General features: G+C 38.1%; 1 protein-coding gene and 1 non-coding gene across 11 annotated transcripts; both read right to left on the bottom strand.

Annotated features, from left to right (window-relative positions):
- Positions 1-33,520: 33,520 nt before the first annotated feature.
- On the bottom strand, positions 33,521-33,661 carry LOC143645407 (small nucleolar RNA SNORA67). The gene has a single exon (XR_013157116.1). It is a non-coding gene; the product is annotated as a small nucleolar RNA SNORA67 (small nucleolar RNA).
- Positions 33,662-73,071: 39,410 nt separating this feature from the next.
- ARHGAP20 (Rho GTPase activating protein 20) lies at positions 73,072-211,616 on the bottom strand. 10 transcript variants are annotated; one of them, XM_077113021.1, is made up of 16 exons: positions 197,770-197,824; positions 196,988-197,118; positions 195,822-195,904; positions 123,080-123,244; positions 119,522-119,671; positions 113,950-113,991; positions 113,038-113,122; positions 110,098-110,175; positions 105,721-105,787; positions 102,244-102,432; positions 87,925-88,103; positions 85,347-85,508; positions 80,781-80,890; positions 78,326-78,515; positions 77,003-77,117; positions 73,072-75,912 (listed from the first exon to the last, which is right to left on the bottom strand). In XM_077113021.1, exons 3-16 carry the CDS (start codon positions 195,899-195,901, stop codon positions 74,054-74,056), a joined length of 3,471 nt encoding a protein of 1,156 aa, XP_076969136.1. In that variant the 5' UTR covers positions 195,902-195,904; positions 196,988-197,118; positions 197,770-197,824; the 3' UTR covers positions 73,072-74,053. The 10 variants fall into 10 exon arrangements, with proteins under 10 accessions (XP_076969136.1, XP_076969137.1, XP_076969130.1 ...); XM_077113022.1 differs by lacking the exons at positions 196,988-197,118; positions 197,770-197,824 and adding an exon at positions 211,565-211,616; XM_077113015.1 differs by lacking the exons at positions 196,988-197,118; positions 197,770-197,824 and adding an exon at positions 211,011-211,287.
- Positions 211,617-288,358: the final 76,742 nt, after the last annotated feature.

Below are 288,358 nucleotides of genomic sequence, written 5' to 3'. Positions count from 1 at the left end.
GAGGGTTGCGGGCTTTCCTGGGTGGGACGGCAAGCGGCCGGAGTCCCTCCCTTCCTCCTTCCCAGGCCAGCTGGCAGAATTGGGCAGGCGGTCCCCTCAGGCCGCGGCGGCTGGCGTCCCCACCACGCGAGGCCCCCCGGACCAACTGAGATAGTTGGGTCAGAAATCCCCAGACTGCGGAGAACGGTGACCAGGGGGTCCCTTCCAAACACGCGACTCCCCGGTCCGCCTGGGAACAGTGCACTCTCCCGGGCTGCGACAGCTGGCGCCCTTCCGCCACACTTGGCGCCCCGGGCTGACTAGGAAATTTGGTCGGGCGCTCTCACGTGCTGCGGCGGCCGGCGACCCTCCCCGCGTTTGGACCCCCGGGCCGGCTGGCACTATTCCAAGATGCTTCAGCTGCCAAACTCCCCTACGGCGAGAGTTTTCCAGAGTTAAAGGACCCACAGCAACTTTTACTGGTGGATCCCGTAGACAAACGTGTGCCACGAGCACCACCTACTGGGAAGGATAAGAAAAACAGAACCCAGAGATTTCACAGAAAAATCTTACAACCTGTGGGGTCCAACACTCAGGGAAATCTGACTAAATGCCCAGACGCCAGCAGAAGATAATGGATCATGCTCAAATAATTGAAAATATGGCCCAGTCAAAGGAACAAACCAATAGTTCAAATGAGATACAGGAGCTGAAACAACTAATGCTGAATATACGAACAGAAATGGAAAACCTCTTCAAAAACGAAATCGATAAATTGAGGGAGGACATGAAGAAGACATGGGCTGAACATAAAGAAGAAATAGAAAAACTGAAAAAACAAATCACAGAGCTTATGGAAGTGAAGGATAAAGTAGAAAAGATGGAAAAAACTATGGATACCTACAATGATAGGTTTAAAGAGACAGAAGATAGAATTAGTGATTTGGAGGATACAACATCTGAATTCCAAAAAGAAACAGAGACTATCCGGAAAAGAATGGAAAAATTTGAACAGGGTATCAGGGAACTCAAGGACAATATGAACTGCACAAATATACGTGTTGTGGGTGTCCCAGAAGGAGAAGAGAAGGGAAAAGGAGGAGAAAAACTAATGGAAGAAATTATCACTGAAAATTTCCCAACTCTTATGAAAGACCTAAAATTACAGATCCAAGAAGTGCAGCGCACCCCAAAGAGATTAGACCCAAATAGGCATTCCCCAAGATACTTACTAGTTAGAATGTCAGAGGTCAAAGAGAAAGAGAGGATCTTGAAAGCAGCGAGAGAGAAGCAATCCATCACATACAAGGGAAACCCAATAAGACTATGTGTAGATTTCTCAGCAGAAACCATGGAAGCTAGAAGACAGTGGGATGATATATTTAAGTTACTAAAAGAGAAAAACTGCCAACCAAGACTCCTATATCCAGCAAAATTGTCCTTCAAAAATGAGGGAGAAATTAAAACATTCTCAGACAAAAAGTCACTGAGAGAATTTGTGACCAAGAGACCAGCTCTGCAAGAAATACTAAAGGGAGCACTAGAGTCAGATACAAAAAGACAGAAGAGAGAGATATGGAGTAAAGTGTAGAAAGAAGGAAAGTCAGATATGATATATATAATACAAAAGACAAAATGGTAGAGGAAAATATTATTCAAACAGTAATAACTCTAAATGTTAATGGACTGAATTCCCCAATCAAAAGACATAGACTGGCAGAATGGATTAAAAAACAGGATCCTTCTATATGCTGTCTACAGGAAACGCATCTTAGACACAAAGATAAATATAGGTTGAAAGTGAGAGGTTGGGAAAAGATATTTCATGCAAATAACAACCAGAAAATAGCAGGAGTGGCTATACTAATATCCAACAAATTAGACTTCAAATGTAAAACAGTTAAAAGAGACAAAGAAGGACACTATATACTAATAAAAGGAACAATTAAACAAGAAGACATAACAATCATAAATATTTATGCACCGAACCAGAATGCCCCAAAATACATGAGGAATACACTGCAAACACTGAAAAGGGAAATAGACACATATACCATAATAGTTGGAAACTTCAATTCACCACTCTCATCAATGGACAGAACATCTAGACAGAGGATCAATAAAGAAATAGAGAATCTGAATATTACTATAAATGAGCTAGACTTAACAGACATCTATAGGACATTACATCCCACAACAGCAGGATACACCTTTTTTTCAAGTGCTCATGAATCATTCTCAAAGATAGACCATATGCTGGGTCACAAAGCAAGTCTTAACAAATTTAAAAATATTGAAATCATACACAACACTTTCTCGGATCATAAAGGAATGAAGTTGGAAATCAATAATAGGCGGAGTGCCAGAAAATTCACAAATACATGGAGGCTCAACAACACACTCTTAAACAACAAGTGGGTCAAAGAAGAAATTGCAAGAGAGATTAGTAAATACCTCGAGGCAAATGAAAATGAAAACACAACATATCAAAACTTATGGGACGCAGCAAAGGCAGTGCTAAGAGGGAAATTTATTGCCCTTAATGCCTTTATCAGAAAAGAAGAAAAGGCAAAAATGCAGGAATTAACTGTCCACTTGGAAGAACTGGAGAAAGAACAGCAAACTAATCCCAAAGCAAGCAAAAGGAAAGAAATAACAAAGATTAGAGCAGAAATAAATGAAATTGAAAACATGAAAACAATAGAGAAAATCACTAAGACCAGAAGTTGGTTCTATGAGAAAATCAATAAGATTGATGGGCCCTTAGCAAGATTGACAAAAAGAAGAAGAGAGAGGATGCAAATAAATAAGATCAGAAATGGAAGAGGAGACATAACTACTGACCTCACAGAAATAAAGGAGGTAATAACAGGATACTATGAACAACTTTACGCTAATAAATACAACAATTTAGATGAAATGGACAGGTTCCTGGAAAGACATGAACAACCAACTTTGACTCAAGAAGAAATAGATGACCTCAGCAAACCAATCACAAGTAAAGAGATTGAATTAGTCATTCAAAATCTTCCTAAAAAGAAAAGTCCAGGACCAGACGGCTTCACATGTGAATTCTATCAAACATTCCAGAAGGAATTAGTACCAACTCTCCTCAAACTCTTCAAAATAATTGAAGTGGAGGGAAAACTACCTAATTCATTCTATGAAGCCAACATCACCTTCATACCAAAACCAGGCAAAGATATTACAAAAAAAGAAAACTACAGACCAATCTCTCTAATGAATATAGATGCAAAAATCCTCAAAAAAATTCTAGCAAATCATATCCAACAACACATTAAAAGAATTATACATCATGACCAAGTAGGATTCATCCCAGGTATGCAAGGATGGTTCAACATAAGAAAATCAATTAATGTAATACACCACATCAACAAGTCAAAGCAGAAAAATCACATGATCATCTCAATTGATGCAGAGAAGGCATTTGACAAGATTCAACATCCTTTCCTGTTGAAAACACTTCAAAAGATAGGAATACAAGGGAACTTCCTTAAAATGATAGAGGGAATATATGAAAAACCCACAGCTAATATCATCCTCAATGGGGAAAAATTGAAAACTTTCCCACTAAGATCAGGAACAAGACAAGGATGTCCACTATCACCACTATTATTCAACATTGTGTTGGAGGTTCTAGCCAGAGCAATTAGACAAGAAAAAGAAATACAAGGCATCAAAATTGGAAAGGAAGAAGTAAAACTATCTCTGTTTGCAGACAATATGATACTATATGTCGAAAACCCGGAAAAATCCACAACAAAACTACTAGAGCTAATAAATGAGTACAGCAAAGTAGCAGGCTACAAGATCAACATTAAAAAATCTGTAGCTTTTCTATACACTAGTAATGAGCAAGCTGAGGGGGAAATCAAGAAATGAATCCCATTTACAATCGCAACTAAAAGAATAAAATACCTAGGAATAAATTTAACCAAAGAGACAAAAAACCTATATAAAGAAAACTACAAAAAACTGCTAAAAGAAATCACAGAAGACCTAAATAGATGGAAGGGCATACCGTGTTCATGGATTGGAAGACTAAATATAATTAAGATGTCAATCCTACCTAAACTGATCTACAGATTCAATGCAATACCAATCAAAATCCCAACAACTTATTTTTCAGACTTAGAAAAACCAATAAGCAAATTTATCTGGAAGGGCAGGGTGCCCCGAATTGCTAAAAACATCTTGAGGAAAAAAACGAAGCTGGAGGTCTCGCGCTGCCGGACTTTAAGGCATATTATGAAGCCACAGTGGTCAAAACAGCATGGTATTGGCATAAAGATAGATATATTGACCAATGGAATCGAATAGAGTGCTCAGATATAGACCCTCTCATCTATGGACATTTGATCTTTGATAAGGCAGTCAAGCCAACTCACCTGGGATAGAATAGTCTCTTCAATAAATGGTGCCTAGAGAACTGGATATCCATATGTAAAAGAATGAAAGAAGACCCGCATCTCACACCTTATACAAAAGTTAACTCAAAATGGATCAAAGATCTAAACATTAGGTCTAAGACCATAAAACAGTTAGAGGAAAATGTAGGGAGATTTCTTATGAATCTTACAACTGGAGGTGGTTTTATGGACCTTAAACCTAAAGCAAAAGCACTGAAGAAAGAAATAAATAAATGGGAGCTCCTCAAAATTAAACACTTTTGTGCATCAAAGAACTTCATCAAGAAAGTAGAAAGACAGCCTACACAATGGGAGATAATATTTGGAAATGACATATCAGATAAAGGTCTAGTATCCAGAATATATAAAGAGATTGTTCAACTCAACAACAAAAAGACAGCCAACCCAATTACAAAATGGGAAAAAGACTTGAACAGACACCTACCAGAAGAGGAAATACGGATGGCCAAGAGGCACATGAAGAAATGCTCAATGTCCCTGGCCATTAGAGAAATGCAAATCAAAACCACAATGAGATATCATCTCACACCCACCAGAATGGCCATTATCAACAAAACAGAAAATGACAAGTGCTGGAGAGGATGCAGAGAAAGAGGCACACTTATCCACAGTTGGTGGGAATGTCAAATGGTGGAACCACTGTGGAAGGCAGTTTGGCGGTTCCTCAAAAAGCTGAATATAGAATTGCCATACGACCCAGCAATACCATTGCTAGGTATCTACTCAAAGGACTTAAGGGCAAAGACACAAACGGACATTTGCACACCAATGTTTATAGCAGCGTTATTTACAATTGCAAAGAGATGGAAACAGCCAAAATGTCCATCAACAGAAGAATGGCTAAATAAACTGTGGTATATACATACGATGGAATATTATGCAGCTTTAAGACAAGATAAACTTATGAAGCATGTAATAACATGGATGGACCTAGAGAATATTGTGCTGAGTGAGTCCAGCCAAAAACTAAAGGACAAATACTGTATGGTCCCACTGATGTGAACGGACATTCGAGAATAAACTTGAAATATGTCATTGGTAACAGAGTCCAGCAGGAGTTAGAAACAGGGTAAGGTAATGGGTAATTGGAGCGGAAGGGATACAGACTGTGCAACAGGACTAGATACAAAAACTCAAAAATGGACAGCACAATAATACCTAATTGTAAAGTAATCATGTTAAAACACTGAATGAAGCTGCATCTGAGCTATAGGGTTTTTTTGTTGTTGTTTTTTACTATTATTACTACTTTTATTTCTTTTCTCTATATTAACATTTTATATCTCTTTCTGTTGTGTTGCTACTTCCTCTAAACCGATGCAAATGTACTAAGAAACGATGATCATGCATCTATGTGATGATGTTAAGAATTACTGAGTGCATATGTAGAACGGTATGATTTCTAAATGTTGTGTTAATTTCTTTTTTTTTCTTTCTTTCCGTTAATAAAAAAAAATAAAAAAATAAAATAAATAGTGGGATTTGTTGCTTGAGATTAGGAGAAGAGGCAGGTAGAGGAGGGAAGGGTGGTGAGAACTTGACCAAGCTAGGAAAAGGACAGCGTTTGAGACTCTGGTGCCTTCTGACAGCCAAATGTCTGCAAGGCAGATGGAAAAAGATTGATGAGGGAAGTCTTGGGGAGTAAGCAGCCAGCATGTGTGCATGTGTCTGTGTGTGAATGTGAGTGTGTGTGTGTGAATGAGTGTGTGTGTTCAGAGTAGAGCACAAGTCAATGTGTACTTCTTGAATGAATGAGTCAAACTTCTGAATGAATTATGAAGTTAGGAAATGACAACTCTAAGAGACAGTGAAAGATTTGCTCAGTTCCTGGAGATTGCAGAAATCAGAGGTGGTAGGGCAGGGGTGAAGCTGGGGGATGGTTAGTCTCATTGTATGTGAAGAGACGGATTATGGGTGTCAGATGTAAATCATGCTTTCTGTCTCTGTTGAGGAAAAGGATCAATATATATAAAATACAGTTGTTGGGACTAAATGTTTTTGCCAAAAGGGACTTGTGAAACCCCTCCTTCAGGAGCCTCTGGAAGGGAAGGGCAGGGAGTGGCTTCATGAGAGCAGGGTTCCCTGCACCTGCTGGGAAGGTGCCATGGATGCCAGCTCGTGGGCCATTAGTGGTCCAGAGTCACCCTACAACAACCTGGGTCACTCAGAGCCTGCAGCCAAGCAGCAGCCCAGGCCAGGCACAGGGCGTGGGGCACCTCTGAACAAAGATTCGGGTCAATGGAGAATAGGAGTTACTAAGAACAATAGCTAAGATGTATTGAGCACTATGTGCCAAGCACTGGCCTACCTTATTCTATTGATTCTTCACAACCTCTTGTGTTAACTATCAATATCCCCATTTAATAATATGAAGAAACTGAGACTTGGAAAAGTTAAGTAGCTCGTTCAAGGCCACTGAATAAGCACACTTTGGGATTCCTCTACCCTCAGCCTCAATCTCCCCTTCTTTACACACACACAGACACACACATGTGTGTGTGTATATATATATATATTTTTTTTTTCCCCTTTTCCTTCTGGGAGAAGCTCCATACTGTGGGGAGCTTTGGTGGGAATGACAGTCACAGTATCTGCCCTTCCGTACTCTAGTGGGCAGGCAAGTGACCAAAGTCACAGTAAGCAAACTTTCCTTCCTGGAACTCTAAGGCATGAGACATTAGTATAAAAAAACGGAGTAGTAGATTCACTCCAGCAGCAGCACCGGACAAGATGGCTGAGGATCTACTGCCACAGAGGTATCAGAAGCCACCCTGCTCCTCTCCCAGCCACTGTCCAATACACACCAGATAGATTTCAATTGGGCTGAAGTTAGCCAGCATTTGTTTCCATCTTTGTGATGTTGAGCCCTGACACAATAGCTGTTGGGCAAACAGAGGCACCTGGATTTGGCAGTCACCTCCAAAGCTTGCCCTCTCTGTCACGCCACACCATACCAATGAGCCACGGCAACCCCAGAGCTTCTGTGGAACCCTCAGCATGGAAAGAAGATCTTTGGAAGAGCTGAGGAGGCCAATCCACAGTCAACTGACAAGATCCACTATTTCTTTGCCAACCAATGTGGATTCAGAGCTAAAGTCTCAAGTTTCCAAGTTATATGCTTACCTGTCGGGTATTCACATCTTCTGGAGGAAGCACAGAAGTGGTGACTTAGGTCCCATCTCCTGATGGCTGCAGGCATGCATGGCCAGGCCAAGATTTCAGCTCCTAGGGTTAGTCCCCGGCAGCCAGAGCACACAGGCCTTAACCCCAAGATCTCGGTTCTGATGTCCCTTCCCCACTGTCTCCTTTGGCATCTTTGCTCCCAACATCCTGCTCCTTAAAGAGCCTGAAACCACCCACATGAGCTGGGATGTGGTATCCGCCATGGTCAGCAGCTTCCTCCCTGGCATTAGCTCTGGTGGGAAAGGCTGAGTCTTAGGCAAAAGAATAATGAGTATGAAGAAGCAGTTGGAAGAAAGACCGGCTGTACTGGGGGCTGAAATCACAGTTGTCTGTGAGAGATTAGCTTTGGCTTTTGCTCACAATGCTACCTCCAAGCAATTGTTCTCCAGTTATATTGGTTTCTCTGATTCCCTTAAAGATTGTTCTGCCCAGTTAGCCAGATCAGCTGCACAGGAAAGCCGATTTGGTTGGGAAAATGCCAACCTGATCATTTTCCTGTCTGAATGTGTTTCTTTGTACAACCTGAGTTTCTGCTATCTGATTCTCTTTGCAAATTTTTTCCTACTTTTCCTGGCGTGTTACTGCTCTCTGGCCCATCTCTTGGGCATCAGGCCTCTCAGGGTCTTGTATTCAGTATCTGGGGATGCCAGCGAAGAGGCCCAGAGTAGAAGATGGGGCTCTAATGAAATCTACTTAGAGAGAAAAAAGGCAAAGGGTTTGTGATTCAGCACACTCCCTCAGCAATGTGGAATAGATTAGCTTTCCAGTATTTTAAATTAGAATGGCAAAATAAATACTAATAGACCTAAGTAATTGATTCATAATTCTTATGAAGCCATCTTTTCATTTGATACAGATGATAACTGATGATGTTCTGTTTATTTTAATTTAATTTTTGAATAGGTAATAAATGCAGATGGTTCACAAACTAGCAAGGATCTTATGGTAACCTATGACAAACTCTGGGATCTGTCCTGCAACTACTTGTTGAAGAGTGCTTTGGAAACTATTGCGTTTTTGTTTCTTTGCCTTGTATATGTGTTATAATATACAAAAAAAAAGTTACAAAAAGAAAAACTTATACTGAGATGTTCCCCCTCCAACCTTGTCCCTCATTTGCTCTGCCCTATAAATATTCCCTAATTTAAATGTTTTAAAATGACTAAAATACATTTCTCAAACCAATATTTTTCCTACCCTTAGCTTAGTTAATTAAACTTCATTCCACAGATTTGAAAAAAGAAAAACTATTTTCTCACATTACCTTTTCAGATGATCATTGATTTAAAAATAAAAAATGCATGTTACTAACCAAGTCAGTGCTACCATCTCAGAAATTCTTGTCTCTAGTGTTTTATAAGTTGGAATCCCCACTTACTTTAGATGATCTGATAAGAAGTTTTGGGCCTTGAAATCCCGAAAGATTTGTTGAGCACAGCTTGAACTTGAAGGTACATGAAGTCAATGATAAATACCACGTATCTTCCACTATGGCAATCAGATGTTAAAAGCCCTAAGAATAATCTCTGGCCAGCCAAGCCCCTTGTCCCCTCCGGACCTCTGACTGTCAGCAGGAGTGTGTTCTGTTAGGCCAAGGGGGAGACATATCAGGTACATGGCCTGCAACGCAGATCAACGTGTGTAGCCTGACCACTGCTTGTGCCAGGACACTTGCTACATGTCCTGTGAAGGCTACAGATGGGAGAATGGATTGAAGGTAGTGCTGAAGTCAGATGCTTTGACTGGGAGTGGAGATGAGACACAGAGCAAGAGGGATAATGGGAGAAGGGGAAAGCAGAAAGGGAGAATGCTAGAATAAGAGCAACAGAACAATTTTCAACCTTGGCCACTTAAGGGAGCTTTTAAAAGCTTCCTATCCCAAGCCTCACAATTTAGAGATTCTGATTTAGTTGATCTGAAGTGAAGTCCAGACAAAGGTATGTTTTGAAAGCTTCACCAGGTGATTCTAACACACAACCAGAGTGAAGGACCACTACTCTAATGTCATCAAAGTAAATACGATTGACCTTGAATTGCATTGATGAACAAAAGCAGAGCATTGCAACCAATAATGCAGGTTTCACTTGATTGACATCAATTTACTTTGCTATTATTGGTAAAATAAATAATGAAAATGGTATTCCCGGACATATCTGGATTAAAAACATCTACTCTCTATTTGAATTTGACCACATACAATGGAGCCAAGCTTAAAATGAAAACAAGCAGTATGGAGCCCAGCCCTCATACAGTTTGGCCAGCAGTATTTGGGTAGTCCCTACCCTCATGGCTTGGTGTCCAACATTCTCTTCTGGATTTTCCTCCCTGCTTTTCTCTGTAAAATAACCATTACATTCTTCTCTTCCCAACTCAAAATAATTCTGTTCAGAGCTCTCGGCAGCACAGAGAGGAAGGACATTGTTTCCCAAACTTGTTCCAAGTTTGCCTGACTCTCTTCTTAGAGAATCACAGTGCATAATGCTGAGGAAATAATATGAATAAATTTAATTCAGTGTTTCCCAAATTCATTTGGTCATAGAACACTTCTGTGAAGTACTAGAGTGAAGTAGAGGTGGTCTACAGATCTGAGCATGCATCTTGAATGAATGACTTACCAAGTAGGCAGTTAGCCAATCTCCAAGATGCCCCTCCATGATTCTCACCTCATGGTATTTGTGCCCTTGTATGGTTCCTTTTATGTTGAATCAGACTGACCTGTGTGACCAATGTAAGACGAGTGAGAGTGTGTGACTTCCAGGGCTAGCTACTAAAGGGCACTGTGACTTATGCCTTGTTTTCTTGGGTTGCTCGCTCTGGGTGAAGCCAGTCACCATGTTGTGAGGACTCTTGGGCAGCCTTGTGAAGGGTCCACAAGCGAAGGAACTGAGGACTCCTATCCACAACCAGCATGGACTTCCACCATATCACAAGTGGATCTTCCATCACAGCCAACCCCCCAGATTGCTGTAGGTTTGACCTCAGACATCTTGTCCACAACTTCATGAGATACCATGAGTCAGAAGTGCCCCATTAATCTGCCCCTGAATTCCTGACTCACAAAAACTGAGAGATAATAAAATGATTATTGTTTTAAACCACTAAGTTTTGGGGCATTTTGTTATTCAGCAATCCATAACTAATACACAGAGGGATTTAACTTTTGGGTTCCAATTTCCTTATCTGCCAAATGAGTATAACAATACCTATTTCATAAGGTTATTGTGCCAATTTTTAAAGGTGGATATAGTAGCTATAGTATGTGACAAATAATTGGTAATTATTTCTATGAACTAGTCTCCATTCTGAGCATTCTTTTTCTTTTCCATCCTCTTAAAATCTCATTTTATGCCATTTATTTTTCACCTTTGATGCTTACATTTGTTGTCCCAACTCAATTTGTATTCTATTTTGTTTGTGTCTGCTGACAACACTAGAGATGGTCATGGTGATGTACAGTACAAGCAATAATAGTCGTGCTCTTTAAAGGCTTGTTTTGTTGTGTTCCGGAAGCCTTTGGAGATCTCACTAACATCCAGGACCCTGATACTGTTCATCCACAGCCAAGTGTGGGGGCAGGTCACCTGCATATGCCCATGATTCAGAACCATGTGGCAAACTGATTCTTGTCCCTAGCTTTGGGGATCCCATCTTGCTTGGTAAGGGTAGGTGAGGTTCACAGCAAACAGTGATGACCTAGAGCTTTAAGAGCCTTACTATGCAAATAGTGTTGTTTCCATGTCCTGAAAAGCTCTCAAATCTCTCTCTTTTTCTCCATCCTCACAGCTGCCACCCCAGTCCAGGTCATCATCATTTATTGCCTGGACTATGGCAATGGTTTCCTACCTAGTCTCCCAGCTTCCAGGATGGCTCCAACCTCTAAATATGTCCCAATATTGCAGTGGGAATAACATTTTTAGAGTTTAAATTTGATAATGTCACTTCCCTGCTCTAAGCTCTTTAACATGACCAACGAGACCTTGCAAAATCTGGTCCCTTGTATACTCCTCCAGTCCCTCCTCTCCAAAATATATCTATTTGTAGTTCCCAAATATGATAATCTCTTTCTAGTCTCCTGAGATTTGGCATTACATTCTCTCTGTTTCAGGTTATGTAACACAAGAAGTTCCAGAAAGTCTCTCCAAAACACCACCACCATTAAAAACCCACAGCTCTCTCCAGACTTGCTATAGCTGCATAATACCCCACCAGTCACTGGCGGAGACATCCAATAATTTAATATACATTTTTCTCCTGTCAGATTGCAGAGAACTGGTATGGGGTGAGTGTATGGATGTTGGAGAGTTGTACAAAAGGTAATTTCTAGACATTAAAGACCCTGTTGTCCATGTGATTGCCAAAGCCATTTCAATTGACCAGAGAATAGGACACATTGGAATTAGCAGAAGTGAAGAGAAAGAAGACCAGATCAGAATGCTGAGGTCCAGGGGTCAAGTGATACTAGCTCAGATCTTTATTCTGAACTCCAGAGTTGGGAAGCCAATTACCAACTGAACGTCTCCACTTAACTGTTGAACAGACACCTTAAACTCCACATGTCCATATCTGAACTCATCATGAGCTCTTTCAAGCCTCCTCCTCTGACATTTCCTATCTCACGATGGTATCTCTGGCCTGAGCCAGAAACCGGGCATGACCCCGGGCCCACAGTTAAACCTCAGACACAGTCCCTCACCAGATCATGTCCACTGTGCATGATAAATACCTCTTCTTGGCCAAACTTTCCCGTTCCATCCTCACTTCTCTTCCCTGGTTCTGATGATCATTTGGTCTCTTTTCTGGACTATCAGTAAAGAGTTTTCCTAGAATTTCCATTTCCTATTGTATCTCCCTCCGTTTATCCCCATAATGATCAAACGCACCTTAGGAAAAACAAAGTGTCCTGATTAAAATTCCCTAATGTCTTTGTTAGTTTAGTCTATAAAATAGTGTATTTGTTTGTTAAATGCTGCTGGAATGTAATAAACCAGAAATGACTTGGCTTTTGTAAAGGGAATTTATTAAGTTACAAGTTCACAGTTCTAAGACCATAGAAATGTCCAAACTAAGGCATCCAGGGAAGGATACCTTGGACAAGAAAGCTAATATCTGTTACATGGGAGGGCACATGGCTGACATCTGCTGATCCCTGTTCCCTGTTCCGTTGCTTCCAGCTTCTGATGCTAGTGGTTTCTTCTCTAAGCATCTGTGGGCCTTCACTTAGCTCCTCCTCTGGGACATGATTCTGGGTTCTGTCTTGCTTAGCATCTCATGGGATGGCACATAGCAATGTCTGCTGGGCTCTGCATCTCCAAATGTCTGTGTCTAGGCATCTGCTTTCTCTGTTGACACTTTAAGCATCTCCAAATGTCTGCATCTTTGTCAGTTATGATGCAACTGTAATTTTCTCCAAAATGTCTCCATTTAAAAAAATTCTAGTAAACTAATCAAGACCCATTTTGAATGGACAGAGTCACATCTCCATCCAATCAAAAATCCACACCCACAATTGAGTGGGTCAATCTCCATGGAAAAAATTTAATCAAAGGTTTCCACCCTGCAATATTGAATCGGGATTCAAGGACATGACTTATCTGGGGTACAAAACACTTTCAGACAAAACAGATAGATGCCTAGATCCTTGCCATTGCATCTGGGGACCTTGATGACTGTGTCCTGCTCTCCTCTGCACTCTCTTTGACCTGGACCCCCCTCACATCCCGCATCTGTCCGGGGTAGACTCCATACTGTTTTACTGCTCCTGGGTCAGACTGTGAGCTTTCACACCCCTGAATGCTTTTCTATAATTATTTATTTTATTAAAAATTTTTTACAAACACTCTCCCTCCCCACCCAGCCACTAATTTGTTTTCTATCTCTGAAAATTTGCTATTTCTAGTCATCTCTTATAAGTGATAACATATGATTTTTGTCCACATGTGCCTTGCTTATTTCACTGAGCATGATGTTTTCACGGTTCTTCCATGTTGCAGCGTGTCTCAGGACCTCATGTATATGGCTGAATAATATTCCGTTGTGCATATGGACCACATTTTGAATGACTTTCCCACAACACTCTCTCTGCCTGGAAAGCTTTTCTTACTCAGTGTTCCTGCTCCTTTCTTCACAACACACACAACTCAAAGACACTTTAAAATCTTGTAAGACCTTTTAAGTCTCAGTTGAAGTCTCAGAGGCCACCCCCACTTACAAGAGCCTTCACATGGTGGGTGCTCCCCACTTCAGCACCAACGGGCTGCCGGGGAGGGAGGTGGAGGGTAGAGTTCGTGTCTGTTAGGCAATGGCATAAAAATTTGCTCAGCAGAAATCATCAGTGGGAAGGAAGTTGATCCAGAATTAACCCTACTTTGGATTTGGCACCAACACTTTGACCCATGGCCTACCTGGAAGCGGAGTGTACCCAAAGGAGGTGAGGTAGTGGCTTGAAGAAATCAGCCTGTGGGATAGCAAAGGATGGCAGACACCCTCCCTGGCCCTTCAGACCTTCTGTCCTTCTGGCTTCACTGTTTTTGGAAATCTCAATACGAATATTTGTATGTGTGTGGGGGTGGGGAGAGGCAATATAGAGAAAGAGAGGAAGAGGGAAGCAGAGATTCTTGAGTGTATGCATCTAGCAGCTGGGTGGAGGTGGCGCTCAGAGGGGGAGGAAAGGGCTGGGACTCTGGCTGGATAAGGGGGAGGGAGATAGTGACCCTTTTAAAAACTCCTTGCTAGGCTACTGGGCATTATCATTTCTACCTCCTTGCACTACAAACCCAGAGTCCTATTTCCAGATTGTTCTGGAAAAGCAAAGGTGTGTATGTAAGAGAGAGAAAGACAGAGACAGAGAGGCGGGGACAGCCACCCCTCCTGCTTGTTATTTACTCAGGACATCCTGACCACAGAGACCCACTTCTCCATAACACACACCCTTATCTTGCCCTCAAATGGGAGAAAATTGAGCATAAAAAATGAAACTTGGAGCATGCGATCCCGCTGCTAGCTTGGAGGGAACCCAGCTCCGGCTGTTGGCTGAGGCTGCCCTGGCCTCACTCCGTGGGGACTTGCTAATGCAGCGACCGCGGTGCTATTCCAAACACCGCATTTTCATTTAACAAATTTAAAAAGAAGTTCACTTCTCCAGAAGAGTTCCACATAATTGGAAACATGCATTCTGGCAAAGAGGAATGGAGAAATTCTTGGTACGTCTCCAGCTAAAAGGCCAATCTATCAAGTGCTCTGGGAATGACAGAGGCCCATTCACTGGAGCCTGGAGAATTTAGACACAAGGAAGCATACGGGCTCAGCCTTCGCCCTGCAGGTAGCTGTGTGATTAGTTTCGCAGATGTAGACGGAAAGGCAGGTAGAGAGAAGTACATACATAAAAGTAAGTGGGGGATTAGGAAAACATGGAATCCTTTACCCAAAAGCCATAGCGATTTCTTTTCTTGTGAGAAATGCAACTCAGACTGGTGATGTGTCAGTGGTTAACAGGGTGGTGAATACTAGGTTCAGGTATGTAAATGATCAATGCTTTGTCTACACTGTGTGATGGCTGGGTAAAGAAGCTGGGCTCCCTCTGCCACTTACTAATACATCTCTTAGCTTTTTTCTATGCCTGTTCCTCATAGATAAACTGGGGACACCATTGCCCACCCATAGGGCTCTCATTGAGGTTTTTTTTTAATTAAAAAAAAACTACTTATAAAATATACCCCCTACTTCTACTGATGGTAAGCTTGGAAATAACTTTTGATGACTTGAACTTTCTTCTTGTAATTTTAAGATCTTGTCAGACAATTAATGAAAGAAGAGGGACAGCAATAGACCAAGCACGTAAGGTCCTGGCCTTTCTCCTCGGGTTCCCACATGGTCCTTGGCTGCTCATGCGTCCTCCATGGGCCTGTGGGGAGGACCTGGGGTGAGCCCTGGCGACTCCCCTGATTGGATTTCTTCTGTGCTGCCCCCACCTCAGTCTCACAGGGCCGGGTCTGCCTCCCCAGGCCCTCATCTTCCTACCTCTGCCCTCTGTGCTTCTCACCTGACATAACCTGACTGCTCTCAGCCCCTCCGGATTTGGGATGTCTTTATTCACCCCCTTTTCTGACTGTGCCTGAGAAAGAAAAGCCAACTCCCTTTCCCAGATTTGCAAGAAGCTTTCAGGCATCATGGCAATGACTGCACTTCTAATGAAATAGAAACATTCTCCAGTGTGTTTTCATATTGCCTTTTTCAACATGACTTCATTCCTGGATTTGAGAACAGGGTTTTTTTGGTGGTTACGAGCCAGTCTTTGGGGCACCCAGACCTGAATTCTAATTCTGGTACTTAAAGGCCATATAAATTTGGGCAAGGCACTTAAGTTCTTTTGAATTTCAACTGTAAAGTAGGAATAATAATAAAAATCTAATGGTGATATTATAAAGATTTAATTAGGATCTTGCTCTTGGGAAATGTATAAAAAAGCATATTCTTATAGGCATAAGTATTTGCATATATATAGTTGTGTGTTTGTATGGATGCGTCTGTCTCTATTTATCTATCTATCATCACCTCCATTTTTTCCTCAACCACTCATCTTTATTCCTGGGGTCAGAGAAAATTAACACCCACACAAGAGCCAGGTTATTCAGTTGCCACCTGGCTTCTAATGCAGGCACTGCCTCTTCCCAGCTCTGTGATCCTGGAGAAGCCACCTCATGTAGCTGGTTCTCTGGGAACTTTTATAAGGTTTGTGCATAAAGCAGGCACTTGCCACAAACTGAGAGACAAAGAAAGCAGTAGAGGAGGCAGAGAGCTGAAAAGCAAGGGTCCTCACAGGGTTTCACACTTGCCAAAAACGAGCTGTGGAAAGAGATGCGGAGGGGTCACTCCTCCCTTTGACCCTGATTCTCCTCCTCTAGCCTCTTCCCCAGACCCTGCTTTGGCCCCAGCGACCACATGGATTGCAGAAGAGGGGCCTTTCCAGACTGGCACAGCCTTTTCCCTCTCTGAGTCTGGGCTGCTGACAAAAAGGCTGATTGTGCCTTCAGAGGCCTTAAGCTCCTGCCCCCGTAACAGTGGCTTTCCAGAAAAGAGCAGGTCCCTTCCAGACCTGGGAGCCCGGTGCGTGCAGCACTGGGACTTTTACCACTTGCACCAGACCCTTGCAGCTTTAGTAATCCTGCTCTCTGGATTGGTAACTGGAAACTCTAGCTCTGACCCATGGACAGATTATTTGAAAATCAAGACCCTGGAAAACAAGGAATAAGATAAAATTGAGATGCAGTGACTGTGGGGTTCAGAAGAACTTAAACTGAGAGAAAAGAAAAGGAGCCCACTGACATCATACCTAAAATTTCATTCATGATCTTATCTCATATTTCTATAACAGCCCTGTGAAGTAAGCACTATAACTAGTCCCATTTTAGACTTGAAGAAAAAAGCTGAAAGCTTAAATGACCTGTTCAAGGTCACTGTTCTAGTTTGCTAGCTGCCAGAATGCAACACACCAGAGACGGATTGACTTTTAATAAAAGGGGATTTATTTTGTTAGTTCTTCAGAGGAAAGGCAGCTAATTTCCATCTGAGATTCTTTCTTACGTAGGAAGGCACAAGATGGTCTCTGCCAGCCTTCTCTCCAGGCCTCTGGGTTCCAACAACTTTCCCCGGGGTGACTTCTTTCTGCATCTCCAAAGGCCTGGGCTGAGCTGCAAGTGCTGAGATGAGGAATGCCAAGCTGCTTGGGCTGTGCTACATTAAGCTCTCTCATTCAAGCACCAGTCAATTAAGTCAAATGTCATTCATTGCAGCAGGCACGCCTCCTAGTCCACTGCAGATGTAATCAGCAACAGATGAGGTTCACATACCATTGGCTCATGTCCACAGCAACAGAACTAGGTGCCTTCTCCTGGCCAAGCTGACAACTGACCCTAACTACCACAGTCACCCAAATAATAAATTCTGGTGCCAGGATTTGAATCTGGGTCTTTACAACTTCACTGCTGAAGTATGAAACCACTAAGCCATATGCGACTTCCAAGAGATATGCAATTCTCTCAACAGCTATGTGAGGTGTAGGCAGGATTATTTTCCCTTTATATCTGGGAGAACAAAGTCCCAGACTTTCCCAGAGATTCCCAATAGAGATTTGAACCCAGTTCTACCTCACGTCAAAGCCAGCGTCAGAGTTGGACTCTCTTTTTCTCCAGCTGACAGGGAAGCACTGGCTTGAATTCCCTCATGGCAGGGCATGTGCAAGTGGAATTTTGTGATCTCCGTATTATTGAAGAATTTTAATCACTTTAATAACACTTACCACTTCTGTCTATTTAGAAAAAGAAATTAAGTATCAAGAGGAAGCATCAAATTTATAAAGGATTTGTTTAATCTGGTACCATATTATGAGAGTCATTTCAACTCACTGAAAATATGATAAGCATTTTGCATTTAAGCAAATAAGTTTTATGGGTCTACTGATAATTATGCAACCCCAGATTTATGGTTCCTTGCTCTCATTGGATGAAACGTTAGGTATAACAACAAACTTGGTAGATTCTGACACATTAAAAGAGGAATGTGAAATATTTATTAAAAAGCCACAGGCAGTGACAAAGTAGACAGCGTGGGGCCTAATACTTGAGGATGAGGATAATGATTTTGAGCAAACACCCGCTTTACTTTCTGCTCCTCTGCAGTATTCATTAACATCTGTCACAACAAGAACAGAGACCCAGAAAACTTGCATAAAGATATAATCAACAATAAAGGGGCCGTGAGCAGGGGAGACAGGGGAGGGGGAGGCGTGAATTACCTTTAGGATGTCAGGAAGGCTTTGCTTTCAGAATGTGTTTACCAGGAGCTGACAGCCAAACCATCATCTGCTTTCTATTTAATATACGTGGTTTGTTTTTTTTTTCATAAACGGGGGCTCTTCTGGATTAATCCTGGCACATGGGTGATAGGATTGCTCTGGGCAGTGCCCTCAGTTCTTCACCTCTCCCCAGCCACTAGAGTCGTCCCTGCTGAGGCTCCAGATATCAGGGAGCAGAGACAAGCACTCATTTTGCACCCTGTCCAAATTCCTGACCTGCACAAGTGTAACAAAATGGTTGTGTTTTATGCCACTAAGTTTAGCTGGTTTGTTAGGCAGTAAGCTGACCAGAACATTGCGGAATCTCCTAAGGTTCAAATGCCACACCTAATTCAAGATTTAAAAACGACAGTATACTGGCCAACCCTGGGCAGCCAAACCTGGAAATTACAAATGGTAGGCGGTTCATGATACATAGAATGAAAGAAAACCAGCAGGGCAGAGATTTCTACACAGAGAGGTGGCAGGCACGCACTTAGCAAGATGCCCAATATTACAACAGGTTTTCAAAAAGTGAACATTAAATGAACGAGGGCTCTCACTGAGAGACCAGGGAACCTTGACCAATCTGAAATATACTAGCTTCTCAGGCATCATAAACTTAAGCCTTTGGAGTCCGGTCAAGCAAACTGCTAATGGTTATTTTTAATCCACAAGTACCAAATATTTGCTGCCTGCAGGGAACTCAGTTTGAAGGTCTCATTTATTTCACCCTGGCCTGGGAGGAGTCACGCACTAAGTTTTCCTGGGTCTAGTTGTGAAAAGGCATTGTGATGGGCAGGACAACGGTGGATGCCATAAGGAGAATGGGCCACTGCAAATAGAATCCATGTAAATAAAGCTTTGTGAACTCAAGGGAAAAAAAAATTAAAATCCCAAACTCTTTTATAGGCAAGCCCTGCTTATCTTCTGAGTAGCTTGTTTCCAGTCACCCCTAGGATTGTGAAATCCATTTGCATGAGATGGCCCGTCTGTTATGGTTAGCAAAGACTGAGGGCCTTTCATAGACACATTAAATATTGGAGCAAGAAGAGATCATATAGTTCAGCCTCCAGGTGGGGAAATGAGGGTCCAGAGAGGGAGAAAGGACTACCCACCATCACACACCCAGTTTAGTGAAAAACTGGGACTGGAACTCACCTTGCCTGACTTCCACTGTGCAACCAACTCATTTGATCTGTTTTCACTATCTTTCTGTCTGACTCTACCTAGAGGCCCTCAGAGCATAGACTGTGTTCCTTCTTCATCATTTCAACAGTAGGTGAAGAAAGTAGACTTTTCTAAGAAGTCCGAATTTTTCTAATCCACAACTTTCTGCCCATTTTTATACAAAGCTATGTACGTAGAACTGTGTTTTAGTTGCCTAGGCTGCTCAAACAAATAATATGAAATGGTTCAACTTTAACAATGGGAATCTATTTGCTCACAGTTTTGAGGCTGGAAAAATGTCCAAATCAAGGCATTCTCAAGGCGATGCTTTCTCCCTGAAGGCTGTGGTACTCTGGGGCTGGCTGCTGGGGAGCCTGGCTTCTTTGTCACATGGCCAGGTGCATGGCGGCCTCTCCTGGTCTCTTCTTTCTCTTCTGTGTTCCATTTCAGCTTCTTGCTTCATGTGGCTTTTCTCTCTCTTTGTCTAAGTTTCATTCTTTTACAAAGGGCTTCAGAAATAGGATTAAGACCCACCCAGGGTCACACTAACTGAAGTAACCTCATCAAAAGGTCCTACTTACAATGGGTTCACACCCACAGGAATAGCTTACTTTTAAGAGTGTGTTTTTCTGGGGGCATATGCAGTTCCAAACCATCACAAATTGCCGGGCAAAAATTTTATGTTGACTTCCCAGCTCTGATTGCCACTGCTGATGGGCGTGGGCTTATGTGGCCGTGTTTACTCCGTAAGACCCATTTCCTACCCTACCCCCCAATTTATACCTTATTTGATCCAGGGGAGCTATTCCATTGTATGGGCAGCGACCAATGATTCTATCTCGAAAAACTGTTGCCAAGAGAATCAGAAACTGTGGCCAAGTGACAATGAGCACTTGAATGAAAAGGTCAGTGTGGGCCACGGTAGCTCAATGGCAGAGTCCTTGCCTGCCATGCTAGAGACCTGGGTTTGATTCCCGGTGCCTGCCCTTGTGAAAAACAAAAAAGATTATATAAAGTAATAGCTACTATTTTTGTCACGTGCAAATTGAATGGTATGCAGTTAGATCTAGCGGTGGGGAGGGGCGAGCAAGCCTGCAGAAAGCATCAGAGGCCAACGCCATGTGACCCAGAGTGAGAGCAGGAGAGACAGCTGCCCGGGTCTTGGGCTCTGGTGCCAGGTCCGAGTCCACCAGGCCTGACTGATCTCTTCTCTGTTTGAACCAGCTTAAGTGGGTTTCTGTTCCTTCCAAATAACTGGCCCACCAGACATAGTACCTTCTCTCAACAGGCTTACAACTGGACAGTGGAGATAAAATATGTAATTGAATTCTTGTAGATTCTAATTTGTCAAGTTTGGGAAGGGACTGGATGCAGTTTAAAAGACCTCCCTTCACAAATCTGAAGACCAGCCAAGATCAAGAACATTTGCCCTGAAAAACAAAGTCCCAGTCCCCTGGGGTACACACTCCCTTTTAGGCCTTGGCCTCTGTCCACCGCCTTCCACGGCCTGCCTCAAATTTTACACTCTTCAAATCCAGATATTGCTGCCGACCCCTTCAGCTTTCGGAAAGGTGCTTTCTCTAACACACAGGCCGGCAGGATGGCATCCCCTTGGGGGAGGGTCCTTGAGGTTGGGAGACTAGATCTCCTGTGCACTCTCCCCCCCATTCAACACTGTTGCTCCCCCAGGCCATAATTCCTTCCCTTCCCTTTACAAACCTATCTCTTCTGTCACCCCAAGACCACATTGTAGATATATATGAATTTCTTAACTGGGGGCTGGGACAAAATAAAAGGCATTGTAACACAGAGGGGAAGAGGTAGCAGCTTGGTTTCCATGCCCTGGACTTCCCGTGGCTCCTGGGGGCAGGCATGGAAGGGATCAGGCCTTTCACACAGGGCAGCCCGGCCCTCGCTTTCCGTGCCCTGGCCCTGTGAGCTGCTTTTTTATCCAAGCCAGTTCCCTGAGTAGATCCACCCAGCAACCCCCTGAATCTTCTCTCCTTCCCATAGGGAAAGCCTAACTTCCATTTGTCTCCACAAACTGTGTCATTCAGGCCAGAAAAACATCCTGGGCTTCTGCTGAAGGATGGAAGGTTCTGGCCACGGAATCACGTGGAGGGGGTGGGGTGGGGTGCGTCTGGTTCCAGGCTGTGTCCTCCACATCAGATTAGATAGAAATTTAGAAATTCAGCTGTAGGTCTACTGGTTTTGTTGTTGTTGTTGATATATAGATATATATTTTAGACTAATAGTAGACACAAATATCTATTTCAAGAACAGACATTTTGTAGGGGAGGGGCTCTGGTACCATGCAAACCAAAACGAGAATGAAAATGTTAATTAGTAGGACATCTGTTTTCTCGGTGCTCTGAGTGCCAGTTAGAGTTGATATCATTATTTGACATCTGTCCTACTCACTGGTGGCTTCCTGTGACAATGAAGAAGCTACGGCATCCTTTTCAGTTGTCCTCTGTGAGGTCAAGAAGGTTGCCCCACTCACACCCTTCTTGGATGTGAACTGGCCTTACCCCATACAAGTTCACTTCCGGCTGCAGCCTCCTTCCGCTGTGCCTTTATTCCAGCTGCTCCTTCTGCCTCGAAGGCTCCCAGGCTTCTAGCCCTTCACGACACTGCTCCTGCTTATTCTCAGCCTCAATCTGACTAAAAACTTCATTTCCCACGTAGACCTCTGCTAGTCATTTAGTAAAAGAAACATTTCAGACCTGCAGTAGCACCTCCTCCTGGAAGCTTTCCTTGATCTCTCCCTCCCTGTGGATGTCTCCCTTCTGCTCTCAGACTCTGAGTCGGCCCCCAAATGCCCTGATCAGAGAAAAGTTCAAGGACTTGATGAAGGATGAGTTGTGTAGGAGCAGAGGCCTAGGGCCAAAGGTGTCAGGGATAAGGGAATGAGAGCCGCCACCAAGCCTGATTATGAGTGGCTGGGGGTGGGGTGAGGCGCAGCAGGATTGGGGGGGTAGTTGGGGGGGATAACTGGTGGGGCGAGGGCAGAGGAGGAGGGGCCAAGGTGAAGGCCCCCTAGAGACAGGGGCTCAGAGGGGTTGGCCCCTGGTCCTGAAGTACTGCGAAGTGGAGGGGAGGCGGAGGAGGGACACCTGGGGGATGCCTCTGGCCTGTAGGCCTGTAACTTTCAAACTTCTTGAACCATAAGTCATAATAAGAAAAACATTTCACTGCACAACCCATTAATCGCAAATCCACACCTTGTCTAAAACTAATTTCATTGAATAGTGCGGAACGTTGGTGCTTGTGAGGCACAGCTTTTTTCTTTTTCTTTTCTCTCTATTATTGTCTCTGTTTTCTTTCTACTCTATTCTATTCTACTCCACTTGATTCTCTTTCATTAAAATGGCTGGACCCCCTAAATTAACAGGCCACAGTTTATGTTTTCTTTTCCAACATTACATTTTGAAAAAATTAACTCCTGAGAAAAATAAAAGACTAGAATAATAAGCGCTCATCTACTCTTCATCTAGCATCACCAGTTATTATACATTTGAAAGTTACAGACACCAAGGTTCCTCACTCCTTAAATCTCCAGCGTAAATACATTGTCATTACTCCACCCAGAAACACTTACTTTCATCCCATCATATCATCCATTACCCAGTTCATATTCAAACGTCTTCAATTTTCTTCAAGAATTTTGGGAGCTATTTTTGGGTGAGCAGAATTCAATTAAAGTTTGCCCACATAATATACTGAGTTATGTCTCTTTTACCTCCTTAAATCTAAAAGACTCTCTCTTTTAATGATATTGAAACTTTTGAAGAACCTAAGACAATTGTCTTTTAGAATGTTCCACATTCCAGATCTGTGTGATTGCTTCTTCATGATCAGTTCCTGATTACACATTTTTGGCAAGATTCCTGCACAGGTGATATTGTGTCCTTCTGCTTTTGCATCCCAGTAGAAGGCTCAATATATCAGTTTGTCCTTCTACTGGTGATGCTGTTTGACTCCTCGGCTGGGGTGATGGCCCGCGGTTTGAGTAGGTGAGGTGAAATCAGAGCTGACACCTGCAAGCAAGTTGTCTGAGTTGAGGAGAAAAGGCAGGTGTCATCCTTGAAGTGAACTGGGCAGGTTCAGGAAGCAGCAGACTCTCTGCCGAAGGCAAGGGGGCCTGCATTTGTCTTCACGCCAAGAGCCTGAAGAAGCATGGCGTCAGTGTCTTGTGGCCTAGTTTTAATTTTCAGTGAAATCAGACAGAGCTCCTTTAGCCTCAATATCATTTCTTTTAATCCTTGAGCTTGAAGTTAGAACATTCTGAAGGCTTAGGAAATTTGTTATTGAGAGTAACAAAAGGAAGAATAGCCAATGCCTGACATAGTATTTTACTTTGCCAGTGCCACGGGATGATTTAACATTTAATATGATTGTGGTCAAACCAAGTCTGAACAGAGTAGTCCTGAAGCATTTCTAGCACCAAAGCCAAGTGGCCAGGAGCCCAAAGTGATATAACTGCAGCTTGCTCACCAGTCTTGAGAGTAAGCTTTACTGTTAGTTGAACTCTAAGACACTACTTGGCATTTCCTAACAAATATCTGTAATGCATTTGGGAAGTCCGTTTGAATCATGGATTAGTTCATTTCCGAGAGGCCTCATTGCAGAAATACTGCCAAAGACTGGCTGAGCCGAGCTGAGTCCCTGCACATTGCACTTCCCACCTTCCGCTCACATTGATTCTCACAGCAGCCCTGTGAGAGATCTCAAGAAGATATTACTATCCCTATTTCTGTAGATGAGGAAACTGAGGCTCATGGAGGTTACCTGACTTAGACAGAGTCACAAAACCATTGAGCGGCTTCCATGAACCCAAGCCTTGACTGTCCAGTTAGGTGTTCTCTCTCCTGGGGCTTTGGGAGTTAAGCAGAAGTTGACAGGTCTTAACTGGATGGAAATGCCCTGTGAGCTCTTGCTGGCTTGTGTGCCTGGATTGGACATGGGCAGTGCCAGTCTGATCAGAGAGAGGGCTTGTGTGGTCAGGACTGGTCTGAATGAGACCACCGTCACTGGCCCATTAAAGCTCCCTTATGATTTTCTACTAGGTCATGAGGGTCTTATTCCTCTCAATCCACTGAGTGTAGCTCTGCATCTTGGGAGCCCAGATCACAGGCTTCAGAGTAGACTGAGACCGGAACCTAATTCTGCCATGCACGGTTGGGTAACCTTAAGCAGGTTATTTAACCTTGCTCAGTGCAAGTTTTCTCATCTGTAGATTGTGAATGATAAAAGGATGTACCTCTACGTTTTTTGTGACAATTGAGTTATTAAAGGTAAAGTACTTAGAACAGTAGTAAGCACTCTATAGGTATCAACTGTTATTATATAATGTGCTTAGTAAAGTTTGAGTCAATACCATTTTGGTGATGTGGGACATTTTCATATACAATAGTTGCTATTTGCAGATGGTGTCACTGAGGTCTACACATATTTTGTGACCGTGCCTTTTGAGGCTAAAGAAACTTCCCCAAGTAAAGTCCATAGTTAGTACTTTCTTATGAGATGTGTTCCATGAGATAACTTTTCATCATGTCATCAGTAGCGAACTGAAGTAAGTCCTGGGCAAACCGAGATGTGGTTCTTGTCTTCAGGGTACTTATAATCTGTATGGGGGTGGCAAGTGGGGGACACAAAATCCACTCATAAAAGATAAAAATGAGGTAACACAGACTACGTGGAATCCCCTTGGAGTTGAGAGAATGGTAGGGCGTGGGGGGAGTTGAGAACCAGGGCAGCAGGCTAAGACCCGACAGAGAAGGTGGGACTTGAGCAGTGCTATTGGGTTTACACTAAGTCGATCCAACCCCTTCCTTTGCTGACCAGTTCTGAGAGGACCTACTCCCAGGGACAAGTGCCAAACTGGTATGACTTTAGGGGACTTCCAAGACCTCTCTGGCCTCAGGTGGGGGTGTTACCTTGTGGTCAGGTGCTATTCTCTCAGAGGGCCAGGAAGATGGTGTGGTTGACAGTCACAATAAGGCTATGTATAGGTCAGGCCAGGACTGTCACTCTATTTGTTTTGTCTATCCATCCTACTGTCCATTTGCTTATTACTCCATGATTTATTCATTTGTCCATCCATTTCTTCATCTATCTGTCCATCCATCTGTCTATTATGTTATTTTTCCATATTTCTGTCTGTTTCTCATGTCATTCTACAAAGGATTTGCTGTAAATTACAGAGAACACATACCATAACAAAAACTAACAGCCAGACAAACCCAGGATCAGAAAAATATAGGAAGTCATGAAAATGAGATTGGGAAGAGGGAGATAAGGTTCGGAATATGTTGGAAGGACCTAACTGGTTACTGTTACAGTTGAATCACAAATTTGACTCCTAGTTATTCTTACAGTTACTTTCATTGAAGAAAAGACAATGTATCAGTTGCTAAGGGAAATAAAAATTTTCCTTGTTCTCAGTTAAAAAGAGAGTTTATCTTATGACACTTCTTTCAGTTTTTGGGATGAGGATATGGAATCTGATGTTTCCATCCAGTGGCTTCTAAACCAGACCTCAGTTTAAGTTCTGAGTCCCTCACTCAACAACTGTGTAACCTTGGGCAAGACACTGAGTGTTTTAGTTTGTTAAAACTGCTGGACTACAATATACCAGGAACAGAATGACGTTTAAAAAGGAAATTTAATAAGTTGCAAGTTCACAGTTCTACACCTATCCATGGTAGATACCTTAATTCAAAGAAGGCTGATGGGTCTGAAACACCTCTGTCAGCTGGGAAGGTACATGGCTGGCATCTGCTGGTCTCTGGCTCTTGGGCTCTGTTACTTTCAGCCTCTGTTCCTGTGGGGGTTCCTCACTTGTTGTCTGTGGGCCTTCACTTAGCTCCTCTGGGACACAGCCCTGGCCTGCTCAGCATCTCATGGGAAGGCACGTGTGATATCTGCCAGGCCTTGTGTCTCCAGACATCTGGGTCTTATGTTGGCTCTCTCAGTTCTGAAGCAACTTCCCTCCAAGCACCCACATCAGCTCTTTCCAAAATGTTTCCTCTTTTAAAGGAATCCTGGAATCGGGGAGTCATATCTCCATCCAGTCAAAAGGTCACACCCACAATTAGGTATACCACATCTCTGTGGAGATAATCTAGTAAAAAATCCCTACCTATAATGTTGAATCAGGATTAAAAGAAATGACTGCCATTCTTGATTTTTGAAGACAATAGTATACAGATATAAGTTTTACAATGTGACTGTGTGATTGTGGAAACCCTGTGTGTGATACTCCTTTTATCTAGGGTATGGACAGATGAGTAAAAATATATGGATAAAAATAAATAAATAATAGGGTGGATAGAGGTAAAATAAATTAGGTAGATGGAAATAGTAGTGGTCCACGAGAAGGAAGGGTGAGGGGTTGGGGATGTATGAGTTTTTTCTTTTTATTTCTTTTTCTGGAGTGATGCAAATGTTCTAAAAAATGATCACAGTGATGAATACACAACTATATGATGATACTGTGAGTCACTGATTTCCACCATGTATGGACCATATGTATGTGAAGATATGTCAATAAAAATATTAAAAAGAAAAGAAAAGAAATAGCTGCCCCTACAAGATAGTATCAGGATTAAAACATGGACTTTTCTGGGGTGCATAATAGCTTCAAACTGGCACACTGAATCTCTCTGAGTCTCCCTTTCCTGATCTGTAATAAGCATAGCATCCATCCTCAAAAAGCTGCCAGAGGATTGAATGAGATCATGTATACACAGAGTTTAAGGTGTGGGACACATTTATGGCGGCAATTGTTATTACCGAACTGAATCAGGTTTTGATTCCACTAAATGTGTTAGGGTGCGTGAATTCACCCCACTACTCTTGTAGTAACCATGGGGAGAGTCAGGACCAGAGTCCGTGTGCCCAGGGGAAGTCCACTAGCCCTGAATGGGGAGAGAAGATGCTCTCTTTCTCCAGGGTACCTCCTGGAGATAAGCAGTCTGGTTTTTTCCCTGTCCTCCTATGTCTGGCCATGGAGGAGAGTTTGTTCAAACTGCCCTGATCCCACGGCTCCAGCTGGAAAGCCGAGATTGAGGAAGCTGCCGAGACCCACCTAATCTTCCCAGCAGCCATCCCTTAGCACTTAAGGATGATTAATTGCACAGGAGAGCAAATATATATCCCTCTCCTTGGCTGGAATTCCCTCTATCCTTCAAGCCCCTTATAGCTGACGGTATTTCACTCTTAACCTTGCAATCTGCCTGGGTCTGATTTGTATTCACAATGTCTATGCCCCAGATATGTGTTGAAACATCTCATCTTAGAGACGGAGGGGTGGCAGGCAGGGGGCAGGCAGGATGGGGTAGATTATTCTTTCCAAGAGTGAAAGTCTGTGACTTGTTTGCCAGTATGTATATTTGCATATGAAGGTGGGTGTATGTGTGTGTGTGTGTGTGTGTGTTGGGGGGGGTGGTGGTGCGGGCTGGGTATGTGTGTGAGAATAGAACCATTCCATTTTGTTTTTACTTTCAAGTATCATACAAATGGTCTCTGTAATCACCTGGCAGCTGATGGACTTTTGATGCGACAAGCAATGAATTACATCCTCCAGTTGTGAGTAAAATTACAAATATCTTCAAGATGTTTGGAGCTCTGGGAAAGGGCAGCCAACTTATGTTAGCTCTGTAGGTTGCCTCCTGTCCAAGGTAAATTGTAGTATTTCTCTCCCCAGAAGAGAAATGGGAGAATGGAGAGAATAGCAGGCACCCACAACAGAGAGACTTCAGAGGATTGAGGGACAGAAACTGGGCAAAATACAGGGAGGGCAGGGATGAGAGGGCAGAGCAAAGCAATGTGGGCCCCTTTCCGGTTAAGCAGGTGAAATGCGCTTACATTTGTGTCTGCAGATCAGCTGTGCAGAGCGTGTTCATTCATTCAGTAGAAGGCTCCATCATCTCAGCAGCAAATATTTACAAAGCAATTCCTATGTGAGAATACAAGAATTTGTAGTCACCAGGGTTAGACCAAAACATACAGAAGATTTGAAAAGATCAGATATTCATTCATTGATTTATTCATGCATTTAACAATGACTTGCTAAAAGTGAGATACTTAAAGAAATGTTCATATGGAACAGTGCTTTCAGTTTCTATTACTTCAAATAATTAAGTAACAGCATATGTTCACCTGGGTTCCCAGAGGACCCACTTCGTATCTCTACTGCACAACCTCCATGCTGGTTTGAGGCTATTAATGTTCTGACAGGTTGGGGATTGGCCTTCCCGACCAGGCTGAACAACTCAAGGGCAAAGATTGAATTTTGTTCATTTGGCATCATAATAGCCTCTCCTCTCTTCAACACTTTTCCTGGCATGGTAATTAGAAGCATTCATAAAGTTTGCTGAGTGAGTGATGTGAAGTTAACTTTTTTTTTTTTTTGTCTCTGTTGGTGGGGTCAAGCAAAGGCAAAAATAAGGCATGAATGGATAATTTGTGCTTGACTTTGTTGCCTAGGGTTGTAATCGGGTATGTCCTCTACAGACTACATTACCTCCTGGAGCTGCTTCTGATCCCCACCAAGCCAGACGCTACCACTGGCCTTTTTTCCAGATAGATAAGTTTATTTATTTTACATTTTATATAAATGAAGTCAAACAATATTTCATTTTCTCAGGAACTGCCAGACTGCTTCCACAAGAATTGTGCCATTCTACATTCCCACAAGCAGTAAGTGTTTTTATTTCTTCATATCCTCTCCAACACCTGTTGTTTTGTTTTTCAGTAATCTCCATTCCAGGACATGCATTATAGTTTTGATTTGCATTTCCCTAATAGCTAGTGATGTTGAATATATTTTCATATACTTTTTAATTATTTGTATATCCTTCTTCTTTTTTTTTTTTTTTTTGCATGGGCAGGCTCTAGGAATCAAACCGGGGTCTCCAGCATGGCAGGTGAGAATTATTCCACTGAGCTGTCATTGCACCACCCTGTATATCCTTTTTGGAAAAATTTCTACTTAAGTCTTCTGTCCATTTTAAAACTGGGCTGTTTGTCATTTTATCACTGAATTGTAGGACCTCTTTATTTATTCTGGATATTAAACTCTTATCAGATATGTGGTTTCCAAATATTTTCTCTCATTGAGTAGGCTGCCTTTTCACCCTCTTGATAAAGTCCTTTGAAACACAAAATAATTCAGTTTTGAGGAGGTACCATTTCTCTATTTTTCTTTTGTTGCTTGTGCTTTGGGCGTAAAGTCTAAGAAACTTTAACCACAAGATCTTGAAGATGTTTCCCTTCTTTTAGGAGTTTTATGATTCTGGCTTTTATATCTAGGTTTTTGATCCATTTTGAGTTAATTTTTGTTTGAGGTGTGAGAAAGCAGCCCTCTTTCATTCTTTTGGATGTGGATATCAAGCTTCTCCTAGCACCATTTGTTGAAGAGATTGCTCTAACCCAGTTGGGTGAACTTGGTAGCCTTATCAAAAATCAATTGACCATAGATGTGAGAGTCTATTTCTTAAATCTCAATTTGATTCCATTGGTCAATATGTCTATCTTTATGCTAGTGTCATGGTTTATTGATCTTGAAATATAGGATCATATCATCTTCAAATAGTGAGAGTTGTACTTCTTCCTTTCTGATTTGGAAGTGTTCTAGTTTGCTAGCTGCCAGAATGCAATACACCAGAGACAGATTGGCTTTTAATAAAAGGGGATTTATTTCATTAGTTCTTCAGAGGAAAGGCAGCTAACTTTCAGCTGAGATTCTTTCTTACACAGGAAGGCACAGGGTTATCTCTGCTGGCCTTCTCTCCAGGCCTCTGGGTTCCAACAACTTTCCCCGGGGTGGTTTCTTTCTGCATCTCATTCCAGGCCTGGAATGAGCTGCGAGTGCTGAGATGAGGTATGCTGAGCTGCTTGGGCTGTGCTACATTGTGCTCTCTCATTTAAGCACCAGCCAATTAAGTCAAACATCATTCGTTGCAGCTGGCATACCTCCTAGCTGACTGCAGATGTGAATCAGCAACAGATGAGGTTCATATACCATTGGCTTATGTCCACAGCAACAGAACTAGGTGCCTTCACCTGGCCAAGTTGGACAACTGAATCTACCACAGGAAGCCTTTTATTTTTTTCTTGCCGAATTGCTCTAGCTAGAACTACTAGCAAAATGCTGAATAACAGTGGTGATAGGGGGTATCCTTGTCTTGTTCCTGATCTTAGAGGGAGAGCTTTCAGTCTTTCACGACTGAGAATTATGTTAGCTGTGGGTTTCTCATATATGCCCTTTATCATATTGAGAAAATTTTCTTCTATTCCTATCTTTTGAAGTGTTTTTATCAAAAAAGGAAGCTGGATTTTGTCAAATGCCTTTTCTGCTTCAATCAAGATGGTCATGTGGTTTTTCTCTTTTGATTTGTTAATGTGGTGTAATATATTAATTGATTTTCTTGTGTTTGCTGTTGTGTACTTGGAAGAAAATGCACTTGGTGTATAATTCTTATAATGTGCTGTTGGATTTGATTTATAAGCATTTTGTTGAGGATTTTTGCATCTATATTCATTAGACAGATTGGTCTGTAATTTTCTTTTTTTATAGTATCTTTATTTGCCTTTGGTATTAGGGTGATGTTAGCTTAGTTATGAGTTGGTGTTAGAATGGTTTAGGTAGTGTTCCCGCCTCTTGAATTTTTTTTGGAAGAGTTTGAGCAGGATTGGTATTAATTCTTCTTGGAATGAGTTGTCTAGTTTGCTGGTATACAACTTTATACTTTTTAAATTTCTGCGGGGTCAATAGTAATGTCTCTTTTCTCATTTTTGATTTTATTCATTTGCATCTTCTCTCTTTTTTTCTTTCTCAGTCTAGCTAAGGGTTTGTCAATTTTATTGATCCTCTCACAGAATGAAATTTTGGTTTTGTTGATTCTCTATTGTTTTTTGTTCTCACTTTCATTTATTTCTGCTCCAATCTTTGTTATTTCTTTCCTTTGGCTTGCTTTGAGATTAGTTTACTGTTCTTGTTTTAGTTCTCCCAGATGTGTAGTTAGGTCTTTTATTTTAGCTTGTTTATCTTTTTTAATGTATGCCTCAGGTGGTGTAAATTTTCCTCTCAGCACTGCCTTCACTGCATTCCATAAGTTTTGATATGTTGTGTTCCCATTTTCATTCATCTTGAGATATTTACTGATTTTTCTCACAATTTCTTCTTTGATCCACTGATTATCTAAGAGTGTGTTGTTTGACATTGATAAGCTTATGATTTTTTTCCAGTCCTTTGCCTGTTACTGATTTCCAGTTTCATTTCATTATAATGAAAGAAAGTGCTTTGCATAATTTCAGTCTTTTTAAATTTATTGAGGCCTGTTTTGTGACCCAACATGTGGTCTATCTTGGAGAGTGATTAACGAACACTTGAGAAGAATATCCTCCTGTTTTGGGGTGCATTGCTCTGTATGTCTTTAAGGTCTAGTTCATTTATCATATTATTCAAGTTCTTTATTTCCTTATTGATTCTCTGTCCAGATGTTCTATCTATTGATGTGAGTGACGTATTGAAGTCTTCACTATTATTGTAGAGGTGCCTATTTCTCCCTTCAGTTTTTTCAGTGCTTGTCTCATGTGTTTTGCGACGACTTAGTTAGGTGCATAAATATTTATGATTATTTCTTCTCGGTAGATTGCCCCTTTCATTAATATATAGTGTCCTTCTTTGTCTTTTTTTTTAACAGCTTTGAATTTGAAATCTATTTTGTCTGATATTAGTATAGCTACCCCTGCCTTTTGTCATTGTTGTTGTTTCCTTAGAATATCTTTTTACAGTCTTTCATTTTCAGCTTATTAGTATCCTTAGGTCTAAGGTGAGTCTCTTGTAGAGAACGTATAGGTGGCTCACATTTTTTTATTCATCTGCCAGTCTGTGTCTTTGATTGGGGAGTTTAATCCATTAACATTCAAATATTATTACTGTAATGCCAGCACTTACTCCAACTATTTTAAACTTTGTTTTTTATGGGTCATAGCTTATTCTTTCTTTCTCTGTTTACCCTTTTAGTTATTTTTACTGATAATCTTCATTTCCATACTCTCCTCCAATCCTTTCTCTCCTATTTTTTCCTTTCAGACTACTGGCCTCTCTTTAGTATTTTTTTTTTGTAAGGCAGGCCTCTTGTTAACAAACTCTTTCTTTTTCTGTTTATCTGTGAATGTCTTAAACTCACCGTCCTTTTTTTTTCACCCTCATTTTTGAAGGACAGTTTTGCCTAATAAAAAATTCTTGGCTGACAGTTTTTCTCTTACAATATTTTAAGTAAACCATATCACTGCCTTCTCAGCTCCATGGTTTATGATAAGAAATTTGCACCTAGTTTTATTGGACATCCTTTTAATGTGATGAATTACTTTCCTCTCACTGCTTTCAGAATTCTCCCTTTATCTTTGGCATTTGACATTCTGATTTGTATGTGTCTTAGAGTAGTTCTATTCAGATTTATTCTGTTTGGAGTGCATTGTGCTTCTTGGACATGGATGTCTTTATCTTTCTTAAGACTTGGGAGATTTTTGTTTTGGTCATTATTTCCTGAAATATTCTTTCTGTCCCTTTTCCTTTCTCTTCTCTTTTTTGGACACCCATAGCATATGTATTTGCATGCCTCATGCTGTCAGTTAGTTCCCTGAGACCATTCTTAATTTTTTTCCATTTTCTTTATGTGTTCTTATGTCTGTTCAAACTCAGATGTTCTCTCTTCTACCTTGCAGATTCTTTCTTCTGCCTCTTCAAATCTGCTGTGGTATGCCTCTAGTATATTTTTCATTTAATCTATAGTGCTTTTCATTCCCATAAGATCTGTTACTTTTCTTTGCATGCTTTCAAGATTTTCTTTATGCTTACCCAGTGTCTTCCTTTTTTCTTTCTTTCTTTTTAAATATATGTAAGCAGCCAAATGAAGGCAAAAGGAAAAACATCCCCCCTCTCTTGAACACCTTGGGCTAACCAGATTTTATTGCAAGTTGCTACTTTCCTGAGAGGCATAATAGGAAGCCCTTTGGACAGAGAATCACCTTGGACCAATGTCTTCTTAATATCCTCCATCTCTCTAGCTATCTCCTTGAATAGATTTAGGAGATTTACTTGAACATCTTTAATTAGCTGTTCCAAATTCTTTATCTCCTCTGACTTTTTAATTTGCTCTTTTGTCTGGGGCATTTTAGAATGGCCCTGTATTTTAGTATGGCTTGTAATTTTTTGCTGATATCTGTGCATTGGATTATCTTGATGAGTTTTCTCTGAAGATCAAATTCTCTCTCTTGTTTGAGATTTTGTTCTTAATTGGCTTTGTGTTAATGCTCTTTTCTGACACTTGGGTCATGAGTATTACCCAACCAAAGCAGAGCCAGGGACCCACTAAGGGGCAGACAGCAATTTTGCAGGGCTCTGTGGGAGAGGGTCAGATAAAAAGTCTTTAATTCTGCTCCCTGCGGGTGTACCTTCATGCCCTGCCCAGCAAGCAGTGTTGCTCTACAAATCATTTGCCTCCACCCTCAGAAGACAGGCTCTTCTCAGCTCATTGCAGGCTCCCTGGTACTGACGGAAACAATGGTCAGGCAGCACCTGAATGGTTGAGTTGGAGCCACAGGACTCAGCAGTCTAAGTTTGTTGGCCAAAAGCTAGAACAGTGTTTAAATGGGGCATTAAAGCAAGATGCTTGGTTTGGTAAGGCCTAAATGTCAAAGGGAAAAAGTCACTGGTGATGTATTCAGGTCTTATCCACTTCAATATTTTTCTCCTTAAGAGGAAGGAAGCTGATTTTTATTAACAAAACACATTCAAAGAACAAAAATGAAACTCTGCCAGTTACCTATGTAAAACTGGCATTCTGTCCTCTCAGGGAACAGAGTGAAGACTAGTCATTTTTATATTTGTCTATGCAAATTATTTTATATCATTGCAGTATCAGGTGGCTCTCTCAGTTAGAGCAGTGTTTCTTAAACAGGGAACTTTGGCTATACTAATGTTTTTATTTTAATGATAAGAGTAGGCGATTGGAGCACAGGTTCTAAATCCTGATTCCCCTGCAATGGGATTACACATTCCATACCCTTTGTCATTCAGCTTCTCAGTGACTTACCCCTAGAGTAGAGTTTACTTCCTTCCCTATTGACCGCATACAGCAAAGTAAAAGTAGTTGTGTGCTTACTTTGGCTTGACCTTGTTTCCCTTACCTGTAAATTAGTTTGTACTTTTCTCCCGGGGCATAAGGTCAATGTTTGTAAAGCACCCAGCACTGTGCCTACCACATAATGGACTGTTAGAAAAAAGTAGTTTTTATTATAAGCTGAGGTTAGTTTAGAGAGCAGTGTTTGGCAGGACCTATTGCTTGATAACCTTTGCCATCAGCCCTGAGAAACTTCCCCCTGCCTGGGGGCCACTTTGTGGCTCCTGGCCCACCTCTATGTCATCCAAGATGAGACTATTTCCCAACCTGTTCTTGGTGTTCTTAGCAATGCCTCCTTGCTCCATGTTCTGACCAAGGCTTTAAAAAAAGCATGCCTTAGATCTGTTGATGGGAATTGCTTTTCATGGCGCTCTTTTGTACTGTGTACACACTCATCTTTTATATTACATCTGCCTCCAATCCCTCTGGATTTCATGTAATATTTGACTTCCAGACCTTCCTTTCCAGCTAACACCTGAGAATCAGACCAGTGGGCCATGTCATCTTGAAAATGGATTGCTATTGTGTATCTTAAAAGAACAGATATTTAGATGAGATTTGTTTGGGGAGTTCATAAAGCATTTCATTGAAATTGAAAAAAAAAACATTGTTTACTCACTAGAGTTTTCTTTTGTTTTCCCCAAATAATGAAGTCTTATCAAATATATACTTAGTATTCGGAAATTCCATGATTTGCTAGACGAAAGAGAAAGAGGGTATCCCGTTCCACAGGGGACCCAACCCAGAGACCAAAGAACTAAGGTGTAGACTAAGACAAGAACCTTTGTTATAGGAATTTACTTACGGGAGTGAAAGAAGGCAGTCAGTCAGGGAATGGTAGCTGCTCTGACGGACGACCGGTACAGAGCTCAGTGTGCAAGTGTTCCACAACTGGGTGGGAATCAACAGGGCCAGTTATAGTATCCCGAGACAAAGACAGCAGAGGGGTCTCGTGAAAAAGATTATAAATTAACAGTAAACATGATTCCAGGAAGGGGGGATAAGGTATGGATTAACATCTTAAGGAGAAAAGGGTCTGTTTTCTTGAACTGATCATCTGTGTATTCTTCCTTTGTAAGGAGGTTAGCTTAAACAGTAACTGACCGAGGTCATGCAAGTGGCTGTGAGCTTTAGAGTTGAGAGAATGGTTTGGCCCCTGGGCTCCCACAATCTACCCCCATGCAGCAGCTTGTGTTGACTATAGGACAGACATTGCACCCACAGTCCACAGCAACAGCACAATGGGCAACAAAGTACAAACAAGCTGTTGCATGCAGAAAGTAATCTGACTAGCAACTGGCACCATGGTCAGGTTAGGGAATTAAACCATTGTAACAGGGGATCATCTGATAGATGCTCAATATTTTGTATGAAACCTTGCATGTGATTTAAAAATTGTGTAAGAATTTTTTTCCAAGCTTGCCATTGGAAAGTGTTCTGCCACATCAACACTGTGTCCCATGTTATTTGATTGGCAGAATCAGTGCAATGTCCAGTAGTGCCGGATGATGGCAACTCAGTGCATACCCAGCACTGAGATCTATTGTGTTATGGTAGAAGCCCACTGCAGAAATACATTTCCTACAGTACTACAGACAAAAAGAAAGATGTTTATGGGGAACAATCAGGGACAGATTTTGGTTGTCTAACAGTATACCTGCTAAATTTCCACTGGTGAATAAAAGGGTCCCTGGAGAAGGCATGTTATTGGAGGGTCTCAAGTACCACATACTTTTTTCCCCTTGGGGAGGTGCATGGCCCCCAAGGTATTGTCTACAGTTAGCTTATGCATAATAAGAGTCCATAGTGTTATACATATAGTACCTTGCAGTATGGGTGGCCCAGGGTTAACAATATAAACAGTTTTTTGACATTTTGTGAAGAAACTGTGGCCTAATACTTAAATTTGGAGTATGGAATTTGGGATCCCCCATGGACTTGGAATGCCCCACCAGTGTGACTGCATAGGCCAGGACTAGGGCCAATTGACCTTATATCCCCTATTTTCTAATACTCATGGCACAAGCAAAACCAGGTTGTTATCATTACCTCTCTGGCTGCATTGTCACTGGGCCCTTTACCTGTATCCACAGGGCCTACATGGGTCTATCTGTCACCTTCTCAGTGGGTGCAGGGGCAGCCACCCTGGGTCTAGAGTTGATGGGGGGCAAGGGAGGGTACAATCATGTCCACTGCTGCAGGGACCTCTGTCATCCTTTAATTTTCTTTTAAGAGACTGTTCAGCCTCTTGATTAATCCCACTTCAGTTGGATTATAGGGTATGGTAGTTAGATTCAGGTGTCAACTTGGCTAGATGAAGGTACCTAGTTCTAATGCTGTGGACATGAGCCAATGGTACGTGAACCTCATCTGTTGCTCTTTACATCTGTAGTTGGCTAGGAGGTGTGCCTGCTGCAATGAATGATGTTTGATTTAATTGTTTGGTGCTTAAATGAGAGCGCTCAACAGAACACAGCCCAAGCAGCTCAGCCCAGGCCTTTGGAGATGCAGAAAGAAATCACCCCGGGGAAAGTTGTTGGAACCCAGAGGCCTGGAGAGAAGGCCAGCAGAGATCACCCTGTGCCTTCCCATGTAAGAAAGAACCTCTTTCCTCTGAAGAACTAATGAAATGAATCCCCTTTTGTTAAAAGCTAACCTGTCTCTGGTGTATTGTCTTCTGGCAGCTAGCAAACTAGAACATGAGTGAGTGAAAAGTCTGCAAAACATCATGCTCTGTTGCCCAGGCTTGAGTCAATTTTCTGGTGAATGGGGTCTCCCTATCACTGTCCACATGCCTGGGAACCCTGAAAAAGGCACTTATTTTTTCCAGGCTTCATATTGTAGCCTTTTGATTAGCCTTTCCTATTTGGAAAGCCAGAAACAGTCCTGTAGCCATATCTACAACTGTTGTGCCAGTTTGAAAGTATTATGTACCCCAGAAAAGCCATGTTTCAATCCTGATTCAATCTTGTGGAGACAGCCATTCCTTTTAATCCTGATTCAATGTTGTAGGTGGAAAATTTTAATTAGATTATCTCCACAGAGATGTGGCATGCCCAATTGTGGGTGTGACCTTATGATTAGATGGAGATGTGACTCTACCCATTCCAGGTGGGTCTTGATTAGTTTATGGGATCCTTCAAAAGAGGAAACACTTGGAAGAGAGCCAGAAATGATGGAGCTGACAGAAACTTTAGAGCAGAGCTATTGTTCTACACTTGGAGAACTGTTGCTTCAGACAACAGAGACACGGATGTTTGGAGATGCTTGGAGCCCAGCAGACGTAACCATGAAGATGTTAAGCAAGCCAGAACCTGGAGAGAGCCAAGGGAAGTGAAGAGATGAAAACCAGCCCTGGAGAAACAAAGTGAGGAACCCCCACAGGAACAGAGACTGAAAGCAATGGAGCCCAGGAGCAAGGGACCAGCAGATGCAGGTCACATGACTTCCAGCTGAGAGAAGTGTTTCCATATGCATTGGTCTTCCTTGAATTAAGGTATCTTTCCTTGGATGCTTTAGTTTGGACATCATTATAGGCTTAGAACTGTAAGCCTGTAACTTATTAAATTCACCTTTTTAAAAGCCATTCCAGTTCTGGTATATTGTTTTCTGGCAGCTTGCAAACTAATACAGCATGAAAGTATACTCTGTGCCTTTAGACAGAGAAGAGACATATATAATCTGTCTGCCACCAGGTGACCAGGAGTTTCTCGTGGCCGATGTGGCCAAGTTGATGTGAGAGCATCCTGGGCCATCATAGTGAGCACAAAGGGCAGGCGTGTACCACTCCCTGTAGCTGCTGTTGTGTTATTGGCAGCTGAAATTGCTGTGCCAGTTACTACAAGGTTTGATATCCTCAATGGCCTGTTTTCTGATGCAGCCACTCAGCAGCCTCATGTGCTTCAGGTGCTAGGCTGCAGATCTTTGCCAAAGCATCCACCTTGATGTTACCTGGTAATGAATCACTGTTATGGCAGAAACATGGAACAATTACTTTGCATTCATGGCAAACCATCCAGATGTCTCCCACATCTCTTTTCACCATAGGGGGTGACTGACCACCATCCATTGCTCTTGTTTCCATGTAGCCATCCACACAGTCAGGCCTTGGTATACACCCAGTTGTTAATACAATTATTCAATGTATATTAAGGTACCTTCTGCTCCAGTGTCCACTAATCCTAAAACCTTATGTTCATTGGTTGGGGACCATAAGATGGCTAGCTCTCTATGTGGCCTCCAATCCCCAGTGTCCCCCCAAACTGCTGTTACTTGGGGATCTTGACCTGCCCCCTAATCAAGGGGGAGTGGGTCTTCCCAGACTGCTTCAGCTGGGGAAGTAGAGAGCTCCTTACAGGGCATTGGCTGAGCCTTCTGGCCAACATTATCATCTTCTTTTAGTACCCTGGTCTGAAGTTAAGTGAACCTTTGTTCCTTGGGAAGCTTACTCCATAATTTGACATACACTGCATTTGGCTGCCCCAACAATACCCTTAGTCTTAGTCCCTGCTTTGCTGGCTGTATCACACACAGCCAATGTATGATAACTGCAACATAGTTAAACAAGTGGGTGACCTCAGGCTGCCCAGGGATTATTCCTATGGTGTCTCCCTTTCCCATATTAGGGAACTTGCATGCAGGAGAAATCATTGCAATCCACCCTGGGGTTCCCCCCACAGATCCTAACAGTTCTGTGGCCTGTTGCAGGAGGGCTATTAGTCCAGGTCAGGATGTATAAGCATCTCCATACTCCCTTGGCAGATCCCATTCATCTAGGAGGATAGCCACCCCTTCCCACATAGACATCACAGGCCACCCTGGTACCCACCCAGAAAATCTTCCTTTCCTGAGTTCAGGCCATCAGAAATGGGGCTTTCTTTGGCCTCCTGGCTGGCTTGCCAATTGTCCTAGCCCACAGGGGCCTTCCAGCCAAGATACCAAAGAAAGCACTAGGCACAGACAGAGACGTGAACCTTTATTATAGGAATTTACTTACAGAAGTGAAAGAAAGCAATCAGGGAATCAAGCTGCTCTGATGGCAGCTGGTACAGAGCTCAGTGTGAAAGTGTTCCACAATTAGGTGGGAATCAACAAGGCCAGTTGTAGGCGCCCAAGACAAAGACAACAGGGGTGTCTCATGAAAAAAATTATAAGTTAACAGTAAACATGATTTAGGAAGGGAGAGTAGGGTATGGATTAACATCTCACACAGAGATGAGTCTGATTTCTTGTGTATATTGAGCATCTATGCATTCTCCCTCTGTAAAGAGGTTAGCTTAAACATTAACTGACCCAAGTCATGCAGGCAGCTGGGTTCTTTAGAGTTTAACAAAGACTCAGATAATGGTTCAGCCCCTGGGCTCCCACAGAGGGAAAAATGCATGCATGCATACGTGCACAGACACAGACACACACTCATCTACCTAAATGGTCTGGGTCATTCTCCTACCAAACTACTCAATGGTTACAGATCCAGAGGGCATAAATGGGAAATTGGTGTTATAAGATTTTGTTTGTTTTTAAATCATGATCTGTAACACAAACATCATCCATTACTAATCCATTTCACACTCACCTGAAGAAATAGATCTGTTCTAACTCTGGAAGAAACCCTGGCTCTGTTAGCCTTACTCAGAAACATGGTCATTTCAAGAGTATTTTTGATCATTTGTAGTTGTGTAATTAAGGTTAGTTTTAGAAGCATATAACAGAAAATTCAAATAAATGACTGAAGATGAAAGTAGACTTCTTTCTAACAAAAAATGAGTCCAGAAGCAAAGTGGTCCATAGCTGCTGTCTCAATAGCCACTAGGGACCCAGGCTCCTTTTGTCTTTTGGCTCTATTACTAGCACATATTTTCCAACTAAAGCTTACCTGATGACCTATGCAGACTCCAGAAACATCATAGAGCCCACATTCCAGACAAAAAGGAGGAGGAAGAGAGGAAAGAGCCAAAAGCTGGCCTCCCAGCCAAGTGAAGTCCTTTAAAGTGCTTTCCTGGCAGCTCCACCCAACGACTTTCGCTTACACATCACCAAACTGCAAGAAGACTGGGAAATACAATCCTTTGGCTGAGCATATTGTCACCCGAATAAAAGTTGGGGTTCTATTAGTATGGAATAAAGGGAAAATGAATGTTGGGAAGACAAATACCAGTCTCTGCAAAAGTGAACTTTTTTTTGCCTATGAGTGCCATGAGAGCAGCCTCTGTGAGAGAGAGATCCGCAGTGTAACTCAAGTCCTCAGGTCCTTCTGCTGTTTTTTTTAATGACTTGCTAGTTCTTGGAAGGTGGATGTACTGACCTCAGCTAACTCAGAGGCTGCTAAAGCAGCAGCTAGACAAGGTGTAAGTTTGCTGTGCCCTTTGGATGGAGAGAAGCTGGCCCTGTGAGCATAAAGCAGGTTTCTTTACCTCATTTAATAGAGGAAGAAGACAGGCGAGGCAGTGACAGTTTCTTAGGCGAAAGAAGGGCTAGTAACAGGGTGAGTTAGGGCTGGGGGAAGGTAGAGGCAGAGCTTTGTCTGATTGGGTTAAGGGAGTGGAGAGCAGGACCTTTAGTACTTTGGATGGTAGTGGTTTGGGTAACCAGTGGCAAGTACTGGGAGTCTTTAGGGTATTTCAGAAAATGTTTTAGGAGTGTACAATGTACTCACTTATGGAGTAGTCATTCTGCCAATGAGGAAACTATTGTTTCTTTGCCCATCCATAAAATCTACTCTGGTTACATCTACTAATGGAGATAGCCAGCTTTCTTTTATCCAACTTACCACTCTAGTCTGCCTTTGGCTGATATTCTTTTAGATGTATTCTGAGAAAACACAGCATGAGAAGATATACAGAGCAGTGCACAAAGACAGATGTATGGGGATTCAAGTAGCTTTGTTTATAAAAGTGAAAAATTGGGCACTACCTAAATGTTCTAAATATCCCTCACTAGAGTACCAGTTAAATTATGAAATTGCCATCTAAAGAATGTTACATGATAATTTAAAAAGAAAATAACAGCGTGGGCCATGGTGGCTCAGCAGGCAGAGTTCTCACCTGCTATGCCAGAGACCCGAGTTCAGTTCCTGGTGCCTGTCCATGTAAAAATAAATAAAAAAAATAAAAGAATATTAACATATTCATTGACATGAAATGAGTTACACAAAATCTTACAGAATGATAAAACAATCACAAAATCACACAATTATAGTAGGGTTCTGTGCGAGTTTGAAAGGATTTATGTACTCTAGAAAAGTCGTGTTTTAATCCTAATGAATCTTGTGGGAGCAATGTTTCTTCTAATCCGTATTCAGTACCACAGATTGGAAACTCGACTAGGTTACCTCCATGGAAATGTGACTCACCCAATTGTGGGTATAAACTCTTGACTAGAGGGAGATATGACTCCACCCATTCCAGGCGGGTCTTGATTACTTTACTGGAATCCTTTAAAAGAGGAAGCAGGTTGGAGAAAGCTTGAGACTAATGAGAGCAGGAGAGACGTGAGAACCAGAGTCTACACCCAGCAACCTTTGGAGATGAAGAAGGAGAACGCCCTTGGGGAGCCTCATGAAGGAAGAAGCCTGGAGAGAAAGCTAGCAGACATTGCCATGTTCACCACGTGCCTTTCCAGTTGAGAAAGGAACCCTGAAGTTCATCGGCCTTTCTTGAATGATGGTAACCTCTTACTGGTACCTTAATTTGGACCCTTTTAATGACTTGCTTTAATTTGGACATTTTTGCAGTTTTAGAACTGTAAACTAGCAACTTATTAAATTCCCTGTTTTAAAAGCCGTTCCATTTCTGGTAGATTGCATTCTGGCAGCTAGCAAACAAGAACAAGTCCAATTTATTTTTATTATTATTATTATTTTTAACCTGAAGAGTCATGTTTTTATTAGATACCAGGAAAAGGCTAGAACAGGCAAAGTGGTAGGGATTTCCAAAGGCATTATTAGAAAATATTTTGTTTTCTAAATTTATCTGAATGATGAGTACAATTTTCATTATCACTTTGCATGGTTTTACTAACTTGGTTTTCATTTTTATTGTCACTGAACAGTTTTCCTTACTCTAAAGAAAGAAGTTAGGACACTATCACCACCTTATAAGATATTGATATGGCTTAAATCACCTGGATTTTTATGTCCATCAGGGAAAATAATAATATTAAAAAATAACATTTAGCAAATAGTGATAGTTAATAGATATTTGCTAATATGGTTTAAAGATTATAGCTATTTCACATGAATTAATAAATGTTTATCACAAAGTATCAATCCAAAAGTGAGTTGGAAAACAGTTATTATATGATCAACTGGGGACAATACTGTGGTTATATATGAATGCATTCTGACCAGCAGACCATATGTGCTACATATTCAATTGAAAAAAAAAACAACAATGCAATTATCATTTATTCTACTCAATGCAAAAATACAAAGACATCTCTTTGACCAAAAAACCAATCCTCAAGCTTGCATAAGGGCTTGTTCAGTTTTTATCCATTTATACAAAATAAATGTGCCATAAGTAGAGTTGGGAAGAAAAACAAGCAAACTTAAAAAATAATCTTTCTTTACCCTCAGTCATAAAGTAAAAAAGAAAAAGTGATTGCTTTTTTATTTAACAGATGGTAAATTGATTGTAGACCACAAATAATCATTTAATAGATAAAATCAATTACTTTTTTGAAGTAAATTCTCTTATTTTATATTTGGGAACATATTTAGTTGACACATGGGCTTATTTTAGAAATTTAAATAAAAAACAAATTGATAATTCATAAATTACAAATTATTCTTCCCCGTTAGGTCATTAAACAAAATGGACATATTGTTTTCAGATAGTCTCAGTTTGAATCTCTATATTGATAGTTCAGTGATTTTTTTGTTTAACATGGGCAGGCTCTGGGAATTGAACCTGGGTCTCTGGCATAGTAGGCAAGAACTCTGCCACTGAGCTATTGTGGCCCAGCCATGTTCAGTGATCTTTTAAATTCAGATTGTTCTCTTTAAAAACTATGCATATTTCCATCATCTATTAATGCTTCAAATGCTCTCATTGAGGTAAATGTACCTAAAAAGTAATTAATATTCTCTTTATTTGTTGAATTTTTTTTTACTTTTTTTATTGTATAATGTAACATATGTACAAAGCAAAGAAATAAAAAACAATAATTTTCCAAAGTACTTTTCAACAAGTGGTTACAGGACAGATCCCAGAGTTTGTCATGGGCTACCATATGATTCCCTCATGTTTTTCTTTCTAGCTGCTCCAGAATATAGGAGGCTAGAGGGCTTAAATACTTTTTTTATCATCACAATCGACATTTTTTTTCCTTCTTTTTTTTGTGAACAATGACATATATACAAAAAAGCTATAAGTTTCAAAGCACAGCACCACAATTAGTTGTAGAACATATTTCAGACTTTGACATGGATTACAATTTCACAATTTTAGGTTTTTACTTCTGGCTGCTCTAAACCACTGGAGACTAAAAGACATATCAATTTAAGGATTCAGCATTCATATTCATTTGTTAAGTCCTATCTTCTATGAATAATTCCAACATCACTTTTGATCTTTCCATATTGGAGTTGTTTGGGCTATGGTAATTCTAAATTTTTGATATTGAAAGGGTCTGTCTCTAATATGGGGTAGGGATATGGAATTATCTGATGTTCTGGAGAGGCTGGGTTAGGTTTCAGGACTTATATGGACCAGGGACCCATCTGGAGGTTGTAGGTTTCTGGAAAGTTACTCTAGTGCCTGGAACTCTTGTGGAATCTTATATATTGCCCTAGGTGTTCTTTAGGATTGACTGGAATGGTCTTGGTTGGGGGTTGGCAGGTTATGATAGGTAGTAAGGTCTACCTGAAGCTTGTGCAACAGCAACCTGTGGAATAACCTCTTGACTGTATTTGAACTCTCTCTGCCACTGATACGTTATTAATTACACTTCTTTTCCCCCTTTTGGTCAGGATGTAATTGTTGATCCCACAGTGCCAGGTCTGGATTCATCCCTGGGAGTCATCACCTACATCACCAAGGAAACTTTCACCCGTGGATGTCATGTCCCATGTAGGGGGGAGGGCGATGATTTCACTTGCTGAGTTTGGCTTAGAAAGACTGAGGCCACCTATGAGCAACAACAGAGGCCCTCCAGAAGTAACTTTTAGGCATGGTTATAGGTAGTCTAAGCTTCTCTGCTACCTACATAAGCTTCGCAAGAGTAAGCCTCATGATCAAGGGCATGGCTTATTGATTTGGGTATCCCTTAAGTTTGACACAGTATCAGGGAATTCCCTGATGACAAGGTTTAATAGTTTCATATTCTTTCTCCTCTCCCTCAGGGGACTTTGCCAATACTTTTTGATTATCTACTTAATTTACTCTAGGATGTTTCCAGGCGTTATAATAATTGATACAGGATTAAAGGACCTCTTTCTTATTCTGTGCTTTCTATGTTTCAGTTGTCCACAGGAGTTATATAGATAGGTTAAAATAGATAATGCACTACAGAAAATTTCAGTTCCAGATCAAATAACCTTTCTTCCATTGGTCTCAAAGACTATGTGTGGTTCTAAAGTGTAGACATTGTCTTCCTTACCCTATGTTCTGAATTACTTTAACCCCAACCTGTTCTGCTTCATTTTTATCTCTAAATATCAGGTTATATATATAAAACAGCCTCTCAAAATCCGGAATTGTAATCACCACTCTGAACTTAATGTGTCTGCTCTAAAAGCTTACAATCTAGGCCCTTGTTTTCTTATAAGCAATTTCTAAAGGTGACCATGCCGTTGTTGTTTTTTTGTTTCTGGCTTATTGTGTCTCACCAAATGTCCCACATGTTCATTCACATCATTGCATGCCTAATGACACTGTTCCTTTTTATAGCAGCACAACCTTTGTTCATAAGTATACACCATCATTCGTTAATCTGTTTATCTATCAGTGCATCCTTCAGCCATCTGCATTCATCAGGCATCATGTAGAGGGCCCAAAGTACACAATCCATCAACGTTCTCAATTGTAGATAATTTCATTGTTCCCAAGAGAAAGAAAACCAATAAATACACCCTCACCAAATAAGAAATCTAAATCTCCTCTTAACTCTTGTCCCTCACCCCATTATTTACCTCTACTGTTGCTGTGGTACTGCTGATGGTTTCCTTTTGAACATAGCTCATAGCATGCAATAGCAGTTTTCCCCCTGTACCCTGGACTTAAACACTCTTTGTACAAGAATCTTATCTTTGAAGTAATTCTTTAGATAACTCATTCATATTTCTAGTGTGAGTCAGTGGGACATGTAGGTCTATACAACCCCTTTCATTCTTGTTCATCTTCAATAGGGTAATAGGACTTCTAGACCCACTAAAGAATCACCTTCACTCCTGTCTATTCCCTTACACTGGAGTTCAACCTCATTAACTAATGGTTCATGCATCTTTAGCTTCTGTGTATCTCTAAGTTCACTATCTTCTGTAATATAAACCTCTGATTATACCTTTATGCTGATCTCAAAAATGGACTTGTACCATATCTATCCTTTTGTGTCTGGCTAACTTCACTCAGCATTATGTTCTCAAGGCTCATTCCTTTTGCATTTGCTTCAGGACATCATTTTGTCTTATTGCTGCATAATATTCTATTGTATGTATATACCACATTTGTTGATCCACTCACCTGTTCATGGGCATTTGGTTTGTTTCCATCTTTTGGTGATTGTGAATAATGCTGCTATGAACATTGGTGTGCAAATGTCTGTGTCATTGCTTTCAGCTCTTCTGGGTATATATAGCAAGGAGTGCTATTGCTGGGCAACTTGATCTTTAGTTCAGGGCAACTTGACATTTAGTTTCCTAAGGAACTGCCAAATAGTCTTCTATAGTGGCTGCACCATTATACATTCCCACTAGCAGTGATAAGTGTCCTAGTTTCTCCACATCCTTTCTAACATTTATGGTTTCCTGTTTGTTTAATAGCAGCCATTCTTATAGATGTGAGGTGGTATCTCATTGTAGTCTTGATCTGCATTTCCCTTATAGCCAGTGAAAATGAGCACCTCTTCATGTGCTTTTGAGCTATCTATATTTGCTCTTCAGAAAAATGTTTATTCATATCTTTAGCCCATTTTATAACTGGATTGTTGGTTCTTTTGTTGTTGAGTTTTATGATTTCTTTTGTATATACAGAAAATCAAACCTTTGTCTGATATGTGATTTCCAAATATTTTCTCCCATTGAGTTGGCTGCCTCTTCACCTTTTTGACAAAGTCTTTTGAGGTGCAGAAGCATTTGACTTTGAGGAGTTCCCATTTATCATTTTTTTCCTTTGTTGCTTGTGCTTTAGGTATAAAGTCTAGGAAACTACCTCCTATTGCTAGGTCTTGAAGATGTTTCCCTACATTTTCTTCTAAAAGCTTTATGGTGCTAGTTCTTATATTTAGATGTTTGATCAACTTTGAGTTAATTTTTGCATAGCGTTTAAGATAGGGGTCCTCTTTCATTCTCTTGGCTATTGATATCCAGTTCTTCCATGCCCAATTGTTGAAAAGACTATTTTGTCCCAGTTCAGAGGATTTTGGGTCAACTTGTGAAAAATCAGTTGACCATAGATTTGATGGTTTATTTCTGCACTCTCGATTTGATTTCAGTGGTCAATGTTTCCCTCTTTGTGCTGGCACCATGCTGTTTTGACCACTGTGACTTTAAATAGATTTTAAAGCCAGGTAGTGTTAATCCTCCCACTTTTCTTCTTTTTTTAAGGGTGCTTTAAGCTATTTGGGGTCTCTTTCCCTTCCATAGGAATTTAGTGATTAGCTTTTCCAAATCTTCAGAGTATGTTGTTGGAATTTTTATCGGTACTGTGTTGAATCTGTAGATCAACAGGGGAAAACATCTTAACTATATTTAGCCTTTCCACCCATGAGCAGGGAATATCTTTTCACCTACTTAATTCTCCTTTGATTTCTTTTAGAAATGTTATGTAGTTTTCTGTGTACAAGTCCTTTACATCCCTAGTTAAGTTCATTCCTAAAGTATTTGATCCCTAGTTAAGTTCATTCCTAAGTATTTGATTCTTTTAGTTGCTATTTCTAATGAAATTTTTTTCTTAACTGACTCCTCAGCTAGGCCATTGCTTGTGTATAGAAATATTACTGATTTTTGCACATTAATTTTATATCCTGCCACTTTGTTCAATTTGTTTATTAGCTCAAGTAACTTTGCTGTAGATTTCTCAGGATTTCCCAGTATAGTATCATATCATCTGCAAATAATGAGAGTTTTACTTCTTCCTTTCCATTTGGATGCTTTTTTATTTCTTTGTCCTGCCTAACTGCTCTAGCTAGAACTTCTAGGACAATGTTGAATAATAGCAGAGACAGCAGGCATCCTTGTCTTGTACCTGATCTTAGGGGGAAGGCTTTCAGTCTCTCTCCATTGAGTACAATGCTGGCTATCCATTTTTCATATATTCCCGCTATCATATTGAGGTAGTTACCGTTGATCCCTATCTTTTGGAGTGCTTTTATGAGAAAAGAATACTGAATTTGTCAAATGCTTTTTCAGCATCAATCGAGATGATCATGTGATTTTTTTCCTTTTGAAATGTTAATGTGTTGTATTATATTAATTGATTTTCTTGTGTTGAACCATTCTTGCATTCCTGGTATAAACCCCACTTGGTCATGGTGTATAATTCTTTTAATGTGCTGTTGGATTCGACTTGTTAATATTTTATTGAGAATTTTTGTATATATGTTCATTAGGGAGATTGGCATATAGTTTTCCTTTCTTATAGCAACTTTACCCATTTTTGGTATTAAAATAGTAGCTTCATAAAATGAGTTAGGTAGAGTTCCTTTTTTCCTCAATTTTTTGGAAATACTTGAGTAGGATTGGCATTAGTTCTTTCTGCAATGTTTGATAAAATTCCCCAGTGAAGCCATCTGGCCCTAGGCTTTTCTTTGTAGGAAGATTTTTGATGACTGATTGAATCTCTTTACTTATGGTTAGTTTGTTGAGATCTTCTATTTCTTCCTGAGTCAGTGTAAGTTGTTTGTGCATCTCTAGGAATTTGTCCATTTCATCTAAGTTGTCAAATTTGTTGGTAAATAGTTGTTCATAGTATCATCTTATGATTTCTTTTATTTCTTCAGGGTCTGTGTAACATACCCCTTCTCTTTTATGATTTTGTTTGTTTGCATCCTCTCTCTTTTTTTTTTTTCTTTGTCAGTCTTCCTAGTGGCCCATCAATTTTATTGATTTTTTTATTGATTCTTTCTATTGTTGTTTTGTTCTCCCATCAATTATCTCTGCTTTTATCTTTGTTATTTCTCTTGTCCTATTTGTTTTGGGGTTAGTTTGCTGTTCTTTCTCAAATTCCTCCAGGTTTACTGTTAAGTCCTCGATTTTTGCTCTTTTTTGTTTTTTATTATAGGCATTTAAGATAAATTTTCCTCTAAGCACAGCCTTTGCTGCTTCCCATAAGTTCTGATAAGTTGTATTCTCATTTTCATTCATCTCCAGATAGCTACTGATTTCTCTAGCAATTTCTTTTTTGACACACTGGTTGTTTAACAATGTGTTGTTTAATCTCCATGTATTTGTGAATGTTCTCATTCTTTGGTGGTTATTGAGATCCAGCTTCATCCCATTGTGATCAGAGAAAGTGCTTTCAATATTTTAAAATTTATTAAGAATGTTTTGTGCCCCAGCATATGATCTATCTTGGAGAATGTTCCATGAGCACTAGAGAAGAATGTATAACCTTGTGCTTTGGGGTGAAATGACCTATATATGTCTGTTAGATCTAATTCATGTATTAAGTTATTTAACTTCAATATTTCCTTGTTGATCTTCTGTGTTGTTGTTCTGTCTATAGAGGAGAGTGTTGTATTGAAGTTTCCTACTATAATTGTTGAAACATCTATAGTTCCCTTCAGCTTGGCCAATCAATGTCTGTCTCATGTACTTTGGAGCTCCTTGATTGGGAGCATAAACATTTATGATTGTTATATCTTCTTGGTGAATTGACCCTTTAATTAGTATATAGTGTCCTTCTTTGTCTCTTATAATGTCTTTACATTTAAAGTCTATTTTGTCTGATATTAGTATAGGTACTCCTGCTTTTTTTTGGTTACAATTTGCATGGAAAATCTTTTTCCATCCTTTCACTTTCAATCTATTTATATCCTTGTGTCTAAGATGAGTCTCTTGTGAGCAGTATATAGCTCGATTATGTTTCTTAATCCATTCTGCCAATCTGTATTTTTTAATTGGAAAGTTTAGTCAGTTAACATTCAAAGTTATTACTGAAAAGGCATTTCTTTATTCCACCATCTTATCTTTTTTATTTTGTTGGATCTACATATTCTTTTCCCTCTTTCTTTTTGTATTCTTTAAATTACCCTTAGTGATTCTCTTCAATTCCCTCCTCCAGACCTCCTGTTATAGTTTGCTAGCTGCCGGAATGCAACACACCAGAGATGGATTGGCTTTTAATAAAAGGGGATTTATTTTGTTGGTTCTTCAGAGGAAAGGCAGCTAACTTTCCACTGAGGTTCTTTCTTACGTGGAAGGCACAAGATGGTCTCTGCTGGTCTTCTCTCCAGGCCCCTGGGTTCCAACAACTTTCCCTGGGGTGACTTCTCCAAAGGCCTGGGCTGAGCTGCAAGTGCTGAGATGAGGAATGCCGAGCTGCTTGGCTGTGCTACATTGCATTCTCTCATTTAAGCACCAGCCAATTAAGTCAAAACGTCACTCATTGCAGCAGACACGCCTCCTAGCCAACTGCAGACATAATTAGCAACAGATGAGATTCACCTACCATTGGCTCATGTCCACAGCAACAGAACTAGGTGCCTTCACCTGGCCAAGTTGACAACTAATCTAACTACCACACCTCCCTCTCCTGTCTTATTTTTTCAGCCGGCAGAACTCTTTTTAGTATTTCTTGTAGGGCCGGTCTCTTGTTGACAAATTCTTTCAGGACTTCTCTGTCTATGAAAACTTCAATCTTTCCCTCAATTTTGAAGGACAGTTTGGCTGGGTACAGAATTCTTGGCTGTAAGTCTTTCTTTTTCAGGATCTTGAATATATCATACCACTGCCTTTTCACCTCCAGGGTGCTAGTTGAGTAGTCTGAACTCAGTCTCATTTGATTTCCCTTGTTTTTCTCTTGCCACCTTCAGGATTTTCTGCTTCTCTCAAATATTTGACAGACTGATTAATATGTGCCTTGGGGAATGCCTATTTGGATTTATTCTTTTTGGAGTTTGTTGGGCTTCTTTGACTTGTATACTTATGTCCTTTATGAGGGTTAGGAAGTTTTCCCTCATTATATTCTCAACTATTCTTCCTAGCTCTTTACTGCTCTCTTATCCTTCTGGGACACCAATGATTCTTATATTTGTGTGCTTTGTTTTGTCTGTTTCCCTGAATTCCCATTCAATTTTTTCTTTTTTTTTTGCCATTTGTTCTTTTGAGTCTTCAAAGTCAATTATCCTGTCCTCTGTATCACTTATTCTTTCTTCTTTCTCTGCAAATACGGTGTTGTGCATCTCTAGTGTGTTTATTTTTTTGGTTGACAGAGTCTTTAATCTCTGTAATTTCTGTTATTTTTCTATTTATTCTTTCAAATTCCTCTTTGTGCTCTTCTACTGTCTTCTTGATATCCTTTATGTCATTTGCTGCCCCACTTATTTTATTAAATAGAGTTGTATGAACAAGTTTGATTAGTTGTTCCAACATCTGTGTCTCCTCTGGTGTTTAATTTGGTCACTTGGCCAGGGCTATATCTGTCTGCATTGTGATATGCTTAGTGATCTTCTGCTGTCTTTGTCCCATGTAAATATCTTGATTGATTTACTTTGGGAGTTGATTTCTTTTTAGTAGTAAGGCCTTGTGCTCACAGGATGGTTGTACAGCAGGGAGCAGGGCATGGGGTGGAGCACTCAGTATGGTGATTTGTTCCAGGGCAGGTATGGGCACAGGTTGGGGATGTTATGTTGATGCTTGTGAACGTGGGCACCCAGTGGCCAGGGAGGATGTAGCTGTGCGGGCGCACTGGTCTGGGGGGAGGGGTGCGTAACCTTGGTGTGTGCTGGTCTAAGGCATGGGGCCCTTTGTGGGCATGCCTAGGGTAGTGGCAGCAGGTTGGCATTACGCCTTCATGGATGGGAGCAGATGTGACCGGGCTGCACAGTTCTGCACTTTCTGAGAGGTGGGAAGTGAGGCTGAGGGCTGTGCGCATGAGAGATTCTAGGACTGCTGTAAAGTGTGGTTCCCAGAGCTGAATGACGTGATTGGGCCTGGGAGTGCCATAAAAGGATGCGCTGAGCTCAGGGAGGGCAGAGTAATACTGTGTGACACTATGGGTAGTGGTCAGGGTGAGCATGGGTGGTCTAAGTATGGAGGTTAGTGCCTGCAACCTTTATGCACTGGCAACAGCCTGCAGGGAACAGGGAGGGAGAAGTAGTGCTCAGGAGGTGTGCAGGAGAGGTGGGTTGGGCTGAACTTGGGGTGGGGGTGGGGGGCAGGTCCTGGAGTGCGGGGAATGGGAGTGGGTGACAGGGTTCCGGTGAGTGTGGTGTGGGGAGAGTTACCAGTCACACGGCTGCACTTGTGAGGGTGGCGTGCCCAAGGAGTGTGGCCTAGCTTACTTATTATTCCTAAACTCCTCCATGCCAGGCTGTAGACTTCTGCCTCTCAGTTCCTCAGCCTCCGCAACCAGGGCTGCCACATGTGGTGCAGAAGGCTCTCCCAGGTCAGCCATACTCCTGAATTGCCACCTCAGTTGCCCTCCTGTCCCCTCTCTAACTTTTCTGTGGAGCAAGGCTAATCTCGAGCCACTCTAGTGGGCCTCTTCCCAGAAGTTCCCCTATTTATTTATTTTTTAATTAATTTTTTATTAATTAAAAAAAATTACAAGAAGCACAAACATTCCCAACACATACATCAGCAATTCACAATATCATCACATAGTTGCATATTCATCATCATGATCATTTCCCACACATTTGCATCAATTCAGAAAAAGACATAAAAAGACAATAGAAAAATAAAACAAAAACAGAAAAAAAATTTTACATACCACACCCCTTACCCCTCGCTTTCATTGATCACTAGCATTTCAAACTAAATTTATTTTAACATTTGTTCCCCCCATTTATTTTTATTTATTTATTTTAAACTCTTGTTTTTATTGAATAGTATAGCATATATACAAAGCAAAGAAATAAAAAAGCAATAGTTTTCAAAGCACTCTTCAAAAAGTGGTTACAGGATAGATCCCAGAGTCTGTCTTGGGCAACCATATGATCCTCTCATATTTTTCCTTCTTGTTGCTCCAAAATATAGGAGGCTAGAGGGCATAAATACTTTTTCATCATCACAATAGACTTTTTTTTTCCTTTTGCCCCATTTATTTTTAAATGTTATGTATGCACATGAAATGCATACTTATTCATAGAGAATATCACAAAGGATGTGTGCTTAGATGTTAGACGTGGTGATATTTCAGATACTTTTTACTTTACTTTTTCTTTAATAGCTTCCTATACTGATTGCATATGCCAAGTATGTGTTATTTTTACAGTTAGAAATTGGCTATTTTCATTTAGGAAAAAAATTCAAGTAAGAAAAATCTGGAAGAAAATTTCCCAAATGGTCAAATGTTTTTGTTGGGATTATAGATACCCTTTTCCCTCCTTCTTTCTCTTTTTTTCAGACTTTCTGTAATGTGACTATGTTACTTATAATAGGAGAATTGAATGAAAGATTGTTCTAAGAGGACAATACTAAGGAGATGGTTATGATGATTTTGCATCCACAATTTTACATCTACATAACCACTCTGATCAAGCCAACAAACAGGAGTGGGGAATGACTATAAAGGAATGTTCATTTCTAGCAAAACAATAGCTGCAAGAGTCTTGCTTGAACTGGCAAATTAAGGAGTGGAAAGGGACCCTGTAGTTATGTAATCTACTTCCTACTAACGTAGGGATCCCTTGTCTTATATCCTATCAAAGGGAAGCCAGCCTTTCCTTGGACATTTGCAGTGGCCAAGTAAGCTCACTGCCATGGAAAACTAGTAAATCCATTGCTAAAAAGTTTTCTTTATTAGAAACTCCCAGGGACTTTCTAATTATAATCATGCCTCCTTGAAACTTCTGCTCATCGTACTTAGTTCTATTCTGTGGGATACCAAGAGGCATGCCTGTCCCACCACTGCTGAATGTCTTCTGTGGTGGCCTTCATGCTGTCTTCTCTGAGCGCCAGGTTTTCTAAGTGGCACTTTTGAGCATGTACCATTTTCAACCGTATGTTACTTTAAAAGGCAAGGTGGGAACTGAGAGCTCCAGCTCAGGTCTGGCCTGAGCAGTTAATACCCAATAGGAATAATCTCTCTCCCATCCTGGACGTGCCCCTCTGTTTAGAGTGCGGTGCAGACCCTGCCATTCCTGCTACCAGGTCTCTTCAGTGCTTCCTGTTTCCTCTGTCCTCCAGGGTTTTTGCCAGTTTCCCTACCTGGCTCTGGAGCTTCCCTGCCAACTTTCTGAGAATAGATGATTTTCCATCACATTTCTTTTCTGCTTACATAAGCCAAACTCAGTTTCTGTTGTTTTCAATCAAAGAATGCTGGTTGGTACAGATGGTTTTCACCTCTTTGCTCTGAGTATCTGGTACATTGATGGCTTATATTGAGATCAGGATCTTTCAAACCTGTCCTTACCTTTTTCCACCCCTGGTTCCTTTATACTGAAGCTGTTGCTAAACTAGGTCTCCTTATCCTGTGCATGTGAAGGGGATCTTTTATCTTAAACTTTTAACTTGTCTCCACTAAATTTCATTTTGTTATTTTGGTCAATTTTTGCAACCTCTTGAGGTCATTTTTTAATCTGAATGCCTGGCATTTACCTATCTCTCTCTCCTAAGTTTTGTGTTATTTGCAGATGACATCAGTATGAATTCTAGGTCTTCATTCAAGTCAACAAAAGTAGCCAATAATAATTTTTCAACTTAATTATGAAATATTTCAGATGTACAGAGTAGTAAAGAAAATAAATTACATCCATGTACCTATCATCCAGATTTTGCCACACATGCTTCTGAATTTGATAATGCCAAATGATGATGAGAATGTTGGATGCTGGTACGATATTGGTATTAGGAGGCCAGTGTGAGTGCAAGCTGACACCACTTTGAAGGAAGACTTTATCATTTCAAATACATTTATGTTAAAGAGGGAGATGTCCTTTCCCTATAAAGGATGAATCCTATACATATATATATATATATATATACCCTAAATAAAGTCTTTCACAGGGTACATAAAGCTAAGTAATAGGTTCAGATTGAATTGACAAAACAATTGGAAATGATTTTAAAATGCATCATTGTGTTATATTCATAAAAGGCAATACTATTATTAAGTAATTTATATATGATATTGAATAAAAAGAAAGTTGCAAAAGGATACACATTATGTGAGACCATTTATGTGAATTTTTTAAGAAAAGAAAAAATACTATAGTTTTGGATATCTGTATTTACAGTAAAAATTTAAAAACATACAGAAAGAATATATAACAATTTCAATTTAGTGACTATCTCTTAGGGAGGAAGTGATAAGAAAGAGATAGTGAAGAAGAGATTTTAGTTGATTTTGTAATGATTATTTATATATATAATAAACAACATTTTTTTAATAGAACTTTGCTATTAGCAAAGCACTTTCTATGGAAGGTGATCTTTGGAGTCAAACTGATCTGGGTCAAATCCTGGCTTCAAGCTGTGCAATAGCAAGTTTCCTTTTTACAGAAATGGAATCTCCTTGAGCATCAGTTTCCTTTTTAAAATGGGAACAATAATAATATCTATTTTACAGAGTTGCTGTGAGGGTCAAATTATATTAGGCATGTAAATTCTTTAGCACAGTGCCTGGACTACAATAAGTACAGAATAAATATTAAATATTAGTTCCTTTTGCTGAAGCTAGTGAATAATAAATATAAAAAGGGTGGGAGGAGAAGATGGTAGAAATGAGGAGGGATGGGGAGGGAACTAAATCAGGGTTGTGTTCGTGATTGTTGCTGGGAAAAGCATCATGGGGGAGAAGAACCCCTGACTGAGAAAGTGCATATAAGCAGCAGGCAGGGAATGAAACAGCTGGAAGCATTCAGGAAAAACAACTCAACTCTGCAGGCAACCCGATCCAGTGGAATGAGCTGGGAAATGTGGCAAAGCAAGACCAAGAGAAGAAAACACATTTACACCCTTGGAAGGAAATGCACATGGGAAAACAAATCCCCAGACTGGGAATAAGCAGGCTTCCTCTGCACCCTTACCTCACACCCATGGGCTTCCCACAGCCCCTGGGTCTGCCTTACACAGGTTACCTCTTTCTTTTTTATTGAGAAATCCTTACACATATACATTCTATATATGGTGTACAATCAGTGGCTTACTTCATCACATAGTTGTGTATTCATCACCATGATAGTTTTTTAGAACACTTGCATCACTCTGAAGAGAGAAAAAACTCATACATATCTTATGTTTTACCCCTCCCTCTCATTGACCAATAGTGTTTTCATCTACCCAATTTATTTTACTCTTTGCCCCCCCATTATTTATTTATTTATTTATATCCATATTTTTTATTTAACTGTCCATATCCTGGATACAAGGAGCATCAGACGTAAGGTTTTCACAATCACACAGTCACATTGTAAACATTACATCCTTAAACAATTATCTTCAAGAATCTAGGCTACTGAAAAACAGCTCAACAGTTTCAGGTACTTCCCTCCAGCCACTCCAATACACCATAAAAAGTGATATCTATATAATGCATAAGAATAACCTCCAGGACAACCTCTCGGCTCTGTTTGAAATCTCTCAGCCACTGTAACTTTATTTTGCCTTATTTCTCTCTCTCCCCTTTTGGGCAAGAGGCTTTCTCAATCTCTTGATATTGGGTCAGGGCTTATCCCAGGATTTCTGTCCCATGTTGCCAGGGAGGTTTACACCCCTGAGTCATGTTCCACATGGGGATGGGGGGAAGACAGTGAGTTCACCTGCTGAATTGGCTTAGAGAGAGAGGCCACATCTGAGCAACAAAAGAGGTTCTCTGGGGGTGACTCTTAGGCATAATTTTAAGTAAGCTTAGCCTATCTTTTGCAGGAATAAGTTTCATAGGGGGCAAACCCCAAGACTGGGGACTTGGCCTATTGATTTGATTATTCCCACTGTTTGTGAGAGTATCAGAAATTCTCTAAATTGGAAGTTGAATATTTCTTCCTTTCTCCCCATTCCCCAGGGAACTTTGCAAATACTTCTTTATTCACTGCCCAAATTTCTCTGGAATATATTAGGGCATCACACTAACCTGGACAAACCAACAAAATCTCATGCCCTATTCAAGATTCCATGTACTTATGGTGTTCAACTAAACTGACCATACAAGTTAAATTAGAAATGCACTACCCAAAATACAAATTTTGCACCAAATCAGCATCTCTGCCTTAGTCTCACATAGAAGTTGAAGTTTTCAAATATGGATGATATCATCCTTTACCCAGTCTTCTGATGTACCTTACTCCTAACCAGATCAGCTTCATTCATATCGCTACTAGATGTCTGATTACTTTTTCAACTTTTTAAACAGTTTCTGTATGGGGTACTGCTGAGTTTCATAGCTTCAGAGCTCCGACTCTTAGTCTCAAGTGTCACATAAAGTTTCTGGGAAAGACCATGTTATATACAAACAGCCCAGTATCTCAGAATTTAGAATTAACAGTTACAATTCCTGAATATATATGACTGCAATAAGCCCTAACCTGATAACCCATGCTCTAGACTTTAGCTCACTGAATTTTTATATTATAGGTAGTCCAGATGATTGAGGCATGATAATATTTGTCTTTTTGTTCCTGAAATTTCATTCAACCCCTCACAACTTCATTCATTTTTGTGGACACTCAGTAGTCCATTGTATGTATACACCATAGTTCCCCCTTTCATTCCTCAATCATTGTACCTTTAGGCCACCTCCATTCACTATGGATTGGGAACAGTGCCACCATAAACACCAATGTGCAAATGTCCATTCGTGTCCCCACACTCAGTTCCTCCAGGTATATATTGAGCAATGGGGTTTCAGGATCATATGGCAAACCCACCCCTAGCCTCCTGTGGAACCACCACACTGCCCTCCAAGCGGGGGGGCTCCTCTCATTTCACATATCATACAATCCAGCCTAAGTGTATAGACATGTCTTTGCCACCATACTCTTATCTGAAGACATTTCCTTTTCTTCCACAAAGAATCCATACCCCTTTCCCAATCTCCACACCTGTTGACACTTAGTTTTGGCATAATGCCTTTGTTACATTCAGTGGAAGCATATTGCAATGTTACTGTTAACTATAGACCCTGGTTTGCATGGATTATACATTTTCCCTTATACTATCTATTTTCAACATCTTGCAATACTGACTCTAGGCAACCATCTCAGTCTTTATCCTCTATCTTTCCTTCTGGTTCTATATCTACCCCCAGCCCTTCTTCTTCTATCATACTCACATTCAGCTTCTTTCAGTGTCCTTATATTATTGTGCTACAATCAGATAGTATTGTGCTATCCATTTCTGAAATTTTACAATCAACCCTGTTATACAATCTGCATTCTTTAAGGACCAATTGCCCAATCTCTACCATATTTCTATCTCCTGATAACCTGTGTTCTTAACTTCAATTCTCCAAATTCATTCATTACTGTTAGCTCATATTAGTGAGACCATAAAGTATTTGTCCTTTTGTTTCTGGTTAACTTCACTCAGCATAATGTCCCTAATGTTCATCCACGTTGTCATATGCTTCATGACTTTATTCTGTGTTACAGCTGCATAATATTCCATTGTATGTAAATGCCACAGCTTGTTTAGCATTCATCTGTCGATGGACATTTGGGCTGTTTCTATCTCTTGGCAATTGTAAATAATGCTGCTATAAACATTGGTGCGTAAATATCTCGTTGTGTTCTTGTCCTCATGTCTTCTGAATAGATACCTAGCAATGGGATTGCTGGATCATATGGCAATTCTATACTTAATTTCCTGAGGAACTGCTAAACTGCCTTCCAGAGCAGTTGTACTATTTTACATTCCCATCAACAGTAGATAAGTGTGCTTCTTTCTCCATATCCTCTCCAACACATGTCATTTTCTGTTATTTTGATAATGGCCATTCTAGAGGGTGTCAGATGATATCTCATTGTGGTTTTGATTTGCATTTCCTTAATAGCCAGTGAAGTCGAGCATCTTTTTTTTTTTTTATGCGGCTTTTAACCATTTGTATTTCCTCTTCTGAGAAGTGTCTGTTCATGTCTTTTGTTCACTTTTTAATTACGGTGTTTGTCTTTTCACTGTTGAGTTGAAGAGTCTCTTTATATATTGTGGATACTAAACCCTTCTCTAATATGTGGTTTCCAAATATTCTCTTCCATTTCTTGACAAAATTCTTTGATGCACAAAAGTGTTTAATTTTGAGGAATTCCCATTTATCTATTTATTTCTTCAATGCTCATGCTTTGGGTATAAGATCTAGGAAACTGCCTCCTATTACAAGTTTATAAGGTATTTCCCTACATTTTCTTCTAAAATTTTTATGGTCTTAGCTCTAATGTTTAGATCTTTGACCCATTTTGAGTTAATTTTTGCATAGGGTGTGAGATATGGATCTTCTTTCATTCTTTTGCATATGGATATCCAGTTCTCCAAGCACCATTTATTGAAGAGGCTGCTTTGTCCCAGGTGTGTTGCTCTGTCCCAATTGTCTGTAGATGAGAAGGTCTATATCTGAACACTCTATTCAATTCCATTGGCCAGTATATCTATCTTTATGTCAGTACCATGCTGTTTTGACCACTGCAGCTTTGTAATATACTTTAAAGTCACTTAGTATGAGACCTCCCACTTCATTTTTCTTTCTCAAGATATTTTTAGCTATTTGGGGCCCACTGCCCTTCCAAATAAATTTGGTTATTGGTTTCTCTATTTCTTCAAATTAAGTTTTTGGGATTTTAATTGGTATTGCATTGAATCTATAAATCAATTTGGGTAGAACTGACATCTTAACTATATTTAGTCTTCTAACTCATGAACACAGTATGCCCTTCCATTTATTTAGGTCTTCCTTAAATTGGCAATTTCTTGTAGTTTTTGGTGTATAGATCTTTTGTATCCTTAGTTAAATTAATTCCTAAATATTTGATTATTTTGGTTGCTATTATAAATGGATTTTTAAAGTTGATTTCCTCCTCAATTGCTCATTACTAGTGTATAGAAACACTACTGATTTTTGGGTTTTGATCCTGTACTTGGCCACTTTGCTGTACTCATTTATTAGCTCTAGTAGCTTTGCTGTGAATTTTTTGGGATTTTTGACATATGGTATCATATAATCTGCAAACAGTGAGAGTTTTACTTCCTCCTTTCCAATTTTGATGCCTTTTATTTCTTTTTCTTGTCTAATTGCTCTGGCTAGAACTTCCAGCACAATGTTGAATAACAATGGTGACCATGGACATTCTTGTTTTGTTCCTGATCTTATGGGGAAAGCTTTCAGTCTTTCTCCATTGAGGATGATGTTAGCTCTGGGTTTTTCATATATTCCCTTTATCATGTTGAACAAGTTCCATTCTATTCCTATCCTTTGAAGTGTTTTCATCAAGAAAGGATGTGGAATTTTGTCAAATGCCTTTTCTGCATCAATTGAGATGATCATGTAGTTTTTCTACTTTGATGTGTTGATTATGTTGTATTACATTAATTGATTTTCTTATGTTAACTATCCTTGCACTCCTGGAATAAATCTCACTTGGTCATGGTGTATAATTCTTTTAATGTGCTGCTGGATTCAACTTGCAAGTATTTTGCTGAGGATTTTTGCATCTATAGTCCTTAGAGAGACTGGTCTGCAATTTTCTTGTAGTATCTTTGTCTGGCTTTGGCACGAGGGTGATGTTGGCTTCATAGAATGAGTTAGGTAGCTTTCCCTCCCCTTCAATTTTTTTGAGGAGTTTGAGCAGGATTGGTACTAATTCTTTCTTGAATGCTTGGTAGAATTCATATGTGAAGCCATTTGGTTCTGGACTTTTCTTTTTTGGGAGCTTCTTGATGATAGATTCAATCTCTTTACTTGTGATTGGTTTGCTGAGCTGTCTATTTTTTCTTGATTACATCTTTCTTAATTCTTTTTAACTTCATTCACTTTTTTAACCTGAAAACCAAATAAAATCAAATGATACAAACTTCTCTTGAAATAATCTTGACCTGCCCCACTCTTATGCTTTTGGGAAACAGATAAACTATGATGACTTTATAAAGACTTGTGTTGATAAATATCTTGAAATGGTGGTATGAAGTCTTTCAAAGATACCTCATTGCTTCAGGCAGAGAAGGACAAAGGCAAGTTCCAATAATTATCATTATCTTTTTACCTTGAAAACATCACTCTATCCTCCAATACATTTTTTTCATCTCCTATGTCTCCTCATTCCAGTGACTACCATCTGCTTTCAGTTTTATTTTTCTGAACTACAGTTCAAATTTCATCAGTATTCTGCTAAAAAACATTCAATAGCCACCCCCTTTGTTCAAAAAAGTAAAAACCAGTTTCTTGGCTCAATTTTCAAGAACCAAGATAATTTTGCCCCACTGCATCTTTCTAATCTCTCCAACTTACTTTCTCCTGCTCCCACACATCAGCCATTCCCACACACAGACAGATCCACATGCTTCATGCTTCTCCATCATTATTCCTTTGCTCATGCTGTTCCTTCTTACCAAAAGGCTCTTTCCTCCCATCCTCACATGTCCAAATCTTACCCACTTTTCACGGTTTCGTTCAAATACATTTGTTTTCTGGAGTCTTCCTGGATCCATTTTCCCTTCTCCCCCTGCTGGATGTAATTCAATTCAATTCTATTTAAGAAATATTGAGATAATGTTTCTCAATATTCATGTAGGCATGAGGAAGACTAGAAAGAATAGCACATGGCCCCTATCATTAAACAGTAAATATATAATTAGGAGGTTAGGCACCAACCCCTTGTGAATGAGAGCCTGTGTAACCACCAAGGTGGCACCATCATCTCTTGCTGCCTAACTTTTCATGGATTCTTCTACTGCTGAAGGAAAAAGTTGCCAATCAAGAACTCTGTATCTGGTAAAACTGTCTTTCAAAAATCAGGGAGAGATGGTGAAGTAGGGTAGTCTAGATTCACCCCTGCTCCATAGAACAAGATACAGAACAGGGAAAACCTAACAGGGGTTTCAGTTCCAGGGGGTAGGTGATCGAAGAGGGTCTTCAATATTTTATAGGGAGAAAAGAGGTAGGAAATTGGGATGGAGAGGGTAAGTCTGATTAGCATGACCCCCACTGCAGGCAGGCGGCAGCTTGGGGAAGTGTGGATCTGAGGGAACTGACTGTCCTGCTTCAGCCTGCCCCAGCAGCTGGCTGGTGAAACCTCCCCACATGGCTCTGAAGCTGGCAGCACCTGTGGGGAGCCTGTAGGTGCGCCTAACCATACACCACAAAAAAAGCCACGCCCCCTGATGCTGGGAGCAGGGTATAGTGAATGGTGTATGTGCCAGGCACCAGGCATTGCAGATCAGCTGCTTCCTGGGTGCTGAGATTAGTTCCTCTGTCCCAGATGCCAGGACCAGCTATCCCACTGCCGCGTGCCAGGAACAGCCCTCCTGCTGCACACGCCATTTTCCCAGCCTGCCACTGCAAGTCAGGGAGGGGTGGGTCTAAAGAAAGGAAGTGTCTCAGGAGCGCCACCTGCTGGGAAGAAGCAATAGGTGCAGTCTGGCAAAGACATCTGCTTAGGTTTTTAAAAAATATATATATATATATTTTCTATTTATTATTATTATTTTAATGTTTATTTTTATTTATATATTTTAAATATATTTGTATTTTTATTTCTTACTTTTTATTTTCTTCCCCTTCTGTGGGTACCAGTCTGAGTTCATTCTAAATATATTTTGGGCTGTGTGTGTGTTTTAATTCAATTTTATTATTATTTATTTTTTTGTGAGGTACATGGGCTGGGAAACAAGCCCGGGTCTCCCACGTGATGGGCAAGTGTTCTGCCACTGTAATACCCATGCACCACTGCCTAGCTTTTAATATACCCTCACATAGAATTGTATCCCCTACAGAAGAGCTGGGCCTTTGTTTGGTGGGGAATTACTGACAAACCAAGTATAAAAGGAAACCTTCAGTGAAAACCAAGTAAATACAAAACTTCAGATAAGTGAAGGAAACCAGGCTTGCAAAATAACCTTATTAAAATATTCAAATGCCATGAATACAATAGAAAATCACAAAGCACAAGAAGATCCAAGTAGAAATGGCCCAGCCAAATGACCAAATCAAAACACTGGATGGGATGTAGAATATGGAACAACAATATAATAATAAAAAAATATGTGCATATATATATAATTTTTTTTTAGTATTATATTTTTAAGATCCTGAATGAGAAAGGGTTCCAGCCAAGAATTTTTTATCCAGCCAGGTTATCCTTCAAAATTGAGGGAGAGATTAAAATCTTCAAAGACATACAAAGACTGAGAGAACCAGTCAACAAGAAACCTGCCCTACAAGAAATACTAAAAGGAGACCTGTCAGCTGAAAAAAAGACAGGAGAGGGAGATCTGGAGGAGATCACAGAATTGAAGAGTACCAGTAAGAGTAATTTAAAGGATAGAAAGAGAAAGAGGGGAAAGAATATGTAGTTCTGACAAATAAAATCTAAAGGATAAGATGGTAGCTTCAAGAAATGCCTTTACAGTAATAATTTTGAATGTTAATGGACTAAATTCACCATTTAATAAATAAAGATTGGCAGAATGGATTAAGAAATATGATCCAGCTATATGTTGCTTATAAGAGACTTTTCTTAGACCCAAGGATTCATGGCTAAAAAGCACATGAAGAGATGCTCGTTTTCATTAGCTATAAGGGAAATGAAGATCAAGACTAAAATTAGATACTAGCTCACACCTATAAGAATGGTAGCTATTAAACAAGCAGGGAACAACAAATATAGAAGAGGATGTGGAGAAATTGGGGCATTTATGCACTGCTGGTGAGAATGTATAATGGTACAACTGCTACAGACGCAAGTCTGGCAGTTCCTTAGAAAACTAAATATCCAGTTGTTCTATGGCCTGGTAATATCAATACTTGGTATATACCCAGAAGAGTTGAAAGCAGTGACACAGACACTTGCACACCAATGTTCATAGAAGAATTATTTACAATTGCCAAAAGATGGAAACAAACAAGTGCCCATCAACAGACAAGTGGTTAAACAAAATGTGATATATACATACGATAGAATGCTATGCAGTAGTAAGACAAAATGATGTCCTGAATCACATGACAAGATGAATGAAACTTGAGGACATAACGCCGAGTGAAATAAACCAGACATAAAAGTATAGATACACTTAAATGTAAGGAGTGGATAGAAGTGAAGGTAGTTAATTAGTGGGTATACAAGAAATATTGCAGTATTGAAGGTGAACATGATTGAAAGGGTTGTATAGAGCCATATCCTACTGATTAACACTACAAATATAAGTAAGTTCTTGCATGAACGACTTCAAAGGTATGAATCTTGTACAAGGAGTTTATAATACCAGGGTATGGGGGAAAAGTACTATTGCGTGCTATGGGCTGTGTTTAACAGGAAGACATCAATGGTACCACAGCAACACTAGGGGTAAATAATTGGAGGGAGTGGGGAGGGACAAGAGTTAAGGGAAGATTTGGATTTTCCCTTATTTGGTGAGGGTGTGTTTATTATTATTTTTCTCTTGGGAGCAATGAAAATCATCTAAAACAGAGCGTGGATGGACTGTCGTCTTTGGATATTATACATGATGTCCAATGGATGGAGGTGGCTGAAGACTGAGAAGCAGAGTGGTGAACTGTGGTGTATACATATAATTGAATATTGTGCTGCTACAGAAAGCAATAAAGTTGTGAGGCATGCAATGCTGTGAATGAACCTGTGGGACATTATGTGATGCAAAATAAGCAGGAAGCAAAAGAGGAACTATTGTATGGTCTCATTTAGAAAATAGTTATAAGAAACTTGGGGCCTAGACTGTAAGCTCTTACAGCAGTCACATTTAGTCCAGAGGGGCAATCGTTCTTTCTCAGTGTTGAGAGGCTGTGCTGTATATGTATAACCTGATGTTTCCCTGGAATTTTGGTTACCTGTGTGATACCTAAGACCAAGATTAGGAGTTCTTCAATTTTGAAGGTCAGCATTGCTACATACAACAACTGTCAAATAAATTGAAAATGAGATCAGGCTTCAATTAGAGATATGAATAAAGCTGATTGGGTAAGGACTGAGGTAAACCAAAATACAGGGGTAAGGAAGACATTGTCTGCATTTTAGAACTTCACCTACCAAAAGGAACAGTGGCTTATTTTTCCAGAACCTAAATTTTCTGTAGCACATAATCTAACTCAAATTGTCTGTATATCTGGATAGATCATTTAAACAACCCAAACACAGGGAGACCAAACTGGGTGGAAATGAGGGCTTATAATACTGTATAGCTTAATGTAATGCCCAGATACATCCTAGAGTATGTTGAGTAGATAATTAAAAGGAATTGGCAAAGTTCCTTGAAAGAACTATTAAATTTTACCATTGGGGAAATCCCTGATACCATCTCAATCATTTTGGACTTCCAAGCCAATAGACCAAGCCCTTGATCTTTTTTAAATATTTTTATTGAGAAATCTTCACACGCATATAAGCCATTCATATTATACAATCAATGGCTGACAATATCATCACATAGTTGTGTATTCATCACCATGATAATTTTTAGAACATTTGCATCAATCCAGAAAAATAAATAAAAAGAAAAAAACAAAAAACTCATACATCCCATACCTCTTGCCCCTCCCTCTCATTGACCACTGATATTTCAATCTACCAATTTTTTTTTACCCTTTGTACCCCCTTATTATTTATTTATTTTTATCCTTATTATTATTATTTTTTTACTCATCTGTCCATACCCTGGATAAAAGGAGTATCAGACCCAAGGTTTTTACAATCACATGGTCACACTGTAAAAGCTATATAGTTATACAATTGTCTTCAAGAATCAAAGGCGCTTGGCCTTGGGGTTTGCTCTCATGAAACTTATTTATGTATTGGAAAAGCTTAGCTTACCTATAGTTATTCCTAAGAGTTATTTTCAGAGGATCTCTTTTGTTGCTCAGATGTGGCTTTTCTTTCTAGCCTCAACTTTGCAAGGGAAATCATTACCCTCCCACCATGTGGGACATGATATCTAGGGATGAAAGTCCCCCTGGCAATGTGGGATACGACTCTCAGGAATGAGCCTGACCCTGGCACCATAAGCTCAACAGTGCCTTCAAATCAAAACAAAACAAAAGGAAAGGGGGGAAACATTGTAACAAATAGGGTATCAATAGCTGAGAGAGTTCAAATACAGTTGAGAGGCAACTCTGGTGGCTATTCTTATGAAATCAGCAGCTAGATATTGCTATTTATCATGGTTTGCCAAATCCCAACCAAAACCATTCCTGCTAATCCTAAAGAACACCTAGGGCTTTATCTGCAATTTTACAAAGGTTCCATGCACTATGATTACTTTTCAGAAACCTATAACCTCCAGATGGGTTCCTAGGCCAGATAAGTTCTGAAACCCAGAGAGGGCAGCCTCTCCAGAACATCAACTAGTTTCATCCTCCTGTCCCATATTATTGACAACCCTTTCCAACATGAAAAAGTTAGAATGGGCATAGGCCAAACACCCCTAAAGATTGGGAGAGAGATCAAAGGAAAAAGTGGAGTTATAACAGAGAAGATAGGATTTAACAAGTGCATATGACTGCTGAATCATTATATTGGTATTTCTTTTAGTCTCCAGTGTCTTGGAGCAGCTAGAAGAAAAAAATCTAAAATTGTGGAATTGTAACTCACAACAAATTCTGAAATCTGTTCTACAACTAATTGTTGTGGTGTGATTTGAAGTTTATTGCTTTTTTGTACATATGTTATTTTTCACAATAAAAAAATGAAAGCAAAATAAACCATAGTGAATAGAAGGCAGGAACTAATAAAAATTAGAGCAGATATAAATGAAATAGAGAGTAGGGAGAAGAAAAGAAAACACAAGCTGGTTCTTTGAAAAGATTAAAAAAATTGACAAACTTACCTATACTGGCAAAGAAGAAATGAGGACACAAAATTAAAAATCAGAAATTAAAGGAAGGACATTGTAAGAAGATAGTATGAAGAAATGTATGGCAACAAATTAGATAACCTAGATGAAATGACCAAATTCCTAGAAACATACAAATGATCTAAACTGACTCAAGAATAAAGAGAAGATCTCAACAGACCAATAACAAGTAACCAAATGGGGTCTCCAGGGCCTTTGAGGGCATTTGGTTTGCCTGAGTAAGACACCTCATAATTGGGAGAGGGAGGAAATAAGGGCAGTAAAAGTTGGGAGGGATGTGGGCCTCACCTGGCTAAATCATCAAATAATGAGACCAGCAGACAAACGGTATTAAGGTAAACTACATGATCCACAGGGTTTCAAATCAGAAGTCTCTGTTTTCTTGTTCTTTGCGTGTACCTGAAAGAAGAAAGTTGGGGGCAGGTGGGGGGCGGGGAGGAGCTAGCAAAGATAAGAGTGGCTGGAGTTATATTATAAAGCTGAAAGGAAGAAGTGGAGAAACCAAGAACATGCAAAAGAAAGATCAGAGAGCACTATTATTACACACGCCCATCGCAGCAAGACAGGCGGCACTGCCCTTTCATCTTTCCTCACCTCAGTTTCGAGAAACCCTTCGTGTAGCTGATCAGTCTCAACAGGCAGAGGCTGCAGAGAAAGCCCTCTAGAGCCCAGACACCGCACTTGGACGAGAAGGCAAACTAGGGGAACATCTAAGACTTTCTCAAGTTAGAAAACAGACACATCCAGACCCCATCCTAGTTACCAGCTTCCCAAAATGAGTCTCCTTTTGTTCTCCACACTAAGCACCGCAGGCGACTCAAGGACAGGAGAAGGTGGGCAGCTGCCAAGATTGCAAACAGCAATATGTGCAGGGGCCCCAACCTGCCCACATATTTGGCAGGCACCACCCCATGATCATGCCAACTGGAAATGGTTGGGAAGTAAAAACCCAATCAATCAAACAGTTGTTTTGTCTACACAATACCAAACCAAGCAGTTATTTACATAGGTGCCACATGGCAGTGAGAACTGTTTTGACTGAAACTAGCTACTTTGACGTTGTGTGCTTGAAAGTGTGCGGAGGGAACGCAAAGCATGTGTAAGAGAATTCCTCTGACCCAGATCAAGTCAGACATAAAAGACCCAGGCTCTGTTTGGGTGTGTCCCAGTCCTAGAGGACCAAGAGTTTTTGTCCACTGCCATGGCTCTGAGTATATGGAAGGCATCCATAGGTGGCCCTGAATGGAAGGTGTTGCAGAAGGAGCATCACCAGAGCTGTGCTTAGAACTAAGAGGACTAGAAACCAGAGCTGAACAGAAATAGATCCTCAGCTCAGAGAAGGTTTGGCATTTGAGAAACGCCTTAGTGAAGTGAGTCTCTGGGTCACAACCGTGATGGGTCCTGGCTGAGCCTTGAATGACCAGCTTTTGAGGCAGACAGAAGACTCTGGGAAGAAAGTGGCCTCTGGAGACAGCACTGAGGCGCATGCTGTCACTTGCCACCCATGGCACCTTGGGCCAGAGGTGACCTCTTGGGGGGCCATTTGAGGCTGGTCTGTTGATTTCTAAGGTCACATCAAATGTCTCTGATCTTACATAATATTCTTAACCTTTGGACAAAACCTGGAGGCAACATAAGGAAAAAGGACACAAAATTTATGACAGCAGATTAATTCTCCTTTGCTCCGCACATGTTAAGCATTTCATCTACAGAGCTCACCACCGGCCTCCCCTGACTTTCTTCAGTTTTCTACTCAAACATTCCTTCTCAGCAAGGCTTTCCTGGATACATGATCTCAAATTTTACCATGACTTTTTGCTCTTGCCACTTTCATCTCTTCCTGCTTTGTTCTTTTCCTTGGCACTTACTGTCGTCTAATATACTAAATATTTCCTTACTCATCTTATTTATCAACTACCTTCCCCACAAGGATGTAAATTCCATGAGGGCAGGAGTTTTCTCCTTGTCCACAGCTTGTTCACTGCTGTGCCATTGCAGCTTGACAGTAGCAGAAAGATAGGAAGTAACCAGCACAGATCTGTCGAATGAATTAATACTAGTTTTCTGTATTTTAAATAGAACAGATAGGTCTATCGTATTGAAGAAATTAGAGGTGAGCATTTTTCTGCTTACTGACTATAATATTTTGAGAAAGTCCATTCCCAGTGTCTAAATTTGCAGTGGCTGTGACTGTCATTTCCAGCACTGAGCAGTCTGCTGAGAAACTGTGTTACTTCCTGAGCAGCAGTATCTCTGAGAGGTGGGTCCATTCGTGGTGTCACCACACACATGCTTTCCTCTCACACATCAGCCTTGCTGGAACACCTCCCCTGGGCAAGGATCTTTTTGCCAAGTGTGCCTGGGGATGCGGCTGTTGCCCAATGAGCAGAGCCCAGGGAACATGAGCGGGACTGCTGGGCTGGATGGTTATGGTGAAGATAGTTTCCAAGCAGAGACCAAGGGGTTAGGTCAACATTCAGACAGGAGACGAGCAAGTGCTCGGCCTACTGGCCTAGACCCAGAGGTGGGAAGAACTAACTAGCCAAAGAGACAGCCCTTTTGGTTGGGACTAGCACACGGGAGGGCCGTGGCCCAGAAAGGCCATATCAGCTGTCACTAGGGCCAGTCAGCCACGGAGATGAGTGGCTCGACTCAGCTGCAGCATCTGCACCCTGTGTAGAGGTCAGACGTGCCTGTGAGTGGCTCTGAGTGCTGTACGCTAAAGACAGTGTTCAGGAGGTGAGTGGCTCTGAGTGCTGTACGCTAAAGACAGTGTTCAGGAGGGCAGTCCCAGGGAGCAACATGGAGGAAGGATTTAATCCCAGGAGTTCAGTTTTTGCTCAAAAATACGTCCTCTTCTGAGCTCCCTCCCGTCTCCTGGGAGATGTCCAGGGAATCTACATGAGATCGTGTGGGTGAGAGGCCGAGGTATCTTTTCTCCTCGCGAAGGGAAGGAGCTTCAAGGCCTGTTCTGATAATGGAGGCCTGCACCCAGTAGCAGGGCGACCCGAGGGAGAGGAAGCCTCACACACTTTCTAGGCCGGAGAAACAAAACTGCCTTAATTCAGATGGATCAGGCTTTCCTCTCCCACCATAAGGAACCTAGATTAAAATTTTTCAGTCAAGTGGGTATCAAAATTGATCTGCTTTCAGGATTCCAATCCAGGAGAAGAAAACTGCTCACATTTTAAAATTTTTCCACAATTACATACTCCTGTTACATTCTCTTAATTAGTTCCGTTGCTTCCATTTTTATTCTCTCTAATCTGTTCTTCACAATGTGGCCACAATGACCCCCTAAATAAAGCAAGTCAGGCAACATTACTACCTTGCACCAAAGGTGGTAAAACGCACTGGCTCCCACCACACTTGGTAGAAGCACCCAAGACTTCTCATGGCCTACATGGCACTGAGGTCTCACATCTCCCCACTGCTCAGCCTCTGACCAGCGTTGAAAAGTTTCCTGTTCTGTCCTACTGTGTGGTCTTTGCATATGTTGGACCCTCTGCTTCGGTCCTGTGCCACCCCACTTCCTCCTTTCCCTCGTCCCTTTTACCTTTCAGACTTAAGTTCAGATGCCACTAAAAACAACTTTTCCTGACCACCCTTCAAGCCTGTCCTCCTTGTGTTCTTTTCCTCTTCTCTTCTCTCCTTTCATTCCATTTCTTTGTGAAATATAACCCAAAGAACATCAGTGTGCATGTACATTGCCCAAATCTTATCAGTGGCATTTCTGACAATGGAGTTATGGTCTTTACTGTCCATTTACAGCAAATAAAATATCTCTCTGGACTATGGAAGTTTATTTTTTTGAATCCCTTTGAAATGGTGGTTAAACGTACACAGAGAAAACAACTCTATGCACTGTGAGAAGGCAAACATGCAGCAGTCATGAGAAAACAGTACTTATTTAATGAGTGTATTTCACCTGAAAAGTAATGATGTCTTGGTATGAGTGTGGGGGCCAATAGGGTACTCTGGTCAGAATGGTCCAAACTTACATAAGAAAAATCATATACAATCAATTAAACAGCACTGACGATCCTTTCGCTATAAGAATATAGACTACATCTGGTTTCAGGTGCAGAATGAAAACAAAATGCCAAAGAAAATGAGGACTGTGTAACTAAAACATGGCTTGCTTGGTAAATAGTAAGATTACAAAAAATATAAAAGAAAAAAATCTTTTTCTAGAAATACTGACTGTGGTTTAATACTAAAAACCCAAAGTTCCATTGCAATATTAATTACATGCTGTGAAATTTCCAAATGAAGCAGAAACTGGACTCATTAACTAAAACAATTCTACAAAGGGCAAGATTGCTCTGATGGGACTGTTAACTGTGCACAACAATATTTTATTTAACAGACAGCATGGACTTCACACATATCCATTATCAGTGCCTTTAAAACCAAAGAACTTTAAAAGTTAGCAGCAGTTTCTGCAAGTACAAAAATACACATTTATTACATAGCATATGGTAGTAAAATTTGTCAAGATATATTATACAAACTCAAAGCATTTTAGATAAAGCATCAGTCTAATATATTATAGGTTGACAGAGTATAATAAAATGACATGTTGTCTGTCTTCAAATCATACAATACTTTACAGCAATATTAACAAACTATTCACATTTAAGTATTATGGGAGTATCTAAGGGAACATAGAGGGTAGGAATGGTTACTGTAGAACCTCAGCATCTCTTTTCTTCTATGCTTCAAGTTGGATGATGATTTTCTATGCGCCAATATGAAAGGAAAAAGGCTAGAACTATTATTTTGGTAGGTTGAGAAGCAATTTCTTCCAAGACACTCTGAGCCACAAAGTTTCATTCACATCTTGCAGTTCAGACAGTAGTACGCCCTAAGGTAAGGGGAGTCCTTATTGACTTTAAATATTTTACCACAAAAGATGCACATGGACTCTCAGGAATATTAATACAGGAGTGGTTGCTTATAAAATGAAATTCACTTCACATCTGTGACTGAGATGGCCAGTGTCATGAAGGAGTTCTTTGGACACAGAGTTCTATAAGTTCATTATAATGCTTAGGGTAAACAGGGCCATGTCCCTGAGAGGTAGGTAGCACCTACAGCTAATACTAATACTGAAAGGACTTCTATTTTAGAGCAAACATTATTATTTTTTTCCATAAGTGAAAAATGCAACCTTTAGGATGATAGGGAAAGAACATATGGTGACAACACCCTGGTGGCTGATATTTTGGAATCAGCTAGTTTGTGGGCAAAATGCTCCTATGATGGTGGAACTAAAGAGAACAGATAGGTTCTAAGCAGCTTCCTATAGGTAACTGGTTAAAATGAAGAGCAAATCTTCCTAGTGGTATGTGCCTTCATGATGGTTGGTAAGGTCTGATAATCCATTCCGAGGCAAAAAGATGTACCAGTGGAGCCTTTAAGGCAAGAAAGAAGGGTCCATGGATATGAAATAAACCAAGAGGGCGTAAACCATCCATAAGTCATGAAGCATTTGGGACAAAAATAGGGAAACAGTCTGGAGGTCAGAAAACCCAAAGCCAATAACAGTCTAAGTATATGTAACTGTCTAAGGACTGGTAGCCACTTCAGTGGGTATTCTCTTCTGTGACTTCTTTTAACCTGCCAACCTATAAATTTTCCTCTTAACGCTCAAACTATAACAATCAAAAAGGGATAATTTATAAGTACTTTTTCTGAGTTGACTGGCACATACCACTAGGAAGACTTGCTCTTCATTTTAACCAGTTACCTATAGGAAGCTGCTTAGAACTTATCTGTTCTCTTTAGTTCCACCATCATAGGGGCATTTTGCCCACAAACTAGCTTATTCCAAAATATTTTTTATCAGCTACCAGGGTGTTGTCACCAAATGTTCTTTCCCTATCATCCTAAAGGTTGCATTTTTCACTTATGGAAAAAAATAATAATGTTTGCTCTAAAATAGAAGTCCTTTCAGTATTAGTATTAGGACTGTAGAGACACATTTCAGCTAAAAGGACCCATACTTTGATCAAATGTTGGTAACAGATTCCTGTAACATGGAAAAGACTTTTGCAGTCCTCTCCTTTACACTAAGATAGTAAATATTGTTACAGAGAAATAGCTGCATTTTTTTTTGAGAATCCTTCTAGCACAGGCACCTCTGAAAAGGAGGCTGAAATGAGCAAACATTTCCTTCTTTCTTCACACAGATGTCTCCTGGAGACTGCGGAGCAATGCAATATTCTAATGGAAAGACTAATTAAGCAACACAACCAACCAAAATACAATCGTGATATCACAATGCTCATCATTCTTGAATGAATCACTCTAGCTTTCTCCAATTTGGCTGCATCGGTGGGCTGGTTCCTGGAATGATCTCGTGAGGACATGTTAAGATGTCACAGAAATGACCATTGGCTTAGATTTAGGGGAAAGTTTCACGTGATCTCCTTCATTACTGGTCAAGTTTTTCTTCTCAATACTTTGATTAGTGGCATTTTTCTTGCTTACTTTTTAAAAACACTCCATGGAATGTGGATGGTTTATCTATATCCTTCCCCTAATCCTTAATTTATGATATTCTGATCTTCTCAGGTAACTAATCTCACAGACTGTCCACATAAGTCGTGTTTCCTCCATAGAAGACTGCTTTCTCTAGGCCTCTACTATATCTCTAAAAATATATGGCAGTACCAATCTTACACTCTAATAAGGAAAAGCTTCCCAAATACTTAGGTGACCGAATTTTTGAACAAAAACTTTTGCCAACTAGTTTCACATGAAAAGAATCCTTTTGCTATCCTAAGTATTAGCAATGATTATCCTTATGCTACTTATCCCAGGGGTCTTATTAAAAAGGGGTCATGATAATTACTGTCTCTATGTTATCATTAGCCCAGCTCCTGTTCCCATAAGACTCAGATTCTTACTGTGGTTAAATGTCTTTGGTTAAATGTCTATCGCCATCACTGCAAACCACTGTAGGCCCTGAGTCTGGGCTGGGCATATCGTCCACAGTCAAAGAGTTGGGTGAGGGCCTTTCACAAGGCAGAGTACCAGGAGAGCAATGACCACCATCCTCTGCTTCCTCATGTGACTTCATACAAAACTTGAGTCTGTCTTCTACCAGGCTGAATGGAGAGTTACAGTGTTTCTCTGAGTCCTGGCAGGCATAAGAAACATACCACTGAGCTGTTTGCACATCTCCAAGTCCTCTGGCTACCCTTAGGGAAATGTCTTTTTGTCTCTCTTGCAGTGAGTTGGCTTCTGGAGCATCAGACATATGCAGAGGTGGCTCTGTGGGTCCTTTTAGAGAACCTGTTTGCTTTTCCTCTGGTCTGGATGTCTTTGCCTTCTTTTTGAGGGACCAGTTTTTCAAATTGGTTACACCACTTCTCAACCATGTGCTGGGGTGAAGAGTTACAGAATGCATTTGTGAATGCCACTCTCCAGTCTCCTTCTTTGTATAAGCCAAGTGACTGCTGGCTTGCTCTGATGAGGGACTGGGCATTCCAGAAACAAGCCTTGAACTGCTTAAGTCAGAAGAAAGTTCTTCCTGTTTCCTTTGAGCCTGAAAAGTGCAATCTATTGGAGAGGAAGTTTCAGTGGGTGTAAACACTGAGTGTTCAGAAATCTGAGAAAAAGCACTGTCCTGGGAGCTCACTGATGAGCCAGATGGGGATGTGCCTGAGGAGGATAAACTGGAATAGCTAGTCCTTGGACAAATGTTTAATCTGGGGGGTAAAACCTTTTCAGCATTTTGGTTTGTGGCACTACTCTTGCCCACCTCAATCCCCATGACCAAACTCTGATTCATGAGCTTTTGCCCCTCCATTTGCAAAGACTTGTGCCGCTTGAGATACTCGTCCTCTCCAAGAAAGAGACCAGCTTCACAGATGGTTTTATGTTGTTTCTTTGAACAAATCCCCCTGAGATAGGTCAGTTTGTAGTGCTGGTCATCTATGTTTGGCTCTGAGCAGCGCCGGTACCTCCTTGAACTCTTGAGGGCATCTGTTGAATGTGGTGGGAAGTATCCAGATATGTCGGCATCGATGGATTGGTTCCTGGAATGATCCTGTGAGGATAGGTTACCGTAAGATGTTGGAGAAATGGCCACTGGCTTGGATTTAGGGAAAAGTTTCACATGATACCCTTCATTACTAGACAAACTTTTCTTCTTTACGCTTTGATAAGTGGCATTTTTCTTGCTGATATCAGAGCCTGTGACTAAACTCTTTTTAAAACATGTCTTACCCTCTTCTTGGAGGGGGTGATTTTGCTTCATATAGTCCTCATCTTTTTGAGAGAGAATTGCATCACAGCTGGACTTGTGGAGCTTTTTCTGATAAAACTCTCTGAGATAGGAAAGCTTTGAATCTAGATAGTCGATGCTGGGCTCTGAGCAGCGCCGGTGTCGCCTCAGGCTCTTTGGAGCATCAGATGCAGCTGTGGATAGGGAGCCAGGTGTACACAGGCCCGATACGGTCTGGGTATGATCCCGCACTGGGACTTTTTTGTACACCACTGAAACGTTCACCAGCTTGGATTCAAGAGGTGGTTTCATTTGAATGTCTTCATCTTTAGAATGGTCTAAATCAAAGTCACTCAGTGTTAAAAGGCCTTCCATCTCAGGCTGGTCTAGGTCACAGTCACTGAGGGTTAAGACAGAGTCCATACTTCTGCTCCCCTGACCAAGTTTCTTCACCAGGTCACTACATGGAGCATCAACATCATCGTTTAGTTCATTCTCCAAGCTGTCATAGGAGGAGTCATTCAGTTGGAAGCAAGATATATCTGTCAATAATTAAAACCATGATTAAAATTTTCCCTTCACAAAAATAAAGCCATGTAGCCTTATACAATTCTTTATAAGAAAAACAAACTATGTACTTAATTGAATTCTCTTTTTACATGCAGTATTCAAATTCCTACTCTCAAGAAAGGATCTTTCACAATCTTCCCAATTATTAGTGCAAGATTAAAAAAATGTATAATAGATTTATAACAATTCCTGATGAAATGAGTATTCCTTAAGTAAGATTTTCTCAAGTCACTAAGGACATGCCATAATACCAAGAAATGGTAAAAATATGAAGGAATTAATGCCAGGTGTACCCAGATTCTGAATTTAAGGCTCTCCTTTCTAACATGGACTGCTGGCAGTTATACATAATCAACTCTAGGTCTCAGGGAAACCATGATTGATACTAACCCTATCAATTTTGCTTTAATAAATATCCATTACCCCTTAAATATCCATTACCCTATTTAATATTTATACCAGTCATTAAAGATAGCCATTATTGTTATCAACATTTTATAACTGAGGATATTAATGTTCAGTGAGATAGAATAACTTGGCCAAAGATAACATAATTAGTAAACTGGTGGTGCAGGAATTCATACTCTGGGAGGTTGTATGTATGTCTTCAAGTACCTCCTGGCCCCCCACCTTGTTGCTAGTTGTTTTCAAATTGTTTCATTGTATACTAGAATACTGAGGTGTCTCAGGAAGCACTAAGATGAAGGAGAAGAAACAAAAACAGGCAAGCCTCTGGTCTTCTACTCCAGTTCCAATGAGAGCTCTTATATATCTTAGAGTTCTTGTTAAGTTTTACTTACAAAAAGTTCAAACCATTATACCATAGCATGCTGCCACTAACAACTTCCTGAAGGCTGGGACCCACCACAGTGCTAAACATATCCTGACCTATCATTAGGCCTTCTGAGGAAGGAGGAGAAGCCCTGGGCCCCAGAGACCCAGGTCAGAGGCTCCCTTCACCTCAGCTGCTATGGGCTCCAGGACAACTACTGCCGCAGCCTCTTCCACCATCTCCTTATGTTGTTTATTTCTCACAAAAACCAATCAAAGTATTCACAATACCTGAGGCATTCTCTCTATTATCACATCTCACTGAAATCTCTCCCAAGAGAGAAGTGATTTCTTCTCCAAATATCCTACAGCAATTTTCAATTAGAAATTGTATAAGCAGGGAAACCTGTACAAAAGAGGAAACAGTGAAGTGCTACTTTTCATATGTCATGTTTATAAATCACATTTCACATGAATCCTGATTTTAACAAAAAAATACAAAATAATTCTGAGAAAAACTCAGATCTAATATAAAAGTATGCAAAGCAGCTTCAAACCTGTAATACTTTGAAGAGTAGTTCAGGAATAGAAATTAAATTAATTTTAATCAGAGGACTATAGTTATTATTTGTGACCTTGACTTGAGGTCAACATTTTTATAGCTTGGTTCCATCTTTAAAATTAGGGTAATTTCAAGTAAACGCCACAGAATCTTCAGGGTGAAGAAAAACACCTTTTTATTAAAGTTTATTAAACATCAATTAGATAAAAGTTATGAAAAATATTTCTAATGTAAAGAGCAGTTTGCCATACAGTTGGGAAGGGAGGGAATCTTTTAACGGTTTGCTGTGAGAGAGAGCAACAGCTAGAGAGAAAACATCCTTTCTGTCTAACTTCAGACTCTAACTATGCACTGTCTTTGTAGTCTTCCCTACTGATTGTGCTTGGGGAACAGTAAGATTTTACTGGTGTGCTTTATGTCTCCACCAAGATACACTGGAACCTTTCAATAGTTTCCTTGCCCTTCTAGCAGAAGCAAAGATGGCAGGCTCTGCAGGTGCAGTGATTGGCAGGGGCAGAAGGAATATTGGAAACTACAGAATTGATGTCCTTGAGCTCCTTAATAACTGTTATGTACTACAGGTATATGATTTCAAGTAACTACTGTATGAGCTAGATATTATCACTACCTCCACTTTTTAGATAAGGAAAGTGTGGATTAATTTAACTATCTTTGCCCAAGATTATACATTGGGCAAGTGGTGAGACTAAGAATTGAACCTTGGATTGTATAAAACCAAAACTCTTGCTTTTTTATTATTTTAAAATCATATAAGCTGTTTTTTCTTTTTAATCACTCTTTGACTTAAGTCAATCACAATGTTCAGCCTCCTTCATGGGAAAAGATAAGCCACCTAACTGCTACCCTTTTTCTGCTTAACAAATCACCTTCCCTATCAGGATTGGCTAGAACTCTATATCATCAGTGAATTCAAATTTATAAGGAGGTGTATTTAGGAATTTAAGAAAACTCTTTCAGAGTCAATATCCTAAATTTCAGGTTCAAAATGGGGACTCAGTACCTCAGGGCATAAGAATGAAAAACATCATTACCTTCTTTGTAAACTCGTTTTCTAGTTCTGGACTGGAAGAAGTAGGAGGCCAAAGAATACTTGGAGCGATACACACAGCTAAATTAAATGCAGTCATCTGATTGGATGAGGAATGTTGCTCAATATTGTATAACACACCAAAAAGATACCTTAGGAGAACAACATTGGCTCTTGGAAGTTGCTCCAATAGCCTAAAGAAAGAAAAATGCACTCTTTGAGTAAGATATTTCATTTTAAAATTTGTAAATACAGACAACCCTAGCTTTGCATGTGGGACCTCCTGCAAGGCAAGAACACAATTTAGGTATACAAGAGTTTCATTTAACATGGTACCATAGAAAGAAAGGACTGCCTGTACAGAAAAAGAGAAAATGTAGCCCTCCTCCAAATGTAAAGAATACAGAAATACATCTTATAAAGAAGTGCCACACTGAAATATTTCCCTGAAAGTATTTGAGTCTTTTAACTTAGGCAAACACTGTAACATATCAGAATCCAAACTAAACACCTAAATACTCTTTAATGACATTAAACAGCAATTAAAAGTTTCCTTTACTTCCTAGGAGCAACACAGGAATGCCATCTCCTAAAATCTTAGCTATTAAGATTTCAAGGTTCATTCTGAGAGCTTACGCTCTGTTCCACCAGCATCCAACGTCAACTTTGTTCCAAATCTCTTTATCTCACTGATATCACTTTTACATCTAAGTCAAGCTTACAAGAGTCCCCACTTTGTAACAGATAAGGGATTTTTAAATTATCATTTACAAAAAATGATTTTTTACTATCATCCAGAAAACATATGTGGTACATATATATGTATATGCATATATTATATTCCCAAGTTGATATTCATGGTTTTAACTTTTTTCAACAAGAAGCTGCAGCCTGAGGGAAACAATGGTAGTCTGACTTCAATAGCAGAGAGGTCTTTCTTCAGTACAGTGGACTGACAATGAGTACAGATGTTAGGGATAAATGAAGATCTGAAGGACTTTGAAAGAGACCAAAAGATTACTGGATGGGTTCAATGGAAAATGAAGTGATGTCTAGTATACTCTTTGAGTTATCTGATTGATGGGGACCCTAACTTGTCCTTTGAACAATTTTCCAACCCTGTAATTGCAGCACATAACACTTGTCTGTAGACTTGAAAATTCTGTCTGATGGAGATGCAATTAATTTATCTACCCTCTTGTAGAAAAAGGCAGTTTTGCAACTATTTGTAAATTAAAATCAGCATTTCTGATTCAAATCTGAATCTTAGTTGTGGTTCTTTGAAATCTCCTTTGAACCTAGTTGTAACATCTTACTGGTTCCCTTATAAATTAATGCTTTAAATGAAATCTTTCACGTGTTTATACTGACAGGAGAGTCAGAATTTTACCTTTTTAAAAAATTATCATTGAACAATTTTCAGGTTATAAAATTGTGGACAATGAGCAACAAATGACAGAATTTGATGCTATCTCTGAATGGTTTCTGGCAAATTTTAATGGAAGTGGAGGGAATATTTTGTCACATGGCTTTGGTTTCTACTGTCTATCACAGATGTGCTACTTTTACTGGTAGGCCAGTAAAAGATAACTATCAATATCAGATGTGTAGGTAACAATTCATATTTGAAAGCTGCTCAAGAAAAAACTGCAAACAAGCACATACAAATAAATGATAGTGGGATCTTGAGTTTTTTACATAACTATTTGTTTGGGAATCTATGTTTATAGACACTTCTTTCCCATTCTCTTATAATATAGGAAATACTCAAAAAGAGGGACTGAGGGGCTCTGCTGGCAATTTCCCTTTGCAGAAGTATAGATAATATATTCTTTGTGATCAGACTGGGACTTTCCAACTTGCTTTCCTTTTTTCCTTAACATTTCTCAATTAATTAATTTGCTACTCTGCTCTGCTCCCACAACATCCTCCAAATATCTCTTCTGTAGTACTAATTATACTGACTTGTAATTTTACTTCTTTGTTTCTTGAGCTTTCTAAGAACTGTGAGTTCTTTGAGAGAAGGGGATAGGTCTTTTATCTCTATGAATTCAGTTGCTGAATGACAGGCATGCATGCACACATGTACACACACACACACACACACACATATACACACACACACACAGATAGATACCTGTATGGTTAAATATTTACCAAACTTAAGATTATAAAACTGCATGTTAAGCCAAGTAATACTGTATTAGTTACTGGACTAATGGATTTCAGGACCAATCTAGTTTCAGACATACAGAAGGGGTACAATGGTAAAGTATTTCATATTAATAAGATTAGAGGGGAAAAACTGTAACAACCATGACTATAGCCAGCATAAATGTATTTTTAAACTGATCCCAAAGGATAGATATGGCTTTGATAATTACTCTTGACAAGCTTATAAAATAGTTGTTTTTTTTTTTTTTTTAGTATTTTTGAGATGTGACAATTAGAATAATTACCTTTGGATTGTATTTATTTTCTCTTCATCATTTCCTTGATCCATTACACTGACCCACTGATCATAGAGATCTGATGAAAAAATACTTCCTGGAATATTTCGTAGAAAATCCTTACACAGAGGGAAAAACAAATATTTTAAATCATTATTCTCATGCCAAATACGTACTGGAGAAATTAAGAGAGAAAATATGTTGAAAAGTTCAGATAAGTCCGTCTTTCTTTAGAATATACAGAGTTCTGCATCAGTACTCTCTGCTGATTTGCAAGCATAAAAACACATGCTTTGATTTTTTCTAACAAAAACCAGAGGGACAACTGGAGTTTGGACTATGGTGGGAAAGATAAAGGACAACTTGTTCAAGCTGAAACCTGTTTGTGTACATTTTTAGAAAATTAGTAAGAAACGACAAAGTCTGGCAGTAAACCATCCTAAATTCTTTTTTTTTTTCCTTCCTCAAATAGAAACACATATTTTGCTTCAGTGCTCTTAATTCTTTGAAAGAAAAGTTCTAAAACAAAAAAACAAACATGACCAAAACAAAACCAAAACATTCCCTCACACAGGACAGGCCTGGGTCTTATATCGTAGGGTGTATGAACTCCCCTTGGGTGAAACCACTCTCATAAGAGCTTCATTATTCCTTTCTTTAAGTGGTACATAAGTTCATGACATGAAAGAGGCAGGTGTTAGAAACATCTAAAATCCCCAATGGTAACTATATGTTTTTCCTCAAAGCCTTATCGGCTAGAACACTGAAAAATAAAAACTTAGGTGTTTAAATTTCAAGCCCTAGAGTAATGGGGTAGTAAGAAGTGGAAATGCAAGTGGTGACCTGGAAAACTGAACTCATTTAATAGGGCTGAAGTATTGATGAACAACTCTTAGAATTGGTCTTGCTAATATTTTTGAAGCTTATTAAGAGGAGGCATTCATATCACCTTGCTAAGTTACAAGGTACACTGCTTTCACTACTCTCACTTATATAGACCAGCATTTCTTCGAGTAATAGCTAGTTCAAGAAAATGCATTAGGATATCTGTGAGGTTTGCAGTTTGGTAATTATTCACTCATTCTTCACATATTTATTCATATGTGCCAGGCAGTGTTTGAGGTACTAGGGAAAAAAGCAGTGAACAAAGCAAAGTCTGTTATTTTAGTACTTTTTAATTCAACGACATTTAGTATACGATTCTAACCAAGGTATTGGGTGTTTATCCGTGTATTCTCCATAGGAGGGCTCTCATATACTTGTAAGAAGAAAGTGTTCCAGCTCTGGCTGGGCTCTGGGAACTTGCACAGCACCCAATGCCTGATATACACTAAATAACATGTTCACAGCACATGTGTATTACTGTTTTTGGCCTCTGAGAACCTTACTCTGCTGAGGCTAGGTGTGGTGAAATTTACAAGCAGGATATGACTAAAGGTGTTTACTGTTTGACCTTTTTACTAAAAGCTTAAAAGTAAACTCGTTTTGGTACTGTTCATTTCTGATCTAGGACAACTCTCTCTGTTGCTTTTGGCATGGTATCAGTAAGGCCAAGCTTGCAAAGTCTGATCTCTACCAAGATCAGTAAACTTTAGGTAGAGGAAGAACTGTACCTACGGTTAGTTCCCTTCTTGCAAGTTCCTGCTTACAACATAGAGATAGGCAAAAGCCTGTAATGGGGCAACTAATTCTTGCTGGAAAACCTAATCAGTGACTGTGTGCCTTGCAAAAGGCAACACACAACTTATTATCTACACATTTCATTTATATTACTAATAGAGAAGCTGCGATAATTTATTGCAGTTAGCTGGTTATGTGTACTTCTCCCCCAGTTGCTTTATGAGCTCCTCCAGGGCAGGGACAGACCCTGATCTATGTACACTTCAATGGCAAGCACAGTCCCAGCCATGCTACAGGTATACAGTAAGGTATTACTGAACTGTTGCTACTTATCATAGAGCCAAATATTCAAATTGACAAGGGAAGGCCAACTGTAACTGAGACTCTAATATAATTTAAAAAAACTTCTTTGTAGTCATGTTACCCTGTCACTATATACTTTGAGTGGTTAACAAGTAGGAAGATGGACTGATTTAAATTCTTTCTCCATTTTATCATCCAGTAGAAATGTACTTGGATACTTGTGGTTCAGATGCATCATCATAAAAGGTACCTCTTTTTGGGTAAATCTACTGAATTTTCATAACCTCCAGCTAATTTTATCTGTGGTACCCACTGTAAAAGTCAGATTTAGAAGAGGCAAAATCTATTATTTCAAAACAAGGTAGTGACAAATGCTCTCTTTTTGAATCTCAGTGGAAACATACTTATGATCTGTCTTGAAGAAAAACATCATTAAATCTTAAACCTACACTTGAAAGATAATGACTTGTGACATCTCAATGAACTCTCTCCCACAGCTGGAATAACAAGTTACAAAATACAATTGCCATTACAGCTGAGAAAGGACCTTCCCCGTGGTTGTGAATTACAATCACAAACTCACAGCGATCAACTGAAAGTCTCCTCCCCTTCAAACCAGAGCCCAGGTCCTCAACAGAACTCTCGAATTCATTTGAGATGAGAGTCCCACAGGATTAAGTATGAACTTTTCCTCAAAGGGCTGATGGATCAAAATTAAGCAATTTTGTTCCAATGTAGTTCGAAAACTGTTCCCCTCTTATATTTAAGGGCTTATATTTAAGTAAAAGTAGCATAAGTGAAAAATTAAAGGAAAACTGAAGTACTACTTCAAAACAGTCCTAAAAATAAGAAACAAAAGTTCAAAAACTTTTGGCAAAAGTATCTCTTTTCCTGCAACCACTTGGAAGATATGGGAATAAAACACAGTAGCACAATGATAAAACTTAAATTATTTGAAACTTATTTAACCAGACTGGCCAATAATTTAGATCATTTTTTTTGTCCTCTGTTTATTGCAGTAATATTTCTGCAATTTGAAATTTAATTCTTCTAGAACCATGCTTCTTTGCCTTAGCAATTAAGCACAAAATTTTATGTGTGGTGCTTTGAAGAATACCATAATAAGGAAAAGTTTCAAAAACACAATTATATGATTTTAAGAAAAGAAAAATTCATTGCATATGTATATCCTGGATATATCTCCTGCTAAGCATGCCATAAATATGTTTAGAACACTTTAGAATCACAGAGAAATCACAAACACAGGGCAAAACAGATTAGATGACTCTAGCTTGAGTTTCTCTGGTTCTTTTCAGTGATATTTCATTGCAAAAGTCTATAGCAGCAATTGTTTAGGAGCAGATATGGCCCATTTACCAAGAAACATCTAATTGTTCATAAACTCTTGATGTAAGTTTCTAAAAGCAGTTGGTCACTCTGCTGGAGGAGGCATATATAAGGGTCTTTTTTTATCTATCCTAAAGTCCTAAAGACTGTGCCCATGCTTTCCTTGATTTGGTTTTTCTGCTTGGGGCCCTGGGATGCAGATTGGGACTCTTTTTCTGTACTTCGCTCTTGTGCATCTCTAATCCTGCTGGGAAACAGAAGCCTGAAGTAGGTCTAGTTTCAATTACTAGAAGCTATCATTGGGGTCAAAACTCTGCTTGAAGTTGGCTTTCTTTTTTTTCTTTTTTTAAACATGGGCAGGCACCAGGAATTAAACCTGGGTCTCCAGCATGGCAGGTGAGAATTTTGCCACTGAGCCACCATTGCCCACCCTTAAATAAATAAAATAAATAAATAAAAAACCCTTAAAGTTGGTTTTGACTCTAAGTTTTCCAAAAAATAATTTGAGGCATTTCCAAGAATGTGGTGAGGAAAACATGTTAGAAGAGCTATAAGAAGTTTAATAACCATGGGGTAGAAGGAATAGGAAAATAAGGAATGCCAAACGTGGTAAAGGTAAAAGAAGACTCAGATGTTGAAGTCATTCCTACTCTCCTTTCAAAGTAAAAGACACAGGGGACAGGGGAAGAATTGTATGTGGGCATGATGATTATGTAAATGAATGGAATCCTCAGTGGCCTCAGTGAGCATTTTGTTTGTTTGTTTCCATTATAAGGCAAATATTTGTTTACTATGGTAAATTTCTACAATTATTTTCATAAGTTTAATAAAATTTATTTTTAAAAACTTTTCTTCATTAGGGAGGTATTGATAGTGGGGAAGGATATATTTGTTTTGTTAAATATCCTGTGCATGTCTTGATTATTATCATTATTATTTTTGCCTGAGCAGGCACTGGGAATCGAACATGGGTCTCCAGCATGGCAGGCGAGAACTCTGCCTGCTGAGCCACTGTGGCGTACCCTTGATTATTTTTTAATTTTTTTTTTTGTATGGAGTGGCAGGCATGAAGAATGGGAGGGTGGTATGCAGTGAAAAAAAATTTAAAACCATATCTGATACACCCTTTTCTTGGCGGTAGCTTTTACAGTTCAACATTGATTCGGTGAATGTTTTTTATAATTAATCAGATTCTAAATCTACTGCAGTTCTTTGCAGATGGGAGTAATGTTCATAATGGAAGAAATCAGTTGACTTGATTCAGAGCTATATCATGGGGGTGTATGAAGGGAGAGCTTTTCATACCTTTAAAACAGATGCTATCACAAAAATAGATTCACAGTCTAGATGCGCTTCGACTCCAGAATTCAGTTTCTCCTTTAGCTCTCTGCAAGATTTTACATTGGCCGACTGCCTGAAGATCCCTTTTGTGAGGGGCCCTTTTTGATTAAGAAAGAAGAGCATATCCTATGGGGAAGCCAAAGGAGAAATCAAAATGACTTTTCATATACAAGCAAGGAAGCACACACTTGCCCTCTTTGGCTGTCAAAGGCTAGGGTATGCAAGGGTAAAAGCAACTGCAGGATTGGAGCTGCTGGATGGACAGACTAAAGTGATTTTTGTGTCTCAATCTCCTTTCTCTCATTTGATTCCTTTTTAACGTATTTTTATCGATATCTTCACATACCGTATAATCCATCCAAAGCGAACAATCAACGGTCCACAATATCATCGCATAGTTGTGTGTTCATCATCATGATCATTTTTAGAACATTTGAATTACTCCAGAAAAATAAATAAAAAGACAAACCCCATACATCCCACATTCCTTACCCCTCCTTATTTTTTTAATTTTTAAAGTATTTTTAATTTTTATTTTTTTATCATCACATAGTTGTATATTCATCATGATAATTTCTTAGAACATTTGTATCCACAGAAAAATAAAAAGAAAACAGAGAAAAAAATTCATACATACCATATCCCTTATCCCTCCCTTTCATTGATCACTAGCATTTCAATCTACTAAATTTATTTTAACATTTTCCCCCATTATTTATTCATTTTTAATCCATATATTTTACTCATCAGTCCACAAGGTAGATAAAAGAAGCATCAAACACAAGATTTTCACAGTCACACAGTCACATTGAGAAAGCTATATCATTACACAATCATCTTCAAAAAATATGGCTACTGGAATACAGCTCTACATTTTCAGGCAGTTGCCTCCAGCCTCTTTGTTACATCTTAACTAAAAAAGTGATATCTATTTAGTGTGTAAGAATAACCTCCAGGATAACCTCTCGACTCTGTTTGGAATCTCTCAGGCATTGACACTTTATTTTGTCTCATTTCACTCTTCCCCGCTTTGGTCAAGAAGGTTTTCTCAATACCTTGGCGCTGAGTCCCAGCTCATTCTAGGATTTCTGTCCCACATTGCCAGGAAGGTCCACACCCCTGGGAGTCATGTCGCACGTAGAGAGGGGGAGGGCCCACCTACTTACTGACCACTAGTATTACAATCTAACCAATTTTAAGACTTACAATAGAGGTAGGTTAACTAAGACAGCGTCATATTGACATATATATCAAAACATTCAAAGGTAGAGCCATACAAACACAGGCACTGACTTTTCTTTTTTGCACTATAGTTATACAATTGTTATCAAAGATCACCATTTATTATAGCTATATGCAACAACCAAAACATATTTACCTGAACACTTGCTTTAAGAAGATTTTTCCTTTGGTCAGTGAACTAAGAGCCACGTTAAAATCAACCTTCTCTGACTGCTTCAAGATAAAGCAGTTAACTCATCCCTCTCTGATGTGCTACATTTTTTTCTTATTCTCTAATATGGATTCTTTTCCCTACTTATGGAAACACTCTTGCCATATTCATTCTTCACTTGCCTTTCTTTTCCCTTCATGCCACTTCATACTTCATTCCTACTTAATACATTCACTTCTTACTTTTAAAATAAGGCTCAAAATTATCTCCTCCAGGAAGCTTTCTCCAATTACAGTCCCTTCTGATCAATCTTTCATTTTGCTTACTTTTTACCCCCTCTGCTTTCAGTATGGAAGAGAATGGGTATTGGAGACAGGTAATCCATGAATCTAAAACCTAGTTATGCCATATATTCACTGTGTGACCTTGGGTAAAATTCTGAGGCTTATTTTATTTTTAAAGTAGGGATGATGATAATAGTAACTACCCCCCCCCCCCCCCCATTCTGAAGGATAAGCAATAAAGCATCTAGATTAGTCCTTGGCAATTATATATGCCCAACATAGAATAAAATGCCACGCATCTAGTATAATGTTTGGAGGATACTGGATATTCAATAAATGTTGCTTAACAGAGTCCATTTAATAGATTAGTTGGAGACAAACTCAGTGATTTTAATCTGATGCATTCCATATACAAAAGATAAATGTATGCCAGAGGGGGTACCTTTACACTTAAGCACTTGAAATAAAACATACATAAGGTTTTTAAAATGCTCAAGGTTGAGTAGTCTTGGTTGTTGAAGTGATGGAAAGAAGACCTTCAGAAAAGTGTGGAGTTCAGGAAAGGACCTGAGGGGAATGCAAGGGGTACTGTGGATTCTCTGTGCACAGAACAAATTCTAATTTATCTGAGCATGCTTATGTGGCTCTTTCCTATAACCAAAAGACTAGATTATCTCTTCCTATTATGTCTGCCTTATGATTATGCAATTATGAAGTCATATTTTTATTTTTTGAAGTAATAATAATGATATTTAGCCAAAGTCAGGGAGTATCTAATTTTTCCATTTGGGGATACATTTTCTTCCAGCGCCCTCCTTTTCCAACCTCCTTTCCCAATAGCGTTACAGGACAAACTGAGACTTACCAAGACAGGTTTGGGCAGATTGTCATTCTCAAAAATATTTGGCAGAGAAACTCCAAACAGCTCTCCTGGCACAGAAGATGTTGGTGACATGGGCAAATTGTCCAAGTGAGTGCTAGAACCGCGCCAGAAGGCCCAGCTTATGATAGATTTTCGCCTTTTAAATGTCTTCTGACCTGAATCTGAGGAATAAGTGAGATTATAAAAGAAACTGGTTTAATTCACTTTACTTTATTTCTACAGTTTGCATTTTACAGCATGTTCATTACTATTGCTCAAAGAGAAAAAATGTATACAGATGTCCTTTGTTACTGACAACTCAACCTATGAAATTCCTTTAAAATATTTTATAAATTAAGGAAGAATCAAATTTATAGGTTCCTTGCTCATTCATTTCTGCAGGCAGCACTGGTCTATAAACTTGAGCTTTGGTATTGAATTTCAAAAGGTGAAGGAAAAGCTCCCTTATTGAACTGTAACAACTTAAGGTAAAATATGTTTCATACCAATACATATGTTTTCCCAGTTTGAAGATAAGACTAGTTATACAGAAAAGGTGAAGGACTTAAAAAGATTAAAAAAAATTATTTCACAGTTAAATTGTTAGAAAAAGAAAGGGACAAGAATAAGAAAAGTAAAGTCTCCATAAATATGTCCTCTAGAAAGAGAATGCTGTATTACCTGATGTCTGCTCTACTGCTGAGAGCACAGAAAGGAAGCAAATGTCCTACAATTTTTCCCTTTCTTTGCAAATACAAGGATTGTAATGTACTTAGTCTGTTTCTGCTTTAAAAGGCATGTATAAGGCAGCATGATAAGAAATGGATGAAAACATGAGTGAGACTATGCCTCTGACAGTGAAGTTTGTAATCCATTGGGGAAACAAGGCTGGTGAAGGTAAGAACAAAAAGCAAGCATATCAATCAATAAAAAATGTCCTCAAGGAGGAGCAAAGCACCAAAGGATTGCAGAGGAAAGATAAATCACAACTACCTAGCAGGAGGGAGGACAGTAACCCTCCCAGTCAAGCTACCCAGAGATGATGCTGAACTACCCAATATTCCCTGATAGTGGGATGCTGAAGGAGAAGAGCTTTTCAAGTTGACTTGGTTAAACCAAAAGCTAAAAAAGCCAAGGATGCAGGAAGATAAAGAAAACAAATAACATTTTACTAAATAATCTTACAACCATGATTCATCCCTCACTTCCTTGGAGTATAGTAAGTACACACATTTGGGCATAAAGCTTCTGGGCTCTGGAGACAGAAGCCTGGTTAGACTCCTAGCTCACCCACTTAACCTCCTTGAACCTGTGTTTTAACTTTAAAAAGATACTGATATTAGCTATCCTTCACAGGCCAACTGAGAGAATGAAGCAGGCTGATTTATGAAAAGTACTACTTTGACTTGTGCACAGGTCACAGAGATCCTGTTACAAGTCATTTTCCTCATATATAGGCCCAAAGTAGCGAAAATACCCATTTCTTCCCCACCAACAGGACTCTCCTCCCCATGTCCACACTCCATTTGGTTTAACAGCTGTCAGGAGGTATCCAGTCATGAAGGATTACTATTACTCTGCTTAACTAAAGCACTTCTTCCTGCCCTGATATTCCCAACTTTCACCATGACAAGAAAAAAAAGGAAAGGAACCCAAATCCATTCATAAATCTAGAAGGTGGTTCCTGTATGTCTAACAATGCCAAATCTGTGTAAATATTTGTTTAATGGGTATGTTTATGTGTATGTTGAGTACTTGTACTCAGTCTGATTTCCTCACATTTGATTTTTTTTTGTATGCTGTATGGTGGGGTCACATTTCATTATTTTTCCATGTGTGTATCCCATTATTGCAGCACCATTTATTGCATTTTTGTTTGTTTGCCAGTTTGTTTATTTTTCGGGAAGGGCACAGACCAGGAATCAAACCCAGGTTGGGTCTTTCACATGGCAAGCAAGAATTCTACCACTGAAGTACCCTTGCACCCCCAAATTTGATTTTTTTTCTAATACTACCCAATTTATTTGATCGGCTTTTGCACACTTTTTAAAACATTCTTATTGTAAAATATAACATATGTATAAAATTGATAAACTTCAAAGTACAGTTTTTAACAAATAGTTATAGAGCAAATTTCAAAGTATGGTATGGGTTACAATTTCAGGTATTTTCTTCTGGCTGTTATAATACACTAGAGACTAACAAGAAATATCAATACAGTGAGTCAGTAGTCGTAATCATTTGTTAAATTCTGTTCTCTGTTACAACTCCTTGTCTCATTTGATGCTTCTTCCAATCTTCAGAGATACTTGTGCAATGCCTGTTTTAACTTCCTCATGGTGAAAAGGGATATTGACATTATGGGGTAGGGGGATGCAACTGGTTGATGCTCTTGGAGAAATCGGTGGCTCAGGGTTTCAGGGCTTATCTGGCATAGGATCAACCTGGAATTAAGTTTCTGAAAAATAAAGTTTGTGAGTGAAACTTATATAGAGCCTCAGATAGAGCCCTGAGTATTCTTTAGGGTTTTCAGGAATAATGTTGGTTGGGGTTTGGCATACTGTGGCAATTAGCAATATCTAGCTGAAGCTTGCATAAGATAATCTCCAGAATGATCTCTTGATTCTACTGGAAGTATCTTAGCCATTGATACCTTATTTTGTCACACTTCTTTTACCCCTTCTGGTCAGGTAGGCATTGTTGATCCCACAATGCCAGGGCCAGGCTCATCCCCAAGAGTTATGTCCCACACAGGGAGGAAGGATGATAATGACTTTACTTGCAGAGTTGGGCTTAGAGAGAGAGATGTCACATCTAAGCAACAGAAGAGGTTCTCTGAAAGCGACTCTTTGGCATAATCATAGGTAGGCTTGGTTTTCCCTGTTACTGAAATAAACTTCATTAAGAGCAAGCCTCAAGATCAAAAGCTTGGCCTATTAACTTGGGAGTCCCTAATGTTAGAGAGAATATCAGGGATATCCCAGGTGGGGAAGTTTAATAGCTTTGCATTTTTTTCTCCAGTCCCTCAAGGGACTTTGCCAATACTTTTTAATTATCTGCACAACATACTCTGGAATGTATCAGGGTATTTATCTATATAAGAATTAATCAATCTTGTAAGAATTACAAGATCTCATTCCCTATTCTGGGCTCCATGTGTTGAGGTTGTTTAAATGAACTGGCCAGACAGGTTACATTAGATTGTGCACTACAGAACATTTGAGTTTTGGATAAAATAAACTTCTCTTCCTTTGGTCTCATACAGTAGGTGAAGCTCTAAAATACAGATGACATTATCCTTCACTGTGTATTCTGATTTATCTTAGTCCCAACTGGATTGGCTTTGTTCTTACTCTAACTGAAGCCTGATCTCTTTTTTGGCTTCATCTACAATGGAGCACTACCGACTTTCAGAGCTGCAGAACTCCAACTCTGAGTCTTAGGTATAGCACGGTTACCCAAAGTTCCAGGGAAGCATCAGGCTACACACATAGAGCACAACATCTTAGAATTTAGAAATAAGACTTAAAGCTCAGGAATAAATGTGACTGCTGTAAAAGCTTACTATCTAGGCCCCAATTTTCGTATAGGTGTTTTCTAAACAAGACCATATAATTTTTGTCCTTGTGTTTCTGGCTCATTTTGCTCAACATAATGTCCTGAAGGTTCATTCAGCTTGCTGCCTGCCTCACGACTCCATACATTTCTGTTGCCGCACAATATTCAATCGCATGTATACACCACGTTTGCCCTTCTGCCGCTCAGCCGATGTACCCTTCAGCCACCTCCACGCATTGGCTGTTATGAATAATGCTGCCATAAATGTCAGTGTTCACACTTCTTAAGAAAAATGCTCTGTCTCAAAGTTATGTGCCTAGCTATCCTAGAGTGCAGACACAAGACAAAGTAGAACTTGAGTCCTGTACTTTATCATAAATACTTTTGGCCTTAGTTGTTTCTTTTATTATGTATAGCATTCAATTTGGGAGTTCATACTCCTTTTGAGACTGAGAGAAAAAAAATCACTAAATTTTACTTTCTTGCAGAGCTTTTGACTCATAAGTCTAGCTTTCTAAATGTTAAAGGTTGATGTAAAAATCTATTACTTCCATAGGAAAAATAAGGGGGATGTAAATGTAAAACAAACTAAATTCATATAAATCTAGATTCCTCAATCACCTTGACAAGATTCAGGCTAGTGTTTCTTCATGCTTCGATTATAGAAATGAATATTAAAATATGCAATTTTCAAAACTTTGTGCTTAAAAAAAAACAATTACATCAAGAAAAAAATATTTAATTGGGAATTCTATTCTGTCATATAACTCCCCAAATTAAGAATGCCTTTTTTTTCAGAATAGGAAATACATATGGGAGAACACTGGGTGATAACGGCAAACAGGCAGAATAAAAAGATGCGCCCCTTATTTTACCATACGCCGTGACTGTTCAGTCCAGATCTGGTTTAATTCTAAGTCTGAATCAGATGTGAAAGAGAGTCAGCTGTGGGCACAGTACTGCGAATTCAGGGCAGGGTAGACCCACAAGGGCTACTTGAGATCACACCCAGAATAGATCCCATGTCAATTTCAAAACTTTTCTGCTCCATTTAAGTTCTTCTCTACTAGGTATAACTAAGCCATTCAATCATTCATTTAAACTTCTGCTGTTCTGTATACTGGGGATGGAAGAAATATGCATTCCCAGGCCTTAAGAATCTCATATTCTAATGAGCCATGCAAATATCTCATGTTTGCATGAAGAAATCATAATTTAATTTTTTTAGGTGTTTTATTAGAGATATGCACAAAGTGCTTTGGAGACACAGAGAAGGAGGAAAACTACCTTAAGGAGCAAAGATTTTCTAGGAGTGACATTTGAGTTGGGACTTGAGGTCAGATCTTCAATGTCTATATCCTAAATCCCTATCAACACTAGAGGTGTCTCAATGGGGACAAACCACCGGGAGGATGAGTTACAGTGATCTAAGTTTCAGGGGTGGCCTGTTGAGGCTCTACGGCTACTCTGTCTTCAGTGTAAGACTACTCCATAGGAGGTCTATGCTTGCCTGGGTTAGGTTATTTTTCTTAAACTAAATTAGAGACAGTCTCCTTTAGAAATAAAGCTATGAGGGTTGTCTTTATTCTAATTGTGGCTTATTATACCCACATGGGTTAATGGTTGAAAAATATATGAACTGTTCTTAGCTCAAACTATACTGTCTTCCTCTTTTATCCTCATTGTTAACCCAGAAAGAAGATATGATTTTCACATAAAAGATTGTGCAAAATGTCCACCTCTTAAAACTAAGCAATTTAAGAATTTATGGGTTCTGTGGATTTTGAATATATCAGAGAGTGACAGACTTTTAGTATAACTAGTGGCACTTGGCAAAATAGGTCCTCAATCTATACATTTATAATATTTGCTGAAAAAGAAGTACAGCTCATTTTTACCTAGTGGAAGCCAGGCTAATAGATGGCATGTGAACAGGAAAGGGCAAGAGAATGAAAGAGGTTTGCTCTTAAACTCAGAGGTTTGCCACTCTCTGATTTAAGTGACTGAACTAAATACTTCATTGAAAACATCAAATTAAAGTCTCAGTTTTCATCACACTTTATTACAGAGCTTTCTTAGGAGGTTTCCTATTAAATTTTGATTCATGTTAGAAATGGGGTGGGGTACAGAGGGTGAGAAAGAAGTGTGGACTTTAATAGTATATTAATCTTTTTTCTTTTTAACTTTTTTATTGTATAGTATAACATATATATACAAAGCAAAGAAATAAAAAGGCAATAGTTTTCAAAGCACTCTTCAGCAAGTGGTTACAGGACAGATCCTGGAGTTCGTCATGGGCTACCATACAATCCTCTCATATTTTTCCTTCTAGCTGTTCCAGAATATAGGAGGCTAGAAGGATTAAATACTTTTTTTTATCATCACAATCGACTTTTTCTCTTTCTTTTTTTGTGAACAATAACATATATACAAAACCACACACACACACACACACAAATAAAAAGTAAAATGCTGGAGACTAAACAAGATTTCAATTTAATGATTCGGCATTCGTATTCATTTGTTAAATTGTATCTTCTATGTATAACTCCACCATCATCTTTAATCTTTCCATACCTCTCTTTAGGGTTGTTTGGGCTATGGCAATTCTGAAGTTTTGATATTGGAAGATTCTGTCGCTAATAAGGGGGGAGGGAGATGGAACAATCTGATGTTCTGCAGAAGCTGGGCTAGGTTTCAGGACTTATCTGGACAAGGGACACATCTGGAGGTTGTAGGTTTCTGGAAAGTTACTCTAGTGCCTGGAATCCTTGTGGAATTTTATATATTGCCCTAGGTGTTCTTCAGGATTGGCTGGAATGGCCCTGGTTGGGGGTTGGCAGGTTATGGTAGGTAGCAAGGTGTACCTGAAGCTTGCATAAGAGCAACCTCCAAGTAGCCTCTCGACTGTATTTGAACTCTCTCTGCCACTGATACTTTATCAATTACACTTTTCTTCCCACTTTTGGTCAGGATATAATTGTTGATCTCATGGTGTCAGGTCTGGATTCATCCCTGAGAGTTATCTTCCACTTCACCAGGGAAACTTTCACCCCTGGATGTCATGTCCCACATAGTAAGGAGGGCAATGATTTCACTTGCAGAGTTGGGCTTAGAGAGACTGAGGCCACATCTGAGCAACAACAGAGTTCTCCAGAAGTAACTCTTAGACATACCTATAAGTAGTCTAAGCTTCTTCGTTATCTACATAAGTTTCACAAGAGTAAGCTTCATGATCGAGGGCATGGCCTATTGATTTGGGTATCCCTAAAGTTTGAGACAGAATCAGGGGATTATAGTTTCATATTCTTTCTCCCCTCCCTCAGAGGACTTTGCCAATACTTTTTGATTATCTGCTTAATATACTCTAGGATGTTTCCAGGCATTACAATAATCTACACAGGATTAAAGGACCTCTTTCTTATTCTGTGCTTCCTGTGTTTCAATTGTTCAAATGATACAGATAGGCTGAATTAGATTATGCACTACAGCAAATTTCAGTTCCAGATCAAATAAACCTTTCTTCCATTGGTCTCAAAGACTATGTGTGGTTCTAAAATATAGGCACTGTCTTCCTTACCCCTATGTTCTGAATTACTTTAACCCCAACCTGTTTCGCTTTGTTCTTACCTCTGAATATCAGGTTATATATATAAAACAGCCTCTCAAAATCTAGAAATAATGATCACCACTCTGGATTTAGTGTTTCTGCTCTAAAAGCTTACAGTCTAGGCCCCTGTTTTCTTATAAGCATTTTCTGAAGGTGACCATACCACTGTTGTTTTTTTGTTTCTGGTTTACTTTGTCTCACCAAATGTCCTACATGTTCATTCACTTTGTTGCATGCCTCATGACATTGTTCCTTTTTGTAGCAGTACAACCTTCATTCATAAGTATACACAACTGTTCGCCAATCTACTTCTCCATCAGTGCATCCTTCAGCCACCTGCATTCATCGGGCATCATGGAGAAGGCCCAAAGTCGACAATCCATCAACATTCTCAATTTTAGATAATTTCATTGTTCACAAGAAACAGAAAACCAATGAACATACCCTTACCAAATAGGAAGTCTAATCACCTCAACTCTTGTCCCTCACCCCATTATTTACCTCTGCTGTTGCTGTGGTAGTGCACAGTGTGGTAGCGCTATGTGCTTTTGAATATAGCTCATAGTATGCATTAGCAGTTTTCCTCTATAGCCTGGACTTAAACACTCTTTATACAAGAACCATATCAGTATATTAAATTTTGATACTCAATTTTACAGTCATATTTTGTATGATATCAAGAGCACTAACAGAAACAGTGGGATGATGACAGTATGGCAAACAATAACTCTGTGAAAAGGTCTCCATATGATGAAATGGGTTAGTGCTAACGTCCACACAACATCATGGCAGATAGGTCTAGCGACAAAAGCAGAAATTTCAGGACATAAAATCTAGGCTGAGGTTTCAGCTCTACTGTTATAGGTCTAGGGATCCCAGACACAAGGCTTGAGTGAGTTTGCTCATATGTAAAAGGGGATAATAATGTTATCTTAAACGATTGTTGTGAGGCTTAGAAGAAATTATTTTATAAATTGCTACATTCTAGGTAGTGATTATTTGCTAATATTATGATAAGTGTCATCATCTAAGAGCTAATAATTGTTTTTAGAAATTCGAGAGACTTTAGAGTTCTTCATTCTCTGTAGATACCATTTGGCTTTCTTTCTCACGTTAAAACACTACAAAGATCTAACAGGCCAAGGAGTAAAAGACAAGTCAAACAAGATGGTTTTGCTATTTGTGGGAACTTCTGATATAAGATTTGATAGACAACTGAGACTTTTAGTTGGGATTTTTTTTAAATGCAATTTTATTGAGATATACTCACACCATATAATCATACAAACTGTACAATCAGTGGTTCACAGTATCATCATACAGCTGTGCATTCATCACCACAATTTTTGAATATTTTCATACTCAAAAAAACATATAATAAAAATAAAAATGAAAAAGAGCACAGCACGGATATTTCTGAATAAATGTGCATTTCATAAGAGTGTGGCAAGTTATAATCCATGGGTGCAATCCGGTCTACTGGCCAACTCTGGCCCACTACCTCTTTTGAATAGAAGAGAGCTAAGAACAGTTTCTACATTTTGAAAAGTTTGAAAAAAATCAAAGAAAGAATAATATTTAATGACACGTAAAAATTATATAAGGGTGGGCCACGGTGGCTCAGCAGGCAGAGTCCTCGCCTGCCAGGCCAGAGACCTAGGTTCGATTTCCAGTGCCTGCCCATGAGAAAAAAAAAAAAAAGATTTAATTTCAAATGTTATTATTCCTGATGAAGCTCTACTGGAACACAGGGTTTGTTTATGTTTTGGCTATGGTAGCTTTCACACTCAGTGGCGATGTTGAGTGGTGTGACAGACTATACACAGTGCTCTCATTGCTTCGCACTGCTGATCAGTGTACTACAAATTCCAGTGAAACAATTGTATGTCGACAGTGTTTCAAGTGCCCTATGCATCATGGTACTGCAACATTTATATATCACGTTAAAATAAGAAAAGAAAGTAGAATTCTAATGTTGAACTTTTAAGGCACAGTGAAGTGTGGATGATTTCGCTATTAAATTGTGCTTATAATGTGATATTAGTTTTGCTAAAAGAATACAATATATGTCAACATTACCAGACTCAGCACTCATCACAATATTCCCAACTTACAGGAAAGCAATGATCAGAAAACTTAGGATATTTAAAATGAAATGTCTCCTCACTGCAGTTTCTTCACCAAAATAAGAAAATGAAAATGAGGCTGCAACATAAGCAAGTTTACAAGTTTGTTAGCCAAGCAAGGAAAGCCACTTATAAATGGTGACTTGATTAAATCTTGTTTGTTTGTAGCAGTTGGCGACATGTGTCTAAAGCAAATAAACTTAATACTATCTGTCTTTTGACAAGAATAGCTGCTTGAATAGTTGAGGATATTAGGAGCATTTATCAATAGTCAACTAAAAAATAAGGCAAATGATTTCAAGTGACTTTCTCTGGTTCTTAATGAGTGGACAGATGGTACCATACTGCTCAGTTGTGGTTTATTTGAGAAGTTAATGCTAAGTTTGAAGTGATTGAAGGAGTAGCCTTGAATAGTCTGTATGGAGCAATTACAGGTGAAAATATTTTCAAAGAAGAAAACACTAATTCAGTACAAACTAAAGTAGAATCTACTAAGATGTATTATATCTGATGGTGGTAAAAATGTGTGGAGCAGTAAAGGTACAATTTGACAAATTTACAAAGTATGTGAAAATGAAGCATTTAAAGCCTATGATTATTTGTTATATTATTCATCAGCGAAAATATTTGAATCAGTCATGTGCTATGGAATCAGTAGTGTCAGTAGTGAACTTCATTTGTTCTTGTGGACTTAACTGTTGTCAGTTCTGTGAGTTTTTGTCATAAACAGAAGTAACATACTACGACTTGCATTATCACACAGCAGTTCAATAGCTTAGGAGTGATAAAATTTTATTATTTTGAGCTCAGGGCTGAGATTGAAATTTTTATATAAACTACTATTAATTATTATTATTGAACACTGAATGGCTTTGGAAATTAGTATTTGCTGCAGACTTGATAATGTTCCTTAATGAATTCAATCTAAAACTACAAGGCAAAACAATGGTCACAAAAATTTTACTTAAAGTCATTTTGGCAAAAACCAATGTTGTTTAATCACAAATAATGTCAAACTACTTTATCCACTTCTGTGCTGTCAAAAGTTAAAGTGAGATGCATGATCTCCTTTCCACACAAATTTGCAGCAGATATATTTTCTTAGCTCAAGCCACAGCTCCAGCAGTGTTTTACAGACCTTAATCCATATTTCAAAACCTGTTGAACTGGGCTGCTTGACTTAACATTCCACCTAACATTCAATTGGAAATGATTAATCTGCAATGTAATAACATGTTAAAAGGCACATATCACGAGAACTGTAACAAGAATTCTATAAATGCTTTCCCAAAGAGAAATATGATCAGTTAAAATTGCAACATGTATAAGGATACCAGTGTTTGACAATACCTACCTAATCTATGTGAAAGATATTTTCAAAAATTAAATAATATATAAAATCTCATAAACAAGAACATTTGCAATCAATTTTGATGATAGGGAATATTAACTTTGAACCCCATTTAAGTGAAATGTTATCCCCCCCCCCCAATGCAATTCCTTCCATTTGGAATCCTGTGTAACACCAAATTGCATTCAATTATCATATTTTGAATTTCATCAATAAAATATTGCTGATACTTGTCAGCTTGCACATTTTACTATCTGGTCCTTTATAGGAAAGTTTACTGTTGATCCCTGATCTAAATCAGTGACTTCTGTAAAATGGGTGTTCATCAAAATCTACTGAGGGGAGGTTTTTTAAAAATACAGAACTGGTTCATCTGTAATTTTTTTAGGTACAAAGTGATTCTGATGCTCAGCTAGGCTTTCACACCATCGGTCTATAGTTACCAGTTACTCTATCCCTGATCCCACACCATGGATCATCTCCAGCTGGAATCACTGCTGTCCTAACTTTCAGCAGGGAGAAACTAAGCATAGGGTATCAACAATATAACTGAGTAAGTGACTGGAAAATTTGGTAAAACTCTTAGTGTTCCTGACTCCTCATTACTCAATTAATTAAATTAATTAAAGTAAAATCGATAAAGAACTCAGAGAAATGGTTTTAAAAAGCATGGGTACAAAGGTAAAGGAATATTATTCTCCTCAGTCTAGGTATAAAAGCAACATTCCCTTTGTATCAGAGCAGTAACAACAGACCTATTAATTAATTAATTAACTAATTCAACAAATATGTACTGCATGCTATATGTCTGACACTGTCCATGAAACTGTAGACAAAGCAGTGACCAAAATTCGTACCTTCATGGCGCTTATATATTAGTAGCTGGAAAATCATGACATCTTTGTTATACCCCTTTAAAATGGCCCAAAGATGTAAGTAAACAGCCTGAGAGTCCAAAAACTCAATTTGTTATTATAGGAGAGAAGATGATGACTGATACAGATGCAAGGTAAGCTTGTACAGCTAATGTTGGCAAGATGAGGGGAGTTGACCTGGTAGCTTTAGTAACAGTGATGGTTTGCAAGAATTTATGTACCCTAGAAAAGCCATGTTTTAATCCTAACCAATCTTGTGGGAGCAACCATTTCTTTTAATCTCTAATCAGTATATGTTGGAAACTTGATTAAGTTATATCCAAGGAGATGTGACTCACCCAATTGTGGGTATTAACTTTTTAATTTAATTTTATTATTATTATTTTTTGTATGCTATATGGCGGGGTCACATTTCATTCTTTTTCCATGTGAGTTACCTGTTATTGCAGCACCATTTGTTGAATTTGTTGCTAGTTTGTTTGTTTGTTTTTGTTGGTTTCTTTGTTTGTTTGGGAAGAATATGGGCCAGGAATCAAACCCAGGTATCCCACATGGTAGGTGAGAATTCTACCACTTAACTACCCTTGTACCCCCAGTATTAACTTTTGAATAGAAGGAGATGTGACACCACCCACTCCCCACATGGGTATTGATTAGTTGACTGGAATCCTTTAAAAGAGGAAGCATTTTGGAGAAAGCTTCAGAATGATAAGAGCCAGAGCCCATGCAATTGGAGACCTTTGGAGATGAAGAAGGAATATACCCCTGGGAGAGCTTCATGAAGCAAGAGGCCTGGAGAGAAAGTTATTGGATGTTGCCATGTTTGCCATGTGCCTTCCAGTTGACAGAGGAACCTTGATCTTCATCAGCCTTCTTGAACCAAGGTATCATTCCCTGATGCCTTAGATTGGACATTTTTATAGCTGTGCTTTAATTGGGGCATTTTAATGGGTTTAGAACTGTAAACTTGAAACTAATTAAATTCCCCTTTTTAAAAGCTGTTCCATTTCTGGTATATTGCATTCTGGCAGCTAGCAAACTAGAACAGTAATGTATAAAGTTTGAAGGTAGGCCATCAACAGAAAATGACAGGGTTATTAGATGTGCATGTGTGTGGGGGGATGTGTACCAAAAACTTAACTTAGGAGCAGGTAACTGACTTAGAAGAAACAAAGTTAAGATTGCTCAGCCAGTATGGAGTGCCCATTTAAGGTTGGCCATTATGAGTTTATAGTGATACCAACCTTCCCTGTTGTTATATGATTTCTGCCAGCAAAATTCAGAGTTCATCCAGAGATAGGATTTTACTAGATGTCTAGGAAGGAAGGAAGGAAATAGGGTCAAAGAATAGGAAATAGCTGATGTTATCTGTAAGAGAGAGATCATTATACTAACTGCAGAATCTAAACTGGATTAAGAAAGAAGTAAAGATAGGAGGGGATTAATGGCTGGAGAAAGTGATAGGGTTCAGTAGGCTAGAAAGAGACAGGAGTTTTTGCTCAAGGGAGGCAAGATGTAATAAGCAAAGGCTGGTTGAAGAGGAGGGAAGTATAAAAACTTCTTTTGTTCAATAAAATGACAAAATCTAAATTCAACGGGAAGAGGAGGAAGACAAATTTCATACTGGTGTAACTGTTTCAGAAGCAACTGATGTTTTAATGTGAAAATAAAATTTAAATTTAACAATTTTAAATGCATTGAGGATTTTCTATTTAAAAAGATCCTGGTATATTAACACAAAGTGGGAAAAATTTCATAATGAATGCAGATGCTGATTTCATTGCTGTTTTCTCTATGTTTGCATAGCTGTGTGCAAACTTTAGGGTCATTTTGCAATGAGATGAAAAACAGTATGAGGTACTTTTTCATTAATGCTACATCAATTGGATCACAAACAGATGAAGAATTCCAATATGTGAAGATAGTGCCAATAATCTTTCCAGGATTGTTGTATCATGTGGCAAGGAGATAGCTACAGTGATCTTTCAAGGTCCATGCTATCTGTTTAAAACTTAACACTCCTTACTCCTGGGTTTGCTCACTTCCAAAGGCAATGTCACTGTTCATTTAATCCCCCAGTTAGCTGAAACTGGCAAAAGCAACTGTAGAAATTCAGGATCAGTTTTCTACTGTCCTGCTCATATCTTTTTTGTGTTCATTTTCTTTCATTTCTCACACAATCTTACTTTCAGACTGAGGGCTGAAAATTCAAACCTGGGTTAGGTTAATTGCTGGTGTTCCTCTATTGAACATCACTTTTATCATTCTAGAGTTTTTATTTTGGGATGTGTTCAAGATAGCTATGTATACAGGGAATTCAGATTAGATTAGTAGGCTAAAACGAGCCTTCTGAGAAATTCATCTTGGTCTTCACAAACCTATCAAAATCAGGATTCTGATAGGCTATTGCAGTCTCCTGACATGCATCATGGCCAGCTTCCTTTTTATAATGTGATCATTTAGAGGGAACATACAGTGGAGCGTTTATAGTACAAAGTAGGCATTGAAGCACCTGAAACATTGTGTCTTTATTCTACAGTGGGCATAAAGTTAAAGGGGAAATAAAAGGAAGAAAGAAAGAATAGACGACACTGCTACTGGCTGCCAATTCCAAGTCAGTCACGGCCACCGCTGATTTATAAAACCATCTTCTTCTAAAACTCACAATACCTACCAAATTTGAAAGAAAAAAAATACCTTCTCTGGCTGAAAGTTTGGATCTTTGCCTTTGTAATAAGTTTATTTCCAGGAATTTAAACTTTTGTTAACAGAAGGCTCTATGAAGGAGGAGAAGCAACTCACCACTCAGTTGCTGGGCTGCGGCAAGGCGGCTGGGCTTCAGGATGAACTGGCATTGCATCTCCCGGGGCAGCTGCTCCATGAGGAAAGGTTCTTGGAGGTTGGAAGGGGTGCTGGAGTCCTTTAATCTCTGTGTCAGAAGTGCAGAGTCTCGAAGGTGGCTCATTTTAATTCCATAGGGATATTCATGTCCTATAGAGAAAAACTTAAATGTAGGCATCAGTTTGGCTGGTTATGGGCATGATCAAACATTCTTTATCATGAGAATGTGTGCTAAGTACTAGAACACACTATAATGAGCTCCTGGCACTTTTGGTATGAAGAAGCCCTTTGTTGACTGGATGATCACCATGTACCCTCTTACAGTTGGACACCACTGCATCAATGCAGACAGTCCAACCAAAGTAGTTTCAAGGGGAGGAAGAAGGAAAAAAAAGGAAAAATAAAATCTAAAAAATCTTGTTTGGAATGCATACCTCATGTTATATGATGTTGACTTTTCCTATGTTTGCCTCTATGAATATTTAAAGGTATTCTACTTTCTTCTTCGACACTAACGATTTGTAAATCATCAGCAAATTCCTGACCTCTCTCAGCCTCAAGACCACTATTTAAAATATTTACCCTACTTATCACGCAGTGTTATAAGGATTAAATTAGTAAACAATAGTGGTTAAAATTATTTATATAATAGGGACAAAATGATATATTTCATTATTACTATTATATAACACATAGCTGCTTGAAAAAGATAGTTCTTTACTTTTTATTTATTATATGATTATAATTATTCAAGTGCACTGGAAACTGGTTTGTTTGATTTCGTTTCCCCCAACTGCTGAGCTCTCAGGTTGGTATTCACAGGCAATAACTGAAGGAAGACTACAGGATATTAGAAACACAGAAACAAGGTGCAGAAAGGTACTTAGGTATTTATAAACTTGAAAAACTAAACCCTGGTCATTGAAAACTGACTGTATCATGATTTTTTTTAAAAAATCACTTTTATTGAGATATAGTCACATATCACATAATCCATCTAAAGTGTATAATCAATGGCTTTTAGTATATTCACAGATTTGTGTATTCATCACCATAATCAGTTTTAGAATATTTTCATTATTCCAAAAAGAAAAACCACATACTCTTAGCAGTTACCTCTTAACCTCTCTATTTTCCCCCAGTCCTACCAATTACTAGTCTATGTCTCTACCAACTTATTTATATTTATGTTTTACATAAATTGAATCATACAGCATGTTGTACTTCATTTGGTTTATTAGCATAATGTTTTTAAAAATTATTATTCTTTTTAATTTGAGAAGTTGTAGGTTTACTGAAAAGTCATGCAAAAAATACAACATGCCTGTATACCCCTCTATTGTTGACACTTAGCATCAGTGTGATACCTTTGTTACAATTGATGAAAGACTATTAAAATAGTATTACTAATTATAGTCCACAGTTTACATTAGGTGTATTTTTTTCCCATATAGTACCTCATATCAGTGTCGGATATTTGTTATAATTCATGAAAGAACATTCTTAACTTTGTACTATTAACCGCAGTCCATGGTCTATAACAGGGTTCACTGTGTTATAGAGTTCTATGCAACATATATTTTGTGCTCATCTGTGCTCTAAGTAATTGTATCTTGTAAAGTAATCTTCAAAGACTATTGTACTGTAGATTTAGGCTTTTTAAAGTAGAGTAAGTTCCCTTTTCCTTTTCCTGATTTATCACTGAAGGTAAATCAGTGAACTTTTCCTTTTCCTCTTGCATAGCCTTACGATGTCAATGTTCCACTAATACAACAGCAATTTCCCAGTAAGAAGGCAAAAAAAAAAAAGGCTTCTATGATAGCAATAAAACAAAATCAATTTACAGAATAACAAGCAGTTAATCTGCGACTGAGGTTTGCAAGGCACAATAAAATTACAAGAAGAATTGCTGCTAAATAACAATCATGAGATCCCATGGCTATTTAGTGAGAGCTAACTATGGGGTTTGAAACTGTTTTAAGCCTAAAAGTTACCACGTATACAGTTTTAATTAAAATTATATATTTTATTAAAGCATTTATTTTTAAGTATTTGTTTTTTCTTTTTTTGGCATGGGCAGGCACGGGAAATCAAACCCAGGTCTCTGGCATGGCAGGTGAGAATTCTGCCACTGAGCCACCATCGCACTTCCCCAGTATTTGATTTTTAATCATAACTTTATTACCTATTGACTTTTACAAAAAATGACAGCGTTAAAAAAATCTGAAGTGGCAGTGAATTTTCTCCTCAATAACGTACATGACAATTTGTTATATTCTAACGCTGACAACATACATTTCATCCAAAGGATTGGTGTTTTAGATTACTCAGATCACACAGTAGCTTCACAACTAAATGAAAGGATCATGCAGACAGTCCAACCAAAGTAGTTTCAGGGGGAGGAAGAAAAAAAAAAAGGAAAAGTAAAATAAAAAAAATCTTGTTTGGAATATATATCTCATGTTACATGATGTTGACTTTTCCTATGTTTGCATCGATGAATATTTCAAGGTATTCTACTTTCTTCTTTGACACTAACTAGATTTGTAAATCTAGTTTACAAATGAGAAAAGGTATATGATATGCTTTGCACATGTCTGGCAGATAGTGAACACTTTAAAATTGTTAGCAGAAATCACCATCACTATCATCATCATTGTTGTCATTATCTCAAGATATGCCACAGATACTGTCCCTCATTTTAATTACTCTATCACTGTTAACTAGATAGAATAGTTTTTAGAATTAAAGAATATTTTTTAGAATTAAAGAAATATTTTTTAGCTAAATGATTTAAATAGCTACCATTAGGTGCAGTATAACCTATTTACCAATAACTCTCAAGAGCAAATGCTGGAAAATTTGGGTAGATAAATAATACTAGAGTAAGTTAGCAAAGCAGTAGTGAGCTGGTAAGTTAGTCAGTGAAGACTTTTAGAAGTCTAAATGGGATAAGCTAATTTTCTTATGATGTCTGGAGTTCTAGGAACAGGGCAGATGTTAAATAGCACTTACTGATGGAATGAGGCATGATTGGATTACAGATGGTCTTCCACAGAGACAGAAAAGTAGGCAGGAAAGGGAACAGGAAGTTCAAGAAAGATGAGGAAAACTAAATGTATAGTGAAAAAGGAATACTAATACACATTGTTTTCCTACGGGAAAAAATTGAAAAGGATTGGTCAGGACAACTGTTTGCAAAGTGAAAAAGCAAGGAGGAAAATTTACATGTTTCTTCCCAACTAAATCATTAACAGTTTGAGATATCATTTGTCTGGTACAAAGTAAATGCTTAATAGAGATTTATTAAGTGAAAAAAATGAATATGAGTTTTAATTATCAGTAGTATTTAAGTTTAGGATTATATGACAAATTCTCAGAGACATTTAGAATTATAATTAAAACACAATCCTATGTTAGATTTTCTCAGAAACTTACCAATGAGTGGGTATGGTGCTGCTTCTTTGCCAGAATTGACCCATAACTGGTAATCTCTCTCAGAGCCCTTGCAGAGAAAAGAATTAAATGTCACAGTAAATCTTTCATGTTTGGTACTTGAATGAGGATATTTATCTGCTTTGCAAAAAAAAAAAAAAAAAAGGTGGGGAGATGACAATATGAAGGCTATTCTAGCAACCCATCTACTTCACCCCAGTTTCCAACAGAATAGTCAGGAACCCTGACTTTTTTTCCTAGTAATAGTTAGGGAACCACGAACTGCATTAGAATCAGGCCCTCACTGTATAGGTAGTCCACAGAGAGTGGCCTTTCAAAAAGGAAGAAGAAACTTCCTGGTTTCCTAAAAAGCTAATAACCTCTTCTTTAGAACTCTAATTAAAAAAAATTATCTATTAATTAAAAAAAATTAACAACAAATGAACTAAAACATTAACATGTGATCATTCCGTTCTACATATATAATCAGTAATTCACAATATCATCACTTAGTTGCATATTCATTTCTTAGAACATTTGCATCAATTCAGAAAAAAAATAAAAAGACAACAGAAAAAGAAATAAAATGAAAACAGAAAAAAAAGATTATGCATACCATCCCCCTTATCCCTCGCTTTCACTGATCACTAGTATTTCAAACTAAATTTATTTTAACATTTGTTCCCCCTATTATTTATTTTTATTCCATATGTTCTACCCATCTGTTGACAAGGTAGATAAAAGGAGCATCAGACACAAGGTTTTTACAATCACACAGTCACACTGTGAAAGCTATATCATTATTCAATCATCATCAAGAAACATGGCTACTGGAACACAGCTCTACGTTTTCGGGCAGTTCCCTCCAGCCTCTCCATTACATTTCGAATAACAAGGTGATATCTACTTAATGCGTAAGAATAACCTCCAGGATAACCTCTTGACTCTGTTTGGAATCTCTCAGCCATTGACACTTTGTCTCATTTCACTCTTTCCCCTTTTGGTCAAGAAGTTTTTCTCAATCCCTTGATGCTGAGCCTCAGCTCATTCTAGGATTTCTGTCCCACGTTGCCAGGAAGGTCCACACCCCTGGGAGTCATGTCCCACGTAGACAGGGGGAGGGTGGTGAGTTTGCTTGTTGTGTTGGCTGGAGAGAGAGGCTACATCTGAGCAACAAAAAAGGCTCTCTTAGGGGTGACTCTTAGGTCTAAATTTTAAGTAGACTTGACCTATCCTTTGTGGGATTAAGTTTCACATGAACAAACCCCAAGACTGGGGGCTCAGCCTATAACTTTGGTTGTCCACACTGCTTGTGAGAATATCAAGAATTCAACTTGGGGAAGTTGAATTTCTCCCCATAGAACCCTAATTTTTACTATGTCTCCAGGCTTCTAAGACGATATTAAATCTAACCTCCAACATGCTCCTGTAAAAACAACCTTGTTATCCAGAAAGACACAAACACTGCTGTGTCTTTGACTAAAGAAAGTAAAATCTTTTAGCGTAATTATTAACTCAGTTACTTCTGAGCAGAAGAATGACCAAGAGGTTCTTTTTTTTTTTGGTGCATGGTCCAGAAATTGAACCTGGGCCTTATGCATGGAAGGTGAGCATTCCCCACTGAACCACCTGTGCATTCTATGACCAAGAGGTTTTGAGGAAAAAGAAAGATAGGAAGAGGAGATAGGTGGTTGGCAGTTTATACTGGCTTTAGTTTGAGTAAGGCCAGTCCTGGGGAAAGAAAGAGAATAAGCCCATCATGGAAAACAACAAAACTGTTCACCAGCAGAATTATAACCCACTAGCGCTAAAAATTCCACTCAAAATAAGTAATACTAAATTTTAAAGGCTTTGTTGAATTATTTTTAAACATCCTCTAGGAGAGAAGAAAGTAAAAATGGGTTTTGAATGAAGCTAGAACAGATATTAGCCAAGCCTTCTGGCAATATGTCATATGATTGCCTTTATGTTCCGATTAAAATCATGGCCCTTATAAGGGTCCCTAGCCATGGAGACTATCACACAGACAACTCACACCTCCACACACATTTGGTTCATGTTCTCTCTACTACATCCTGTCAAAAAGATTATTGAAAATAGGAAGAGCAATCTAATAAAAATCCTTTCTGTGCAGTGCCTAAAAATACTGTAATAATACCTTAGAATAGGTATAACCAAATAGACTCAATTCCCAATTAATCTGAATTAGAATTTTTTTATCTGAGATTGATCACTTTATCCAAAGGTAAAGCATAAATAAGAAAATGAGTCATGTAATTAATTAATCTCCCTTCTTATCCCTAAAACTCTCTTCTTTATATAATGTTATATAATCATATAGGTTAGAGATGAATACAAAGATATCTGCTTTACTCAGGGCATATAAATTTAACTATATTTATATTTTATGATGCTAAAATACCCATTTATTTTCAATAAGTTATATAGTGCCTGAGACACAGTAATTTACAAAAGAATGGCTATTGCATTTAAATTGTCTTTTTAAAAATCATTTACAGCTATATTTGGCTTAAGATTTCTAGATTCCATAGTACGTTCTAAATATAATTTATAACATTATTCTTTTTGGATACCATTGTGGTTCTCCAAGCTCTGACCATATTTCAAAGGCTCGCTTTCTGTAAGAACAGATGAAATTCAGTGCAGACTGTCTCTGACCAAATATTAGATACAGGGCTCCAAATGATTGGTGAAAACTGCTGCCACAACAAATTCCAACAAATTGCCAACAAGTAAGCGGAGCTATACAATGGAAATGAATGGCAATGGCTTTGTACATGTATAGGTAAATTAGAATTTAATTATAATTTAAATATATTACTAATTTCACTTAAAAGAAATTAGATTTATCCCCAAATTTTGGTTTCCCTGAGTTACTATACTACATCATTGTGTACAAGCAAAATCTAAATACAATTAATGCTATGGTATATCTTAAACACGTCATATCATGTCATAGAAATTGTTTTCACATTTACAGAAAATCTCCCACAAGGAATAATGTTATGCAAATATTCCCCTTTGTCTATCTTTCTGAAAGCCATTCCATTTAGTAAAAGAATTCATCTGTGTGATGTTTATAAGTAGGGAGGAGATGAAGAAGACTTTCAATTCTCTTTCCCCTTCCCAATCTTCTCTGCTAACAAAATGTCAAAAATGCGTATTTGCCCCATAAAACATAAAGGAGTAGAAGCTAAAATCGAAACGGGAATGAGTGTGCCGTGTGCACTAAAGCTCTTAAAATCCACGATATAATTCAAAGCTTGTCTTTCTATTTTCCAAATCATTAGGGATACCAGCCATCTTGCACTAGGAAATATAGTTTCTAGCCATGTGTTATTTATGTAATAACTCTGCTATAAAACAGATCCTTCAGAATTTATTCTGAGATGGATTGAGATAATAAGAGAACAGTCAGGTCAGGCAGGAGAGGAACCAGGGAAGGAGATATGGAGATGACAGTCAAACAGAGACAGTGGGAAGGTGGAAGGCGGGTGAAATTTTCTTAAGAATCTTATACCCCTCTAACTATTTGTATATGTATACAGAATATACAATAAAATACATATTATTACTCTAAAATTATTGTCCAATCTCATCATACTTTTCAGTTCTACTCCATTTTAAAATGGGAGTAGAACAGTACTCACATACTAGATTAATAGTAAATCTTTATTTGCTTTATTTTCTGCATTATGGGAAAACTATAACCTTGATATTTCTAATATCAGCACTCTTTTGATAGAAAGAATAATAATTACATTTATCTAAAGTATCAAAGTCTGCTTTCACCATAATTAGCAAAACTTCTGTGAGCAGCCTTTGCATCCATCTTGGGCTAAGCCACTTGCCTCAACACTGACCTTCGAACAGCTTTCCAGCCATGGGGCATAAACTCCCTCAGAGCTCAAACCCGCATCTGTGGTCACCACCTGTACCACCTACACATTTCACTCGAAACTCACAGGTGGTCCCAAATGACAAACTAATCTCCCCAGGGCCCTCAGGCGCCTGGCCCCTTTCCCTTTCGTGATTTGCTTTAAACTAAGCAATCCTTGACTCCTGTGGAAAATCCAGCCTCCACCCTTGGATCACAATAAAGGCATATGCCTACAGGTCCTTTTGCTTTGCCAGCACGCTCCTCACCCACTGTTTGAGTCCCCAAAGCCGACTGAGCTTCCCGTTGACCCCTCATGGCAACCCCTCTCTCTGGGACCTATAAGTAACAAATTATGTCTTCTCATGCTTTATGGTCTTGTTTTCCCATTGTGTGGTACTTTATCTTCACCCAGGCCCAAATTTAAAAACCAATTTAACCAATTTGAGACAGTTTCTAATTAAGAATATCTAGTAACTTACAGTTATCCCTAGCATTGGTAGTGACATGTTGATAACCTCACTTGCTGTATCTGAATTCATTACTGTTAGAGTTTTAGACTGCAAAAAAAGAAAGAAAGAAATATAGCTATAAATAAGAAATTTAAAAGAGGTGAACAAATAATTATTGTCAAATAATTATACAAAGGCAAATCTTGATTTCAAGTGTTGACAGTAAAATACATGACAAGTAGAACATAAAACAGTCATGATAATTTATTTTCATTTCCTTATATATCTCTTAATAATTTCTCTTGAAAGAAAAAATGCATGGCTCACAAAATATAAGAGATTAAAGCAAGAAAGACAAATATTCAATGTACTTCAGAAAGAGTATCAAAAAAAAAAAAAGGAAAAAAATTCAGTGAGGCTGGTCCTCTACATCATTTTCCTAACTGTATTACCATAACGTGAGTGGTTAGAGAGCTGGATCACTTTCAGTTTCTTCTTGAGTACTGTTTTCATGGTATGGGGTTTTATTTCTCGTATGGCATAAAGCTAGTCTAGATAACATTAGAATAATAACTAGTTACAAAAGACATTTAAAGTTTGAATTTAAAAAACAATCACTATTTATTGAGTACTCTCTATATATCAGGCATTGTACCAACTAGATTTTCATTGCTGAACGCTTTAGAGGCTTTAAATAAAACTAATGAGTCTAGAAAACAGGACTGAAAATTTTAGAATGCTCCATTCTATTTTTAACTCTGCCATTCAGTATCTACAACAGCTCTGTGCTAAACTACATTGAGAAACGGCTACTTAAAAATACAAAGACAATATGTAATAAACATAAAAAGGATTAACTAGATTCTGAGACATCCACAGAGCTCAATGAATACCAAAAACATTTATATGTAAGACAATGCTTTGCTAACAAAAAAGAGATATTTACTATGCATGTAGGTTTTACATATATTACCAGATTAATCAGCAAGTAGCTCTGGTCCTTGGTTAGACAGGGCTTAAATAGCACAAATAAGCAGCATAAATGGAAACAAAATGATATAAATGCAAAAATGATATTAAAATAGAGCTAAGTGCAGCTCATACACTACTTGTCCTTTGGCTATAGCATATTTTCCCTATGAGCCAATTATTTGAAATGACAGACTGCCTCTAAAAGTGGTCTGCTAATCAGATTTTTATTTTCAAAATTGTATTCCACATGCATTGATTTCAAGTTGTGCTCCTTGTAGTCCTGAGGATTCTGAAGAAATGTCTCAGAATCCAATGGGGGGGCTTAGTGTACCCAACCCAGGGGCGTCTGCTAGAGTGCACAGGTGTTTTGCATACTGACTGTTAACCTGTGATACAATTTCAAGAGAGGTTACCGCTAATTTTGTTTTTAAACTTTAAAACCTCTCCATTCAATTAAAAAACTCTTGTGAAGTCTTTTACAAAGTGAAAATTCTGTTCCATAATACTAATAATCACTCCCCAAAGTACCTGTTTCTAAGATAATGTTTTCTCTTAACAAAAGTTATGTATGTTCAAAACATTAACTACTGGATGTGTATTTCTCCCTGGTAGACAAAACAAATGTGTTTTAGTGGATAGAGCTCTTTGGCTAGTAAGCAAATAATAAAACAAATGAAACTGAAAATGTGATAGCTCTGATCCACCCACCTAAGCAGAATTCACTGACAGGTTTGTGTAATTAAAGGCCAATGAAAAATAATGCTTCACACACATGGACTCCTACTTGAGGCTCTTGCCAGGAAAGCAACATCAGAGAGCAAAGGACAGAGTGTGTCACATCACTGTCACATACCTTGCTGTATCTAAGGTATTGGTGTTTAAAAATAGTACCCAACCTGAACTTATCTCTTGTTTCTTCTTCCAAAATGAGAATGGGACATCAGTCCTTTCTCAAGCACATAGTTTCCATATACTGCAAATCAAAGTCTTAAAAAAAGGATTCAAGGGATTTCTCATTAAAATCTTGAATATAACCAATTGCCACAACAACAATCAAACAGTAGTAACAATAGTGTTTTTTGTTTGTTTGTTTTGTTTTTGCTACAGAAGATCTCTGTAGTCTGATACCATAAAAATGTATTTCCCTTAAGCAGTGACATCTGGCACTCAGGAGTAGGTCAAAACACTTGCATAACTTTTGCTTTCGGCCAAAACCTAACTATTTTGTACTACATATTTTTGTCACTCAAATAAAACTATTCTGTGTGATCTAGAACTGCTGTGAAATATGATAGTCTACAGTGTTATAAAAAATATTAAATTTCTGTTTTGCTCATCATTGGTAAACCTTGACTCTTGCATTACAATTTCAGCCATTAAATTACACACAATAAATGAGAATAAGGACTTAATTTTTGTTTGACTGATATGATAAACACTGGTAGAAACATGCTGATCCCTTAAATATCATCTCTCACAACTCATCTACATATTAACCAGAGGGCTTCAATACTTAAACACTTAAAGAATGAAGAACTTTTGAAGACCACGCTCAACTTAGGAAGTGACAAATTGGAAAAAATTGCTTAACACTAATAGGAAATACTTCTTGTAGAAATAGTTTTACTACAAGCCTCTGCAGCTGCTATTAAAAAGATCTAGAGAAGTATTAATGCCACAGGGAGAAAAAAGAGGTATTTGAAAAGTAATATTCTTTGTAAGCTTAAATGTTAAATACTGTAGTTACTATGGATTTCTCTTGCTTAATTTTCTCTAGGATTTACTTTTCATATATGCAAAGATATATATACACACACACACACACACACATATATATCTAGGAAAACGCATTTTCCAACAATGGCATTTCTAAATGCCTATCTTCCATGACATATAGATAGCCTGTCTGTCTCCTGACTGTCTGACTCTCTTTTTATCCATGGTGTTCTGCCTTACGCAGGCTCTTGGAATTGAATTTTCTGACTTAGAAACACTTACATAGGCACAATTCCCAATGTCCTTGGCGAAGATTTTGAGGGGAATGCTCTTTGGGTGGTCCTTCTCTTTCTCCAGATTGATGTATCTAATCAAATGTAACAACAACCCAAAACAATACTGAGTCAGATGGATTTGACTAGTGGTTTATTTTAAAATCAAGTTATTTTGCTAATATTTTCAATAAACATATCTGTTTTTGGAAGAGAACAGATGGAAACACTCAGCAAGGTCAGACTGCATTATGGATTGAAAGCAGATAAAAAAATATCAGGACATTAAAGGCAAAGGTACAAAAAGAATGGGACATCCATGTCAGGTGATGCATGAGAAGCAAAATTAGGTTGAGGCAACTCTAAGTGATGCTTCATCCTCATAGTTTCCCTGCCTTCTCTGGGCAGACCCAGTGCTTTACTAATAAGTACAGGCACATATATAATACTTTAATAGACTAAATCAAAGTATTGGTCTTTTACTTTTCATTTAGTTTTACTAGCTGAAATAGCCTTACTCGTTTCATTTCACTCTTAATTTTCTCTTGGTCATCCCACTGCTTGAGGAGTTGGGAAAAGGAAGCAGAGAGGGAGCGAAGGGTTATGGGGCTAACAGATGAAATTAAATAGACATTTTAGCCTATATGCTCAAAGGTAGGAATAATAATTGATTTTTGAGGTGCTCAGCAGAGAACCCTGTATTTATAAAAATTCTAGAAAGTAAGTATCCTAAAAAGTAAGAAGTACATATAATGAGAGAACATTATTAGTAATAACTAGGGTCTAATCTAAACAATTTATTTTGAGGATAAATGAACAATTTTTACTAAGGAGAAGGGGAATAGTTTGGGGCACATCTCTGCAGAGATTTTTATTTATTTACAGCAGGTTAAAGATTAAAAATATGTATATTAAAAAATACCTCTGAAGGAGAGAGAGCCATTTGTCCTTTTGTTCTGGAGAACTGCCATCAAATAAAACAGAAGGAAAAAATTAAGCCACATAAAATATTATGCTAACATATTTAAGACTGTCAATACACATAAAAATACCAACAGCCCATTGTTACGGATGTAGCCATGCATGTAAACTGCAACCTCTGGAGTGAAAACCCCTCAAGGGAAAACAATACAGTCAAGTATAGTGTTATTAAATTCTCCTGGATGGATCCAAGACAGATCTACTGTCTTACTTAACTGTTCTTTTACAAGTGGTTTCACAGCAATAAGAGGTAGCTCTTACAGTGGAAGAGTACTTGATTTGGTATCTAAATACCTGCTTTCCAGGAGTATATGCAAGCTACAAAATCATGGAGAAGTCAATTTTTCTCAGCCTTAGTTTCCACATCTCTAAATCTGGGTTAATCATTTCATTCAGAGTATTTTGCAGCTTTAAGTGCCTTATAACTTGGAAGTATGCTTAATATTGAGATTAGAGCACACTGAAGAAATTTGGCATATGGATGGAAATATCTGAGGCAGCAACAAGTTTGTTGTCAATCAAACAAATACTTATTACTTTATGCAAATGGAAGAATTTTAATTTAGTAAACTAATTCATAGAAAATGCATTTGTAAGTCCTATTATTGATTAAGATCAACTTATAGTTAACTTTAATATCGGTTAATAATTTTTCTGCTAAAGTCATTGCTGCATTTAATCTTAAAGTTAAAATTAATTTAAAGTTTATTTCTATATGGTCTTGCCACTCAATAGCTTTTAAAATCATATTTCTAATTCTTAGAGAAGCTAGAAAACCCTTATTATTTTTCTGTTCCAGGAAAGTACATTTAATAAATACTTGTGATTTGCTTCTAACTTTGTTGCTTAGCACCTTTCTCCATAAGTAATCTCCCAGGACTGGCCATCAGAAAGTGCTTTATGTCTTCTATTTTTTCTTTTTTTAACCACTGACCATACCATTTTTTATCCTTCACAATTCCTTACCATCTTTTGATATATTCTCCTTTCTAAATAGAAGATTTCCTAGGTTCACTATGTCACACCTTGGATTTATTTAGCAAAATCTCTATGTTCAAAACAGATTGGCTTTCTTCAGATCCATTAAAACTTTTTACAAAGCACTTAAATAAAATTTATTTCACATCACAGTATCTTTTAAAACTTTTATTGCTGTGTAAGATACATACTGAAAAAATGCACAAAGTTTAAGTGTACAGCTTGAAGAATTTTCACAAAATAAATGCACCCATGTAACCAGCACCCAGATTATGAAATAAACTAGCACCCTGGAAGGTCCTTTCGAGTTTCCTTTCAGATACTTGTCTCTACTTTCCTGACACCCAGCACCATGGAACAATTTTGCTCGTTTGGGTGTTTTGTATAAATGTAATCATATAATATGTATTATTTTATGTCTGGCTTCTTTCATTCAATATTACGTTTGTGAGATTTATCCATACTGATGCATATGGTTTTAGATTGTTTATTCTCACTTCTGTATAGTGTTCTATTGTTTTAAGATACAACATATATTACTTCAGAAATAAATTATAAAGTCATGTCAAGTTAATTTATTGAGACTGATTTGTGTGCAATCAGCTTATATTTTCCTTTTTCCTTATCTTTCCTTGGTAATTCTTAAATCAGGCATTTTTACAGGAGTAAAAACAGAAGTACTCTAAAGTAAATGGCTATCTCAGAGTTTCATAAGCACCTAAGCCCATTAAAATAATAATAAGATCAAAGCAGTGCATCTTGGAGAAAGAAAAAATAACAAGGCGGGTCAGAAGATTCTCTCAAATTTGACGGGATGAAGGTTTGTAAGCCCTGAGAGTGAGCTAGAAACCCTATGACACTCAGTTGAGGTGCCCTAAAGAAATACAAAGACCTCAGAGGAAATGGTTGTATGGGAGGCTGGGTCCTAGGCACCAAAGTTTTCATATCAGCAAGGATACCTATATAACAAATAATCAGAGAATCTCTGAACATAAAGGACAAATCTGGGCATAGAAAAAGATGATGTCATCAGTGACCAAAATAGACTGAAGGTCAGAAGACTTTCATTCAATTTGGAGGCAGCAAAGAAGTCTCTCATATTCTGGTTCAGAGGCCCTAAGAAAATAGAGTTCCTAGTAAAAAAAGAAAATGTGATTTTCTACCAACCTGGCAAGATGGAGGATCAAGGTAAGTTTTAATTTGATTTATATAATAATGGGCTTTTCCTGCATATCTGAGTTTGTACAAGTATAAAGATTTCTACTAGGTACTTAAACTATAATACTACACTTCTAATTCCTCTTGTAGATAAATTATTGTCCAATTTAAGTATTTCCTGTGTCTTTTGAACAATGTTCCAATTTTATTGTGCAGATATCTATAAAATCAAGGTACTGTGCTTATTTTTCTGGTAGCTATAGATCCTAGGTTTGTGAACTAGAGTACATGTAGTGGTAGAGTTATGAAATTCCTTTTGTTTTTTTTTTACATGTGATTATTTACCCTGTTTCCTAAGGTAAAGCACAGAAAGGTCACAGTTATTGTTTGCCCTTCCTCCTATTCAACTCATCTGGGAATTCCTGACATGTTCTTGTGATTGTTTGTCAGTCTTAGATTTCAAAGATATCAGCTTCTATTTTTTCAGCTCTTTATAAATGTTACCATGACTGCTTTTTCAGCTTTAAGCCTGAGGATATTTTAAACTGATAGTGACCCAAATTTCCTTAATATTTATCCTAATACTTCTGATGCCTTTCACTCCTTTCTAAAGGTCTGAGTTTTGCTCTGTTATTATATATTTCAGTTAAGCCTGAAAAACTTGCCTTCCCATTTCTTGTAAGTACAGGTCTAATGTCAACAAATTCTTATATAGTTTTTAAAAAATCTTTATTCCATCTTCATTTTTGAAGGATATTTTTTGCTGGATATAGTATTCTGGGTTGAAAGCTTTTTTTTCTGTTAACACTTTAAAGATGCTGTTCCACTACCTTCTGACTTCCATAGTTTCTGATGAAAAGTCCTTAGCATTTCAAATTGTTGTTCTCTATGTAAGACATTATTTTTCTCTGGCTTATTTCAAGATTTTCTCTTTATCTTTGGTTTCCAGTAGTTTGTCTATAACACAACTTGGTGTAGTTTTCAATATACTTATCCTGTTTAGAATTCATTGAACCCACTGAACCTGTATACTTGATGTCTTCCACCAAATTTGATGTCTTCAATCATTATTTCTGCAAATACTTTTTCTGCCCTATTTCTTCTCTATCCTCTTTCTGAGATTTCAATAACATATATTACACTTTTGATATTGTCCTATATAAGCCCATAATGCTTTTTTCATTAAAAAATCTTTATTTTCTCTGTTATTTAGATTGGACAATGCATATTGTGTTATCTTCATGTTTACTAATTCTTTCCTCTTTCATCTGCATTCTTCTAGTAAAGCCATCAGGGAATTTTAAATTTAAGACATTGCATTTCTCAGTTTTACAACTTCTATTTGGTCCTTTTTTATATTTTTAATTTCTCCGTTGAGATTTTCATTCATTCAAAGTGTATTTTCCTTTAACCTACTACTTCAAGCTGCCTTAAAGCTGTTTTCTGGTAAATCCAACATATGGGACACTGCAGGATTGTCCTCTATTGATCCTTTCCTCGTTCTCTGTATGTCAAGAATTTTAGATCACATCCTAGACACGATGAATGTTTTGTTTTGGAGCCTCTGGATTCTGTTAGATTTGCAAAACAGTGCTGATGATTTTATTTTGGCAGACAGTTAGTTTGATTAGACTCAAGCTGCAAACTATCTTGCCTCTGGTAGGCAGCAGATCAGTTCAATCCTTTGGTTTTAACTTCAAAGCTGCATTTAATCTGCACATGCATGTGTGGTTCAATGATCAGCCAGAGACTCGGGCATAGCCTATACATGGATACTGGACTTCTCTATTATGATTCTGTCCTTTTTTTAGATTCCATCCTCATTCTTCAGCAGTTGGTCTGGTTGACCTGGGCTCTCATACCTCAGCCCAAAAAGACTGCAAGTTTTTGTCAATATTTTTAGCCCGCACCATGATGTGAGTACAGCCTGCCCTGAGGCTAAGTAAAGCCTAAAAAGCAGGAAACTCACCCAGTGCTGATGCCTTCTTACAAATTTCAAGTCTTCTACAAAATCTGCCAAGTTTTGTAGTCCAGAACCTTCAGGTAGTTTTTTTTTTTTTTTAATTGTATATTGTTTGGAGTTTATAGTTGTTATCTATTGAGTGGTAACTCTGTTAAGATCTCACTGTCTGATCAGAGGCAGAAATCCTTAACATTTCACTTTTTTCAAATAAGTTTTTAATTCTGAAGAAAATTGTGTGTTCAGGACAGTTGCAAAGATAGTACAGAGAGTCCACATATACCTCTCAGCCAGTTTCAGATTCTCTTAATGTTATCATCTTACATTATCATGGTACATTCGTCAAAACTAAGACACCACTATTACTATTGGCTAAATTCTCAACTTCATTTGAATTTCATCAGTTTTTCTGTTAATGTCCTTCTTCTTTTCTAGGATCCAATCCAGGGTACCAGAATGCATTTAGTTGTCTTATCTCCTTAGTGTCTTGTCTGTGACAGCTTTTAGTCTTCTCTGTTTTGAGTAGTACCGGTTAGGTATCCTCTAGAATGCACCTCAATTTGGATCTATCTAATGTTTTTCTTATGATTAGACCAGCAGAGTTATACGTTATGGGAAGGAAGACTACAATTATAACATTACAATTATCACATTATAACAAGGGACACATTTTAGAAATATGAAATCACTGGTGATGTTAATCTTGGACATTTGGTTAAAGTACTTTGAACTATACAAAATTAATATTATTCTCCTCTCCTTAAACAAAAATGTTCCATAGAAACTCCTTTATTAATGATGTCATGTAGCACCACCCCTCTCAAAATTACTTCTTTTCACCTGTAACTCCAAGGAGATTAATTGGAAATGATAATCTCTAGAGAAATCTGTCATTGAATAAAGATACACAGAAAATGATGCAAACACATGCTTCTTCCAAATAAGCTTTTAAAATCATATGGTGGGCCAATAGTATGTAACATAATGTAATGACATGTCTTTTCTTTATTAGAAGATTAACGCTTGGAAAATTTTAGTTACCTGGCTTTAGGCTGGTGCCTGAGGAGTTTGAGGAGCAGAAAGAAAAGCACAGTGTGCATGTCACAAACACTAACTCTTTAAGTGTAAGATAAAAACTGGATTGAAGTGTGGTTGTTCAAAATCACATATGTGAATTTTGGTCTGATCACTCTAAACTGAAAAGGGCCAGTTAATCAAGTTTGGGGGAAAAGGATAAATATTCTCAATTCATACATTTTCTAACTCTATCCCAGCCTGGGAACGAATCTTGGGAAACTGATTTTTACTCCTTAAATCACACATTTGCTTTTGATTGCCACACCCCAGAAATTATGCAGCTGGTTGTGTATTTCACAAGAGAGAACCAAGTAAATACAGGACAAGCTGTGTTTCTTACCTGAAAGTGGCCACAAAGTTCACAGTAGGCCAGCCCAAGACAAAGGACTTCATGGCGTTGGTGTTGCCTTCTCCTACTTCATCCACACAGCTTGCTGTCCACATGTCACTTAATTTTATTTTATTTTTTATTTTAAAGTTGTTATTATATCTAGAAAGATAAAAACAAAACAGTTCCTCTGAGTATTTTGTTTCTTAAATGTTCTGAGAGCTTCTGTGCTTGTGCTAAGAGGACAATTTTCACTAACCAGGGGCAAAGAATGTCTTATTCATTGGTTTTTATTTTACTAGCACAGTAAAATCGTAACATGATAAAATTTTACTTGGTGTTTGATGAGTGAATCTTGGCACAAGAAGGCCTTGGAAACATTTGGTATATTAGTCCTTATGTCTGCTTTTCTACAGGTTGAGCACTGCATTTAGATTTAAATCTAATTTCAACTTTGTTGCTGTTATAAAAAATTAACATAATTTATAGCTTGTTTTAAAAAAGATTTGAGTACCTGAGCAAAAGATTAAAAACACAAATGTTTTTTAAAATATTTATGAAAAATTCTTCTAGAGATAGACTAAAATATTTAACCCCGAAGTAACTAAAAGAATTTATAATGCATTTTCAACTGAGTGGTTACAAGATAATCTAACCTTTAGAAAAATGGGTTATTTTAAATTTCCTTTCTTGAAATTTTGTTCATACATTTCCTCCTCATATTCTGATTACAACTGAAAAACTGTAGCTTAAAAACAGAATCCCAACTTTAAAAAAAGGTCCCAAATTTTTTTATTATATTTAAATGGAGTAGCCTTATTCAACATTCATCTCTGTGAACTCAGAAGGTGATCTACTTTAAGTCAGTAGTGAAACTGCGTTTGATAATTCCTACCTAATATCCCTTGGACCTCGGAGATAGAAACCACCATATCTCTAGACCTAAGTGATAAATTGAATGCTCATGATGAACCTGTTACTTGGGAAGTATAAGAGAATGCCTAAGGAAATAAAGATACTTCCTATCATTCAGAACCATTTGTGGAAATACTAAAAACAAAAATGAAATCAAATGGAAATATCTTTATAACTCCTCTGATTCATGGAACATCTAAAATTAAAACTCTTGGGAGATTTATGAAATGAAAAAGGATCTTACAGGAGCTACACATATGGGTGATCTAGATTCAAAACCTCATTTATGCTTCCAAAGGGCACACTGAATTTGAGTGTAATAGAAAAGTGCCTTGTGATGTAAAGGTTTCTTTCTCTACTTTATTTCAATATTTTTCACCTTTTAATATGAGTCTTTAGATTTTTATGAAACATACTCAATTACAGATAAAATATTTCTCCTAGATGGCAATTATTTATGTAATATAAAACTAAAACTACATAAGCTTTTGTAAGGAAAGGCATATATCTGCTAGTTTTCACACATTTTGTGTTTTCTCATGTTGGTCTCTTTCTATTTTAGATACATCAGACACCACATGGGAAATTCCACCTGTACCTAACTGGAAAAAAATTCTTTCCAACAATTCGCCATGTAAATCAATAAAGTGCCAAGATCGTCAACCCTCTGATACCAAACAGAAGGAGCTGTCTAAAAATTCAAACAATGATATCCATTTCCAAATAATAATAATGGCTAATATTTATTGAGAACTTACTATGTGCCAGTCACTATTCTAAAGACTTTATATATACTATTTATTTTAATCCTTAAATGACTATATGAGACCAATAATACCCCCAATTTAGAGAAAATGAAATAGAGTTATAGAAAGAACAGTTCAAGTGGCAGATCCAGAATCTGAACTTCAGCAGTGTTGACTTCTGAGTTCATGTTCCTAATAATGATGCATACACAAAAAGCCCCTAGTTAATGCCATTTCTAAAAAGCACCTGGATGTAAGTATCTTTCCATGAAGTTCCCATCAGCTTTTGTATCCTCAGTTTTATTTTTTTGTCTTTCCAGGGCTGTGTAAGGCTTTTTTTTTTTTTTTATGTGTAAGGCTTTTTAAATGAAATTGTTTATTTATTATGGACGTAAGGGGGCGAAATCTCATAATTTTATGGTCACAAAGCTATACGGGTTTGCTTGAAAATAAAGCTTTATATTTAAATAGACTGTCCTCAAGTCATAGTGGGTTTTCCACAGATTTTTCACTCTAAATCTCCAATAGTATTAAACTATCCCAACAGAAATTAGAAAGTATGTATCTAAATTGAACTGGCTGAAAGAAGAAAACAACCAAAAAATAATTTCTTTATTTCTACAATGTAGACGCTTATCAGAAATTTATTAAGATGGAAGATATATTTCTTTGCCTTCTTATCCTCTAATCTTTATATTGGAAGGAATATCCAGTGAACTATTGAAATACACAGGATTCTAGCGGGATTTTCCTCAATCTATGATGGAGATATTTTATTAAATGTTTGGAAACAGAGATTATGTTATTTTCCACATTATCTGATGATAAATCTATTGCTACTGAATTAACGATCAGTACTTTATATACTTCATTCTTTTGATTTAAACAGAACTCACTATTTTTGTGTGTGTTTAGAAAATAAAATATGAGCTTGGTGGTGGTTTAAGTGGGTATAAGGTTACGTACAGTCATTTTCTTTTAGTAATTTCCAAATAGTTGCTGAATGGCTATAAATAGAGAGAATATATACTGCTTTCTAAATACTTCAATATTTATAAAGCAAATTTTCTTTTAAAAAATAAGAAGCCACTATTTTACTGCAAAAGTAACTTATTTAGTTTTCTAATCAAATGGCCCCTAAGATCCCATCTGGCTTTAATACTTTTTCAATACAGTATGTACCCCTGGTTGACTGCTTGACTGCAACCTCATGAGAGCCAGAATAAGCCACTCTCAGACTCCTGACCCAGAGAAACCAGGTGAAATGTTTGTCATTTTAAGCTTTTATATTTGAGGAAATCTGTTATGATGCAGTAGATAACAAATGCAGCCTTCAAAGGTCCTGATGACCTGACCTATTGCCTACTTCTCCAATTAACCTCATCTCATATCACTCTCCTGCTCATTATGCTCCGGTTAAACAAGACTTCTTTTAACTCCTCCAAAGGGCTAAGTTTTTCCTTCCACCTTTACAACTCCTGTTTCCTCTACCTATCTATCCTCCCAATATCTGAATGGCTGGTTGCTTTTCATTCTTCAATGATTTTCTCCCCTCTATCTCTATCTAACATACATCCTATATTTTTCTTCATGAGCACCCTGTTTTCTCCATAGCACTGGTGATGATCTGTAATTCTCCCCTATACATTAGAATATAAACTACAAGTAAACAGGGGCCATATTCCTGTCACATTCTTCACTGTATCCCTTACCTTTTTTCAGGGCCTGGCCCAGAGCAGGACTTAACTGAACACTTGTTAAATTAATGAAACTTTTTTTTTTTTTGCAAAAAACACTGTAACAGAAGATGCCAGACATTCTTACAGTAAGTGACGATAGGAAAGTTACCTTTGTTAGTGGAAATACAATTTTATAATGATAACCAAGAAAGGAGATACGATATACTTACTTGATTTTGGCCACAACAAACAAATCATTAAACAGGAAAAGATGTCGCTCCTGCTTCTGCAGGCCTCTTTTGAGTTCTACCCGGCCATCAAGCAGCAAAGTCCTACTGGAGCATGCAAATGATGACAGAAATGCACATGAGTCCACAGTAGCAGAAGGACTTTCCCTGTAATGGATCAAACACCACATATCAGTTAGACAATTGATCAAACACAGGATCAATTTTTTAATAAAATTACAGTTCATAACTGGGGAAGAAGAGATGAGCTCATTTAAAATATGCTGAGTTTAAAATCATCAGTGGACTAGGTGGCATGGAGAAATGAGATAGAGAGCTGGAACTTGGAAGAGAAGTCAAAAGTAGAGATGTAGATTTACTGATCATACAGGTGCATAAATTATAGGAATGGCTATGGGAATGGCTAGCAGTGCCCAGGATAAGAGCACAGAATAATAAGAAAAGAGGTAGAAACACATCCCTAAGTAAAGCTATATTATGAAGAGGTGAAAAAAAGAGAACTAGTAAACAAGATGGGGACTGGTTAATGAAGTAGCAGAAAAAGGAGAATGAACGACTGGTGGCTGGAGTGCAGAAACTGGTAGAGGGGATAAGTCGAGAACTGAGAAGATGTCTGGGTCACTGGGAGTTCCAAGAGAATGGTGAGAGTAGGACCGAAACAGCCCAGAACTTGATGGTGGTGGTGGGTAGATAGTGAGAAGTAAGAACTAAAGTCAGGAACTCTGATGACTTTTCAGTAGCCTAACACTAGAAGGTGACTTTAGGGTTTCTGAAAGAGTACACATGCTGAGTGAGGAAAAGCAGGAAGTCAGGTGAACCAGAAGTTCTGAAAGTACGTACTATCTTTCTTTTTACAGATTTGAAAACTGATGCTCAGAGTAGGAAAATAATATTCTGCTGCTAAGTGAAAGGGATTTAAAAGGAAGTATGGTTTCAAAACATGTACTTTTTATAATTCCATGTACCCTTCACAAAGACCAGCACTCCTACTATTGACTCCGATACTCCTACACCCTTGGTGACTGAACCCAGTGATGTCGGACTCAAGGACTTGGGGGAAGGCACAGTTTAAAGCCAAGCCTTTTTGCTATGAAGATGCTATCAGACAGCTATCTGATTACCTCAGTTTCCTCATCTGTAAAATAAAGTAATTGAGCTAGAAGATCTTTAAATTCCTTTTATAATTTGTATATGGGACAATGCACCCCCAAAAGCTGGAAATAAGACTTCTGATGAGAGGGGAAACAGGTAAAGGATATGACTAGCAATCTCTGTGAGAGCAACGCTAGTTTAAATAGTTTATAAATGTGTGACTATTTGTGAGTCTCCTGTGGGAAATGAGCCAGAATTGAAATAAAATAAAAACCAAGCAATAGTAGCAATAACAACAAAAACAAAGGGATACATCTTTACTAGTCTAAGAATAAAATGAGCTCAAAGAACAAAAATTTGTGAAGGTCTACATCAAAGCACAGAGTGTCAGAGGTCATGCCCTGTCACCCCCAAGTGTCTGGTTCACACAGCAGCTATGATAACAGGAATTCCAACTTATCTCTGTTTCTTGGGTTTAAATAGCATAGGTCATGGTGTCTGATCTTCTCTGGATATATACAAAAAGGCTGAGGACCATGTAGTATCCTGATTACTCTCTGAGGTAATGCCTGAGTGGCCAACCATCCCTTCCTCTCTTACTTGGGTTCTCTAATTGTAGTCTCCCCACCACAGCTTTAGCACCAACTAGGAAATTATGAAAAATATTAGACCCCTTATCACTCACCTGCATACCTCCATATATACATTAAACCTCAGATTTAATGAATCAGAAACTCTGGTGGGTGGGCTCAGCTTTCTGTATCTTAGCAGGCCATTCAGGTGATTCTGATGCATGCTGAAATTTGAGAACTACTGCTCTATTAGGATCTACATTATATTATGGCTTTAAAATTCTAAAACTCTACAATATTTATATTCAAAGAAGAATATACTTTTCTGCTTCAGCTTAGGTGAACTTCTGAGTTATTTCATCATTTCCTGTGGGTTTTGAGCCTCCACTACCTTTTCTAAGAAATGCATTCTATTATTTTCATAATTACTATTTAAGAACATATTGTAGAACCTTATGGAGATATACAGGTGAATGATAAGGCAAGTAAATCAATCAGAAACCTTAAAAAGAAAAGAGGAAGGGAGCTTCTATGCTTGCTATTATAGATAGCAAGCAAAGAAAAAAGAAAAGGAATTAATCTTAGAGAAAAATCTTTTCAACCTCAAATTCTTCTGTGGAACAAGGCAGGGCGGGAAGTAGAGGTGGGAGGCACAATGGCATCTTTCAGCTTATAGAGATTTTTGAAGTTTAGAAGACAAGAATGAAGCCTCACTTGATGTTATCAAAACTGAGCAAGGACAAGCCTAACAATGAATGGAAGAAGGAATGGCTAAAAATAGCATTTACACAGCTTTAGCTTCTTTACTGCGCGACAAGAAAACTTTGCACGTGAAAATGATTGTTTGCATTTTGCTTTTAGGTATTCAATAAATAACTGCTTTTTCTCTTTTTACCTTAACTGATAGTCTTCATTTCTATACTCTTCTCCAGACCTCTCCCTTCTGTCTTTTCCTTTCTGCCTGTAGAGCTCCCTTTAGTAATTCCTGTAGAGCTAGTTTCTTAGAAACAAACCCTCCCAGAGATTGTCTGAAAATACTTTAAACTCCCCCTCATTTCTGAAGGACAGTTTTGCTGGATAAAGAATTCTTGGTTGGCAGTTTTTTCTCTTTCAGAATCTTAAATATATCATACCACTGACTTCTCACTTCTATGGTTTCTGCTGACAAATATGCATATAGTCTTACCAAGTTTCCCTTGTATGTGATGATTACTTTTCTCTTGCTGCTTACGGAATTCTCTCTTTGTCTCTGACATTTGACAATCTGATTAGTAAATGTCTTGGAGTAGGTCTATTTGGATCTATTCTGCTTGGGGTAGATTGTGTTTCTTGGATCCTTTATTTTATGTCTTTCATAAGAGATGGGAATTTTCAGTGATAACTTCCTCCATTATTATTTCTGCCCATTTTCCTTTATCTTCTCCTTCTGGCACAACCATAACGTGTGTATTAGTGCACTTCATGCTGTCATTCAATTCCCTGAGACCCTGTTCATATTTTCCCATATCTGTTCTTTTGTGTGTAGGATTTCAGATGTCCTGTCCTTTAGTTCTTCCATCTCTTCAAATTTGCTGTTGTAGGTCTCCACTGTTTTTTCATCTCTTCTATTGTGCCTTTCATCCCCGTAAGTGCTGCCATTTGCTTTTTCAAACTTTTGAGTACTTTTTTTATGGTTTTCCAATGTCTTCGTTATATCCTTCATCTTTTACCATATCTTTCTTCAACTCATTTATTTGATTTTTGATGTGATTTTGTATGTTGAACGTCCTTAACTAGTTGTTTCAATTCCTGTATCTCACTGTTCATTTGGGTCATATCTTCGATTTTTCCTAGCATGACTCATTATTTTTTTGCTGGTGTTGAGGCATTTGATTTCCTTAAATAATTTATTCTAGAGGTTGTTTTCACTCTTTTACCTAAGGTTTTCTTGTTGATTGGCTTCGCTCTCTATCTGTTCTTTAATGTTTAGCCCAACTTATTCTAGATCTCTAGCATAGCTTCTGTTTAACTGATCAGAATTTTTCAGCTCATTTTTTTGCTTCTTGCTTATGTGGAACCTTTTCTTGAGGAGAGTCTCCTCAGTTATGATTGACCCAGACAGATTTTCCCAGCTCAGATAGGCCCACGTCTCAGGAGGAGGTGTAATCAATATCAAATTTCCCTGACGGTGAGACCCAGCAGATTGTCAGACTTCCCCATGAAGCCTCTGGACTCAGTGCTTTTCCTATCCTGCCCCACTCATGGCACTTGTCAGTCTGTAGCTCCCCACCAGTGTGAAGTGATCCTGTACCTAGAGCTCTCAGTAGATTCTCCCTGCCAGTGGTGTGGTTGAGGCAGAGGCTGGGGAAGAAGGTGGGCTTAGGTTGCTTCTGTTTTTCCAGACCCTGGGGCCTGAATTCCCTGAAAGAGGGCAGCCACTTGAGCTGGGCCCCACCCCGCTTTTCTTGGGGAAGATACACCCTTTTGGGAATTATTCCCATTCTCCTTACTTTGTCTCCCAGACATACCTTAATTCTACCCTTGCCTGGGGCAGTGCAGAAGCCTAGGAGTGCTTGTAGTTTTATATAATGAGCTATTAAGAAGTTAAAAAAACAAACAAAAAGACCAAGAGGAAAAAAAGAGCCTTTTGAGAGCCAGACCCCAGCCCCCCAGGTTTGCCAATCAAGAGCTGGAGTTGGTTTACAGCTCTATATGTCTCCAGGGTCTACGTGCCTCCTTTATTTGGGGCTCAGCCCTTTTCCAGTATTTTGTGCTGTCCAATACAAAAAGTCTCTGGGTTTTGTTATTTGTTGTTGCTGTTGTTTGTTCAGCCCCATTCCCTCTCTGCTGGGGCAAAAACTCCCAGTTCCTTTAGTGCTTACTTCAGGTTTAGTGCTTGGGTCCTGTTTTCAGTAGTCTGAATTTTTCCATTAATTCTACAATTGGAGCTTTGTTGAGCTACCTTCCTTGCTCCTAGTAAGGTCTGTTTTTTATTCCCTAGGGAACCAGCATGTCATACCAATGGAGGAGGGGTGCCAGCCTCCACAGCTTGGGAGACTTAACGTTCTGTGTGGGATCTCAGCCATTCTACCCATTTCATACTGGTGTACTATGTGTGTCTGGCCACTGAAGTCCCCCTACAGTTGTTCCAGACAGATCCTGATTCCTTACTAGCTGCCCTGGAGGATGAACTAAATTCCACACCACCATCTTGCCACCCCTCCAATAACTGCTTTTTGATTACAATGATGACCCATCAGATAGCAGTATGATGTAAACCAGGGGCCCTCAAACTATTACTTAAAGGGCCAGACAGTAAGTAGTTTTAAGTTCTGTGGGTTATACAGTCCGTTGCACCTCTGCCCATGTAGTACAAAAGCAAACATAGACAACACATAAACAAATGAGTATGGATATATACCAAAAAACTTTATTTACAAAAACAGGTGGCACACCTAGGTCATAGTTTGCTGACCCCTGGTTTAAACAAAATTTCTGAGACTTTTAAATGCTTATCACTTAAGTCTTATCTGTAACAAATGGATAATTTAAATTTTTCTTGCTTGGGGGTTAGCCTAGGTCAACGATTAATTAGGCTACTTTAATAGCTTGCATTTTAAAGCAAATCCAAAGGGATTTCATATAAAAATAACTCCCGTGCCACCTAACAATATTTTAAAATAAGTAGAGGTGGTTATAGTGTGGGGAAGAATCTATAGTGAAATTAAAATATTTTTCTTTTTCTGTGTAGACTATATCTATGTACACGTCTACAGTTCATCATTTTAAAGATTTATGTATAGGCATGCCAAGAGTTGCTTCAAGACTTTACCAAGCAATGGTTAAAAAAAATTCATGCAGTACTCTGAAATAAAAATAAACACTTCAGCACTCACATAATTGAAAAGAAAAAAAAAATCTTTCATGGAAGGAAACAAAACACAAATAATCTCGGTGGTTTTTAAAACTACAGTCTTAGTGTTTCCTACTTAAAAAATGTATTTCTCAATTATGTGATACTGAAGTGTTTATTTTTATTCTGAGTGCAATGTAGATGTGTTTATTTTAGTCTCTTAGAGTATGAAAATGGGAGGGGGTAAGAATATAACCGTTAATTTAGCCTCTAAATACAGCCTGATTAGGATTCACAAGTTATAATTAACAGAGCTTTAAGATGGTCCAACAAATACAAGCAGATCCTAAGACTTAACCTGCTGCCTCCTTCTTATGTATTAACATTCCATGTACAAATAGGTTTGTGAAGCCATTTCTGAAAGGAATTTAGGACCTTAATCATCTTTCATTACAACTAGGTGAAACTTGGCGACAGTAATCTCTGTTAATATTTATTACTAAGGCTTATTCTAAAAGTGAGTGTAGTTTTAGGTTTTAGTTTTTCAGGTGGCATTGCTTCATCTTAAATCACAAAAGTAATTAAGATTCAGAATATTTCTTGGACTTGTCTATGTTTATAAGTAGTAATCAACTGAAGATTATGATGACAAATGATACATAGGACCTTGATAACCCCAGAGCCTAGTACACAGCAACCTGCACATGGTCATGGCTCAATAATCACTGAAAAACTGCAACAGGATTTACTTTTAAAAAATCTACCTATCTCTCAGAGCCCATTCCAAATGCCATCCATTCCACAAAAACTTTCTCTCGACTGAATTTTTGCTTGGCATCTCTTATAAGATATCCAGCACTCATCATATTCTACCTATAACTCTTAAGTATTCTCATTTGACATTAATTGAGTATGGTTAAAGTAATTATTCATAATAGCGATAATGATGGAAAAGTAAAGAATGCTAATGGTGCAAAAAACTCAAGTACCTTTCCTGGGTGCCTGTCATGTGCCAAGCACTGGAGGTGCAGTCTCAGACCTCAGGGAGCTAGCAATCTGGTAGGGAATCAAACAAGTAAGCACAATGATAAGCCAGAGTGCAAGAAAAGAAATGCAGAGTGTTGAGGGCTCACATAGAAGCAAAGAATAGGAGGCCCTGACTGAGACTGGATTGGGTAAGAATGTTTCCTGGAGGAATCACAGTCTTGAAAGATGACCAGTCTGATGAAGGCTGAAGGGTACTCTAAGTGAAGGAAGAACATGACAAACACGGATGGTGTGTCTCAGTAACAGTCAGAAGTTCTGAAAGGCAGGAGTGGCAAGGGCCCAAGGAATAGAAACAGCAGATGAGGAAGGCTGCAGGCCAGGGATGTTATTCCTATCAGGGGAACGGGCTTAGACTTTATCTGATAGCACTAAAGAGTTTTAAACTGGACACTGTGTTTGCAATATCATGTTGAAGGAAAGAGAAGAGGGCAAACTTAAAGGAAGGGAGAATATTAGGAATTTATTGCAGTAATATTATGCAATAAATGTTGTGGACCTGAGTTGGCAGTGAACAAAAGGGTAAGAGAGAAAATTTTTAAGGGATATTTTAAAAATACAGATGTCAAAACGTGCAAATTGATTGGTCCTGGGGTGACGGTGGGAGTGGGGGCTGGTGAATGAGACACAGAATCTGGGATGCCTCCCAGGTGGACACAGATGGAATTGAATAAGTAAAAGAATACAGCCAACATTTATTTATTTCTACTTTATTTTTCATCCAAGAAAATACATGCTGAGCACCTTTATGTGTCAGCTACCTTTATGTGTCAACTAGACATTGTGCCAAATGGTGAAACAAGGTAGATTTATTCTCTGCTCTTGTGCAACTTTGATCCAGTTATACATTCAACTATCTTCTTGACATCACCCGTTGTTGTTCAAGTTCAATTTTTAGCAGAGGTTGAAAGCCATAGCTTAAAGTTATATTTTATTTGACTTATATGAATTTTGAAAACATTTGATTTTGAATGTCCAGTTTGCCACATTCTCTCTCTGCCACTTCTTTACTGTTTATGGCAACTCTCAGGGCTCTGAAGGCACGTAAGTCTTTGATGTTGCCCTACAGTTACATTTTTTTAAAACTAGCTTTATTTTAAAAATTGAGGTCTTTATTGTTGCAAAATATACATAATGAAGCTTTCCATTTAGCCATTTTAATGTGTACAACTTAGCGGCATTTAGTACATTCACAATGTGTGCAACCATTGCCAGTATTTACATTCAGAACATTTTCATCATTACAAAAGGGAACATGTACCCATTAAAGAGTCACTCCTCATTTCTTACTCCCTCAAGCTCTTGGCAACCACAAATCTGCTTTCTGTGTCTAAGGATTTACCTTTATAGGATTTCATATAAATGATATCATATAATATGTGGCCTTCTATTCTATGTGTGGCTTCTTTCACTTAACACAATGTTTTCAAGGATCATCCAGGTTGCAGCATGTATCAGAACTTTCTTTCTTTACAGGGCTGAATAATATTCCATTGTATGGGTACATCCTATTTGTTTATTCATTCACCACATTTAGATGGACATTTAGGCTGTGTGATGGTTTGAAATTGTATAAGATCATGTTCTTTGAATCCATTTCAGTGGGTGTAGACCTGTTGGGGGTGAGACCTTTTGATTAGGTTATTTCAATTGTATATGCCCTGTGTAGGTCTTAAGCCTCTTACTGGAGTCCTTTATAAGAGGATGAAACACATAGAGAAACTCTGAGAAGAAAATCCCTGAGAAGCTGAGAAAAAAACCCAAAAAACTGAAGGCAATGAAACCCAAGGAGAGAAGGTCCAGCAGATGCCATCTGGGAGAGTTGCTGAGGATCAGTGTAGCTGGTCTTTGGGGAAAAAGCATTGTCTTTTGATGCCGTGATTTGGATATTTTCATGGCCTCAGAGTGGTTAAACTGTAGGCTAATAAATCCCCATTGTTAAAAATCAGTCCATTTCTGGTATATTGCATTTCATCAGCTTTACCAAACTAAAACAGGTTGTTTCTACCTTTTGATTATTGTGACTAATACTGCTATAAACATTTGTGTGAAAGTTTTTGCTTGAACACCTATCTTCAGTTATTTTTGGATATGCTTGGAGTGGAATTACTGGGGTGACGGTGGGAGTGGGGGCTGGTGAATGAGACACAGAATCTGGGATGCCTCCCAGATTACATATATGGTAATTCTACATTTAATGTGCTGAGGAACTGCTAAATTGTTTTCAATAGTGGCGGCTGGCTGCAACATGTTACATTTCTACCAGCAATGCAGGAGGGTCCTTGTGTAACCTTTGACCTTCCCTCTTTTGTTTCCCATAAACACCTCTTAAGTTTTAAGGATATTCTAACTAAAAAAAAACCAAACTCTTGGATCTGGGTCCTCATAACCTCTCCTATAGATAACTTGTCCTATAATTTGTAATAAACTCCTAACTGGACTCTATACTTTCTTGTTCTATTTCTTCTCCAATCTATCAAATTAATCTTCTTGATGCATATTATCAATGATCACAGCATAGCTACTGCCTACAGAATAAGCCCAACTCATTAACCTGACATTTAAATTTAGCATCAGTTTTGCCCTTTATGACATATTAAGTTAGAACTCTCTCTAGTTGCTGTATAAAGGATAAACCAGTGAATCTTAGAGAATATATTAGTCCAGAAGTAATTTGTAACAAAAAGAAATGACTATTGAAGTGTAACTACAAAAATCAGTATTAACATCAAAACTTTGTCTAATCAAATGAAAATCTATTAGATATTCATGGTTATTTCAAATATCTCAGCATTAAAATGCACTTTCAGGAAATCTAATCTAAACAAGTATCTGTCTTATTGATGGGATAAAACACAGGAATGTTGCTATTACAATAATCATTGTCTTGATAAAATAAAAAATTCAAATTACCCAAGAAAACTCTATAATGAGATAACAGCATGATGTGGTTACAAGCAATACGAATCATACTTCCACTTCCAAATTAGCTTCAATGATTAAAAGATGAATCATATAATCCATATACAGTCTGCATTCTGACACGGTCATTACAAGAATGGAGTCTAGTGATCATGTTAATATCAGGTTCAAAATTAACTAAGATAGGATAAGAACTTGGTAGGATAAAATGATGGAAAAGCAGAGTGAGCAAAGGCTTAAAAGCAGGAAATATGTCAAGGAGAACTTTAAAATTACCATAAAAATGCTGATTGAAACAGAGTGAATATGTGATATGAGCTCAACAAACTCATATTAACAATTATGTTACAATTTAAAGAGCAAGGGAAATATAAACATAAATAAGCAAAGACAGAAGAGCAAAGTGGAAGGAGGGTGTGAAGGACAAAGAAGGGCACTAATAAGTAATTACACCAATGAAGCGATATCCTCATACGAAGAGAGATTATTTCTAAAGAAGGGAGTAAACCACCTCATTTCTTCACAGTCTTGACATAGAAGTTGCTCAACAACAGATATTAGAAGTTCACTTAGTACAAAGCACTTCAGAAATGTTACAAGAGAGAATAAGATATCATGAGCATTGTTTCTGAGGACCTAAATAAAAAAAAATTTATATACAAATTATGTATATTGATGCAATCCCACTTATCAGAGAAAAACCTGAGTTTTAGAACTGTAACTCCCCAGGAAAATGCAACTCTTCAAGAATAGCTCTACTTCAGTAAGAAAAAATGAGTAGGAATAGATAAATTATCTATTCCTATTATCAAAGAAATCTTCACACCAATTCAGTAACTTCTGTGTGGCTTGTTAACTTAAAAATACTATCTTCAATATTAATGAGGTAAAATTGGTTTAAGTAATCTTTTTGAATTAGAAACTAATGCCAAACATATTCAAGCAACTCAAGAATATTTATACATGTTGTGATTACAGTGTGATGTGATTATTACATACTGGTTTGTTTACAATGAGCCAAGTGGCACCAATAAGCTGACTCCAGCAGTTTGGTTCAATTAATAATTATCTAATGGCATACCATAGGAATTAATTTGATTAGGGGTAGTTCTGCCTATAATTTTTAGATCTGCTGAAGTTAAAAAACATCATTAATAACTTCTAATTATGAAGTTTAAAAATATTAATTATATCCTTGAATTAGAAGTACTTAAGGCAGTGAGGGACTTACCTAAGTCATCTATTATCCCAAGCTTATTTTTATGCCAAAATTTCAATATTCAAGTTGATACATAAACAGGTTGATTCAATTAACTGATTTGCAACTAACAGAAAAGAGTTAGCTTTGACAGGAACCTTTTAACTACTGTTCTGCCAAACTATCCACTCAGTACATTTCAGGTTAAGAAAGTACCACATAATAAATACCTGCTTTATTAAAAACAAAAAGATCAGTGCAATGAGGTAGTTGAAGTCTCTTAAGAAAAAATTCACTACATACTTTTGAAATAACAAATTCTTAAGCATATTCTTGCTTTAGATAAATTAATTTCAAATTGAGAAATCATTTGGGAAATGAAAGAACAAGCTTTTTTTAGTGGATAGTAAATAGAAAATGGAATATTAGAGGAACAGTTTAATCCATTGTGTGTTTTCTATATTGAAGCGACTATAATTCAATTAAAGTTTAACTTTTATCTTTAAAATCCCAAATCTTATTCCAGATTTACAAATAATTAATTCAGTCACTTACATATTAATGATTGCCTATAATGCATCAAGGCACAGGGGATACAGAAAACAATGAAGTAGACAGGAGCCATGTAAAGAATTTTACCTTTTATTCTGAAAGAAACAGGAAGGGGAAATGGCTTGGACAGAGAAGGGATAGGATTTATTGGGTGACTAGACTGGAGGGAGACAGGAGTGGAAGCATGTAATAAATACTTGTGCTTTAGTTTGTTAATGCTGTCAGAAACGCACTATATCAAAAATGGGCTGGTTTTTATAAAGTAGTAAGTATTATTATTAGTGTACAGTTTTAAGACCATAAAATGTCCAACTAAGGCATCCAGAGACAAATTCCTTGTCTCAAGAAAGGCCAATCTGGGAAGGTATGTGGCTGGCATCTGTTGGTCCTTTGGCTTCTAATTTCAAACAACTTCCTTGGGAGCATTTTCTTTCTCATCTCCAAATGTCTTGGTGTCGGCTCTTAGCTTCTCCAAAATGTTTTTGTTTTTTTGAAGGACTCCAGTAAACTAATCAAGACCCACCTTGAACTGGCAGAGTCACATCTCCATCTAATCAAAAAGTCATACTCACAAATGGTTGTATCAAGTCTCCATGGAAACAATGCAATTAAAATTTCCACCCCATAATATTGAACCAAGGTTAAAAGAAACTTGGCTGTCTCCACAAGATTGTATCAGGAAAAAGGACATGGTTTTTCTGGGGTACATAACAGATAATCACAGTGATGAGTTGGCTGAAATTCCTTAACTAAAAATTCACTAGGGGGTTTGAAATGTTTTAGTTTAGGAGAGAGATGATAGTGATTTGGCAGAAGATGGTAGCTAAGGAAGGAGTGAAAAACAATTCTAGTCTAGATATATTTCAAAGGTAGAACTTAATAGGATTTGATAGATCAACTTTTGACCTAAGCAACTGAATTTTGAAGTGGGGATGACGAATCTGGTTTTAGAATATTAGGTTTGAAATATTTATTACTTCAAAGTGGAGATGTCAAGTAGGTAGCTGGCTAGATGGTTCAAGGATTCAGGAGAGAAATTAAAGTTAGATGTACAAACTTAGGAGCCATTAGAGTATAGTTTTTGAAGGTATGGGAGAGATCAGTGCTGCATATATTTGTAACTGTTGCCTCTTATCTGCCTTAACATGCCCTAACATATCCAGACATCTCTCGTTCTTGCAAGCCTTGCTATTCTAACCCCCTGCCTAGCAACTCCTGAGCATATATCGCACCACCTTTTCACCTCTTCTTCATTAGACCATGTACACTCCTCACCTCACCACCCATTATAATATTCAACACACCTCCTAACCAATCCACATCCTATACGACACCATACCAGCTGCCCATCAAAGTTTCTTCACCCCTAATTAACTCCCCCTCACCAACCCTATATATTCTTTGTGTTTCCTCCTGTCGGGGTCTTAGCCTGTAAGCCTTGCCAGCCAGCTAAGTCCCGCGAGCCCTATGCAATAAATTACTACTATTATTCTTTAGTCTCGGTTTATTGTGCTCGTGCGCCCTCCAAACCTTCGAGCCCCGTGGTCTCGGCTGACGCCGCTCTCCAGCCGAACCACATCCGAGGACGAGACCCCAGTGCGGTCGGGCTAGGCAAGCCCCAAGCCGCAGATCAGGTAATTTTTAGGCATTTAGTTTAGATGGAGAATAGGTTCAAGTATTGAGTCCTGGAGCACACCAACATTTAGAAGTTAGGAAACAGAAAGACTAGCCATGTAGAATGAGCTCGTTATCCTAAGTAAATAGAACTAAGAGGTCAAGAGGAGAAGGAAGAGATTGGGGTGTCAAATGCACAGAAATGTCAAAGAGGACAATGTGACCACAGGACTTAGTGTTAAGGAGGTCCCCAGTGACCCTAACAAAAAAAAAATCTGGTTAAGTGATGGGAGACACGCCTGTTTGTAACCAATTTAAGAGAGGAGTGAAATCAGCACTTAGACAAGTCTTTTAAGGAGTTTTGATGTAAGGGAGATAAATGAGTCAGCAGAAAGAGAGGGATTCCAGCCAACGGGTATCTTGCTTTGTTTTCATGTATATTTTCAACAAATCCACAAATAATAAATAATATAATGAACCCCAAATATCCATACGCAGATTTAACAATTATCAATAATTTGTCACATTTGCTTCATCTATCCCTCATACTTGATGTTACTTTACTCAGTGGGAAACAAAGCTCAAAGGATTTCAGGTAAGTTACTGACCATTACAATGTGAGTTGATGGCAGCTTTGGGACTAGGGAGGGAAGTAGGAATGATGTAGAGGACAGAGAACAGGACCTCTGAGCCTTGGTTTCCTTGTCAGTGAGGATGTTAAATATATCTCTACCAACAATATAAATCTATTGTTCAGTCCTGAAAATGACATTTTTGCTAAGGGGAACAAGTGTTATTCTACTAGTAAAACAAAATTCAAAATGTTTATTGTACTGAAATGCAAAATGTTTTGGAAATGTCATGCATGAAGAAATAATATAGTTTTACAATAGCATCAAATTTTAGGTAACTGGTGATTCTTCAAAGTTACCATCTAACATGACCAAAACCATTTTTAATTTTTTGAAAAAAAGCGTTAAAAGGATATAAAAAAATGAAAATATACAAAAAACTCATATATCCAGTAAAGTGGGATAACAAAGTGGTCTTTTTTGTCCATTATTTGGTAAAGCTATTACAAAATTCTAAAATATTCTCTGACAATAACAGATAAAACTAAACCAAATAGAACACAAAAATTAGTTGAGAATTAGAGTAGACATTTAGGAAACTTACAGAAAGTTCTTCCCTACAGTACCAAGAAAGTGTCTCCACTCTCAGATGCAAAGCATGCTTTCTTGTGCTTAGCAGCAGTGACTCTTACGAAACACTAGCAGCTTTACTTGAAGTCAGTATTGAAGAATAAGTCAGTGTTAAAGAGGAAAGGACTCAGAACACTTTCTTCCTGTGCCAGATGATTTCAGTTTTTCAACATAAATATATTTGAAAATTACCTTGTACATCAAAGCCTTGAATAACTACCAAAAAGCCGAAGATGCTTTTTGGTTCAATCCTTGGAAATAAACAACCTTTAGTCTATGAAATCCTGAATAGGAATATATCAGAATCTTTGGTAACTGAGGGTTTAGCAGTTGTTAGGGACACCAGACATTAAGATGGTAGACAAAGAAATAGACTTGTAATGCCCACACCATAACCTGAAATGCTTTTTAAATAAGTAAATCCCTGATGTTAGCGTGCAATAACATATTCTCACCTGTCTCCTTCTGATAAAAGTAACCCAAAGTTAGGCAACTGAAATTTTCAGAAAACACAGTTGTTTATTATACTGAAGCTCACCTATTCTAGGTAGAATGAAAATAATAACATTTAAAAAAGATGATGTAATTTGTATTAGATAGGGCTACTTTAATATTTCTCAAGTATTTCATGAAAGCTTACGCTGGGCAATTTAATCTATTTTTGCCTTGTTCTCTGATTTCTAAATTTTTTCTTTTTATGGAGATATATCATATATTCACATACCATATAATCATCCAAAGTGTACAATAAGTGGTTCACAGTATCATCATGTAGCTGTGCATTCATCATCACAATATATTTTTGAACACTTTCATTACTCCAAAAATTAAAAAAAAAAGATAAAAATGAAGACCCAAAATATCCTATTCCCTTCACTCCCCCCATTGTTTATTTTTTGTCATATTTTTTTCTTATTCATCTGTCCACACATTGGATAAAGGAAGTATCAGTCACAAGGGTTCACAATTATACCAACACACCTTAACAGCTCTACAGTTATTCAATCATCTTCAAGAATCAAGGCTACTGGATTACAATTCTATGGTTTTAGGTATTTCTCTCTAGCCTTTCAAATACATCAGAAATTGAAAAGGGATATCTATATATTACATAAGAATAACCTATAAAATGATCTCTTGACTTGATTTGAAATTTCTCAGCCACTGAAACTTTGTTTCATTTCTCTTCCCCCTTTTGGTCAAGAAGGCTTTCTCACTCCCACGTTGCCAGGGCCAGGCTCAGCCCTGGGAGTCATGTCCCACATTGTCAGAGAGATCTACACCCCTGGGTGTCATGTCCCATGTAGGGGGGATGGGCAACCTAATCTTGACATTAACACTTTAAAGCATCAAAACCCAATATAATCCCCAATTTCAAACTAAAGTAAACCCAAGTCTTAAAATAAAAGCTTTAGGTAGAATGTGCAGAATACACAATCAACAAAAGTTGTCCTTAAAAGACTTTTAAACAGTAAAGAGAAGCTTTTAATATTTATATACTGTGCTATCAATTATATTTTCCAATTATTAATAATTTTCACCTGGAGCTATCATCAAAGGTGGAAATATCTATTTGAATGAAATATGATATAAAAGATAGTATTTGAAAAGACTTGGCTTTTAAGTAATTCTTATTCCAGACAATATTAACATTTTTCATTTCATTTCACTAGTCACTAAAACAAGAAACAAAATAAAATACTCTAAGTTGAACAGGTGCATAATGATTGACATCAGTATGTAGTGAGCACTTATTATACACAAATATTTGTTTTGAATGCCCACTACATACTTGATGTTTAAGTGGGTTCAAAACAGAACAGACTAGATTCTGCCTTCAAGGACTTAAACGAGTAATTAGATGTAAAAATTATACAATATAAGATCAAAAGTGCTAAGTATTATAGAAAGCAGTAATAACTTGAGTGTTAAGGAAGTTTCAGAATAGGAAAGAGTACTTCCAGATAACTAAGGGTGAATGAGGAGGAAGAGAAGTGACCAGAAAAGGGTGCACAGAGGATTCATCTTTTCATCTGAGTTTTTAGGAGAGTGCTGTTTCAGACAAAAGAGTGAAACTGCAGCATAAAAAGATAAGGTGATGGGCAGGCCACAGTGGCTCAGCAGACAGAGTTCTCACTTGTCATGTCAGATACCTGGGTTCACTTCCCAGTGCAATTTCCATGCAAAAAAAAAAAAAAAAGATCAGATGATTTGTCAAGTCACTAAGCTACTTATTGCAAAGTTATATCTGAAATACTGGTTTCCCCATGCCCAAAGCAGGTAGGTTTTGGATTAAGCATGTGGCATTTTTGGCAATATTCTTCATCCAGATTTTCTCATGGTAAATGTCTCTATTTTTTCATCTGTGTGGTTGAAGTTAGTTCACAATGAAACAAAAAAAGTCATAATGTCACTGAAAGCAGAAAAAATTCTACAGTTTATGTTTAAATTATTTACATTACTTGGTCTTTCTCTTCTCTAAATATAGAAACTATATGAAGCATTAAAGTCTCGGTATCTTTAACAGATTAACAATATCTGACTCAGAATAAGTTTTCACTAATTATTTGTTGACTGAATTTACTTAAAGCCTATAAATGTGCTACTTAGCACTTAATTACATGCTATTTCTTATGTTCTCTACTTCTTTTGTATCTGTATACCATTTTTCCTCAATTACTTGGCAAGCTCTTAGTTGTCATTTTTTTAAATTAAAAACTTTATCAGAGAAGCTAAGGTTTTTAGAGAATAATCATGCATACAAGACAGGATTCCCATATACCACCCCCCACAACCAACACTTGCATTGGTGTGGAAAATTGATTACAATTGACGGTAATCCTTTTTTTGTAATTCTCCTATTTTTTAACAGTAATTGCATTTGTTACAATTGATGAAAGATTATAAAAGTAGTACTCTAACTATTGCCCATAGTTTACATAGGGGTATTTTTTACCCATATTCCCAAGCAGTTTTTTTTCATGTATATCTTTATTACTCATTTACCCATACAATGAGTAAAAGGCGTGTCAGTCACAAGGTTTTTACAATCACAGGGTTATATGATAAAAGCCAAATATTTACATAATCATTATCAAGGATCAGGGCTACTGTATTAAAGCTCAACAATTTCTTTATGGCTGTTCTAATACACTAGAAAGTAAAAAGAAATATCTATATAATGTGTCATAGTCATAATCATTTGTTAAATCTTAATTTCTCAGTCACACCTCCTCCCTCTCATTTGATCATTCTCTTAATCCTTTTAGGATATCTGGGCAATGACCATTTTAACTTCATGTTGGAGATGGGTGTTGCTCTTATGGAGTAGAGGAATTAAACTGGTTAATACTCTTGGAGAGTTTGGTACTCTGGGTTTCAGGGCTTATCTGGTCTAGGAACAATCTGGAGGCCATAAGTTTCTTAAAAAATAAACATACTAAATAAAACTTTTATAGAGTTTGTATTAGTTTGTTAACTGCAGGAATGCAATGTACTAGAAATGAAATGGCTTTTAAAAAGGGAATTTATTAAGTTACAAATTTACAGTTTTAAGGCCATGAAAGTGTCCAAATTAAGGCACCAACAAGAGGTTACTCATTCAAGAAAGGCTGATGTCATCTGGAACACCTCTGTCAGTTGGGAAGGCATGAGGCTGGTGTCTGCTGATCCTTGTTCCTGATTCTGCTGCTTCAGCTTCTAACAGCAGTGGTTTCCTCTAAGCATCTGTGGGCCTTCACTTTGCACCTCCAGGACACAACTCTGGGTTCTGGCTTGCTTAGCATTTCATGAGAAGGCGCACGGCAACGTCTGCTGGAGTCTGCCCACGTGTAGGCGTCTGCTCTGTTGGCACTCCAAACATCTCCAAACTTAAGTGTCTCTGTCAGCTCTGAAGTGACTGTTCCTTAAGAGTCTGCATCTGCTCCAAACTCTCTTCACAATCTCCTTCCTTTTAAAGGACTTCAGTAACTAATCAAGACCCATTTTGAATGGATGGAGCTCCAGCTCCATCTAACCAAAGCCCAAACCCACAACTGGATGCACCACATCTTCCTGGAGATAATTTCATCAGAAATTCACACCCACAACTGGAGTGCTACATCTTCTCAGAGATAATATAATTAAAAGGGTTTCTACTTTACAATATTGAATCGGGATTAAAGGGCATGGTTTTTCTGTGGTATACAACACTTTCAAACCAGCAAAGAGTCTGAGATAGAACCCAGGGTATTCTTTATGGTTTTCAAGAATACTTTTGGTTGAGGTTTGGCATACTGTGGCAATTTGCAATATCTGGCTGAAGCTTGTGTAAGAGTAACCTCCAGAATTCACAACTCTATTTGAAATCTCTTAGTCCCTGAAACTTTGTTTCATTTCTTTTCCCCATTTTGGTCAATAATGTATTCTCAATCCCATGATACCAGGGCTAGGCTCATCCCTGGGAGTCAATGTCCCATGTTGCTGTGGATGATGTACACCTCTGGAATTCATGTCCCATGTAGGGGGAACGGGAGTGCTCTAGTTTGCTAGTGCTGGAATGTAATATACCAGAAACAGAATGGCTTTTAAAGAGGGGTGTTTTATAAGTTGCTAGTTTACAGTTCTAAGGACAAGAAAATGTTCCAATTAAAACAAGTCCATAGACATGTCCCATCTAAGGCATCCAGGAAAAGATACCTTGGTTCAAGAAGGCCAATGAAGTTCAAGGTTTCTCTCTCAAGTGAGGAGGCACATGGTGAACATAATAAAAGTTTCTCTCTCATCTGGAAAGGCAAGTGGTGAACATGGCGTTATCTGTCAGCTTTCTCTTCTGACTTCCTGTTTCATTAAGTACCCTGGGAGACGTTTCCCTTTTTGACCTCCAGAGGTCGCTGGCTGGTAGACTCTCTGTTTCTCATGGCTCTATCATTCTGCTCTCTCAGAATCTCTTGCTTTCTTCCTAATGTTTCCTCTTTTATAGGATTCCAGTAAAGTAATCAAGACCCAGCTGGAATGGGTGGAGACACGTCCCCATCTAATCCAGTTTAACAACCACTCTTGATTGAGTCACATCTCCAGGGAGATAATCTAATTAAAGTTTCGAACATAGAGCACTGAATAGGGATTAGAAGAAACAGCTGCCTTTAGAAAATGGGATCAGGATTAAAACATGGTTTTTCTAGGGTACATACATCCTTTCAAACCGGCACAGGTAGTGAGTTAATCTGCAGAGTTGGCTTAGAGAGAGGCCACATCTTAGTAGAGAAGAGGTTCTCTGAGGGTGACTCTTAGGCATACTAATAAGTAGTCTTATCTTTGCCAGTGCAGAAGTAAGTTTCATAAAGGCAAGTATCAAGATCAAGTGTTTGTCTTACTAAATTGGGAGTTTCTAATGCTTGAGAGGACATTATGAATTCCTCAAAGGGGACATTGAATAGTTACACCTTTTTCTCCCAGCCCCTCAAGGGAACTTTGCACATACTTTTTTATTTTCTGCCCCAAATACTATAGAATATATCAGGGTATTCCTCGAAGTCATTTTAACTACACTGTGTAGCAAGCTAGAATCTCATGTCTTATTTCAGATTCCCTGTTCCTAGAACTATATCTAGTACAGATGACTGAAATGTTGTTCTAGTTTAAAAGCAGCCGGAATGTAATATACCAGAAATGGAATGGCTTTTAAAAAGGGAAAATTTATTAAGTTGCAAGTTTTAGTTCTAAGACTGGGAAAATGTCCCAATTAAAAATAAAAATGTCCAAATTAAGGCACCAAGAGGTTACCTTCACTCAAGAAAGGCTGATGAAGTTCAGTGTTTCTCTCAACTGGAAAGGCATAGAGTGAACATGGTGATGTCTGCTAGCTTCATGAAGGCTTCTTGCTTCATGAAGTACCCCTGGGGATGTACTCCTTCACCTCCAAAGGTCTCTAGTGGCATGGGCTCTCTGCTTCATAGATCTCTCATTTCATGGCCCTGTCATCATTCTCTCTCTACAAAATGCTTCCTCTTTTAAAGGATTCTAGTAAACTAATCAAGACCCACTTGGAATGGATGGAGTCACATCTCCATCTAATGTAGTTAATACTCACAATTAGGCATGTCATATCTCCATGGAGATAATCAAAATATTCCAACCCACATTATTGAATAGGGATCAAAGAAACAGTTGTTTCCACAAGATTGGATTAGGATTAAACCATGACTTTTCTAGGGTGCCTAAATCCTTTCAAACCAGCACATTCCACCCTTCACACTCTAAGAAAGACATGTTTTTCCCATTACAATACACTTTCATTCTATCACAATATCAGAAAGCCTTAAACCATTTCAGTAACAATACAAATACAATACAAGGTTAAATCCAGTACAAAGTCTCATCAAAAAGTCAGTTACAGGCATGGTCTGTTCTAAGGCAAAAGTCTCCTCTGGCTCTAGACCTGTAAAACTCAAAATAAGTTATTTCCTGCCAACATACAAAGGAGGAACACTCATAGGACACATATACCCATTTCCATAGGGAGGAATTAGAAGGAACACAGGGGTCATTAGACCCAAGCAGTTTCAAAAACCTGTAGGGCAAACTCCATTAAATTTCAAAGTCTGAGAGTCATTTATCCTTGGGGCTTTAGAAAGCGGCAGTCCCACCCCTTCCAAGGGCCTACAGAGTGGCTCGACTCTCTCTGAATGTAAACTTGGGGGACATTAGGAAGAACATCTTTTTTTCAGCTCCACTCCCTCTAAGGACTGGGGCTGCACCCAGGCTCTTTGCAATCTCAGGAACACACACTCAACCCCTCCATGTGGTGGAAGCCAGGCTCTCCCCATTCCCCAAGGAAAGTGGGGTACCCGCTCCAAGGTCTGAGGTGGCACGACTCTTTCACTGCAAAGAAGTAGAAGGCCCATGCTCTGCCTTTGGGGCAAACTTACCCTATCCAAGTACTTGGGTGGATCCACTCTCTGGTCCGAGGCTTCTTGACTTCAGACTTTAGCTTCCACAGTTCTACCTTTGAGTTGTTTTTCCATTTTCTGAGTGCCCCCAGTTGAGACTGGCAGTAGTTCCTTTTAGTCCCATAGCACTCTTGTTGGCTTTCTATGCAGCAAGCAAGGATCGTGCCCAAAACACAGCAGGAGTTTCCACAAATCCTTCTTGGATAACTCCATTTCTAATACTGTTTTTTTCTGAAATGAGTGACTGGTTCCACATTTGGTTAAATCCTCACATGGGGCACTATTTTCTAGGGTTTCCCTTTCTGGAAGCCCAGAATTTTTTAGAACTTCCATTTCTGGTTTCGTTGTACCCAAGAGTTCAGTTCTCAGTTTATCTCTTTGCTGTTGCATTTTGCTATAAGCTGCAAGGAGAAACAAGGCTGCACTTTGCACATTAAATTTGGAAATCTCTTCTGCTAAATATCTAAGTTCTTTTAAAATCTGCCTTTCAGCCAAAGCCACTAGTCAATTTTGCCAGGTTATCTGCCATTTTAAAACATGGCTCATCTTCCTTCCAGTTTTCAATAACACATGCCTCATTTCTATCTAGAGCCTTATCAGAGGTATCTTTAAAGTCCACATTTCTACTGACAGTCTCTTCAAAGCATTCTAGGGCTTCTCTATCAAGTTCCTCACAACTCTTCCAGAATCTTCCCCTTATCATTTAAAAAGCCATTCCAACATTTTAGTATTTGCAAACCACAGCAGCACCCCACTTCTCTGGTACCAAAATCTGTTCTAGTTTGCAAGCTTCTGGAATGTAATATACCAGAAACAGAATGGCTTTTAAAAAGGGAAAATTTATTAAGTTGCAAGTTTACAGTTCTAAGACCGAGAAAATGTCCCAATTAAAGCAAGTCTATAAAAATGTCCAAATTAAGGCACCAACAAGAGGTTACCTTCACTCAAGAAAGGTTCATGAAGTTCAGGGCTACTCTCTCAACTGGAAAGGCAGATGGCAAACATGGTGATGTCTGCTAGCTTTCTCTCCAGGCTTTTTGCTTCACGAAGCTCTCCTGGGAATGTATTCCTTCTTCATCTCCACAGGTCTCTGGTGACGTGGGATCTCTACTTTATAGATCTTTCATTTCATGGCTCTGTCATCATTCTTTCTCTCTTTCCAAAATGTTTCCTCTTGTAAAGGATTCCAGTAATCTAATCAAGACCCACCTGGAAGGGTAGAGTCACATCTCCATCTAATCTAGTTAATACCCACAATTGGGTATGTTACATCTCCATGGAAATAATCTAATCAAAAGATTCCAACCCACATTATTGAACAGGAATTAAAGAAATCGTTGTTCCCACAAGATTGGTTAGAACTAGGCATGGCTTTTCTAGGGTGTATAAATCGTTTCAAACCAGCACCAATGTTTATAGAATGAATAGTCAAACCAGTAGGGTAAAGGGTGAAGAAAGTAACTAACTCTAGATAGGAGGAAGACACATCTAATTATCTGTTCCTGTTCTCTATCTGACTTTGTGATCGCAGGTGCACCTTTACATGTCTGCCACCCAATTTCTGGAATTCTCTTTCATTTGTGTTCCTAAATAAAATAAAAACAAGGGGAGGAAAATTCCAGAAATGTGAACGTTTGACTTTATACAATTTAGTTCATTATGGCAGAGCTGTTTTAAGTGACCAAAGCATTCTAAAAAGTGAGAAAAAGCTAAATACTATTAGAAATAACCTAAGCCAACTGTCTCTAGCCCAAATTAACAGAATCTAATTTGTTCTCACCCTCTTAATGATAGGCTGTATGCACATATATGAAAGCATGTGCAAGAGGTCAGGTGAATTCTAACCCTCAATGCAAGAACAAATCTCTTAATCTTGCTCTTTAAAATATACAAAGGCTGATATATACTCAAAAAATGTTGAAGTGAAATCCAAACTGAACTGAAGAATAAGAAACACAAAAGTATTTATTGGGCATCAGTCATGGACAACCATCACATTAAAATCATTTTAAAAGTCCTGCAATCATTCTCAAAATTTTTTTCTTCATGTTCAAATTACAAAAAAATTAATCACAATAATCATAAATTGATGTTAAATAACAAATTCCTTGATTTCTATTTTTTTAAAGGTTTAAAAGTGTTAGAATTAATGAAATACTTATAAATAATTGCTGGTGCATTTTATTTATTTGTTTGTTTGTTTATTTTGCTGGTGCATTTTAAAATGCAAAAATCCAAATATTGAAAGCTAAACAAAATAAAATTGACAGCTCAACTAAACAACAAAACAAAACAAAACATTTTAAGTCATTTCTGACATAGTGGAAATGACATCATTCCCTTAACAAAGCAGAAACATGCATTTCATCTGTGTTGGTGGAGTTAAATAAACACACACATGGCCTGACTTATTTCCAGATTGAAAATTTTAGTGCACTGCTGCAAGGTGCTTCCCCTGATCAGTAAGCACAAGTATCACGGGGCCTCACTGGAAAGAGAGGTTAGTGGGAAAGTGCTCTAGTGTTTCTATCATTCCTAATAAAATTATATGAGAAATAAATTCCAGAGGTTTCTGAATCTAGAGGCCAGAAGATTTCAGAACAGATTTTTAGGCAGAGCACAATTAAATCCAACATAATTTTCATTCTTCTCATTCTTCAGAAAAAGCTTCTTCACTGACCTAAACTCTGAATATCTACAGGGACAGTTAGTATGCCACAAATACAACGTCAAATCAACTACAATTTCAATGCCTAGGCTCTACTCTTTTTATAACCAGGAAGCTGAGAAGACCGCCTCCTAAAAGAGAAGAAAACAAAAGGACGGGGGGAAGGGGGAGCAAGCCTTCCTCTCTTTGGGAATCAGCATCTATGTGGTCTAAAACATTACCAGAACAAATCAGTATCCCTGCTTTCATGAAGTTTACAATCAAATGAGACAAGGCAAATGCATATGAAACAATTAGAGAACAAGGAAATTTCAAACTATGTGGTACCAACTACAAGGATACTAGGAAGAGTCATTGTCTCATAAAAAGAATTCTAGACTGATATTCAGTAGAAATGAGAATTCTAGTCTTACCAATTAATTATTAGCAGTATGGGGGGAGGGTATGACCGATGTTATGTAAATTACATTAGGCTTAATGTGTTTTGTAATGCTGCACTAATGTAAGCTCCAACAGGATACAGATTTTTGTCTGATTTATCCACTACTGTGTCCCCAGCAGTGCCTGGACACAGGAAATAGGCAAAAATTTTTGTATTATGATGATGAATGCCTGTTTTGTTATGGTCTTGTAAAGCCCTTTACGGACAATCACGGTTTCTTTTGAAGGTGGCAGATATTCCTAGTGATATGGAAAGAGGCATGTCTTTGATGGGTGAGAGTGACTATCTGTGCTCTCTTACTCTTCCATCTAGTGCCTCATTAAAGAGTAGCGCTCCTAGGGGTTGGCACAGGAATGTCTAGGAGAAAAAGGAGAACGAGTAAGTCCTAATTTATAAAAGAAGCACGATACTGTCTTTATCTCCCTTAGGGCTCAAATATTAATATCCATCTCAGCCAAGGGAGGCCTTTCCTGACTATCCTACTTTGTCACTCTGTTTCTCATCGCCCTATTTTATTTTCTCATACTAGATACCACTTTCTCTAATTTGCTTGTGTTTCAGTACCCATACCCTTCCATTAGAATGTAAAATCCTCTAAAGTACAGATGTTATTGCTATATATCTAATGCCTAGAAAAGTATTTGATACGTAGATGACATTCAAATATCTGTTGAATAAATTAACAATTGCCAGGCACTATTCTGGGGGATAACTGAAACACATTCATTTAGAGTTCACATGAAGACATCATATATAATATCAAGAAAAAGGAACCTAAGGGAAACACCAGATTGAAGAATTTTCTTTCTTTCCCTATTTTCTAGAATCTTCTACATGCTATTGTGTACAGTGAGAACAGATGATGACCCTGTCTTCCCCCAAGCCAAACATCCAATAGTAGTAATTTTTCCCTCTCACGCTGAATACACACACATTGAGAAACACAGTCCTGTGTCTTGTTAAGTTGTTTCATCTAGCCGCCTTGGTTGTGAGGCTGGCACCAAAGGAAGACGCCTATGTCTGCATGAGGGCTAGGGCATTAAATAGTCAGTGTGGTGGGGGCAGTCTTAACTACGGAAACTATCTTCAAAGTGGACCACAGAAGTCAAGGGACAAGTGACTGAGGTAAGAGTTTCTGTCATACCTTCCATCTGTATATTCTCCCTCCACTACCAATGTAGGAGGATCTCAATTTTATTTATCCAGCTTGAGATTTTTTTGAATTTATTAATTTTTCAAAATTCTTGTCCTTTGTATCTTCAAATATTTATTCTGCCCCATCTTTTCTCTCTTCTCCATCTGTGACTATAATTGCATGTATGTTAGACTGGCTGCTATTTCTCCACAGCTTTTGAAAGCTTCACTTTTTTTCTCATTTTGTTTCACTTCGGAAATTTTATTGGTCCACCTTGAAGTTTATTGATTCTTTTTTCAGCTAAGTCCAGTCTGCTGATATGCCTGGTGAAGGAATTCTTCATCTTTGATATGTGTTTATCTCTAATACTTTCCATTTGACTCTTTCTTACAGTTTGTCTCTGTGCTAAAATTATCTATCTGTCCATACACATTGTTCACCTTTTCCACTAGATTCTTCACATGTTAATAATAGCTATTTTAATATCCTGATCTGATAGTTCCATCATCTGGATATCTCTGAATCTGGTTGCTCTATCTTTTGACAGTGTTTTTTTCTTGTGTATTATAATTTTAATTGAATACTAGATATTGTGATAGAACTAAACGGAGACAGAGTCAGCAGTATTTACTTGTGGAAATGGACATGACTTTTCTTATGTTAGGCTGTTAATATGAGAGGTTGAATCAATTTAGCCAGTAGTTGAGCTGGGTTTGGATGTTATCTTTCACCATCACTGTACCACAGCTCCAAAGTTTTCCAGTGGTAGGTTGCTATTGCCTTGTGTTTAGGTGCAGCCCTGGATGCCTAATGGCTTTTCTCAGTGTTCCTGTTCTACTCTTAATTTTCGGCAGTCCCCAAATGTCCATGCCACAGAAGGGGTCTTCATCGGTTTTTGCCCCTCCCACAGCAGTAGATTCCTGTTGCTTGTTACTTGGCATTAGTCTCTTGGTGGGAACATGTGGGCTTCTCAATCTTCCTAGTCCGTGTCAGTCTCAGGCAGAGCATATGCACCTGGGCCTTTGAGGCAGGGTCTTCTCTATTCCTGCCCCTCACCAACCTCCATGGCAGCCAAATTCTGCCTTGAATCTGACAGCTTCTAGACAGAAGAGAGCTTCTGGCTTCTCCTTCAGTGGTAGCAGACCTCTGTTTTGTTTTGGTGCAGAGTCTTGAGTCCAAGAGGTTTTCTTGCCTTTCCTACATGGATATCTGGCTTTTATTTCTATTCCTTCCTCAAAAGTAGCAGATATTTGCCTAAGTCCTGTGGGTGAGAGAGTTCCCTAGCTCCCCTCCAGAGGCAGGTAAGTTTTACTTCTACTTTCCCTGGAAGCAACAGAACTTCATCTGGGTCCTTAGGGTGAGAAGATCTGCTGTTCCTCACTTGCTGGGTCAAGGCTTTTGGCTAAGTATGACACAAAGGTCTGAGGAAGAAGACAAGCAGAAGGTTTCCTGCCTATTTCTCAGAGGAAGCCAATCAACTTCATGCTTGAGCCACAGAGGGGAGATGTCTTCCATCTTGATCTACCCCAGTCTTTCTTGTGAGAAAACCACAGGAGCCCTATGGAAAAGGACTGCAACTGAATATAAAATGTAAGCTCCCTTTGAGTCTGGGGCACCTAGTTATTTTTAAATGATATTCTAGACCACATTTGGCCTTTAAGAGACTCACTAAAGTTTTAGTGGATTTCTTTTTACACACTTTGATGATGGCCAACTCTTCCTCCTATGTTCTTCAAAGAAGAAACAGTTTGAGTGTTCTCTCTTCACAGATGCTTTCCACTCTTTGGAATTTTAGTTCATTCACTTGGTTGTCTTGCAAACTCAGTTCACTAATGAGTTCAAGAAAAGTTATAATTTTGATGATTATCTGGCCTTTGCTTATTATTAGGATGGGAATAATAGTCTCTTGAGATTTTATTTTTATTTTATTAAGGAAAGCAACAGTTCCCAGCCATTTAATATTTTTCAAACCCATAGTCCTTTAAAATGGGACTTAAACTTTTTTTTTTTTGTCAAGTCCATTCCAGTTCTAAATTTCTAAGACTCTCTGAGAAGAGGAGAGTCTTGCATACTCTTGTAGTCTTCTTCATTTACCAGAGTAAATGCAGACTGGAAATTATGTTACAATGTGTTGTGAGAGACATAATATATGTTAAACGAAAAATCATGATGGGAATCTAGTGTGAGGGATGGGGGAATCTTAGAGAGGGAAGACAGGAGAATCTGGCCAGGAAAGGTATCACAGGGTATAAACTGAAATGGCTCTTGAAGAAGCAGAAGGGGAATAAATCCAAGGCAAACAGAGGCCAATATACTAGAGAAGTGTCTGGTGACAAGAGTAAAGGGTGAGAATGCCAGGAGATGAGGAATAAGGGCATATATTTTGGAGGCAGACAGAAATGAGTTTGAAACGTGGTCTGCCTTAAGGACTACATGACTTTGGACAAGTTGATTAAGACTTTTAAACTGCACCTGCCAGTCTCTCAAATCGGTGAATGCGTGCCTCTTAGGGTTGTTGTAAGGATTAAATGTGATAATGTAACTAAGGTGCTAAGATGAGCACCTGGAACGTTGCTGGCTGTCACTATGGGCAGCAGTGGTACCCATCACAGAGCAGCAGCACCAGACATCCCAGGAGCACTACTCACCTGGGATGTTTTTAGAAACCCAAGGCCCAGAGGGTCACTTCCTTCAGGAAAACAATCACACTCCGTAGCCTAACTACAATTTTCTTTCTTAAGAGATTACAGTTCTATCTCTTTGGCATAAAGCACTAGGATGCATATTTAAAAGTAGCTCAGGAGAGAGACCTCCCACTTGAAATAGCAAGTAACAATTTATGCCTAGCAAGTAGGAAGAACTATTAATTTCATCTGCTTCACTGCCTCTCTGTGGGAGGGAAAGCAGATAAAAAAGGGATGGGCTGAAAAACCATTCCTATTTGCAGGGCAGAGTTAAACCTAAGTTCATATAATATATTATACAAATAATACAAATATATTATTCAGCAGTGAATCCATTTCTATACCAAGGACTAAGACTTTAGTCCATGTCTATAATATGCAAGACTTGGGATTTTATTGTTTATTGCTTGTTTTTGTTGCAAGCTATCAGGGCCTGCAGCAGCTCTTCAGAAACTTAGTAACATTGAAGAGGCATGAATATTGCTCTCCTAATGTTGCTAAGACTTACTATATTACCTGTCTCATTTTCTGGGCTACCATACCTGGCTATTGCTTAATTACTTCTGAGAAGGAAGACTTCCATCTAGAGAATGCCCCAGGACAGCAGTTCTCAATTTTTTTCATATATTAGAATGACATGGGGGGCTTGTTAAAACATAGAATGCTGGGCCCTATCCTGTAGTCTCTGATTAAGATGGGGCCTTATAATTGGTATTCCTAACAAGTTCTCAGGTGAACTGATGAAGCTCCTGGTCCCAGGACTACATTTTGAGAACCACTGCCCTAGGAGGTTTTTATTTTAGAGAAGTGTACAATCCAGTTACCTAAGAGGTAAGTCAAAAGAAAGATGAACGGTTCTTCTTCCACCAGTTTTTGAAAGGGGTTGAATCCCCAGGCTTAACTTGGGGGTAGACAAAAAGTGCTGGTGGGCCATTCATTTTCCATATTATTTTCATTAGATCATGGGAGCATAGAGCCAAATTATCCAAGCCTATCTGTAGTAGTTCTACCCTTCATGAAGAAACACAATCCCTCAGGGTAAATTCCTGACCTTTTCGGGAAGTTCATTCCTCTTAAAACCAAAAGAAGTTACCCACCATCCATTTCATGTGGATTTTTTCAATGTCTTGGAAAATAAGGCACTGTTGCTACTCTTTTTGTGGATGTCCTGTGCTTGATTACTCTGGCCTCTTTTCATCCACTCTCTTATTTGTTAATGAAATAAAAAAGAAAAAATTTAGATGAAAGTAGGGACATTAATAACCTGGGTCTTGGCTCCAGTTCCAGTACTCCCTTGCAGTGTAACCCTCAAGCACTTAATATCTCTTGCTCTTAGGCGCTTCATTCAAAAGGCTGGTAGAAAGAGCTATATGATTATTTTATAAAATTATTTCCAATTCCAAAACCCTATGATTTCTAAGATTCCACATTTCCTCACTAGTATGAAAAGAACAATATTGGCTCTGAAATGAAGAAACACAGTAAAAGAAATTAAAGGTATACTTGAACTTGCATTTACTCCTTTAAAGTACTTCTAATGTCTCTATCACTCTTTAAAATCGTACAGATTCTCATCTGCCCACAGCAAATCTGCTTTTAAACTGAGGAATTCTATTATGTCATATAGCCAAAACAACAATATCAACTGCAATAGCTTATCCCACATATTCCTAGCTTCCCACCTGTATTTTCAAGAGACCTTTTTTTTACACTATATATAAAGTCTTGTGTGTATATTCTCCCATTCTTCCAATAGGGAGTGCTATCATAACATGAGTTCTGAATTCAGATGCATTTGAATTCAAATCCTGGCTCCCTCACCTACTTGTTGTATACCTTTACCTTTCAACTATGGAGGCCTAAAATTTGCTCACCTATAAATGGAGATAATTAGGCATATCTATCTTAAAGCACTGTCATGAGGTTTTTATGCACTTGAGTGTATAACAAAAGTACAAGTTAGCTACTAGTATTCGAGACCACAAAATTCAAATTCTTGCCCAAACAGCAGGATATTTGGTGGGTGTCAAAGTGTTAACTCAGGTTACTTTCTAGTTTCAAAGGAAAAATACCTTTACAAAGGATATCAAGTCACCTTAGCCAAGCAGGATAACATGACAGAATGTACCTCCAAAGAGATACAACATGAAATACACTATATCATCTATGAAGTATTCTTGCATAGAATGATTACCTGAATCTAATCAAGCACTTGGACTTAACTTCTAGTTTATAGGAAACATGGGAAAGATAAAGGGACAAGTTAAGTGATAACCCAAAGAAACATCAGACAAATCCAGAATGTGATCTGGGGTGGCTGGCCTCTAAGATGGCCCTTGATGATCCCTGCCTGCTGGTATTCACACCCTTGTGTGTTCTGCTCCAACACTGTAACAGTTTTGGCCTTTCTGATCCAGAGAATATGGGAGAAGTGATAGTAAGCTACTTCCAAGATAAAGGTATGAAAGACACTGTAACTTCCATCTTGGTTAGTCTCTGTGTGGTAGTTTGAAGTTGTACATACCACAGAAAAGGCCATTTTCTCTTAATCCATTCCTGCGTGTATAGACCTATTGTGGATGGGAACTTCTGGTTGTGCTATTTCAATTGAGATGTGACCTACCTCATTCAAGGTCGGTCATAATCCTCTTACTGGAGTCCTTCATAAGAGGATAAAACATATACAGAAACTAAGAGATGAAATTGAAAAAGCTCATGGAAAAAAGCCCCAGAGACACTGTTGAGACAAGGATACTCCCATAGAATCTAAGAGAGGAAGCCACTGAAGCCAAAAGCTAGAAGCAATGAAATCCAGGAGAGAAGGACCATCAGATGTCACCATGGGCCTGGCCATGTGACAGAGAAGTTCAGACTGTCAGCAGTCTTTCTTCAGGGAGAAGGTATTGTCCTGCTGACGCCTTAATTTGGACATTTTCACAGTCTTAGAATTGTAACTTGCAAGTTAATAAATCCCAGTTGTTAAAAGCCAGTCCACTTCTGGTATAATGCAATTCATCAGGTTTAGCAAACCAGAACACTCTGTGTGTGTTCTCTCTTGGGTCACTTACTCTGGGGGGAGTTAGCTGTCATGCTGTTAACAACACTATAGCGAGACAGATGACAAAAAACTGAGGCCTCCTGCCAAGAGCCATGGGAGTGAACCTTCGTGGTAGTGGATCCTCCAGTCCCAGTTGAGTCTTCAGATGATAGCAACCCCAGCCAAAATCTTCACTGCTATCTCATGACAGATCCTGAGCCAGACCCACCCAGTTAAACTGCTTCTAGATTTCTAACGTTTTGAAACTGAGAAATAATAAATGTTTGTTGTTTAAGTCACTATGTTTGGGATAATATGTTACATAGAAATAAATAATTAATGCATTGTCTACTGTATAGAAAGATCAGAATTTAGGCCTAGACTCTTCAAAAAGTTAATGAAATAAGTCTAACAGAAAAGGTACAGGGATAATCTCCACTATATTATGGGAGATAAAACAACCAAATGCAATTGTGAACCATTATTTAAATCCTGGTTTAAAAAATAATAGCTATTAAAACTTTAGGGACAATTAGGAAAATTTGAACACAGCTATAAATTAGATGATGTTTTCATTACTAAGGCCATATCATGCAATGGGTTGGCCTAAACAATGGGAATTTATTGGCTCAGAGTTTGAGGCTAGGGGAATTCCAAAATTGAGGTGTCAGTAAGCAATGCTTTCTTCCTGAAGCTGGAGTTCTGGACCTTGCTGCTGGTGATCTTTGGTCCTTGACTTATCTGTCAGAAGGCAATGCACATGGCTGCATCTTTTGTTTTCTCTTCCATGTCCCATTGACTTTTGTCTTCTTGCTTCCTGTGGCCTTCTCTCTTCTGATTGAATTTCATTCTGTTTTTTTTTTTTTTTTTGTGTGTGTGCTGCATGGTGGGGGTCCCATTTCATTCTTTTTCCATGTGAATATCCTGTTATTGTAGCACCATTTGTTCAATTTTTGTTTGTTTGTTCATTGGCTTGATTGTTTTTAGGAAGTACATGGGCCAGGAATTTAACATGGGTCTCTTGCATGGCAGGTGAGAATTCTACCACTGAACTACTTTTGTACCCCTCATTCTGCTTATTATTAAGGAGTCCAGTAATAGGATTAAGACTCATCCTCACTGAGTTGGGCCACATCTTCACTTGAAGTAACTTCATCAAAAGGTCCTACTTAAAATGGATTCACATCTACAAGAGTAAACTGAATTTAAGAACATGTTTTTTTCTGGAGCACAGAGCTCCAAATCACCACAGATGATAATAAGGAAAACATATCAATTTTCATAGATGTGATAATGGTTTTGTTATGTAGAAGAATGCTATATTTTTAGGAATTGCATGCTAAATAAGCTGTTCTGGAGTAAGTACCTTGTCTGCAACTTACTTTCAAACACTGAAAAAAATAAAGACACAGAGATAAAAGATGAACAGAGATGAAAGGAGGGCAAATGCCAACAATTAGAGTTAGAATCTCCATAGTGAGCACGACTGTTCACTGTACTATTCTATCAACTTTTCTTTATGTTTAAAACATTTCCTAATTAAAAGATTAGAAAACAAATGAATGCTCTCCTACAACTGGATATTAAATCATGTCCCTCACGAAAGGCATGCTCAAGTACCACCATCTCGTCCTCTGGTATGAATCCATGTATAAATAGGATCTTTGAAGATGTTATTAGTTACATATGACCAAATGGAATGAAGGTAGACCTTAATCCAATATGGATGAAGTTTTTTAGAGCAAAGGAAATTGTACACAGAAGGGAGGCCATGGGGAGAAGCCAGAAGCTGGAAGTCAGCAGAACCAGGAAGAGACACTACCATGTCCACTGCTATGTGACAGAAAGTTAAGTCCCAAGGAACACTAGCAGCTACGGAATGCTACGGTTTTTAGAGAGAAAGCATTGTCTACTAATGCCTTGATGTTTTACTTCTCATAGCCTCAAAATTGTTAGCCAATAAAATCCCATTGCTTAAGCCAACCCATTGCATGATATTTCTTTTAGCAGCTAGAAATTAAAATACCTACCAAAAAAAATAATTAGAGCTAGCTCTAATTTTCATCTGAATTTAAGAAATAGCTCAGCTCACTGAGAACAAATCTAGATTTCTACACTGTAGACTGTTAACATTCAGTTTAACAAGCCCAAAACAAATATATCAGAAGGCCACTATTGAAGCAGTAGTTCTACTTAAAAGTTATCCCCATCTGCCCAGTGTTTGCTGGAGGTTTAAAAATAAAATAGTTGGATTGATTCCTTCATCTTCTTTTACTGTCTTCATCTTCTTTTCCTTTTAATAAAAAGCACACAATTACCAAGTCCAAGAGGAATTAATCTATTTCAATTCCAGGTGTACAAACATAACAAGCTCTTTTTTTATATAATAAATGAATAACTTATGTGTTTATCTAAAACATGGGAGAAAAAAGAAACAGTGGGGGAAAAAACAGCAGGAGGACAAGGAATTCATATCAGAAATTAACTGAAAAAGGCCGTTTTTAAAACCAATGAGCTATGTTTAGAAGTTTGGTTAAGTTTTATCCTTTTCTATAATACTGATAAAATATTTTCTGATTTAAAGTGCCTAGTGCAAGAAAAATTCAGTGTCACTCTCACCATTAATACATACAAATTATATATTTAAAAAAACATGGTTGAGACAATAATTCATTTATTTTCGTATAAAGGACATTTTTAAAATTTTCTACCTTGCCTTGCTGAGTTTTTGCTTTTATATCATGTGTTTCCTACAATGTTTTCATAGCACAGTAAACATAGCTTACATTTTATAGTGCACTGTATAATCCAAATTGTTTTATTTTACATCAGTAGAAATTTAAATTACAACCACCCCGAGACATAACATCCTCCATTAGTGAGGCCGTAGCAGAAATGCATACACTGCCACATCACTGCTAAGAATGGAAATGGTACAACCCTCATGAAAGGAAATTGGCAACATCTAGAAAAATTTTATGTGCATTTTACTCTTTGACCCAGAAATTCCACATTTTTTTTTAGATGCTCTTGGTTTTTTATTATATTTGACCTGAAGGAAAAGAAGGAAGTAATTTCCTGGTGATGATGCTGGTCCAGATTCTGTGGACAGACGATCAAGTCAATACAGAAACCCCAACCAGTAACTCATGCCTCAGACCCCAGGTCTTGGTTTATAGCTCAAAGGTATAGTTCAGAGAAAGGCATTTGCAGTATGCTGAAAGAACAGTTTCTATGTACATATCAGGATCTGGAGTTAGTAAGGATTCAAGAAATCTGTTAGACTTCTGCCTAGAGGGGATCCGGATGAATGGTTTTGGCAGCATTATGACTTATAGTGAGATTATAATCCATCTTATTTTCATTGATCTTGACATTTAAAATGGACTAATAGTCACCTAGGTAGTTTCTAGATTAGGCACAATATTTTAATACAAAGTCTTTGTATTTGCTAACAAAGTGTGGTAGTTAGGTTCAGGTGTCAACTTGGCCAGGTGAAGGTGCCTAATTCTATTGCTGTGGACATGAGCCAATGGCATGTGAAACTCATCTGTTGCTGATTACATCTGCAGTTGGCTAGGAGGCGTGCCTGCTGCAACGAATGATGTTTGATTTAATTGGCTGGTGCTTAAATGAGAGAGCTCAATGTAGCAGAGCCCAAGCAGCTCAGCATACCTCATCTCAGGACTCGTGGCTCAGCCCAGGCCTTTGGAGATGCAGAAAGGAATCACCCTGGGGAAAGTTGTTGGAACCCAAAGGCCTGGAGAGAAGGCCAGCAGAGATCACCCTGTGCCTTCCTGTGTAAGAAAGAACCTCACCTGCAAGTTAGCTGCACAAAATCTCATGTGCTACCTGAGATTCAAAGTACTTATGACATTTAATCAAACTATCTACATGAGTTATATTAGGAAATGCTCTAGTCAAAATCTAAATTTTGTAACAAATAAACATTTTTTGCTTTAGTCTCACACATAAGGTGACATTTTAAAGTATTAGTTATCATTTATTTTCAGCACCCTGCAATAATGACAATCCTTTGTTCTTCCTCATGCAAAAACATTTTTAAAATTTGTACATTGTACATTTCACTATTGTTATACACTCTAGGCATTCCTAGATAATACCATCTCGATCTTTAAAATCTTTCTTTCTGATTTCATTTATGTCCCCAGCCCTCCTCCCTCTATCATTCTCACATGCAGCTTCATTCAGTGTTTTAACATAATTACATTACAGTTAGGTAGTATTGTGCTGTCCATTTCTGAGTTTTTGTATCCAGTCCTGTTGCACAGTCCGTATCCCTTCAGCTCCAACTACCCACTATTTTACCCTATTTCTATCTCCTGATGGTCTCTGTACCAATGACATATTCCAAGTTTATTCACTAATGTCAGTTCATATCAGTGAGACCATACAGTATTTGTCCTTTAGTTTTTGGCTAGTCTCACTCAGCATAATGTTCCCTAGGTCCATCCAAGTTGTTACATACTTCGTAAGTTTATTCTGTCTTAGAGCTGCATAATATTCCATCGTATGTATATATCACAGTTTGTTTAGCCATTCGTCTGTTGATGGACATTTTGGCTGTTTCCATCTCCTTGCAATTGTAAATAATGCTGCTATAAACATTGGTGTGCAAATGTCCGTTTGTGTCTTTGCCCTTAAGTCCTCTGAGTAGATACCTAGCAATGGTATTTCTGGGTCATATGGCAATTCCATATTCAGCTTTTTGAGGAACCGCCAAACTGCCTTCCACAGTGGTTGCACCATTTGACATTCCCACCAACAGTGGATAAGTGTGCCTCTTTCTCCACATCCTCTCCAGCACTTGTCATTTTCTGTTTTGTTGATAATGGCCATTCTGGTGGGTGTGAGATGATATTCTCATTATGGTTTTGATTTGCATTTCTCTAATGGCCAGGGACATTGAGCAGCTCTTCATGTGCCTTTTGGCCATTTGTATTTCCTCTTCTGAGAAGTGTCTGTTCAAGTCTTTTTCCCATTTTGTAATTGGGTTGGCTGTCTTTTTGTTGTTGAGTCGAACAATCTCTTTATAAATTCTGGATACTAGACCTTTATCTGATATGTCGTTTCCAAATATTGTCTCCCATTGTGTAGGCTGTCTTTTTACTTTTTTGATGAAGTTCTCTGATGCACAAAAGTGTTTAATTTTGAGGAGCTCCCATGTCTTTCTTTCGTTCTTCAGTGCTCTTGCTTTAGGTGTAAAGTCCATAAAACCACCTCCAATTATAAGATTCATAAGATATCTCCCTACATTTTCCTCTGTTTTATGGTCTTAGACCTAATGTTTAGATCTTTGATCCATTTTGAGTTAACTTTTGTATAGGGTGTGAGATACGGGTCCTCTTTCATTCTTTTGCATATGGATATCCAGTTCTCTAGGCACCATTTATTGAAGAGACTGTTCTGTCCCAGGTGAGTTGGCTTGACTGCCTTATCAAAGATCAAATGTCCATAGATGAGAGGGTCTATATCTGAGCACTCTATTCAATTCCATTGGTCAATATATCTATCTTCATGCCAGTACCATGCTGTTTTGACCACTGTAGCTTCATAATATGCCTTAAAGTCAGGCAGCATAGACCTCCAGCTTCGTTTTTTTTCCTCAAGATACTTCTAGCAATTCGGGGCACCCTGCCCTTCCAGATAAATTTGCTTATTGGTTTTTCTATTTCTGAAAAGTAAGTTGTTGGGATTTTGATTGGTATTGCGTTGAATCTGTAAATCAATTTAGGTAAGATTGACATCTTAACTATATTTAGTCTTCCAATCCATGAACATGGTATGCCCTTCCATCTATTTAGGTCTTCTGTGATTTCTTTTAACAGTTTCTTGTAATTTTCTTTGTATAGGTCTTTTGTCTCTTTAGTTAAATTTATTCCTAAGTATTTCATTCTTTTAGTTGCAATTGTAAATGGAATTCGTTTCTTGATTTCCCCCTCAGCTTGTTCATTGCTAGTGTATAGAAACACTACAGATTTTTGAATGTTGATCTTGTAACCTGCCACTTTGCTGTACTCATTTATTAGCTCTAGTAGTTTTGCTGTGGATTTTTCAGGGTTTTCGACGTATAGTATCATATCATCTGCAAACCGTGATAGTTTTACTTCTTCCTTTCCAATTCTGATGCCTTGTATTTCTTTTTCTTGTCTAACTGCTCTGGGTAGAACTTCCAACACGATGTTGAATAACAGTGGTGATAGTGGACATCCTTGTCTTGTTCCTCATCTTAGGGGGAAAGCTTTCAATTTTTCCCCATTGAGGATGATATTAGCTGTGGGTTTTTCATATATTCTCTCTATCATTTTAAGGAAGTTCCCTTGTATTCCTATCCTTTGAAGTGTTTTCAACAGGAAAGGATGTTGAATCTTGTCAAATGCCTTCTCTGCATCAATTGAGATGATCATGTGATTTTTCTGCTTTGATTTGTTGATATGGTGTATTACATTAATTGATTTTCTTATGTTGAACCATCCTTGCATACCTGGGATGAATCCTACTTGGTCATGATGTATAATTCTTTTAATGTGTTGCTGGATTCGATTTGCTAGAATTTTGTTGAGGATTTTTGCATCTATATTCATTAGAGAGATTGGTCTGTAGTTTTCTTTTTTTGTAATATCTTTGCCTGGTTTTGGTATGAGGGTGATGTTGGCTTCATAGAATGAATTAGGTAGCTTTCCCTCCACTTCAATTTTTTTGAACAGTTTGAGCAGGGTTGGTACTAATTCTTTCTGAAATGTTTGGTAGAATTCACATGTGAAGCCGTATGGTCCTGGACTTTTCTTTTTGGGAAGCTTTTGAATGACTGATTCAATTTCTTTACTTGTGATTGGTTTGTTGAGGTCATCTATTTCTTCTTGAGTCAAAGTTGGTTGTTCATGCCTTTCTAGGAACTTGTCCATTTCATCTACATTGTTGTATTTATTAGCATAAAGTTGTTCATAGTTTCCTGTTATTACCTCCTTTATTTCTGTGAGGTCGGTAGTTATGTCTCCTCTTCCATTTCTGATCTTATTTATTTGCATCCTCTCTCTTCTTCTTTTTGTCAGTCTTGCTAAGGGCCCATCAATCTTATTGATTTTCTCATAGAACCAACTTCTGGTCTTATTGATTTTCTCTATTGTTTTCATGTTCTCAATTTCATTTATTTCTGCTCTAATCTTTGTTATTTCTTTCCTTTTGCTTGCTTTGGGGTTAGTTTGCTGTTCTTTCTCCAGTTCTTCCAAGTGGACAGTTAATTCCCTAATTTTTGCCCTTTCTTCTTTTTTGATATAGGCATTTAGGGCAATAAATTTCCCTCTTAGTACTGCCTTTGCTGCGTCCCATAGGTTTTGATATGCTGTGTTTTCATTTTCATTCGCCTCGAGATATTTACTAATTCCTCTTGTAATTTCTTCCTCGACCCACTGGTTGTTTAAGAGCATGTTGTTGAGCCTCCACGTATTTGTGAATTTTCTGGCACTCTGCCTGTTATTGATTTCCAACTTCATTCATTTATGATCTGAGAAAGTGTTGTGTATGATTTCAGTCTTTTTAAATTTGTTGAGACTTGCTTTGTGACCCAGCATATGGTCTATCTTTGAGAATGATCCATGAGCACTTGAGAAAAAGGTGTATCCTGCTGTTGTGGGGTGTAATGTCCTATAAATGTCTGTTAAGTCTAGCTCATTTATTGTAATATTCAAATTCTCTGTTTCTTTATTGACCCTCTGTCTAGATGTTCTGTCCATTGATGAGAGTGGGGAATTGAAGTCTCCAACTATTATGGTTGATGTGTCTATTTCCCTTTTCAGTATTTGCAGTGTATGCCTCATGTATTTTGGGGCATTCTGGCTCGGTGCATAAATATTTATGATTGTTATGTCTTCTCGTTGAATTGTTCCTTTTATTAGTAGATAGTATCCTTCTTTGTCTCTTTTAACTGTTTTACATTTGAAGTCTAATTTGTTGGATATTAGTATAGCTACTCCTGCTCTTTTCTGGTTGTTATTTGCATGAAATATCTTTTCCCAGCCTTTCACTTTCAACCTATGTTTATCTTAGTGTCTAAGATGTGTTTCCTGTAGACAGCATATAGAAGGATCCTGTTTTTTAATCCATTCTGCCAGTCTATGTCTTTTGATTGGGGAGTTCAGTCCATTAACATTTAGTGTTATTACTGTTTGGGTAGTAATTTCCTCTACCATTTTGCCTTTTGTATTTTATATGTCATATCTAATTTTCCTTCTTTCTACACTCTTCTCCACACCTCTCTCTTCTGTCTTTTCGTATCTGTCTCTAGTGTTCCCTTTAGTATTTCTTGCAGAGCTGGTCTCTTGGTCACAAATTCTCTCAGTGACTTTTTGTCTGAGAATGTTTTAATTTCTCCCTCATTTTTGAAGGACAATTTTTCTGGATATAGAATTCTTGGTTGGCAGTTTTTCTCTTTTAGTAATTTAAATATATCATCCCACTGTCTTCTTGCCTCCATGGTTTCTGCTGAGAAATCTACACATAGTCTTATTGGGTTTCCCTTGTATATGATGGATTGCTTTTCTCTCGCTGCTTTCAAGATCCTCTCTTTCTCTTTGACCTCTGACATTCTAACTAGTAAGTGTCTTGGAGAACGTCTATTTGGATCTATTCTCTTTGGGGTGCACTGCACTTCTTGGATCTGTAATTTTAGGTCTTTCATAAGAGTTGGGAAATTTTCAGTGATAATTTTTTCCATTAGCTTTTCTCCCCCTTTTCCCTTCTCTTCTCCTTCCAGGACACCCACAACATGTATATTTGTGCGCTTCATATTATCATTCAATTCCCTGAGCCCCTGCTCATATTTTTCCATTCTTTTCCCTATAGTTTCTGTTTCTTTTTGGATTTCAGATGTTCCATCCTCCATTTCACTAATTCTAACCTCTGTCTCTTGAAATCTACCATTGTAGGTTTCCATTGTTTTTTTCATCTCTTTTACTGTATCTTTCATTCCCATAAGTTCTGTGATTTGTTTTTTCAGACTTTCCATTTCTTCTTTTTGTGCATTCCTTGCCTTCTTCATGTCCTCCCTCAATTCATTGATTTGGTTTTTGATGAGGTTTTCCATTTCTGTTCATATATTCAGAATTAGTTGTCTCAGCTCCTGTATCTCATTTGAACTATTAGTTTGTTCCTTTGACTGGGCCATATCTTCAATATTCCTGGTGTGATTTGTTATTTTTTGCTGGTGTCTAGACATTTAATTACCTTAATTAGTTTATTCTGGAGATTGCTTTCACTTATCTTACCTAGGGTTTTCTTGCTAGATGAGTTTGTTGTCTATCTGTTCTTTGACCTTCAGTTCAGCTTTTTCTGGGCCTCTAGCTTAAGTTTTGTTTAACAGAGGGTAATTTTTCAGTTTTTGTTTTCTTGTTTCTTGTCCTGCTTGTAAGGTGCCTTTTCCCTCCTCACCCTTAGGAGGGTCTAACATAGGTATTACAGACTCCAGCCGGGTTTTCCCGGACTAAACTGGCCTCCTATGGTGTGTGTGGGGGGGAAGGAGTCACCTGTGTCAGTTTTCCCTGAGAGTGACACCCAGCAGGTTGAAAGACTTTCCTGTGAAGTCTCTGGGCTCTGCTTTTCTTATCCTGCCCAGTATGTGGCACTTGTCTGTCTGCGGGTCCCCCCAGCAAAAGATGTTGTGGCTCCTTTATCTTTGGAAGGCTCTCCCTGCTGGGGGCGTGGTGGAGACAGAGGAAAGGTTGTAGGCTGGTTTTAATGGCTTCAAATTGTGAAGCCCTGGGGTCTGAATTCCTTGAAAGCGGGATTCCACCTGAGTTGCGTTTCACCCCTCCCGTGGGGAAGGTTCAGGCAGGAGACAGCCCTAAAAGCAGCCTATTTCTGCATATGCTTGGGGCCATTGCAGCCTGTGTAATCCCACCGCTGAATCCAGAGGCAGCCAAGCCTCCGTAGAAACAGCCACAGAAGGCTCTGTTTCGTCCCCTTTCCTCTTTTTTGGTTAGCCCAATAGGCGACCTCCGCCTTGACCAGTTTTGCCTGAGCTGGGGGCCTATTTTTAGTAGTCAGAATTTGTTTATTAATGCCACTATTGGTGTTTGGTTGGACTCAGTCTCTGCTACTATTAGAGTTTCTTTCCTTTCCCTCCGGGAAGCTGCCTGTGGGGGAGGGGCGCCGGGCACTGGCTGCCGTAGCTTGGGGAACTGCGTGCGGCTTGGGGAACTCACTGTTTCGGAGACTTCCAGCTGGTCCAGCTGGTCCCGACTGGGGTACACTGTGTGTCCGCTCACTGTTGTGGCTCCAGGAGCTGTTCTGTCTATAACTGTGTTTTACCACGTGCAAGTTCTCAGTGAGTTCTCCTTATTACCAGCCTCTGTACCTTGCAAAGGGATGTCAGGAGGCACCGACAGGGATTTGAAAAGGGGAGGGAGTTGCTTTCCTTTCTCTCTGTGCCTCGGATTTCCCTTCCCAGGAGTCTGCCGCATTTCACACTGCAGGAAAAGGGATAGACTGAGGGACCCTCGGAGCTGCCTCTTGAGTCCCCGGCATCGTCCTTGCTCTATATTTTATTTTTAAAGAAGATAAATTTTCCTTGTGATGCTTACTGATGACTAGAAATGATGACCAACCCAGTAGCAATGAATGTCCCTAGAGTCCAGACTGCAGTCTTAAAGAACCATTTATTGTTATCCTCAGAGAAACACCTGATTCTAGGTTTGAGGCAGGAAACATACAAGATTAACCAAGAACATCTTGTCAGACTAAATAACATTTCTAAACAACCCACATTCTAAAGGAGAAATCAAAAGGAAAATTAGAAAGTATTTTGAACTGAACGAGAAGGAAAATACTACATAACAATTTGTGGGATGTTGCTAAAGTAGCATTTCAGAAAAATTTTCTGCCGCTGAGCACCAATATTAGAAAAAAAAAATCTTAAAACAATAATTTCAGCTTCCAGCTTCCACGTTAAGAAACAAAACAAAACACAAAACAAAACCAAAAAAACCCCAGCAAATTAAAACTAAAACAGAAGAAAGGACATAATCAAGATCAAAGTGATAAAAAAATCAAGGAAATATAAAACAGAAAAACAACAGAGAAAACCAATGACACTTACAGTTAGCTCTTTGAGAATATTGATAAAATTGTTAAGACTTTCTTTCCTAGGCTGGTCAGGAAAAAAAGTAAGAAGAGACAAATTATATCAGGAATTTGAGAATTATCATTACTATAAATTCTACAGATGCTGAAAAGATAATAAAGAAATATTTTGAAGAATTTTATGCCATAAATTTGAAATCTTAGATGAAATGGAAAAATTACATGAACTACATAATCCACTAAAGCTTACACAGAGAGAAATAGATAACCTGAATAGTCCTGTATCTATCTAAAAAATTGAATATGTAGTTAAAACCTTCCCACAAAAAAAGCCTGCATGCCTAGAAATAAATTCACAATAAATTCTACCAAAAATTTAAGAAAGAAATAATGCCAAGTCTACACAAATTCTTGTAGAAAACTGAAGAAGAGAGAATACATCCTAATTCTCAGAGGCAAGCATTACTCTGATAACAGGTAAAGACATTACAAAAAAATTACAGACCAATATTCCTCACGTATAACAGGTATAAAAATTCAAAAAATACTTTTCAGAAAATCAAATACAACAATATATGGAAAGGTCTAAGTGGGGTTTATCCCAATACTACAGAATTGGTTTAACATTCTAAAATGTACCACACCTATGCTATGGGTTAACAATAGTGGGGGGATAAGGAGTCTGGGAGTACTTGGGTTTTCTTTATTATTTTTATTTCTTTTCTGGAGTAATGAAAATATTCTAAAATGGATCATGAGGATGTACAAAAATAAAAAATTATTTAAAAAACCTCAACAAGTTGGGAATAGAAGGGAACTGCTCTCTTTGCTCCTAAGATCAGGAATAAGACAAAGAGGTCCATTTTTCTTCAGCATTGTACTGGAATTTTCACCAAAGCAATCAGTCAAGAAAAAGAAATAAAAAGTATCCAGATTGGAAAGGAAGATGTAAAGCTACACCTGCTCAAAGACAACATGATGGTCTATGTATAAAGTTCAATGGAATCAACAAAAAAACTAGTAAGGTTACCAAGGTTTCAGAAAATAAGATCAATACACAAAAATCAATTGTATTTCTACATACAAGCAACAAACACACACAAAAAAGAAAAATACTGTTTATAATACTATTAAAATACAAAATAGGGCTGAATCTGAGAAAAGATGTAAAAGATCTATACACTGAAACTACAAAACATTGCTGAGAGATATTAAATAAGATCTAAATAAATGGAGAAATATATCTTGTTCACGTGTCTGAGAACTTAATATTGCTAAGATATCAACTCTTCCCCAAACGAGCTACTAAATAGATTTAGTGAACCCAATAAAAATCCTAATAGGTATTTTGCAGATATCATTAAGAGTATCTCTTCCAATTATAAAAAGAAAACTAAACTAGGAAACAATAACAGAAAGGTAGCTGAAAAGTCCCTAAATATTTGGAAATTAAACAACACAAAACAATAAACCAATGGGTGTAAGGGGAAAAAAAAATCACATGAAAGTTAGAAAACTTTTTGAATTAAATTAAAACAAAACCACAACATATCTATATTGTGGGATATAGCTAAAGTACTGCCTAGAAAAAAAATTTGCATGTTAGAAAAGAAGAAAGGTCTAAAATCAATGATCTGAGTTTTCACCTTAAGTGATTAGAAAGAGAACAAATAAAGCTCAAAATAAATGAAAGGAAGAAGAAAAGATAAGAGCAAAATTCAAAGAAACAGAGATTTCTGCTCCCAATCATGCTAGGTTTACTTACATTACTATAAAACAGGACAAAAGTATTAAATAACCATTTTCAGATATTGGACAATAAGAAATGCAAAATGGCAATCCCTAAGAGAAGGGAAAAAATGAGATGAGCCCTAAAATTGCCACAGACTGGGCGGGCCATGGTGGCTCAGCAGGCAAGAGTGCTTGCCTGCCATGCCAGAGGACCGAGTTCGATTCCCGGTGCCTGCCCATGTAAATAAAAAAAATAAAAGAATTGCCACAGACTGCTACCCAGAGAGATTCTATTCCATAGTACAGGGAATGGGAAGTCAAACAGAGTCCAGCTTGAGGAGACATAACTGAGAATTCAATGAAGCCAAAGTGGCTAGAATTTATAAGGCAGTGTCAATGAGGAAAGAGTCATCAAGAAACAGAGCACCACAGATATGCAAACGGTTCTTCCTCTCAAATTTTCAGCAGAAACTGATTAGTGTATATATAGGAGGAAATTACCAGAGGCCAGGGAAATAACCACTGGAAAGAAGGTAAATTATTCTTTGAACTCATACAGGGCAGAAAATAGTTCATATTCCCAATATCCAAAGTACAGAAACCATTTGAATATAAGAGCTATTAAGTGGAAGATGATACAATTGTTTCTATAAAAAATTCTAATGAATCCACACACAAAAAAATGCTACTAGAATAAATGAGTTTAACAAGGTTGCAGAATACAAGAACAAAATATATGAAAACAAATACTTCTATATTCTAGCAATGACCAACTGGAAGTTGAAATTGAAAAACTTTACCATTTACAATAGCATCAATCAATATAAAATACCTAGGGATAAATTTGACAAAATACATGCAATACACTGAAACTACAAAATATTTGCTGAGAGAAATAAAAGACAATTGATAAAAATGAAGCAATATACTACATTTATGGATGGGAAGACTTGATATTGTTAAAATATCAATTCTACCCAAATTGATCTATCATATCAAAACAATCTCCATTTAAATTTCAGCAACATTTTTGTTGTAAAAACGATGAAACTGATTCAAAACTTGTAATGGAAATATACAGCACCTAAAATAACAGGACAAATTCAGAAAATAGGAAAAAAGTTGAAGAACTCACACAAGCTGACTTTAAAATACATTAGAAAGCTACAGTAATCAATACAGTATGGTCAGATGCTGTTGTAAGGAACAGAATACAGTCAAGAAATAACCCATAACTTACATTATCAATGGAAAAGAGCGTATTCCAGAAATAAACACCTACCTATACAGATAACTGATTATTTGACAATGATGCAAAGGCAATTAAATGGGAAAAATATAATCTTTTCATAAATGATGCTGAGACTATGGGATCACCAGATGTAATAAAACAAACAGTGACCCTTACCCCACATGATATACAGAAACTAACTCAAAATTAATCATAACCCTAAATGTAAAACCTAAAACTGTAACACTTCTAGAATACACAGGAGGAAATCTTGATCTTAGGTCTAGAAAAAAGATTTTTCTCAATGAAACACACAAAGCAAAAAGTGTAAAAAGAAAAAATGACAAATTGGACTTCAGCAAAATTTAAAACTTTGCTCTTCAAAAAAACACTGCTAAAAGGCTGAAAAGGCATGCTACATACAGGGGAAAATATCCACAAAGCTTATACCCAACAAAGAACTTATATCTAGAAAAGATTAGTCTAACAGAACTTTCTGAGATTATAGAAATATTTTATATCTGCACTGTCCAACAGATAGCCACTACTCATATATGAGGTTAACAAGTATTTGAAATGCATGTGATAGTGGAAGTAGGGAACTGAATATATTCTGTTTGCTCTTAATTAATTTAAATTGACAGTTGCTAGTGGCTACCATATTAGCATAGATCTGCAATGTATAAAGGACACTTAAAGCTAAACAATAAAAAGACAATAACAAAAAAATGAAAAAAAGATTTGAAATGTTTCACCAAAGGAGATGTATAAGTACCAACATAAGCCCATGAAAAGATGCAGCACATCATTAGTCATTATGGAAATACAAACTAAAACCACAAGGAGATATAGTGACTGTGCTCATTTGAAAGGATCTGTGTACCCTAGAAAAGCCATATTTCGATCCTAATCTAATCTTGTGGGAGCAATCATTTCTTTAAACCCTATTCAGCACTGTATACTGGATACTTGATTAGCTTATCTCCACAGAGATGTGACTCACCCAATTCTGGGTATTAACTTTTGAATAGAGGGAGATATAACTCCACCTTTTCCATGTGGGTCTTGATTAGTTTACTAGAATCCTTTAAAAGAGGAAACATTTTGAAGAAAGCTTCAGAATGATGAGAGAACCACAGAACCCACCAGCCTGTGACCTTTGGAGATGAAGGAGCATGCCCCCAGGAGAGCTTCTTGAAAGCAGCAGCCTGGAGAGAAACCTAGCAGACATCACCATGTTTGCCACATGCCTTTCCAGTCGAGACAGAAACCCAGAACTTCATCGGCCTTTCTTGAGTGAAGGTAACCTCTTGTTACCTTACTTTGGACATTTTTATAGACATGCTTGAATTGGGACATTTTCATGGCCTTAGAACTGTAAACTTGCAAGTTAATAAATAAATTTCCTTTTTGAAAAGCCATTAGGTTCTGGTATATTGCATTCTTGCAGCTAGCAAACTAGAACAGTGACACACATGCATAAATGGCTAATATAAAAAAAAGCTGACTACATTAAGTGTTGGAGAGGATGTGGAGCAAATGAAATATTCACACATCACTTGTAGAAATGTAGAGCCACACAAACACTTTGGGAAAAAAATTGTGGCAAAGATTCTAGAGTGAAGATATATGCCCTTTATTGGAATTAAATTGGGAAAAGAAATCGTTTTCAAACACTGGTGCTGCAACAACTGGAAATCCATAAGGAAAAATAACATTGCACCCTACATAATAATTAACCCCACACATCAAAGGCCTAAACTCAAAAGCAAAAGCTATAAAGTTTAAAAAGAAAACATATGAGAATATCTTTGAGATTTTCAGGTATTCAAATATTTTTTAGATAGGTGACAAAATGCATAAGTTATAAAAGAAAAAAAGTAATAAAATAGCTATCAGAACTAAAAACTTCTGCTCCTCAAAAAAGCACTGTGAAGAAAATGAAAAGCCAGAGCTTTAGAGAAAATATTTGCATTATATATATTTGACAAAGAACTAGTATCCAGAATACATAAACTCTACTAGCTTACAAATAAAGAAATGGATAAAAGATTTAAAGACACTTCACAAAGAAAATATACAAATGGGCAATAAATACAGGAAATGATGCACATGAACATCATCAGTTCTCAGAAAAATGTAAATTCAAATTACGAGATACCATTAAACATGCAGTAGAATGGCTAAAATTTACAAAACTGTCATTTCTAAATTTTGGCAAGGATGTGCAGCGACTGGAACATTGCTGGTAGAAATGTAAAATGATGACTTTAGAAAACAGTTTGGGAGGTTTTTGTTTTTTTTTTAAGTTAAACACAAACCATATGATCCAGCAATTCCACATCTAGATACTTACCTGACAGTGTGAAAACAAGTCTGCAAAAGACTTGTATACAAATTTTCTACACTAATAGTTTCAAACTGCAAACAATTTAAATGTCTATCAAAGCATCAGTAACTAAACAAATTGTGGCATAGCCATACAATGGAATATTACTTGGCAATTTAAAGGGACAAACTTCTGATACATGCAACATAGATGAATCTCAAAACATTCTGCTGAGTCAGAATATAGACACCAAAGAAGTAAATAGGGCAAAGAGGGATATGTCCATTTGAAAAAAGGTATAATATACCAAGAAGATATGCTATCTTGTACTTTATGGACTTGACAATAAAGTTTCAAAACATATTATTCTAGTTTGCTAGCTGCCGGAATGCAATATACCAGAAACAGAATGGCTTTTAAAAAAGGGAATTTAATAAGTTGCTAGTTTAAAGTTCTAAGGCCAAGAAAATGTCCCAATTAGAATAAGTCAATAGAAATGTCCCATCAAAGGCATCTAGGAAAAGATACCTTGGTTCAAGAAGACTGATGAAGTTCAGGGTTTCTCTCTCAAGTGAGAAGGCACATGGTGAGCACAGTCACAGTTTCTCTCTCAGCTGGAAGGGCACATGGTGAGCATGGCATCATCTGCTAGCTTTCTCTCCTGGCTTCCTGTTTCATGAAGCTCCCCAGGAGGCATTTTCCTTCTTCATCTGCAAAGGTCGCTGGCTCGTGGACTCTGCTTCATGGTGCTGCAGCATTCTCTGCTCTCTCTGAATTGCTCTCATTCTCCAAAATGTTTCCTCTTTTATAGGACCTCCGAAACTTATCAAGACCCACCCAAATGGGTGGAGACATGTCATCACCTAATCCAGTTTAACAATCACTCTTGATTAAATCAAATCTCCAGGGAGATGATCTGATTACAGATTCAAACATACAGTACTGAATAGAATTATTCTCCTTTATGAAATGGGATTTTGATTAAAACATGGTTTTTCTAGGGGACATACATCCTTTCCAACCAGCACATATATAAAAAAAAAAGTTATAGAATAACAAGAAGAAATTTACAAGTTTACAAGTGAATCGGGCAACATTTTACACAACAATTTTAGCAAGTGACAAAGCAAGAGGATAAAATATTAGGAAGAATATTGATGATTTACATAACAGGTAACATACTTTTCAAACATAAATGCAATACTCATAAAACATAAATGAAATACTCATAAAATCTATGTATTAGGTCATAAAGAAAATTAAAAACTCAAATACCACATTCTCTCATACAGATATTAATACAATTAAAATACAGATATTAACATTAAAAACTATACCTAGGTGGGCCACAGTGGCTCAGTGGCAGAGTTCCTGCCCCCATGCCAGAGACCCAGGTTCAATTCCTGGTGCCTGCCCACATAAAAACAAACAAACAACAAAAAAAATATAGCTGAAGTGACCAAGATGGTGGAATAAGATGCTCTGGGTACCATTCTCCCAGAGAATCTTTGAAAACTAGCAAAAACTGATAAACACATCTTCTCAAAAGTCCAGAAAACAGTAAAATGGTCATGGTGAGGGGGCAAATGAAAAATCAGAAAAATTCAGCTTTAAAAATGATATGAGAAATTCCTGACACCCTTGCTGGCACCTCATCCACCTCATGCCCAGCAAGATATGAAGCCAGCCTGTGCTCTCATTATGGGTCCCTGGCCCTATTCTGGAGGGAGCAGAGTACTCTCTATATGCATACTGGGGTACCTGTATGTCAGTACCAATCTGTTGGGTGGCAGCCTGAAAGATTAAACCTGGAAACTCCTCTCTGGCTCACCCTCCCAGAACTTTCCCTGCAGGCAGAAGCAGCTTGCAGATGGCCAAAGCAGTGTGAGAAACAACTAAGTCAAAGTTGCTTGAGGAAAAGGATTACTGACTTTAAGACAGACAACAGAGCTCCTAGGATTGGGGGTGGGTGGGCATATTTCATAAACTAGAGGGGAAATTTGGATTCCTGTAACCAGGGTTGGGGGGGGGGGGCAGTATGAGATTTCTAAGGCCATGAGGGAGGAGAAACCCTAGGTAAGATGCAAACTCCAGAAACAGGGAGAAGATCCTCTACTTCATTTTCACTTCAAGCTGATCTTATTAACAGGAGTATTAAACTATGAAGGATAGCACCAATCAAAGCAGCACTAATAAGCAAAGACAGTGAAAGTGGGGTTTGTTTTTTGTTTTTGCCTTAGTTTGTTTTTGTCAGCTTCTGGCACTCAAGGAAATCTCTGTTATATAACTATGTAGATATAAACTTAAGGAACAGACAGCCCAGGTATTAAATCCTGGAGTTAATACCTTAAAATGTCACAAAGTACTATCAGCAACAGATGATTATAAGACAAAGAAATAAGAAAACGACAGCTCATGCAGATGGACAAGGTAAAAATTCAGAATTCATCAACAAAGAATATCAGACTTTGGACAGACTAGACCAAGACTAAAACAACAAGAAAAAAATGATCTTCAATATGCTCAAGGAGAAAAACAAAAACATAGAGAAAGAAATTGAATACATTAGGAAAATGATTCATGATCAATATGCAGTTTCATGTGTCAACTTGGCCAGGTGGTGGAGCCTGCTTGTCTGGTGGGGCAAATGCTGGCCTGTCTGTTGCTATGAGGACATTTCATGGACTTAAATCACAACCACGTTGGCTGCATTCACAGCTGATTCCATTTGTAATCAGCTAAGGGGAGTGTGTTCTGCAATGAGTGGTGCTTATTCTAATCACCAGATTTCTTTTAAGGAGGATTCAGAAGAGATAGTCACTCGTCCTCCTGCTTCAGCCAACCAACTTCCTGAGAGATCGTTGAGGACCTTCATCGGAGCTGCCAGTTTGTGGTCTGCCCTGCAGATCTTGGACTCTTACATCCCCACAGTTGCCCAGCCAGCCTCTCCTGAGAGTTCACTGAGGACCTTCATCGGAGCTGCCAACTTGCAGCCTGCCATACAGAACTTGAACTCTACATCCCCACGGTTACATAAGACACTTTTATAAATTTTATATTTACAGATATCTCCTGCTGATTCTATTTCTCTAGAGAACCCTAAATAATACAGCTTGGTACCAGGACTGGTTCTTAAGAAACAATCTAAAAAATGGGTTTTTATGATTGGGTTTTCTACTCTGACTGGACTCAAAGGCACTAAGGACTCTGTTTCCCATAATCAGAATGACACTGTCAATCCATGTGAGCTGGCAAAAGAAATAGTCAAAATATCACCACTGGATTCTTCTAATGCTTCACTTATACGAAGCCAGCCTCTGGGGGAGAATGTTTTTGACACCCTTACAAAGTTTTGTGGAATTAGGAGGTATGGAGATGTTTTCTGGTTGTTGTTAGATACACTGTATATATTGGTGAGGGAAAGGGATGAGCTGAAGGCTTCAAAGGCAAAGTTTACGCATTGTATGACAGATGTAAAAATTTTACGGGTGCCCTGAAGGAAAATCTTATTTCCTGTAGCTACAGGCTTTAAAGCTCTGAAAATTAGAATCAAAGTTTAATTGTTAGAGTAGAAACATTACAATATAAACTCAAATCTCAATCTTGCATGGTATCTGCAGTTAAAGTGAGGGCATTGATTGGAAAGGAGTAGGACCCTGCAAAATGGGATGGTGACATATGGGTTGATAATGATAGTGGTGGAGAGGTTGAAACTCTAGATAGAGCTGAGTCTTTAGTTCTAGGTAACCCTGTAACATTCTGCCCTGAGGACAAAGCCACCCCACCTCCAGCCTGCCCTGAGGAGTTGACAACCTAACCTCCACCTGAAGGGATTAACCCTAGAGTGATTAATCCTGTTTCACCAGATGAAACTGCAAATGAATGCCCTGAAGCAAATGGTTTGGAAGATACTTCTAATTCTTTTCATGACCCAATCCCACCACTCCTCATTTCTTCCAGAGCTATAACTAGACTAAAGTCCCAACAGGCCCAAAAAGGTGAAATACAAAGTGTCACCCATGAGCGGGTATGTTACACTCCAAAAGAAATGCATGAGTTTTCCAATTTATATAGACAGAAATCAGGGGAATGTGTGTGGCAATGGATTTTAAGGGTATAGGATAATGGTGGGAGGAATATAAAGCTGGATCAGGCTGAATTTATTGATATGGGCCCATTAAGCAGAGATTCTGCATTCAATATTACAGCTTGAGGGGTTAGAAAAGGCATTAACAGTTTGTTTGGATGGTTGGCTGAAACATGGATCTAAAAGGTGGCCAATATTACCTGAAGTTGAAATGCCGGAACTGCCCTGGTATAATGTAGATGAGGGGATCCAGAGGCTTAGAGAGATTGGAATGTTAGAGTGGATTTATCATGCAAAGCCTGCTCTTACACCCCAGGAATGTCTGGAGGATGCACCTTTTACGAGAACAGCAAGAAACAAATATGTGAGACTAGCTCCACATCCTGAAGAGCTCTGTAGTTGCCCTTTTCTGTAGTTCAGATATTATTGTGGGAACTGCTGTCACTGAGCCGGAATCCTTAAACACAATGGGGATGATCAGATCCTGAGTTGGCAGAAGTCAGGTGACAGCACTTAATTGCCAAAGATAAGGTGGCTATCATAATGGACAGCAGACTCAAAAGTAGGAGTCAAAATATTCTGACTCACAGAGACTTGTGGTGTTGGCTAGTAGATCATGGGGTACCTAGAAGTACAATAGATGGGCAGTCTACTAAATTCTTGTTTGAGTTGTATAAGCAAAAGAGTTCTAGGCCAAGTGAACAGAAGTCTAACTTGAATTACAAAAACAGAGAGTCACAGGCCCTTAATCAGTTTCCAGACTTGAGACAGTTTGCAGACCCAGAGCCTCTTGAATGAGGGGGAGGCCAAGTCCCTTTGGGGGAGGACCGTGTAACACTGCCACAAATTTATACTGCTAATCTTCCTCCAAGCCTTCCCCCAAGGAGACCAACAGCCCTTTACCATGGTAACTGTGAACTGGGGAAAGTATATGATCAGAAATTTCGGGGGATTATTAGCCACTGGTTCAGAAGTGACATTGAATCCAGGGGACCAAAAATGTCACTCTGGTCCACCAGTCAGAGTGGGGGGTTATGAAAGTCTGGTGCTCAATGGCGTTTTAGTTCAGGTCCTTCTCACAGTGAGTCCAGTAGGTCCCTGGACCCATTCTGTTGTTATCTTCCCAGTTCCAGAATGCATAATTGGAATAAACATACTGAGCAACTAGCAAAATCCTCACACTGGCTCTCTAACTCATGGAGTGAAGGCTATTATGGAAGGAAAGGCCAAGTGGAAGTGACTAGAACTGTCCCTACCTAACAAAATAGTAAATCAGATGCAATGGCAGATCCCAGAGAGACTGCAGAGGTTACTGCCACTCTCAAGGACTTGAAGGATGCAGGGGTGGTGATTCCTACCACATCCCCATTCAACTCTTCTATTTGGCCTGTGCAGAAAACAGATCAGTCTTGGAGGATGACAGTGGATTATTATCACAAACTCAACCACGTGCTAACTCCAATTGCAGCTGCTGTTCCAGATATGGTATCAAGATCATTGCTTGAACAAATCAATACATCCCCTGGTACCTGGTATGCAGCTATTAATCTGATGAACACTTTTTTTCAATAGCTGTTAGTAAGGACCACCAAAAACAGTTTGCTTTCAGCTGGCAAGGTCAGCAATAAACTTTCACTGTCCTACGTCAGAGTTTTATCAATCCTCCAGCCCTATGTCATAATCTTGTCTGCAGAGACCTTGATCATTTCCCTCCCACAAGACATCACATGAGTCCATTAATATTGATGATATCATGTTGAGTGGACCTAGTGAGCAAGAAGTAGCTACTCTAGACTTATTGGTAAGGCATTTGTGTGTCAGAGGATGAGAGATAAATGCAACAAAAATACAGGGACTTTCCACCTCAGTGAAATTTCTAGGTGTCCAGTGGTGTGGGCCATGTCGAGATATCCCTTCTTCTAAGGTGAAGTATAACTTGCTGCATCTAGCCCCTCCTGCGACCAAAAGAGAAGCACAACACCTAGTTGGTCTCTTTGGATCTTGGCAACAACTTATTCCTCCTTTGGGTGGAACAAGTTTTTGGCCCATTTATCAAGTGACCAGAAAAGCTGCTAATTTTGGGACCTGAGCAAGAGGAGGCTCTGTGACAGGTCCAGGCTGCTGTACAAGCCATATAGTTGGGCATGTGCAGCAGCACTCCCTCATAAAATGGAAATGGTATACAGGAGATAGGGCAACAGCCTTTCCTGAAGGCACAAGTAAGTTACATGAGGAGGTGGCCCAAATGCCCATGCTCTGCACTCCTGCCACATTACCTCCTCTTTCCCAGACCAGAGCTACGGCTTCTTGGGGAGTTCCTTACAGTGAATTGACTGAGGAAGAGAAAACATGGGCCTCGTTTACAGATGGTTCTGCATGATATGCAGGTACCACCCCAAAATGGACAGATACAGCACTACAATATCTTTCCAGGATGTCCCTGAAGTACAGTAGTGAGTAGAAATCCTCCCAGAGGGCAGAACTCTGAACACTGCACCTGGTTGTTCATGTTGCTTGGAAGGAGAACTGGCCAGAGATGCATCTGACTCATGGGCTGTTGCCAATGGTTTGGCTGGATGGTGAGGGACTTGTGAAATACAGGAATGGGAAATTGGTCACAAATAGGTCTAGGGAAGAGGTATATATATATAGACCTTTCTGAGTGGGCTAAAAACATGAAGATATTTGTGTACCATGTGAATATGCACCAGAGGGTAACTTCAGTAGAGGAAGGTTTTAATAATCAAGGGGATAAGATGACCCATTCTGTGGATACCAGTCAGCCTCTTTCCCCAGCAACTCCTGTCATTGCCCAATGGACTCATGAACAAAATGGTCACAGTGGTAGGGATGGAGTTTATGCATGGGCTCAGCAACACGGACGTCCACCCACGAAGGTTGACCTGGCTATAGCCATTGCTGAGTGCCCAATCTGCCAGCATCAGAGACCCACACTCAGTCCACGATATGGCATCATTCCCTGAGGTGATCGGCCAGCTACATGATGGCAGGTTGATCACAAGGGACTGCTTCCATCACAGAAAGGGGTAGTGATTTGTTCTAACTGGAATAGACACATACTCTAGATATGAGGTTGCCTTCCCTGCAGCCAATGCTTCTGCCAAAACTATCCATGGACTTACAGTCTGCCTTATCCATCATTATGGTATTCCACACAACATTGCTTCTGATCAAGGAACCTACTTCACAGCAAATGAAGTATGGAAATGGGCACATGCTTATGGAATTCTCTTGTCTTATCATGTTCCCCATCATCCAGAGGCAGTTAGATTGATAGAATGGAGGAATGGCCTTTCAAAAACTCAATTACGGTGCCAACTAGGCACCTGCAATACTTTGCAGGGCTGGGGTGATGTCCTGCAGAAAGCTAAGTATGCTCTGAATTAGTGTCCAGTGTATGGTGCTGTTTCTCCTACACCCAGGATCCATGGGTCCAGGAACCCAGGGGTGGAAATGGGAGTGGCACTCACTATTACCCCTAGTGATCCACTAGGAAAATTTTTGCTTCCTGTCCCTGCAACCTTGAGCTATGCTGGTTGACAGGTTTTAGTTCTAGAAGAGGGAGTGCTTCAACCAGGTGAAACAACGATTCCAGTGAACTGGAATCTAAGACAGCTACCTGGTCACTTTGGCCTACTCATGCCCCTGGATCAACAAGCCAAGAAGGGGATTACATTATTGGCTGGGGTGACTGACCCTGACTATCGGGGGAAACGGGACTGCAACTACACAATGGAGGTAAAGAAGAGTTTTCCTGGAATATAGGAGATCCCCTAGGGTGTCTCTTAGTACGACCGTACCCTGTGATTAAAATCAATGGAAAACTGCAACAATCCAATCCTAGCAGGCCTACCAATGGCTCTGAAACTTCGGGACTAAAGGTTTGGGTCACCCCACCAAGCAAAGAACAATGGCCAGCTGAAGTGCTTGCTGAGGGTAAAGGGAATATGGAATGGGTAGTGGAATAAGGCAGTGATAAATATGAACTACAACTACGTGATCAGTTATAGAAACTAGGACTTTAATGCTGTTTTGTTCATGTTATACTGTTCAAGTTGTAAGATATCAAGTTTAAGAATGAATATTACCCAAGGACTTGTACCCTATTCTGGGGAGAGTTAATCCATTTCTGGTTGTATGCAGGACAGATGAGTATTGTTAGGCAAGGAAAAAAATGTCTGTTATTTTTTTCTATTTAGAGATTAAGTATGGTTTAAGGTGCTGTGTACAGATGCCAAGTTGACACAGGGTGGACTGTCATGGTCACATTCACGTGTCAAGTTGGCCAGGTGGTAGTGCCTGGTTGTCTGGTGGGGCAAACTGTGGCCTGTCTGTTACTATGAGGACATTTCATGAACTTAAATCATAAGCATGTTGGTTGCATCCATAGCTGACTTTATTTGTAATCAGCTAAGGGGAGTGTCTTCTGCAATGAATGATGCTTAATCTAATTACCAGAAGTCTTTTAAGGAGGATTCAGAAGAGACAGTCTCTCATCTTCCTGCTTCAGCCAGCCAGCCTCTCCTGAGAGTTCACTGAGGATCTTTATCAGAGCTGCCAGTTTGCGGCCTGCCCTACAGACCTTGGACTCTACATCCCCATGGATACATGAGACAGTTTTATAAATTTTGTATTTATGGATATCTCCTTCTGATGCTGTTTCTCTAGAGAACCCTAGTGAACATAGGAAGTAAAGAGAAAAACTGGAATTAAAGACCACAACCACAATAACTGAAATGAAAAATTCTCTAGAAGGTTTCAACAGCAGACTGGAGCTAGAAGAAGATAAAATCAGTGAACCTGAAGACCTGACAGCTGAAATTATTCCAACTGAGGAAAAGAAAAAAAAAAGAATGAAAAAAGTCTTTCATTCAACACAGCCTAAGGAATTGTGAGATACCATCAAGCATACCAATATATATACTGTGAGAGTCTAGGAGAAGAAAAAGAGAAAGGGCAGAAAGAATATCTAAAGAAATAGTGGCAGATGTCCCAACTTTAGTGAAAGACATAAATATACACATTCAAGGAAACCACTGAATCCCAAACAAAATAAACCTGAAGAGAACCACACTTAGCCACATATAGTTGAACTGTCAAATGCCAAGGACAAGGAGAGAATTCTGAAAGCTACAAGAAAAAACACACAGGTTACTTCCAAGAGAGTGCTGAGAAGATTAAGTTCCAATTTCTCATCAGAAACCAAAAAAGCAAGAAATCTATGGAATAGAATATTTAAAGTGCCATGCTGGTATGAAACTGTTATGTGCCCCAATCTTGAGGGGGCAGACTTACAGTGCGTGAAATCTTTTGATCAGGTTGTTTCCGTGGAGATGCCACCCACCCAAATGTGGGTGGAACCTTCTGATTTGATGGAAATGTACCCCACCCATTCAAGTTCTTAATGCTTTTATTGGAGGTGTATGAAGAGAATAAAGGCAGAAAAACAGAGAGCTTAGAGCTAACACAGAGGACAGAGAGATGAAACCAAGATATAAACATCTGGAGATACAGAAGGAGCTGAGAGAGTCATTTGAAAAACCAGAAGCTAAGTGAGAAGAACAGAAGACATTGCCAAGTGCCTTCCCATGTGACAAATAAACCCCAAACCCAATCAACCTTTCTTGAGAGAAGGTATCCTCTTTTTGGTGCCTTAATTTGAACATCTTCATGGCCTTAGAATTAAAACTTAGTAACTTAATAAAGTCCCTTTGTAAAAGCCAATCATTTTCTAGTATATTGCATACTGGCAGCTTTAGCAAACCAAAACAAGTGCTGAGAGAAAACAACTGATAACCAAGACTTTTATATCCAGTGAGACTGACTTTTAAAAATTAGGGAGAGGTTAAAATACTCCTAGATAAATTTCACTAGATTTGCCCTACAAGCAAGGCTAAAAGGAGTCCTTCAGACTGCAAGGAAAGGATAATAGACAGCATATCAAAGCTGTATAAAGAAATAAAGACCTCCAGTAAAGGTAATCATATGGTCAATTATAAATGCCAGTATTGTGGTACTGTATTTTTTGGTATGCAACTCCACTTTTTATCTCTTACAGGTTCTAAAATGAAAATGCATCAAAAGTAAGGATAAATCTATGGTTTGGGATATGCAATGTATAAAGATGATTTGTAACATGTTTAGCAAGAAGGTGTGGGGATAGAGTGGTATAGGAACAATGTTTGTATATGCTATTGAGGTTATATTGGTATCAAATGAAATGTAACTGATATAGATTTAGGATGTTAAATTTAAGCTCCATGGTAACTATAAAGAAAATACCTGAAAACATATACAGAAGGAAATGAAATGGGACTCAACATGGTAGAGTATAAAAGTCAAGTAAATATGAAAGGAGGTATTACTGGAGAAATTTAAATGTAAATGGATTATGCTGGTTTGAAGATGTTCAGTACCCCAGAAAAGGCCAAGTTCTTTTAATCTATTCCTATGGGGCAAAGATCTATTGTGAGTGGGATCTTCTGATTAGGTTGTTTCAAGTGGAATGTGACCCAGCCCATTCAATGTGGACCTTAATCCTTTACTGGAGTTGTTTAGGAGAGGATAAAAGATAGAAGAGCCAAGAGAGCTTGGAGAGAGAGAAACACCCTGGAGATCCTAAGAGAGGACCCACAGATGCTCAGAGAGAAAGCCACCAGAATTAGAAGCTGAAAGAAATGGCACTCAGGAGCTAAGGATCAGTAGAAGCTGGCCATGTGCCTTCCCGTGTGATAGAGGTGTTCCAGATGCCAGTGGTCTTTCTTCAGAGAAGGTATTTTCCTCTTGATGCCTTAATTTGGACATTTTCATAGCCTCAGAACTGTAAATCTATAAACTAATAAATGTCCATTGTTACAACCAACCCATTTCTGGTATATTGCGTTTTAGTAGCTTTAGCAAACCAAAACATGGATTAAACTTTCCAGTCAAAAGGCAGAGATGAGCAGAATGAATGAGAAAGCATGACCCAAATATATGCTCTCAAGTGACTCACCTCAAATTCAAAGACACAAGTAAATTTTAAGTGAAAGGATGGGAAAAATTTATCATGAAATTAGCAATAACGGAGAGCTGTGGTATCTATACTAATAACAGATAGAATAGACTTTAAGTTAAAAACAGTTATGAAGGACAAAGAAGATCACTATGTACTGACAAAGCAGTCAATTCAATAAAAATGACAATTATAAATATATATATATGCACCTAACAGCATAACTCCAAAATATATGAAACAAATATAGATAGATTTGAAGGGAGAAACAGATTGTAGGGAGAAATACATGATTTTACATTAATAGAAGACTTCAATACACCACTTTGTCACTTTCAATAATGAATAGAACATCTAGAGAGAATATGTTAAAAAATAGAAAACTTGAATGATTTCTACGAACCAACTAGGTGCAACATATACAGAATACTTTACTCAACAGCAGAATACACACGTCTGTAGTGCACATGAATTCTCTAGTATAGACCATATGTTCAGAAATAAAACAAGTCTCAATAAATTAAAATACTGAAATCATAAGATGTATCTTTTCAAATAACAGTGGAAGAAAGCTGGAAATCAATAATGGAGAAAGCTGGAAAACTCACATATACGTGTAAATTCAATAACACAGTCTTAAATAACCAACGGGTCAAAGAAGAAATCAAGAAATCACAAGACAAATTAGAAAATATTTTCAGGCAGATGAAAATAAAGACAAAATGAACAAAAACTTATGGGATTCAGCAAAGGCAATGCTGAGAGGGAAATCTATAATTATAAATGCTTCCATTAAAAAGGAAGAAAGATCCCAAATCAGAAGCCAAACTTCATCTAGAGAGGGCCTAGAAAAATAAAAGCAAACTAAAGCAAAAGTGAGGAGATGGAAGGAGATAAAGAACATGTATATCCAGCCAACCTGTATTATAGTGGCCTGAGGGACTCCTGTTTCAGAACCTTCCATGTGTGTAGAAGGCAGTTTAGAGAGCTTTCCTATAAAATGCTGTGGGAGGACAGTCAAGTTGTGTTGCCTGGGACAAGGGATTACTGGCAAAAGGAAGTGCAAGGGATTACTGGCAAAAGGAAGTCCAGGATCCTTGAGGAAACTGTTTCCTAGTAAAGAGGAGAAATTTGTTAACAGTCCAAATGGAGAATTCTTAGGGCCACATGTGCATACCCTGACAAGAGGCATGCGCAGAAAGGATTGCTTTGGCCTGAAGCTATTCTATAAACTTATTGTATGAATAAGCCCTGAAGGAGAACACTTGTACAGGTCAATCTACAAAGACTGGGAAAGGTATTTTCTTTTCTTTCTTTCTTTCTTTTTTTGTTAGCTCCTGGCACACAAAGGAAACACAAACATAACACAAGCTTAAAGAAAAGGCACCACAAGAATATAAATTTCAGCAATAACACATAGAAATATCAAAATGTCCAGGTTTCAAAAAAAGACAACAAAATATACAAAGAAACTGTAAATGATAGACCAGTTAAAGGAGAAGATTAAGGTATTAGAAACCATCAGTGAGGGAGACCAGACCTGCAACATACCAAAGACTTAAAAAGAAATTGTCTTAAATATGCTCAAAGGGCTAAAGCATAACCTGGACAAAGAAGTAAAGGAAATCAGATTCAATGCAAACCCAATCAGAATTCCAGCAGCCTTCTTTGCAGGAATGGAAAAGCCAATCATCAAATTCATATGGACAGGAAAGAGGTCTTGAAAAACCATCTTGAAAAAGAGAACAAAGAGAACTCACACTTCCTGAATTAAAAGTTATTACAAAGCCACAACAATCAAAACAGCAAAGCACTGACATAAGGACTAACATATAGGCCAAATGGGATCAAATTGTGAGTTCAGATATAAACCCTCTCATCCATAGCCAACTGATTTTTGATAAGGGTGCCAAGTTCACCCAATGGGGAAAATAGTTTCTTCAACAAATGGTGCCCATCTCATACCCACTAGAATGGCTACTATTAAAAAATGGAAAATAACATATGCTGGAGAGGATGTAGAGAAATAGGAATACTTGCTCATTGTTAATGGGAATGTAAAAATGGTGCAGCTGCTGTGGGAAACAGTTCGGCAGTTCCTCAGAAAGTTATGTATGGAATTATCATATATAGTCAAAAGAAACGAAAGAAGGGATCAGGTATTTGCACACTGATGTTCCTAGCAGCATTATTTGCAATTGCCAAAAGAAGGAGGCAACTCAATTGTTCATCAACAGATAAATGGATAAACAAAATGTCATATATTCTACAATGAAATATTATTCAAGCATAAGAAGGAATGAATTTTAATACATGCTAAAACATGGATGAACCTTAAAGACATCATATTGAGTGAAGCCATGCACATAACTACAAATATCATATGATATCACTGATAGGAAATAATTAGATTCCAAATCTGTAGAGTCAGAAACTAAAACACAGTTTACAAGGGGCCAGGGTGGGGGTAAAGAATGGGGATTAATGATTAATTGTTTGAGTTTCTATTTGGGTTGATGGGATAGTTTTAGTAATGGGTGGTGGTGATGATGGCACAATATTGTGAATGCAATTAACACCGATGTATTATATAACTGAATTGGTTAAAAGGGGGAAATTTTCTGTTGTATAGATATTACTAGAACAAAAAAAAATTTAAAACCATAGAATTGTACAATGCAAACAGTGAACCCTAATGTAAGCTATGGATTATGGTATAATGGTACAATTATACTAATACTGTTTTCATCAGTTGTAACAAAGATACCACACTAATGCAAAGTATTAATAATAAGAAAAACCATGTGTGTGAAGAAGAGTATACAGGAACTCCATACTTTCTGCATCATTTTTCTATAGATGTACAACTTCTCCAATAAAAAATTAAAACAATCAAAATGAAAAACAAAACTAAGCAAACAAAACCTCACAACACACTGTCCAAAACTGTAGGAATATGCCTTATGTATAGCTGTCATGTAATGCAGGACAGCCTAAGAATATTGTTTGGCATAGGTTTTATCTAAGGACACATCAATATAGCTTACTGTAATTTTAAAAGGATTTTAAAGATTTTAAAAAATCCTCTAAATTCAAAATTTTATCTTAACATTCTTGTACCAAGAAAGCATACTTAGATATAGAAGGTATACAGCATTCCAAAACAGGTCTAATAACTTTTAAATTATCTTTTCATTTAAATTTTATAAACTGTTAGTACAACCATTTCAGAGTCTCTGAATAAGAGAGGCCTTTATGAAGTCATTCAGTCCATTCCTTGAACTGAACCAACACTAAACCAACAAAGGCAGAAGTGGTTTTTCATTCTATTATGAAAGTATACTTTACCACAATCCACAGGTAGCCAAAGTATAAAATTATTCCCTTCATTTGAAAGTATAGTAAGTTAATATCTATTTTAGACTAATATTAAAATTATGATTTGAACACTAACAGAGAAAAAAGAAAATGGAATGATGAGGAACCTGAAGAACACAATGGGGTTTAGGCTGAGTGGGACAATGTTAGCATGGGTGCGTGTGTGAGAGTGCATGTGTATGTAGGTAATTAAAAGCAGGAGCGAGCTAACAGGGAAGTAGAAGCCAGTCAGCAAACTGTTTCTTCTCTAGTCCTCCAGTGCCTTCTGCTTGTACTTCCCCATTCTATTATCCTCATCCCAAACCAGCCAATTCTATATGTATATAATTATGATTCATACACAAATCAGGTCAGTCCCCCTTGACTTGAGTCTTCATTCTCCAGAATCATTCTAAGAATACTTGTCAGGGTGGGTCTTTCAAGAATAAATCTAGAATTATTCTTAGCTAATCTTACTACAGGCCATATCCAGAAATATAATTGCCTTGCTAAGATCAATTTAATATTAGCTTTGAGCTGGCTTCTAGACCCTGCATCTCATTTTATCTACTATCTGTTATCATGCTCAAAGAGTCTTTCTTCTAGGATAAAATGTACATGTACTTCTGCTGTTACTACTGTTACTATCACTAATAATAATAATAAATACCTTAAATATACATAGCACTGATTATGTGCTAGAGACTATTTTAAGAACTTTACATAGATAAGACCCATTTAGTCTAACAACTCTATGTAGTAGGTGGTGTTATTATTGTTGCTTAAAAAGATTATCGAAGGTCACACAGGTAGTAAGGGAGAATACTGGGACTAAAACCTGCAATGGCTCCAGAGTTCATGCGCATAACAACTTTATCATATTCCTTATTTTGTTTGTGTAATGCAAAGAATACTCCAACCAGACCAGAGACCTGTGTTCTTAGTCCCATCTCAATCAACTGAGTGACCTAGGGGTAGTCTTTGACTCAATTTCTGCTATATAATGATCCAGGCTTAATGATCTGCTTCTTGTTATACAATATAGCAATGATAAATTGGTGCTTTTTATTAATATACTTGACTTCCTTAGACAAGAAAGGAGGTTGAAGTTTGAAAATTAAATACATCTAAGAGACGGGAAGAAGGTAACTAATAACTAAGTCACTCTTCTAAACATTTTCATTTATTCTCTATTTTCTAAGATGCAAATATTTTCTAAGATCCTTATTTTACAGAGAGGAATAATGAGACTCAGAGATTGGGTAATCTGTCCAAAGTCACACAGATAATTAGGATGGAAAGAAAGCATTCAAATGCAGCTATAGTCCAGGCACTCAGTGCTTCCTTGGTGTTGCCTTTCTCTCTTCTCAGCAGCAGTAAGTGGAGATTTATAGGATAATATATGTAAAGTACCTACCACAGAATACTGCAAAGAACACAAATGCAATAAATTAATTTGGGGTAGTCATGGAAGTGAATACCAATTTCAAAGTGCTACTAGGTTGTTACTTAAAACAAAGTGGGTAAATCCTTGTGCAACTTCTACAAGGAAGGCTGCATACTATATCGAAACAAGTGAATTTCTTGAAGGAAAGTTTTCATGGCTTGAATTCATTCCTAAATACACACTGAAGAAATGCAAAATATGCCAATGTATGTGGTGTTTCCAGATCACATGCATGAGTTTTGTGGTATTTTGCTATATGAAACAACTTCCTCACAATAACTCAGAATCATTGTGTTAAAATGAATCTCTCCTTTTACTTAGCCAGAATTTCACAGATAATATCAATGAACAAAGAAAGTCTCTTATGTATCAGCTACTTAAAGGAGGGCAGGAAAAGTCAGAAATTACTGTGCTAATTTATTAAATTTCTATTTTGGTTTGGAAACTAGGTCACTTATTCATTCACTAATTCATCCAACAAATGGTAATAGAACACCAAATATGTACAGGCCATTACTTTAGTAATAAATGCCAGTGGCACTAAAGGATATGTTTTAGTTTGTTAAAGCTACCGGAATGCAATATACCAGAAATGGAAAGGCTTTTTAAAAGGGCATTTACTAAGTCATCAGTTTACAGTTTTAAAGTTGTAAAAACATCCAAACTAAGGCAACCAGAGAAAAGATTCCTTGACTCAAGAAAGGCTGACGGGTCCAGAATACCTCTGTCAGCTGGGAAGGCAGTGGCTTATGTTTGCTGGGGTCTTTGGTTTCTGGTTTCAAACAGCTTCCCTGGGGGCATTTACTTTCTGCATCTCCAAACATCTGCGTCTTATGCTGGCTCTCTAGCAACTGTTCTCTAAGCGTCTCTGTTGGCTCTTGAGTTTTCTCCAAAATGTTTCCCCTTTTAAAGGGCTTCAGTAGACTAATCAAGGCCCACCTTGAATGGGCGGAGTCATATATCCATCACCAAAAGGTCACAATTGTGTGTGTCACATTTCCATGCAAGTAATCCAACCAAAAGGTCACATCCACAACTAGGTATGTCACATCTCCATGGAAACAGTCCAATCAAAGTTTCCCACCCTTAACTATAGGTCTGGCCCCATGAAACTGGATTCGGAGTAAAACATGGTTTTTCCGGGTACATAATAATTTCAAACCCAGCACAGAGCACCAGACATAAGATGATTACAATATAGTCTGATGAATGCTATGATTAAAAGATGCACCTAAGGAATATGAATGTTATTTATGAAGGGTTAGAGGAGTTATGAAGACATGACATTTGAATCAAGGCTAAAAAGTATGAGATGTTTAGAAACTGTGAGTAATTAAGAACGATTAAAATTTAGAGTAAATGTAGGGAAGTCTTCTGATTTTTTGAAATTCAAAAATATCATAATTACATAACCAGAGGACTAGAAGGATTTTAGCAGATAATATAGTTCAAAACTCTCATTTTACTTTTAAGAAAACTAAGACCTCTTATATAGGTGCCCAGCATCTCTCAATGAGGATGAATATTATTCAGGTGAGTGTGTCCTTACACAGAACTGAGTAAAAACATTTAAGTGCAGCCATGTTGTAACCACTCACTCCCCTTAGAAAATCTCTAACCTTAGTGTGAAAGATTTCTATCTTCTGCTATGCTAAGAGAAATCACCACTAGCTGACCCGAATGGTGTCCATATACGAATGACATTAAAATCTGTAAACTGTCTCTCCTGAGGTACTGTATGGGTTGATCAAAGGACGCTGGAGATAAAAATGTGTTTAACACATAAAAACCAGTTAACCTAACTCTTCCCCTTTTAATCCACCTCTTCTTTATTAAATTCAATTTAAAAATTGAGGTGCTGTAGCTGTTAAATGAAAGAACTCTTCTAAATCCCTACAGATGCTTAGTAAACATTGGATAAAATCTTTATCATCTGCAAGTCATTAATTACCAAGTAACAAGTTAAGTCAACTAGGGGAAGCCAGTAAAAAGATTAATGTTCTACCACCAAGCCAAAATGAAATATAGATTTAATACATGACACATGAAATGCTGTGGTAACTATTTAATTAAAAAAATGAAATATGAAATGTCAGTAAAGAAAATACTATTTCTTTGCTGCCTGCCCTTACACTGTTCACAAATTATCTCCATGATATACCATGTCAAAAGATAGCAATGATCTCTGTTGGGTTCTAGAATCTTATTGTATAAAATTTTACTTGAAACAGGTGTGCTATAAGCTTAGATTTTAGAAAATATTCCTGTTTCCTGGGTATATATGATAAAAATATAAAATTCTAATTGAAAATTTGAGTTATTTTTAACAGCCTTGGAAAAAGAAGTGATTCACCCTATAAACAATTCACTACAGGATTTCTTTAAAATAGCAAGTTCATGAAAAATTCATGAAACTCTGATTTATGTAACTTTTTCAGAAGCATCAATTATATAAAGGTAGCCAAAATTCAAAGACTTTCTTGAATGGTTGTTATAATAGGATTTGATCACTTATTTAAAACATTGCAGGAGACATGAAAATGGAAAGAACTAATAAAGGTGTGTTAATGTGAAAACTTAAACATGAGGAAAGCAAATACAAATTCTAATCAGAGTTGCATAGTAAAGATTTAGAAGGATATACAAATGATTATCAGTGGTTACCCCCTGGGGATAGAGCAGAGACTTTAGTTTTTGTTTTATTCATGTCCACATTGTTTGATAAGAAACATGTATTTAATTTTTTTAAAAAAACCAATTCTGTACTTAATTTCTTAAAATTCTCTTTTTCAGTATTCCATTTTTAAAGGTAAATAAGCACAAAAGGATTCTATGTTATTGCTTGCTATAGTGGTTATCCACCAAGAGTGCATCAGAATCAACTTTGGAGAGTTTTAGAAAAAAATATGCAGATGCCTGAGCCTAATTGCAGAGCACTGAGTCAGAAAGGTTTGGGAACCACGATACTAGAGGACCTTTAGGGTTCTTTCCAATTTTGAGATTATATTACTTATATTTTGTACACATTCTTAGTCTTTTATAAGAATAAAGTATTATTCTTATAAGATAGATAAAGGTACTGTTTTCTAGTGCTAACACTGCTCTAGTTCGTAAGCTGCTGGAGTGCGATATACCAGAACTGGAATGGCTTTTAAAACGGGGAATTTAATAAGTTATAAGTTTATACTTCTAAGCTATGGAAGTGTCCAAACTAATGCATCCAGGGAAAGATTCCTTAATTCAAGAAAGGCTGATGTGCCCGGAACACTGCAGTCAGCTGGGAAGGCATGCTCGTCCCTTGACCCTGGGCTCCACTGCTTTCAGCCTCTGTTCCTGTAGGGATTCCTCAATTTGCTTCCCAGGGCTGACTTTCATCTCTTGGCTTCCCTAGGTTCCCTCCAGGTTCTGGCTTGCTTAACATCAGCATCTGCTGGTCTCTAAGCATCTCCAAACATCTGTGTCTCATCTGTGTCAGCTCTGGGCTCTGTGGCCTCGGTCTCCAAAATGTTTCCCTTTTAAAGGATTCCAGTAAATGAATCAAGACCCACCTGGAATGGTGGAGCCACATCTCTATCTTATCAAAGGGTCATACCCACAATTGGGCATATCACCTTACCATGGCGATAATTAATCAGAAGTTTCCATCCTATGGTATTGAATCAGGGTTAAAAGAAACAGCTGCTTCCGTATGATTGAATCAGGATTAAAACATGGCTTCTCTGGGGTACACAGTATTTTCAAACCAGCACACGCTCATATTATCAACTTAGAGAAATTTAGAGGGAATAAACTGAAGATTAAAACATATACAACTTAAATTTAATTAAAAATTTTTCCTGTGGTTATTTTGATGCAACATTGAACATGTTTTGCTTTAACTGAAGTAGGAAGTTGGGGACTGGTTCTCATGTAAGCACCAAGTATAACAGAGGTGATAGGGAGGCAGAAGTGAGAAGGGGAATGGTTGTTTATTATCATTTTGGTTCTTGAATTGGTTTGAAACTGTTACCTCCAAAAAATCATGTTGTTTTAGTCCAATATTGTGGGTGCAGACCCATTATTGGGCAGGACCTTTTGATAAGCTTGTTTCCATGGAGATGTGACTCCACCCACACCAGAAGGGTCTTAATCCCTTCTTAGAGCCTTTTATGAAAGCGAACTCAGAGCTGTCACAGATTGCAGAGCAGAGATACGAATCTAAGACACAGTTCGGAAAGGCAGAAGGAAATGCCCTGGGAGATGTCAGAAGAGTGCCATTTGAAACCAGAAGCCAGGAGAGGACAGCTGGCATTACTATGTGCTTTCCCACGTGACAGAGAAACCCCAGACATGACTGGCCTTTCTGGAGTGAAGGTATTGTCTTGTTGATGCCTTAATTTGATCATTATTACGGCCTTAGAATTGTAACTTGTAACTTACTATATCCTCTTTATAAAGCCAGTCCATTTCTGATATATTGTATTCCAGCAGCTTTAGCAACCTGAAACCATTTTCTTACCCCAAGCCATCATAAATTTAATTTTCCTGTAAGTCAGATAAGCATTAGCATTTTTCCTAGACTGGCACTTCATCTACCATCAATGGTTCTCAATTCTATCATACCCAATGCCCCTTTATTATTCCAAAATCTACACATATATGTTGATTTTTTTTTTTTTTTTTTTTTTTTTGGCATGTGCAGGCACTGGAAATTGAACCCAGGTCTCCGGCATGGCAGGTAAGAACTCTGCCTGCTGAGCAACCATGTTGCATCATAAACATTTACTTTAATGCTTCCTTTTCAATCTTGAAATGAAACTCACACAGATATTTAACTTACAGACAGAACTTTAAAAATATCAGTGAAATACCCTAACATAATATAAAGGTAAAATAAAATGAACGTAATTAATAAAAAATACATATTTCAATTCATATATGCTCAGGCACAACTATACTAGAAGACAATGAAATAGATGCTAAAACCTACTTACAATTGTATTTATATTTAAGAGAAGTAGAATAAGAAAACATTCTATACAACAAATGCAGGAAAATGAAGTACAACAAAATGATTTTTGGAAATGGAACCATGCAAATACAATTATCAGGAGGGCCACGGTGGCTCAGCAGGCAGAGTTCATGCCTGCCATGCTGGTTCGATTCCCAGTGCATGCCCATGTAAAAAAAAAAAATTATCTCGATTCACAAGATGGCTACATTTGTGGAACTTCAGTGTTAATTATTAAAACTATAAAATATTTCTATTAATATATAAAAAACAGAGCTGGTACTAAGCACCAATAATTACACACAGTTTTATTTCCCCCCTTCACAAGTATGCCATACATGGAACATGCAAGAGCTACATAGGAATTGCACATTTCTTAATGTAAGATATCTTATGCATTACAGAATATCTACGCATCTCTGGCTGCTGCCCATTAAATCACTGAGAAAAAGTAAAATGCTCCACAAAAATCCAAAAGAGTCTTAGAGATCAGTACCACCCGTTGAGAATGACTCGTCTATGTGAACTTTTAGTATCTACATGCACCCTAAGTGTTCTAGTTTGCTAGGTGCTGGAATGCAATATACCAGAAACGGAATAGCTTATAAAAGGGGAATTTAATGAGTTGCTAGCTTACAGTTCTAAGGCCAAGAACATGTTCCAATTAAGTCTATAGAAATGTCCAATCTAAGGCATCTAGGGACAGATGCCTTGGTTCAAGAAGGCTGATGAAGTTCAGGGTTGCTCTCTCAAGTGAGAAGGTATATGGTGAACAGTCAGGGCTTCTCTCTCAGCTGGAAAGGCACATGGCGAATATGGCTCATCTCTTAGCATTCTCTCCTGGCTTCTGGTTTCGTGAAGCTCCCCAGGAGGCGTTTTCCTTCTTCATCCCCAAAGGTCGCTGGCTTGTGGACTCTCTGCTTCATAGTGCTGCAGCATTCTCTGTTCTCTCTGAATTGCTCTCATTCTCCAAAATGTTTCCTCTTTATAGGACTCCAGAAACTAACCAAGATCCGCCCAAATGGGTGGAGACACATCGTCATGTAATCCAGTTTAACAACTACTCTTGAATAAATCACATCTCCAGGGAGATGATCTGATTACAGTTTCAAGCATACAGTATTGAATAGGGATTATCCTATATTTATGAAATGGGATTTTGATTAAAACATGGCTTTTCTAGGGTCCTTTCAAACTAGCAAACTAAGTTAATAGATCTTCGTTTCTGGTTAGGAGTAGGTAGGCCTCTACTGACCTCTAATCTCAAGCTAAAGGTTCTCTGATATGAGGACCACTTTTAATTGAAAAGCCTAACACACTTCTATTCCAAAAGCTTTTGGTTAAGAAATTTTACCTAAGACTGTTCATTAAGCAAAGAGAGGAGAACAATAAAAGTATTTTTACTTGTATAGTAGAGAATTAAAGATAATTGAACGGATAATTCTGCCCTTCCCCCTCTATCCACCTTTCCTAAATACTTTTCTCCTAAGTTTCCTAGGTGATCAAGGTTAAACTGTGAAGATATAACTGTTCTCTCTTATCTATACCGATGCAAAGGTACACAGATGCAAATAATACAAGTCATTTATGATGACACTGAAATGAATTATTGTATTTTTTTTAGTATCAGAATAGCTTTATCATTAAAATTGATTAGCCATATTAAAAATAGTTTAAATTTCCTGACCAACCTAATGAATATAGTACATGACATGTGGGGGCAAGGAGGGGAGGCTGCAAAGCCTGAGAACTTGCTAAGAAGTTGGAAGAGAGTGACCTAAGTATTTTACTAAGTTGTACTAATTGGGATTTGGCTACATAATTTATTTCTGGAACTGAAAAACTGTCTTACCTTCATACAGATTTTATTTTAAATTAGAGTATCATTTATAGGAATATCACAGTTACAAGTATTTCCTCACTTCATTATTAATCAAAGGCCATACATAAAGCTAGGGATTTACATCATACACCAGGTAGGATGTCACTTAACATAAAAAGATTTGCAGCTTAGAGGAAAAATCATCACAGGATTCCTCTGAACATTAAAAACTCCTCTGAATTAAAATGCCATTTAAAAATGAATGAATAAATAAATGAATGTTCATTCAATTTCTACTATCACTTACCACTTTAACCAATTAATGCCTACAAGAAATAAATATTCCAGTTTTAAAGTTCTTAATATGTTTAACTTCCTTTAGATCTAAAATGGGCAAAAATTTTGCTTTATCCATGAACCAATACCACTCATGATAAAAAATAATAAGCAAAAGTTTGTGCTTAACCAAACATTTATGTTGGCTAAAATAATTCATTTTTCCGTATTCTGATTTATAATTGTTCCTACAAATAAATTTTGGCAAAATGTGGAATCTACACCTTTGTGTAACGTTATATTACCCTTACTAATAACTTTATTTCAATACTCTCCTCCAAGCCTCTCTCCCTTGTCTTTTCCTTTCAGCCTGCTGAACTCACTTTGTTATTTCTTGTAGGGCAGACCTCTTATTAACAAACTCTCTCAGTTTCTGTTTATCTGTGAATATTTTAAAGTCGCCCTTATTTTTTTAAATGCAGTTTTATTGAGCTACATCCACACACCATACAAACAATCTGATGTATACAATCACTGACTCACAGTATTCATCATATAGTTGTGCATACAATCCCATGATCAATTTCAGAACATTTTCATTACTTCAGAAAAGAAATAATTGCCTTCTCACCTCCATGGTTTCTGATGAGAAACTGGCACGTATCATATTGAGGATCCCTTACATGTGATGAATTGCTTTTCTCTTACTGCTTTCAGAATTCTCTTATCTTTGGCATTTTACATTTTAATTAGTATATATCTTGGAGTAGGTTTATTCAGATTTGTTGTTTGGAGTACACTGCACTTCTTAGATACGTATGTCTTTCATGAGAGTTAGGAAATTTTCAGTCATTATTTCTCAAATATTCGTTTTTCTTGTCTTCTCCTTCTGAGATACCAAGATACCATGACACATATGTTTGGATGCTTCATGCTGTCTCTCAATTCCTGATCTCTTGCTCAATTTTTTTCCATTCTTTTCTCTTATCTGTTTGATTTCAGATGGCCTGTCTTTTAGCTTGTCGATCCTTTCTTCCGTCTGTTCAAACCTGCTGTCATATGCCACTAGTGCATTTTTAATGTCATCAATTGTGCCTTTCATTCCCATATTCTATTATTTTCATTTGCATGCTTTCAAAATTTCTATGCTCACTCAGTGTCTTCTTAATATTCTTTATCTTTTAAGCCATATTTACCTCCATCTCATTGAACTGACTTGGAGATGTGTTTGAACATCTTTGATTAGTTGTTCCAAATTCTGTGTCTCCTCTTGACTTTTTAATTTGTTACTTTGACTGGGTCCTAACTTCCTGTTTCTTAATATGGCCTGTAGTTTTTTGCTGATGTCTGGGCATATGATTATTTTGATGTGTTTACACTGATGGTCAATTTTTCTTTCTTGCCAAGGGTTTTATTGTTGTAACTTGGTGTTAAGGCTCTTCTTTGACATTTAGTTTAATTTATTCTAGATGTTTAGAATTGCCTGTTATTAACTGATCAGAACAGGGCCAGGGACTCACAGAGAGGGCACAGACCAGTACCAAAGAACCCTGAGGAGAGGGACAGGAAAGATGTCAAAAAGTCGTGTTTTTCCTCCCTGCCTCCCTAAACTGCACTTTCCTGGCTGGCTCAGAAGATGGCGCTTTTTAGCAAACCTTTCCATGCAGACCTAGGAAGGAGTGTATTTTTTCAACCTCTACTGGGCAGTGCTGAAACAATGGCCATGGGGATCCCTGTTTGGGCAGGCTAAGGACACAACACAAACCCAGAAACTCACCCATCCGAACTTTCCAATCAGAAGCCATACTTGGCACTCAATGGTGTGTGCCCCCTACCTCACCCCCATTCCCAGGGAGGAAGACCTTCATGCCCCTCTCCAACTGTGTCCAAGAAGTGTCCCCTGAAGATGGGGTATGGGCATGAGTTACTGGTGTGGGAGCTATTCACTCACAAATTTTGCTGCAGCTTCTCAGTCTCTCCATCCTGCTCTTTCCTGGATGCCGTACAGTACTCTCCTGGTCTTCAGAGAGATTCAGAATGATTGATTCTGCCTTTTCACTAGCTGTTTTTGTAGAAGGAGTGAGTCCTTGCAGCTCCCTGCTCTACCATCTTCCCTGAAAACTCTCATGACTTCCCTGTACTATGTGATGTGAGACGTACTTCTCAATCGGTTTTATAACAACTGATAATATATACCAGCGCTAAAAGGCTTTGTAATTCACATGAAGAATAGGCCTTATTAAATAACCTCAGAACAGAAGTAATATTTTCTATTATTAAACAGAGAATTCTGGTGCTGGTAAAAAAGAAACACCTCCGCCCCCCGCCCCCAACATGTGAAAAATGTGATCTGAAAAACTCTTGTTCTAACACAAAGTTCCAAGCACATGCCAAATGAAATACAAAATTTTTCACTTACTTGGTACTAGGCCATTTTTGTAGGGCTTTGTCCAGGATGAGAGATGGAGCACTCTTCCTTCTCTCTGCTAGTGTTTTCATTTTCTGTTGGGGGAAAAAATCAAAATGAAGATGTGGCTTGTAAAGCAAGTAAAGGCCAATTCTGATTCCAAGTCAACAAATTCCGAAGTGCCTTTCCTCTCCTATCAATAAGCTTATTATATCATTAAGAAGATCCAAAATAAGATAGTGAAAAAAGTGGTACAGACACAGTAAGTAATTTTATGGTCAGAGAATAAGGAGATTTAATGTTGGCCAGGATGTTTAGAAAAGCACCATATATACATTAGCATCAAAGACAGTTAACAGGTATGTTGCTTGTTACATGTCAGGCCCTATTCTAAAGGTTTGACATGGATTATCTCATTTATACCATAAAATGTGAACGGGGTAAGCACTATTAACTCTATTTCATAGGGAGCACGGAGCCCAAGCTGGGCTTCAAGAAAAGACAAGATTTGAAAACGTCAAGTAAAGGGGAGAAAACAACAGTTAAAGCGAAGGCATAAGACTAACAATTCTTACCAATCATTTAATCAACTTTTAAATTGTGTTTTAAAGTTAAAACTTATACATTTGGAAATCTCTTCTTTAAAGTAAGATTTTTGCTTTAACAATCAGGTGGTATATAAATATAGGATAACTGGGATAATTCAAGTATTCTGTTTCCATTGGCCTAAAATTTGTTTTAAATGAGGTTTCACTCAACTTGGAATTACCCAGATACTTGCTAAAATCAATCTTACATATTTAACATCCTTAGGTACAACCAGTAGGCCTCCCACTGGAAATGGATGAGTAAACTTAGTAATTTAGTAATAAACTCATACAAACAGCTATGTGTGAATTTCAGGCTTGTCACCAGTGCCACTCTTCATGTTGCACCCTCTCATCCCCTTCCGGCCAGAGGTCTCACCCACTGCCTGAGGGGCCTAGGCCAGCCCTAGCCATGAGGGGGAAATTAATGCTGCCCTAATAGGGATGATATAAAACTAACTAGATGGCTCAGTATCAGCATCCCATCACATGATTCATAAAGGAATTGCTTCCTAGCTAATAAAATACAACCTACATTCTAGCATAGGAAGAGAAGAAAAACTACCCAGTTAGAAGGGAATGAATACGTACTTCTTTTCCCTGAACTTCATCATCTCCTCAGAGATTTTGAAATATTTGTTCTCACCAATGCTTTGGCCTCAACGTGACTGCTCTCCCATTAATATTTTGGCTTACATGTGGATTTTATGTGCCCAGGTCTCCTGAGCACAGCCAAGACAGTGGATGAAATTATATAAAATATTCATAAAGGACAGGAAAAAAAAAGAGTATGAAATATAGACTACCACACATCTCCATCAGAATTGAGAAATATAGACTATCATACATATCAGTCAGGATTAATTATGAATCAGCTTCAAGGCAGGTTAAATTGTATAAACATTTTTACATCTCTCCTTCTGGTGGGAGAGTCCACAGATTCCCAAGAAGGGTCTGTAATCCCTACCAATCCCAGTGATTTCAATAACCTAGTTTATTCAATATAGCTTCCAAACCCCACCTCACTATTTCCTTTCGTTGACACCTCTTAGGAACATAAAACCCTTATAGTCTAAAATCCTGAGGTTAGTGTGACTACAAATGTTACAGGGAGAAAGGGGAACCTGGAAGACAAGTATTTGTATTGCAAAGTCAACGACCTCTCCCAATGTGAAGCGTTTCAATGCTGGAAGATCAGATTAATTTTATAAAGAAAGGAGAAGTTTATTCATATGCATCAAGCTATATTATAGATTTTTTTTTGCAGAATTCAGTTTCACTTTCAGGGCTAGACTTGATTCACCCCCTATTCTACTTCCCTCTATTTAGACCTATTTATTACTGTGAAATCTTCCTAATCCTCCCAACTTTACCGTCCTCTCTGAGCCCCTTCCTCTCGGTCTTCTTTGACCTTAAGGTATGTCTCACCTACCTAGCTGGAGCCACAGTCGTAGACCTACTTCAGCAATCTTCTGCTGCCTCTCGCTCCTTGGATACAATTGTTAGCAAGATCCAAGGTCATAAATTAGAACGTCACGGTCATATGAGTTCTAATTCTGAACTCCTTGGCTTTCAGATTAACAAAGAATTTGGAAAGTATTCCTAAAAGACAGCCATAAAAATTATTTTAAATGTTGAAATAAGAAAAAATTTATGAGGAGAGTTAAAATTCTCAAATCAGAAATAGTAATAATCCCTAAATTTGCACAAAGGTTTAATATGGAGGATAGTAAGTGCCTTCAAGGAAGATAAGGCAAACAGAAAAAGAGCCAAACTAGCTGAAAGAGAATCTAAGTTGATTTTGGGCATGGTTTATAGAGAAATTTACAAAAGTTTATTAACTAATTTTTGTACAGAATATCGGGGTTCAGAAACCCTCACAGTATGAACTACTTAAGGATTCATGGACCCCAGATTTAAGAAACCTTCTGATAAACAGCAATCTTTCCAAGAGTGATGGCTATTAATCACAGGAATGGATAATAAAAAAGGATTACAAATTTTCTCTGTAAAGCTGCTTTCAAAATAGTTTTTCACGGGAACCTAATGTAGAAGATCATTTGTAAATACAGTGAACAGACTGTATTTTCAGGGTTATAAAACTGTCAGATATATAAATGAAGAGTCAAATGCTGAATGAATGAATCTACCTTGTCTATGGACTCAAATTCAAGGGAATGCAAACTACAGGCTTAATATTGTTTTGATCTGAAGTACCAGTGTTTGCACTGAGACTTAACTCTGTAGCTAATAAGACATACAACCCAAGGCAATTCAATTACATGTCAGGGACTGCACATTTCTATATCTATAAAATGGGGAAATAGTTTCTTAGGTCCTTCTATTTCTGATATTCTCATGTTAATGTCCACTAAAAATTGACCCTAGATATGCAATAAAAGAAACCTTATATGCACCATGAATTTAGGATTAATAGGGTTCATTTCTATCGTGAAAAAAATCTTAAGAGCAGCCAATACAACCAGGGGGCTTAACAAACAGATTTAGGTATTAATTCATTCAAAATACACAGATATCTTTCTTCTACTCAAAAGGATAGGAAAACAAAAGGCCGATGATGATTTCAAAAGAAATTCACTGATTCTGTGATCCATCACAGAATCTTCATTGTTTCCAGGCAATAAAGACGTGGATATTCTTGTTGTTTATAACAACTATGTGAAATACAATACATAGAAACATATATATATATAAATACGATATATATATATAAATATATAAATATGATTCCTTTACAAATATATAACAATATAAACTTGTCAGGACGGGTTCAGATTATGCTTATACTAGCAATGAATTTCACAACTGTTCAATGACAAGGAAAACCATCTATGATTCTTTGCCTCACAGGAAATGGAAGGGAAGCTTGAAAGAGTATATGTTTAGTTGGCTTCACAATCCAGAATATGATTTTTCAGAATGCTCAAGAGCTTGACGTTTATATCTAGATGATTAATGTATGCCATTCTAAAACGGAATTATTTTTAAAAGGGTAATCTTATTTTCTTTAACTGATAAGCTACAAATTAGACAAAAAAAAATCAGTTGCATTAATCTTTTGAGAATGATTTCGTGAATACCAAGGTTTAAGTTGCACAAAAAACTCAAGAATTTTGTGTGAGCTAACAACAACATGAGGCAGCCTCTACCTTCCCCGCTAATGGGAATAGAGTTTGGAAGAGGTTGTAAAAGGGAATAAACAGCGAAAATATTTTTTAAGGTGTTTTTTCACTAACAGCTGCTTGTTAGAGAAGTATAACATGAACATTATAGAGAAATTAGATCTTTTATTTTCTATACTGTCTCCTCTGTAGCTATATTTAGTATTGCAGGTCAAAAAACTATTTTTCCCAAAAGCAAGTGAATAAAGGTCATACATGAAGGAGAGAACTAAATGTTTGTAATTCATTTTTTTCTTTTAAATTTCTACAAATGTGAAGGAACATTACCAGGTAATCTGAAAGGTGCTTTCTACTTCTGATCTTTTTTATTAGTTAGATCAACTATGTATTCAATATCCTTGGGCTCCTAGCTCACTTCATATATTATTCTTCTTCTATAGCATTTCATATCATATTATTTATCTGTTTCTCCCTTTTTAGAGGGTAGGGACTATATCTTCTTTCCCAATTTTCTCCCTTCCTTCTACAATTATTTCCTCAAACTTTACTCTATAGCAGGCCTATCTTTGCATTTCTAAAGCATCGTACAATGCCTGACACAAACTACATATTCTCAGTAAATGTAGGTTTTATATGAATTTTTAAATCCGCCCACTGTCCACACCCCCATCATCATCTCCAAACACATACACAGAAAAACAAACAAACCCTTAAGTGGCCATGATGAAATCTATCGTTTAAAAAAATGTAAGGATTTACCATGGAACTGAAAGATAAGAGTCATTCTTGTACACTGTGAACACAGTGTTGACGTTTACCAATTTGGACACACAGTAAACCTCTGTCTAAAGGTAAATGAAAAAACTAATTACATTTCAACAAGTGGTGCTGGGACAACTGACTATCTACATGTTAAAGAATGAAGGTGGACCTATATGTCATACCATGTATAAAAAGTATCTCAAAATGGATCAAAGATAGAAGAGCTAAAGCTATAAAAATCTTAGAAGAAAACACAGGCATAAATCTTTGTTAACTTGGATTAGGCAACGGTTTCTTAGATGTGACACCAAAAACACAAGTAACAAAAGATAAAACAGGTAAACTGGACAATGTCAAAACAAGAAACTTTCGTGCTTCAAAGAACTGCATAAAAAAAGTGAAAACCATCACAGAATGAGATAACAATTCTGCAATTCATATATCTGATAATCAAATCTAGAATTTATAAAGAGCTATTATAACTCAATTATAAAAGACAACCCAATTTAAAAATGGGCTAAGGATCTGAATACACAGTTCTCCAAAGAATATATACAAACGGTCAATAAGCATGTGAAAAGATGCTCAACATCATTAGCCCATCAGAGAAATACAAATCAAACCCATAATGAGATACCACTTTCTATTACTAGGATGGCTGAAATTGAAAAGACACATAAAAACAAATGTTGGTGTGGACTTAGAGAAATAGGATCTTTATACACTGCTGGTGAGAAGGTAAAATGGTGCAGCTTCTTTGGAAAAGATTTTGGCAGTTGCTTAGACAGTTAAACATGGAGTTACCATATGATCCAGCAATTCTATACACCCAAGAGAAATGAAAACAAAAATTTGTTTATAAGTGTTCCAGTTATGACAGCCCTCCAGCAGCACCCTTGAGTAAACATGGTCAATCACCAATGCTCTCTGCCTGATAATCGCTTACAGAGAAGAGCTTCACCAGATTTTTCACGTAATGGCCCAATTACAAATAATATTTTTTGTACAACCATAGTACAGTATGATAAGCAAAGGGGTTCTCTGGCTGCCCCACTACCCAGCCACTTGCCTGAGGGCTAAGATGCCGACTATGTCAGACACATCTATAAGGGTTGGGAGGTTCTGCCTTACAGCAGCCCCTCACTTTCCTCACGCAGAGATACTATGATCACATCCAAACACCATAACAGAAAAAAAAAGTGTGTTAAATGAGAAGAAAAAACAGATCCAGATATATCTATACAAAATAGCAATCACTACTGTAGAGGAAGAGGGTAAATGAAGGGGTAGAAGAGGGAATTCAGAAAGTCTCCTGGGTGTGACTTAGGACTTAGGTAAATAGGAAAAGGAAAAGGTTATTGAGCAGCCAGGTTTTCAAGATCCTTGAAACATGAGCTGATGTGGGCACACAAACATTTCACTTTCTGAGTTCACACACAAGTAACCAGACATCCAGAAAAAGCCTTTACAATCAATCCAGTTGTGCCATGTGACAGCTGTCTATCAAAATTAGGTTAAGGCCACTCGGAGCACTGCTGGCATATAATGTTGCTAGGACTATTTTTGGTGGTGGCTGGACGTTGCTAATTTAAATTTGTTCTAGATGAAGAAAATAAGATCGAAATAAAACTATAAAATAAACTGGGTTGTGCTGTCTACAGGCCCCATTACTGGTGGCTAACAGAAAGCACCTCTGTTATCTAACTGGGCTCCCTTTCCAGCCTCCCACAGATGGCTAAGTCTCCCATAAGTAAACTAAAACTGAAGGCAACCTCTATGCTACTTTAGATCGCTGCTTGCCACAACCAAATTCAGAATCTATTTTTCAGGCTTTCTGAACACATTAGGACCTCTAGTGCCTCTGTTATCTTGAGCACTTGTGACATCGATAGAAAGAACAGAAGCGCAAACTTTCCCCTCAGCGAAAATTTATTTTAATGGTTTTTACCAAGATGCTCTGGAGACATGAGGGTGTTAGTCACAAAACTCCATCAAATCACAATAATAAAATATACATATATTTCTTCAAAGCACGATGTATACGAGTATATAGGTATGTAAACATACATACATAACTTTGATTTTATACATATTTATTTTTGTGATACTTCAGAGTTTATTATATGGTTCCGTGGCAATTTAAGTAGAAATCTAGTTTGTTTTCAGTTAATGATATCTTTAAGCAAGGCAAGATTTTTTAATTACATATTTTTTAAAAATTCATGTTTGTCCTATAGAACACAATATGCCTTTATTCGAAAATGAACAGCCCACCAAGTCCTCAATAGGAGGATAAGAACCATGAAAGAATTGACACCGAAATCACTTAAATTGAAGATGATTTCATTTTCTGTAGGGACAGTCAGTTGGCTCATACCTCCTCAGTCGACTGAACATGTTTCACTTTTTGTCCTGCAGATCTTTCAACAAAGTACATCAGTGAGAGACTGCTGAAATCACACAGAATGATAAATTGCTTCACGACAATCTTCATTTCATAATCAAGAGCAACTGCACTATTTAGGAATCTGTGACTTGGAAATTTTTTAGTCTGTGAATTATGATAGTCTATTGTACTGTGGGGGACTCAGTCTTCAAAATCAACAACTACTTCTTATACAAATGAGTAAAAATAAAAGACTGTCCTTAATTTTCATTTCATAAAAACTATAATTTATGCTATCCTAATATATGAATTTCGAATCACAAACTTAATTTTTCTTGTCATATTAAAATTCATGTTTTGTTCACAATTAAGTAAAAATAACCATCAAAATAAGAGCTTTTTCCTAGACTCAACATTCATGATATCAAATGTTCACTGAATTGAGAGTTTCAACTGAGTTTCCCCCACACATGATGTTCTACAGTGGACTCCTCTGAGGTACAGAATTCAGTGCACCCTTACATAACTCTGAAATATAATCCTGTGAGTTTGAGTACCATGCAAAGCTTTCCAGCAGCAAACAAGACCGAGATAGCTTGGAGATCAGGCCTGGCTAAAGGGCTCCTGAAACAAATCTGCTTCACATAAAACACCTGAAATTGATAGATACCAAGACATAAAAATCAGAAATGTGCCATGGTAGCTAGACCAGTTGATTATGTCATTGTCATTATTAGCCTAAATGCCTCTACCATTTACCTTACAGTAGCAGTGAACACAGCATTCAGTGGTAAACGGAGAAGGTAGAGACACTGCTCACAAAGAATGACATAACTTCTCAGGAGAAAAACCCTCAAATCTGCTTTCTTAGCTGGTTATACATCATTCAAATCTACTGTCTCCTTACATACAAATAATAACAAATGCAGTTATATTCTAGTTGGAAAGAGAAATGTAGTTGTAAGATCTAGATTGCAAATATGTAGCCTTGGCAAGTTATTAATCTCTGAAGAATCAGTTATTTCTTCTATAAGAAAAAGCTAACACATACTTTGTGTAATTGATGGGTATTATATATAGTCAGGTATTCACTTAAAGAGGTTTGTTAATGCCCTTTAATATTTCTTAAGTTACAAAGTCAATCATTATCTTTTCGTTCAAGTATCTGCTTTGTAATATTGGACATTTATGGCCTTTAAGGATGAATCTTTGAAGGATAACATGCATTAATATGCATGTGAGTGTTTTATATTAAGTTTTAAAAAATCAAACTTTTTTTGTTACTTTACACCCACTTTCACATGGTAAAAGAACTAAAAACTTCCACAAACTTTTTTCAAGTATTTTCATCTTTTGACTATAAAAAGTAACCTTGTGTGATAGCCCAAGATATGGGTTATTACTCTTATTTTACAAAGAAACAAAGTATAGTCAGAAGTTCAGAAGTCACACCAGTGATAAGAGGTCTTGCCCAATTAACCTAATTCTATTTTTTTTTTGCATGGGTAGGCTCCAGGAATTGAACCCGGGTCTCCAGTACAGCAGCCAAGAACTCTGCCACTGAGCCACTGTTGCCTGCCCAACCTAATTCTATTTTGATAATTACATTCTCCTCTAAAATAATCACATGTACCTCATTTTATGCAAATCATAATTATGAGTAACTCCAGAAAAGGGCTCAGTAGGATGCTGGTTTAGCCATGGGCATAATATTTTTTTCAGCACTGAAGAGTAAAACTAAGGCTTACACACCAAGATGTTTCATTCAATCTTTAGCATAAGACAACACATGGCCAAAGTCAGCTCTGGGGGTGTTCCAGCATGAGCTGCTATAAACAGATCTGGACCAAGAGAATGTAGAAAGAAAAGACAGAATGAAGTGTACAACAGCTGCTGCTACATTTAAAATGTTAGAGCTATTTTAAAATTCTTTGGCCTTGACTGAGTTTCTGTGCCTCTAAGTCTTTCTTTCGAATCTCAACACCCACCTTATTTAAAGAGTGTCCAATTAGCACATGAAACCAAAGGGTCAGGGTGTTTGAGTCTGACACAAGTTATCCTTAATTTAAATGATTCTAGTATGTGATCCATATCATTTCACAAAAACGGTTCAGTTCAAACATGGATTTCCTTAAGGCTACACTCATATTTTCAGCAGAATTTAAAGCATTATCTTTACACTAATATTTGAGAAACTCATTTCTAGGATTTACTGCACAAACCCATTTTGTATTTTTTTTTGTATTCTGTATGGCAGGGTCACATTTCATTATTTTTCCATGTGAGTATCCCAGTATTGTGGCACCCTTTGTTGAATTTTTGTTTGTTTGCTGGGCTTGTTCGTTTTGGGAAAGCGCATGGACCAGGAATTGAATCTAGGTCTCCCACATGGCCAACAAGAATTCTACCACTGAACTACCCTTGCACGCCCCTTATTTGGTATCTTTTAAAGTGCCTTAGTGATGAAAAATCCTTGCCCTTTGCAGGCAGATTTAATTTTTGGAAATAGTCAAATTTTCTGACTAGTGAATAAAGGTGGGTGATCAGTAAGGTAGTTCTGCTTGAAGTTAAAATAATGAACGTGGTCATAAAATGAAAAGACCAACTTCTTAAACAGCAACTACAAAGTACTCCCACAAACACACCAATCTCTTTCATCATACTTCAGGACCTTTGCACATACTTTCCCCACTTTCAGGGAAAACAGCTTTATAGCACAATCTTTTTCACTCTTAAAAGAGTTAAGAATCACTTAAAAGAGGCTTTCCTTGAACACTCTAAGGCTCAACATCCACTTTTGTGTAAGTCAGGGCCATATTTGTTTCTTTAATAGCAATTATCGCCATTTATTAATTTTTATTATGGTTATTGTCTCTTTCTCCAGACTTGTGATGTCCAATATGGTAGCACATGTGGCAATTTAAATTTAAGTTAATTAAAATAAGGCAAATTTAAAGACAAAAATCATTAAATTGGATTTCTTCAAAATCAAGAACTTCCATTCTTTGAAAGACACTATTAAGAGAATAAAAATAGGCGGGCCGCGGTGGCTCAGCGGGCAAAGTGCTTGCCTGCTATGCCGGAGGACCTCGGTTCGATTCCCGGCCCCAGCCCATGTAACGAAAACGGAGAAACAAAATACAATAAAACAAGAAAATGTTTAAAAGATGTTTCCCTTTCTTCCTCTCTTCCTTCCTTCTATCCTTCCTTCCTTCTCTCTGTCTTTCCTTTAAAAAAAAAAAAAAAAAAAAAAAAGAGAATAAAAATACAAGTACAGACTTGTATATCCTTTATCAAATAACATATTTGATAAAGGACTTGAATCAAGAATATACAAATAACTTAAAATTCAATAATAAGAAAACAAACAATCCAATTAACAATGGGCAAAATATTTGAATAGGCATTTCACCAAAGATACTCTATGGTGGCAAATAAACACATGTAAAGATGTTTAGTATCATTAACAATTAAGGAAATGAAATCAAAACTACAATGAGATTCCACTTTACACCCACAAGGATGGTTATATGATCTAATCATTCCAGATCTAGCTGTTTACCCAAGAGAAACAAAAGCATATATCTGTACCAAGACTTATACACAAATGTTCATAGCAACTTTATCTGTAACAACCAAAAAGCAGAAACAATCCAAATGTACATTAATGGTGAATGAAAAAAATAAATTGCAATTTATTCATACAATGGAATACTACTCAGTAACGAAGAGGAATTAACTACTGATACATGCAAAAAACACAGACAAATCTCAAAATAATTACACTGAGTGAAATAATTCAGACCAAAAGAATACACACTGTATGATTTCACTTATATAAAATTCTTAAAAATGCAAATTAATCTATAATGACCCAAATTAGACGAGTGATCACATAGAAATGGGGAAGAAAAGAAGGGATTAGAAAGGGTCATGAGGAAACTTAGGGGATGATGGATATGTTGATTGTCATGATTATGGTAATGATTCCACAGGTATATACATGCCAAAATTTATCAATTGTACACTAAGTGTGTAAGTTTTACTCTGTGCCAATTATACTTCAATGAATCCAATAAAAAAACTTAGTTTCAGTTATACCAGCCACATTTTAAGTACTCAATATCCAAGAGTGGCTAGTGGTTATTGAACCGGACACTGTTTAGACAGAACAGTTTCGTTACTGCAGAAAGTCCTATTGGACAGCACCGTTCTAGACCAGGGGCCAGCAAACTACAGAACAGGGATTTACCACTCGTTTTACTAACTACAGTTTCATTGGAACATAACTGTTCACTTACAAAATTGACTACGGCTGCTTACGCACAACAACTGCAGAGGTGAGTAGCTGCAACAGAGACTGTGTGGCTTGCAAACCTAAACCTAAAATATTAACCACTTGACCGTTTAAGAAAAGGTTAGCTGGCATTGCTTTGAATAATAAAGTATAGGGGCCATACCTGTCCTGCTCACTACACTAACATTTATTTCATACCCAATATTAGCAGGCACTGTTCTGGGTGCTGGGAGGCAACCTTGAACACTACAGATCAGGTCCTGACTCTCACAGTATTCATAATCTGGAGAGAGGTGTAAGGAACATACAATATGTGAGTAAATAAGAAAATATCAGGCAAAGGTAAATTTCTGACAATAAAACAAGATATACAACATGACTGAGGAGCTACGTCCACTTAAGTAGTGAGGATGGGCCTCCTAGAGGAACTAAGTTCTGAATAATAGGTAACAGTCAATAATGAAAGATCCAGGGTAAAAGCAGAGAGAATAGCAATACCAAGGCCTCCAAACAGGAGTAGATTTGATGACTTTATATGTGAAAAAGTTTCTAGGACTGGCGAATGCACAAACAAGGGGAAAGGGTAAATGAGATGGGAGAAGTAGACAGCAAAGAAGATGGATCTCAATTTTATTCTAAATGTGATAATGGAAAGCCACCACAGGATTTTAAGCAGGTGAGCAACATGATAAAATTCACATTTTAAAAGATTACTCTGGTGCTAGGACAAATGGAGACTAGGTCACGGAAGGGCAAAAAAGATGTCACAGGGAACAGTTAGGAGGTTTCTGAAAAAGTACAAGTGAGATGGTGATGGCTTGGCTTGGACTACAGTGGCAGCAGTGGAGATGAAATGGCTAATTTCAACAAACATTTTGGAGTTAGGTCTTTCTGATGGATTGGGTGTTGTAGAATGAGGAAATGAGAGGAGTTGACAACGAATCCTAAATTTCTGGCTTGAACAACTGGGACCCAGTGGTATAATTTATAGATATGGGGAAAATTACAAACAATAAGAGCTAAAATTTACTGAGATCTTATTTGCCAATATTTCCTCAATTTCATATTTAACCTTTCCAACAACCCTGGGGAGGTAGTTACTATATTATTCTTTCCATTTTACAAATAGAAAATTAAAGAACCTGCCCAGGTCAGAAATCTACTACCAACACAATGTAAGTTTGAATCTAGATCATTGTACTCCAAATTTCACCCCACTGTTTAAAACTGCCTCCTTGACATCAGTTTCGAGAAAGGAACATGAACTATGTTCTAGGCAATGGCAGTACCGCCGGATTAAGTAAATAGACTCCAAGATGACTAACATGAAAGATGCTTTTGTTTAGCTTGTTCTTTAAGTCCCATTATTTTAAGATCACCTCTACTCGCATAGAATAAAAGATGTAATGTTGTTCGTATACTTTTCAAAGCACTTCCTCTGGCATTTTCTCTTTGAGTCCCATTTTTACTAACGAAAAAACTGAAACGAAAATTAAGTGATTGGGTAAAGGTCATAGAGATAGTGATAGAACCAGAACTAAAAGCCAAGTGAATGGATTCTGTACAGTGGTCTAATCCCATAAACTGTTATCTCTTTAAACTTTTTTTGAACATTCTGTAAGAAATACATTTTATATCACTTCTTAAAATACACATAGATATATGAATGAGAAAAACCAGCTATAAAAAAGTCCTTATCTTTATTTTTTAATAGACTGACATTTACTATTCTATTTCAGTTTTTAAAATGCTGTCATTGGTAATTTAAACAACACTGATCCAAATTTTAGTAATCAACACTACAACCATACGGTAGGCTTCTTGAGAAATAAGACTCACAACTCACTAAGACTACCAAGCACAAAAATGGTAAGATAAAATGTAAACATGGATCGATCTGTGGAGTATTTGGGAGACATGAACACTATGGTCCATAAGAGTATAAATGGCCATGATTCTTTGAGCTGCAGTTGGGAATTTTTTTTTTTTTTTTTTTTTTTTTTACTTTCCATTGCTGATCCAAAGGTCTGAAATCATATATGACTACTAATATGTAAACTAAGCAGAGGTGCACCTTTCCAGGAAAAAATATTAAAAGCAAAATAAAACAGCTTCCTCAAACTCCTGATCCCTCCCCCCAGAAGGAGGTAAAAAGCTTTAGGAACACCAAATTGCCAAAATTTACTCCCTTTCAAAAAGGAAAAAGAATGGTTTGGAAGTATGACACCCATTATGTTTTATAATGAAGGACAGCAACTTAAGGGCAATGTCTATGCTGAGTAAAAAAGAACATGGAAAAAGGGTAAAGTAACCCTTCATTTATTGGACAAGTGCTACTGATAAATGATCAAACTCCTTTCTAATGTCTTCTAGCTTTGCCAGCACGCTTAATTACCCTTACAAAATAAGGGAAGAGAACTGTTTGGGAAAACCTTTTATTTTTCCCATTTCCTAAGTAACATAAATTACCGAACATTTATTTACCTTCCTAAATATAGCACTAACCTGGTGAGTTCACATATTTTATCTGGGAAGACTTACACACACACACACACACACACACACACACACACACACACACACACACACACACACACCCCTAGATCTCTTAAGGGGGAAAGCGACAAGGACAAACCGCAGCCTCAAGGCATCAAAGGATCAGCCGGCGTAACAGCCCATACATCAAGTTCACGGACAGCCCTAGATGGCTCCGCGACACAGTCAAGGTCCTTGGGAGCTCACGTACACTCTTATACTCAGAGCACTGATCTCACCTTTCTTCCACTGACCTCTGGACAACCCAGGATCCTGCTGAAAAGATTTATGAAAGGCAGTAAGATCTAGACCAGTAGAGCAGCCTGCGTAACCTCTTAAGGCTCTAATGATACAGAAATAATTCTTTTAAGACATTTCTTAAAGAAGAGTTCGATGGTCTAATTCCAACTTGTTTCCAGGGAAACTGGAGGGACACCACCACTACACTGAACGAAAATAGCCAAATATCGGAAGACCTTGTACAGGAAGATGGGGAAAAGCAGGAGACAAGGCTAGAAACCCCCAAATCAATTCCTATGAGAGCCCAACAGCAGAGGCCGGTCCACGTGCACTTGCTTAGGGAATCATTCCAAGGAAACCTGAAACCGATGGAATCAGCACGCCGCACCGCGGCTGTGTTTATCCGAATGGAACGCTACAAGTTGTTAACCGCGTCCTTCCTCCCAGATTTGATAGGGAACACGCACGCCACCCCCATACCGCCCCCGATACCCCGATCCCTCTTCAGCTCAGGGCGAAGGTCCCTCACGACCCTCCGCCACAGCCCCCAGCCCGATTCTAGGCCAAACCAAACCTCCATGTCCCCGCAGTGTGGACCGTTGGCGTCCTAGTCAGCACCTCCCACTCTGACCACCACCTCGGAGAACCGGAATCGCTCCGGGAGCCTTGAGCCAAGCGCGGGAGACTTCCCCTCAAATCTCACGGGGCCGCCGTGCCGCCGGTGGCCAGGTGAGGACCTGAGCCCCAGCGGGAGCCACAACCCGCGGTCGCCTACCTTCCTTAGGGCAGGCTCCCGCGTCCGGACGGGCGTCGCCGGCCCTGACGACCTCGGAGCTGACCCCGCCACCAGGCGGGACGCCGAGAGACCTCGGGAGCTGGAAAGGCCGAGCACTCAGAAGGACCGGGGAAAGGGAGCCCCCAATCCAGGCAAGCGCGCCGGACAGAGGGAGGAGTCGGGCTGCCTCTGCGGCGGGCGGATGGAGACGGGCAGGGAGGCTGCAGTGTCTGCTTCAGCAGGGTTAGGACGATCGATGCTAAGAGGCTGACGGTGATTTGGAACGAGGCGGCGGCGAGGCCCTGCGTGCGGGGCCGGGGAAGACGAGAATGTCCGGAGATGAACGCCACGGGGCGCGAGCCTCGAGCGTTAAATCCCTAGGCGTCCGGCTCACGCGCAGCGGTCGCGGAGGGCGCGCGCTGGGTGTGGGGGCGGCGGCGCGCGAGGAGGGCGCGGACCCTGTTCCACGTCCTCACCTTCTTGGTGCCGGGGCCTCCCGAGATCTCAGACACTTCTGACAGGGAAGAGGAGCGCCCCGGCTGCCCCCCTAGGGTCTTCTGCTGGGGGGACATCTCTTCCATAAAGAAGACTTTCAAGTAAATCCCAGCCCGGGCAGACGCTCCGCGGTCTTGTTCTCTGCACGGCGGCTGGAGGGGCTAGGAGGCGCGGCCGCCACGATCAGGCAAGAAACCGAGCTCCGGTTGCGGGCAGTGCACCTCCCGTCGGGGCCTTGAATCGCCGCCTGCGTTCAGCACGGCCGGCCGGAGGCGATTACAGCAGCGACCACCAGTCAGCGCCGCGGCCCGCCCAACCTCATGCCCGCCCCCTCAGCGCCGGGAGCCCCAAGCCGGGACCCGCCCTGGGCCGCCCTCCTCCAGGCCTCCGCCCTCCCAGAGGCGTCCCAGCCAGTGGCGCGCCTGCCGGGCGTCTTTTTATATCTATATCTATCTATCTATATAAAGGCACTGGCGACCGACCCTTCTTCTCAGTCTGTCACTCGGGAGTGGGGGTTCTACCCGAAGGAGCTTACCGGCCTTTCACGAACGGGGGGCCTTTAGTGGACTGACACGCGCCTCTCTCGCCGGCCTACCCACAGCTGTGCCCACCGCCACCCGACCCTATCCATTCCGGCGCTGCGCCCGCCAGGAAAGGCGCCCCTGCAGCGCTTGCATCTGCAGAGCTCCAGCGACCTCAGCCTGAACAGAGGAGTTGCAGTGATTCCTGCTCGCTTTCAGCGGACTGTGGAGCGCTTCGCCCCCACCCCCTTTCTTTCTTTTTTTTTTTTTTTTTAACCCCCTTAAAGAGATCTTGGGATGAATTTGTATGTCGTGGAGTGCCGCGGCTGCACAACTTTGGAAACCCACAGCATCGCCTGACCTCTTGTGCAATCCCCAACGTCAGCCTGCCCGGGGTAACCCTCCTTGACTTCTGCGGCCGACGGTCAGCAGCCCCTGCACAACTTGCACCAGTGATTTCCGCTGTCTGCGGGCTGCAAAGACAAGGGCATTCCAATCATGAAAGCGCAGTTAGGAAAATGCAGGCAGAGAGAGGACTCTGAAATTTGGCTTAGCTTTTGAGAAGGCTACAATATGTGGAAGTGTTTATCAGATATCTGCGCCCAGAGCATAACTTCCTGTCAGCCTAAATAGTGGCAAAAAAAAATTAAGGCCAAAAAATAATCAGAGGGAGGGGATTTGGAGCTGACATGGGTTGATTTGAGTGTTGCTGCACTTAGCAGAACTGGCTGATTGGTGTGGATGACTCGGTAGATGGCATTCTTCCCTTGGAGTCAGGACTATGTAAAGGGTGAATTAGTGAAGAACACACTCTATGATACTCAGTTATTGAAGCAGATTTGTTTTTGTGGTTGAAAAAATCGGAGGTTCCTGCGGGTAGGGCTGTTACCAGGACAGGTTGCAGAAGAATAGGGCTCCGTTCCAGGAGTGAGACTCTGTCCAATACACACACAACACTATCACCAAACCCTGGAATTGTTTATGGGAAGAAAATGTTCCAGCCTTGTTCACAACATTTTGTTTAAGGTGGGCTTATTTAGGCTTTATAAATCATACATTTAGATACATATATTTTATATATTATTTGTTTAATCCCTCCTGAATTAAAAAATATATATATATATACACACACACACAGAGTGTTTCAGAATGACTCTTTTTTTGTTGCTCTGGCCAGTATGCAACAACAGGATTTTGCCCTCACTGTAGCGTTTATCATGAATTTTACATTGCAGAGATCTTTGAGTCTCTTTAATTCCTTGATGAAATTATTCTCTTTAATTCCTATTATGAATGGATGCTCTCTTGATCTACTTCATTTTTTAAAGATTTTAAACACACCTAGCTCCTAAAATTTCATGTAATTTACTCTTTATGTTTGGTGTTTATTATCCTCCCTCTCAAAGAAATATAAGCTCTCAGAGGGAAGGATCTTTGTCTTTTTGTTTAAAGTTGTATCCCAAGTGCCTAGAGCAATGTCTGGCACAATAAACATTTGTTGCTTACATGAGTAAACGAGATGCAAAAAGGATATGAGACCGATCCAGAACGGCCAAGCTAGATGGTTGGTTGTTTTGCTCAGAGTCCCGTGTATTATCAGGTCTTTCTTTCTGAGCTAAATACTTCATACTCCAAGTCAAAGTATTATTTTTATCTCATATGTGGAAGACTCACTTTTACTTCTTAAGTTTTGGTGCTTTTATTTCAATATCCATTAGTTTTGATTTGCATAGAAAGCATCCATCTTAGTTTCCTAACTGCTAGAACAAATACCATGCAATGGATTGGCTAAAAAACAGGAATTGATGGCTCATGGTTTCAGAGGTTTAAGAAGGCTTATTTACTCTAGGGATCAGTATTTTCTGACTGGCGGACAATCTTTGAGGTTCCCTGGCTTTTCCATCACATGGCAATACACATGGCAGCCTTTTCTTCATTCTTTTCTAGGTTCTGTTGACTTCTAGCTTCTGGCTGTTTCCTGTAGCTTTTCTCCCTGTCTCCAATTTCCTCTGCTTAGGAGGTCATCAGCTGTACTGGTAAAGTCCCCCCCATTCAGTTTGGACACACCTTAACTAATAGCATCTTTGACATTTTTATTTCTAAATAAGTTCACACCCACAGAACCAAAGGATGTGAACATGCCTTTTTTGGGGGACATAATTTAATCCCTAACATGGTCCTACCTCTCTCCCATAAGGAGTTTTGAGTCAGCTCTCACTTCCTAAAGAAAATTGAGTTGGTTCACATTAATATTATCACAAGAATAATGTTCTAAGAACACAAATCCAATCATATCACTCCCCACTTAAAACCTTTGTTCATTCCTTGTCTATAAAATAAATTCCAAGTGTGGTAGTATGATATATGTATATATATATATATATAATATACAAACCTGTATATAATCTGACACTCCCCACCCCCATTTCTGTCTTTTCTTATCTCTTGCCCTTTTACAGCTCTCACCCTATTCTCACTGCATGTTTAATTATTCACACTTCCAAGAATTAGCCTTGACCTCTCACATCTTTGCAACATTGAACCTGTTGTTGCCATTGCCTGGTAAGTTTTCTCCCTTTATTTTCCAACTTCTATTTCTTTACACTTACTTATCTAGTCCCTAGTGCATACTAAATGCCCAATAAATATTTGTTAAGGAGAAAAATCTTCAAGACTTAATAATTTTTCCTATTATTATGGGAAAATCTTCCTGACTTTATTTCTGCCTACTTAGTTACCCCCAACACCAACCATGCACACACAGGGCTAAATACCCCTTCTCTAGCAGTAATGGCTAACATTAATTGAGTGCTTACTTTATGCCAGATACTGTTCTAAGCATTTTTTGTGTATTAATTCACTTAAATATTCATAATAATCCTATAAGGTAGATTCACTTAGAATCTACATTTTACAGATGTGAAAATCAAGCTACAAAGATGTTAAATAATTCGCTTAAACAGCTGGTAAGTGGTGAAGCCAGGCTTGGAACTTGAGAAGTCTGTTCCAGAACCAGTCTCTTAATTACTCAGCTATAGTGCCTCTGCCATAAAGCCCATGTTCCTTTTCTTTATAGCACATAGTACACTATACTGTTATCATATGTTGTACTTGTCCGTAAGCTCATTGTAATCAAATATTGTATTTTATTAGTCTTTTCTTCTTTGTACCAGGTGTATAGGTATGCTCTCACTGATTTTTTTTTTTTTTTTTTTTTGTTTGCATGGGCAGGCCACTGGGAATTGAACCTGGGTCTCCCGCATGGCAGGCGAGAACTCTGCCTGCTGAACTACTGTGGCCCACCCTCAATGATTTTTTTCAGTGACTTATTTTAGAAAGAATGAATGAGGTATTAGAAACAACCATCTTCACCTCCATCATTATGTCTTAGCTAGTGAAACCATGTTACCTTCACCCAGAATGTCATTTTGCAGAAAACAGTGATACCAGAAAACAAAAGTGATGACCAGCAATTGAAGGAGTATAATAACCAACATCTAAACAAGCAGGATGCATTCAGAATTTTGAAATAAACCTTAAAGCAAAGTGCTAAGACTAGCAATGCTTACCAGTTGGGAAACACGTATAGCAGACCTTTAGCAGAAATTAATCTAAGAATGAAGCCAAAATGTTTTGCCATTCATTAGATTGAATGTGAAGAAATTTAACTGTGAAAGGAGATGTCCACACAATGAGTTCATTCAATGTATATTTATTGTGTGTCTGCTATGTACCAGACGTTGTGTCAGCACTTGGGGGTACAGTTAGAACAAGCCCCAGGTATAATCCTTGTCAGCCTCCAGCTCTACACATGAATCATTGGCAGTACTATACAAACACCCTTGATCAAGGGTTGTAAAGTGATGGCCTACATAGTGAATTCAGGCATTTTCCCCCCCAACATATACCTGAATTTTTTCAAATTTGTTGCCACCCTTAAAAAAAAATCAAGATATTTCACATAAAAATCTGGGTTCTCTTGAAAAAAATTAGAAAATCTGGCAACCTACCTTCTCCATTACAACACTCAGCTGAAGTTGTTGGCTATGTTATTTAATCCTCAAAACAACCCCATGAAAGTTGTACTCTCATTAGACATTGCTATCCCTAGCACTGGGGAATTGCTAACAGGTAAGCTAATGAAAGATTTAAAATATATATATAATCTGGCAAAAGAGAGAAAAAGCCAGAGAATAAGTCAAGCTAGTAAAGACCTAGATATAACCGGAAGAGAAAAAGTTGAGACTACTTTTTTAAGAAGCTTGTCAAGCAATGGGGATGAGAAAGGACAGTAGCTGTTAGATGAAGCTAGGATCTATTTAAATACAAAGTAGGAGGCAGACCTGTTAAGTGAAAGAGGAGAGATGTTAATCTTTAATTATAGAACAAAGCTAGGGGAAAGAGTCTTTCTAGAAGGAAAAGTGATTAATAATGTCAAAAAAGGAGAAGACTGAAAAATAGCTATCGAATTTATCAACCACAAGATCATTGGCTATCTTATTTAGAAGTGCTTGAATGAAATGAGTGGACTAGAATTGAGAAATGAAGAGAAAATAAATACAATGAAAGTGTACAACCCTTTCAGAAAGTGTAGTTGTTGTAGGAGAGACGGCAGTAGCTGGAGGGAATACAGGTTTGACAGGAACCCTGATGGATCTAACTATAGGCAGGAATATATTTAAATACTGAAGGGCTGAGGTATCAGGGGTAAGGCAGACATAAAGACACTAGGTCCAGTGGGCTGGGAATGGGACCTTAAGAGCAAAGTTAGAGGGGTTGGTCTATATTGCAGCAAGGGCACAATTTCCACTGTCACAATAGAGAAGCAGGATAGAATGGGTGCAGGTGTAGTATTTTTTTTTCTCAAAAGTAGATGGCACTGATTACAGTTTGAGGTTAGGCAATTAAATATTTATTTAATGAGTCTGTGAATTCTGCTGAGATTTAGGGGGGATTGAAAGTTAGAGTAGAGCTGAATGTTTTAAACAGACACTGAAGAATGGGAATGAGTAAGTACAAGGCAGTATTGAGGGCTCAGCCAGGTTATGTAGCCATAATTTTATAATAGGCTGCTCATACAGAGTGTGGTTGCTTTTCAACAAGTCTGAAAAGTAAATGACGGATTCATTCAGAGAGATTTGTCATGTGGGTGTGATAAAGAATATGGGACAAGAGAATTGAGGATACTGGTAAGAGAGAATGTAGCTGATGTGGTAGACCATGGAGCAGGTTCTTCCTTACTCCTTAAAAATCATTGACACATCTTTCTCCTGCTTTCCATCTCAAAGATCTTACCTCTTTTTCCTCATACCCCTGAGACATTTAAGCATTCAACCTCAGCCTTCCTGCTGCTCTTCTTTTCCAAGAAGCTTTCTGTGATCTTACCCATGTTCCTTGCATCTGCTACTAATTAGGTCTCTATCTATTAATTGAATCTCTATTTAATCCCATACCTCTAGTTAGAACCCAATTACACGTCTCTTATAAGCCTCATGCACATCTCAAAATCAATAGGGCAAAGACTGAATTCTTTAACTCAACTCTTTCCCTACCCTTTCAAGCTCATCATTCTCTTAGGTAGTTAGATAAAAAAGAAACATAGTAAAAATTCTAGATTTCTCTCTCTTTTCGAACCCAGTCAGCAGTGCTCCCACCTCTCCCAGCCCAGTCACCCCCATTCATACAGGCATACAAATTGACCACCAAGTCTCTGCACTCTTCTTCTTGTATACTGGGAACTGTCCCTTCTTCTTCCCATAGCGGCACCCACAGAAATTTTCTGAACTGGATTGGTCCTAAAGATTCTTCTTGCCTCTAGTCCCACCTTTCTCTAAGCAATAACACAAATACCATCTTTATCAGACAATAATCTGATCACATTTCTCTACTCCTTCAAATCTTCAGTGGCTCTCCACCACTCTCAGTACTAAATCCAAACTCATGAAAGTCTTCCAAGACCTCTCTCTCTCAGCCAACACAACAAGCAAACTCACTGCCCTCCCCCTCTCTACGTGGGACATGACTCCCAGGGATGTGGACCTTCCTGGCAACGTGGGACAGAAATCCTAGAGTGAGCTGGGACTCAGCATCAAGGAATTAAGAAAACCTTCTTGACCAAAAGGGGGAAGAGCAAAATGAGACAAAATGAAGTGTCAATGACTGAGAGATTCCAAACAGAGTCGAGAGGTTATCCTGGAGGTTATTCTTACGCATAATATAGATATCACTTTTAGTTAAGATGTAATGGAGAGGCTGGAGGGAACTGCCTGAAAATGTAGAGCTGTGTTCCAGTAGCCATGTTTCTTGAAGATGATTGTATAATGATATAGCTTTCGCAGTGTGACCATGTGTCTGATGCTCCTTTTATGTACCTTATCGATAGACGAGTAAAACATGGATTAAAAATAAATAAATAATAGGGGGAACAAATGTTAAAATAAATTTAGTAGATTGAAATGCTAGTGATCAATGAAAGGGAGGGATAAGGGATATGGTATGTATGAATTTTTTTTCTGTTTTCTTTTTATTTCTTTTTCTGTGGATGCAAATATTCTAAGAAATGATCATGATGATGAATATACAGCTATGTGATGATATTGTGAGCTACTGGTTATATATGTAGAATGGAATGATCATGTGGTAAGAATGTTTGTATTTGTATGTTGGTATGTTTAATAAAAAAAAATTAAAAAAAAAAAGTTCTCCTAGAGCTACCTGCCTGCATCTTGGGCATGAATTGTTCCTTCTGTCTGACCTGCATCCAAGTTTCTGCTGTGCCCCTTGATTCTAGTGAGCAAGGGAGACAATTGTGTAAAATCTGGGTGCTGCTTTAATCAGTCTTCAGGTGATACACAGCAAGCCTCATGACTGCTCCTTGGCCATTTCTGGGTACTGGTAGCTCAACTCTCCAGGGTGACCATAAGCCTTGATATAAGGGAGTTTTGACTTTCTTAAAACTCAAGAACACATATGGGCATTCCTTTTCCCATTGTTAGAATCTCAATATTAAAAGAGCCTATTTCCTTAAAGAACATGATCCCAGTTCTAAGAGTAAAAGATTATGGAGTGGGAGAGGGAAGCATTAGGAAAAGAAGAGGGGAAAGAAAAGGGATAAGGGAGTAGAAAGGAAGGATGTTGCACGTGAGGCCAGAAGAAGAGTTTGGGGCCAGATTGTGAAAGACCTTGGATTCCATGGCAAAAATTTAGAGATTATTCTCTAAGGAAAATGGTGGAAAGGGGAATGGCATCTGTTGAGTGCCTGACATATGTCAGGTGTACTCATATACATGATCTCATTTAACCTTCACAGTCACCCAGAGTGTAGCTATTATTTTACTCCTTTGAAAGTTGAAGATGAAGCTCAGAGAAGTTGTGATTTTCTGAGGTTACACAATCAATAAGTGGTAGAGCCAGGATTTGAACACGTATCTGAGTGCCCATGTGCTTAAAATATAAATGGTACTATAATATTAATAATAGGTACCATTCATTGACAGCTAACTTTGAGGGAAGGGAAGATACAGATTTGAGAGTCAACTCTGTGCTAAGTACTTTGCACATTGTCATAATCTTCAAAGCAACCCTAATGACTTATGTCTTTATGCCCATTTTACAAATGAAGAGCCTAGTGCTCAGAAATATTAAGCTACTTATCAAAGGTCATAAAGACAATTGAGTTCAAAAGCCAGAATCAAACCCAGGACCCCAAAGCCCATGCTCTTACCCTCTACACTAGTTTCTTAAGTAGTTTCTTAAGACTAATGAGCATCATAAATTGTGTTGCTATCCATTTTCATGTAAGATAAAACTTGTGGGCCTGTTGACCCCAAATACTTTTACTTAGTCCGTGTCAGTTTGCTTGCTGGTCACAGGCTTACTTAATAATTTAAAAATGTATTTTACAAAGCAATTTGATATTTTAACAACACACACCAAAAAAAAAAAAAAAAAAAAGAAAAGAAAAAAAGGAGGCGAAATATCTGTTTTAAATTAAAGTTTAGGTTGCTCTATGAACCAGACCAAATTAATTAACTAATCATCACTTATTGTATACCGCAGACCTTGTGCTTTTGCCCATTCCTTAAGTGTAAGCACAATCAATGACACTTCACTCCCCCACAAATCACTTTGGGATTCTTTTCTTCTTTTTTCCCTAGGCATTTCAATTGGCTGCATTTTTATCAATTCTGTCTATATAGTTCTGTTATAATACTATCCAGAGATTTGTGGAAATAGGCCCTATTAACTATACTCTTAATTCGCTGCTTTATCTCCTGCAAAGTTGATTATTGTCTGTGCTGATATGGTCGAGTTAGGGAGCTCAGTCCCAAGGGTAGGTTCAATGAGTTGTGCAACACTGCTCAGCTAATAAGTGGCGGAGCAGCATTCCAGTCCAGTTCTGACCCTCAAGAGCATGATACTTAAATCCTTTCTCTTAAGCCTTATTTAAACCACAAATGAAAATTAACTGTACCATATTGGCAACAGAAATAACACTGACAATCAGATTTAAAAATGGCTTTTTAAACTAGTGCTTACATCAAATAAAAGGAAGATAAGCTAGACTGCACATTCTTTTTTTTTTTTTTTTCTTTACATGGGCAGGCACCGGGAATCGAGTCTGGGTCCTCTGGCATGGCAGGCAAGCGTCCTTGCCTGCTGAGCCACCGTGGCCCGCCCAAGACTGGACATTCTTAAAGAATTTCTACTTTAAAGCATATTTTCCAAGGCTTGTTATTTGCAACACTAGTCCCTTAAGATGCTTCTGAAAAGAAAGGGTTCCACAGGCAAATAGGTTTGGAGACACTACTAATGGGGCAGGGTACATTCTAAAATGTGTACATTAAAAGCTCTGATACATTCTGCAAAAAAAAAAAATACTAACCCCAACCCAATTCCTGCTTTACCATTTTTCTACTTTTGTATAGTTAACATGCTTAATACAATCCTATCACGAACACTGCCTGTTACACTATGAATTTTAATGGAGTGGGGATGAGACCGTGGGGCATGTTCTCATTTAATCACTTCCTTTCTATTGATTTCTTTATCTTGGTGCACAATACACTTAACTCTTAACTATTTGAGAAGAAAACCTTTTCCCATCATGCCTCCCTCTTGAGTTATCATTAACTCCCTTACTTCTCTTCACTGTCAGTTATTGGAGAAAGTGTTCCATAGTCATCACCTCCATTTTTTCAGTCTTCTTTTCTTGCTAATATGAGATGCCTTCTATCATTTCGCAATGGCCAAATGCAATAGCTTCTATAATCAAGTCAAGGATGACCCTTTGTAGCACATGACCTGTAAGCCACTCTCTTCTCTTGGCAACTATGACACTGTTCTTCTCATTCATTCATTCATTCATTCATCTAATTCACAAATATAAATTGGTTACCCAGTTTGTACTAGCCACTCTCTTAGGCACTGGAGGTACAAAATGAACAATGTAAGCAAGCTTTCTAACCTCCTGAAACTTACATTCTAGATGCTCTCCTATTTCTCTCACTTCTCTAAGTCACCTTCACTAAGACCTCTTTTCTTATCCATGTATTTAATACAGACAGCTCCCAAGGTCCTGTCATTTAATCTCTTTCTCTTTCCTCAAGGTTGACAGGTGCATGCATATACACATTCATTCACACATTTAAGCTTTTGAAGGGAAGAATCATGATGTTAGGTCCTACAACAAATTCTTGTTGAATAAGTGAGTTTATGAATTTCCTAAAAGTGGACATAACTATAGCCTATATACAACTATTATGCTTATTCAAAAAGAGGATTGTTCTATGACACACAAATGGAATGGAGAGGGTTTTATCTTCTGTGGTAAATAGATACATGGTGAATGAGGGAAAGGCAGAAGTGGATTTCAGAGGACTTTGCCATATATGTGAGAAAAGAGATGTAATCAATTAGAAAACATTTATTGAGGACTTTCCAATTTCCACTTCCTTTAAGAACTGATTAAGAAGATGACGGATTAAAATTTTATCATAGAGTTTCTTTCTCAAAGTATATCACAAATGATCAGAAAGGGTTTTTAAGACATCACATATAGTCAGCTCTTAAGAAGGTAAGAAATATAAGTTAAGCCTGAAATTCTCAAAATTGGTTCTTGAGCATTGAAATTATCTTGGAAGCTTTTAAAAGTAATGATATTTGTGTCTGTGCTGGTTTGAAAGGATATATGCCCCCTAAGAAAGTCATGTTTTAATATAAATCCCATTTCGTAAAGGTAGAATAATCTCTATTCAATACTGTATGTTTGAAACTGTAATGAGATCATCTCCCTGGTTGATGTGATTTAGTTAAGAATGGTTGTTAAACTGGATTAGGGGATGACATGTCTCCACCCATTTGAGTGGGTCTTGATTAGTTTCTGAAGTCCTATAAAAGAGGAAACATTTTGGAGAATGAGAGAGTCAGAGAGATTCAGAGAGAGCTGAGAGAGAAGCCTTGACTGTGTTCACCATGTGCCTCCTCACTTGAGAGAGAAACCCTGAACTTCATCGGCCTTCTTGAACCAAGGTATCTTTCCCTAGATGCCTTTGATTGGACATTTCTTTAGACTTGTTTTAATTGGGACATTTTCTCGGCCTTAGAACTGTAAACTAGCAACTCATTAAATTCCCCTTTTTAAAAGCCATTCCGTTTCTGGTATATTGCATTCCGGCAGCTAGCAAACTAGAACAGTGTCCCTTCTCTAGATACTCTGGGATGCAACCCAAGCCTCAGGACATTTAAAAGCTCCTTGTGCATTCCAGGTTAAAAACCACTGACCTAGGCAAAACATTTCAAAAACTGGTTACTGAGGGGAGGGAAATATTCTGAGGAGTAGTAAAGAACGGTAGGGCTACATTCCTGACCTCAGCACAAACGCTAGAGGGCAAATTTCTGAATTGCCAAATATAATTCTCCATGATATCTCTAAATCTAGAAAGAAACAAAATGAGTAAATGTCTATGTTTTTTTTCTTCCTTCTGATCAAGAATAAGTGGAAACTATTGCTAGCGAGAAAAGGTGATAATGAAAAAAATGAATAATGAAGCTTCCTCTCTCTGATGGGAAGGAGGACTCCAAAACCACACCCGAATTCAGGAAATGATCCAAAGATTGTATGTCTTCCCTACCAGCATGGTCTACCACTCTTTACCCAACTAGAGGCAGGGAATCCTGGTTTAGAATATATACCAAAATCTCAAAAGAGAGAACAGAGCATGAACAAGATGAAAAAAATGGACTGACAGTTCTGCAAAAATACTATAGAACTTGAAGCTGCATTGCATGCAAAAGACAGGGTTCAACTCAGATGGAACTATAATTTTGGTAACGGAAAATATTTCTTCATAAATGCTACCTCCTATAGAACAACATAATGCAATGAAACAAGAGTTCAAAGATGATATGATAGAATGAAATGAGACGGAAGGTTGTGTACCTAAGAAAATAAAACAATCCAAGCTAATGCCATTACAGAACAAATAAATAAATTAGTCACAAAATGTTAATCTGAACATCAAGTGAGCATCCTTTGTTCCTAGTAAATTTAATTCAGGATGCTTGACACCAAGACATATCCTTATTAAAATATTAACAGTGAGTTTCTTCTATGATGCAAGCTCCATAATAGCGGGAGTTTTTTAAACATTTTCATTGTGAAATATAACATATATACAGAAAAGTAATACATTTCAAAATATAGTTTAACAAGTAGTTATAGAGCAAATTTCAAAGTATAGTGTGGGTTATAGTTCCACAATTTCAGGTATTTCCTTCTGGCTGTTCTAATACATTAGAAATTTAAAAAGATCTATATAATAATTTAGTAGTCATAATCCTTTGTTAAATCCTAACTTCTCTGTTACAACTCCTCCCTCTCATTTGATCATTCAATCTTCAGAGATATTTGAGCAATGACCATTCTAACTTCTTCATGTTGAAAAGGAGAACTGGCATTATGGATTAGGGAAATGCAACTGTTGATGTTCTGGAAGAAATTGGTACCTCTAAATTTCAGGATTTATCTGGCATAGGAATAATCTGGAGGTTTTAAGTTTCTGAAAAATAAACTTAGTGAGTAAAACTTCTATAGAGTCTTAGATAGAGACCTGGGTTTTCTTAAGGGTTTTCAGGGATATAGTTGGTTAGGGTGTGGCATGCTGTGGCAATTTGTAGCATCTGGCTGACGCTTGCATAACAGTAACCTCCAGAATGACCTCTCAACACTATTTGATATCTCTTAGCCACTGAAACCTTATTTTGTTATATATTTTTTCTGCATTTTGGTTAAGCAGGCATTCCCTATCCCATGATGCCAGGGCCAAGCTCATTCCTGGAGTCATGTCCCACATTGTCAGAGAGACTTACATCCTTGAAAGTTATGTCCCATGTAGAGGGTAGGATAATGGCTTTATTTGCAAAGTTTGGCTTAGAGAGAGGCCCCATCTGAGCAACAAAAGAGGTTCTCTGAGGGTGACTCTTAGGCATATTTATAAGAAGGCTTAGCTTACCATTTCAGAAATAAGTTTCATATGGGCCAGTCTCAAAATCAAGGGCTTGGCTTATTAAATTTTGAGTCCCTAGTGCATGAGAGAATATAAGGAACTTCTCAGTTAGGAAAGTTTAATAGTTCCACATTTTTTCTCCAGTGCCTCAAGGGACTTTGCAAGTACTTTTTTATTATCCACCCAAAATACTCTGAACTGTATCATGGTATTGCATTAAGCTATATGGAATCATCAGATCTCAGTCTTTATTCAATGCTCTATGTATTTAGGTTGTTTAAACAAACTGGCCGGACTGTTAGGTTAGATAGTATGCTACAGAAAATTTAAGTTTTTTACAGAATTAACATCTCTTCCTTGGTCTCACAGGAAAGTTGAAGTTTTAAAATACAGACAGTCTAATCCTTTACGCTGTATTCTGATTTACCTTATTCCCAAGCAGATAAGCTTCATTCACATCTCTAATTGAAGTGTGATCTCTTTTTCATCTTCTTTAACAGTTGTATGGAGTAATGCTGACCTTTAGTGCTGTAGAACTCTAACTCTGAATCTTAAGTGTCACACAGTTGCCTATAGATCCAGGGAACTACCAACTTATGCACAAAGAGTACAACATATCAATTTTGAAATAACACTTAAAACTCAGGAGTAAATGTGACTGCTATACAAGCTTACAATCTAGGCCCTAGTTTTCCTATAAGCATTTTCTAAATGACACCATGCAATATTTGTCCTTTTGTTTCTGGTTTATCTTAGCAGGAGGAAGTTTTTGTTCACTGTTACATTGCCAATGACAAGAACCATGACTAGCAAATTGTAGGTGCTCAGTAAATATTTGTTGAATGAATGAAAGGATAAATCATTTCTTCACCTATTTAGGCATGAAAAGCAAATTACCTGCAAGGGACAAAAGCCAGAGGCTGGCTTCAGATTTTTCCACATTGAGATGAAAATAGACTAGTATCTACAAAGTTCTGAGGGGAAAAATGATTCAAGAATATTATACCCAGCCCAAATGGCATCCTGATATAAAGGTAGCAAGCAGACATTCTGAAAAAAATTTTTTGGAAAGCACAGCATTGTTGAAAGAATTTTTTGATAACTAAAATCTAGCCAATTTAGAAATGAATCAAAATTAAAAATTTATGAATATAGAAAGTATAGTAAAATGACTGGTAAGTGAACATTGAGTCAATTTGAGATAAAATACTAAATGATTATGGAATCATGGTAACAGAACAAGATGTAAATGTGGTTTAATCTTGTCAACATAAAGATAAAAAATAACTAAAAATTTTAGAAGATCATGGTAGAATGCTCACCTTACATGCAGGAGACCTCGGTTCAATTCTTAAACCAAGCACTCCCCCGCAAAAAAAAAAAATTTTGAGGGTCAGACAAAGGGAGAGGGATGAAGAATATGAAGTGTTAATGTCTTTAGAGCATGGCATCAATAGATATTATCAAAAATGTATCATTGTAGTCTTAAATGACAAACCTTATTAATATTTTAAGAAATAATGTCTTGTGGTAAAGAAATATTTTATTTGTTTTCTTTGATGAAATTTGAGGGAAATAAAATTAAATTTTTCAATCCATCCTCCCAAACATACATAAATACATAATATGTATATACATTTATCTATTATAGTTGATAGGAAATGTATGGAATTTTATTCTTCTAAATGTATGGAATTTTATTCTATTAATAACAGTAATGTCTAAGGTATAAAGTGACTTTAAAACTTTTGATTTTCTTGATTCTTTACAATTAGTATGTATCATCTTTATAAAAACACTAGAGAAATTTTTCTTTAAAAAAGAAATATTAGTATATATTGTTTTGTTTCTAAAAATGTTTACTAAAATAATTTTTGAAGAAAACATTTTTAGAAACTTGTTCAATAAACAAAAAACACTTGAAAATAGGGACGTTGCTTGTTTGACTTTTCAGAATGAAGTTGGAGATGAACTCTGCCCTAGATTCCTGAATTTTAATAATGGAGAGTTTGGTAGACGTTAAATTGATAGAATATTTAACAACAACTACAAGATTGAAAGTCACATTTGGGGATAGAAGAGGAAGAGAAAGAGCATGATAATTTATTGAATGCCTACTATGTGCTCAGCACTGGACTATGTCCCTTACATACATTTAGTCTTCTCAACAAACCTGTGAGATTTTCTGACTTAAAAAAATGAGGACTCTGAGGATCTGCAAAGTTAAATCATTTGCCAGGATGGTGTAAGTCAGGATTCTAACCCAGGTCGCATAACTCCAGAGTCCTTTATATTCCTTCTCTCATTTAAACCTCAAAATAATTCCATGAAGGATTTTTTTCCCCACAGATCAGAAAACTTAAGTATTAAAGGATAAAATAATTTTCCTGATTCACATGAAAGAGCTGAAGTTCAATTCAAGCCTATGTAATCTCACCACCCATGGACTTTCCCCTCTACCAACTTTAAAGTAATATGTGTGTATATTGTGTACAATCACAGATATGCTGTCACAGAAACAGATCAATTTTTACATAGGTTTAATATTAGTTTGATTCCATTTCTATCCATTCTCATTCCCTTCTGTCATGGTCAAGTTCATGTGTCAACTTGGCCAGGTGGTGGTTCCTGATTGTCTGGTAAGACAAACACTGGCCTGTCTGTTGCTATGAGCACAGTACAGTTCATGGACTTAAATCATGATCACATTGGCGCATTCACAGCTGATTGCACTTGCAATCAGCTAAGGGGAGTGTCTTCTGCAATGAGTGATGCTTAATCTAATCACCAGAAGGCTTTTAAGGAGGATTCAGGAGAGACAGTCACTCTTCCTGCTTCAAACTGTAAGCCTCTCCTGTGGAATTCATCGAGGCCCTTCATTGGAGTCACCAGTTTCACAGCCTGCCCTACAGATGTTGGACCCTTACATACCCACAGTTGTCCAGCCAGCCTCTCCTGAGAGTTCATTGAGGAACTTCCTTGGTGATACCAGCTTGCATCCTGCCCTACAGACCTTGGACTCTTACATTCCCATGGTTACAGGAGACACTTTTATAAATTTTATATCTATGGATATCTCCCACTGATTCTGTTCCTCTAGAGAGCCCTAGATAATACAACTTGGTGCCAGGAGTGGTTCTTAAGAAACAGAACTTTAAAAATGGGTTTTTACAATTGGTTTTCTACTCTGACTGAACTCAAAGGCACTAAGGACTCTGTTTTCTGTAATCAGAATGACACTGCCAATCCATTGAGTGAATTGGCAAAAGAGATAGTTAAAATATCACCATTGAATTCTTCAAATGCTTTGCTTGTACAAAGCCAGGTTCTGGGGGATAATATTTTTGACACCTTTACAGAGTTTTGTGGAAATAGGAGGTCTAGAGATGTTGGCTAGTTATTGTTAGATATGCTGTATACATTAATGAGGGAAAGGAATGAGCTAAAGAATTCAAATGAGAAGCTTACACGCTGTATGACAAATGTAAACATTTCTATGAGTGCCCTGAAGGAAAATCTTATTTCCTGTAGCCACAGACTTGAGATCTCAAAAAATCAGACTCAGAATCTTATTGTTAGACTAGCAACTTTACAACATAAACTGAAATCTCAATCTTGCATGGTATCTGCCATTAAAGTGAAGGCATTGATTAGAAAGGAGTGACATATGTATTGATAATGATGTTTGTGGAGAGGCTGAAACTCTAGGTCATGCTGAGTCTTCTCTAGATAACCCTGTAATAGTCTGTCCTGAGGACATAATTGCCCCACCTCCAGGCCATAATTGGCCTACCAACCTCCACCTGAAGGGATTAGCCCTAGAGTGATTAATCATTTTTATCCAGATGAAACTGCAAATGAATGAAGCAAATGGCTTGGAAGATACTTCTAAATCTTTTCATGACCCACCCCCACCACTCCTCATTTCTTCCAGACCTATAACTAAAGTCCCAACAGGCCCCAAAAGGTGAGGTACAAAGTGTCACCCATGAGGAGGTACATTACACTCCAAGAGAATTGCATGAGTTTTCCAATTTATATAGACAGAAATCGGGAATATGTGTGGCAATGGATTTTAGGATGGGGGATAATGGTGGGAGGAATATTAAGCTGGATCAGACTGAATTTATTGAAATGGGCCCTCTACGCAGAGATTCTGCATTCAGTGTCATAGCTCAAGGGGTTAGAAAAGGCATTAACAGTTTATTTGGATGATTGGCAGAAACATGGATCAAAAGGTGGCTGATATTATCTGAAGTTGAAATGCCAGAACTGCCCTGGTATAATGCAGATAAGAGGATCCAATGGCTTAGAGAGATTGGAATGTTAGAGTGGATTTATCATGGAAAACCTGCCCATACACCCCAGGAATGTCCGGAGGATGCTCCTTTTACCAGAACTGTGAGAAATAAATTTGTGAGACTAGGGTCATCATTCCTGAAAAGCTGCTAGTCGCCCTTCTCTGTAGATCAGCTGTTACTGTGGGAACTGCTGTCACTGAGCTGGATCCTTAAACACAATAGGCATGATCAGATCCTGAGTTGGCATAACACAATGGGGATGATCGGATCCTGAATTGACTTAATCACCAAAGACAAAGTGGACATGGCTATCATAATGGACAGCAGACTCAAAAGTAGGAGTCAAAATATTCTGATTCACAGAGACTCGTGGTGTTGGCTAGTAGATCACAGGGTACCTAGAAGTACAATAGACGGGCAGTTTACTAAATTCTTGTTTGAGCTGTATAAGCAAAAGAGATCTAGGTCAAGTGAGCAGAAGTCTAACTTGAATTACAAAAACAGAGAGTCACAGGCCCTTAAGCAATTTCCAGACTTGAGACAGTTTACAGACCCAGAACCCTTTGAATGAGAGGGAGGCCAGGTCCCTTCTGGGGAGGATCCTGTTACACCACAACAAATTTATACTGTTAATCTTCCTCCAATCCTTCCCCAAGGAGACCGAGGGCCTTTTACCAGGGTAACTGTCCATTGGGGAAAAGGAAATGATCAAATATTGGGGGGGTTATTATACTGGTTTATAAGTGACGTTAATTCCAGGGGACCCAAAATGTCACTCTGTCCACCAGTCAGTGGGGGCTTATGGAGGCCAGGTGATCAATGGAGTTTTAGCTCAGGTTCATCTCACAGTGGGTCTATTGGGTGCCTGGACCCATTCTGTAGTTATTTCCCCAGTTCCAGAATGCATAATTGGAATAGATACAGTGAGCAACTGGCAGAATCCCCATAGTGGGTCTCTAACTCGGGGGGTGAGGTCTATTATGGTAGGAAAGGCCAAGTGGAAGCCACTAGAACTTCCCCTACCTAGCAAAATAGTAAATCAGAAGCAATACCAGATTCCTGGAGAGATTACAGAGATTACTGCCACTCTTAAGAACTTGAAGTATGCAGGAGTAGTGATTCCCCGCAACATCCCTGTTCAACTCTCCTATTTGGCCTGTGCAGAAAACAGATGGGTCTTGGAGGATGACAGTGGATTATCATAAACTCACTCAGGTGATAACTCCCATTACAACTGCTGCTCTGGATGTGACATCATTGCTTGAACAAATCAATACATCCCCTGGTACCTGGTATGCAGCTATTGACCTGGCAAACACTTTTTTCCAATTGCTATCAGTAAGGAACACCAGAAACAGTTTGCTTTCAACTGGCAATGTCAGCAATAAACTTTCACTGTCCTACCTCAGGGGTTTATCAATTCTCCAGCCCTATATCATAATCTTGTCTGCAGAGACCTTGATCATTTCTCCCTTCCACAAGACATCACACAGGTCCATTATATTGATGATATCATGTTGATTGGACCTAGTTAGCAAGAAGTAGCAACTACTTTAGAGTTATTGGTAAGGCATCTGCATGTCAGGGGATGGAAGATAAATGCAACAAAAATTCCACCTCAGTGAAATTTCGAGGTATCCAGTGGTGTGGGGCATGTTGAGCCATCTCTTCTTCTAAGGTGAAGTATAAGTTGCTGCATCTAGGCCCTCCTGTGACCAAAAAAGAGGCACAATGTCTAGTTGGTCTCTTCGGATCTTGGTGACAAAATATTCCTCATCTGGATGTGCTACTCAGGCCATTTAGCAAGTGACCAGAAAAGCAACTAATTTTGATTGGGGACCTGAACAAGAAGAGGCTCTGAAACAGGTCCAGGCTGCTGTACAAGCTGCTCTACCACTTGGACCATGTGAGTCAGCAGATCCAATGATGCTGTAAATGTCAGTGGCAAATAGAGATGCTCTGTGGAGCCTTTGACAGGCCCCTATAGGAGAAACACAATGCAGACCCTTAGGATTTTGGAGCAAAGTCTTACCATCTGCTGCAGAAAACTACTCTCCTTTTGAGAAACAGCTTTTGGCCTGCTACTGAGCCTTAATAGAGACTGAGTGCTTAACCATGGGCCACCAAGTTACCATGAGACCTGAGTTGCCTATCATGAGCTGGGTGTTGTCTGACCCACCAAGCCATAAAGTTGAGCCTGTGCAGCAGCACTCCATCATAAAATGGAATGGTATATAAGAGATAGGGCCAGAGCAGGTACTGAAGGCACAAGTAAGTTACATGAGGAAGTGGGCCAAATGCCCATGGTCTACACTTCTGCCACATTACTATCTCTTTCAAGACCTGAGCTATGTTCTCTTGGGGAGTTCCTTACAGTGAATTGATGAGGAAGAGAAAACTTGGGCCTCATTTACAGATGGTTCTGCATGATATGCAGGTACCACCCAAAAGTGGACAGTGGCAGCACTACAATACCTTTCTAGGATGTCCCTGAAGGATGTGGTGAGGGGAAATCCTTCCAGTGGGCAGAACTTTGAGCAGTGCATCTGGTTGTTCATGTTGCTTGGAAGGAAAGCTGGCCAGAGATGTATTTGACTCACAGGCTGTTGCCAATGGTTTGGTTGGATGGTCAGGGACTTGGAAAGAGTATGATTGGAAAATTGGTGACAAAAGCGTCTGGGGAAAAGGTGTGTGGATAGACCTTTGTGAGTGGGCTAAAAACATGAAGATATTTGTATCCCATGTGAATGTGCACCAGAGGGTGACTTCAGCAGTGCAAGATTTAATAATCAAGTGGATGAGATGACCCGTTCTGTGGATACCAGTCAGCCCTTTCCCCAGCAACTCCTGTCATTGCCCACTGGGCTCATGAACAAAGTGGCCATGGTGGTAGGGATGGTGTTTATGCATGGACTCAGCAACATGGACTTCCACTCACCAAGGCTGGTGTGGCTACAGCCACTGCTGAGTGCCCAATCTGCTAGCAGCAGAGACCCACACTCAGCCCCGATAAGGCACCATTTCCCAAGGTCGTCAGCTGGCTACGTGGTGGCAGGTTGATTACAATGGACCACTCCCATCATGGAAGGGGCAGCAATTTGTTCTAACTGGAATAGACACATACTCTGGATATGGGTTTGCTTTCCCTGCAGTCAATGCTTCTACCAAAACTACCATCCATGGACTTACAGAATGCCTTATCCATCGTTATGGCATTCCAGACAGCATTACTTCTGATCAAGGAACACACTTCACTGCAAATGAAGTGTGGAAATGGGTACATGCTCATGGAATTCTCTCATTTTACCATTTCCCTATCATCCAGAGGCAGCTGGATTGATAGAATGGTGTAATGGCCTTTTCAAAACTTAATTACAGTGCCAACTAGGTGGCAATACTTTGCAGGGCAGGGGTGATGTTCTCCAGGAGGCTGTGCATGCTCTAAATCAGTGGCCATTGTATGGTGCTGTTTCTCCCATAGCCAGGATCCATGGGTCTAGGAACCCAGGGGCAGAAATGGGAGTGGCAGCACTCATTATTACCCTTATAATCCACTAGGAAAATTTTTGCTTCCTGTCCCTGTGACCTTGAGCTCTGCTATTCTACAGGTTTTAGTTCCAGAAGGAGGAGTGCTTCCACCAGGAGAAACAATAATGATTCCACTGAAATGGAATCCAAGACTGCCACCTGGTCACTTTGGGCTATTCATGCCCCTGATCAACAAGCCAAGAAGGGGATTACTTTATTGACTAGGGTGATTGACCCTGACTATCAGGGGGATATAGGACTGCAACTACACAATGGAGATAAAGAAAAATGTTCCCGGAATATAAGAGGTCCCCTAGGGCATCCTGTAGTACTACCATGCCCTGTGATTAAAATCAGTGGAAAACTGCAACAACCTAATCTAGGCAGGACTACCAATGGCTCTCAAACTTCAGGAATGAAGGTTTGGGTCACTCCACCAGGCAAGGAACCATGGCCAGCTGAAGTGCTTGCTGAGGGTAAAGGGAACATGGAATGGGTAGTGGAAGAAGGTAGTGATAAATATGAACTACAACCATGTGATCAGTTACAGAAATGAGGACTGTAATGCTGTTTTGTTCATGTTATAGTATTTAAGTTGAAAGATAGGAAGTTTAAGAATGAATATTACCCAAGGACTTGTACCCTATTCTGGGGAGAGTTAATGCATTTCCAGTTGTACGTGGGACAGTTGAGTATTGTTAGGCGAGGAAAAAAATGTCTGTTATTTTTTTCTATTTAGAGATTAAGTATGGTTTAAGGTGATGTGTATAGCTGCCAAATTGACAAGGGTGGACTGTCATGGTCAGGTTCATGTGTCAACTTGGTTAGGTGGTGATGCCCGGTTGTCTGGTTGGGTAAGTGCTGGACTGTCTGTTGCTATGAGGACATTTCATGGACTTAAATCATGGTTACATCAGCTGCATCCACAGCTGACTGCATTTGTAATCAGCTAAGGGGAGGGTCTCTGCAATTGGTGACGCTTAATCTATTCACCAGAAGGTTTTTTAGTAGGATTCAGAAGAGACAGCCGTTCTTCCTGCTTCAGCCAGTGAGCCTCTCCTTGGACTTCATCCAGACCCTTCATCGAAGTTGCCAACTTCACAGCCTGCCCTACAGACTGTTGAACCCTTACATTCCCACAATTGTCCAGTCAGCCTCTCCTGAGAGTTCATTGAGGAACTTCCTCGGTGTTACCAGCTTGTGGCCTGCCCTATAGACCTTGGACTCTACATTCCCATGGTTATGTAAGACACTAAATTTTATATCTACAGATATCTCCTCCTGATTCTGTTTCTCTAGAGAACCCAGCTAATACACCTCCCTTCCTTTATTTTACCTTTTTGTATGCTGTATGGTGGTGGTCACATTTCATTCTTTTCCCACATGACTATCCAGTTATTGCAGAACCATTTGTTGAATTTTTTTTGGAGGGGGGAAAGTGCATGGGCCTGGAATTGAACTCAGGTCTCCCGCATGGCAGGCAAGAAGTCTACCGTTGAACCACCCTTGCACCCCCTCCTTCCTTTCTTTTTCTTGGAAAACATGCTATACAGAGAAACACTGATTCCTAAGACTTTCACTTAACCCAATTTTATGATCTAACAAACATGCCCTAGGCAATTTTCATTCAAGATCAGAACTGAACTTTATAGCTACAGAGTTTATTGGTTCTAGAAACAAAAGAAATTGGAGAAAGGCAAAGCATGGTGAGAGTCTCACCATATAACAAAACACTGTTGTTCTACTTAATTCTTCAGCCTAGAAACAATTTCTCCTGATAAAAACAAGACAAACCTAATTAACTCTGGCTTCTCAGCCTAATTAGATATTTGTTTTAGTCCTCCTTTGTTGTCTTCATTTTCTTATTTTTTGACTTCCTATTCTTTTTCTTCCCCCTCTCCATCATCCTCTTCCTCTTCCTCTTTTTTTTTTTTGAGGCATATATAAACATTTTAAACTTTAGAATGAAAAGTTTCGAGTTACTATAAGACAACCAGATGTGGAATGTTTCACAGTATGATTCTGTGAAGCAATAGCCAAGTGCTTGTGTTTGTGAATTAGAAAATAAAAAATAACCTTTGAGGGTCAGTTGCTTTGGGATGAGTTGTGGGAAATTAAAAGTGTTTGATACATATACAGAAATATGTAATACATACAATGAAAATGCTTCAAGGATGGGCAAATCAATGAATATAGATTTAATCTTTGTATGAGAGACCAATTTATGAGTTAGTAATTTATGACCTGATTTTATCCTACTGTGTTATGAACCCATATTCTGAGGTAATGGGCCATGGAAAGAAACTCCCACTGAGGTTTGAATTCTTTAGTTTCTTTGGGGGAATGGTGTGCCAGGTAAGAATCATATGCGCAAAAAAAAAAAAAAGAAGAAGAATCAGATGCTTCTGTGAAATTTTAAAACCACAGACTCATTTTGTTAAGTTCTTTTTTAAACAAAATAGTAAATTTTAGATTATCCAGGAATGGATACAGCCTTCAGATAATTTCAAACTGCAGAGGAACCAAAAAGTAATTTATATTTGGTAAAGAATATGTTAATTATGTTTTATAATACCAGTAGAATTCCTTAGCTAATGTGCTATACTTAGGTTAATGTTAAAATTGGTTTGATTTTCTAGAATAGAAAAATGTTAAACTGGGACTGATTTAGGAAAGTAAATAGTTTAGGAGTATAGCTTTGCAAATAGATCTTTCTCTGGGTAAGGAACACTTAAATAGCAATTAACCTTGAATCTGAACAGCAGTATTTTCAATACCTAGAAGTAGGTTAAACTAACAAAACCATTTTATGAAATGACCGTTTGAAAGGGTAGTTTTATAGTTGATTTAAAGTGCAAATTCTAAAAATTTTTTTATTCCAAAACTATTGAGACCTGCAACATTTATGCTGGGGGAAAAATAAGTAGCTAACCCATAATAATATTTTTAAATTTCCACAAGCATATTTAAATTATTTTTTACAGTCACTCTGAGTTCTTAAATTTTCATGTACAATTATGGTATCCAATAACTCTTGGCTACCTAGAAATTTATTTAAACTAGAAATTTAGCTTTAAATATAGAATTTTAAAAAACACCTAAATTTATGGATTTGCTGCTTAGTACTTTCCTTCTAAGATCCATTAGTACAGAGTGTTGGACTAAGGAAAGACAAAATCCATTTGAAGTTGGAAAACCTAAGTTTGCTTCCTGGCTCTACTTTCCAACCAATGGTGTTGGCAAATTACTTAACAGGCAAATTACTTAACTGCGCTGAACTTACATTCAGATATACTTACTAAGTATTACAAGGATTTGTTGGTTTGGTATTATATGAGATGAATGTAGGTAAAAGCATGTCGTATAATGTAAAGCACCACACAAGTGGTATTATTATCTTCAGTTTATTACGCACATGAACTTCCCCGAACCTTAGCTCTAAGTTAAAGGCCTCAAGTTACTTCTGGAGTTCCTTGACTCTCTACTCTAAGACTGTGACAGGCATTGGCTGTGTTTCTGAGGGGAATGGAGGGAGAGAGAGATATAAAGAGAGAGATATCGATACAGAGAGAGAGAGTGCTATCCTTCCAGTCATCTTTCTCAGGTCATGCAGAGGCCTTACAAAAGCAGAGAGTATGCAAATGAGAGGTAAACAATAGGAATTCACTCCCCTGTAAGTTAAACTTGGTAAGACTTATCTTCCCTACATGAGCTCATCATTAAGGCACTGAAGGCTATTCCCTAGTTCCACTGATAATGCACTGCAACATTAAATTACTGAATGATACCATAACTCAAGGAAAGAGCAGGAAGAAGACACTGAAGAGAAAAAAAAAATGCTTATGTTGACACACAGAAATGCTTCAGTTATCAGCAATCAATGGAAAGAAATAAAGTATACATGAATGTCTAATGGGTTTTTAGCAAATAAAATTTTGTAAAAATATGCTTAAGCATGTGGCATTGCTTAAGGGCTAGCCTCAGCAGGTCAGGCCATTAGACAGAGCCTTTTGTTTGTACACTGTGTATGGCAGGGAGGGGAGAGAAAAACACATTCATTTCCTAAGGAACATATGATGGCTGCATTCAAACAGCAATGCATTTTCTTTTAAGTCTTTTGGCTAGGAAGAAACATTAGGCACCAACCACATCGACTCCAGGGACAAGGTGAGAAAATAATGTTTTTCAGAAAGAAAACATCGGATGAAGATATATCCAGTGTATTACAGACTGTGTTACTTTAGGCATACTGTTGCCCTGTAGGGGGATATTAAGAGAGGACAATATAAAATTACAGCTGATACTGCATTTTTATGTTATCTTGACAAGACCATCAGCAGGACTTAGCTTAACCAAATATTAACACTCTTCCCAAATGCTAATGAAATACAAGTAAAGAAACCAGGGTATTCTAAATTTAAGTGCTTTATTGGCTGCTGTATCACACATCCAGTCTTGTTCTATGCTAAGAGAACACAGACACAGTCATAGAATTGGAGCCAAGTGGTCCTCCTCCGCCAATCACATTCCATGAATTGTCATAGTCTGAACTTGCTGACCTTCAGTCATCCCGATCTATGATTAAGTAAAGTAAATAAGAAAAGGAAAGGGGAATGGGAGGGAAGGGAAGGGAAGGGAAAGGATGGAAGGGAAAGGGGAGTATAGACAAGCATTGGTTTACCAAACTTCTAAGGAATGTATGAAGGGATGGTATAAGATTGGAGGGAGTGGAAAAAAGGTTAGGCCTTTTAACAACCTTAGTTTGAAATAGCCTGTAATGGAGAACACAACCAAGCACTTTAAATCTTCTTCTTCAGTACATTGTGCTAATTGATTGGAATGCCCTTTGTAATTTCTGTGACTGCCTTTCCTAAGGAAGGAAATGTACTGCAGATTAGTAGTTTAATGGCCTAAAAGAAGCATATAGGAGAAGGGCTCAAGCATAATTAAATTTCAAAAACAGGGGTTCCCTAAACTACAGATCAGTTAACACGATAGTGATAGTCTGACTTGATCAAATTACTTATAGAGTGATTTTTCATATGGGCTGGATATGGTGTGTATGCCTCTGATAGTTCTGTGCTATAGAAAAATCTATTCCCTTTTCTGCAAAAATAAAGATATTCTATGTTGACTTCAGAGAAATATTTTTATGCATCTCTCCATTGAAGCTATTATGACCTGGTATGTTGAAGATTTTCCTATTCATTTTTCAAGTGAATTCATTTTCTACCTGGTAGATTGAACAATTATGTTTCAACCCATTTTATCTTTTGAAAGAAAAGAATGTTATAAAGATTGATAATGTGTCAGGGATAGAACTAACTTCTTATTTTCAACAAAAAGAGCCTACTTGGATTTTTTTTTTCTTTTTTTTTTGGAGCTATATACAATGACTTTTATTCTGACAGATTACTTTTGAGGCGGTTGGAAAACATATTGGTAGATCTGTCCAGGTGGCAGCTGGAAATATTGGCTTGCAATTCAGGAGAGAATATTCTCCTGGAAATGTTAAATTTGGGAATCATATATTTGGTCAATAAAGGCTTTCTTGAATGTTTACCAGCATTCTATATTCAGAGGATAAAGTAGCGCTGAGATTTCCTCCTTTCATTCTAGAGAATTAAAAAATGATGAATATGCAAATAAAGACATTAATAAATATATGAGAAATATAAGGTAATTAAATACTATGATTAAAATAAAATGGATAACTTTTCTTTTAAAATTTTTTAAATTGTATAACATAGCATACATGTAAAGCTAAAGAAAGAAAAAAGCAATAGTTTTCAAAGCACTCTTCAACAAGTAGTTACAGGACAGATCCCAGAGTTTGCAATGGGCTACCATATCATAATCCCAGATTTTTCTTTCTAGTTGCTCCATAATATAGGAGGCTAGAAGGAATAAATATTTCTTCATCATCACAATTGACTTTTGTTTGTGCATGTGTGAAAAATAACATATATATAAAAAAGTAATAAATTTCAAAGCATAAGCACAATTAGTTATAGAATAGATTTCTGAGTTTGGTATGGGTTACCATTCCACAATTTTAGGTTTTTATCTCTATTTGCTCTAAGATACTGGAGACTAAAAGAAATACCACTTTAGTGAGTCAGCAATCATATTCATTTGTTAAACCCTACCTTCTCTGTATAACTAGGGGATAACAAGTGACCTGTTAACAAGAGAAAGTCTTTCTGAGGAGATATCATCTAAACAGTGATTCCAACTTTGTGAAGAACTGGGGGAAAAGCATTTCAGATGGAGGAAACAGTGTGTTAGAGATAATGTGATAATGCTCCCAAGATCCCTGACTTTGAGGTAGATGCCCTGCATAAGCCTGGGAATATGAATAGGACGGATTTTACTGTCGTGATTAGGTTTATTATATGACACAGTTGATTTAAAAAGGTATATTATGCAGATAGGCCTGGCCTAATCATACGAACCCTTTCAAGTTTGGTCTGGAGGTCAGAAGTAAAGAAATCAGAGATTCAAAGCAAGAGACGTATTCAATGCATCACAGCAATGGCTTGGGAGATGCAGGGGGATTATGTAGCAAGGAGTGTGAGCAACCTCTTGGAGTTGACAGTGGTCCAGGCTGACAGCCAGCAGGGAAGCAGGGACCTGAGTCCTGAAGTTGCAAGACTGAATTCTGTCAATAATCCAAATGAGGTCAGATTTGGATTCTCACAGTCAAGCCTCTAAATGAGAACAGAGCCCACAAACACCTTCATTTCATCCTTGTAATATCCAGAGCAGAGAACCTAGCCATGCCATGCCAGGCTTCTGACCTATAGAATTGGGAGCTAATAAATAGGTGTTATTTCAAGTTGCTAAATTTGTGGTAATTTGTTATGCATTATAACAAATGGTTTTTGGATAGGCCTGTGAACTTAATCTAAACATCTCTCAGAGATGGAAAATGGGGCCAGTTTGGCTGAGGATGGGGAATGCAGGGGAGAAGATGGGAGAAGTTAGTCACAAACACAAAGGTGCTAAGTAAAAATCTCTTAAAGGATTAGATTTCCTTTGGAGGTTCTCTGGAGTGAGAAATAAAAGAAACTGTAGAAAACAACAACTGAGTTAGGAACAGATAAAAGGGGAATAACCTGTGAAGGAGCCTGAGAAGGTTTGGTGAAGAGATTTGGAGGGAAAACTCCTAAGGTGTCTCAAAATCCTAGGAGTCAGGGAGAAAGCTCTCAAGAATGTTGAGGTTGTCAGCTTTGTTGAATGCCTTAGAGGCAATACATGAGAAAACATTAGATGTAATTCCTTGAAGGTTACCAATGACAGCTTTATGTCATTTTCTCTGTGTATTTGTTTGTCCCTTTGTTACTCCAGCAGGGAAACAGCAGGCAATATAGATTTTCACAAGCAGGGAGGGTATGTTTAAAATCATCTAACTTAAAATGTAGGAAATACACCATTCTCCAATTTTGTGAGAGGTGTGCATTTGTGTGTGAACAGCAGAAACTAAGGTAAAACAGGAGGCATGGAGGAACATCTCAAGGGTATTAAGAATTCATAAATGAAAATCTTAAACTCTGGCTTTAAATATGGAATGCAATTGAAAATTACTAAGGCAGATGCTTGGATTTTAGCAGCTTATTATTGGATAATTAGGTCACATGTTCCAGTGTTAGTTCAGCAGAGGTTTTTTCATCATAACTTTGTGTATGAAATGCAGAAGAGGTGCAAGTGCTGACTAACCTCAGTGGAGGATGGTGATCAGAAGGAAAGGGGAAAGTTAGAGGTAATACGAAGCAGCCTATAACTTTTTTTTTACCTGTTCTAGTCAGTAGGCTGCCGGAATGCAACACACCAGAAGTGGATTGGCTTTTAATAAAAGGGGATTTATTTTGTTGGTTCTTCAGAGGAAAGGCAGCTAACTTTCCACTGAGGTTCTTTCTTACGTGGAAGGCACAAGATGGTCTCTGCTGGTCTTCTCTCCAGGCCCCTGGGTTCCAACAACTTTCCCCAGGGTGACTTCTTTCTGCATCTCCAAAGGCCTGGGCTGAGCTGCTAGTGCTGAGATGAGGAAAGGCAAGCTGCTTGGCTGTACAACATTGCACTCTCTCATTTAAGCACCAGCCAATTAAGTCAAATGTCACTCATTGCAGCAGACATGCCTCTTAGCCGACTACAGATGTAATTAGCAACAGATGAGGTTCACATACCATTGGCTTATGTCCGCAGCAACAAGACTAGGTATGCTCACCTGGCCAAGTTGACAACTGACTCTAACTAACACACCTGTTAACTTTCATTGAACCAATTTTTTATTTTTTAATTTTTATTTTAGTAACATATATGCAACCTAAAATTTTCACCTTTAACCAACCCTATTCAAAAATATAATTCAGTGCTGTTATGTTCACAATGTTGTACAACTATGACCATCATCCATTACCCCAACTTTTCTATCTTCCCTAATTCTGTACAATCTAAACTTTAACTTCCGCTTCCCTAGCCCTCCCTAGCCCTTGGTAATCTATCTTCTAGTTTCTGACTCTAAGAATTTGCCTATTAGTAATATTTGTCCTTTTGTATCTGGCTTAGCCTGCCTGAATTTTTAATTGGGATGGTATTGAACCTATAGATAAATTGAGGAGACAAACATTGGTCTTTTAATAATTTCAAGTCTTTCAATCCATGACCAGAGACTATCTCTACCTTTATTTAGGTCTCATTTAATTTTTCTCTGAGTATTTTTATAATGTTTAGACTATAGATTTTGCCTATATTTTGTGAAATTTATTTTTAAGCTTTTCATATATTTGTCACTATTGTACGTGGTTTGGTTTTTATTTTCTTTTCAACTGATTGTTGCTTGTATGTCGAACGATGTTTGATTTTTGTATATTGGCCTTGTATCCTGAGAGCTTGCTTAACTTACTTATTAGTTCTAGTAGATTTTTAAAAATTTCTTTGGATTGTCTATATACACAATCATTCAGGGATTAAGACAGTTTTAGTTCTTCATTTCCAACACTGATGACTTTTATTTATTTTTCTTGCCTACTGTACTGGCTAGGACTTCCAAAATAATGTTGAGTAAAAATGGTGAGAATAAACATTCTTTTTTTTCCTCCTAATTTTAGGAGGAAAGATTTCAATATTTTACCATTTAGTATGATGTTATCCGTAGGATTTTTAATAGATGCCCTTTATCATATTGAGGAAGAATCTTTCTATTCTTAATTTAATGAGAGGTTTTATTTATTTATTTAGAAAAATCATGAATGGGTATTAAGTTTTAAATTTTGTCAGATGCTTTTTCTGTCATCTTCTGCTATGGTTATATAATTTTCCATCATTTTTCTACTGATGTGGTGAATTACATTTATTGATTTTAGTAATATTGATCTAACCTTGTATTCCTGGGGGGAAATTCTACTTTATCATGATTTATTATCATTTTATGTATTGCTGGATTTAATTTTTATTGAAACAATAATTCCTTCGATTATGATTGTAGGCAATGAACCCCATTGGTATTAGTAGTTCTTGTAACATATTCACCAAAAGAAATTAGAGATATTTTCATATTCCGTTACAGTAGATGCCGATGTCTTGAATATTGTTTACACTCATCAGTATATTGATATTATTGATGGTGGTAATTAGACCCTTGGCTAGCTCATAATACTTAATGAGTTAAAAACGAAGTACCTTTTATTATAATATCATAAATCTGTGTTTTTTCTTGCATTTGATAGCTGTTTCAATATAATTTTTCCCACTGTAATATTATCTATTTTATTTTATACATATAACACACTATTCTGAGAAGGGATCCCTAGGCTCTGCCAGATTGTCAAAAGCATTCATGACACCATAGTTGAAAAATCCCTGGACTAGACCTAAAAATTTCAGAGTAATCTTAAAACTTAAAGGGACTGGATGGGATCACATAGAGAGAGAGTACAGATAGAGAGGAATTGAGAGTGGAGAACAGAGCCTCATAGATCTCCAGCATTTAACAATCTAGTAGATCTCACCAAGAAGAATGAGAAGTGGAATAAGGGAAAATCAAGTGATTATGGTATGAAAGAAGTTCTGAATAGAGTTCAACCACTTCCAATGCTGCTGAGAGGTCACATAAGATGATGATGTAGGGTGGGGGCACTAGCAAAGTCAGGTTACTGTTGAGCAGTGGAAACAAAAGCACAGTTGGAATAGGCTGAGAAGAGAATGAGAGGTAAGTAAGGAGAAATGGGTATAGATAACCCTTTCAAGGAGTTTTGCAGAGAATGGGAGCCAAGGAACAAAATGGTAGATTGATGTGAGTCAAAGAAGTTAAGTTTGTTTTTTGAAGATGGGAGACAATAAGGCATGTTTGTAGGCCAATGAGAATGACCCATTAGAAAGTAAGATATTTATATAGGAGAGAGAAGGGTACAGTGACAAAAAGGTTGGTGGAAAGATCTTTAGGCAATGAGGCTATTCTGTTTCTATTGGATTTGTGTTTTCTCTGAAGTATTATTATTGGATTGTGTCAATAAGGATGAGGTGAGATCCTTAGCTGTAGAAAGGCGGAGGAGTTAGAAATGTAGGGAAAGAAGAGAAGGTGTGAAATAGATATGTGTGTGGGGAGGGGGAGTCAAAAATTAAATTTACTAGGGAAATATAGGATTGTTTTCAGTATAAATAGTCCATTTAACTATTGGGTTTTCTGACATTTTCTAAGTAATACTTATTAAGTATTAGAATCATCTTCAGCCACTGTTGTCAAGGAAATATTATAAATTATAGGAAAAATACAGTCTTGGAATCCTTCATTTAGTCTTCCCCACTTTAAGGGTTGTGTGGCCTTTTAGAGGAAAGCACAGGTAGTAGGACTGTACCACAACAGATAATTTAAAACATAGCTCTCCTCTAATCCTACAAAGTCACTTTCTGTAGGCAAGAGCTATGCCATATAGATTATTTGAAAGTACTAAAGATGCCTAAGTGCCTAACGCTGATCTAGATTCACAAGTTTTCTCTATTCCACCTTCCCTCACCCTCTGACCCTCACTCCCATCCATACTCGTTACTTAATGTTATAGTAGACATTTTCATTCATATGCAGCTCTTTGTCATCCATCAGCCAGTGTTAGTGCGTGGACCATCACTCTCCATGTAAGGGACTGAAATGTCATCATGAGCACTGGCTTTTGGCATCTCTAAGTTAACCAGAAATGTGGGAGGAATGTGTGGTTATCGAACCAACTTTTTATTTTTATAAAGCATCTTGCTGGCTAGGAGCAGTGGGAAAGGAAATACTGGAAAATCACATGGAAGCTTAATGAAAGTTTGGAAAAAGAAACCAATCTGTATGCAGCAGCACCTCTTCCCCGAAATGGCTGATTTGGCTTTGATTGTTCCTACCTAGGTTTTATTTTTGGAAAACAAAATTAACCCAACAGCTGTGGCCTATTCTAGTCAGCTGGGTGTTCACTTTACTAATAATGTCCTTGTTAGGTCAGGCCCCCAAATGCTTCCATCCCTGGTGCATTCTTCTGAAACACAATCTCTTGGTGATAAGGGACTTTGATTTAAGGTCATTAGTTCTCAAAAAATCTGTTACTGTTCTAAACTTTTGGCAATTCTAAGGCCCAAACGCAAGCTGGAGGTTGTTGTATGAGTTTGGGGAAACTCTAAAGTGGGCCTATATGTATGGTTAGATGCTGAGTCTAGAGGACACAATTTTTGGGAGTATCACATAATCAGAATATTAGGGTTGAAATGAACCTTAAAGGTCATCTGGTTCATTGGTGTCTGGGTTTGGTTTTACTGATCAATAAATTTTTTTAAATGTTGAAATGTTGTGAGCAGGGGCTGGAGGACAGGAAAAGCTGCCCTTTTTTTTTTTTTTTGCCATTTAACAACATTAAAGTAAACAAACAATCCCCATCCCCTAAATATTTACCTACCATCATCTTTGCATTTTTTTAAAAAGAACACTCCAACCCAGAAGGACATGATAACTAGACTAAGAATAGTTTTCCAAGAAACAGTGATTGAAAACCTACCCCCTACCTTGGCTGCCACACCCTCATGTACTTGGGAATCCTGCATCAGATCCAGCCATATAGCTGTGCTCTGCAAGGTTCCATCCCAATGGTCAAATAACTTATGTATAAAAACTTTCAAAGACAGAAAGCACACTCTTTCTATAAATACTCCCAAGGTCTTTTAGTGGTCTTGTAATGGCCATAGCTCATTGTTTGTTGTGATTATATGACAAGCACTGCTAAATGCCGGAGTTAGAAAGATAGAAGGCCCAGTTCCTGCCTTTAAAGAGTTCACAATCTACGGAGATGGATATGTAGACTATTAAAATGCATGTGATAAAAGCAATTATAGAATTCAACATACTCAGAATGCACTAGGGATTGGGGTGGGAGGGTGTCTGGGTCAGCCAAGGCTTTCTGAAAGTGGTATTTAGCTAGGGTAAGTGTGGGCAGGTGGGGGCAGGTTAGGGAAGGGGACAGGGAAATTTTCTAGGCATTAAGAACAGCATGTGCAAATAATAATCACCACTATTTATGAAGCTTACAAAGGACCAAGTGCTTCATGAATTGTGTCAACTGATCCTCACAACAATCGCAACAATAAATATTAGTTCCCATAATTGACTGAGGTTCAGAGAGCTTAAGTAACCATCCCTAAGTCTCTCACCTAGGAAGGAAAAGAGTCTGAACTAGAAAGCAAGTCAGTTTGACTTGTCCAAAACCCATGCTATTAGTAGCCATACTCCATTGCTTAAACATGGCATGTTAAGGTTTTATATATGAAAAACCCTTAGCTAAATTTCCCTTTGTACTGGGCAGTTGGTCCTCAGGCTAAAAAGCAGGACTTTGTATTTATCCCCACCAAATTGCATTTTGTTTGTAAAGTTGTAGGAAGCAAGTATTGAAGCAGATGGTTCAGTATTTTAGCTTCCTGAAAATAAAATAAAAAAATAACATATTTGCCTCATCTTAAACATTTAGTACAGTTTTAAATTAAATAATTATTCCTAAAAGATAAACAAAACAAAAGAGACTCATATAAAATTGACACAATCCAATAATAAGCAAAAAAATGCATATAGTTTACCTTGCCGTGTGGACCTCTGGCTAGTTTACTTTGTTATGTTTGGTTTTGGTGACTGGATCCTAATTCTTTCATCTTATATTTGCTTTCTCTTCCAGATTCATGTCACCTACAGGTTGCTTTTTTGTTTTAGTTTTCTGTTTTTTTGTTTGTTTTTGTCATCTCCACATTGATAAACAGAGCTGAAGAAATACCCCAGGGGACCGCTTCCTCAGTAGACTGAAGTCCTTTTTCAATAGACTCACACAAGCATGAGGTGTTCACAAAAGCAAATCCTGATAAACTGGCTTTTTGAGGAATGCCTCAAGGACTGCTGGCCTCCTGCAGGCGTCACAGGCTCTATTGGAGGAAATTGCAGCAGTGTGCTTGAAGGCAGGGGGACTGTTTTATCCCCTGCGTGTCCTTGCAGACACCTTGCATGGTGTTTGGCTTATACTAGATGTTCAGAAGCATGCTTATTAAATCAATATTAATTAAGCACAAGCTAGGAAATGTAACTGTTATTGTTTTGGAAAAGCACAATGACTTTCTGAGATTTATCTTGTGGTTTGTTTCCTTGTAGTGGTAAAACATAAAACTCTGAAAAGAATTTGTGTACTTCTTAGAAACAGCAAAGTAAGAGCAGGTGAAACTGTGTTTCACTTTGTAGTCAGGCTTGAATCAAGAGTTTCAAGGAGGAAGTGAATGGGTGCAGAGTTTAAGAACGTAGAAAAAGAAGAGAAAAACTATAGGGGAACAACACAGTCAAGAGAACTTGCTCTGAATGCTTGTTCTCTACCGATTCTTATTCAAATCATTTATATGCTGAAGGGGCAAGTCTAAGGGCTGAACTCTGGAGCAGGTCAAAAAAGTAAGGTGTTGATCCATTAGTCAGGCCCCTTTGAATATGATTATTAAACTGGTTATTCATGAACCTCTTTAATCTTCTCCACAAAGTTATGAAAGACCTTGTAAAACGACCTGCTGTTCAGAATCACCGTGTATTTGACACTGTCAGCCACATCTTACTTTACAAAACTTTAATAGATATATTTAGAAACCTTTATCCAAGAATTAGAGTATAAATTTTTCCCAAGCACATGTGGAGTGTTTATAAATATTAACCATATCCTAGGTTAAACAAAAAGTCTCAAATATCAAAGGATCAGTGCCATTCGGATTACTGGATGAAACTAGCCAACCCCTCAAAAAAACGGACTTTAGAAAATACTTAGAACTGAATAATAATGAACATAAAATAACAAACATGTGACTATAGCTAATATAGTAAAGAGCTTTAAATGCTCTCATTTAAAAAGGAGAAAGACTGAAATTTAATAAGCTATGTGTTAAACATACATTAGAAAAAGAACAACAGAACTGGTCTAAAGAAAGTAAAAGTAGTGTGATAATAAAAGCAGAATTAGAAAAGCAGAAAACCAATATATAATAATTGAGATCAATATAGCCAAAATTAATAGACAAATCTCTGGTCAAGCAAATCATGAAACAAAAAAATCTTAGGAATGGAAAGAGGTCAGAATACAATACAGCAGAATTAGTGAGAGAATAAATGTTTTACATTTTGCCCATCAAATTTAAAACATATAAAATAAAAACCTTCCTCAAGTAGAAATAAAAAACCTGAATACTCCTATAACTTAAAAAAATTCAATGTATAATTACCAACCTTCCTAGAATAAAAAATCTTACTTTTTATGGGTGAGTTCTACAAAACTTTAACAGATCTTATACAAATTCTTTGAGATAATAGAAAAAGAGAACTACCCAACTCATTTTATGATATTTAAATAATCTTTATCAAATTTAAACAAAGAGAGTAAATTAAAAGTCAAAGGCCAATCCACTCATGATTTAGATGCAAAAATCTTAAGGAAAACATTAGCAAACTAAATCCACTGGAGGGGGGATTGGATATATAATAGAGCATGTTAAAATTTTTGTAATACAGATTTTTGTGGTCAGAACATTAGAAAATATTATTATTCAACACATTAATAGAAAGGAAAAATGAAAGATGATCTCAATAGATGCAGAGATGTCATTTGATAAAAAGTTCTTTGGCAAATTAGGAACAGAAAAAGGTATCTACTCCAAGCTATAATAAATAATATATGTAATGGTAAAATGCTAGAAGCATTCTTTTTTTTTTTTGGCTTTTAAAAGGGGTAATTTATTAAGTTGCAGGTTTATAGTTCTAAGGCTGTGAAAATGTCCCAATTAAGAAAGAATATAAAATATCCAAGTTAAGACACCAACACGAAGCTATTTTCACACAAGAAAGGCCAGTGAAATTCAGGGTTTTTCTCTCAGCTGAAAGGGCGCATGGCAAAGTCTGCTAGCTTTCTCTTAAGGCTTCTTGTTTCCTTCTTCATCACCAGAGGTCTCTGGTTGTGTGGGCTCTCATGGTTCTCATGGCTCTTAAGCTTTTTCCAAAATGTTTCCCTTTTTTTTTTTTTTTTTTTTTTTTAACTTTACCATGGTCATAGAAGTGGAGTCATACAATATCTATCCTTTTGTGTCTGGCGTATTTCACTCAGCATTATGTCCCTAAGGCTCATCCATCTTGTCGTGTGCTGCAGGACGTCATTTTGTCTTATTGCTGCATAACATTTCATCGTATGTATATACCACATTTTGTTAATCCACTGGTCTTTTGATGGGCATTTGGATTGCTTTCATCTTTTGGCGATTGTGAATAATGCTGCTATGAGCACTGGTGTGAAACTGTCGGTTTGTGCCACTGTTTTCATCTCTCCTGGGTATATACAAAGTAGTGCTATTGCTGGGTCATAGGGCAACTCAATATTTAGTTTCCTAAGGAAACAGCACACTTTCTTCCATAGTGGCTGTACCATTATACATCACCACCAGTAGTACATGTGTCCCAATTTCTCTACATCCTCTCCAACATTTGTAGTTTCTCGTTTGTTTAATAACAGCCATTCTTATAGGTGTGAGGTGGTATCTCATTGTCGTCTTGATCTGCATTTCCCTTATAGCCAATGAAAATGAGCAGTCCTTCATATGCTTTTAAGCCATCTGTATTTGTCCTTCAGAAAAATGCCTATTCATATCTTTAGCCCATTTTATAATTGGGTTGTTCATTCTTTTGGTGTTGAATGGTATGATTTCTTTATGTATACAGGATATCAAACCTTTGTCCAATATGTGATTTCCAAATATTTTCTTCCATTGAGTTGACTGCCTCTTCACCTTTTTTTTTTTTTTTTTTTTTTTAAAGGAAAGACAGAGAGAAGGAAGGAAGGATAGAAGGAAGGAAGGAAGGAAGAAAGGGAAACATTTTTAAACATTTTCTTGTTTTATTGTATTCTGTTTCTCCGTTTTTTGTTACATGGGCTGGGGCCGGGAATCGAACCGAGGTCCTCCGGCATAGCAGGCAAGCACTTTGCCCGCTGAGCCACCGCGGCCCGCCCTCTTCACCTTTTTGACGAAGTCTTTTGAGGTGCAGAAGACTTTGATTTTGAGGAGTTCCTATTTATCTATTTTTAGAAGCATTCTTTTGGAATGAGGAATTTAAAAAGGGATTCCTGGAATCATTGATTTCAACAATAAATTTTTTTTCTAGACATCCTAAAAATGAAGCAAGCAGAAACTCTTCATGACTTTCAATTGTTACAGCTCTAAGAGCCATTATAGTCCTGCAGCACATGGTAGCCACAGTTAAAAAAAAAAAAAAGGGAGTTCTGGTCTACCACCTCAAATCTACCCACTGTCTTCTGTGGAGGAATTATATCAGAATATTTTGAGTAAATAAGAGTTGAGGATGCGAGTCCAGGATGGTTGACTGTAGAGATAAGTGACTCTAACACTGAGCAGCTTGCAGGTGCTGAGCCTAGGAAGCAATTTATATGATAGGCATGATAGGTCTAGAGCTAATCCCCACATTTATAAAAATCCTTGACATCCAGATGCCCCCAGAAGACAATTATGTATCCATTGCACTCATTTGAAGAAGGCTTCCATCTTGGAGCTAGCTTAATTAGCCATATTAATTTCTAAAGGAGGTGACTCGGGTGCCAGGTCTGTCTTCGTTCCTTAGACTTAGTAACAAATGAATAGCTTGTAGACCTTGTTCTCTGGGGAGGCTTTGTGAGCTGTGCCTTTGAGATCTAAACAAAGATTATGGAATATGGGACCTGGCAGCTATATAGGGAACTGACCATTTCTCCCTTCTTGAAAGGAAGGGAAACATCTCCATCTCCAACTTTCCCTCTTATCTCCCTAATTGCTTGCTTATTCTCATTTTCCCATGTTTGTTCTCCTCAGCCTACCCCTAATATGTTGGTGTAGCATAACATTTTGCCCTATGCCTTCCTCTCTTCCACTCTGCACACACTTTCACCCTATCCCTGGATTCCATTATTGTCAATGGACTGGTGTCTCCAAAATCTCTAATTCCAGCCATCGCTTTCTCTTATGTTGTAGTGTGGTATCTCAAAATTTACATTGATTCTCTCAATTTGGATATCCCACTGATATCTCAAACGCTGCATTTCTAAATTATACTAAAGTATTTTTCCCAATGCCTGCCCATGATCTAGGCTCCCTACATAAGTGAATGGAGATACGCATCCACCTAGCTCCTCAAGCAAGAGGCAATGCTGATAAACTGTTTAAAGCACATGGGCTTTGGAGGAAGAGTGTCAGGAGTTGGATCTGACAGTTTCTAGATGTATGAATTTGGAGAAGTTACTCAACTTCTCTGAGCCTCAGTTTTCTTATCTGTAAATTGGAGATAAAACTAGAACTTCAAAGAGCTGTAAGAATGAATTGAGGCAATGCCCATAATGTACCTAATACAATGCATTACAACATAGGCTCTCAATAAATGTTAGCTGTTTTTATGATCATCATCCTTGGGTCCTTCTCCTTTTCATCTCCCATATCTGATCAATCATCAAATTTTGTCTAGTCTGTCTTCTAAATATGTTTCCATTCTCACTCCTACCTGCCTAATTCAGAGCAGTGGCATCATACCTTGCTGTAGAATGCTGCATTGTCTCTTTTTTTTTTTTTTAATTTTTTTATTAATCAAAAAAAGAAAAGAAATCAACACAACGTTTAGAAATCATTCCATTCTACAAATGCACTCAGTAATTCTTAGTATCATCACATAGATGTATGATCATCATTTCTTAGTACATTTGCATCGATTTAGGAAAAGAACTAGCAAAACAGCAGAAAAAGATACAGAATGTTAATATAGAGAAGAGAATTAAAATAATAATACTAATAATATATATATATATAAAATGGAAAAAGAAAAAAACAAAAACAAAAGATACAAACACACAAACAAACAAACAAAAAACCATATTTCAAGTGCAGCTTCATTCAGTGTTCCAACCTAGTTACATTACACTTAGGTATTATTGTGCTGTCCATTTTTGAGTTTTTGTATCTAGTCCTGTTGCACAGTCTGTATCCCTTCAGCTCCAATTACCCATTATCTTACCCTGTTTCTAACTCCTGCTGGTCTCTGTTACCAATGATATATTCCAAGCTGATTCTCGAATGTCGGTTCACATCAGTGGGACCTTACAGTATTTGTCCTTTAGTTTTGGGCTAGACTCACTCAGCATAATGTTCTCTAGGTCCATCCATGTTATTACATGCTTCATAAGTTTAATCTGTCTTAAAGCTGCATAATATTCCATCATAGGTATACGCCACAGTTTGTTTAGCCACTCGTCTGTTGATGAACATTTTGGCTGTTTCCATCTCTTTGCAATTGTAGATAATGCTGCTATAAACACTGGTGTGCAAATGTCCGTCTGTGTCTTTGCCCTTAAGTCCTTTGAGTAGATACCTAGCAGTGGTATTGTTGGGTCGTAATCCATTCTGCCATTCTATGTCTTTTGATTGGGAAATTCAGTCCATTAACTTTTAGTATTATTACTGTTTGGATAATATTTTCCTCTACCACTTTGGCTTTTGTATTATATATATCATATCTGATTTTCCTTCTTTCTACACTTTACTCCATACCTCTCTCTTCTGTCTTTTCGTATCTGACTCTAGTGCTCCCTTTAGTATTTCTTGCAGAGCTGGTCTCTTGGTCACAAATTCTCTCAGTGACTTTTTGTCTATAAATGTTTTAATTTCTCCTTCATTTTTGAAGGACAATTTTGCTGGATATAGGAGTCTTGGTTGGCAGTTTTTCTCTTTTAGTAATTTAAATATATCATCCCACTGTCTTCTAGCTTCCATGGTTTCTGCTGAGAAATCTACACATAGTCTTATTGGGTTTCCCTTGTATGTGACAGATTGTTTTTCTCTTGCTTCTTTCAAGATCCTCTCTTTCTCTTTGACCTCTGACATTCTAACTAGTAAGTGTCTTGGAGAACGCCTATTTGGGTCTATTCTCTTTGGGGTGCGCTGCACTTCTTGGATCTGCAAATTTAAGTCTTTCATAAGAGTTGGGAAATTTTCAGTGATAATTTCTTCCATTAGTTTTTCTCCTCCTTTTCCCTTCTCTTCTCCTTCTGGGACACCCACAACACGTATATTTGTGCGTTTCATATTGTCATTCAGTTCCCTGATCCCCCGCTCAAATTTTTCCATTCTTTTCCCTATAGTTTCTGTTTCTTTTTGGAATTCAGATGTTCCATCCTCCAGTTCACTAATTGTAGCTTCTGTCTCTTTAGATCTACCATTGTAGGTATCCATTGTTTTTTCCATTTTTTCTTCTTTGTCCTTGACTCCCATAAGTTCTGTGATTTGTTTTTTCAGATTTTCTATTTCTTCTTTTTGTTCAGCCCATGTCTTCTTCATGTCCTCCCTCAATTTATTGATTTGGTTTTTGAAGAGTTTTTCCATTTCTGTTCGTATATTCAGCATTAGTTGTCTCAGCTCCTGTATCTCATTTGAACTATTGGTTTGTTCCTTTGACTGGGCCATATCTTCAATTTTCCGAGCGTCATCCATTATTTTCTGCTGGTGTCTGGGCATTTGATCAGATTTCCCTGGGTGTGGGACCCAGCTGGTTGAAAGTTTTTTCTGTGAAATCTCTGGGCTCTGTTTTTCTTTTCCTGCCCAGTAGGTGGCGCTCGTCGCGCTCGTCTGTCTGCACGGCAGTCGGCCCGGGAAACCGCGCGTGGAGGCGGGGGTCGCTGGCCGCCGTGGCTTGGGAGAGTGCCGGTCCTAATTGCCCAGCTGGCCCGAAACGCCAAGCGTGACGGGAGGGCCCCGCTATCCAACATTCCCAGTCAGACCGGGGAGCCACGTGCGTGGAGGGGACCCCAGTCGCCAGCCGCCCCGGCCGGGAAAACGCGCGCCCCTCGGGTATCTCACTGCAGCAGATTCTCCCTGCCCGTCAGCTGTTCCAGAATGGGGTACGCTGTCTTTTTGGTCTCTGTCTTGACTCCGGGAGCTGTTCCGTATTGTTTCTGTTTCTTTAGTTGCTTTTCTGGAGGAGGAACTAAGACCCGCACGTCTTACTAAGCCACCATCTTCTCCGGAAGTCCATGCATTGTCTCTTAAGTGGTTTGCCAGTCTCCAATTTTGTACCCCCACCTCTCTGACAGTCTATTTTTGAGATCTATTAAAAATATGAATCTGATCATGTAGCTTTCATGCTTACAGTCTGCTAGGTCTGCTCATTGATCTCCAAAATCCTCAATAAAGCTTAAAATGGCCTCTGTTTATTTCTGAAATCTCATATTTAATTAGTTATTTCTTCCCTTATCCATAATCTTCAGCCATCTGTTACTACTTTGGTTCCTACAACTAAGGGTACTATCTTTAGGCATTTTCTGTTCCCCCAGTCTGAAATATTCCTTCCCCAATATCTCCCATTCATCACCCCACCCCACCCCACCTCATCCTATTGGTCCTTTTTCACCTTTCAGGTCCCTGTGCACGTAACATCTGCTCTAGGAAATCTTCCTTGATTCTCAGGTCTGATCTTGGGGCTAAAGCCTCTCTTGGAGTTTGCGTATAATTTTTCCCACTTTAGTAGTTTCCCAGCTGTTATAACAAATACCATACAATGAGTTGACTTAACAATATGGATTTATTGATTCACTTTTTCAGAGGCTAGAAGGTTTGCTTCCTCCTTGGGATAGGTATCTTCTGGCTGGCTGACAATATTTGGATTCCTTGGCTTTTTTGTCACATATCAATGCACATGGCAACATCTTCTCCTGTCACTTCTGAGTTCTGTTGACTTCCAGCTTCTGGCTATTCCCTGTGGCTTCTCTCTCTGTGTCCACTTTCCTTTTTTATGAGGACTTCAGCCATACTGGAATAAGGCCTGCCCTCATTTAGTTTAGGCACACCTTAGCTAATAATATCTTTGAATGTCTTATTTATAAATGGGTTCACACTCAAAGGACCAGGAGCTGGGACCAGAATATGTCTTTTGTGGGGGACATATGATTCAATCCCAATACCCATCATTGCCCTTTGTATACTATATTGTGATTTTTTCATTTGTTGGTACTAATCACTAGCGGTGCAAACTCAGGGGCTACAAAGGCAAGGAAGGTAAGGTAAATAAGTGAAGCAGATTTAATGTAGAACAATAAAAAAATGGTAAGAAATATGGTGAACTGGAAATTGTGTGCTCCCTCTAAAGGAGAGCTCCTACTACCCACCTCCATTTGATAACTGCCATGTGGGAATCAGGCCCAGTGGAGTCAGATGGATTGATTTTTCAAAATGTTAAAAATCTAGATTTTAATGTGGAAATTTTCAATTTAAAATGGTGCCAACTAATTAAAAATATTTTTAAAATGTTGTATTAGCTAAAGAATGCTTGCTTGCTGTATATGATTTGTGAGCCAACATTTGTAACTCGTGCCTTAGTTGCAAGTTCTGAGTGGGCAGGCTCATATTTTTCCTGATCATTTTTATATCCCTAACACTTAGCACAATGTCTAATGCAACTAGGAACTCAACAACTGTTGAACTTAGATTAATTAGCCAAGTAAGCGTTAATAGTCCATTTTAACAGCCCAGGAGTCATATCAAGTGACAAAATTTCTTGAATAGTTCAGATACCTTATAATAGTTACAAAGTGAACTTTCTTTCCCCTTTAAAAAACTTAAATGCTACTTATATTTGCCCTTTTCTACTTCTTTTTATAGACCACTGGTATAGATAGAGTGAATCTGCAAGATTTCTGAGTTTCTATGGTTTTAATCTACTGAGGCACTTGAACTTGTTGGGAGCAAACAAATGATTTTCTACAATCTCTCCATCCATCTCACCTACTTTTCTACCCTTTTCAACATGGAGATAATTTTCCTTGAGAAGACAAAAATAAAACAGAATTGGGCTCTAATTTCTCATTGTTATTCATTAACACTATACTATCTTTCCCAAGTTAATGACTAAGATTTTTATTAATATTAACCTATAACTTAAAAAATTCCAAGGAGTGATCACATATTTGGCTCAGAATAGTTATTGCAATTTAGCAAAGGAGTATCCTGCATAAAACTTGAACCAAAACCAAATAGAACAGATGGTTTCATTCATTTATTCAACAACTATTTATTGATCATGTGTTATATGTCAGGAAATTTTACAAGGCGCTATAGATGAAGAGTTAAATGTTTCTGACCTGGCAGAGTTCACGATTTAGGCAGTTGAGAGGGAGTAAAGTGGGGGAGTTGGAGAGGTGGGATCATCATTAGGCACTTGGCTACTAGGAAAGAAGGTGTTGATCACTAGGAGACAGAATGAGCCATGAAAATTATTTATATTCCTTCCTTGATAGAGTTATTGCATTAGTAAATCTTGGAGTACCAAATTCAGAATATATCTTGATTTTAACAGATCACCATCGTCTCTTTTTACCTAACACAGCACTTCCTCAATCAAAATTCTGGTGAGCAAAACTGAATAACGTAGACTAAATAATAGTACAGTAAGGTGAAATTTATATTAGGCTGAATATCAAAAAGGTGATCAATAACTAGGTACTAACATGAAGGGATGTATTTTCTGGTGCCACAGGGCTCTGTCGTTGACTCTGACCTCTTCAGTTAAACCCAGTGAGGATGCGGAAGGCATACTTCTACAGGTGACACAAGGCTGGGAGAGAGGGCTAGAATGATGGATGACACTAAAGGCTTAAAGCAATGAAAGGCTTAAAGCAGATGAAATGTAATATGAAGAAAAAACATATCTAAAAATTCAATTACATAGTACAGGATGCAGAAAACTTGAATAAATAGTAATTCCTATGACAAAACCTGGAAGTTTTAGTTGACCATGAGCTCCATATCAGCCAACAGTTAGATATGGCTAGGAAAAAGTTAATGCACTTATATGACATTAATAAGAGTTTAATATGAAGATATGTTTGTGCATATTCCTAATTTAGCAAATACCAAACTATATTGAAATTATTTGTTTAACATCTCTCCCACTATGTTGTGAAGTCCTTGAATGTAGGGATGGTGTGCCAGTTTGAAAGGATGTATGTACCCTAGAAAAACCGTGTTTTAATCCAAATCCCATTTTGTAAAGGCAGCTGTTTCTTCTAATCCCTATTCAGTACTGTATATTTTAAACTGTGATTAGATGATCTCCCTGGAGATGTGACTCATCAAGAGTGGTTGTTTAACTGGATTAGGTGGAGACATGTTTCCACCCATTTGGGTGGGTCTTGATTAGTTTACTGGAATCCTATAAAAGACGAAAGATTTTAGAGAATGCAAGAGATTCAGAGAGAGCAAAGAATGTGGCAGCACCATGAAGCAGAGAGTCCACCAGCCAGCTGTTTGCAGATGAGGAAGGAAAACACCTCCCGGGGAGCTTCATGAAACAGGAAGCCAGGAGAGAAAGCTAGCAGATGATGCCGTGTTTGCCATGTGCCCTTCCAGCTGAGAGAGAAGCCCTGACTATGTTCGCCATGTGCCTTCTCACTTGAGAGAGAAACCCTGAACTTCATTGGCCTTCTTGAACCAAAGTATCTTTTTCTGGATGCCTTTGATTGGACATTTCTATAGACTTGTTTTAATTGGGACATTTTCTTGGCCTTAGAACTGTAAACTAGCAACTATTTAATTTCCCCTTTTTTTAAAAACAATTTCATTTCTGGTATATTGCATTCTGGCAGCTAGCAAACTAGAACAGATGGTAACTTGTTTATTTACATATTGTAAGATTTAGCTCAGTTCTTGGAAAATAGTGAATATTCAATAAATAACTGTCAAATGACTAATGAGTAATAATTATTTAGAGAGGTTGCTTTAAGTATGTTGATGTAATTAACTCATTTGATCCTCTCAGTCAACATATTGGGAAAAATACTATTATTTCCATTTTACAGATGAGAAAACTGAGATCTCAATAATTGACCTATGAGGTAGGAAGGCATGGAAAAGCAAAATACACAGAAACTTTCAAGATCTCAATATAGCAAAGAATTTCAAACTTCTCATTCAAGGTTTTTCCAAGATACAAGTAACTTGTCCAAAGTCACACCTAGTATGTGGCAGAACTGAGAGCTGAATCCCTCAAGTCTAGCTCTGAAGGTTACCTTTCTATCCACTAGCTTTACCGAAAGGTTTGCATAATAATATACTATTGTGCTGCATGTCTCAGTACATAATAAAGTTCAATGGTTAATGGAGATTCTTTACTCTCCAGCCTTCCTGTTATTGAAAAAAGATTAAAATTGGCTCAAAAAAAATAAATGCAACAAAATGAAAAAAAATAAAGGGAGAAATTCCTGCTAAGGAAAAACAAGAGTAAATAAATAAGATGGATCATGGTAAAAGATAGTGCACACAACACATACAGGGAGGGTCTTTCTCCATGAAATTCTTTGCAACTGCCTAACTCCATATTTGTACCTCCTCCTTTCATCTCCTAATGCGTTTCTTGTCTACATCAAACATTTGGCACTTTATCACACACTTCTCATAATTTTATAGTAACTTTAATATTCTCAGTAATCATGAATATTTTTATAAAAACTACTTCTTGAGGTAGGGAGTTTGTCCTGCTATCTTTCATATTCTTTCAGCGCCTAACATAATGCTTCATCCACAGTAGATTCTCTATACACACCTACTGAATTAAAAGGACTTTCAATTATTGAATTTTCTCACTTCTCTTTTTCCTTTCCTTGTCTTTCTGTCTTCCTGGCACTTCAGGCAGAATTAATCATTCATCTTCAGTGCTCCTGCAATTTTTTTTTTTAACATTGCTACTCTAACACTTTGAACTACTAGTTATGTCTATTATTTCTCCTATAAATTGTGAATGATTTGAGGACATAATTTATTTATATTTTTATTCTATCTTGAGGTCAATTCCTAGAAAATATTGGGATTTAATAAATATTGGAAGGAAGAACAGAAGGGAGGAAGGGAGGGAGGATTACTTTTTCATTCTGGCCATTTAATTACCGATCATCACCAGAATAATAGCAGGAGGAAAAACTTAGGTGACAAAATTTTGCATCTTGAAAAGGTCTTAATGAAGGGAGAATAGTTGAAACTATTTGCTATGATGAGATTTTGGATTTTTTTTTTTTTTTTTTTGCTATTCTATGGCCACTTTCTTTGATTATCCTTGTGTTTAAGAGTGTGGAACTTTAAACAAGACTACCTGGGTTCATATCCACCGCCACTTACTAAATAGCCATATGACATTGGGCAAGATATTTATTTCTCTGTGTCTTCAGTCTCATCATCTGTAAAGAGGAGTTAATAAAAGTACTTACTTCGTCTGGCTAAATAAGTTAGAATGATGCCTGGCACATAGAAACTACTATAAAGGTGTTTGCTATTGTTGTGGCTCATGTTTTTGAAAGACATATCTCATCTTGTATTGCAAAGTCTGGAATATGAGCTATCACTCAAGCATCAACTGCCCCTTTAGAAGAACTGGAGACCCTCCAGAACTTGCTTTCAGCCAAGATCCTCTGTACTTCCTGGAGCAAAGCTGGCCACAGAAGCAATGCTCATAGAAGGTAATGAAGTACCACATGATTGCAAAGTCAAGAATGTCTAATCCCTAGAAATACATAAAGGAACTTGGTTTAGATTTGCCCTGCACTTGAGAATATAATTGATATGAGGCAGGCAAGAGACCAACTAACGGGTGGCTCAGGCTAGGGAGAAGAGACCCTGGGAATGGGAGAATGGCCCCCACAGAACATTCTAACTCAGCTGTGACTTTCCTGACAGCTGGACACAGAAGCTGGCTCCAGGACCTGAATCCAAGTTTATAAATTCCTTAAGTTAAAAGAGATGGAACAAAGGCATCTGAAGCCATGCTACATTTTAATTCCTGTAATGACTTAACTTTGCCTAGTCTTTTGAAGTTTACAAAACTCTTTCTAATGTATTATCTCATTTAAAGATATAAAGAAGACATCTGTAAACTAATCAATGTAAAAATAAGTATTAGAGGGTGGTGCAATGGTGGCTTAGTGGCCGAGTTCTCACCTGCCATGCCAGAAACCCGGGTTTGATTTCTAGAGTCTGCTCATGCCAAAAAATAAAATAAAATAAAATAAAATAAAATAAAATAAAATAAAATAAAATAAATAAAATAAAATAAATATTACAGGGTGCAGGGTAGTTCAGCCCATGCACTTCCCCAAAAACAAAGAAACAAGTAAAATAAACAAACAAATTCAACAAATGGTGCTGCAATAACGGGATACTCACATGGAAAAACAATGAAATGTGACTGCTGCTGTATAGCATACAAATAATTATAGAAGATGTATTAAAAGACAAGTGAAAATTTACACGTAACTCCCCAAGTCATTACTATCCAATGGGGTATGATTTACTTATAGAACAGAAATATTATTTGCTAAGTCTAGAAGTAGACAAACAGAATAAGAAAAATGTAATTATTGAAAGGATCATCTCAGCTCAGTAAGAAAAATAGTAGCGGCACCAAAAACATGGGTCAGGTGTTTGGATTTGGCTACACTGCCTTGGCTTGTGCAGAAGGTCTTGATAGGCACCCTCTTCCAATCCCATGCTTCACTCCTGAAGGAGGAACTTGACCCCTCCCCACCAAACTCTGTTTGGCATTCACTCCAGATTCCCCCTTTCTCAAGCTGCCCAGTGGTTTCTACAGCCCAATCCACACTCCCTCAGTAAAAGGTGGTGGCAAAGGGCCAAATTCAATTCAATTCAAATAAATTCTGTTTAACTCTGAATTAAATTCACTTTAACCCACATATAGTGAGTCCCTCTTATATGAGCTAGGTTCAGGACTTGGGACACAGAGAAATTAATATAAGATATTATTCCTGTCTTCAAAGAGCTCAAAGTTCAATGAGATGCACGTACATAAAACTAACAACAGCCAAACTACAGGTTGTCTTATAAAAGACATAAATAAAATAGGCAATGAGAGCACAGAAGAAAGAGCAATTATTTCTGATAGGGCAAGCCAAGTGCCTTGGCATACAATATCTCATTTAATCTTATGAAGTCAGCAAGGTAGAAATTGGTTCTCCCCATTTGAGAGTTGAGGCAACTGAGCCGGAGACACGTAGCCCAAGGTTATGCTGGAAGAAAGTGAGCAAGCTTAGACTCCAATTCAGGTCTTTGAAAGCCAAAGCTTGTCTTCATTTCACCATATCCTACTGACAATCCCAAATTTTCATTGCAAATCTGTAATCTTTCAATGTAGGGCTTCTAAAACTCACGTATGGGAAGGCAATGGCTGGTGCTTAGATAGCCTGGATCTGCCTTGATATTATTTATGTCAGGAATTGGAACATTTCAGTGAGCTTGTGCAGCTGGATAATGAGAAAGGCTATACTAGGAAAATAGAGTCCATAGTTGGAGTACACTCGCTATGAAAGCAGAGCAGTCCCAGAAATCAGCTCCAGGAGTGGGCTGTCCTCCCTGATCTCACATTATGCGTCTATATCTGCAGTCCCTGGAGCACATCTGTACCACTGTCAGGACTGCGACAGCCCAGGATACAGTTTCCTCAGGAAGAATGAATTTGCACTGCTGAATTGTATGCTTGTTTCAGGACCATCATTCAGCAGACTCAATTTGCAGCATTCACCTTAGGAAGCTAATATTTCTAAGTGATGCCTAGGCAAACTGCCAGTTGTTTTTGCTTACCATTAATAAGTGTTTCTGCCTCAGTTACCATGGTGACAGGACACTCTAGAATTAGCCTTCACTCAAATCGGGGGTCCTGTTTTTCATCCATGCTGAATGCTGTACTCTGACCCAGCATTCCAATCCAGTCCCATCCAAGAAAGGGTCTACGCCCCTATGCATTGTAGTCTTCAAAGGCAGGAGCCCTATTTAAAAAAAAGAGTCTTATGGTGTACTTTTGTAATTAAGTGAAACACTACCTCTTGAAAGTAAAGCAGAATATTTATCTCCTACTGGGGGTTTGAGACCTGCTTCAGGGAGGAGCCACTTACTCCAATGGTGAGTACATTGCCTCCAAGGGGAACATTAGTTTCTTTGCATTTCTCATCCAAAGCAATCAGAATTCATCAGAATTACACTTCTCCAACACTACATAGTGGGGGATTCCAAATATCATGATTGGTCTCAACTTCGTGTATCATTACCGAAGGCAGAGTCACCACCAGCCCGTGAAATTACTTGCAAGATATCCTTTAGTAGGCACTTCAGAAAGGTGCCTGAGCCCATTCTCCTGATAAGCTGGTTAGCTGCCTCTGTGTGTGATACATTAGGCATTCCCAGGGAGCACCAGCAAAGACGCTGTGAGCATTAAAACAGGCATGTCCCTCTCAAATCTACAAATCTACAGCCCCAAGGGCTGCCCTCCCCATGTTTTTCCCTTCTGCACATGCTGCTCAGACAGGAGGTTGGAATTTGCTCTTAAGAACCACTAGTGCAACTCCCACCTCCCACCCTCACACACATGCTCTTCTCCTTCAAAACTGCCCTTGACATTCATTTTTTTTTTTTTTTTTTTTTTTTTTTTTTTTTTAAAGACAGAGAGAAGGAAGGAAGGATAGAAGGAAGAAAGGGAAACATCTTTAAACATTTTCTTGTTTTATTGTATTTTGTTTTTCCGTTTTTTGTTACATGGGCTGGGGCCGGGAATCGAACCGAGGTCCTCCGGCATAGCAGGCAAGCACTTTGCCCGCTGAGCCACCGCGGCCCGCCCTTGACATTCATTTTTAACCAATTTTGTCTGCATAAAAATGTTAATCAGGGAAGGTGAGGGATCCACTCAGAAAAACTGGCCCTGGATCCCACAACCAACTCTGTGGTCGCAACAAAAATTGCTCTTTCCCATCATGTATATTATTTTGATTCAACAGTATTGCAGTGGACTTCTTTTGTTCTTTCTGGAAAATGTCATGGAAAATTATTTTACTCTGGGTCTTTAAAATAGGGATGCCTTCTTTGGCTCCCCAAAGCCCAGGCAGCAGGCAGCTCTGGCAGTCCCCCAGAGCAAATAATGACTCGGTATTTCAATATTCATTCTGAGCACTGTCTATTCCTTTGGGCAGCCAGGCACATGGCCTTCGGAAATCAAATAGCAATAATATCCAGTTTGAGCTGGTCAAAGTTAAGACATTTCAGAGAATGTGGGCTTGTTTTTTCTGCAAGCATAAATCTGACCACACCACTGTCGGTAGCTCCTCCTCAAGGACAAAGAATAATGTTGCCATTTTCAGGAGTGGATCTGACTTCAGAAAAAGGGCTCAAATGAACTATTTCCTTACCTGATGATCACAGTGTTTCCTAGGGCCATAGTAAGGATTCCTAGTGGGGAAATAGGTGGCAATTCCTATTTTCCTGCAGCCTGAATTTCAGTTAGAAAGAGATTAATTTAGTGCTTATGTGGGTGGGCATGTACAAATTTGCAGAATAACTTGCATTAACTGTTTATTTACTTGTTCTTTTTGGAATTTGGCATGAAGCCTGGCAGCCAGTCAATGGCCAACACTTTGCAAAAGTGGGGAGTAAAGAAAGGAAAAGGGTGTTTTAGATAACTCTTCTTTGTCCTCTGCTCCTCTCTCTTCAGCCCTGGCATCCCCACCCCATCCCACCTCCGGTACCTGCCAGATTCACTAGCCATTATGTACTGTGTTTCTTCGCTATCAAAATTTGCTCAGGAAGGAATCTGAATAACTAATTTATTCTAAGTTACGAGACATCACCCCAATTGAACAGTAATGCCTTTTTTATTCAGCAGTATTAGCAAGTGAGGCAGTCTACCTAAATACATTTTCCAGATAAATGAAAATTATACTTTTAAGTGCCAATTAAAAAATTAATTGGTTTGGAGAGAAGCATTTAAAAATGTATTACATTTATTGTTGCCTTTATATTCTGAGAATGCTAAAAACAATAACCAATTGAGTAGCATTTTCACTTTACATAATGCTTCCTCATTGATTCCCATAATTTTTTTTGGGGGGGAGTGCATGGTCTTGAAACTGAACCCGGGTCTCCTGCATGAAAGGAGTCCCATAATTTTTAAAGAAAGATATTAGGCTTATGTTTACATTTCAAGTATGAATTCTATACTATAATTTATCTCATGCTGTTATACAGTGATGCTCTTCACGCCTATTCAGGAGTATACAATATTTGCCCCTTCCTATGGTCCCCCACATCCTGTTTCCCAGGTCTTTGGGCCTGCCAACTCTGCAGATCAGCTTCTAGTTTTCACTGGAGCACCTGTATCCCACCACTCAACCACTCCAGCCATCCAACTTGGTTTACTATCCTTCCTTCAACTGTGTCTACACTCCTGTAGAAGTTCCTGGGAAAGCAGATGAATTCGCTATTAGAATAGTATCTTAAAATAAGACCAAAGAAACCATTCTTTCATTTCAGCCTGGTTTTCAGAATGACTATTTCCAATATACAAAGTTTTAAAATTCTCCTTTCTGACCATGTTTTTTAAGCCACTGACCCTATTTTAGCTTTTACGTACTTCCCTCCCCAGATAGGACTTCACTGTCAGCCAAACCAATGATACTTTAATTAGGGTCCCCCAAACCCTTTACTTCTGAGGAAGTCCAACTATCAGGGTCCTCTGATCTTGCCCCTAGCCAGCTCAAAGTTCCTAGGGAAATTCAGGAAACTATTTCGAATAGGTAGGTACATTTAAATTTTCAAATGTTGAAAAAAGAAATACATTGTTTACAGAAAAAGTAGAAGATGAGGGCAGTGCAGCAGTGGATCAGTGGCAGAGTTCTCGCCTGCTATGCCAGAGACCTAGGTTCGATTCCCAGTGCCTGCCCATACAAAAAAAAAAAAAGTAAAACATGAATATTTAAATGGCCCCATCCCCAATAATGGAAATAAATTGGCTATAGTCCCTGTACTCTCACCCAAATTCTGTTGGGTGGTTAGGTATATGTCCTTCGGGTCCCTTTTCTGTGTATCTCTGTGTGTGTGTGCATGTATGTGTTAAGATAAGACATATCTTAAATTCTTTTTTTAAATTTATATTTATATCATTGGCATGTTCCTTTGCTGTTGTATAGTTTATACCCAACATTTTAAATTATTACATAATAATTTATTGGTTATAAATATTTTCCATGTTAATCATTTCCCTTTAATAAGATACTTAGCTGCTTTTCTTTGTTTATGGTTTGTGATGTAGTAAATAACACTATCCAAAACACTGCTATACTTATAACATTTTCTCTAAATAAGAATATTTCCTAACTAACTCCTAGAGTTAGAATTACTAGCTCAAATGGGAAGGAAAAAAACTTATAAAACCTTGAAGCTTCTGGAATCTTAAGCCTTTTCTCCCTCTCTTAAATTTTTCTCCTTTCCTTTTAAATATGCTCATTAACTGAACATTTGTCTTAAATCTACTTTGTGTCAGGCACTGGGGACACCAAGAGAACTAACACATGGCTCCCTCCCTTAAGGGCTCCTCAGTTCAATGTCATCCTGTGATCAGTGCCGCAGTGAGATACTCACTTGACACAGTGGTGACACAGAAGAGAAAGTGACTAACTCTTGACAGAGGAGACCAGATGTTTGCATTAAATTTTAAAGAACGAGCAGGAACTCACAGACAAAGGCACAGAGCCTGGAGAAGCAATGCTGTGCTCAGAAAACAGCAAGTAATTCATTATCATTGGATTATGCGAAGGGTGTGGGGCGTAGGGGTGCCAAGAAACAAGGACACCTGCTACAATTTATTACAAGCTATGTGTCAAGTACATGTCAAATGTTTTATGTATCGTCTCTCCATCGCTCTTGCAGCACTCTTGTGAGACAGTTATCATTAGCCCCATTTTACAGATGAAAATTATGTTGTCATTAAATATTGTAAGTAGCAGAACCAGTTTTTTTTTTGTGTGTGTGTGTGATTTTCTTTTATTAAATACTTAGAATAAGCAAATTTTAGAGTCCGAAAGCAGAATACTAGTTACCAGGGGCAGCAGAAAGGGGAAATGAGAACCAGTTTTTGAATCCAGATCCAGATCTGTCTGGATTCAATCTGGCTAGTCCAGACTACCACGTGTATGCAAGGGGAAGTGTTAGGGGAGCTAAAACTGATTAGTTAGGAGAGGCTGGCTTTCAGAGGTCCTTATACTCCATTACTTCTTAAGAATGGCCTTTTTTTCAGGCAGCAGTACTGGTTATACACTCTTTTGTGCTTCTTTTGGACCTGTGCATACTTACTTCTATTACAGCACCCATTGTACATATTGCTGATGCCTGTTTGCGAGTTTGATTCCCACATTAGCCTAAGATTCTAAAGTGTAGACACTGTTTTATTTACAGTTATCTTCTCAACCACTCAGGGACCAGCAAAAATTAGGCATAGAATCAGTGTTAATGAATGAATGAATGAATGTGGATTTTAAACCAGATCAGTGGTATGCTGGAGCAGGCTCTTACTGGCTTGTGATTGCCAATCATTATCTTTTCAGGAATTTTCTGAGCAGGTTGTTAAACATAGCCATTTAAAAAAAATTAAGTTATATAAACCTACAATTAAATAAGTTGTACTGAAAGAAAAGATAATAGTCAAAATTCATCACTTCCTAATTATGTTACTATGTTTTACTATTATCTATGCTTTTGAGGTTATTTCATCTATTGTTTCTGTATGGTGGAACCATTCTATAATGTTGCACATCTCTTCCTACCTCTGTGTTCACACTGGTAATTTGAAATTGGGCGTAGGGCTGATCATTTCTTTCCTTTTGAAACTCCTCCCTAACATTTGTATAATTCAAATGTATAATGTGCTCATTTCCCTTTCTCTGACTGTTCCTCTTTCTTTTGCTTGTTCCTCTCCATTTTTCTGTGTTTTAGAAGTGTTTTCTTTGGTCCGTTTAAATCTTCTTAATTTTGGTGATTTCACATACTTCCAAGGTGTCAACTCCCATCTCTGTACAAATTACTTCATGTTTTTATCTCCAGCTCCTGCTTTTCCTTATGGCTCCAAATGCAATTCCCACTTTCAGTTATCTGCTGGGTATCCTGAACTGGGTATTCTAGAATATGTCTCAAACTGCATGCATTATGTTCCTGAGAACAGTCCCCCACACTTCTCCACCATTATGCCTTCCATGATTGCACTGATGGCAACTCCTTCATTTTACTTACCTTGGCTTGAATTCTTAATATCACCTTTTGATATTTCCTTTTCCCCTGGACATTTTTCTTAAACCCTTCATCTGATAGTAACCTTTCTTCTGTTCTCCCTCCTACTGGGTTTTGTGCAGTTGAAATGGCTTGACCACGTTTAGCCTTGAATTACAATTGTTTATGTAATTGTCTTAAGACTCCTTCGTTAAGTCTTTTATAAGGCAGGAACTGGTTTTTGGACATCTTGGTATACTACAGAACATCTAATAAAATAACCTTATACATTGTAAAATGCTTTATCTTTATTTACTGAATTTAACTGAGTGAAAGCCTGAGGGAGCTGTCTTATGATTAAATTGTATGAATTTTATTAATATATTTTGGTGTCTTAAAGACTTCCTTTGCCTAATTCTAGGTTCTTACTTACTGTTTGTGTTATTGAGATTGCCAGATAAATAACATTAAAGTAAGGGCGTGGTGGTAGGAAGGATGGCCTTCCCCACCCCACCGAGGCATTCACATTCTCATCCCAAGACCCTCTGAGCATGCTGCCTTTCATGGCAAGAGAGACTTAGCAGATGTGATTCAGTTTGGGATCTTGAGATGGGGAGAATATCCTGGATTATCTGGGTGGGCCGAGCACAATCACAAGGGGCTTTATAAAAGGGAGGCAGGAGGGTCAGAGATGTGATGACAAAAGCATAAGTCAGAATAATGTGGGGATACAAACCAAGGAATATGGGCAACTCTGGAAGCAGGAAAAGACAAGGAAGCTCCTTCTCCCAGAGCATCCAGATGGAACACAACTCTGCCAGCACCCTGATTTTTGCCCAGTGATAGTGATACTGGACCTCTGACCTTGAAAACTATAAAATAATAAAGTTGTGTTGTTTTAAGCCACTGAGTTTGTGGTAATTTTTTTTTACAGTAGCAATAGGAAATTAATAAAGAAAACTACTACATTTAATACTGGACAGAGCCTAAGAAATCAGTTCTTAATGGTGGAATTTTAAGTTTCTATCCACTAGCTGGAGGCAGTAGGTTTTGGCTGCTGCAAAGATAGTTTATGAAACTGGTTGGCTCCATGGCAAGGAAGAACTAGTAATAAATAGGCTCAGAGGCATACAGTCTTCAGGTGAGCACATAAGGTTCTGGGCAGAAAACAACTCAGATTTACCCTAGGAGCTAAATTCAGAGAATGAGCAATTAGAGAACTGGAGGTGTCTCAGAGAGAATTCCATTCATTGCTGATGAGGACACTGGAGACTAAAATGTGAAGTTAGGTCTATAATACAACTACTTCATGACTGAGCTGGGACCAGAATCCAGATTGCTTTACCTCTCTCCAGTGTTGTTTCCTTTCTACTCCACTTTACCCATACACATATTTAATCATTGTTGAAAAATATTACCTTTTATTCTTTGAAAATATTTTGGCTGATGTAATCATGCACTTCAGCTATCTATTGCTTTGTACCAAATTATCTCCAAACCTAGTGTCCTAAAACAACAATAAACATTAATTACCTCTTAGAGTTTCTATGGGTCAAAAATGCAGGGGTTGCTTGCTTGGGTGGTTCTGGTTCATGTTTTCTCAAGTTGCAGTGAAAATGTCAGCCTGGGCTGCAGTCATCTGAAGGCTTGTTTGGGGCTGGAGGGTCCACCTACAACTGGCTGTTGGTGAGAGGCTTAAGTGTCCTCTTAAGAAGGTGGCAATTTTCCCCAAGAGCAAGAAGTCACAGAGAGAAAGAGAGAGAGAGAGAGTCTCCTTTTTATGACCTAGCCTCAGAACTCACATAGCATCACTTCCATCATATTTGATTCATTAGATGTGATTCATATTCAAGGGGAGGAGAATTAGACTCTACCTTTTGAAGGAAAAGTATTAAAGAGCTTTGGGACATATTTTAAAACCATACATCATATCTTAAAACAATAGCCAGAGCAATTACCAATTAATAAGATATATGGCATTTTGTATTTTACAAAGTATTTTCATACACATATAAAAAATGTATATATATCTCATTTGAACCTCATAACAGCTTTTACAAGACAGGTATTTTTTATTACTCCTATCTTGTAAAGAAGAAAAGAGAGGTTTAGAGAGCTAAAAGACTTGCTAAATGCAGGCCTGTGACTCACAAACTAATGCTCTGCTTTATCCCCACTTTCACTTCTGTTTCTCAATAGGGTCCTTATGGTACAAATACAAGAAGAATATAGAGTAAGTCCTTTTTTTTCCCTACATACTTTAGTGGTTTATTAGGAAGAAGCATATCTTAAAAGTAATGTTTTTTTGTGAAATGATCAACATAACATTTGACTTTCCATCTATTTCCCACACCCACCTTTCACTGTCCTACCCTGCCTCAAACAGATGCCCCAGTAGGATGGTCATATATAGAGCTGTGATGCCACTGCCAACTCCTGAGGTCCTCAGATCTCCTAGGAGACAATAAGTGTGAGTCTAAATAGGTCACAGGGGATTTATTCCTTTAAAGCACAGGCACCCCTGTGAAAACAGATGTTGTTTTCAATTTAATTCATACAGTTACATGTCTCTGTTAAAGTCCATTGGCTGTACCAAGGGTAGAGAAAGAAGAAATAGTATTTACTGATCATCTGCTAAGTCCCAGCTGTGATGCTGGTTACTTTACATACAGGTGAGTTCCTTGAGGATGGGAATTATTCATCTTTTCCCCCCTCTCTCTTCTTTGCTGGATCCTTCTCTTCTCCCAAATTCTAGCCAGTATACTTCCATAGGGCTTGCCTTTTTCTCCCCTTCTCTTCTCCATCTCGACTAGCTTTTAGAAATTCTCATCCAGTTATGGCTTTAAATGCCATCCTTATGCTGATGGCTCCCAGATATATTTTGCTAGTCCTGCCCTCTCCACAGAACTTCAGACTCACTAATCAAGATACCTACTAGACATCTGTCCTTGGCATCTTAAACACAATCTGTACAGAACTGAACTTTTGACTTTTCCCCCCTTGAATATCTTCCTTTCTAATCATAGTAAATGATGTCAATGCTTATCCAGTTGGTCAGCTCAAAAATCTTGGAGTCTTTTCTGACTTCTCTCCTTCTCTTACACCCCACATCCAATCCACTAGAAAACCCCATGAATCACAAATCCAACCACTTTTAGCCCTTCCACTACCACTCTGCTAGCCCTACTCACCATCTACTCTTCCAACTTTTCCTGCTTCTATTCTTTCCCTGCTCTGGTCTATTCTCTATTTACTCCAACATTCAGAATGATCCTTTGAAAATAGAAATCTTATCTTGTTACTCCTATGGTCAAAACCCTATAGTGTTCAATCAGCACTCAGAACAAAATCAACTTCTTTCCAGTGCCTACAGTGCCCCCATATAATCCGGCTTTGCCCACCTCTCTGATCTCATTTCCTGACATACTCTTGTTCACTAAGCTTCCATCACATGGGCAACCTAGCTTTCCCTTGAACATGGTTCTCACCACAAGCTTCATGCCTCCTGAGTCTTCTGCTGGAAATGCAGGTCCACTTGACTTGCTTCTTACTTCATTCTGGCTTCTGCTTAAATGTCACCTCCTCAGAGAAGCCTTCGCTGGCCAGTCTACTTAGGGTAGGCATACTCTTCTCCCCCAGCTCTTTGCTCCCTTCTCTATTTTTCTTCATAGCCCTTATTGATAACTGAGATTATACATTTTTATTGGGTTAGATGTGTTTTCTGCCTGTGTACTTCAAAAGAGAAACAAAACAAAGCAAAAGTGGGAGCTTTGTTTTAGTCTCTGCTATATCCCTATTTCCTTGCTAATAAAAGATGCTCAGAAAATATATGTTTTGAACAAATGAATGAATAAGTTCATCTTTATGCTTTATATAATTTCAGATCTGGAACCCACAAGCTTCTCAGTAAGGTCTAATTGAGTTATCTCAATTATCTTCTAACTAATTTGAGATGTAAATATTTTCTCATTTTTCAGAGACATTATATAATTTGCCTAAGAGTGCCTAATTTAACGGAAATTTGACTTATCTCTGCAACTGCAGAACCTCTGTCATTTTCACTTCCCCCTAGGGTTTCCACTTCCCAGTTCTGTCTTGAAAGTCTTGCAGTGGCTCAGATGATAACTAAAAGGCGCTGCTACACTGTGTTCATATGAAAAAGCTAAGCAGGGCTCAGATGGATGGGATCTGGATCTCTACCAGTAATCCAGAGAAACACAGTAGGCAAATTCTAAGTACTGGCTCTTCTCATGTGTGGGGGCAGTAGCATTCTTGCCACTTCCCTCCTTAAAGAGCTGTTCCAGAATGCATCCTATGAGCTTTTCCTGGGCAATCAACAAAACACCCAAGAATAGCAGTATGAGGACAACTGTAGATGGTTTCAGAGCCCACATCCTGCTGTATTTCTCTTCAGTTCTCAGGACAGGAGATAATGGAAAGACAGGGTAAATAACAAATGATACTCTGTACAACATATATGCTTATTTCAACTTGCTTAGGAAACTCTAGGAGGGGGCATCTGTGGTCCTTCATAGTTACAGGAAGCATTAGTGAAAAAAAATCCATTCTTTTTCCGAAGGTCTTCATATCAATAAGCTTTGCCATCAAAGCTATTTAACATAGCTAGCATTTTCTTTCTAGCTATTGATGCCAAGGCTGCCAATCAAAAGGGCTATTTTTCCTATGAAGCCACCTTCAGTTACTCCAGCCCAGACTAGTCACTCCATCACTTTATGTTGCACTTTATATTTTGGTCTTCAGTTATAGAATTTTAAAAATATTCTTGTCTCTTCAATGGGTGCATAACTTGGTTCCTTAACAAGATTGCCAGCTCCTCAAGTGTGCATGTCTCTGTTTTCCTTCCAAAGCCCTTTCCTTTCCATCTCTTGTTCACTATTATCAACATATAAGCTCATTGCTGTTAGAGATTCCTGAAACAATCCCAGCCAAGGAAAAGAGTATATTAAGAGGGTTCCTATTCAACTCTCTCATATCCTATCCTGGCTAGATTTTATATCTAGAATTACTTGTGCGGCATTGACCCATTGGCAATATGCCCAGATGAAACTCTAGAAACTTGCCTACCAAGCCACAGACTTCCCAGAAGACCTTCCATACAGATCACAACAGAACAATTGAACATATGCCTTGGCTTCCTACTCAGCAGTCCATTTATCCACTGGCTCCAAAGCCCCTTCCTGAAATCTAGACCCAGCAATCTGTGGAATCCACTACTAGCCTCCTATTCCAGGCTAGACCCTGTTCTCCACCTTGCCCAGCTCTGACAGACTGGAATTCTGTATTGATGCCCCTACCCAGTTGAGTATAATATTACCTCTACCTGGCCTCTCCTGTAACCTGCCACTGGGCCCACTCACTGGTTTGGTTCTGAAGCATCATATAGTGTTGGCACTTGAACGTAGAAAACAGACTCTGAGGCCCAGAAACCTGTTGCCCCAGTCCTTATTTTAATTTCTCACCTCTCTCACTGACCTATACCACTGAATTCCTTGCATGTCTCGCGACTGAATTATGACAGCAATAGACTAAGTATTCAATAATCCTAGCTAAGTGTAAAGAATAAGGACCTCTCTGTTGTGAATCTTTCCACTTTACAAGAAATATTGGTCACAGAAGTTGATAAGATCAGCTTCACTTCATGGAGAAAAAAAGTGAAGATTTCCTTAGAAGAAGAGGAAGGCGAGTGTTGTAGACGTCAGGAGCTGCACTGTGTTCCCTGGTACCCTGCTGCTGCCAAGTTGTTCACAATTCCAAACCCTTCAATGTCTCTTATTTGACCTATCAAGGTATTTTGGATCTCCATAGCCTTCTAGGGTGCTTTGCAACAATAAAAATCAGACCTCTGTACTCTATGTTCACTTAGCATCCTTCCTCAGAACACACTGCCATTTAAGCTCTTTTCAGGAGCATTAAGTGATGGCCATTCTCTCAGTTAAAAAGGACAGCCTGAAAAGCCCACACTTGCATACAAAGATGCGACTTCTGACCCTACAGGACAATGTGCACTAAGAGTCAGTTTTCCAGTATGGCGTGAAGTCCCCTCTCAACTGTGCATCCTCATTTGCTGGGCCCTCCAGGGACAGGGGGAAAAGCACAGGATCTATCATTATAAGACTTTGGTGTGAGGTCCCGTTCTCTCCCTTACTCGACCTGTAACTGTTGGCAAGCCATCTAATCTCTTCCAGTCTCACTTTTCTCTGACTATCTCTTAAGACTGTATGTGAACATTAAATGATATATTGAAGAATTTTAAGAAATATAAATTTGTTTACTATATTTTTAGAAGTTTATAAGGTCATTATAATAGCCCAAGATCAATAAGGTAGTTAGACATGGTAATGAAATTGAGTTTTTATTTCATGCAAAAAAAAAAAAAAAGATAGCTATTCATTTGGGCATTATTCCTATAAAAGTTATATGCTATACATATTATAACATATATAATGTTATATGGTTATATGGTCTAAGGAAGAAAACATTCTCAGTGTGGGTTTCCCTGGAACTGGACTCTGAGACAAGGATTCAAGTGTACAGACTTTATTTGGAAGGTGACTCTGTGAAACTCCAGTAGGGAAAGGAAGAAGTGATATAGGAAGGGGAAGGCAGCCAAGAAGGGGTGTATTATTAAGCCAGCTAATGAGACAGGTGACTGAAATGTATTCTCATGGGAATACTCTAGGAGATAGCATAGAACACATGCCTCAGAATTATCCCACTTGACGGCTGAGGGAGCTGGGTTATTTATACACTCACTCCCATCACTTGTTGTTTAAAGACTTCTGTGTGCAGTATTCATTCTCGGTACCTGCAGCCTTTTGTATGTGTGTGCATGTGCGTGTGCACATGTGTGTGTGTGCATGTGCAATGTGCACATGTGTGTGTATGAGGGGGAGGGTTTATAGTGCAGCCTTCTGAAGAATCCCTTTGGCATAGAACTGGCAATTAGAAGTTGTACAGAGCAAACTGGGCAGTAAACTGACAGAATCTGCTAAAACAAAAAACAAAAAACAAATCAGTCTATGGTACTTGGATTCTACACCAGGCACAGTTTAAAGTATCTTCACATACAACCTGTTTTAGAGCCCATGCCTCAGAGGACTCATCTCTGGCTCTGTACCGAATATAATCCTCTTGAAATCAGGGATTGTGACTGGTACTTCTTCTATTCCTAGCATGCGGCAGTGCACCTGACTCATGCTTCTTAAATATTTGAGCCTGATAATCATGATGATAAATTAGATATCATCTCAGTCTAATTTGACTAAAGTCAAGCTGTTGATGATTGAATTAGGAATCATATTTTCATCTCCATGATTTAATTGTATCTGAGTTTCACAATAACTTCATGATATTTATGAGCAAGTATTGTTTTTATAAGACAAATTACACAGACAAATTTGCCTGGGACAAAGTAAATAAGGTAAAATGATGTATGTGAAAGGTAGAAACTTTAAAAATTAATTGTTTTGATCTGGGATTCATAGTTCACAGAAAACTTACAGTAACAATGAGAAAGCTAACAGGTATAAGGATAATATATTCAACAATGCCTGGAAATTAGAAGCAAAATTCCTTTTTATTTAGTAAAGGAAACTTAATATAAACTTTAGAAAGTGGTTATATGTGCTTTAATTGTTCTTAAATTGTTTTTATAGAACTATTGCCACATTTCCAGAATTTTTATGGAAACTTGACAGGAAAAAAAATACTCTGTGAACTCTTTCTTTTTTTACAAAGGTAGATAAATAAATAAAGATGAAATTTTGTGCATGCATCTAAAACCCAGATAAGAGTTCCTTTGTGGCTCTCTCACTAATATAGAAAAGTCTATTTAAATTTTCTCTCTTCCACTTGGCTTTCAAACCTGATCCAGTTAGCCTTGGCTCCCAACCCCTTCTTCCCCAGTTATAAAACCAAACGGAATGTTTGTACCAAAGGGATAAGTCTGTTCAGTGACTCAGAGGAAACAAGTGTTTATAAACCATGTTTCCCTAAAGCCTCAGCACAAACACGGCTGTGGCCCACTTCCAGGTGGGACGGGGCAATACTCTATGGTGTGGCCCTGGCAAAGTGAGGGTCTGAGGGGCTCAGTCAGAAACCAGACCTGGCTGCAAGTGGCCCCTAGGCAGCACAGCACCTTGGAGACACTTCATCTGCAGGAGTCAAAACAAAAATGGATGAAATTAAGTCACTCAAAGACATTTCAGGACTTGGCTAATTCTCTATGAATTTTCAATGTCATTTGGCCTGGCTGCAGCTTCCTTGCTGGTTAATCCCTTGTTAATTATGTCAATGAGCTGTCTTCTTTGTATAATATCTTTGCCCTAGGCCCTGGGGCCTGAGATGACTTTATCTGCCTGGGATACAAAGGGCTACAAGGACAGTTTGGTTTTACTCTGAAGTCAGGCTGATTCAGTTTTGAATCCCAATTCACCACTTCATACTTCACTTGACAAATGTTTACTAGGGATTTATTTTGTGCCAGGCACAGTTCTAAGTGCTGAGGATGGAGTGAGTAGGATAAGCCAGGTCCCTGTTCTCCTGGCCTTGTATTCTAATTGAAGGAAATAGGAAGAAAAGAAAAGAAAAAAAAAAAAAAAGACAGAGAGATGATAGAACAGTGATAGATAATGACAGTGTTATGAAAATAAACTAGGGCACTAGATCAGAGAAGGCCTCGAGGGGATGGTGAGGAGGTGGCCTCTGTGATGAAGTGATATTTAAGCCGAGACCTGAATAATGAGAAAGGGCCAGAGCATTCCTGGCACTGCCATGCACAAATAACTGAAGGCAGGAATAACGTCCGCCTGTTTGAGGAACAAACAAACAAATAAGCCAGTGTGGGTAGGAGCACTGGGAGTGAGGAGAAAGTTGTAGGAGTTGAGGGTGGAAAGCTGGTAGAGTAAAAATGGCCACCCATCCTTTGAGACTCCTCCCTTAGAAAGGTGGGCCTGTTTCCCCTCCCCATGAATCTGGGCTTGCCTGTGGCTGTTTTGACCTACAGCGTGTGGCAGAAGTGGCTGTACCAGTCCTGAGCCTAGTCTTTAAGATGACTAGCAGCTTCTACCTTGTTTCCTTGAGGCCCCAAACAGACAAGAAGACTGACCACTTGCTGGAGAGACCATGTGGAGAGGCCCTGAGAATAAACAGAGAAGAGGGGGGCCCAAGTGAGCCCAACCTCCCAGTTGTTCCAAGCAAGGTGCAGGTATGTGAGTGAAACCACCTTGAGCCAGATCAACCATCAGTTGACTACCACCGGTAACTTCAATAAATGCCTTACAGAACAGAAGAACCACCCAGCTGAGCCTTGCCCAAATCCTGCTACATAAAATCATGAGATATAATTCAGCGGTTATAATTTTAAGCCACTAACTTTGGGGGTAGTTTGTTTTATGATAGCGAGACTAGAGAGATAGGCTAAAGCCTGGCTATTTTTGTCCTTGAAGAAAAAGAGTTGTTTTTGTTCTTGGGTTGAATGGGAAACAATGGAGGGATTAAGCAGAAGACACAGGGCTTACAGAAGCTATACTACCTTTAGTTTTTTAGAGGTTTATAGAAAAAGTATGCATGAAGTTGAGTTCCCATCTATCCCCCAAACCTATTATTAACACTTTGCATTAGAGTGGCACTTTTGTTACAATTGATAAAAGAATATTATTGTAATTCTACATTAATAATAGTCCAGGGTTTGTATTAAGATTCCCTGTTTGTACTGTACAGACCTATGTTTAAAAAAATTACAGTAACATATAACATATATATAACCTAAAATTTTCCCTTTTAACCACATTTATATATATAGATATAAACCTTACCTTTTAAAACTTAACTTTGTATGTTTTGTTTCTGGTTTACTAGCTCTTCAACCTTGTACAAGTAAATCCAACTATCTGTGCCCTGAGTTCTTCTACTGTAAAATGAAAATAATAATAATAATGGTATTACATCATAGGGTTGTTTGTGTTTTAAATTATATGAAATCATTAGCATAGTGCCTAGAATCTGGTTAAAGGCTCAATAAAAGGTGGCCATAACTGTTATTATTTGTCAGCCTCAGCTTCTACCTGAAGAATTGAGGATACTCCAGCTATACTCAAAATCCTTTCAATTAGTTCAGGAAGTCCTCAGGAGTATCTCATATCTACTTACATATAAGGGCTTTTGCCAGTTGATACCTCTCATTTCCACTAGAATTTGTTAGGAAAGCTGCCATGTTGTATTCTCATAGCATCCTCTCTTTCTCTGATTTTGGTTCCATGGCTCTTCCAGACTTACAAGCTGTATTAGCTTGACTGGTTGGTGGTCAAGACCTCTGCAGTCTTTTATGTGACACTTTTCCCCCTCCAGCATGGAATGTGCCAGGCTGCTGCCTCCTAGGCTGTCAGTCAGTGGACTCAGGCTATCACTATGCTTAAACAGGGCAAACAGCCTCATAGCCCTTGCGTAAAAACAGAAAAAGAAACAAAAACTGCCCCAAAACGTGATTTCCTTTAGCTTCTAGATTCCTACAGAATTTTCAGTGATTCTACTTAATTATATTATAGTATATGTTATATTATAAAGTATTTCAGTGATAACTATTATACGGTAACTCAGTTTTCTTGCAAATTGATTCTGAGTGAGCTTGCCCACTGACACTTCAAGAATCAGTATTCATTGAAACTGTCCCAAAACGTGATTCCTTGAATTCTTTTCTTGGCATCTGCTACCATTCCCTCCATCCAACCTCTAATTCCCTATTTTGTTCATTAGATCAGTTTTTCCCAATCCTGTGTTGGAAAACTTTAGTTCATCTCTTCAGCAATCCCCAGAGAAAGAAAGAAACGTGTCCTTGGTTTTGAAAAAACACTCCTTTCCATATTCCCATTTTGGAGATTTATGGTACATATCAGCATATTAAATACCCCGAAATACACTCCTCAAGAAATACTGTTTCATAAATCTACTCAATCATTGAACTCTGTTTTGAGTCACTCAAGAATCAGTACTCACTGAAATATTTTTTGAGAAGTGTAGCATTTAGTTCCCTCTCCACTTCCAGGGACTGTAAGCTTTCTTTTATTTAGTTTTCACTCCACTTCTTCCAAATGTAATAGATGCCTAAGTAGTACCCAAGTTTTTTGTTCTTGTGCATATTAGTTCTATTCTTAATGAAGGTAAGTGTTTGAGTTCTGTGTTTGAGTTCTGACTCTTTTATACACTGCATAAATTTAAGGAAATTACTTACTTTATCTTTTGTATAAAGACATGTAGTTTCTTATACAACATGTCTTGGTTTCTTTGTATATAAAATGAAGATCATAATGGTATTTTCCTCAATAGGGTGTTGTGATGATTAAATGATATAATACACATAAAATGTGTTTTGTATTTTCTGCTCATGAATGTTAACTGCTATTGTTATATCTATTATATTATTATTATTGCTATTATCATTATTTAAAACAAGAGAGTCAACAGCTAGGGTCTATCAGATTTTCTTTTATATAAAGATTTTTCTTGAGACACAATTGATCAAAACCAGATTTGTCCAGCTGGAGCTGCAGTAAATCACCCTGTTCTCATTTTGAATCAGCCCTTACCTATAAGTACATATGACTATAGGACAGGTGTATGCAGGTAATATATCATGATATCAATCGGAGAAGTGTGTTAACTAAATGCTTTTCTTTTACTCCTAAATCTGTGTAACACTGTGTGGCAATTACATTTGTCATCTTCTTACCTCTAATGGCATGATAGAGAAACCCAATGTTGATAGTGAGTTTCGGTTAGCTAAAGATGCCAGAATGCAATATACCAGAAATGTGTTGGCTTTTACAAAGGGGATTTATTAAGCTACAAGTTACAATTCTAAGGCTTTGAAAATGTCCAAGTTAAGGCACCAAGGAGAGGATATCTTCTTGGAGGAAAGGTTGCTGGTTTCGGGTTTCCTTCACATGGGAATGCACGTGGCAACGTCTGCTGGTCCCTGGCTTTAAAATGTCTCTGTGGGCGTTTCTTTCTCTCTCAGCTGTTCTCAGTTCTGAACTCTCTCCAAATTGTCTCTCCCTTAAAGGACTCAAGCAAGCAGATTAAGGCCCGCTTTGAATAGTAGGGTCACATCTCCATGGAAACAATCTAATCAAAGGTCCCACTCCAAAATAATTCTGCCCCCTTAAAAGGTCATAGGCTTTTCTGGGGTACTTACCAGATTCCAACCAGCACATAGTAGTGTTTAAAATATAATTGTATGTATTTATTATATTCAGCCATTATACATCACATCCCCAAAGAAAAGTTACTGGAGATGTGTACGCCTTATTTTAAGCCAACAGTATATTTTAAGGCACTTAGAATTCTATAGTTCAGCCGTTCTCATTATGTTCAGGAGTGCTGTGTATGAAATCAGCATTAATCTCATTTTCTACATGAGGCCTTCAAGGCATATGGAAATTTTATTTTGTATTTCTGATGGCAGAAGTGGAAAGACACAGACGAGTTATCAGCCCAGAGGAAATGTGGAGGAACTTTCCAGGATTAGCAGTCACTATTAAGATTCTCTATTTGGGCTGTCAGAGCCAGCTCAAAGAAGGGTCACAGCGGCTCTTTAAGGACACTAACCAGGGAGGGGTATAAGAGTGGGATCTTTTGACTTCATAAGGGAAAGGTAAGGCCAGTGTTTCCTCTTTCAAGTGAAGTAGGGAAAGTTGAGGTTGAATTAAATAGAGATAAACTAAAGTTTAGTGATAAAAGAAACAGTTACATAGGTATTTATTGTTCCCTAAATTTTGTTCTACATGACAGTCTTCCGTAAATTATATGTATATATAATTTTATATATATATATATAAATTATATGTGTATCATTACAGGAAAAGCAGATGAGATCCTCTGTTCAGCTTCCCATGCCTTGCCTTTCAGGCAGCTGCCCAAATAGGAAGGATTTTCTCTATGAGGAAATATTCTAAAAGGGTCTCCTTGAAAACTTAAACCTGTGCTAATGGTGAATGTACATGGTATAATTATTTAAAAAATCAGCATTATTGTCCTTATAAGTCTCTTACTTTAGAAAATATTGGCTTCTGTAATAAGTCTTCTTTTGATTATTGTAGTGACAGAAATGATTTTATAATGTAAGCCCAAATGCTCCTTACAGAATTGTTATTATTGTTATTTTCATTATTTTTGGCTGGCTTTCTTGGCTCTAGTCTCTCCATCCTTAAATAGGACAGGATTTTCTTAGGAAAAGAGGGAGTACTAAGAATATTGTTTAACTTCACACATACCTGGTACAGGAGAGCCTCAGGAAATATTTGTTGAATGGATAAATGAAGGAGTGAGTAGATAAGTGTTTTCCCTTGAATTGTCTAAGTAAATGATTTAAAGTTCAAATTACTAGATAATTTTTCTGTCTTTGCTTAGGCACTCAAGATTGCCTTTTTAAAAAGTTCTTTCACAAAAATCAATTTGGAGCCCCTTTCAAGAGCAGCTCTTTCTAGAACACATCGGATGTGAACATGAAGAGATGTCTTTTTTCCTGTTCATTGCCATTTCCTTTAAGAGGATTTCATATGTTGCCAAAAGCAAGAAGGCAAGCATCTCTCAAATGCAATGCAGACAAATTGCCTACTGCTATTTAATGAAAAGGAAACAAAATTGCTCTTACTTTGAACTCCTGTATAAATAAAAATATTTTTAAACCCTTAGGCCAGAAAACTTTCCTAGAGTAATCCAGGACGATTGTTTGACATTTCTTTCTCTAAGAAAATATCAATACCAGCTCTTTAATATACGTTTTTCTCTTCTTTTGTACAAAATAAAACCATGAAATAATTGCTAGCATATATAGCATAATAGCTAACTTTTGCTGTTTTTTCCTCAAAAACTCATTCTATAAAATTTATCTCAAAGTGAATAAAAATAAAATTATAAAAATATTTCTATTGGCAGTATTTTTCCTGCTGTTTCACAGGGCCAAAAGAATGAGAAAAAGATTCACTGGGAATGTAATTTACACATAGAGTGTCTTAGAATATTTTTCCTACAAATGACTTTATACTGGGGACGAATCTTCCTACAGCTTTTAATTCAAGCCATGTGTTCTGGATTTAATATTAAAATTCACATTCAAGTATCTTGCATTAATGATAGGGAATAGATCAAAGATTTCTCTAATGATGCAATATAATTATGAAAAAAAAAGAAAACTAAACCAAGAATCATGTTGCCATAGACTTCAATAAGTATAAAATTGGCATTGGGGTCATGTTCTGAGTATCTATGGAATCAGGTTAATGTGTTTAAAAAAGCCCAATCTTTAAAACCTCAAGCAAACTTTATTTACCAACTTTTTTTTTCATTTCTGACATGCAGAAACAATCCACTCAGCAACTTTGTAAATCAAGTCTCACTCTTCCCTTTGTGGTGTGTGTGTGTGTGTGTGTTTTCTTCCTAAATTAAAATAATAATTTAAATTAAATTATTTATTTATATTATTATATAAATTATATATTATATAAATTATATATATTATACAAATTATTATATAAATTTGTATATAAATATATTATACATAAATTATTTATTTAAAATAGTAATTTTCCTAAACTAAAATAATAATTTTATTATTATATTTGTGCAAAACACAAAACATAGAGAGAATGGGAAAATGTCAAAGTTTATGGGAAAACATAGTAGTCTCCAAATATATAAAAGTTCTCTTTAATTTAAAGCATTTCTCTCTGAGATATTTTTCCATTTTATACCCTCTCAAATGGAAAGTATAACTGAGCCGTCCTTAAAAAATAGGTGAGCAAGTCATTTGCTGAACCCCTAGTATGTACCCAAGCACTGTGTTAGGCTCTGTTAGACATGGTTCTTGCACTCAAAAAGCTTATGGTTTCTTTGGGCTTAGTAGGGTTACAAGGAAGAACACAAGTGAATGAAGTGAGGTCATGCAAAACCAGGTGCCTATATGGAAAGTCAATGTTAAAGATCCAGATGATGACAGAAGGTGTGCTCTCCTGCTTCTATGGCCTCACTCATGTATTTTCTTTCATCTAGAATGCCTTCCACTTCCTTTAGAAATCCTAACCATCCTTTAAAAACTGGCCCAGTGCCATCTTCTCCAGGAAACTTTTCCACATCACCCTGCACAGACCTAGTCTCAGCTGTCTCTCTAGTCCTACATCGTTTATTTTTCTGTACTAATCCTACTTCAGTTATCATATACAGGTTCATAGTGTTGTTATTTATGTGCATTAACAAAATAAAATTCCCTTTGCTTCTTAAAGGGCTGAGACTAGACCTTTGGCATCTTTGGATGTGTCACATTATCTAGAACAGCGTTAGCTGTTCACTGAGTGGATGCTCAATATATGTTTATTGCACGGATGATCGAATAATTAAATGATCCAATGATTGAGTCACAGGATTTTGTATAAAAGCTCCAAGGATATCTGCATTGTATGGTATGGTTAACCAAGGCCTTTCACTCACATCATCCTTCTTAATCCTATAAAGTAGTTTTTTTATCATTGCAAATTTACAATGGAGTAAACCAAGGATCAGAGAAGTTAAATAAGTTGTTTAACCTCATATAGAAAGTAAGTGGCAGAGCTGGTATCCAAACTCAGATCTTTTGGTTCCAAGTCTAACTGTAGATTGTAAGCAGCTTGAGGAAAGATTATTGAGTTTCTTAGTATTCTTAAAGAACTAACATGCTGTTATGATTTTAACGAATCTTGTGCCAGTTAAAGAGCTAGCAGCACTGATGTTTCATGATAAGTGGATGTTTATCTCAGATTGGGGGGGTCTCTTCAGATGATAAGGTCCTTTATCTGTCTCCAGAAAGTAGTATTTTCATATAACTTTGTGTGTTTCTTTCAAATATAAAACTGATGCCCACAGATTTAAATGCTCACATAATTAATCCATTATTTATTTTATGTTATAAATAAGGCTTTCTATTACAGCTTCTCTATTATATCTCAAAATTTGCTAACATCCATCTAAGCAATGGATACTTGAACATGCCTTAAAGTTCAGGTTTCAGGATTCTCCTTTGGCCAATTGATTACAAAATAATAATGTCTATCTCCTTAAGAGGTAGTTTGGCAGAGCGAAAAAGGGCTTAACTTGGAGTGGGAAAATGTAAGTCAACCATCCTTTCATCCACTTAAAGTAAGATGCTGGCAAATCCCTAATGTGTGTGAGTCTTAGTTTCCCCATCTATGACATGATGGGATTGAAATGTCTGATCTCTAAGCTCCTTCCAGCTCTAATATTCTAGAACTTTTTTGATCATTTGTTCAGTAATAAAGCCCTATGCTTCCTGATGGTTACGGGAGGATCAATTTTACGCAATTACAGAAATTTCTGCCATTGACAAACTGTGTGAGCTTAGATTAAGCCACTTAAGCCCTCCCTTGGTTTACACATTTGTAAGGTAGGGACAATAATAGTTCCCTTACAAGATTAAGGAAAGAAAATCTATGAGAAAGATCTTTGTAAAATGCAAAATACTATACAAATATCCTTTGGCCTCTGCTCAAACATAAAATGCTACTTTGTGATATAAATCTGAAATTATCAAAGATGATATGTCTCAGTATTCTTCCTGTACCAGTTTTAAAATATTTATGATTATATAATTTTTAATAAACACAAAATAATATATGCAAGTTATATGTAAGTTTTTAAGAATAATATTAAATTGAATACTCATGAACCCACCACCTATCCTAGGTACTAGAATATTCTCAATATCATTGAAACTATCATATGAGTTTTTTTTAATACAGTCCTCTACCTTCCCACTAGAGTTTGTGGGTTTTTAACTTTTTAAAATATTTTTATCATATATGTGTAGTGCTAAATAGTATGTTTAGTTTTGCTTGTGTTTTTGGTTTTGTAAAAATGGCATCATACTTTCTTTAGTCTTTTGGGACACTTTAGTCTTTTTCCCCACTTAATTTATATTTTTATTATTAAGGCATATTGCAGCTGTAGATATACATCACAATACCACACATTATTTATCCATTTCCGTGAAAACAAACATTGGTTTGTACTTCTTTACTATAAAAACCAATGTAGTCATTGGCAATCTCATAGTCTCCTGGAACACATGAACAAGGATTTTTTCCCTTCCATGATTAATCCTTCTCCTTACTGTTCAGCATTATCTAGTATACTATAAAACATATACATTCATTTTGATAATTACCTGGATCTTTCACAGGAATATGAGCTTTTTTTTTCTATTTTGTTTACTGCTGTGTCCCCAGCACCTAGCAACGAGCATATAGTAAGTGCCCCAACGATATTTGTTGAATAAATGAATGAATGAGTGAATAATGAAGGAATGAACAGGGTTTTGTTGCTGGTTAATTAAATTCTTCTCCTTCTCTTTCCTGTTGATGCAGAAGGAAGCCTGGAATATTGAAGATGCTGAACGCACCAGGTAGGGAACTGGGTTTTGGTCTCAGATTGCCACTAATTGGCTGTGGGACTTTAGGCAAGTTACTTTCTCTGACTTTGAGTATCCACATTTACACGAAGGGAATAATAATTTCTGGATTTTATGAGGATTAGTATGTGATGTTTATATAAATGTTTTACAAAGCATGAATTGATACATGCTAGTTGCCATTTCTCCCTATGGAAAAAAATCCCACATATTTATGGAGATTTAAAAAATGAACACAAGATAAAGTAATTTGCTTTGTATTAAGAATTTCTGAGGTGGGTAAGGAGCCTAAAAGAAAAATAATGGATTCTAGAGAGTGAGAAAGCCCAGCTCTGGGGGCCTAGTCGGGTACGTTTGTGTGTTGGATGTGCCTTATCAAGCTGTTGCTGCAAAATCTAACTATTTTTAACCTTAAGACAGCATAAAGAATCTCTTTTTAAGTAGGGCAACCAAGATAGCGTTCTACCCATTCCAATCAGCCTGCCTAAATGAAATATTCATCTTTCATGTCAAAATAAAATGCGATATATATAGCTGAGTATTAAGAAGGAATAGAGTCCTCTGAGGGTGAATCCTTGAAAAGACTTGGATATAAAATAACTGTAGCAGAAATCTCCATTTATATTAAATTAAGGTGTTATATTCCAGAGAAAAAAGATTTTCTGTTTTCTTCTATCCTGGTCTCACATGGACAAGCAAAAGCAGAGGTAGTGTCTTGGGGAAGCGTTTCATCTGCCTGTGTTCAAAGCATGTGCATGGGAAGGACCCCTGGATTTGGAGTCTGCTTGTCTCCATGATGACCAAAGTTAACATCTTTGGTCTTGGTTTTATCATCCGTAACATGGAGTTAATAGTAGTATCATTATAGTCTATTATAAGAATTAAGTACAATAATGCGAGTGAAAACCCTTTATAAACAGTAAAGAATGATGCAGATGTTGATGATTAGAGTTATGAGATTTAGGAGCATGAGACTGAAAACGCAAAACAAAAATGTGTATTGTATTAAGAGAACAAGACCGTAGGCAAATATGGCCCGTGAGCTGTTTGATTTTGCACCCTTCCTGTCCTTCTTATCTCTTCTTTGACACCTCCTTTTCTTTCCTAACTTTGTATTTTCCACAGGTTTACAGCACTGGTACTCAGCCAGCTGCTGAAGGCTTCCTGCCCTACAGACTTGGTCACTTTCTTTCCCTGGTATCAATTTCCCCCTGCCCTACATACTTTCCCTGAATCCCCTTCGATGAATTTTGGCTCTGCCCTCTCTTTCCTCAGATAATACCAAGGCCTAGCAGAGTGGTGTCAAAAGGATTATTTGGCTTCATGTTGACTTGAGCACTGAGTTTTGATGTGAGTTCTGGCTGAGGTCAGATATGGTTGCAGAGACCCACTGACAGTAGTGAAGAAAAAAAGGCCCACCAGGCAGCTTTCACAATACCACAATGCGTGCAAAGGTGTTTTGACATTTCTACATATACCAGGAGCCCTCAGGAAAAAGTGCAGGCCTCTCTCAACCTTTGACAAGGTCTGGGTGACAAAGTTAATATGAGATCACTGTTAATAGATTCTCATGATGTAGTATCTATGGCTTTCACCCCATGTTTCACATCCACAGTGAGAATTTAAATGGACCAGTTAGGAGATGAATTTTCCTGCAGCCCCTTAAGGAAAAAAAAGGGTTGGTTTTTGTTTTAACTTCTATTGTTTTTTTAAAAATTAAATATAAACTAACCATGCATAGATTGCAGCCAGAACAGAAAACCATTTCTAATGTCCTTTTTACCCACCTGTCTCTGTATCATTTCTCTCTTATTGCCTCCGCTTCTCTCTACTTTTCTTCTCCATACTTTCCAGGCCAAATCCCAGAGAAACTTCACTTGACTGGCTTAGCTCACCACTAATACCCCTGTAGGGTGGGACTCTGAGCAAAGCCACCTTAGGGTCACTAGGACTTTCTGGCCCACCTACTCTCAATTGAACCTGCAGCCAGGGTTCTGCAGGGAATAGCCTGACTGTGCTGCCCAGGGCAGGGCTGAAGGCCTGAAGTTTCCACTAGGAGAGAAAGAATGACTGGCAGATCCAGGATGTTTAACTGTCAGGTTCTGGTTGAGCACAAGGGGGAAATTGCTTTGAGTGAATCAGAATCTTAGCTTGAGAGTCCCCCTTAAGTCTCAAAATTGCACCTCCACCTCCTCCTTTCACCCCCCCCCCCCCCCCCCATGAGCAAAGCTGCTCCTGTAGACGAAACCCAGGTAGGTCTGGTCTTGGGAATGGGTAAAGCAGCTCAAAGGAGTTCTCTTAGATCATGAGAATTTGGAGCCCATATTGAGTTTTATTTTCCATCTTAAATCCTATTCTTGCACTTACCAGTCATGAGAAATTATTTAAGCCTCAGCTGTCTCATCTGTATAATGGGGAAATTGCAGGTATCTCCATACTGTCACAGGGATTAAGTGAGTTAATGCATGTAAAATGCTTAGTCCAATTCTGGGCACATAGCAAGTGCTCAATATTGTTTTTGCTACTTTTATTGATTTTGCCTGTTTGCTTTGTTCATTAACTCTAATGTCATTTACTCAACATTTATTGATGGCTTATTCTGTGTGGGATATTTCACTTCACCCTCAAGGCACCCAAAAGTGACTTAAACTTTTCAAAATTAAAGTGACTTAAAATTTTAACAACCATGTGATTCACACTGTTCATTTTCTATCAAAGCCTTTCCCCACAAATGCAAGTTCCAATAATATCTGTGAGGTTTTGGTGTTTTTCTAAGTACAAACTAAGGAAATTAAAAAAAAAATTGTTCTTGATAGTGAACCTGTGTGATTGACATGGAATTTTACAGGAAAATAGATTTCTAAATAATGGGAAAAGTTCATAGCATATAAATAGACTGGAAAATTGTGCCAAAAGAGACACTGTCAAGCTTCAGAAACACAAGCTGCTTAAAAATTATGAATCTGTGTAATTTTTACATGACATTTCTTACCAAAACAAATATAACACTTTTTTTTCCTTGAATGAAAAATTCTGTGCTAACTCATATCCTTCCCTAATACTCCTTGTGCTACAATAACTTATCAGTGTGTGCACAGGATGGAAAAAAAAAGGTAAGGAAGTAGTTTTCAATTTCAAGTTTCCAAAGGGTTATTACAAATGATAACCAATATATTTGAACAATGGGGTATTCTAGTTAATGCAATTGCTTTGCTTGCTTACCTGGGAGTTAATTCAAATACTTCTTTCTTTTGATCCATGTTAAAATTCACTATGGGATGGTGAACATTGATGAATCTTTCTGAGATAATTTGGGGTGCTGTATTATGAACAAAAATGTCAGTTCTCATGTAGGCATTCATGAAACATATGTTGACTAACTAAACTATAGAGTTCAAAAGTTTGGAAGAAAAGGAACAGGCAGAACATATAACTATAGGACATGCTTTAGACCAGAGCTTTCAAACGTTTTCTACAGCAACTCCCAGTATTTTTTTTGTTTTTGTTTTTACATCTCAACACAATATATACATATATGCATCCCTGTAAATAGTTGAAACGCGCATTTTGTGAAACTATACTTCCTAAGTGCGATGCATTCTGATTATTTTTATCCTACTCTCCGTTTTTAAAAGAATGCTATTTATTATCTATTAAATTGATTTCACGACCTATTGATGGGCCATGACCTATAGTTTGAAAATGATGTTTTTAAAGACAAATATCTTATATTAGCTTTCTTTTTTAGTTTCCTTTTGCGTAATTAACCTAAGTGTTGAATTCAGGAAAAAAAGAATTTTCTTAGGTATTTCTTTAACTTAAGAAAAATGGAACTGAATTTCTTGGTCAATACTAACTCTTATAATTTGAATTAATTTAAATTAGTTTTGTTACTGTTACTTAAACAATGGCCTATTCTAAAGAGCTGAACTTAAAGAAATTGTTAAATTTGAATTACCAGATCCAGGTTCAATTCCTGGTCCATGCACTTTCCAAACAAACAAACAAACAAACAAGCAAAACAAACGAACAAAAAATGAAACAAAAAAATCATGCTGCAATAATGGGATAATCACTTGGAAAAATAATGAAATGTGACCCTACCATGCAGCATACCAAAAAAACAATTGAATTACCAATGCATTCAAACATGAAAAAATTAAATGGTTAATGAAAACCTCTGAAAAATAGGAAATCCTCCATCAGGATTTACAGTAAAAATTATAACCTTAAACTGCCTGACAAGGCACTTTAAAAATGCAAGAAAAAATAACCCATCAAGTCATTGAATAACTTGACCACTCTTCAGAGTCCCGTCTTCTGCTGCACACACATTTTTGCTTCTCACTGGTCCCAGCATTTATTTGTGTAGTATTCTAATGTTTCCCTGTCACAGAGGATGAGTCTAAATGTTTTTGAAAGTGATTTCTTTTTTTTTTTTTTTAACAGGGGCAGGCACTGGGAATCGAACCCGGGTCTTTTGGCATGGCGGGCAAGCATTCTTGCCTGCTGAGCCACCGTGGCCCACCCTAAAAGTGATTTCTTAACACAAAGACACTTAGCAAGTCAAATCCTTAAGATCTGGAGAACCCAAAACCTCATATTAGGATAAAGAGTATTTCTTTCATTTTCTTGGGCCCTTTGATTAAGGAACTAATTTGTACAGAGTGGGTGATGAGGGTGGAGGGATGGAGTGATTCTTTTTTTCCTCTCTTTTTTATAATGTAAATTTGCCATTTTAACCATTTTAAAGTATATAATTCAGTGACATTAACTACATTTACAATATTGCGCTACCATCACCACCATCCATTACCAAAACCTTTTCATCATCCCAAACAGAAGAGAGGTGGTTCTTAAAAGCAACGGTGTAGCTAGTTAAGTTCAGCAGTGCTCTATCTAGTTGGCAAGCTCCCGGATATTCATGGAGTATCTATTACATTTTTAGCCCGTCCAAGGCTTCTAAAACTGTTAAATATTGGTTGTCTCGGTATGCATTGCAAAACCACGAAGTTTTTTTCCTGCCGCTGCTATGTGGCTCTTTATATAGCCTGAGTGGGGTAGTTGTACAACCAAATCCTGACTCTCCAGATACAACAGTGTTTCTGGAGCCAGTGGAAGAGGCAGTGGGCAGGTCCAAAGAGCTGTGGGATTTGAAGGAATTATTCTCAGCTATAGTTCCCTATTCCCAGAGAGCAAAACCCCAGGGCAGTTTGGACTGATGGGTTTGCACTTGACTGGTGTGTGCTCCACCATTACCTTTACCCTGAGTCACACAGCAGTAGTGTCTTGTGGGGCTCACAGTGTAGATAGGAGCCAGTAGCCCCACGCTGGAGTGGGCTGGTCCTGCTTCAAATTTCAGTTGTGCCACCT

This window comes from Tamandua tetradactyla, chromosome 8 (genome assembly GCF_023851605.1).
Source record: "Tamandua tetradactyla isolate mTamTet1 chromosome 8, mTamTet1.pri, whole genome shotgun sequence".
Taxonomy (NCBI): Eukaryota; Metazoa; Chordata; class Mammalia; order Pilosa; family Myrmecophagidae; genus Tamandua; species Tamandua tetradactyla.
Note: the sequence above shows the minus strand (reverse complement) of the source record. Positions and strands in the feature narration are given on the sequence as shown.

Coding starts and splice junctions, on each gene's coding strand:
- ARHGAP20 (XM_077113014.1), bottom strand. CDS start 202,795: ATGAAGATTGTCGTGAAGCAATTTATCATTCTGTGTGATTTCAGCAGT. Junction 105,788..110,097: donor TACCAATGCTAGGGATAACT/GTAAGTTACTAG, acceptor TTTCTCTGCAAG/GGCTCTGAGAGAGATTACCA. Junction 75,913..77,002: donor TAATAGAGAGAATGCCTCAG/GTATTGTGAATA, acceptor AATTATTGACAG/ATATATCTTGCTTCCAACTG.